General features: G+C 39.8%; 3 protein-coding genes and 1 pseudogene across 5 annotated transcripts; 1 reads left to right on the forward strand and 3 right to left on the reverse strand.

Moving 5' to 3' along the window:
- The first annotated feature begins 35,375 nt into the window (after positions 1 to 35,375).
- Positions 35,376 to 155,490, forward strand: ARHGEF26 (Rho guanine nucleotide exchange factor 26). Of its 2 annotated transcripts, XM_084873854.1 has the most exons (15): positions 35,376 to 35,823; positions 35,930 to 37,075; positions 38,492 to 38,531; positions 43,133 to 43,278; positions 65,411 to 65,467; positions 69,270 to 69,430; positions 109,188 to 109,340; positions 114,053 to 114,182; positions 117,194 to 117,268; positions 118,632 to 118,721; positions 127,286 to 127,440; positions 138,832 to 139,041; positions 150,437 to 150,504; positions 151,802 to 151,906; positions 153,139 to 155,490. In XM_084873854.1, the coding sequence occupies exons 2-15, from the start codon at positions 35,978 to 35,980 to the stop codon at positions 153,279 to 153,281; spliced, it is 2,631 nt and encodes an 876-aa protein (XP_084729980.1). In that variant the 5' UTR covers positions 35,376 to 35,823; positions 35,930 to 35,977; the 3' UTR covers positions 153,282 to 155,490. The 2 variants fall into 2 exon arrangements, with proteins under 2 accessions (XP_084729980.1, XP_084729979.1); XM_084873853.1 differs by having other exon boundaries at positions 35,376 to 37,075.
- Positions 155,491 to 159,898: 4,408 nt separating this feature from the next.
- Positions 159,899 to 195,021, reverse strand: DHX36 (DEAH-box helicase 36). The gene is made up of 25 exons (XM_084873852.1): positions 194,681 to 195,021; positions 189,627 to 189,751; positions 188,703 to 188,934; positions 187,748 to 187,786; positions 186,820 to 186,990; positions 185,318 to 185,397; positions 184,470 to 184,544; positions 184,189 to 184,355; positions 182,918 to 182,999; positions 179,294 to 179,434; positions 178,918 to 179,020; positions 178,039 to 178,126; positions 175,832 to 175,887; positions 174,029 to 174,093; positions 173,096 to 173,239; positions 172,471 to 172,588; positions 171,745 to 171,843; positions 170,196 to 170,369; positions 169,963 to 170,049; positions 168,905 to 168,988; positions 166,470 to 166,569; positions 166,288 to 166,378; positions 164,442 to 164,562; positions 163,656 to 163,808; positions 159,899 to 163,302 (listed from the first exon to the last, which is right to left on the reverse strand). The coding sequence occupies exons 1-25, from the start codon at positions 194,936 to 194,938 to the stop codon at positions 163,117 to 163,119; spliced, it is 3,039 nt and encodes a 1,012-aa protein (XP_084729978.1). The 5' UTR covers positions 194,939 to 195,021; the 3' UTR covers positions 159,899 to 163,116.
- A 9,626-nt stretch (positions 195,022 to 204,647) lies between these two features.
- GPR149 (G protein-coupled receptor 149) lies at positions 204,648 to 250,618 on the reverse strand (the record flags this gene model as incomplete). The annotated part of the gene is made up of 4 exons (XM_084873858.1): positions 204,648 to 205,492; positions 244,971 to 245,425; positions 248,456 to 248,648; positions 249,596 to 250,618. 4 exons carry the CDS (start codon positions 250,616 to 250,618, stop codon positions 204,920 to 204,922), a joined length of 2,244 nt encoding a protein of 747 aa, XP_084729984.1. The 3' UTR covers positions 204,648 to 204,919.
- A 5,879-nt stretch (positions 250,619 to 256,497) lies between these two features.
- LOC311618393 (small ribosomal subunit protein eS27-like) lies at positions 256,498 to 256,656 on the reverse strand (annotated as a pseudogene). Its single transcript has one exon. The product of its transcript is annotated as a small ribosomal subunit protein eS27-like (transcript).
- Positions 256,657 to 288,358: the final 31,702 nt, after the last annotated feature.

Here is a 288,358-nt window from a genome sequence, read left to right on the forward strand (position 1 = left end):
TTTGCAGATGAGAAGAAAGCTCTACCAAGATGAACATTGAAATGAACTGAGTGATTTGACCAAGTCAAGCGAGTGAAGGAGCCTGGGTAAATGAGCACATAAGGTGCTTTAGGAGAAACAACTGTCCACCTCCAAAACCACCTCTCTTGGCTTCTCTATTACTCACACCCAAGGCAAAATTCTGAGAGGAAGAGAAGATATCTTGAGGTGTTGGTCCCATGCTTCCCTGAGTGTTTTCATTCAGCCCCGTACCCCAGCAGGCCTGCTTTCCCAGGTAGTGTACAAAGATTTATCTTCTTTCTTTTCCACCATCAGAATACCTTCCTTGAAGGAGCCAAGATGGTGGCGTAAGCAAATGCCTGTACTCGCTGCCTCCCACAACCACATCAAAATTACAACTAAAGTACAGAACAACCATCATCCAGAACACCGGAAAGCTGTCTGAATGAAAATCCTACAACTAGAGAAGTAAAGAAGAAAGCACACTGAGACTGGTAGGAGGTACAGAGGCGTGGAACTGACTGGTCTGTCACCCACATGGGCTGCTTTTTTAATCAGGAGGGAGATTGTCTCTGTGGAGGCCACCAGAGGATCAAGGGGCCCCAACCCCACACCAGACCCCAGCCTAGGGTTCCAGAGCTGAGAAAAGAAGTTCCTATGGGTAGTAAGAACTACAGGGCTCTAAAAACCAGTGCAGATTGGGGCTGAGTGACATACAGGCTGCTGGAGACCCAGCTGCTCCTCTTAAAAGCCCCGACACCACGAACTGCACTTACAAGATCCTGCTTCCTCTGAGCGCTAGCACCAGGGTGAGGCTCTGGGAAACCCAGGCACATATGAGGAGAAAATGGACTGTCTGGCATCTGGGCAGGAACTTGAGGTGGCTTTCTTCCAGACTGAAGTGCTTCCAGAGGTCATTGTTCCTATGCTGGAACCTTCCCAGTTGCAGGGCTGACTGGCAGCCATCTCTGTTTGATCCACCCTGGTGATTCCCTGAGACCTTGCCCCACCCAAGCTGTAGGCAGCAACTTTTGCATATGAATAGCCTGTCCTTTTTTTAGGCTAAAAACCTGTCAAACAAGATTCAGCTGGGTCAGGGAGCCCCAAACCTATGAATAAAAGGCTCAAGACAGCACTAGAACCAGCCTGCCTTGCTTCACAGCCAGGCCTCATCTGGGCACTTCCAAACCTGATATAAAGAGGAGGAATCTGCAGATCTCTCTGTAGCTCCTGTTGGGTGGCTCCAGGCAGTGACTAACTTTGCACCTCCCTGGAAACCCAAGAGCCAATGTACCCAGTGGTCAGTGTCAGACCATACCAGATTACAACTCTTCACATCCATAAGCAACACACTCAAGGAGCAAGCTCAGTGAGCACCAAAGCCCCACTGAATCAACTCCTGCTCCATAAGGTGTCTCCTGCACAGCAGCTCTCCCGCTGCAGTCAAAGCTGGTCACCACAGCCAATTGGCCTGAAGGTCAGTTCCTCCCAGGGACACTAACAGCAATCATCTACAACAGGCTCAACCACCAAAAGACTGTGCACACAGTCCACAAAGGGGTGCACCTAGAGTGTCCACCTCAGGTGATTGGGGAGGCTGAGCCACTGGGCCCTATAGCACACCTACTGTACAAGGCCACACTATCAACTCAAGGAGACTTAGCAGCTCTACCCAACACATAGAAACAAACACAGGGAAGCAGCCAAAATGAAGAGACAAAAAAAAAAAAACATGTCACAAATGCACAAATGGAAGAAAGCAAACTATGGATATAGAGTTCAAACCCACAGTTATAAAGTTACTCAAGAATCTTCTAGAAACCTCCAAGGGATTTAGCAAGACTTTCAAGGATCTTAGTGAGAATGCAAAAAAAAAAAGAAAGAAAGAAAGAAAGAAAGAAAGAAAGAAAGAAAGAAAGAAAGAAAGAAAGAAAGAAAGAAAGAAAGGACCAATCAGAAATTAAGCATACACTAACTAAAATAAAAAATAATAAACAGGGATTCAACAGTAGACTAGAAGATTCTGAGAATTAAATCAATGATTGGAAATATGAGGAAGCAAAAAACACCCAACCAGAAGAGCAAAAAAATAAAAGAATCCAAAAATATGAAGATGGTGTAAGGAACCTCTGGGACAATTTCAAGTGTACCAATATCCAAATTATGGGGGTTCCAGAAGAAGAGAGAGACCAAGATATTGAAAACTATTTGAAGAAATAATGATAGAAAACTTTCCCTACAAGTCCAGGAAGTACAGAGAACCCCAAACAAGAGGAATCCAAAGAGGACCACATTAAGACACAACATAAGTAAAATGCCAAGGGCAAAAGACAAAAAGAGAATATTAAAAGCAGCATGAGAAAAGCAGTTAGGTACTTACAAGGAAGTACCCATAAGACTGTCAGCTGATTTCTCAACAGAAACTATGCAGGCCAGAAGGGATTGGCAAGAAATATTCAAAGTGATAAATAGCAAGAACCTACAATGAAGATTACTCTACCCAGCAAACCTATCATAGAGAATTGAGGGTCAGCTAAAGAGCTTCACAAATAAGAAAAAGGTAAAGGAGTTCATCACCACCAAAGCAGTATTATGAAAGGCTGAAGGAGGAGGAACAAGAAAAGGTAAAGATAAAAAATATGAACAACAAAGTGGCAACAAACATATCTATCAACAACTGAATCTAAAAATCAAATGAGTAAAAAATTTGATGAACAGAATAAACTGGTGAATGAAATAGAATCAGCAGCATGGAAATGGAACAGATGATGAGTCTCAGAGGGAAGAGGATGTTGGGAGTGCGGGAAGAGATTAGACAAAGATCTTATATGCATGTATGCATTACCTATGGACACAGACAATAGGATGGCAAGGGTCTGGGATGGATTGGGAACCAGGTGGAGGGGGGAAAAGAGGGACATCTGTAATAATCCCCACAATAAAAAATTTTTTAAAAGAATACCTTCCTTTTCTAGTCTTCCCAACTATATAAATTAAACCAATCTATTCTTCACTGTACATAACTGATTTAATTCTTGCAGGAGGGTTTTCTTGAAAAGAGAAGAGATATTGGGCCCCAGGAATAGCTCTAATGATAGCACCAGGACAAACTCAGGGATGGTTGGACTTGTAGGCACAATAGGCACTTGTTGTCCAGAGGTCACGGACAACATGAGGGGTTTGGGGTAGGAATAGGGAGATGAGGACTATTATGTGATACCATAATCAATAAAAAAAAAATAATAATAAGATCTGCGTTGGGGCTTGGTAGCAGCTTTAAAGCTTCTGTAAAATAAATTTGAACTGGTGGCTAGCCCAGAATTTTTATGTCAGAGGAGTCCTTCTGGTTGAGAGACTATGGAGCTTTTCATGAATGTACATTTGCCTACTAAACCCACTGGTTTTATATATTCTTTACCAAAAAATTTACTTGGCCTGGCTTTGGAGACATTGATGGAAATAAGGCCAAGTCAATCCTTGGACATATCAGCTGATACTTTTCAAAACTGGTAGTATTTGTTCAACAGAGCTGATCCAAAATCTGATCTTACTTTCTCACAAATTCCTGCCTTCCAAATCCTGGTCATGGGTGGCTGAACCTTTTCCTTAAATAAAAAACAGCCAGCATAAGTCATGAGTACTGCCCTAAAGACACTCAGTGTACTTTTAAATTCCGTTTAACAGAAATAGAGAATACGGCCAGTTTCTGCAGAGCTGGCTAAACCACTTTCCATCTTTTGAACTGATTTAAAAACCAGAAATTTAATATTATAATGTACATGTATTTTGCACACTTGGGGAAAAAGGAGTGAAAGGCTTTATCTAATGTATCAGACTAGGGATCTGCTATCAGTCCAGTTCTGCATGATTCCATCCTGACATATAGCTCTATGGTTTCAGGTAAATATGAGCTGATATTTTGGAGCAGTAAATCAATACACACTTAGAACATAGTGCATAAAAAAAGCTCTTAAACATATCCATTTACCATTTCCACCCACCCACCCATATTTAAATATATTTATATGAGAATTACAGAATCACAAGATTTACAAAGGAAAAATGGAAAAATCCACACCTCAAAACAGCCAAACTGTCAGTCCCTGTCAGCAGGCCTCAAATAGTTGGAGCAAATTATAAATTCCTTGAAGCCTGCAGTGAATATTAATCATTTTTTTTATTTCCTCTGCCTTCCACCTAGGAAACATTTAATAAATGTTTCCTAGTGGGAAAATAAGAGTTCTGAATTTATTATCAATTCTTCCAAAAACATATCATAGCAGATAAGCCATTTCTCTAATTCATATCTCAATTGTCCCAGTTATTATAAAGTCTATCCTTTTCATTTATACATATATATATCCATTTATCTCCTACTCCCATATACCTAGAACCAACCAGCCTTTCTCCAAAATTCACTGATCTTCACCTTGAAGATCTTAATGGTCTAATGATATAATTTTCATAGTTTTTCATAACTATTTTTTTCATAAAAGGAATAAAAAAAGAAAAGAGGAGAAATTAAAATTATGATAATCAAAGAAGAAAAATGCTTGCATACATATTTTAGTAAGAATATGCCACATGTGGTTTCATATGTAAGCTTTTTTGTCAGTCATAAGTTCCTGAAGACTTATATACTTTTTCTATGTTTTCTTAAAATGTGTTATATATTTCAGCTATCCACACTTAATAAACTATAAATTTAAAAGAGTCCTTAACCCTTCCTGGTAGCCCCATTGCTCAGTGGCACTGTGGACAGTCTTATAAAAACAACTTGCTCACCATCGTTTGTAAACGGGATTTGACAGAGGTACAGCAATATCTCACCTACTTGGCCTCCAGTCCAAATCCTGAGTTTGTTTGCTCTTTCAGCTTCCTGGCAGAAGAAAAGGACTAGCACATGTCTGGCTTCACTCTGCCACCCTCCCCCAACCCTGAGCTGGCACTCTGGGTTCCATTCTTCCCTTAATTCCTAAATCCTTTCCAAAGGCCTCTTGCTCTCTCTCTCTCAGTGCTTCATTGCCATGAGGACTACATTGGGTCTCTCCTTCTGATGGTTTGATAGTTGGTGTGGAAAATCACAATGGCCAAGGATTCTCACTCCTCTACCCAGGGTACCATGTACCTTAATTATCTTCATCCCCTCATGTCCATGATAACATAGTGGTGACCATCCTCCTCCCATATACCTAGAACCAACCAGCCTTTCTCCAAAATTCATTGATTTTTTCACGTTGAAGATCTTAATGGTTTAGAAGAAGCATTAGCTCTGGGGTCAGAATATTGGGTTCAAATCCTGATTTACCACTTAGCTTCCCTATGACTTTGGGCAAATTAGCTTATCTAGGCCTTTGTTCCTCACTTGTAACTTGGGGATGATAAAAATAATACAGATGTAAACAGTTGAAGATTGAGATCATATATGTAAAATACTTAGAATACAGTGTATAGAAGCCCTTAAACCTATTACTTTTCCCATTTCCCCCACATTTTAAAAATATACATACATATGAGTTACCGAGTCACAAATTATAGTTGGAAAAAATGGAAAATCAAGTAATTTAGGGCGAAAACTATTCAAAGGCCTACAGGGCCAAGAAAGGCGATATGACTGAAGCAAACTTGAGGGGGGGGGGGGGGGTGGTTGGAAAGGCAGGTGACTTTGCTAGAGCGACAGAAGCTACTCAGGTTGAAGCATATTGCTATCACGTGAGATCAGGAACCTGGCGTCACCAAGTACTCCAGTTTTTTTAAGAAAAGCTAGGATCTGATTTGTGTATTCAGTGTTCAGAAAACGACAGGTAATTCAACTATTTATAAAATGTTGTATTGGTTTCTACTCTGGAGCCTCTACTCTAATTGCATTTTTTTTGAAAATGGAGAAAACAGGATTAAGAGGAAAAGAGGTATGCCAAAAGGTGCATACAACTAGTTAATGCCAAAACTCTGACATCTCACCCTAACAGGTTTGAATCAATGGATAGAGCATCAGCCTGCGACTGAAGGGTACTAGGTTCGATTCTGGTCAAGAGCATGTACCTTGGTTGATTGATGTTTCTCTCTCACCAATGTTTCTAACTCTCTATCCCTCTCCCTTCCTCTCTGTAAAAAAACCAATTATATATATATATATATATATATATATATATATATAGAGAGAGAGAGAGAGAGAGAGAGAGAGAGAGAGAGAGAGAGAGAGAGAGATTTAAAAAAAAATTTTTTTAAAGCTCACATTTCCCAGGCCTTGGGTCCAGAGACCTCTGACATCCTTCTCAGTGGAGGTGTTCTCCTCTTTCCACCTATTTGTAATCAGTCACTAAATGCTATTATTCTGTTCTTTCTGGTCTATCCCATGGCCACCAAGCTTCCTGGGCTCCCACTGACTCATAATCTCCTCCCTAAAGGCTCTCCTAATCTTCCTGTTTGTTGAAATCAGACTTGCCTTCTTAATATTTGATCACACCCCTGATCTAAGTCCTTCAAAACTGCATCAGAGCCAAGTGACCTGGCCTGTCATGTAACCATTCTAGCCTCAGACTGGTTTCCTCTTGCTGGCCTGCTCCCTGGCTCCTCCATGGACAAACTGTGTCACCATGGGTGACTTAATCACTTTACCTCAGCATTCCTCAAAGTAAAAGGGAAAAAATGGGAGAGTATAATAATACCATTCACCTCCCAGTCTTGTTACAGATATTAAAAGAATTGACTCATATAAAGCACTTCACAGACAGAAAGCACTTTAAAATGCTGAATATTTATGAATGTACCTGTCTTCTCTCTCCTACCAGATTCAAAGTGTCTGTAGGATAGAATCTATGTCTAATTGGTATATTAAGCATGTACTATGCATACATTTAGCATATGTTATACACTCATTAAGTACATGTTTACAAAAGGAGTGAATGAATACACAAGTAAATGAAGAATCTGTAAATCAGATAAACATGTCCCCTGGACAAAATGAGAAGCAGAAATTAATAGTGAGTGATTCTCCTGGGGTTCAGTGATAGAAACAGGTAGAGGCCATGGGGAGACTGTTTCCTGCCAGGTAATGGTGACTTAAAGAGATTCACGTAAGTGATAACTTAGGGATATAGGAACCAGAGCCAGGTTTACTACTTGAATAAGTGCCATTGACATGGTCCCCTTACTCATAAAAGGAGGCTTTAAAAAATTGTTCTGCTGCCCAAGGTTATGGTTTAGCTGGAACTAAAATGGTGAGAGAACACAGGTACAGCTAATGGCTGGGAACAGAACCAAGCCCCTTGTTACTTCTGAGGCCAGACCTCTGGTACCCTCACTAGCACTGAAGGATAGAGTTCCAAATCACCATTATAAAGCCTAGTTCTGGATCGTGGGCATGGGAAAAGCCATTGGAGACTTTCAACAGGAGAATGCCTTTGTCTGATTCAAATCTGGAGATATGTTCTTTGTTTTTTTGTTTTGTTTTGTTTTCAAAAGTTTAATGATGATGTGTGTGTGTTGGAGTAGATATCTTTGCATTTATCCTACTTAAGTCTGACTTATCTTCTTGAATCTTTAAGTTTACATCTTTTGCCAACTTCGTGAGTTTTAAACCATTATTTCTTCAAATACTTTTCAGTCCCATTCTCTCTCCTCTCCTTCTGGAACTATAGTGATTATACATGTTAGGCCTTTTGTTACTGTTCCGCAGGCCTCTGTTTGTTTGCTTTTTGCTCTATTTTTTCTCTGATCTTCAGATTGGATAAATTCTATTAATTGGTGCTCAGTTTAATTGATTTTTATCCTCTGCCATCTCTAATCTAATATTGACCCATCCGAGGAGTTATTTCATTCACTGTATTTTTCCATCTGTTTTTATTTTTTTATTTTTATGATTTCTACTTTTTTGTTGATATTTTCTATTTTTCATTTGTTTCAAGAGACTCTGTTATTGTTGGTTGAGACATTTTAATGATGGCTGTTTTAAGATCTGTGTCAGATCCTTCTAACATCTAATCCATCTTGGTGTTCCCATTTGTTGATTTTCTTTTCCCATTTAAATTATGATTCGTTGTTATGACAAGTGATTCATTTTTAATTGTATCCTGGGCATCTTGGATATTATATTATGACACTCCAAATCCTATTTAATCTTCTTTGTTAGCAAGCAGTCACCTTGTTGAGATGTAGTGCAAGCCTTGAGTGGTTATGCATGCTCAGCTTTCCCCTGAGGCCTGCCAACAGCACCTCCTCCTCAAAAAAAAGTGGAGCACTAACTTACACTTCCTTGTTGCAGATGGGTCAGTACAAGTTCAACGCACCCCCCACTCCCACCCCATCTCTCTCACACCTTCCTGTTGAAAGCAAGGCAGCAAATAGCTGTCTCACTGCATCTGAGTGGAGGTGTAAACTCAGCTCCCCTTTAAGTCCTGCTGACATCAGGGTGAGAGGAAGCAGAGGGCAGAGTCACACTGCCTTGGTCCTTCAGGATCTGGACAGACACCTTGGTTCCCCACTGAGCCCTGCTGAGCCCTGGTGTAGGGGATAAGGAAATACTGACTCAGTCAGCCTCCTGCCAGATGGAAGTAGAGGCTGGACCTCCCTGACACTACCCCTGGCAGGAGCATTGGAGCAATGCCTGCTTCAGTGGAAAAATAGCTCCTTGTTCAGTTCTGCCAGAACAATCCAGGCAGGGGATTCAGAGCACCAATGGCTCTGCTGAGTGGAAGATGGACGATCAGGCCCCGACTCAGCCTCAGGAACTTCATCCTGCAAGAGAATCGGAGCACCTCCATCTTCTTCCGTGGAGGTGGGGCTAAAGGAGGGATGGAAGATAAGCTTTCTGCTTGCCCCACTCGTTAGGCCATCCTTTTCCTGATCAATTGATTAGGAGAACAGGCTTTTCATGGTTTTTCTTTTTTCTATGCCTGTTGGCAATTCCAGGTTGCAAAGTACGGCCTGTCTGGAATATATGAGAGACAATAAAGACACTCAGGAAGTCACTTCGTGTTCTTCAGAAAGAGCATGGTCCTGCTGAAACCTGAATTTCAGACTTTTAGCCACCAGAACCGTGAGACAACACATTTCTGTTGTTTTAAGCCAGCCAGTTTGTGGCCATTTGCTATGAGAGCCTTAGGAAACTGATATACCATCCATTCATCATTCATTCAAACACTTTTAAAGAAAAAAGAAAATGAAAAAAAGCTCTTTTCCTTTTCTCCTTCCTTTCTTTGCTTTCCTGAAATCTTGGTCCTCTAGCTCTAGAGCAAGCAATGCAAACCCAAAAGCTGACATGGGCCAAATAAACAAGTTTAAGTTTATGTGGGCCGCAGAAAAAACAAAAGCTCCAATTTTCATAGAAACGTAGGTTGATTTCAAAAAGTATACATAAAAAACAAAGAACTAAGAGCAATGACAAAAGCAATGTTCTTCCTGACACTTGGGATCTCTTCTTTGCTACTATCTTTCCTACTTCAGGGAAATCTGGTTCGCATAGATTACTTTCAAAACTGACCCATGGTGAATGTCAGTCATTCTGGATCTGACAGGAGACTTATTTCCTTTCATACTTGTAAATAACTGCTCTCATTGTTATATTGTCTGGGCCCCAAAAATACCATTGTGGGCCGCATGCGGCCCGCGGGCTGCAGTCTGACATGCTTGCAGAGGCCAGTAATGTATAGGATCCCAAGGGATATGAGAAGGGCATCCCTGAGGAGGAGCTTGGAAGAGGGTGTTCCCTTGAGGGGGCAGCTCCAATGGGAAATCATGGAGAGGATTCCCATACATGGGGCAGCCCTGTGTAGGGATGTCAGAGTGGAGGGAAGGGAGCAAACAAGCATAAGTCTGCCAGATGAAGAGTGGTAATCTGAGTGGAATGTCTGGGAAAATGTGAATTGGTAACGTTTAGGCAAATTAACTAAATATATTGAGGAAAAGCAAGGCCAAGTCTCTCACTCTTGGAGAGAGAATTACAATAAAGGAGAAAAGACAACTAGAATGAATTCTGTAAGGGACAGGAATTGGAGGTATCAATATGAACTCATGGTTTTGAATGAATATAAGTAGAGAGAGAAGTAAATATAAATGGGTGGGTGTGTATGTACATGTACACATAGCTACTTTTTTAGCTCACTTTCCTGAGACGGCAATGAGAAGTCGAATGCCCAGATCTTGGTTTCTAAGTGCCATTCTCTCCTAAAAGGACCCAGGAACTCTAGAAAAATGGCTGATTCCAGGGGTTGGACTAGAAAAGAATAAGGTGATCAACACCAAATAACCCTCCCCAAAACAACAGAAAGTTGTCAAAAGAGCACTCTGCAGGGACTCCCATTGGCCAAATTGGGGGAATTTTGAACAAAATATATAGTAATATTAACAGGTCATTGAATAAAATTAATTCAATTGAATAAAATCAAAACCATGAATATAAAGAGATGTAAGTAAATGAATAAATTGGGAGTTTGATGAAAAAAACAGAATATTTATATATTCTAAAAGAACTCCCAACAAAGCACTTACCAATTACAAGTAAAAAGATAAACTTAGAAGATACCCCTTCCATCAGGTGATGAAAGTGGAAATCATTAATAATGTGATAAATGGAAATCATGTATCACCTGAAAGTAATAAGAACAGATTATCACTTCTGTGATATTCCTGTCAATGTATAACATAAATGTAATCATCAAGAAACATTAGAGAAACCTAAAATGAGCAATCTTATACAAGACTAGTGGCCCAGCGTGCAAAATCACACGAGACCCAGAACCCAGAGTCCTGGGGCTTGGCAGGACCCAGAAAGAGTCCTGTGGCCACTGCTGCTGCCACCACTGCTGCTGTAGAAGGTGGGACCCAGAAACCCACCCACTGCCCTGGTGGGACCCAGAAACCCACCCACACCTCTAGTCAAGAACTCCAGAGTCAAGTTCCCTGCGCACCCGTGAGCGCCTCACTGCACATGTAGCCCCACTCACCCCACACATGCAGCCTCCTGCTGATCAGTCTTTATGGCATGATGGTGTGACGACCACAAGCTTTTTATATAATAGACTAGAGGCTCAGTGCATGAAATTCATACATAGAGGTGGGACCCTCAGCCCAACCTGCACCCCCTCCAATCTGGGAGCCCTGAAGGCTTAGGCCCATTCCCCATGGTTCTCTGCTCTCTGAGGGGCCTGGCCACTCCACACCCACTACCCAGATGCTCTCCAAGGCCCAGAGGTTCTCTGCAGCCCAGAGGCCCTCCACGGCTGGGGTGAAATGCTTGCCTTGTTGGCGGGGCTGAGGGGCCTGGGTGCTGCCATCTTGTGGCTATGGGCGCCTCCATCTTTGTGTTGGAGTGATGGTTAATTTGCATATTACTTTATTATATAGGATAACTAGCTGTAATCTTCAGAGGGTATCAAGATTGTGAGAAGAAATAAGACTGAAACACTATTCCACAGTGAAAGAGACCAGTAAAAAATACAACAAATGATCCTAAAATTGAACCTTTTGCTATCAAGGTCATTATTGGGGCAGTTGGAAACACTTAAATGAGTTCTGGGATTCTGGTTTAATAATATATCAATGCTAATTTTCTGAATTTGATGGTACTGTGGTTATGTAAGAGAATGTCTTTATGTGTAGGAAATATACATTAAAATATTCAGTAGAGACTGTCATTATACCTATCTTAAGTGGTCCAAGAAAAAAAAAAAAAGTACTTGCAATCCCTTGTAAGTTTGTGATTGCTTAAAAAAAAAGATTTTAAATTTTCTGCATGCAAGGCACACTTTGAGATACAGTACAGAAATACCAAGTTCTAGAATATAAGACCTATACACAGGAATTTATAACTGACAAAAGTTGACTGATAAATGAAATTGAGCCAAGAGTCAAATATGACAGAAAATTCCTCCACACCAGGGGTCCTCAAACTTTTTAAAGTGGGGGCCAGATCACGGTCCCTCAGAGAGCTGGAGGGCCGGACTATATGAACTACTAATTCCTACTGTAACACCTTGGCTGTGCTCACTGCCCAAAAAACCTGGTGGGCCGGATCAGACTCCCCTGGGGGCTGCATGTGGCCCGCGGGCCATAGTTTGAAGACGCCTGCTCCACACTGACAGATTCTTTCCATACCACATATCACAACAAGTTTTAAAGAAGGTTAGTACCCCTTTAAAACAATGACCGTCCCAACTTGATCCAACTTATTTGCAACACTGGATCTGTAAAGAACACTTTATGCTTACATCAAACCCCCTGGTAACTGAGTAGTGTGGAATTTTACCAGTGGCCCACATTTATAAAGGAATTTATAAGTGAAGAAAAATGGAACTCCAGAGAACAAAATTAAAGAACATTTTGTTTCACACTCACTGTATCAGTTTCCAGAACTGCACTCATTTTTCCAGAATAGCAATCACCCCCCAAGAGAAAGCTAATGTCTAAGATAGGGGAGTCACCCAGAGTCAATTTGTTTCCTTGTTTTTCTAACTCTCCTAATAAAGCAACAGGACAGCAGATCACTAGAGGGCACAGCTGGGTTGTTCCAAGGCATGTGTTTACAGGGAATTTCTCCAATTTCATATCTAAAAAAAAAATTCCATGCCAACACTTCATCTTTAAAACACAATGAAGGAATGAGTTCATTTCCAAGTAGGTGCCTGGCCTGACACAGATGATTTAGCGGTAAAGGAAAAAAATAATGCTATTGGCAAATTAAAATACTCTCATTGCTGGAGGACAGTGTCATCTAAGTTTTTCTCTGGTTTTCACATCTATTAGGTTGTAGCATTTAAAATAGGGCAATATCCACTTTTGATTTCCATTTCCTTGTTAAAAAGCCCCTTTGTTTTTTCAACTTCTATTTGGTACTACCTGTTTCTTGCTGACATCTTTCCATTTACTTCAGCTTTCAACTTTTTACTGGGAATTAATCTTGAAGAATTTTTTTAAAAAAACACAGAGTGATAACCTATATGTCATTCTCACTACTAAACAGTGGAGTTTTGAAATCTTGATGCCTAATATTCTGTAGGTGTTTCTCTTTTCAATTGGCTACTCCTGGTATGTTAACTAAGCAATGGGGTACAATAGTTTTCTCCATGGCTACTACCAGGCTCAGCAGACTACAGTGCATGGTAAGTGGAGAGCGGGCAGAAGGCACACCCACTGTCAATTCTATATATGCCACCTCCACCTGCACGTCTCGGACTCGTCTCCAACCCCACATTTCACATCCCCACCCTCCTGGTCCATCTCAAAAACAACCCAGCTGAAAACTTTATAGATTCTGAGCAATGTTTGGAGGAATAGAATAAAATAATAAATCATGTATACTTAAGAACCTTACTATCTAGCTAGGAGAAAGCATAAAACTAGGAAAATGTCAATAGCATAAGGCTATCTAATTCTAAATTATTTAATGGGCACATCTTCTAAATTCTCCACACCAGCCTACATTTAAAACATTACCATGCACTGTCACTTTACATGTTACAATAGATCTTAGCATAGTGGTTAGCTGTAACACCATTGAGGGATTGAAGACATGGATCAGAATATGAGTTCTGCCGCCTGTTTCCTAACTTTAGGCACTCTACGTTTCTTTTAACTTCAGATTCATCGCCTGTAAAGTGGGAAAAGTAGTGCGTACCTTTTTAGGATTAATACAAAGTTGCATTTTCTGGAATAGCTATAATAGATAATTGCATCATCAGTAGAGGCCCGATGCACAAAAATTCATGCAAGAGTAGGCCTTCCTTCCCCCAGCTGTCTAGACTGGCTTCCCTCCAGGACCCAGACCTCCCTCCTCCTTCTGGCCGGCTGCTGGCACCTGGCTGGCTTCCCCCCAGCCAGCCGCAAGCACTCAGAACACTGGCTGGCTTCCCTCAGCCGGGCCCCAGCTTTGTCAGGAAGGACATCAGGAAGACATCTGGTCTATCCAGTCTAATTAGCATATTACCCTTTTATTAGTATATATATATATGTGTGTGTCAAAGTGTACGTTCAAAGTATTTATTAGAGAATCCTGTTGCCTAGCATACATCAGGTACTGTGCTAAGCACTGGATAAAGATGACACACAACTATTTTCCCTCAAGGGGCTGACTGACATTAATACTAACTTTAATATTATAAATATGTAAGTATACTTACCGTATATTATAAACATTAAATATAAATAAATAAAAACACATATACTGTAGAGGAGTCTGGCCCATACTTTGAACAGTCTGGCTCTGAACTATTACCAACTTTAGTGGACATTTCCTGTTTGCTTGTACACCCACGTCTTTTCTCCCTCCTACCGGTAGCAGCATGCTGGTTTCCTTTGGCAACCCACCTGTTTCTCACTTAGCCTGTAGGGAATTCTGGGAATTCTGGGAATTCTGGCCAGTCATAGCAACTTATCCCCCTGACTGAAGCAATTAGGACCAAGATGGAACACAGCGTGAGCCAAAGAGAGTCAGGCCCCAGGCGTTTATTGGAACTTGGCAGAAGAGATTTTCTTATTCATCCAGTTGTGAAGCTTCGGTTGTCAGAGGCAACCATTAAAGACACTAGAGGCCCGGTGCATGAAAATTCGTGCACTGGAGGGGGGTCCCTCAGCCTGGCCTGCCCCCTCTCACAGTCTGGGAGCCCTCAGGGGAGGGATGCCACCCGGTGATCAGGGGAAGGCAATGCCCCCATCATACCTTTGCTGCTGCCACTGAGGGCAGTGCAAGCTTCCGCCAACCCTGGTTCCCTGAGCCTCGGGCGGCCATCATCTGAGGCTTGCTTGTGCCTCGGGCTGGCCCTGGGCTGCTTGGGGGGTGAGGGTATTAGGAGACTCTGGAAGCAGCAAGGCTGAGGGAACTGGGCGCCACCATCTTGTGGCTGTGGACACCACCATCTTTGAGGGCATGGCAGTCAATTAGCATATCCCCTCCTCATTGGCTGTAGATGCTGCCATCTTTGAGGGTGGGGCAGTCAATTAGCATATTCCCTCCTTAATGCTGTGGGGCGCCACCATGTTTGCGAAGGCATGAGGGTCAATTAGCATATCCCCTTTTTATTAGACAGGATATTTGGCTGAGACCTAGCTGGGTGGCTCAGTTCATTGGAGCATTGTCCCGTACACCAAAAGGTTGCAGGTTCACTTCCCAGTCAAGACATATACCTAGGTTTCGGGTTTGATACCAGGTAGGGGCAAGTATGGCAGTCAACGGATCAATGTTTCTTTTTCACATCAGTGTTTCTCTCTCTCATTCTCTCTCTCCTTCCTCTCTCAGTCTCAAACAAATAAACATATCTTCCAGGTGAAAATTAAAAAAAAATAATAAAAAAATAGAAAGGAAATGCCTGGCTGAGAGTGAAGCCAGTATAGCCAAGTATATATAACAGAAAGATTAAAGGAAAGGAAATTTCTGAGGACTCTGTTAAGCACCTGGATCCATCAGAACCTGAAGCCATACTAAATCTTTCTGTATGGAAACCAACAAATTCTCTCTGATTTTCAGTGGCCTATAACTGAAAGTTCTGATACCTCGGAAGTTTGTCAGCCAGTCCAGTCTTCTGACTCACTTTTAGTATTACTCCTTTAGTATGGGCTGTCTTCCAAGACCAAATCTGTATCTTTGAGTTTACTACAAAGTACAGACTGACCCCACCTGCATCCTCAGATGTGCTACATGTATAGTCATTCTGGCCATTTATCTTTTGTTTTAGACCACGTCCACACTCTAAAGCCCATGGTAAAATCCACGTTAAGTTGAATCCGCCACTTCCCCACTATTTTTGAGGGACACTGCCCACCTGTTCTCACAATTTCCATGCTGCTGCTGCTGCTGCTACTACTGACAATGATAATACCTAACAACAGCAAGAAAAAATAGCATTTATTGAGCCTCTACTAAGTACCAGGCACAATGCCATTAGTGAGTTGTGTTTGATAGGTTGTATGTAACCTTCATTTATAAAATAAAAAATAAATAAATAAAAAACATGGAATACAAGGCAGTAGACAGAATAGGAAGAAATGGAATTGTATAGAAAAGAAAGTATCTGAATGCATCCAAAGTAGTGAGAATAAATGTTGGTTGGGAAATTTTTCTTTCCGTTGTGTGTGTGTGTGTGTGTGTGTGTGTGTGTGTGTGTGCATATGAGCACAGACTTGCTATATAAAGCATATTTTGTAATGTGAGCTGTGATGTAAAGACTAACTTGTCCAAAGTCACATAGACAGTAAGTAACAGAGCCAACTCTGGGTCCAGGCATAGAGCTGCCAGATGACTGTCTGAAACATATGCCGTTTATAAATAAGGCGATGCAGTTCAAAGACGTTAAGTAATATGAGAAAAACAAAGATAATGCCTGTCCTACAGAATTGTGATGATTAAGTCCGATGGTACAACTATCTAGTATATAGCAAAGCATCATAAAAGCTAGTTAATAGTAAATCACTTGAAGGCTGTTTTTTTTTCATGTAACATTATATTATAAACAAATTTTCCATTTATTTAAATACTCTTCTTACAACAGCACTTTAAATGCCTGCAATGCGGTCCTTTGTTTGTATTTGTAACGATCTCTTTCTTTGACCAGCCAATCTCATCTTGCGAGACGCTTAGGTTGTTTCCATCTTTTTCTATTTATAACAGCAATTAGCAGCTTATGGTACAATCTCCATGTATAAATATTTTCTTAGGATAAATTCAGGGGAGGGGATTGGCTAAGTCAAAGGTCGTGGCACATTGCAAAACTGCGGAGAGTTTAAACCAATTGACACTCTCCCCCAGGAATGGCTCTCAGTCTGACATGTATCAAAATCAGGGGGGGATTTGTCAGGAGCTTTCTAATAACCTAAAAACCCATTTGTAAGGTGCTGCTGTGGTGGTGTGACCCATTAAACTGGCTTTGTGCAAAACTCACCAAAGCATTCCTGCTTCTCCTCTCCAAGGCTCACCACCTCATTCCTGTCCTGGTGCAGCAGCAGGCCTCTCCTCACAGCACCCCCAGGCCCCTGCATACTGTCTGGGGGCGCCTATTGGAAGGCGGCCCCATAAGGTTACAATGAAGCTGAAAAATTCCTACCACCTGGCGACCTCGTGGCCGTAAGGGCATAGCTGTCGTAAAGTTGTGACGTCATAGCCCCCTTAAAGTCGTACTACTCACGTGTTTGAGTGGTGCAGGTGTAAACAGCCTACTGGCGCTTCCAGTCGTATAAAGATGGAGTGTATGCAACCACAGGACCTAATCCTTGATAACAATAATGAACAATTATGTTACTGGCTTATGTATTTACTCTCCTATACTTTTTATCCTTATTGTGTACTCTTTCTACTTGTTTAAAAGACAGTTTGTTGGCCCCAGCCAGTTTGGCTCAGCGGATAGAGTATAGGCCTGTGGACCAAAGGGTCCCGGGTTCGATTCCGGTCAAGGACACATACCTTGGTTGCGGGCACGTCCCTAGTGGACGTCCTGATTTGGCGGGACAGTCCTGATTTTTAACAATTTGTCCCGCGTCCCGCGGTATTTTAAAAAAAGTCCCAATTTTAAAGATTCTTTCCAAAAATCGGGACTTTTTTAAGGAACGCGGGACAAATAGTTGAAAATTGGGACTGTCCCGCCAAAAGCGGGACGTCTGGGAGTGTGCAGGAGGCAGCTGATCAATGTTTCTCTCTCCTTGATGTTTCTGACTCTCTATCCGTCTCCCATGCTCTCTGTAAAAAATCAATTATATATATATACATATATATATATATACATACATATATATATATATATATATATATATATATATTTTTTTTTTTTTTTTTTTTTTAAGGGTCCAGAATTCGATTCCGGTCCAGACCACATACCTTGGTTGCAAGATTGATGTTTCTCTACCTGTCTTTCCCTCTCTCTTCCACTCTTCCTAAAAATCAATGAAAAAATATCCTCAGATGAAGATTAACAACAAAAAAAGTGTGTTGGTCCAGCTGGTGTGGCTCAGTAGTTGAGTGTTGACCTATGAACCAGGAGATCTTGGTTCCATTCCCAGTCAAGGCACATGCCCGGGTTGTGGGCTCGATCCCCAGTGTGGGGTGTGCCAGAAGCAGCATATCAATGATTCTCTCTCTTCATTAATGTTTCTATCTCTCCCTCTCCCTTCCTCTCTGAAATCAATAAAACAATTTTTTTTAAAGTTTGTTGTAAAACAGTATGCTGTGTTACACTGGCGGCAGCCTCATACATCTCCTGTTTACCGTATCTCCTGATAGCATCGTTTTCTCTAGTTTATTTAGTCTCAGATTGTTTTATACAGTAATGCGCTGTACAGGCCTGCAGCCTAGGAGAAACAGGCTGTTCCATCTAGCCTGAGTGTGTAGTAGGCTCTACCACCTAGGTGTGTGTGAGTACACTCTGTGATGTTCGTTCAACAAATGGCCTACGGATGCATTTCTCAGAACATATCCCTCTTGTCAATTAGCGCATGACTGCGTTCTCAGTTTTCTGCATAAATAATAATTTCCAACATTATTGGCTACCCTCCTCTGGCTCTCGATCAAGCCTATCTTCATGCAAAAGGACTGAGCAAGAGCCTATTTTATTTCCCAAACAAACTCATACTGGGGGTGCAACAATATTGGTTGCTTATTTGCTTGAGTGAAACCTGCTAGCTATTATTTGTAAATACCCCATATTCTTGCCCATCCCCATTCTTCTTTTAACAGTATCCTGCTTCTTCCCCACTTCTTCTTTTAGGGAACACCTCCCCAACTCCATGTCCTGATGAGGGCTTCCATCACAGTAATTCACCCTTTCCCTGGCAGGGATAGAAACAAGATCCACTCTGCATTTACCATGGTAGTATATTATCGTGGACACAGAAATTGGTCCAAAGAACATACGGGATATAAGAAGGGTAATCAGACTCTCTAAGACTGATGCTCTGAAATTGTATCAGTAGAGAGCGCCAGGAAGACCTTACAGAAGGAAAGGGGTTTGCCTCCTGGCTCCTGGGTACTTGTTAGGCAGGCTCCTGCAGGGCACCAGACTCCTGCAGCACTTGCAACTCCTTGAGGGAGCAGCTTTTGCAGTGCAGAGTAGCAGGTAGCACACAGAGGTCAGCAGCTCCGCACCCCCCTGCACTCTCTCATGCTGGTTTTGTAGAGGAGTGCTTCTGCCTCCTGTAGTGCTGGCAGCTTCTCCAGCTGTAGGCTCCGACAGTACCCTCAGCTTCTCCAGCGCACACTGTGCCTACAGTGTGCAACTGACAGAACAACCCCATGGCCAGAAGCTTGCCCTAGCAACACCCTAAGAGGTTTGCAGCAAAGTGCTTCTAGCAAGACATCCTCTCTGTGAATAGCTTTCCCTGGCACACTGGAGAGCAGGTTTTTGGCAAGTTGTAGAAGGAAGATTTCCAGCAAGTTCCACCAGCACAGCACTACTAGTACAGAGACTTTTCTGCCATCCTGTGAGCCAGAGCAGCACCTGCTTCAACAAGACCTGGATCTCAGTACCCACCCTCCCAAGGGCAGGTTCTCGCTTGGGTGCTCTATCTCAGTCCCAAGGGTAGTGAATGCTCCTTATATTTGTTCCTCCTGCTCTTTATAGTGAACGTTCCCTGTTTAAATTATTATGAGGTTTCTCCCACCTGATTGGATCCAGGCTGATACAATGTGAGAACCCACCATTTAAATCAGTAAGTTACGAAAAGAACAAAATAAAACCAAAGGTGAGAAAACAAAAGATATTACTGAATATAAAAGGAGAAATTTAATAAATTAGAAAACAGAAAGTCAGTAGAATCGATAAACAAATCTGCGGAGCATTTGGAAAACCATGCCACATTTAAATGGCAATGTTAAATAAATAACGCAAAAATGCAGATATTAAAGGTGGGACAGAAAATGTAAAAAAACCTTAGAAACAGAGGAGATAAAGGCAGTTAAAAGAAGAATTAAATGACTCTAGCATAATACAAAAACAAAACAAAAAAAAAAACCTGACTTGAGAAAAATTACAAAATCCAAATCGATGAATAACCCTAAAAGGAGTATAGAGAACTACCCTCCCAGGAGCCTAATGCAGGCAGTTTCACTGTTAACTTTTCCAGCTTTCAAAAAGCAGGTCTTGTGCTCCTTAAACTGTTTCAGAGGATAGAGAAAGAAGAACTATTTGTTTTCAGACTCGCTCAGGCTCATAGTAAAGTACAGACAGCAATATCTGATGAGGTGGAAAGACTAAGAGTTATGTAACAACTGGACCAGTGATGCATATATATTGTAAGAGGAAATGAGGGAAAGAAACATTTGTTGAGATCCCCATAACTGGTGCCAAACACCTTCTGTAAGACAGGACTCTGGCCATAAGGGTCCCAAAAGAAAACAAGGGTTTATTTTTCCATAATTGTAGAGTGGGAGAGAGCATTCTAAGTAGACCGTAAAAGAAAATACTACTGAAACATTTCATTTAGATCAAAAGACAACAAACTGAAAAAGTATTTGCAAAACATATAATCAACAAAGGAGTGTTTTTCTAGATATGCAGGGGAATCAAATAAGAAAAGCATCAACGACCCAACATAAAAATGCACAAAGAATATGAATAATTAGTTCGGGGGGGGGGGAGAATATATATATATATATATATATATATATATATATATATATATATATACACATTATACATGCACACCTACACATGTTAGAACTTTGGCTAGGAAATAACCCTCTTTTGTTTTGTTGAATTCTATCCATCATATCTTCAAGAAAGCTTTCCAGTCTTCCTAGGGAATTCCTTTCACATCGCTAACTTGATACTCAATATTAATATCCCCTCTATTCATATGGCAATGCCAAGGATTTCTTTGAACAAATCATATCTGCATTTGAAACAGTTAATACTACCCAATGTGAAACTAACATTTTCTCAAAGTGAGGCCTAAGGGCCACTGGCTTCAAAATCACCTGGATATGCTAAAAGGGCACATTCACAGGCCCTATCACAGACCCAGGAATGGAAATCCTTCTCAAGACCAGAGGACAAGGGTGGCCTAGACTGGAGCTGACTTTGAGTGCTTTAAAAATGCCTCTCAAATGATTCATACTTGCACTTGATGTGGAGAATCCTGCCCCTGTGAATCAATACAAAATTATTTGTTTTTGTTTTGTGTAGAGCAGACCAGGTGTTTTCCACAAGCACTTTCTGACTATGCTCACACCCAATCTGGGCAATTGTCAGGTCTAATATATATATATCAACCCCACATAAAGAAAAGGAAACAAAACTCAGGGAGATTCAGGGACTTGCTCAGAGACTCACCTAGAAGCTCAGGTTTCATTAGCTTTTCACAACCAGAAACTCCATCTCCACCCCACGCATAGAAACCCCCTCAATTCATGTTTCCTCCTCCAGAACTCATGGCTCTGTAATGTGGGAGCCGATCTCACAGATGTGGAAACTCTTAGCCAGAGAGTTTCCTAAAAGAAGTTGTGACCCCACAGCTGTTCCTAATAGAAGGCAGGCCCAGAAACATGTAATAGGAGAAACACCGAGAGGATGAGATGGCCAACTCACAAAGCAAGGGAGACGCTGCCTCAAACACTCAGCCTGAACTGAGCACAAGTTTAGGAGTTGGTTCAACGACAAGCAGCCCACAAGCACTCTCTGGCCCACACAGAAGCAGTTGTGAGAACTTCAGCAATGGTCCCAGGCGGGAGACAAGGAGCCACATACATTGTCACCCAGACCCTCTGCCTCGCTGGACTCTTTCCTCTGCGGGATGGTGGGTTTCTGCAGCCCCTCTCTGTGCAGGTGCTGGAGAACCTGCGTGGCAGCTGAACTTGCTCTCTCTCTCTCTCTCTCTCTCTCTCTCTCTCACTCTTTCTCTCTCTCTTGCTCTCTCTCTCTTTTTTTAAAAAATATTTTTTATTAATTTTTTTCAGAGAGGAAGAGAGAGAGATAGAGAGATAGAAACATCGATGAGCGACAATCATTGATCAGCTGCCTCCTGCACACCCCCTACTGGGGATGTGCCCACAACCAAGGTACACATCTTTGACCGGAATCAAACCTGGGACCTTTCAGTCCCCAGGCTGAAGCTCTATTCACTGAGCCAAACCAGTTTCAGCTGAACTTGCTCTCTTGATCCACAGCCACACATAGGCGTCTCAGCACACAGACCCCATTGAGAGAGGTTCTGGTTGCCTGAGCCCCAGACATGCCCTCTCATCTCCCTGTCAGGGACTTCATGCCTCTGGCTGAATGTTTCCCTGGTGTCACTGTCTACCCTTCACACACAAAGCCTTTTAAGTGACTCTAGGTGCACCCCTCCCCACAAGCCCCCCAACACCTAAGCCCTCAGGTGGAGCTGGCTGTCTGGATGCCAACTATCCCAGCGCTGGGACATTTCCAAATTGCTACAAGAGTCTGTCCACCAAAATGACCTGCTGATCCCACAGGGGAACCTGGACACCACCTATGACAACTGTATGTTGGGGAGATTCACCCATATATTTTTAAAATTTATCTTTATTGTTGAAAGTATTACAGAGGTCCTCCTTTCCCCCCACCCCCCATTGGCCCCCTTCCACCCCATCCCTGAAGACATGGTGCCTTTGTTTTCATTACCGTGTAGAATTCCATAGTGGGACTATATACCACCTTTTTAAATCCATTCTTTGTTGATAATTGGGCAGTTTTTCATTTAGGCATGTTACAAATGCTGCTGCTATGCTAATGAATTTTTATTGGACACCTAGGAGTGAAATGTTGATAACTTCAGCTTTAGAAGATAATGCCAAGGAGCTATCGGCACTGGATTAGCCAATTCACTCACTCACAGACAATATATGCAAGTTCCTGTTGCTGAGTATCTTCACCAGCATTTAATATAGTGAGACTTTTAACATTCTGGCCAATCTGTTGATTGTGTGGATTTAATTTTCATTCCTCTCATGACTAAGCGAGAAAGCACTTTGTATATGGTTTTGGGCATTAGAAGTAACTCTTATATGAAGTGTGTGTTCAGGTATTTTGCCAGGTTTTTTAACTGATTGGAATGAGTACTGCACATATTTTAGATACCAGTCCTTTGCCAGTTATATGTGTCACAAACTTTTTCTCAAATTCTGTTGCTTGTCTTTTTATTCTTTATGGTATCATTTAATTAATTATTATTTTTTTAAATGTCTTATATAATAAAAGCCTAATATGCTAAGTGCCCAGTTGTTTAGTTGGCCATTCAACCAATCAAAGCGTAATATGCTAATGATATGCTAAGGTTACTCAACTGCACACTATGACGGGCACTGACCACCAGGGGGCAGATGCTCCAACTGGTAGGTTAGCTTGTTGCTGGGGTCTGGCCAATTGGGACTGATTGAGATGGGCCGGACATGCCCTGGAGCCCTCCTGCGGTCGGTCCCTCCCTTAGCCCTGATTGTGCATCAGTGGGATCCCTTGGCCTGAACTGCAACCCTTGCGATCTAGGACCCCTCAGGGGACGTCGAAGAGCCAGTTTCGGCCCCATGGCGGAAAGACCAATTGCTATAAAGCACACTGATCATCAGACGCTCAATGCAGGAGCTGCCCCCTGGTGGTCAGTGTGCTCCCACAGGGGAGCACCACTCAGCCAGAAGCCATGCTCACAGCTGGAGAGTACAGCGGCAGTGGAAGGCACTGCTCCTGCCTCTGCAACAGTGCTAAGGATGTCCAACAGACAGCTGGGGAGTGGGACCTAAGCCGTCATCGGACATCCCCCAAGGACTCCCAGACTGCTAGAGGGTGATGGCCGTGCTAAGGAACGCCCCCCTGAGTGCACAAATTTTGTACACCAGGTCTCTAGTATTTATAATGAAACTTTTACTCCTTAGGCCAGGGGTCCTCAAACTTTTTAAAGTGGGGGCCAGATCACGGTCCCTCAGAGAGCTGGAGGGCCGGACTATATGAACTACTAATCCCTACTGTAACACCTTGGCTGCCCAAAAAACCTGGCGGGCAGGATCAGACTCTCCTGGGGGCTGCATGTGGCCCGAGGGCCGTAGTTTGAAGACCCCTGCCTTAGGCAATAAATGATTTGTTCTTTTACTTGAAGAGACTAAAGTAAGTGATTCTTTGGAAGAAAGGAATTAAAGATTATGCCTTCTGTAGCATACTGTTCTGTAATGTTTGGGTTTTTTAAAATGATCATGCATTCCTTTATTCAAAAAATATTTATATTGAGCACCTAATATGTGCTAAGAACTACTCTAGGCCCTAGGGATCTATTACTGAACAAAAGAGACACAAACCTCTGGTCTCATAGAACTTACAAGGTGGAATTCAGTATTGCTTAAATTTTATATATATATAAAATATTCTTATTTAATTTCTATCAAACTTACATTTTGAGCCTTTCAATATCCTATATAATAAAAGGCTAATATGAAAATTGTCCCTTAGGCCGTTCAACCTACCAGGAGTTCAATAGCTCGCTATAATGTGTACTGATCACCAGAGGGCGGTGTGCAATGGAGGAAGGCCCCAGCCAGCAGGCGGAAGGCCCCAATCGGCCCTGATTGCTGACCATGCCTAGGGACCTTACCCATTCATGTATTTTTGTGCACCAGGCCTCTACTCTGTATAAACTAGTAAAAGCAACATGACCCAAACTCAGAATAAACATCTTAAAAGATAAGAAAAATGTTTTCATCCAGGGTTACTATCGATTTACCACTGGTTCCAGCAGCAAATCTTCCAGAAAGGGATCTGAAATGTCAGAGCTGACATATAGATTATGCAAAATCGCATAAAGAAATGTATTAAAAAATAACTTATTGTAATGAGCCATCTAAAGTTAAAGATGCAAATCATTTAAACATGAGTTCCATTAGGAACTGAACTTGGCTACAGTCTTAATTTCAAAACTTTTGTGTCAGTAATAGGCACCTAGCAAATAGATCAGTGAGTACACAGTGTGTGGAGCAAGTATGTCTCATGCTTATTCGCCCCCCCCCCCCCCGACTCTAGTCCTCTTCCCCTCAAGAAGCCACAGTTAGCGGCTTCTGTGCGTCCTTCGGGAGACAGTCATGTGTAAGCACATAGGGATGATGTGTGCATTCTACCTTGCAATATTTTGTGGTGCCGGATGGAGTTAATAAGAAGGAGCTGCAGATTTCTGGCATGGGGATGAGGGGCTGAGATATAAACTAAAGACAAAGTAACAGGCTCTCCCAAGCTCAGGCCTGGGCCAGGGGAAGCTGGAAGGCAGGGTCTTGAGCATGGGCGTGAGCATTATTTGGCAGCTACGTGGAGGTGGCAATGCCCTGGATCACTGATTGAGCCCCTCCCACCTCAGCCCAAGCTTCAGAATGAACATTTATGTAGAGGATTTCACTCCCTCCACCTTCTCCCCTTAAAAACAACATGCCTGCTCATGTCATGCCACTCTGCTTCCTCCCAGGTTTCTAGGCACTTCCCTCTCCTCTCTATGCACCATTGCATTCGGTAACAACCCCACTCCTACATGTCCGACCCCTTTCTTCTCTCAGTTTAGCTTTCCTGGGTGCAGTCTTGAGGTGATTCTTTGCCCCCGTCCATTATATACTACCTACCTACACCTTTGCTTTCCTATGCTTCAGGCTTGCTTGTAGGCTCAATAGCCAGTGTACTGGAAAATGTATTTTATTTATTTGTTTGTTTGTTTATTTGTTGAATTGATTTCAGAGAGAAAGGGAGAGGAAAAGAGATAGAAACATCAATGAGGAGAGAGAACTATTGATTCGTGCCTCTTGCACGCCCCCTACTGGGGATCGAGCCTGCAACCTGATCATATGCTCTGACCAGGAATGGAACCATAACCTCCTGGTTCATAGATTGATGCTCAACTACTGAGCCATGCCCACCTGGCAAGGGGAAGGTATTTTAGATCCATAAAATCAGCAGCCTTGGAGAGGGATTAAGTTAATATATGTGGTGCATATTTTATAAATATTCCTGGGCTCTGCACTTCAAAAGCCTCTCTAAAATAAGGTTGCCAGATTTAGCAAATAAAAATACAGGATGCCCAGTTAGATGGGAACTTCAGATAACAAATAATTTACGAGTATAGTATGTCTGATGCAATCTTTAATCCGTATTTAATCAGCCAATCTTATTCCAAAACCAGTTGAGCAGTGAAATGAAACAATCTTCTAATCTGCGTGTGTTTTTTGCCCTAAGAACAAAGTTTTCATCTTCCCTTCAACGACTGTGGCCCAAGCACAGCCAACAACCCCACCAGTGTCAAAACTTGACATTCTGAGAAGCCTTGAGCCAGCGCAGGAAGCATTTCAAAGTGGTTGCTAGGTGGCAGATCTCAAATCTGTAAAGCATTTTTCAAATTCTATTAGTGCTGCTTGGTGAGAGTAGCTTGGTAATGAGCCCAAACGTGTATGGTTTATCCTTACTCTTTACCATTTTTTTTCTTCCAATTTAAAAATCTATGGCAAAACAAAGTTTAAATAACACTTCTAAAAAGCTTTGTCTTCTGAGCAGAATGCCAGAAAGTCTAAGTAAACACAGAATTAAGTAATCACAGGCCTAATTTATTTCAGCTATTTTTCCCTGCTGAATTTTTGAGATAGGTAAGACTGGATTGCTTCCAAACCAATCTGGGCAGGAGAAAACTTGAAAGAATTGGCTAGTTTTAAGTATTCCCACATGATTGCTAATACAGTTTTACCTGGAAAATGGAGTGCACGCAACAAGAATTTTATCTCAAGTTCCTTTGCGATTGCCAGACTCTGCAGACAAAAGAAACAGTGTGGCATATTCAGATACTTCTTTGTTCAAATTACTTAAATTTCTTGAAATGAGTTGTGATTCTACACAATCATGGTAATCCAGAGGAAGAACAGGTTCCAGGAAAGAATAGAAAATAAGTGAAATAGAAACTGGAAAATAATCACCAAAGGAAATTAGTGATAATGATGGTGGCACCCCTAATCCAATTTCTCCCAAAAAGAACAGAATTCTGCTTACAGCATGTTCATGCGTGATTTCACCATTAGGATTGTATTAAGAACAGACTTTAAATTACACATAACAGAATTAAACCATTCCTGCATCTTTGTTTAATAAAGAGGTTGGTTTTTTTCACTACTTTACCTTTTCCAGGCATGAAAATATGGGGTCAAGACAAATAATTGTGGAAATTGAGGACTGAAAGGACCCTTTTCCTCCTTGTAAGTGCTCAGATTTTGCAAAAAGAAAATAATTTAAATGTTTATCAATGGGTCATTTGCTCGGCAATTATGGAATATTAAGTAGCAGTGTATGAACTTGCCAGTTTTTGACTGCTTTTGACTTGCAAAAATGGGAATTCCCCTTGATTCTACCTAATGCTACAAAGCCATTAAAAACCACATGGTAGTGTCCAATGTATGAGGGGGGTATATATGCTTGCTTATGCTCACCATAAATTTGCAAACTTATATAATATGTACAACAAACTGTTAACAGTTGATGCCTCTAGAGGACCAAATAGGAAACTGGAGACATGAGCTGGAGATGCTCTCTTTTTTTACTTTTGCACAAGCCCATTCTTACCGCATGAATGTATTACAATCTTTAAACTAAAAAAAAATAAATACTCAAAAACAAACAAACGAACAAAAGACCAACCACCAGGAAAACTACTGTTTAAAGAGGTGAAGGGTCTCTTTCAAGCCATGCAGTGACCTCAGACTAGAAGACTAGACCCGTTGAAGAACATGGCTGCTCAATTGCTCATCCCATCCCCACAACTGAAGGAACAATGGCGACCTGGGGCCTGACCAGTTCTGGAAGTCACTCTGCACTGACATCATGGTTTTACTCACTCTAGTTGAGCGGAAGAGCTTTCCATCAAAACACAGTGTCCCTGGAGGGTCAATATATCAGCTGTAAATTATTCTCGCCTCAGTTGTGGGTCAGCAGTTTGGATGCTGATGAAAGAAACCCTTCCTCTCCTGAGCAAGTCTTCCTACTAACTCCTTAGATCCTGCCAAAGAGAGTCCATTGAGCCATTCTTACTCTTTCTCATTACTATCTTTTTTCTTTACCCTAGAGCAGTGGTCGGCAAACTCGTTAGTCAACAGAGACAAATATCAACAGTACAGCGATTGAAATTTCTTTTGAGAGCCAAATTTTTAAAACTTAAACTTCTTCTAACACCACTTCTTCAAAATAGACTTGCCCAGGACGTGGTATTTTGTGGTAGAGCAGCACTCAAGGGGCCAAAGAGCAGCATGTGGCTTGCGAGCTGCAGTTTGCTGACCACAGCCCTAGAGTTACTAGTAAAACAGAATTTGATTCTAATTGTTTGCTCTTCAAGATAGGGGAAAAGTTAATTAGAATTTAATTACAATTATCTGTCCAGTTCCTTCCCTGCTTCTATATCCCATTCACCCTCCCCCTCCACACACACACACCAATGGATGGGCCACATCAGATAATTCTAATCTATACAAGTGGTTCTCCAACTGCGCTGAGGAGGTGGGACAACTTAATTTTGCAGCTGAAGAAACTGTGGTGCTACCGATTAAGTGGCTTGTCCTCATTCCCACAGTCAGAAAAAGGCAGACACAAACTGAATGAAACCCAGTTTCCTGATTCCCAGCCAAGTGTCCCAGTCTTGAAATGAAATTGCTTATTTCTTCCTTTCCCTCCAGCTACTGCTCTATTTTTCTCTTCCCTTTTGCTGTCACAATTCCCACCCTGATACCTAATTGTCTCTATTGTTTTCACACTGTCTGCTTTCTCCAGAATCCTGCAGGTTGGACCCCGTGCCAACCAAGACCGAAGGTGCTAGTTGAAAGGGCACTAAGTGAGCAACACTATTAGCATCAGATGCCATCAGGGGCTTGTCTCTCCTAATGACTATTAGCAGGGTGATGGCAAGGATCATGTCTACCTTCTGTACCACTACAGCTAGCCCAGGGCCTGGCACCAACCAAGAGCTAAATAATATTAGCCGACTAACAGAACTGCTGAGTTGACTTTCCTTTCTAAGGCTATTGTGGGTCTCTGGTCTTCTTCCTGATGTGAAGTTGGGGCATTATCACCAATTGATCAAACTGTTCATTACTGAAGAGTTTATAGGAGACAGAGAAAGATCTAGTCTAACGCTGAAATACTTATGTTTTACTTGCAAAAATTATGAATCCAAATGAAGAATGGAATCACAAATAATATGACTATACACACACACACACACACACACACACACACACACACACCCTGTATTTTCCGGCTTATAAGACAACCCCCTAATTTTACAGTTAAAACATAGGTTTAGGCCTATATTCGCTGTATAAGACTACCTCCCACTTCAAAGAAAAGACTTACTTTGCCGTCAAGATCTGCAGGTAATTTTTGTGCAATTTTGGTCTTTTGCCCCCTATTTTCCGTTTACTTTTTTTCGTTTCAAAAGTCCTCTTATATGCTGGAAAATATATAATCACTTCACTTCACATATTCTGAATTCTTGTGTTAATATTTTACATTAATATTTTTGGTGGCTGCCAATAAACTCATAGTCCGGAGTTTGACTGACTGGGGAGTTTGATTGCTCACTATGATGTGTGATGACCATCAGGGGGCAGCATGGAATGAAGGAAGGCCCCAGCCAGCATCCACTAGGGACTCTACCCATGCATGAATTTTGTGCACTGGGCCTCTAGTAATGTAATAACTATGAGTCAAATTGGAGCCAAATTGCATGGATTCTTAATCTCTCTGTGTTTAGTTTCCTCGTCTATAAAATGGAGACAATGGTAGTTCCTTCCTCATAAAGTTGTTGTAATGATTAAGTTATTTAATACATTTATTTGAAAGACTTCAAACAGTGCTGGTATATTGTTGTGTTCAAAAATGTTTTAAAAAGCACAGGATAATGTATAAATTATTATTATAAGCGCTGTAAAGAGTCTCCTTTTAAGGCCCCTTTTTCTCCTTTAAAAACTAATCAATTCTCAAAATCTCTTTTCAACTATCCTTTCCAGATTGTTGGTTTTTTTTTGTTTTGTTTTGTTTTTGTTTTGTCATTTTGTCTTATCATTTCATCATACCAGGAATCACAGGGATACTAAGTCTGTCCAGGTGTATAAGATCTGAGAAGGGGAGAATTGCAAAGCCCCAATTAACAGTCAGCACCAACCATCTGGCGTGTGAGTGGGGCTATCCATGCTCTTGCAATCCAGCCTGCCCCATGCTGCCTGCAACAAGATAGGAGAGCTGGGGAGACCTGCAGAAGAACCATTGCCACCCCCTAACCCCAATCCCCACAGAATAATGAGAAACAATAAATAATAAATTGCTATTTTAAGCTACTAAGCATTGGAGTGGCTTGTTTCACAGCAAAGCATAACTGAAATATCACCTTGAATTTTGCTGCCAGAGGGTGGACATGCTAACAATTCAAATATTCAAAATCTAGGTATTCAGTATATATGCATAGGTATTTGCATTTTTAAAAACTCAAAGGAGGACATTTCACAGAATGTGTTTAAACTAGCTTTTTAAAAACATCACTTCACATATTCTGAATTCTTGTATTAATATTTTACATTAATATTTTTGGTGGCTGCCAATAAACTCATATCTGCTTCTAATTTTTTGCCATGGTAAGAAGTGCTTTGATGAACATCCTTGAACATACTTCTTTGTACAGAATAAGCATTTCCTGTGCATGAAATTAGGAGATTGAAGATTTGCTTGTTTTCAGGATTTTGCTGACAATCATCTAATAGCTGGAGGGAAAGGTTGTACCCATTTGCATTCTTACCATCAATGACGATTCAGATACTCTTTCCCTGCGCTTTTCCCAACAGCAGATATTACCTCTCACTTAAAAAATCTTTGTCAACCTAACAGATGAAAAATTATAATTTTAATAGTTTTAATGTTGTTTTAATTGTTGGGGTTGGGTATATTTTTATATATAGTGGATACTTGTGTCTTTTTCAAAAATCTATATTCTCACTCTTTGCTCATTTTTTTTCATTGTTAATCTTTCTCCTATTGATTTTTATTTATGCATGTTATAAATATTAATATTTTGTGTGTATATATATATATATATATATATATTTCTAATACCCTGTAAGAGAACATTTCTCCTCAGATTTCATGGGTTTGTGTGGCTTCTCTTAATGCACAATGATTACATGTTTTTTAGTTGCCAAATCTGTTGTTGCTTTTTTTTTTCTTCACTTTTTATTTCTGACACTGGTGTCATTAGATTCATTATTTTATTTTTTATTTTATTTTTTTAAATATATTTTATTGATTTTGTACAGAGAGGAAGGGAGAGAGATAGAGAGTTAGAAACATCAATGAGAGAGAGTCATCGATCAGCTGCCTCTTGCACACCCCCTACTGGGGATATGGCCGCAACCAAAGTACAATACATGCCCTTGACTGGAATTGAACCCGGGACCTTTCAGTTCCCAAGCCGAAGCTCTATCCATTGAGCCAAACCGGTTTCGGCCAGATTCATTATTTTAAAGGATAACAAGGCTTAAATACCTTCAGAGAGGGAGTGTCAGTTGCCATCCAGGTGAAATCCAGATCCCTCAGTCTATCATACACCATATTCCACTCTCACCATAGCTATATTGGCATCCCACAACTTCCAAATGCAAGCTCTCTGTTCTTGAAAGTTTGGTTTCTGGTTTGTGAAGCGCTTGGGTTCAGAGGTCAACAGATCCGAGATTCTGACTCAACCACTGACCAACAGAAGAGCTTTCTGAGCTTCTGCTCCTTCATATTTAAATTGAGACATAAGTTAATGTGAAATTAAATTATGTGTAATGAATAATAGTAATTGACATATAATTGACACTTAAATATCTCCAGCTATGCCCCCCCCCCCCCCATTTTTTGCTCACGTTGGGAAATCTCTCTGGGATACCCTTCTCTTCTTTTCCACCTCACGATACTTTACCTACTCTTCCAGCCCAGTCCTACCCACACCCCTTTGCAAAGGCTTTCATCTTACCATGTCCCTTACTCAACCTGGGTGTCTTGTTATTATTATAATGTTTTAAATGAAGCTAATCAGCCAGGTTATGAGCTTTGGGAAGGCCTAGCCCAGTGCTCAACACTTACATGCATCTAATAAGTATTTGTGGAAAAAATAAATATGTGAATAAAGAATGCATGAGCTATAACTGCAAGTAATAATTAATATGAGCTAAATTGCACTTACAGATTAGCCTAATTATTATGCCAGACACAAAATTAGTGATCAATGCAAATTTGCTTGGTAAATGTTGCAAAAATTTGTATCTCAGCCTCTGGTATCCTGCATTATACCATTTAATATTTTAATGATTCAATATATCATGGGGCAATGATGATCAGGTAAAGATGATCAAAAGGTAAAGACCAAAAATTGTAAGGTAAGTAACTTCTGGGGATGTAATATACAGCATGGTAATTATAGTTAACAATACTGCAGAGTATATTTGAAAGTTGAAAAGAGATCAAACCATAAAAGTTCTCCTAAAGAAAGTTCTCATAAAGAAAATTAACTTATAACTATGTGAGGTACTGGATACCCTGTTTCCCCGAAAATAAGACAGTGTCTTATATTAATTTTTTCTCTCAAAGTTGCACTAGGTCTTATTTTCAGGGGATGTGTTATCTTTCCATGTACTAGGTCTTATTTTCGGAGAAACACGGTAGTAACTAAACTTATTGTGGCGATCATTTTGCAAAATATATGCACATCAACTCATTATATTGTATACTTTAATACAATGATCTATGCCAATCATATCTCAAGAAAACTAAAAAAATTAAAATTTTAAAAAAATTTAAAGATAAAATAAAAAATATATAGCATGGGAATATACCAGTGGAATATATAATTCCTAACAGTTTTGTATATCATATTTCTTCAGTTCTAAAAAAAGACTTTGGTCCCACAATTAGACACCCTCTGAAACTGGGGTATGTCTCATTAAGAAAATAGCCATTGGCCAGGTGGAAGTCATGATGTAGTTGGCATTGCCTCAGTATTTGTGAACATGGTCATTGCTACTTGAAGTGCCATCATGCCAATGAGTTCAAAGCAATTTAGTACTATCTGTGTAAGATCCATATATTCTGAGAAATGCAATCAAGGCAGCAGAAATTGCCAGATGTGTCATATTAGATTCAAGAAATTCCAAAGCAACAAGAGGCTGATATAACCAATTCATGTATCATACAGGACTATGGAGAAAGGGTTGAAACTTCCTTCTGGCCATTCATAGAGAATGTGCATAGCTTGTGGTGACATGATTCAGTTGAACAAGAAAACTATGCTTTTCATCAAATAACGTAGCGCCAGCCTCAAATCTGCAGAAAGAGTGTCAGTGGCTGGGAAGCAAATACCAGAGATAAGACTAGAACACCCTTTTAAGAAATGGTGCACTGTTAGTGATAGTGTGCTGAAAAACACACAGACTGATGCCCTGGGTAGAAAGGGACTCAGAGGAATTAGACTCAGTGTACAGAATTTTTATAAATACTTTCACTTATGTTGCTTATATTTTTCTTTTCTATATACGCAATTACTGGAAAATCTATGGCTAAGTCTAAAATCGCTCTTTTGCCCAACTGGCATGGCTGTCGTTGAGCATCAACCTATGAACAAGGAGGTCACAGTTCCATTCCCAGTCAGGACACATCCCCGGGTTGTGGGCTTGATCTCCACTGTGGGGGGTGGATGTGCAGGAGGCAGCCAATCAATATTCTCTCATCATTGATATTTCTATATCTCTCTCCCTCTCTGAAATCGATAAAAATAGATTTTATTAACAAAATAAAATAAAATGTATGGAAAATATTCTACATTAAAAAGTGGACATGCATTAGTGTGTTCAACCATATTTCTTCCAAACAACGTTTGGTAAATTTCTTACTAAATTTTTTTTTCTTATAAAATTTCTGATGCCATTTCTTCTAGCTTACAAAACAATCTCAGATCAAAGTAATATATAATCAATGGACAGCATTTGATAAGTAAAAAAACAAGCAAACAAACAAAAAAAACATAAAGAAGCAAGAAAAACATCATGCTCTCATTACCCAGAGATTTCCTCTTAATATTTTCGGCCATTACATTCAACGTATGTAGGGCAAAAACAAGCAGCCTAACGTGCACACAGTGGACGTTCGCTACATCCCTGCTGAATGCATGAATGCTGAAAGAGAACTTGGAGAAAAGCCCATTTGTCTTGCTAATAGAATTAATTATACAGTTCTTAATGTGTATAAATAATTTGTCTCCTCAAGTTTGCTCTATTCTTCCCAGATCGCAGGAGGCTGGCCAGGACACAGCCAACTTTCTACTATTTGGCCACGGAGCACCCTGGAAGGGATGATCTCTGTCCTCGCTTCACTTCTCATTCATTCAACAAATATGTATTAAGTGCCTGCTATGCGCCTGGAATACAGAAGGGCAATTCATAAGCATGACCCCTGCCCTCTAGCAGCATCATACAATCTAAAGACAAAACAGATAAACAAAACCACAAAAATGTGTGTGTGCATATATATATGTGTGTAATAAGTGTATAAAAAGGAAGGCCTCTGAGGGAGTGACAAGATAGAAGGAACAAAAGGGAAGGTTCTCTGGGGCTGTAAAACTTTTAAGTGGGTGTGGACTAAGATTCCTGAAGGAAAAAGTGATGGGGAAAGAGGAAGGCACAGGGTGCAAGGTCTTCCTAAGCCAGAGGGAGGATTTTCACTTTTATTCCATGTATGTTTGGAAACCAATCCTCCCCCAGCTCCCTGTAATTTAAATTGCGTTTATCCTTAATAGATAACATCCACGATTCAAAATACACCAGATTCAAAGATGTTTGAATGAAAAACTCTCCCTCCCTAGTTTGGTTAGCCACACAGTTTCTCTCCCAAGCGGCCTGCGTGGATGCCCCCAGAAATACACAAGGCACAAACAAACGAGCGAATCTATGAGTCTCTCTTACAAGATGCTTTCAGCAGGAGAGCGAGGCCATCGGGTTTGCTTTAAGACCACCCAGAACGCTGAGCATGGACTGGCTCTCTGCGTTCGGAGGAGCTGCGCCCTGCTCACCCATTCACTTCGCAAACCTGGCATTCCGGGTTTCTGCCTGGCATTCCCGGTTTCTGCGCCCGAGATCCGCTGGGGCTTGGGGCTTAGTACAGTGCATCTCAGCAGGGATCCCCCGCGCTTTCCCACGCTGCGCGCCCCCGGCCGCCCCGCCGCCTGCAGCCCCAGCTGCCAGCCTGCAACCCCTTCCCTGGGCACCCAGCCCAGGTGTGCGATCGGTTTTAAAATAGAGAACCGGCGTGATCAAAGGCTCGCGCGTGGGGCAGGGGAAGCCAGGGTCTGGTTGCTGGCTGCGAAGGGGGCGGGCCTGGGCGGGGACGGGGCCAAGACGGGGGCGGGGCCGAGGCCGAGGCCGGGGGCGGGGCCGGAGTCTCTGTTGGCCGCCGAGCTTCGCAGAGCTCCCGCCGCGGCGCCACGGTCCGGTCCCGGGGCCACCCACGGGGCGGTGGGCCCTGCTCGGACCCAGCTCTGCAAAAAGCCCTGAAGGGAAATCACCCACGCAGGAGCCGGGCAGCTGGAAGAGCACCCGAGGCCACCAGCGACTGGGGCGGGTGGCTGGCTGGATGGCGGCGGCGGCGGCGCGGAGCGTCCGGAGGCGAGTTTCCCAAGGAAGCTGAACTTCTCCCAAGTTTCCTGCGCATCAGCTGGCGCCCGGCGCCTTGGGGGCGAACTCCTTCGGCGCGGGTGGTCTTTTGGGCTCAGGAGAGAGACGATGTGGTGATTGGATGAGTCCGCGGGGGCGCAGCCCCGATTTCGCCCCGGTCTCGCCCCGGATCGTGCAGCGCGGAGCGCGCGGCGCTGCCCTGGAGAGGGCGGGTGAGTGACGCGCCGCGGCGGGGTGCCCGCGGGCCTCGGAGCGCGCGTCTTGGGTTGTCTGGAGTCAAAGTTCCATGAACTTCTTCCCCTCTTTCGGCTTCGCTAGCTGGGTGCTGTGCCTCGCGGGGCTCACCCGCGGGCCGGCTTCGGCGCGATGGACGGCCAGAGCGGCGTGAATGTCTCCAGCAGCAGCTTAACCCCTTCGTGGCGTAGGAGATCGACCCCCCAGCCGCAGATGCCGGGCCGGAGCAAGCCAAGACCCCAGTCTTACCAAAGCCCGAGCGGCTTGCTGATCACGGATTTCCCGGTGGAGGACCGAGGACCGTTCCCGGTGGAGGCGCAGCAGACTCCCTCCCAGGCGCCCACCGCTTCGGACGGCAGGACGACGGTCCCGAGGAGTCCCCTGCTCCTGTGCACCCATCGGAGGGCGGTGGCCAACGGGAGGACGGTGTCCCCGGAGTACCGGGTTGCATCTCCTCGGCTCTGGCGCCTGAAGTCCCCGCAGACCCCCAGGGGGGCGCTGGGCGGCTCCCCGAAATCCCCCCCTGAGAACGGGACAGCGATTTCGCCCGCGCCGCCGCCGCAGCGCCTGCGCCCCCCGCCTTCCCCTAACGCATCGGCCCCGTGCAGCCCCGAGGGAGCCCCGGCGGCGGTCGGGTTGCCCGTCAGCCCCCTGCCTCCTCCCGTTGCTGCAAACGGGCTTGCTGGAAACATCGACTCCCCTTTGCAATCCGGCCAGACGGCGAAGGACCCTGAGCGGAGACCCTCTCCCCAGAACAACAGGTCTTTGGAACAAAAACTCCCCCTCCAAAGGCTGCCTTCCCAGGACAACGAGCTCCCGGAGGCAGAGGCCCCTTCTTCGGTGGTTCTGAGCACCCATAGCCCGGCCGCCCTCAAGGTGGGGAAGCAGCAGATAATCCCCAAGAGCCTGGCCTCGGAAATTAAACTAAGCAAAAGCAGCAGTCAGCATGCGGAGCCCCACAAGAGACTGCTCAAGGTGCGCAGCATGGTGGAGGGCCTCGGGGCGTCCCTGGGGGGCCCCTCCGAGGACGAGGGCGAGGCCGACCACGACCTGGACAGCCCGGGCTCCCTGCGCAGGGGCTTGCGCTCCACGTCCTACCGCAGGGCCGTGGTCAGCGGCGTGGATTTTGACAGCCCTACCGCCTCCAAGAAGAAGAACAGGATGTCCCAGCCGATCCTGAAAGTGGTGATGGAAGACAAGGAGAAGTTTTCCAGCCTTGGAAGGATAAAGGTAAGAGTGGGCCATACCGCTAAAGTCCAAAGGGAAGGTGTTGGGGATGATAGATAGGGAAGGAGGGACGCAGGGGGAAATCAGACGTTATCATTCCCTTTAATTCTGTTGTTTGTTGATGGAAACCGGTGCACATGTATCTCTTGGCCGCTGTGTTGTTGGCAGGCACAGCACTTAGTTCACGTAGCTTTGTGGGAGGAAGGGAAACTCGGATCACTGGGTTGACTTTCTAAGCTTAGGCAAAATCTGGGACGAATCGGGGGATACAGAAAATGAGGTATTGATTGGCTGCATGAGTTCTGAGCACTTTTAATACAGGTAAAGGGGTGGAGAGCAGGACGGGATTTCCAGTCTTGACTTTGGCCAAGCTGTCTGGTGCTTGTTTAGAGGTGTCAGTCAGTGGTTGCTGATTCATCTCAGCTGATTAGGGAGAAAGCTGATTTCCTTTGAACCCATTGATTACTTTACATTAACTATTTATTTATTTATTTATTTATTTATTTATTTATTTATTTATTTATTATTTTTTTTTTGAATGGCCATCACATACGAAAGACCTCAGATAAAATGCAATGTTAAAATTAGGTTCCAGAAAAACAAGGCGCAAGAGGCACAGATAGTATGTCATCTTTGTTGTTCCTGGTTTCTGTCAGCTCGGCCTTTGGTTGTATTTCATTCCTGTTTTGTGCCCATTTTATCCTTGAGTGCACTTAACAGAACTTCAGGTTCCCGTGAGCTATGTGTTATTGCCCCCTGATAAAGGCCTGAAAGCTGAAATTGGTAAAAAAAAATAAATAAATAAAAATAAAAATACAAAGCAAGCCAAATATGACAGAAAGAAATAGGGAAAACCAGAGAAAGGGAATTTGGAGTGTGCATGTGCTGTCTTCTTCAGAAATAAGGTGGACCTGAGCAATAGGGCAGACACTCATGTTGGGAGTGACATCTCTTGATTAATCAGAGGACTGGAACCAGTCTCTGTATGATGGTCACATATGTAACACACAAGCAAACATGCTTTATTTTCTATCTTATGGCCTTCGGGAAATTACATAACGTTTTATGTTTGTTTTTCCCTCCTTCCCTCCCCCCACCCCCCAACCCTGCAAGTATAGCAAAGTTCAATTTAACAGTGCTGGTGAGTCATAAATAGCTGAGCCTGCTGGTCATTTGAGGATTCTCAAACTATTTCCACAGGGTGTGAGGGACATTGTACGTTTTATTTCACTGTTTTAGTGAATTGTCGTTAGTCCTATGAGCGAACCACTCCAGGGATCATCAGCTGTATGCTTTGGGAAATCTAATGAATGTAACAACAAAATAAGTACTTTTTCTTAAATAGCTGTGTTTTCAATCTGGCTCATTCATCTACATTATGCTTTGCCTTTTCCATTTTTTGCTTTTCTTGTTTCTTAGAAAAAAGTGCTGAAAGGACAAGGACCATTTGATGGGGAAGGTAAGCATTTGATTTTTCCAGACTTTTATTGCTGTTTCAATGTGGAATATCAATTATACGTTCCAATCCAGCTGCAGTAACAAAAACACTTAGGATGAGGAAAATGTGCAGCTTCTCAAAATTATACGGCACAAAGCACTTCTTCACTCAGCTAAGTTTTTATCTGGTAATACCAGCAGTGAATAAAATCAATAGCTTTCTTTGTAAGCTGATAACTTTGTCAGCCCATGTCCTGGGATATTGAATTCTTTTCCACTCTGGCTCTATCCCCCACCTTCCTTAAAAAAAAAAAAAAAAAAAAAAATGGAGAAAGAGTAAGAGCAAGCTCTAGCTCTTTAGTAAAAAATTATGAGAGTTTGGCATTTAGATCTTAAGTCATTTTTTTCCCTAGGTCATATTTTCTTTGACTGAATATTCTTTCCCCATTTTAGTCTTATTTCTGACTTCCCGTTTCCTTATCAAGTGTCTGATGGGGAAAATCTAACTCCTGGCCGACGGAAACATATCCCTAAGCATTTGTAACCCATATACTATTTTCATTAAGAGTTTCAAAAACAAAAGCAGCTTCGGCCAGGTGTTCAAACCCTAATCAGATTAGTGGGCTTTGTGTAAATAGATGGGTCAAATGTCAGCCAACTGGAAAAGCATGAAAGGAGCAGCAGCCCCAGCTGCCCCCCTTGTAGGGCTGGTGGAGGGTGGTAGAGGTGAGGTTAGTTCCCTTCTTTCATGCTTTGCGATGCTTAGATTTTCCAATCTTCTATACTAATAAAAGGGTAATATTGTTAATTAGACTGAACATCTTCCAGACGACCTTCCGGGTGTCCTTCCGGACAAAGCCATGTTAGCAGGGCCAAGGCAGAGAAGGTTAGAGGCAATCAGGCCAACAGGGGAGAGCAATTAGGACGAACAGGCTGTCAGGGGAGAGCAGTTAGGGGGATCAGGCCAGCAGGGGAGAGCAGTTAGGGGGATCAGGCCGGCAGGCAGGTGAGAGGTTAGGAGCCAGAGGTCCTGAGGAGTCCCAGATCGGAAAGCAGGCCAAGCTGAGGGAACCCCCTTCCCGTTGCATGAATTTCATGCACCGGGCCTCTAGATAAAGAATAATGAAGAAGGGTATGCTGCTAAGTAAATCTAATGTAGAACCACCCAGAGTTATAAAACATATAACCTTGGTGATTATCAATTGTTTCCCTATATAAAAATCATTCCCACTGGAGTATTTAAACATTACCGGTTTATGAAAATTTATTCATTGCACCAATATCAGGAAGCATTCTATACGAAGAAGAAGAAACCCAGATGCAGTGTTGTACCTGTTGACGATGAATTCATCTCCCTGGTTTTACAGTGGAGGGCTCGCCACTGTCACACAGCCAGCCCTGGGACAGAGGTCTGGTTCTCGGTCCAGTGTGCTTCCTCTGGTACCACGTTTTGAACATGAAGTGATCAGAGCATCTACCTAATATCGACTTAGATGTTTTTCATCTTTTGGAATTTGGCCTTGATTCTGGGGCCTTTGCCTCAAAGGATTAAAACGTTGAGCTCTTTTTTTTTTTTTTTTTTTTTTTTTTTTGTACAACGACAGATCACCCCCGGAATAGATCACACCCTTTGTTATAACTAGTTTTACATGGTTTCTGTTTATAAGGAACTGTTTCTGTGCACGCTTTCATCTCTTTCCAAGTAGGATGACCTAGACATTCTTTTTCACTTATATGTACTTGAGGAATGCAGTATTCTTACAGTTAATGATTAACAGGAATAAAACCTGGGAAGCCGTGTGATAGCGGTGAGAACCTGTGACGTTGGACCCAGGGGCCTGGGGTTCCTCTCCTACTGCTTTCCTCATCATTTGAGGTATAATTGAGCAGGCACCTTCACCTCACCAAGGCTTGATTTCACCAGGTGTACAATGACGTTAGCATTACCGCTACCAATGTTGTGGTGGGAGGGAATGAGAAATCACTTCAGCAATGCTTGCGTATGTTTTGTGCCAACCACTAACTACCTGAAATGGCACTGGAGGTGGGGGAAACTTAGTCATTACCTTCGCAATTTGTTTTGCACATGCAGAGCAATCAGAGACCAGTGCAATCTTCCATAGATCTAGTATTCCTTTATTATAGTCACGTAGGACATGGAATAGTTGATGATTAAAGAGGCAGATGTTTTCTTGCTTCAGTAGATGGAAAGGATTGTCAAACTCTGTGTCCCAAACGAAACTCCTAACCTTCCCTACTGTCGCCAAATCTCTCCTGGTGTTTCCCTCTCCTACCTTCTTGTTGTGGGACTTGCAGACCTCGGACATACCTGATCACCTCCCTCTCTCCAAGTCCATATGTCAGTCCACTTCTAGTTCTTTCTCAGTTGCATAGGCCAAGCTCCATTGTCTTTCGTCGACTATTTCAGTAGCATCCTCATGAGTCCCTATGTAGTTAGTGTTTTGTCCCTAAAAATCTAATAAAATCTTCCCTTTCAGTGGGTTCCCATGGCAATCAGGATCAAAATACAATTTTTTTTTTTTTGGGGGGGGCATTCCAACTGAGGATTGAACTTAAAACCTAGATATGTGTCCCTACTAGGAATTGAATCCACAGCCTTTTGGTGTATGGGATGATGCTCCAACCAACTGTGCCACCCGGCCAGGTCTAGTTTTTCAAAAGCATTGTAATGGATGCATCAATTAGGCTTAGCATAATACAATCCGTACAGTGTGAAAGAAGCTCATTCCTTTTGTCCTTAGGATAAAATTCAGTTCTTTAGAAAGGGAGTGGACTAACAACTCTCTGGGGAAAAGGGGTGTAGGGGGTGCGGGAAGAGACTGGACAAAAATTGTACACCTATGGATGAAGACAATGGGGTGGTAAGGGAAGAGGCTGGGATGGGAACCAGGTGGAGGGGAGCTATGGGGGAAAAAAGAGGAACAACTGTAATAATCTGAACAATAAAGATTTACTAAATTAAAAAAAAATTAGATGAAAGGAAAAAAATAAAATAAATAAAATAAAATAGCTTGAAAAGCTCTGCTTGATTTGGACTGTCTGGTTCCTCTCCCTACACACAGCTTGTACCCTTTGTTCTCTAGACATCCACTAAGGCACATCGACCTGCCTTAGTTCCTATAAGGAACTGTATTTCACTTGCCTCAGGACTTTTACATATACTTTTTCCTTTAGCTCTGTGGCCTCTCAGCTTTCTGGTCTTAGATTTTCCTCACGGACACCTCTCCCCCTCAGAATAGATCACACGCAGCTGGCAGTCTTTTCTCAGAGTTACCTGTATATAAATCTCTCCCTGTGTTGGTCTGTATTTGTACAAATTCATTGTGTCCTCAATCCTACAGTGACTTGCCTTCCACTTGCAGAAAACACTCAAGTTCTCTTAATGACACTGAGGCCATGCCCTCTATGGCCTGCCCTTTATTCATCCCCAATCTCCTATCTTCTGTACGTTCTTCCTCCCTCATCCTATTCCAGCCACGCAGGCCTCCTTGCTGATTTGTACATACGGAGTCCTGCCCCAGGGCCTTGGTACTTGCTGTTCCCGCTGATAAAATGTTCTTTCCCCCGTAGAATGGTGGCTTGCTTTCTCACCTTTAGTCTTTGCTTAAATGTCACCTTGGAGGAGGCCTTAAATTACCCTATTTAAAATCTGTATACCTCCCTCATAACATTCCCTATCTTTCCTTGTTTTATTTTTCGCCATGACCATTATCAGCATCTGACACATTTTTTTTAAATCCTCATCTGAGGATATGCTCATTGGCTTGAGAGAGAGAGAGAGAGAGAGAGAGAGAGAGAGAGAGTGAGAGAGAGACATCAATGAGAGAGAGAACTTCAATTGGTTGCCTTCTATACATGCCCTGACTAAGGATCAAACCCACAACCTAGGGATGGGCCCTCACTGGGAATTGAACCCACAATCTTTCAGTATACTGGTGACTCTCCAACCCACTGAGCCGCACTGTCCAGGGCAGCATCTGACATATTTTTATGTTATTTATTTATTGTCACTCTCCCTTCACTCTGATGTCAGCTCCATGAAGACTGATACTTTCATATTTTCTCCTCACTGTTGTATCCCCAGTGTCTAGCAATTCTTGGTATCTAGTAGGCATTTTCTAAATATCAGTTAAACCGATAAATGAATGAGTGACTTGAACTGTTTTTCTCCTTAAACTTTTAGCTCACGAGGGCACAAGAAATGTCTTTAACTTTCTATTTGCTCCCAGTCCTTGGCACATTGTGGGTGTACAGTAAATGTTTGTTACGTAGATAAATGGATGTTGATGGACCTTGAAGGGAAGGTAGGGTGTGGATTCAATTTAACCCAAAAATCCGTTTAGCAGGTATGACTATCCTTCATGGGTAGTGCAATGACATGGGGATTTTGCATTAGTTGGCAGTTCTTGTATGGATGGATTTGGGACAGGGCTGTGTGAGTGAGAAAATCACCTTTTAGCAATTGGAATACTCTTTAGTGACAAAATCCATTTGTCCCTTCGTCGTTTATTAAACCGGAGACTCAGCCTTGTTGTATAGATGTGGATGTTTGCTCAGAACAGGTAGCATCATGATGACACGTTGGGCTGGCTTTTCTTGCAGAAAACGCTGTCCTGTACCAGAACTACAAAGAAAAGGCCCTTGACATTGACTCTGATGAAGAGTCTGAGCCCAAAGAGCAGAAGTCGGAAGAAAAAATTGTGATCCAGCACAAGCCACTCCGGTCCACGTGGAGCCAGCTCTCTGCGGTGAGTGTTTGCCTTCTCTTCTGTCTGCAGAGGAGGGAACGCTGAGTTGTGTACATTTGGCGGGAATGTAGTTTTACATTTTTTCTGCCAGTAGTCCTGTACCTCTAAGGAGTGAGACTCTTCTTCGACTGTGCAGTGTTTCTCAAACCTCTCAGGCACAGGTGAGACTATGAACTTTGACCCTGCTGATTAGGAAAATTGGGTATTGATAAAGTGCCTCAGGACTGATATACTATGAACTCTGGAAACTCTTCCTATTCAGTATCTCTTCTCCTTTTTTCTTTTTCTTTTTTTTTCCTTCTTTTTTTTAATATAGTGTATATGTAATGATAAGTTAATATCTCTTGAACTTGATTATAATTATGGCTATATATACACATTTGTGTGTGTGTGTGTGTGTGTGTGTATCTCTGTGCACAATTGGGAGCTTATTAGAGAGCTTCCCTGGAAATCTCGTTGGATGTAGACACATTTGTTTTTTGTTTGTTTTTTTAAGTTGATTAATGAATGGCGTTCTGTTCCATCTCTCTGTGGGAGTGTCTCCACGCTGACTTTTGTCCTGATGAGTGATTTCTCCTCTTGGCATCAGACATCTTTTGTTTCCAGCCATAACTTCTATTCCTCCTGGCTTAATGCATGTCACAGTGTGATGCTTCCTTTACCTGCTATGGGCACAGCCTCTGTGGGCTTCCGATGCATTACCGAGTGGAAAGGAATTCCCACGGCTGGCTTGGGTGTTGGAGGCCTGCATTGCATCAAGAAACAAGCCAGCACACCTCTGTGAGTCCTCAGGCGGTATGAGGGCAGTGGTGCGTTTTAAGCCGACATGAGTGTCATGCAGAGTCAGGGATCTCATCTATTCAGGGAACCTAGCAACGTAAGAAAAGGAGCTGGGTGCGTTGGTTGGTGCTCAGAAACAAGACTGTGAAGATGGGTGTACGTTGATGGTGGGGCTATCTTCTGCTTTAGGCTCTTCCTCCCCTCTTCTAGCTGTTTTAGAATTCAGACTTCTAGAAACCAGGCCCTTCCTCCTTGTCCCTTTCCCACCCCTGAATTTGGTTCTAAGGAGAATCCACCCAGATCCACTGCCTCCACAGCGTGGCACCCTGAGTATCAAGTCACATTAAAATGCCTGCAGGACCAGGACAAGTAGTGTGAGCAAGGGATGCCGGTGTGTGTAGGGATGGGGAGCGTGGGGACTGTCTTAAACAGGCCTTCTACAAATGGAGCAGCTGGCGCTTAGCTCAACCCTACCCAGTGCTGCCAAATCTTCTGATACTTAGAAAAGGGGAAATAGAAATCCAGACTTTTATGAGCATTATTCTAATTCAAGTTTTAAAAACAATGCGTGGGCCCAATAAAATATCTGTGGGCCTGACCTGGCTTCTAAACTAATGGTTTGTAACTTCTGTGATGTTTACATGTGGTGAAGTGGCAACACCTACTCACATATGCCAATCCAAAGGTCTCATGATATATATACTAGAGGCCTGGTGCACAAAATTTGTGCACAGGGCAGGGGGTCCCTTAGCCCTGCCTGCACCCTCTCCAATTTGGGACCCCTCAGGGGATGTCCCACTGCCTCTCGCAATCCAGAACCGCTGGCTTCTAACAGCTCGCCTGCCTGCCTGCCTGATTGCCCCTAACCACCTCTGCCTGCATGATCTCCCTAATTGCTTCCCTGCTGGCCTGATCGCCCCTAACCACCTCTGCCTTGGCTTCACACCTTGGACCCAGGATTCCCTCCTCTGGCCGGCCACAGGCACCTGGAACCTGGGCTGGCACAGCCACAAGAGACAGTGGGTGGGTGGCTTTATCTGAGCTGCAGCCACAAGTGCCCAGGACCGCAGGGCGGGCAGCTTTTCTCCCTCTCCCAGGCTGCAGCCGCAGGCACTGATGCCCAGGACTGTGGGGCAGGAGTTTTCTCCTATCCCAGCTTTGTCAGGAAGGACGTCTGGATGGTTGTCTGGAAGACGCCCAGTCTAATTAGCATATTACTCTTTTATTAGTATAGATGTACCAAAGCAAATACTTGGGGAAAAACTGGGGACAAGGCCCAATGATGCTTGGTTGGCATTAAATCCATCATTGGTATGGATCATTTGGTAGAGAATCCTCAAGAATAATCCTTTGGATTTTTTCAGTTCTCTCTCTCTGTGGCAGCATCTGTGTTTGTTAGCACAGGCCTAAATCCTACAGTTTTTCTCTGGACCCCAAACAGAACGTGTCACTTACTCTTTGATCCAACTGAACTTGAGCGCTAAAACTCAGGCTGCTGTATTTACCATGCCTCCTGCTGTTTACTTTTCATTTATATTAGCAAGTGCACATTCACATACTACTACATATCCTTCAATAAAACTTCAAATAGGGGCATGCGTTTTATTTGGCAAAAGATAAATGCACACGGATGTGCTTTTTGTTAACAAGATTGATATCAAAAGGCTATTGGGTGATAAAATAGAAAACTACAAAGTGGGTTCTAACTTTAGTGTGTGTTATCTTGCCTTTGAGTATTCCCAGGAGGCTTGTGTGTATTTATTGTGTTGCTTGGCAATTACACTTAATCAAAGCAGGGTGATTGGACTTTAACACCCATTACTTCAATTTTTTTTTTTTTTTATCATAAAGTACTTCAGACGTGCAGAAACATTTAAAAATAGATGCCTGTGTAATAAATTTCCAGGTTCCCATCACCCAGATTGAACAAATCTTTTTTTTTTAATAATATATTTTTTATTGATTTTTAACAGAGAGGAAGGGAGAGGGATAGAGAGCTAGAAACATTGATAAGAGAGAATCAGCGATCAGCTGCCTCTTGCACACCCCCTACTGGGGATATGCCTGCAACCAAGGTACATGCACTTGACCGGAATCAAACCCGGCACCTTTCAGTCCACAGGCTGACGCTCTATCCACTGAGCCAAATCGGTTTCGGCAGATTGAACAAATCTTGACGTTTAAACATATTTACTCCAGGTCTCTATTTTTTAGGCAGATTCATTTAACCTCCCTCCTCTCCAGCCCTTTCCTTCCTTCTGCCACCCCAGCGGTAATCACTGTCCTGAAGTTCTTTTCTGCCCTTGCCACGTGGTTTTTCTGTGTCCACTGAAAAGATGCAAGCAGCTCTGGCTTTTAGGAAAGTTGATTTTTTAACAGCAAAAAAGCTGCGGTTACTTTTAAAGCAGCCTAGCAGCTGGTTTGTCGAAGCTGCAATCTGGACCCTAAAGAGAGGCGGCTTCATGAATCATGGACAGTGTCAGGCTGTTTTCTATGAGGATCAAGACCTCCATTTCTCTGTCTGACCTCATGCCCTGGTCTCTCTTTATAAAGGGGTTGCAGTGTCTGGGACAGGTCTTTGAAAAAGTTTGCTTTTTATATATTTTGGTATCATCTTTCCATGCTTAACTTTTTTTTAACTTACTTTTTTATCCTCACTCAAGGACATGTCTTTATTTTTTTAGAGGGAGGGAGGGAGGGAGGGAGGGAAAGAGAGAGAGAAAAAGAGAGAGAGAGAGAGAGACATTGACGTGAGAGAGAAACATTAATTGGTTGCCTCCCATATGTACCCTGACCAGGAACAGAACCTGCGGCCTTTAATCTTTTGTTGTCTGGGACGCTCCAACCGACTGAGCCACCTGGCCAGGTCTCCACGCTTAACTTTCAGTATACGAAATTAGTAGGGTGGCCCCCACCCAGTCTTGCCTATATCACTAACTAAAAGGCCTCTTCTTGGGGTAAGGCCTTGATTCCAGGAAGAATAGGACAGTGGGTTTTCTGGCAAAGAGTTAGGTCTCATATTGGCATCTGCCTTGACTTTCTACTTGGGAGCGGGTGTATGTATATGAGTATTTGCTATTGATTATTTTATATATATATTATTGATTTTTTACAGAGAGGAAGGGAGAGAGATAGAGAGCTAGAAACGTCGATGAGAGAGAAACATCGACCAGCTGCCTCTTGCACACTCCCTACCTGGGACCTTTCAGTCCGCAGACCGACGCTCTACCACTGAGCCAAACCGGTTTCGGCAATTATTTTATTTTATTTTATTTTTTAAATCTCTTTGTTGCAAACATCTGCCTGCCTCTTGGGATGAAAATTTTCCTGTCAGTTGATTGCAAGAAGAATCCATTCTGCAAAAGGCCCCTTAGAAATGCAGTCATTCATGGCTGTTGCATAAGGCCTTTAAGCCTTCGGCCTGAAAAGCCATTTGTCTTAGTGTGTTCACTTATGATGTGTCTCCTTTAGTTTTATTGGACAACCACACAGGTGACAGGTGCTTCTCCGCCTACAGCTCTGGTGACAGGCTTACCTGTAGTGTTGTGGTCATCTAGGGATAAGGGAGAACAGAGAGACATTTGAGGGACCTCAGTAGAATAATGAAAGTTTAGGCTGCCACAAACTTCTCTAACCAGATTAAAGTGAGTTAACGTGAATGCACTTAGCAGCGGTGGCTCTGCTAGCAGGTTCTTCAAGTAGACTTGGGCTGTTCCTTGTAGTCAGGAATACAACCTGGGCTCCTAATTCCATAAGGGGGACAGGTTTACCTCTTCCTTCACCTGATTGTCAGAGTCTATAGATCTCTTCCTAAGTTGACATTCTGGATTTCTCCTGTTAAGGGAGTAAAACTTTGTGCTGCTCTTTGGGTTTTGGGAAACACTCACACTATGAGAAATAATTTACATCATCATGATGTTTGGTCGGTCCCATGTGAAAAGGAGGTGAAGGGTTTTTTTTGTTTTTTTGTTTTTTTTAAAAATTGCTATCATTTTCTTTAAAAATATATTTTATTGATTTTCTACAGAGAGGAAGGGATAGGGACAGAGAGTTAGAAGCATCAGATGAGAGAGAAACATCGATCAGCTGCCTCCTTCATACCTACTGGGGATGTGCCCGCAACCAAGGTATATGCCCTTGACCGGAATTGAACCTGGGACCTTTCAGTGCGCAGGCCGATGTTCTATCCACTGAGCCAAACCAGAACTTGCAAAGGTTTTCTTGATCTTTCGAGATCTGTGCTCAGAGATGAAGGACCTGCCATCCACAGGTGAATTGGCCTCAGCGCCTCACCTAAAATGGCAGCGGGAACAGGAAGCCAAGAGTTCCTGGATCTCTGAGAACAGCTTGTGGGTTTGAAGGAAAATATCGATTGTTTTATCTATCTGGGGTAGATAAAACTAACAAACTACTTGTTATAGTTGGTGCCAGGCATGCAGCAGCTGAGACCTGGATGCCAAGTGAGCTTCTGGTTTTCCAAGTTCACCCTTTCATGGGATCCTGGAGGCACTGAAATATTACAGAAAGGAAAAGATAGATTCTGACCCAAGTCTTTTTGCTTTTCATCATAACTACTCCCACCTTCGCCCCCTTGGCCTCCCCCCGCCCCCCCCCCCCCCCCATCCTTCACTGTGCAAACACTAAAACATGACCATTGCGAAACCGGTGTTTGTTTTGTTAAGTTCAGTGACAGCAGCAAAGCCATGCTCACCAGCCATCTCCTGACCCCATTGATTTGCCACGGGGCGTGTTTGTGTAATTTCCATCACCTTGACATCCCAGGTGCTTTTGAAAAGGGTGTTCAGGCTCCAGAGGCAAAAACAAGCACGGGGCAAAACTGTGCACTGAATTCAACAACCTAATATAGTCATCGCTACTGTACTCTTCCCCTGTGCTCGCCAACAGGCGGGTCTATCAGGAACCTTAAATCACTCCGAGTATTTCTTCCGTGTGCTTCAGACTTTCAGACTCTTCCTTCAGAAACTGGTTTTTCTGTTTTCATCCAAGTGTTTCTTCAGCTGTGCTTAGCATGGCTACCGGTGTCATAAGAAATCTGGAATCAGGACGGGCTCAGCTTTTAGGACACAGAGTTTGCCTCTGGACAGCTTCCCGAATTGCTGAATGAGAAAGGGACGATTGGAAAAGTGGCAATTTTATTCTAATTTCATCCAGTTGAAAATATAACAGACACGTTAGAGACTTAGTAGTTCGACTGATGGGACTTACTCTTTCAGAATGTACACTGTTTAGTTGAAAGGCATGCTTTTTCTCCCTAAAAATCAGAGCTCCACAGATGTAGTAAACCTATATGTTATTTTCTTTGCAGAAATGCTTTATGCATTTAGAGGTTAGATAGTTTCCTTCTTTTTCTTATGTTTTCATACTTGTCTCGAATAATTTGCAGCCGCTCAGTAACATGCCGCTTAAGATAATCTCTTGAGTCATATAATTTTCCATTGGTGTTTTTGCAAGATAGCAGGCTCATAAAATCACTCTTTACCTTAGATGGTGATTAATGCTTCTTGCCATATTTATCCTTTGTGTTTAAAAAGATAGAGAAACATTCTCATTTTTCAAGTCTTGGCTTACTTATAGTAATTCACATGTAATTGGCGAGAGCTTTCGGCGCATACTCATCCACACTTTTAAGTAGAACAGCAGAACTCCTGGGATGTTTGCATTGTCATAAGCAGGAAAAGAGGTCCCTGTGCCCAGACCTGAGATTCTGGGCAGAGATCCTATTCCAGCCACAAGGGATGGATGGGGGCCTGCTTAGCCTGGGCCGGGGACTGGGCTTATATACTTTTGTTTTTTTCGTACAATTAGATTATAAGGTTCTCTTAACATCTTTGAAAACTAATTTTGACTTATATGAGCAACATAAAACACATTTTCCATGTGAAAAGGAATTTAAACATTTCAGATAAGACTAAAGTCTTTTTGATAACATAGCTGCCACGTTAATCCTTTTCCCTCCTCTGTAGGCAATGCTGTTCTCAATAGCTGACTCATCCAAACCCATGCGTATGTAACATTTAAATAAAAAAGTAAACATTGCGTGTCTTACATACATAATGTGCTTTATAGATTTTATAACTTTCTTTTCCTCTGAACCGTGTGTCTTACAAACCAGTTTGTGGCTATCCATGATCTCCAGTGTTCTTTCTAACTGCTGTGTTCTTCTATAGGATGGATGTGGGTTTTGTCATCTTTCCTTGGGTGGTAGTGGGGGAATTATACATGCTTTGAGAATCTAATAAAAGCTATGAGCCCTGCACCTTCTCTTTAGAAAAATGCACACACAAGTATATGTGTACATATTTGTTTATCATTTTTGTTTTTTTTTTCATTTCCATTTGAGGGCAGCTTTTTCTCATGGTTATCTCCAAAATCCTGGGAGCAACTCACTGTTTCTCTGTGTGTACTGAGTGCAGTTTTCATGTTGTTCATATTGTTCAGAAGTGTTTCTCTTTCTGAACTTTAGCCCTGTTGGAACTTAAACTGAATAACCCTGTCTGAACAATATACATAGGTTGGGGGGGGCAGGACCTACTCTGGTTGGAGCTGAGTACGTAAAGAACAATTGAATGGTAGATATGCCAATATTTATGTTATTGATTCTCCGGGGAGAACAATGGGATGTGAGAAGGTGGAGGTGTGTGCACCAGGCCCTGAGGCCAGGCAGAGAGCCAAGGACACAGGTGCTCTGAGAAAGTGGGAGGTGATGAGCACAGGGACTTTGATTTTGGTTGGCCTCACTACAAAAGGAGCATGTCAGCCAGGAAGCCAGCCAGGGGACCTAGACAAAGAGGGTCTTGTGATTTCATTGAGCAGAAAACCAACGACAGAGAGTCCTTCATTCACCTAGTGTTTGTGGAGGGCCTGCTCTATGCCAGACCCTGCCCTAGACACTGGTGATGGCGCACGCGCACACACACACACACACACACACACACTCCACCTTGCTTTCATGTCCTTACAGACACCCTGCATCGCCAGACAGACATCAGACAATAAGGCAGAACGGCAGCTGTGTTAATGCCACGAAGGACATGTTTGTGCCGCTCTGAGAGCCTTTTGGGGAGGACACCTGACTGGGCAAGGTGCCGTCAGTCGAGAGAAGATGGCAAAGGAGGTGGCAAGAGATGCCATCTGAGGATTGCCCAGATAGGTGTCTGGGCAAGGTTGGGGCGGGGTGTGGGGTGTGGGGGTGCAGGCACGGTGGAGGAGTCTCAGGCAGAGAGAACCTCATACACATGGGCCCTTGGGGTGATGGTGGGTAAGAGGAGTTAGAATGAAGTCAGTGCAGCTGGAGCTTCTTGAGCTACTTTGTGGGCTCCTCCTCCTTCCTCTGATCTCTAATGTTGGGAGGTCCCGTTCTCCATCCTTGGGCCTCTGCTCTTGTCTGCACTCCTTGGTGATCTCTTCCAGTCTTGTTGCTTTAACTATATCGTATGTTTTGATGACGTCCAAGTTTCTATCTCAAGAGCTTCAGGTAAGGATATCCAGCTTCTCTTCTGGTGTATAATAGGCATCTCAAAGTTAACCTGTCCCAAAGGTGTACTTCTGATCACTCCCTTCTCTCCCACCCAAACCTGCTTCTCCCACAATGGCCTTTATTTCTTCTTAACAAAATAGCTTCATTTCTCCAGTTGCAGTGGTCAAAAACCTGGGAGCCATTTCTCACGCTCCCCTTTCTCCCATAACCTACTTTCAGTTATGTGCAAAGCCTTCTGCCTTCACCTTCAGCACAGAGCTGCTCTGCGCTGCCTCCCTGTCCAGCGCAGAAGTGGAGTACCTGGTTGCTTCCCTGCTCAGCCACCGGCATCTGCCTTCGTCCCCTTTCCTCACTTCCCCAAGCAGCACCTGTATAATTATCCTGTTGATGTGTGCCCTGTTAAAATATGCTGAGATACTATCTCTTTGTTCTGAACCCTCAAGTGATTTCTCCTCTACTCAGGGCAAAGGCCAAGTTTTATTGTGACCTGGAGGGACGGGGGCTGTGTGATCTGGCTCCTGGTTATCTTTCTGGACTCATCTCCTGCCGTTTTTGCCTTGCTTATTGCTGGTCGCACTGTTGTCCCTCAGATACAAGATGTACTCTGCCTCCGGGCCTTTGCATTTGCTGTCTCTGCAGCTCTCAGTAGCTCTCCTTCTAGAAAGTCCCATGGCTCTTTCCCTCACACCCTCCTTCCCCAACATGTCCCATCCTCTCTGTGGCACTTATTCCTCCTACATACTACGGGATTTACACTTTTTGCTTATTGTACATCTACTCCTACTGGAATAAAAGTCACACGAAGGCAGAGATTTTTGTCCATTTTGGTTCCTGTTGTATCCCTAACACATGGCATAGTGCCTGACTTAAGAAGGCTTGTGGTAAATATTTGATGAATTTACGAATGAATATATGAACGAATAAATGCAAAAACCCAGTTCCGTAAGTGAAAATAACCAAAGCTACTCAGCAGCGAAAGCAGCCAGGAAGGTTCCTAGTTCGGGGCCATTTGGGGGCTGTTTTTTAATTTTTATTTCAAAAGAAAAATTCTTGATGGTTGTTTGGCCACGTCCAAGATTTAATAGATGTCTTGGAAACACCGGGGACCTCGCATCCTCACAGTTTAGAACTATGTTAGCGCATCGTAGGCATTTGCATCCTATGAAATCACTTTATTTTTTGTTTTTTATTTTTTTAATAAATAACACCCCCCTAACCCTGCTTGGGAGTGGTCTGTTTTGTTTTTTTTTTAATATATTTTATTGATTTTTCACAGAGAAGAAGGGAGAGGGATAGATAGCAAGAAACATCAATGAGAGAGAATCATTGACCAGCTGCCTCCTGCACACCTCCCATCGAGTATGTGCCCGCAACCAAGGTACATGCCTTTGACCAAACCTGGAACCCTTCAGTCCGCAGTCCTACGCTCTATCCATTGAGCCAAACCGGTTTCGGCTGAAATCACTTTAAATGATAGCCTCTATCCCCACTTGGGGTTTTTCTTGGGGACTTGTCTGGGTGCGTTCTGTAGGAATACAAGGTAAATTAGGTAAAAGGAGAAAAGACTCAGTTACTTTGAGAAGTTCTGAATACTTGTGGGGGAAGGCTCTTTACACTTGAGCTTTGGATTGTAGACATCATCTATCCCATTCTTATATTTGTTTTTCTGACCTTCAGATGTCCCCCCGTGGCATCTTGTCCCTTGGTCCAACGATGGCACTGTTTCTCAGGGCCACAAGCCACACAGTGGTTTGTTTGCATAACGACTGGAAAAGTCACCACCTTCAAAATTACTGTTGAATTTTAAGATATGGAACTAATGCTTAAAAATTTGTTTCTCAAATTTCATTGATTTATCCCGACTACATATAAGCTGTTGACTTTCTACCCGATTAGTCTGTACTCTCACATCTTAAGTTGAGTACGGTTTTTATTATTTGTGTACCTGTTACTGGGGGAGATAGGGACCGGAGAGCCCATGGACAGCTCCTGCAGAAGGAAGTGCTGTGGCCAGTGAAAGGAAATTGCAGATTATTTTCCTTTTTGGCGTAGGAGATAAACTCTGCCACCCCACCAACTGCAATAACACAAAAATGGGAGCAGTTCCCGTGAGGGGTGGCAGGAAGCACCCGGCTTCTGGTAGGGATCTCCAAGGGAGCATGGTGGTTGTCTACTCAGCTGGGCAACACGGAGTCCTGCTAGCCACCTGGGGTCAAGGTCTCCGTGTGAGCAGGCAGGTCAATGGCTGACTTGCAGGAGAGCTGTAGCTCTGGCACCTGCCGTTGGGGCATCCTTTTATGAATCAAACCAATGGTTAAATGTAGTTCAATGATTGGCCAGATATTCGCAGAGGCCTCCCTGTGTACCAGTGAATGTACTGCAGTTTAGGTAGTCTTGTGACTAGACCACGAGGGCAAGCACTGTTTCTCGACATACCTTAGTACTTGATATCCAGGCAGCTGAGATTCTGAGATGTTCAGTAGGGCTGCTTGCTTACTGTTTTTATACGGGTCTTGATATTCCCTGGAAGAGCAGGAACCATACTTCCATGAGATGACTTGGCCAGTGTTGTGACTCAGTGACCATCTGCCTGTTGGCTCTCTTCCCATGAATTGGCTTATTTTTCCTCTTTACTATGTCTGTCTTTTCTCCTGAAAGCTCCTGCAGAGTTGGAGTTTCTGTGTCCTCCTAACTTGGACTTGGGTCCACTCCTACTCGGCCTCACACTGTCCTTTCAGCTTCCATATATACACTCAGTGTATATTCTATATAATAAAAGGCTAATATGCAAATTGTCCCCTCTACCAGGAGTTCTACCACTAGACAGGCTGGCCAACCAACCACCTATGTCCCCTACCCCTGGCAAGGCTGGCTGGACCCCTCCCATGCACGAATTCATGCACTGGGCCTCTAATACACACACACACACACACACACACACACACACTTACACACACTGAGTGGCCAGATTATTATGCGTTCAGAGATCATAATAATCTGGCCACTCTGTGTAAAATGAACCAATTTAGTTTCTTCAGAACCATGTTGGGTCATATTGGCTCAACCACTTTCCCTTTGATAATAGGTCACTTCCTTGTCATTTTGGCTAGGTACCTAACAAGTTCTCTTCCAATCAGCTTTGGCCTCCACGATGCATTGTGGTGTGAAATGTGGCCACGTTGGGCTACTTCTTCGGCAGAGAACAAAGAAGTGTTCTGTGAGAGTTTTAAGTGACAAGACTGATGTATCTTGTATACACTTACACACGGAGGAGTTGACATTGCAACCGTGGTCCATATCAGTGACCTCACATAATGCAAAATACATTTTACCTTCTAACCGATATGTGTGTCCATGTGAGTGCATGTGTGCAGGTGGGTATATGTGTGTATCCCGAACAAAAGTTTGACAAAGCAGAAGTTATCTTTAATGCATGCAGTATAGTAGGGTATTTTCTATTTTATCCTCCTGTTTGGTTACATTTAAATAGATGAAGACCAGAGATTTATGGACTTTATCTTCCCGCTTCCTAAGAGTTTCAAATTAAACTTGTAATTTGAAAAACCCTGGTCTCTGACTCCAAAACGCATCCCTGAATTATGGGGGGCAAACAAAACAAGCCTAAAACCTAAGACCTGTACTATAGGCTTTTAGAAGCTGGTTTAGAGGACAATGGAAATGAAATGTCTAAATGATGTTTTTGAAAGAAGGTTGGACAAAATGTCAAAATGAGTGACACAGACATCAGAAAAAACAGTTAAGAACAAGATACTCCTCTCTAGAAAGTGTGACCAAAACTAGAAGGGCTGGTTGGACAGAAGAGTGGGAAATAAAAGCAGAAGTATAACATATGGCTTGAATGACATCTGATATGTAGGTAAACAGAATGCTAATTCAGTTTCTATTTCTCAGATCTCCTCTGTAAAATAAGGTCATTCCCGTCCGGTGAAACCATTGCATGCTTTGTAAATCCTACGTAAAACATCAGTTCACTTTATTGCTCATTTTTCCTAGGATAGTTTTTTTTTTTTTCTTAGGTTAGATTTTTATTGCAAATCTAAGAAATTAACTTCAGGGCCAGTGTTGGTCTAAGTCAGTGGTCTGCAAACTCATTAGTTAACAGAGCCAAATACCAACAGTACAACGATTGAAATGTCTTTTGAGAGCCAAATTTTTTAAACTCAAACTTCTTCAAAATAGACTCGCCCAGGCCATGGTATTTTGTGGGAGAGCCACATCCCAGGGGCCAAAGAGCCACATGTAGCTCACGAGCCACGGTTTGCCGACCACGGGTCTAAGCAACTTACTGTTTTGGAATTGTTCATCCTGTCCATCTGCCACTTGGCAAAAATAACAAACACAAACAAAACAGCGTTTACCCTGCGGGCATCCCCTTGACAAACGGGTGTTCTCCTCTGCAGAGGAGCCCGTCGGACCTGCCTGTGCCAGCCCTTCTTACTCACACCTTCACTATGTGTCCATGGCGTCATTCCCAGCGATTCGGACTCCAGCCCAGGCCTCCTCCCCTCGCTCTCACCCTTCCACACCTGCCTGTCATCACTCACTTTCAACACTGCCTCATAGCCACTGCCTGGTTTGGACTTGACTGAGCTCTTTCTGTTTCACTCTCTCCCTTTGCCTTACTCTGTTTCTTTTTCCTGCTGGTGGTCCCCTCTCCTCTCTCTAGCTCTCCTCATGGGCAACAACAAAGAGATGCAGGAACTGTTGGCAGCCTTAACCATTTCTTTGTCTGCCCTACTTGTTTTATTTCTCTTTCGAGAGAGGACTTTTGAAACCTATTTTAGTTTTTATTTACAATAAAGATGGAGGCCTTCGCTGGGTCACTCAGTTGGTTAGTGTCATCCCGATCTGCCAGGGTTTCGGGTTTGAGCCCTGATCAGGGTACATACAAGAATCAGCCAATGAATGCGTAAATAAGAGGAACAACAAATTGGTGTTTCTCTTGCTCCTTTCTTCTGTCTCTAAAAATCTATAAAAAAATAAATATGAGAATATTCTATAAAAAATTTTAGGTATAAAAATTATGCTTTAAAACCAAAGCATGTTCATCATAGAAAAATAAAAAAGTATCAATAGAAAAAGATAACAAAATAAAAATTAGCTGACGTTTTGTATATAAGATTTCAGGCCATTTATTAAAAAGGTGAAGTTGAAATTTTCTTTTGAGCAGGACTATCAATAATAAAATCATATTGTCTTGATACCCATATTTTTCCTGTTTCTACATATCTTTTTTTGTGTGTGTGTGTTATTAAACCTGCTGTTTTGTAACCCATTATTTTTCTCTTGACAATGTAGTGAATGACTTTCCGCATCATTAAACTTTCTTCCACAACAACCTTTTGAATGGCCTAAAGGTTGTGTGTTTCATCACGTAGGTGGATGTTTCGTAGTTCTTTTAACCATTTCCCCATTGTTAGTCATTAGTTTGTTTCTGATTTTTCAATTTAAAAATTCAAAGTTTAAAGTTGATTAACTTCTTTAAAATAATTAATTTTGAATTACAGAAGTAATACAAATACATTGTCCTTATTACAAAATTAGGCATAACAGTTCAGACCAAAATCTGCTTTGATTTTTATCGCCATTCCCAACCCCCACAACCCCCCACCCCACTCTTAGTCTTGGTCTGCTCCTCAGTGTTTTATTAAATATTGCACTTTGTAAACCTGCTCATTCTTTTATTAAATAATTTTGTAAATTGCCCTTTTCCCCTAGCATCATTTTCCCTTTCATCCTTCCTACTTCTGTGCCATTAGCTTTTCATGTGTGTTTTTTAGCGTCATTTTCTCCTCTTAACTGTTGGTAGGTGAAGAGCTTCATTTCTTGCTCACCTGGAGGATAGAGAATGAGTACATTTGGGTCTAGGCTCAGCGCCCACAGGGAGCTAGTAAGAGCCACAAGTCAAAGGGAAGCATTCCTTTATACTGGGAGAAATGTCAAGATTAAGCAACACGTGAAATCGCCAGGCCACCCCACTTACAATGTAGTTTTCAGTGCCCCAGAAGCTAGGAATCCAGTGAGAGATGACGTTTCTGGGGCACCCAGTGGGAGGATCTCCGTTTAGGGGGAAGGGTAGCTGCAGATCCCAATTCTGAGAAATTCAGAAGTGTTCAAGATGGCGTGTGCTGCCCGGGTTAAGAGCTCAGCCTTTGAAGGCAACCAGGCAGGCTTGGGGTTGAATCCCAGCCTTGCCCCTCCACTAGGGCCAATGACTTGGCTTTTCTGATGCTATTATCTTCCTTGAAGGGTTGTCCTAAGGTTGAGGAGTGTATGGGTTGTGCCCTCTGTCCCCCCACTTGTGGCCAGTGGAAGTGGAATTCTTGTGATGTCACAAGGAAAGGAATGTTCTGAGACTCGCACAGGAGAATGAATGATAGTTATTTGCATGGAATTAAACCCTTGTCTTTTCAAGGTACCATTTCCCTCTGTCCTGCCATGGGAAAAGTCCAGTCTTGCCTTCAGTAGAGCTAGAATTAAGACACTCCTCCAGAGTCTCTGCTTCATATTTAAGCACAGTCCACTCTAGGATCTGGCTAGCTTAGTGTGTGTTCCCAGCTGCAGTCCGTTGCGTGTGGATCCACATGGCCAAGGGCCAAGGGTCTGCTAAGGCCACATGGCAAGCTAGTGCATGGGTGAGTGTGGGTCACAGAGCAAGGGAGTGCAAAGAGCAAGCGAGAGAGAGGATTTTTTGTCTAGGGCTTATGTATTCCTAAATTTTTGTGGGTTTGCATTGGGGTCCACCCTCCTAATCAGTGATCTTTGTTCCCAGGCTGGAGTGCCAGGAAAGCACCTCCCCAATGTCACCCCGACTTCACTGTGGCATACACCTACCTTCCCCTTCCTCCAGTGATTTGTAGGCAATGGCACAATGGTGTCCTTGGGAGTGTGGAGTTGCAGTTCCCTGGTGAAGCTGCCCAGATGACAATGCTTTAATATCTGGCCTTCCCTTTGCTCTCTTTCTGTTTTTAATATTAGCTGGCTGATTACAATGATGATGACAGAAGTTACAAAGTTCTGGTACATGGCAAGCATTTGATATAAAGGTAGTCTGAGAAATGAAAGAAGGAGCAACGAGAGCTCTGAATCAGAAATTGGCCCGGTATGGTATGGATAGCTAGTTCACCAGGCTGGCTGCAGTGAAGTGAAGCACACTTATCTCCTACATCGTACAGAGCGCAGCAGCAGTTTATTTTGGTACATTTAATTACCTATCTGTTTGTGGGTTGTACTCTCAGCCTCATATCTGTACTGAAATCATTTGAGTTCATTCAAGAATCCTGGCTCTGTCTATAGAGGGTGACTCAGGCCACAGAGAAGCAAACGCCTCAAGCCCTGGCCTGCCTTACTGAGTTTGCTGTCATTTTAGTAGACCTGAGGTTCCCTGGGCAGCGTGGAGAGGAGAACTGAGAGGCTTGCTGTTCTTTGAGAATCAAGAATTTGGGTGAGGTCTATGGAATTTGGGTGAGGACTATAGAATTTTGGTGAGGACTCTAGAATTTTGGTGAGGACTCTAGAATTTGGGTAAGGTCTATAGAATTTTGGTGAGGACTATAGAATTTGGGTGAGGTCTATAGAATTTGGGTGAAGACTCTAGAATTTTGGTGAGGACTCTAGAATTTTGGTGAGGACTATAGAATTTGGGTGAGGACTAGAATTTTGGTGAGGACTCTAGAATTTGGGTGAGGTCTATAGAATTTGGGTGAGGACTATAGAATTTTGGTGAGGTCTATAGAATTTGGGTGAGGTCTATAGAATTTTGGTGAAGACTCTAGAATTTTGGTGAGGACTATAGAATTTGGGTAAGGTCTATAGAATTTTGGTGAGGACTATAGAATTTTGGTGCGTTTTATAGAATTTGGGTGAGGTCTATAGAATTTGGGTGAAGACTCTAGAATTTTGGTGAGGACTATAGAATTTTGGTGCGGTCTATAGAATTTGGGTGAGGACTCTAGAATTTTGGTGCAGTCTATAGAATTTGGGTGAGGACTATAGAATTACGGTCAACAATAGTAGATCAGCGAGCAGATCTGTGCTTTGAACAAATGAGTTAGGAGGTCCCTGGCATGTTACTTGCTATATTTTCAAACTAAGCATATGATTTTATTAAATGGGTCATTGTCTTCTAACTCTCTACCTCCCTAAAATTTTGACGCCATCTTGACTTCATTTATCTGATTTTTGGTTATTTAGGTCTCTAGCCCTTTGAAATGGATGTTGTGTGGCAGGTCTTAGCTTAGGTAGAGTGGCAGCTCAGGACCTTTCTCCATGGGTAATGTGGGGCTGGAGAGAGCCTTCAGGGGCCTGGCTATGGACATGATCCCTAGACCCTGGCAGATTTTTCGGTTTAGGAAAAATCTCAAACATACTCTCAAAGAGATGCTGTTCCCATGCTACTTACCATGAAAGAACTGTAGCTCATTTGTAATTCAGGGGCTATTTGGGTTGTGTTAAGTTTGTAGAAAAGACCTGAGAGAGATTGTGCCCTGTGGTTTAATTCTGCTTTGCAATTCATTCCCTTCCCACGTGAGCTTTTAAGAACAGAAGCTGGTGAATAGGGAATCAGTAAGAGGCAGGAATAATCAGCTGATTTTCAGCAAGTGGGGCAACTCTGGCCAAGTATAAAGATCTCAACTCAGATGGGTATTCAACCTACATTTGTGTTTTATGGAGCCCGAGTGATCTTGGATCATAAATTTCTGATCTACTTTTTCACTGTCCATCTCTGACAGTCAGTCTTTTGCGACCCTTCCATCTGGTTTCCCTGGCTGGTGGGGGAAAATAGGAGGAATGTGCACTCGTCTTAACCGACAAACAGCATTGAGTCTTGGGGGGCCCGAGAACATATTCCCATTCACCCCATAGAAATGGTGATCTGGTTGACCGAGAGACTGGGATTGCTAATTTTGGCTCCTGCACAGAATCTGCTCTGTCCTGGACACAGGCTCAGTATGTACAAATGTCAACATTGGGGCTCTGTTTGGGCCTTAGAGAACTTGGCTTGTAACCTGTTCCAGTGTGTGGAGTGAAAAGTCAAGGGATATCGCACAAAGGTTATGGGTTTCCTGCCACCGTTCTGCGAAGTCGCCTATAACTGGTTGAGTGCGGGAAGGAATCTCTGCCGAAAACCTCCCTGTTCCTTCGTAGGAGAGTCATCTGAGTATGTCACACTCCCAAGTTGTCAAGAATACTGGCGTGAGTTCTGAATGGAGCATTGAATAATTAACTTTGGGGCCTGTACTGTAGGCAGTTTGTTCTTTTCTAAATTTCAGTATTTTGGGTCTAACTGCACATGCATGAAGTATTTGTACTTTTTTTATTATTATTATTAGTTTCATCTAATTGTTCATTTCCTTCTCAATTGGACCCAGAATATGTATCCGTTACAAAAGATCGTGGGTGAAGAATTTCAATACCAATTACAACAGTAAAAATCTACGAATTTAAAGCTATTATAACATTACTGAGTTCTCTGAGTTTGTTATCTGGTTAAGCCATATACACATATTCATATTTGTTAACTTAGGTCAGAATTGTGGTCTTGGGGCTATAATTCTGTTGCATTATTTGAATTCCACTTACAGTGTTGAAGATACTGACCTGCATTCATACTTTCTCTTTAGAGTCTAGAACCTGCTACGGCAAGAACGGATCAGTCTTGTGAATTGCTTAGCTTATATAAACTCAAGAACCCCAAATTGAATCCAATTGTTAGTGTTTCATTAAAGTATTTTCACAGTTCTCCTTACTGATTGTATAGTTGAATAAAAAATTCAAACCAGGCCAAGACAGTGAGGAGTAAGTCAGTCCCAGGGAGGTCGGTAGAGACCTTGAAAGGAAGTGTTGCTTTGATTGCGTGTTCCGTTTGTACTCGGCCAGAGCTACCGACATGAAACAGTATTTTTAAACTGAAAAAGGAGCCTGTACAATATAAATTTTTTGTTTTAGATAGCAAAATAGCAGTTTTAGAAGCTTGCATATATATATTTTTTCGTTTCTGCATGTGGAAACAAGGGGAACAATAGGAGAAATGTGATAAACATAATATTTTAGCAAAAAGCATATAAACTTTAAACTATAGGTATAATAATATCCTTTACCAGATTTATTTTTCTAAGCAATCCCCCCCCCCCCCCCAAAAAAAAAAAAAAAGTCTGGGCCTACCAGTGATTTTACTTAAGTTCACTGACAAGGTCACTGTTTTTGAAAATGTCCAGAGGTATTTACTATTAAAAACTTGCCACACAGTCTTTCTTGTTTTTTCCTGCTTGATATTTGCCCCTATATTCCATTCTCCTCTCATCTTCCCTTCTCTTCCTTCTGCCAGCCTTTGTGGGGCCCTCTTTTTATATCCCTTTCTTCCCCTCTTCCTCTGGTTTCATTTCTCCAACCTGAAATCATCTGCTCTCAGCCGTCCACCTGCAGGCACCTGTTCTCAGGGACTGCTTAATGTAGGCTTCCATGTGGAAGGAGGGCTCGGGTGCACAGAATGCTCCTTCTTGCTCTGGAGGAAGAGGCTGTCTCGCCCGGCCTGTGAGGGCACTCAGGGGCTGAGATGGAAGGACAGGCCCTAGAGCCGTGGTGTGGCCACCAGCCAGGAGGAACTGGTTTGTCATAATTCCCCAGAGCAAACTTTCAGGCTCCTCACATGGATCCCACTTTAGTTTTCTTATGACTGAATAATGCTTCCTGGAATCTTTTTTTCCCTCTCTCTCTCTGTGTCACAGTTTTGTATAGGTTGCTGGTTTCTAACTGATGACTTTTAGGTTAAAACTGCCTTCTCTTCCCCCGCAGAAAGCAACTACTTCAGCTGGGGAATTTGTTTTGTTTTTATGATCAGGTGAAGCACTCTTAATCCCTCGGTAAACTAGGTGTCACCTGTCTAGGTTTCTCAGCCCCAGGTTTCCTTCTCTTCCCCTGAAGATTTCCGGGTCCGTGAACTCGTCAGTCCTTTTGAAAATGTGAATGGCCTGGAAATGCTTGCTGATGACCTCACCTGCAGAAATTGTGGGCATGGAGCCTGGATATCCATCTGCCAGGACTCTGTGTCAGGCAGGAAATCCTGTGAAATTCTTGTTCAGGGTTAACCAAATGGGAGAGGCTCTGAACAGTTTCATTCTGGCCATCTCCTCCCTTGTAAGTGCCTGAAGGAGCCTTTTTAGGCATGAATTCTTGCTGGGTCAGGATGGTGGATGCAATGAAACATATGGAGGCTTGGTATAGAGACCTGGCATGAGAAGGGGTCTCGCCCAACCCTAGAGAAGGGTGGTGGAAAGGGGTCCCTAACCCTCATGATATTGTGGTTAAGAGCATGAGCTCTGGAGTTGGACAGGCATGGGTGCGAATTCCTGCTTGGCTCCCTATTTAGCTGTGTGATCTTGGATCCCCAGCCTCAGTTGTTATCCTCATCTGTGAAATGGGGATAAGAAGAGTATCAACTTTTCTAGAGTTTTTATGAGAGTTCAGTGGGAAAACAGGTGTAAAACGTTTCGCACATTTCCTGGCATAGGGTAAACGTTCAGTAAATGGTTTCTCATTTTAATATTGATTTGGGACTCTATTTTTATACTGCTTCCCAGCTTTTTCCAAAAATTAAAGTAACATGTGGTTGTCTTGGTTTCCATGACAACACAACGTAGAGAGCCTTCTTCACCCTACCATATGCATCACACCCCTGGAGTTCACGGACATGTGCGAGGTGGACAGGGAGCATTTGAAGGTTACGGTTATCCAGGTCCTCATCTTCTAGTTCTTCTTTGTTCTCAAACTAAGGCTGCATCTGCAGTTAAAGGGTTACCCATGTCTTTTCTCCCAGCCTCTCCTTTCACATTGGCCTTTTTTTTTTTTTAAATAAATCTTATTTTTTTTTTTTAAATATTCATTTTTATTTTATTTTTTAATATTTTATTGATTTTGTACAGAGAGGAAGGGAGAGAGATAGAGAGTTAGAAACATCGATGAGAGAGTCATCGATCGGCTGCCTCTTGCACACCCCCTACTGGGGATATGCCCGCAACCAAGGTACATGCCCTTGACCGGAATCGAACCCGGGACCCTTCAGTCCCCAAGCCGACACTCTATCCATTGAGTCAAACCGGTCTCGGCAATAAATCTTATTGTTCAGATTATTATAACTGATCCTCTTTTTCCCCCCATAGTCACATTTGCCCTTTTGCCATTTTACCAAAGCAAGGCATCCCTCCTGCCCATCACAACTGTTACTACAGTGCGTGGCCCCAAGGTGTCAGAGCACTGGGGCTAAAATAAAAGGGGGTCAATGTGAAATATTTTCAGTGAAGCCTCCTTAAATTAAGCCACCATAAGGCCCTCCATCTTTCTAAGAGTTGCATCCTCAGGAACATGTTACTCTTAAGGCTTAGTGCATTAAAATTGGAAGTAACTATGTTGTTTTGATCATACGCTATTAATGATAGTTGTGGTGGTTATATAATCCACAAAAAAAATCTCTTTTATTCTCAAAGCTAAATAGTTACAAGGATTTTTAGAAAATTATGTTTAAAATTATAGTTTTGCTTTCAGGTATACTAGCGTGACTAATAAGATACCTGTGACTAATAAGATACCCGAACACATAGGATTACTATGTTACATTAGGAAATTTTGGGGGGAAATTGACATAGGAAGGTGATTTCAGGGGAGGAAGAAGACGAGGGTAAAATCTCCAAGGGAAGCTTATCCATTTTTTAAATGGATGATGGATGGATATCAGATGGTTATGGCTTTTATATTCCATTGAATACATTTAAAAGACCACAGTAGCACACATTTAAAATGTCTAGATTGACAATTAGCAGTAAAATACATCTTGAAAATTCTTTAATGTAGGATGAAAATATGAGACGTGAACTTAAAAGTAGGTCTAGCTCAGCTGGTGTGGCTCAGGATCCAAGATTTCATCAGTTCAGGGCACAGGCCCAGGTTGCAGTCTGGAACCCCAGCCTCAGTAAAGGCCATGCAGGAGGCAGCTTTCTCATCGATGTTTTTCTCTCTCTGTCCCTCTCCCTTCCTCTCTCTCTAAAAATTAAAAAAAAAAAAAAAAATATATATATATATATATATATATATATATATATATTCAATATATATATTTTCTTTTTTTTTTCTTTTTTTTTAACCGAAACCGGTTTGGCTCAATGGATAGAGCGTCGGCCTGCGGACTCAGGGGTTCCAGGTTCTATTCTGGTCAAGGGCATGTACCTGGGTTGTGGGCACATCCCCAGTGGGGGGTGTGCAGGAGGCGGCTGATCGATGTTACTCTCTCATCGATGTTTCTAACTTTCTATCCCTCTCCCTTCCTCTCCGTAGAAGATCAATAAAATTTAAAATATGTTTTTAAATTTAATTTTGTTGTTTTCTTTAAAAAAAAAACTTTTATTTTATTGTTTAAAGTATTACAAGTAGTAGTACATATATCTCCTTTTTTTTCCCCATTGACCTTCCCCCGGCCTCCCCTGCCCCCGCTATCCCCCCTTCCCCCGAACATGCCCTCATATCCCCCCTCCCCTCCCCAGTGTCTTGCGCCCATTGGTTATGCTTATATGTATGCATACAAGTCCTTTGGTTGATCTCTTACCTCTCCCACTAATTTTGTTGTTTTCCATCACCATTTACCCCCCCATACCTTCTTCCACCTCCACCCACCCCCTACCCCCTGCAATTTGAGGAGGTATGAGACTCCAAAACTTCACATGTACTGAATTCATCATTTTGCATAAATTTCTCTTAATTCACTTTTAAAGTCATAAAGTTATGCCTTACATAAAACAATCTTTAAAGTGAATGAACTAAAAACTCCTTTTCTCCCCCTACCAGGTGAAAAGAAATGGATTATCTCAGACAGTTAGCCAGGAGGAAAGGAAGAGACAAGAGGTATGTTTTCTACCAGCAGATGCTTTAGAGCTTGAGGAGGGGATGTCTGGCCGGGGTGGCATAATTAAATGTTTTGACCAAACACAGTGGGCTGATGTTTAAGTTGATATGTTAATTTTGTATGGCCCGTGATTGATGTTATCAATATTCAAATGGCCCTTGGCAGAAAAAAGCTTCCCCACCCCTGCCTTAGAGCTCTGAAGTGTGCATATGCTTCCACCTACTGTGTGCAATTGCTCAAGTGCTTTGCTTTGCAAATGTGTGAAATAAATACAGGCATGGGAGGAATAAAATTACAGAAGACATATGTGATCACTGTCAAATGAAGCTGCTCATAACCTCCCAGGAAAGAATATTTTAAAACATCCTGACGTTCATTTAAAAACATTTAAATACCTAGTCCAGGTATTTAAACTGGAAGGAAAAAGGACGTTAGTGAAAAAACTGGTGAAATCTGAATAAAGTATGTACATTTGTTTGTAGACTAAATGTAACGTACTCTGGCTATGTGAGGTACCCTGGCTAGGGGAAGCTGGGTGAAGGAGACACAGGAACTCCGAGCCCACTTTCCGATATTTCTGTAAATTTAAAATTATGCCAAAATAAAACTTCACTTATTAAAAAATAAAACATAACAATAGGGTTTTACAACTTGAAGTTTAAGTAACTGAAGTTTAAGAAAATTGCTTGTTGTGATAATACTATGAAGGTATCAAAGCATTTTCTACCTGTTTTATGCATATTTATATAAATTTATGCATATACATGCATATGAATTAATCTTACAAAGGTCATGTTACATCCTTATTTCATTGGCATGGAGTAATACAATAATATAAGGGCACATTATATTGCCATTTTTTAAAGTTATAATATTGGTATAACCATCACTGAGAATTAAGTTATATTTGTAATTTTTCTTCATTTTTTTAAAAGTAAAGAAAATAAGACTTTCAATAAAGTAGAAATCCTGTATTTTCATTCTCAGTCCTATTCCCAACCCCAGAGGCAACTATAATTATGAATTATATAACTGTCCAATCAGTATTTTTAAATCGGTATTTTTTAATGTGTTCTATAGATTTATATACATGTACTGGTGTGTATATGTGTGTGTGTGTGTGTGTGTGTTAAAACATAGATAAATGATTATGAGTCTGAACATACTTTTGGTTACTTTTTACGTTCAACATTGTTTTTGAGATTTATCAATGTTAATGTGTATTAATCTAGATCACTCATTCAGACCACCTTTTTTCTTTTTTTGTTAATGCTCACCCGAGGATATTTTTCCGTTGATTTTTAGAGAGAGTGGAAGGGAAAGGGAGAAACAGAAAGAAACATTGATGTGCAAGAGACACATCGATTGGTTGCCTCCTGCACGCCCCCGGACCAGGGCCAGGGAACCTGCCACCAAGGTACATGCCCTTTACCGGAATCGAAACCAGGACCCTTCAGTCTGAGGGCCAATACTCTGTCCACTGAGCCAAAACAGTTAGGGCAGACCACCTTTTAAAAAAATAAATTTTTATCTATTTCAGAAAGGCCGGGAGTGGGAGAGAGATATTCAAACATCAATGGTGAGAGAGAACCATTGATTGGCTGCCTCCTGCATGCCCTGCACTGGGCAACTGAGCCCACCACCCAGGTTATGTGCCCTGACTAGGAATCAAACCGTCACCTCCTGGTTCATAGGTTGATGCTTAACCATTGAGCTACACTGGCCAGGCAGTACTACCTTTCCAAATGATAGACCATAGGTGACATATTTTTTCCTTTATTGTTAGCATTGTGATATAAACAATGTTTCTCTTTCCCTGTGGACAAATTCAAGAGCTTCTCCAGAATCCTAATTCCATTTGAACATTTCTGTTTTTTTTAATCTCTTTCTATTGGGAGCTATTCTGTTTTCCTTATATTTTGAAAATATTTATTCAGATTTGCGATATGAAAAAAAGTGTGACAGCAGCAACTCTACCTTTATGGCTTCTTTCTATTCCTATGTACCTATTTTTAGCAGGGGTAACCTGATTTGCTTTTAAGTAGTTAATGGCTCTGTTGCAGGTGTTTTATCAATTACATTAACCCTATTATATGCAAGTACCACTTATTCATCTTTTCCTGTGACCTATTCTGTACAGTTCATTTTATCTTTTTGTTCAGATATTCATATTTTGGATTTGATTATAAAAGTCTTTAATTTTTAAAATATTTTAAGTCGTATCCATTAACAACCTGAAGTCCCTTAGTTTTGACTAGAAAGTGACAATTTTCTTTAGTAGGCATTGCTCTTCCTGGGGATAATCATATGATCATTGTGTTATAGAATTACATAAGAAACAGGTTCAGTGAGACGCCTAATGTGCCTACTCTTTACTCTTTAGAATTTATATCACTTAAATCCCTGAGCACAACCAAGGCTAGAGCAGGGCATTGAAGAAAGATTTCCCTAAAAGCTTATGGATGCTGAACAGAGAGATGCATATTGAGATTGGCACCACTAATCTGACTTACAAATATGGCCCACCCACCAGTAGCCAGGCCTCTACCTGCCCAGCCTCCCCTGCTCCCATCCAGCCTTAGCAGCAGCACAGGGCTTCTTGGGAAGAATCTTCTGAGCAAGGGCTTGCAGGGAGGAGCCCCGGAGGGCAAGGTGATGATGGCAGGGTTACTAGGGAGGTCTCCAGGAAGGACGTGAATCTCAGGATGTCCAGGATCCCTCCCTAAGGAGGAATTTCCCCTGTGTTGTCATTCTTGGAGGGCCTGAAGTTGATTTTTGTTAAGGGGCTAGATGAATTCCTTACCTAGGGCACTAATGTTCATCCACCTTAGTGGGTTGGCATTTCATCATGAATGAATGCTTATCAGGAAAACCACTGTATACCTGCCACCAAGAGTTTCTGCAGAGGGCCCTTTGCTCCTTCTTGAGACGCTGACAAGAGCAGAGGTGGTGGCCTGTTGAACAGACAGAATTGCTTTCAATATGGATGAGTTGATATAAAAGAATTCCTGAGGCGGTCAAGAGCCTTTTGAGGGTAGGTGCAGTCATGCTCTCTTAACACACCCAGAATGTTTGCTGTCCTTGACTGCAGATGATTCAGATTCAAACGTAGGTAGAGAAAGGTCCCAAAGAGACCGAGAGGACTGTATTTGTGAAACAAATTTTTCTCTGAATCCTAAGTGATGTCCGAACATCTTTATTGTCCCAGAGCAACATGCTTTAAAAGCAGGGCTGCAGGAGACGACCCCAAAGATTAATTAGTGTCACACGGAGGGAGATTTTATCACATGCCCTAGCTTCCTGACATAGATCCTACCCCTTGGCAAAGTATGACCTCAGAATGCAATCTCGTTATACAAGCGATGATTTCATTGTTTCTTATTTACCCTATGGGCAGTGACTCTCTCTCTCTCTCTCAAGATTTGGGTATAAGTGCCTTATATAAAGACAGTAGTGTGGTGATACAGTTTTCTTTATTATTATTTTTTTGTAAATATGCTCTTATTGTGTGTGTGTGTGTGTTTTGAGAGAGAGAGATAGAAACATCAACGAGAGAGAAACTGGGGATGAGCTTGCATGCTGACTTGTGTCCTGACTGGGAATTGAACCGGTGACCTCTTGGTGCATGGCTCGATACTCAACCACGAGCCACACTGGCCAGGTGTAATACAGTTTTCTTCATGCATATCTTTTTGTACTTTTCAAGATATTATATTCATCCTTATATGCAGGATTATGGGAGTTATAGTTAGTTCTTCAGTTAATAGAATTAATAATATATTTCTTTTTCCTCCTTACCAGGCCATCTTTGAAGTTATATCCTCTGAACATTCATATTTGCTCAGCTTGGAGATCCTGATACGAATGTTTAAAAATTCTAAAGAACTGAGCGACACAATGACCAAAACAGAGAGTCATCATCTTTTCTCCAATATTACAGATGTCTGTGAGGCAAGCAAAAAGTAAGTTCCCTTTATTTATTTGCCTTTGGTCATGCCAACACATTGTTTACTAACAGTCACCTGTGTTATCTCAAAAGGAAGGCATTTGTAGACATAAAATGTATCATCTACTCAATTGGCTTTTATCTTTATTCTTTGAAATAAATTTAAAGATATGTTTCAGGCTGTTGACACAGAGACAGATGCTAAATGTGTAATTAATTGTCACAGCAGACTGTGTTATCTAAGGTCTTGTCATTCCTTCTCTTCCCTCATTCTGCTCACTCTTTTCCTTTTCAATTATGCCAATGATGTGACAGCATTAGTTGGGAAAGAAAAAAAAGGAACTAACAATCATACCAAGCAAATACAGTAATGATTTTGTTTACATCTTCATGTTCTTGTGTTTGTTCACATATTACTATTTTGTCCACATAAAACATTATTTTTGAAATGTGTTTATAATGACCATAGTGATATCTATAGGTTTTCCGTATTTAGCATTTCAGAAGCGCTGCTGGGAGAGTTTTCGGTATCATTTTTCATGAGTGCAGGAACGCGGTCTACCAGCATTGAGCTTTTATGTGCTTCTTAGCAAACTGTACAGCCTGTACTGCAACCAGAAGGTCACTAAAGCGAACCATACAAAGCTGCTTGCTGGTTATGGACTGAATATCAGCAATTTTATGTGGTTCGGTCAAAGTTGGACTTACTGTACAACTAATAAAGCTTAAGCTTCAAGCCTTCTTACTTGTAAGGGTACCTTTTAAATACCTGCTTTGTGCCTAATTTTTTTCGTAAATAGAAGGCCTACAAGTCGGACAGTCTTTAGGATGGACAAAAACTGGTGCTGCCCTGGTGTGCATATTCCTTGTGAATCCGAACATTCCTCTTCTGTCACTTCAGAGAGGAGCCAAGCAGTCACGATAGTGCCTTCATGTATGCCTGCTGGCTCAGTCACTAGGTGCCAGGTGCACTTTTGTTTTGAGCTCTAAGGTTGAACATCCATGCTAAACTGATCAGCACGCGAGGTGGGGCTACTGCAAAGAGATGAAATTTGAGGTCCGATCACTGAGATCTCCAAATGTTTCATGACAGTGGCACAGATTCTGGCACCAGAAAAGATCCTGGCAATCTTGTTATTGACATGGATACTTAAAATACACATTTGGAGGACCTGCTGGGCCTGAGGGAACCGTGTGCCTGTGGTGTGTGTGTGTGGCAGGGCGGGGGGGGCGGAGGTGGTGCTGGGAAATTCTCTTTCAGAAGCTTTTTCTGTTGCTTGTGGTCCACCCATTGGTGCTTTTGATACTAGTCTTGCCAGTTTTTTTAAAAATATATATATATATTTTTATTGATTTGAGTGAGAGAGAGGGGGAGAGAGAGAAATATCAATGTGAGAGAGTACCATTAATCAGCTACCTCTTGAACGCCCCCCACTAGGGATTGAGCCCACAACCTGGACATGTGCCCAGACCAAGAATCGAACCAGCAACCTTGTTGCATGGGACCAACTGAGCCACACCAGCCAGGGTTGTCTTGCCAGTTTGGGTAAAAGAAACGAAGCTTTATTTTCTCCCTTACATGGTGTGCTCCTCTTCCCAAAGGTATTTAGATTTCAAAGTGAGCCTCTTCCATTATAACTTGCACTTCATTGAAGGAAAACAAAGCTTCCAAATCAGCTACATCACTATGAAGAATTATTACTGTTTTGATAACTGCAAATTGCAAGTCATGATTTTAAAATAGAAATGTTTTCCGAAAACCCTCATGGCATGTTTCTACTCCAGTGTGGAATTGTGCCTTGAATCATGTGACCATTGGTCAGCTTCTCGCAGTGTCTTAATGACTCCAGAGAAAGCTTTTGGTAAATTCTGGTTATTAAGTAACAACAGGTCTCTTGACTTGAGGATGCTTCCTTAAACCTTTGGGCCTTGACAGTACTGCCTGTGTGTCAGCATGGTTCAGAAGGGGCCTGGGTTCCAGCAGTCGCTTCTTTTGGTGATTGGTTAACCTCAGTCAGGTTGCTACTTCTCCAGATCATTTTTTTAAAATATATTTTTGTTGCATTTTTAGAAGAAGGGAGAGGGATAGAGAGATGGAAACGTGGATGAGAGAAAAACATCAATCAGTTGCCTCCTGAACGATCCCCCTCTCCCCCCCGGGATTGGGCCCTCAACCCAGGCATGTGTCCTGACTGGGAATCAAACCGTGACTTCCTGGTTCATGGGCCAGTGCGTAACCATTGAGCACACTGGCCAGGCCAGATCATTTCTTAACTATAAAAAAATGTATTAAAAAATTCACAATTGGTTGACCCTGGATGAAACAAGTCATTTCATTTAAATTAATAGATTTACATTTTACTTTAATTTTAATCATTTATAAAATTTAAATATTTTATGCTTTTATTAAGCACATTTTCATTTCTGTGGTAGCTTATAGGAAAGGGGCTATTCTGGACCATTTTTTTTTCTTTTTTTTAATTGAAAGCAAACTCAGAAACTTTTCATCCTCCATTAAAAAGTAAATAAAGAAATATTCTTTTCTTTGCATTTTTGTTTTGTTTTTTACTTGAAATGTAATGTTGTAATTTGGATAGCTGCCTGTGTGATATTTAATTTCTGTTATATTTCAACAAGAATCTGCTTCTTCATGATAATCTTATGTCTGTTTTATAATAACATAGTGCACACGTTTATTTAATTCAGTTTGAAAAGCCATTTACGTATCTGAAACACTCAGATATAGCCTTTTAAAAATTTAAAGTGCTCAGAATGTTGGCAAAGCCCATTTATTATGTAATGCCTGTTGGTTGAATTTCCAGCGTTCAGTCTCCAAGAATGACTCTCAAGTGATAACTATTTAATGTGCTGCCCACAACAGAGTTTCCAGTCCTAAGAAATGTCAAACAGAATCTTGAGTAAAACAAATGGTCAGTGTCTGGATGGGGTATTACTGATTAAGCATGGCTCGTTAAATGCTATGTTCCTGTTACCTAATGAGAAATGGTAGCTCTAGGCGCTAGGATATTTAGTGTTGGTTGAGGTCAGAACATGCTCAACAATCAACTTAACAGTGTGGCATCAGATCCCCTTTATGGTAGTTCAGGCTCTTTATTGGCCATAAATAACACCAAGAAGTACTTTTATGGAGACAATAAGGACGAGATAATTCTGATTCTGGTGTGTGTGTGTGTGTATCAGTGACAGGTCCAAAAAAAAATTTTTTTTTTTTTATAAAGAATTGCTCCTTGCCCTAGCTGGTTTGGCTCAATGGATAGACTGTCGGCCTGTGGACTGAAGGGTTCCAGGTTTGATTCTAGCCAAGGGCACATGCCCGAGTTGCAGGCTAGAACCCCAGTAGGGAGCATCCAGGAGGCAGCCAATCAATGATTCTCTCTCATCATTGATGTTTCTATCTCTCTCTCCCTCTCCCTTCCTCTTTAAATCAATAAAATATATATTTTTAAAAAAATTGCTCCTTTCAGTCAATACTATGGAACCTCCCTTTCTACAAGGTGCCTGGGTTCTAGGGCATATTAGCTGATGGCATCTGCCCAGTGGTTGTTGGTCCCCAGCGGCCAGTGGTGGCCAGTGGGACATTCCCAGCGTCTGTGCAGAAGCACCCCAATGCAGGGCACATCTCCCGAAATCAGCAGGTCCATTGGCTCTGGCTGGAGGTTATGGGCTTAAGGGCCCTGGTGGGAATCAGAGCTGAGGACGGCGAAGGCCTCTGTGTGTCCTGCTGAGGCTGTGTGGAAACATTGCGGCACTAAACAGGGCACTGAGGTGGTGGACTGGAAGGTAACTGTCAAACCTAAGGCATAAGAGAGGCTCTGAAGATGGTGAAAGATCAGAGGCCATTCCAGAAACGCACCCAGAGATGATGGGAACCTGATAGGAGTTGGAAAGAAAGGACTTGAGGGATGTTGAGAGCATAGAATCCTGAGGACTTGATGAGAAAAGGGGAGGAGTTTTGCCCGCCTGCCAGGTTTCTTGCTGACTGTGGATGGTGGTTGTATGGGCCAGGATAGAAGAGAGACAGGTTGGGGCTTCGTGAGAGAGATGAGAAATTCAGTTTGGGGCAGGTTTGAAGTGATTGTGAAGCCTGAGGGGAAGGAGATTAGAGAAAAATCTTGACTGGAGGTGTAGGGTTTGAGTCATAGGGGTGGCTCTCCATGAGATGCTAGAGCTTGCAGCACTGGTTTTTAAGTGGCGGTGGCTGTATTTACTCCTTATGGGCACTGGGAAATGCATATTGGGTTGCTCCAGTGACTTGGTGGTCTTACTGGCATTAGTCAGTGGGGGCCAGAGGTAGCAGGATCCCTGCAGTTGGCACAGCAGTCCCACATGAGCATGAGTGGTCCCACCCAAAGACGGGTAGTGCCCTCCTTGAGATGCATGCATAGAGTAAAACAAAAGAGAGAGAAACCAAGGTCAGAATTTTGGCCCAGAAATACTTGAGGACCCTATGGGTTGGAGCAGAAATGAAGTAAATAGGATAAGAACTGCATGGACTTCTCTCAAAGCCTCTCCATAATCGAGGCTTCCTTCTCTCTCGAATGCCCTGTTGTCCTCCCGGTCAGTGCCATGGGCCTGGCAACTGTTTTCTTTGTAACCCTCTTTAAAGGTGTAATTGGGGCCCGGCCAGTGTAGCTCAATGGGTAAGCATCAGCCTGTGAACCCAGGAGGTCATGGTTCAATTCCCAGTCAGGCACATGCCTGGGTTTCGGAATTGATCCCCAGTGTGGAGCGTGCAGCCTACCGATGATTCTTTCTCATCATTGATGTTTACCGTTATCCCTCCCTCTCCCTTCCTCTCTGAAATCAGTAAAAATATATTTTAAAATAAAAAATCAATAGATAAAGGCGTAATTAAGCAGGTAGCTGTATTTGTACCCTTGTTTTCTTTTTCATGGGATGAGTAGAGCTAGATCCTATAATGTGGGCAATATTAGTATGTCTTAGGCCAGTGGTTGGCAGACTCATTAGTCAACAGAACCAAATATCAACAGTACAATGATTGAAATTTCTTTTGAGAGCCAAATTTTTTAAACTTAAACTTCTTCTAACGCCACTTCTTCAAAATAGACTCGCCCAGGCCATGGTATTTTGTGGAAGAGCCACACTCAAGGGGCCAAAGAGCCGCATGTGGCTCTCGAGCCACAGTTTGCCAACCACGGTCTTAGATCAATGTCATACTGATCTCCCAAATCTGGACCTACTTCCTACCACCATATGGAGGTGTTAACTGTGTTAACTGTGCTGTCACTCAAACTTATGAAATCTCCCTGAACTCACGATATCCCTGTCTTTTAAGGACCAAAGAAGTCTTGAAAGCCTAAGCATCCCATGTGAAAGGAGTATTAGCTAACTGGTTTGGAAGTGAGTAGGCTTAATTCATAACTAAACACCATAGGTAGTGTATGTTTTGCATATTTGTATATATCCTTGGATTATTCTTTTTTGTGTGTTCTGCTTCATATATCTATGCTCATTCAGAATAATTTATATATAATTTCATATTATGACCTATAAAAATATAAAGCAAAAGGACTTTGCATGATGTTTGTTTTCCTTTATCCCATGTTACAGTTGAAACATTGGTATTTCTTGGGAAAGTAATAGAAAGCTAAAACTATGCTTGCCTTCAGTTTCCACCAAGTGAAATAAAAATATCCTTCACTGCCGAAACCACTTTGGCTCAGTGGATAGAGTGTCAGCCTGCAGACTGAAGGGTCCCGGGTTCGATTCCGGTCAAGGGCATGTATCTTGGTTTCGGGCACACCACCAGTTAGGGGGTGTGCAAGAGGCCGCTGATCAATGTTTCTCTCTCATTGATGTTTCTAACTGTCTATCCCTCTCTCTTCCTCTCTGTAAAAAAAAAAAAAAAAAATCAATTTTATATATATATATATATATATATATATATATATACACACACACATATATATATATCCTTCACTATGCTTTGTGTCCCGAGGAACTGAATTTGTCCCCCACATAAGATGAGGATCTTAAAGATGATGCCACAGTCTCTAGTGTCCGCTCGGTGTGGAAGAGTGGATTGCAGTAATAGTGCGCGTTCCGAATGGGCCTCACCCAACATTGGCTTCTCCTGAAGATTTTGTCCCCCCAACTTTAAACAGATTACATTAAAACTGGAATATCACAGGATACTAAATACCGCTTTGAATGCACACGCTTTACTATTGTTTTATGAAATGCCTTCCTATTACAACAGAACGACCCTTTACTCAAATAATGACGCAGCATAGCTGCCTGGTGAAGTGTGTTTTCTGTTTGATAAGTGCCATGCTAAACTTGAAGGCCTTCACAATAAACCTTCAGCAGTTTTACAAAACTAATATTAGCACTTTATTCTTCCTGACAGATTCTTAATTGTGAATTTTTAAAGGAAGACCTTTTAAGTTGAACTAGGCCAGAGAACATGGGACTGTTTACATTGTGGAACCTGTTTAATTTTTTGCCTCGAAGCCATGGCCGTTCCCATTATTTTTTCATCCGCAACTGTTCCTTCCATACTCGATATTCAGTGTGTTTACCACAGAATCTTTGGTGAATAAAGCAATTGTTTCTCTTACTACAGCAAAGAAGCTTTATTCTTCCTAAAACCGAAATATCTTCTGCTGACGGTTAAAAGACGGTGGCTTCCAAAAGCTATTAATGCTTTTATGACATTCCTTGTCTCTTTTCTCTTTCCTGAGATGAGCGGACAAAGAAGTTCACGAGCAAGTCCCCTCTAATAACGGGGGGCATTTTAGTCCACATGGTTCAGCTTTTACCCATGACCCAGACTGAAGTCAAAGAAATAAGTAGTTACTTCTGTATCATTTCAGGGAAAGGAATAAATTCCACAGGCGTCTTAATAATAGGTGCAGTATTTTCAGTCAAGATTGCAGGAAAGCAGTGGGGGGATCCGAAGGCTTGGCAAGGGAGATACCGCCAATGAAAGATGACTTTGCATTCATTCCCTTCGGAAGCCACTGAGAAGTGACGGGAAAGTCAATGCACAAACGCAAAAGGGAGGGAGAGGGAGAGGGAGAGAGAGAAGAGAGAAGAGAGTAAAGAGAAGAGAGAGGGCTTGTAATAGAGTGATATTACATACACACACACACACACACACACACACACACACACCAGCAACAACATTTGGGAATCTGAAACCTGGGTGCTCGGTAACACTTTCAGACAATCCAAGAAAGTTCAAACTGGGAGTGAAGAACACCAAGAAAGATTTGATAGCCTGAATTTCGCCGAAACTGGTTTGGCTCAGTGGATCAAGCGTCGGCCTGAGGACTTAAAGGTCCGAGGTTTGATTCCGGCCAAGAGCATGTACTATGGTTGCGGGCACATCCCCAGTGAGGGGTGTGTGCAGGTGGCAGCTGATCGATGTTTCTCTCTCATTGATGTTTTTAACTCTCTGTTGCTCTCCCTTACTCTCTGTAAAAAATTAATAAAAATATATATTTTTTAAAAAGCCTGAATTTCTGGAAGCTGCAGAGTCGATAAGGAAGATGGGATAAAGGAGTGACAAAACACAGAAAGCCTGCTGGAGAAGTCCTCAGTTTTACACAGATGGATGGCTCCCAGGTCCACCCCAGCTGAAGGCAAGATAGATGACCTCTGACCCTGAGGGCCTGGGCCCAGCACGGAAGGGCGTGCTGGGCAGGGAATAGGGATATAGTGACTGTGGGCACCTGGAACCTTCTGCCCCGCTTCCCTTTGGAGCACCGGTAGTCAGCTACCCGTGCACCCTTTGCCCTATTTTTAGCAAATGGTGATTGGCATCATTGGAATTATGTAACATTTTATCATTTTTATCAGTACTATTTACGTTCAAATAAGTACATTATAGTAATCATCATTCTTGAGTTTTGCAGGAAACAATAAGCTGAAGGTTATAAAACCTCAAATTTCAAAAACTATCTCTCTTTCAGTAACAGGATAGACAAGTGCTTATTCATTCTAAACCTTAGTTTCTCCATGTTATCTAATGGGGATGAAATTTTAGCTAATCTCCTAGGTTGTTAGGAGAATTAAATGAGATAATAACATGTACAGTACCTACTACATAACACTACCTAAGCTCTCACCTAGCGGGGATTTTATTGATATTATTGCTATCATTTTGATCATCTGTGCCTGACCTTCTGAAATGGCTCTGAGTTTTGTATTTCTTGGCTTTTGTACGTACGTCCCCTCTCTGTCTATCTCTGCCGGCATTGGTCCAAGAGGAGGTCAAAGGACAGGTCTTGCTGTCCATAGATTCCAGCACAGTAATGTGCATGGGAATGTTTTACAACTTTGTAGCAATCGTCTTTATTTTGACTTGGAATGGAATAAAAATAAATGGATTCTTTTCTCGGCCTAAGGTTTGGGAGTTGTGTTTTAGGTTAGCACTGAAGTCTGAGCTGTTTCCTTGTTCCCTGTCTGGTGTTTGCCTTGGAGTGGTAGAATCCTTGGACCCGTGCTTCGCAATAGACCCAGACATGCTCCAGCTGCCAGTTACGCTGTTCTGGTTATTTTTTGCAGACGTGTGGGGCTACTACATGCTCTTTTGCCTTCTTTTTTTTGCATTGCTTTTGCAAACTCCAAGAGCCCATGGATTCCGAGTTGTTAACATGGAGATTTCGACTTGGATAATGACCCTGGTTGGGGCAGATAAAAGTGTTACCAACTGTAGTCTGTGAGCTGTTATCAATCTTCAACGAGGGTAGAATTTTGTGGAAAAAGAAACAATGGCTGGGGCTTAGTTGCAGCATTTCATCTGCATTGCATTTTCAGCTGTGGATTTTGAGCCATTACATGGGTTTTTGACTCTGCCAGTTGTGAGTTAAACAAGCAGGACCACACAGTTTTTCTGGCCGATGGAAAAGATTTCAATGTAAACTTTGTGGTCTAGCCAAGTTAAATCTAGCACTTGATTTAAGCGCAAGGCACATGGTTGATGAATTAACGTTCAAAAGCAAGCTCTTCTAAGCTTGTTGATTACTTGTTGATCCTGGGCTGTTACCTCTAATTGTCATGCGTTAATTATTAGCATCTGGGCATCAATTTTGTCTTTTTTCCAACAGTTCTTATTTCATCTGATTTAATCCTATATATAGCATTTTGTCAAGTACCAGCATTTTTCTTTTGCAGCTCAGGAGACTTAGACCCAAATTAATGATGTGAATTTGCTTCATTCACTCATTCATTCTTTCATTTAAACAGAATGGAAACTAGTGAGGTTTTTTTATTCTTATTTGAACATATTTTCCCAAGGATATTTTTCCATTGATTTTTTAGAGAGAAGAGACAGCAAGAGAGAGAAACATTGATGTGAGAGAGACACATTGACTGGTTGCCTCCTGCATTCGCCCCTGCATTGAGCCTGCTGTGGAGATACCTTTGACTGGAATCAAACTCAGAATCCTTCAGTCTGCAGGCCAATAATCTATCCACTGAGCCAAACCGACTAGGGCTCAAATACATACACACACACACACACACACACACACACACACACACTAGAGGCCCATTGCATGAAGATTTGTGCAAGAATAGGCCTTCCTTCCCAGCCACTCTGAGCCTGTGTGTGCAAATTTAACCCACCAACTTTGTTGGGTTAATTTTCATACTCACTGCCGATTAGCTGATGTGTGCCACGGAGGTATGGTCAATTTGCATATTTCTCTTTTATTAGTGTAGTTTTTTTGTTTTTTTAAAAGTGCAGTTCAGATTCAGTGTAAAGAGCTCAATTTCATTTTAGGCCTCTTCTAGGGATTACCCATCTGGGAAATTATTAGGACTCACTCTTTGTGATATACATCACCCATGGAGCTAGTCACAGAGAGTGATTAGACTTTTGTCTCATTTTGAATGTTGGGACCTCGGAAAATGTCGAGATCTTACAAGCAAAGAGCAGCTACTTTTCTGACACAGCCCTGGGCCATGCATAGACATCATAGGCCTGTCATCGGCCTGTCATTTCCCTGTGGCTATTGTTCCCCAAGCGAGGGATGCTGTCCAGTGTCTTTAGCATATGCAGTCTCGGATTGTGTCTCCATGGGGGAAGTGTTGCAGAAGCTCATTGATTATAAAAGTGTCCTATGGTTCCTATATAATCAGACACCCTAGCATGCAACAATACAGTAAAATTAAAAGGACATCCAAGTAGTTTATCTTGAACTCCTTAAATTACTTTTATATTGATTTGAGGAAGAAAAATTTTTGAATATGCTGACTGAATTCAGATGATAGTTTTCTGCTGCTGCTTCTGGGAAAAAAAATGAATATTTCCAAAATAAACTTTCATAGAAAATGAGTTTGCAAATTTTTCTTATGACTTAAATGAGAGAATTCTTCATTCCTTATGTGGTAATGGAAATACTCAGCAACCTCACAGCACAAAATTTTAATTTTTTAAAATATAAATTTCTTGTAAAACCTGTGAAAACACGATTTTCTTTAAAAATTCTGAAAATACTTTCTGTATACTGAGAAGACAGGTGAATACTGTTTTAAACATTAATTCAGTATATTCTTATCAAATCCTCGGGTTTATTTTTTTCAAGGATGTGGATTAAATCATACCAACCTTGACACTTTGGATTTTATAAGTATATTTATAGAAAAATGTGTTGAGAAAAAAAAATTGTGAATGGTATTTGTTCAAGGACTTAGCTGATACTTTATCTATGCAGAGTTTTCTTTGGATTTCCAAAAGGTTTCGGGAAATGATTTGAACTTGGGGGGAAAAAAAATGTGGTGGAAAGGTTCCATAGAAATGTCAAGATTGGCTAAGATTGACCTTGTCACTTGTGGGGGATTCAGACAAAGGGACCTCTGTGGCAAGAAGACTGTCTGTGTATCGGGAGCTCATTGGAATTTCTTTCCTGGCGGAGAAGAGTGATATGAACGACCAGAACAGGGCACAATAGCTGTGTTTGTGCTTGTCGCCGAGGTCGCCCTGTCATGTAACACCCACTTCTTCTCCTCCTGCTTCTTGTGTAGATTCAATGCCCAACACTTCGTTAGACACATTTTCATTTGCATTTGTGCGTGCACGTAGATATCTTTGAAAAATCTGCCAGGAAGAAGATGTTTTCCAAGAAAACATATAAAGTGGATAGCCATTTTCTCAAGTAGAAACCTTGCTTGAGTCCATTCCATTGAAAAGACAGCAGGAATGATTAAGCCACGAAATTATTCTCTTGGATTTCGCTAACGTAGCATTAACTTGAAGATGTTTAAGAGGGCTTTTAAAAAATTTTATATAACATATTTGGCCATCTTTCCTTTCGTTTTAGATATCTGGTAGAGTTATTTGAAAATTCACATTTTATGGGTTTTAAAACAGGTCATATAGGGGCGAAGAGTTTGGTTCCCTTGCCTGTGTTCCTGCCGCCCCTGGAGTCACTCTAATCAAATGCCTCCTGTGTGAACCTTTGCTTAGCCCTTTATTCCTTTTTCTTTTTCGGTCTTCCTGGGCAGTATCCTGTTTACGTCCACAAAACAGCTTTTGTGATAGGAGTGTAATTTTATTAATCTAGAATATCAGAATATCATCTCACCAACGTATTAATAAACTCAGAGATCAGGATATCCTTTTGTAGACATTGCTGAGAAGTGCACACTAGTTGACTTTTTTGCTTTTTGCTTGCTAAGTATCCTTTCCAAATGAGAGGGGGAAATGTGTCATTATTTAGACTCCAAACACCCTTCCCCTTCACGATGTACACTAACACATTCTTCTGGGCTCTTTGAAGCACCTTCTACTTGGAAACTCAGCTGTTCCAACTGGAGAAACGTTGGCTTGCGTTGGCCTGTTTTATCGCAGACTTTCCTGGCATAAGCGAATTCCTAACTTGAAAACTCGGTTTTTATTGATCGCATTTCTCTGTCCTGAGGCTGGAGCAAGGAATCGCGTCTCGTCTTAGGCAGATGGTTTCATTCCCCTGCATGTCAGCAGCTAAGTGAGCTTTCCACGAGCTGACCTTGATCAGAATAACCACAGAATCTAAACCCCAGGGCGCTGAGGTCCATGCCTGCGGTGAAGCTATCACCAGCGCTCGCAGGAGAATTACTGATTCCCACCAGTGCTTTTTCTAGACATTCTCCCCGTGGTATATGAACTTGGGAAGTTGGTCTCACAGAGGGTGGGCTTTCCAAGCAAGCGATACCTTAGGTGCAGAGTCTGACTTCCATTAGGGCCTGGATGTGGCAAGAACCCTTTAGGAATGGTACGAAAAATGAAAAACACATTGCCAGGATTTTATTTTTTAATATGAGAAAGATTGGCTCCAGTAGAGATGTGAATAACCTACTAATGGCAGGCTAATATGTGAAAGTGGTTTTCTGAGCGTGAACATCTCGGCTATGAAAACCAGCTGGGCCAGGGGCTCCGGAGGCAGAGCTGGCTTCTCCTTTCCTCCCGGGAACAGTGAACACCATGTTGGAGGAAAACGTGCTGTAACATTTTAATAATCGCAGTGGATGCGTTTCTTTTAACAAGCTTGGGATTGAGTTGCAGGCCGTGTTCGACAGGGTGAACGTGGGCTGTGTCCAGGAACCCCGCTCCGGTCCATGTGAAATGCCTGCAGCTTCCCGGGTGAGCTGTGTGCATCCCCGTCAGGGCGCGGCCCGCTGTGGGTTCATCTGGAGCAGGCCACCGGGCTGGGCTTGGGTCCAAGAAACAGTGGGCGAGAGGTCCCGCCCACCACCGCCCAAAATAATACATAGGCATGGTGAAAATTTCCAACTCTGCCAAAGGCTATGCAGTGCGACGGGCCCCAGTACAGCTGGTTTGCGGTGTGCTCTGCATACACAGTATGGTGGTTTAAATACAGTCACCTACCATGCCATTGTCATGCACCATAACTAGTTATTTTTCCTTTACTCTGCAAAGAGCCAGAGTCTTAAATGAAGAATAACACTGGCTATCTTTTTTCTTTTTCTTTTTTGATATATTTTATTGATTTCAGAGAGGAAGGAAGAGGGAGAGAGAGATAGAAACATCCATGATGAGAGAGAATCATGGATCAGCTGCCTCCTGCAAGTCCCCAAGTGGTGATTGAGCCCATAAACCGGGCATATGCCCTTGACCGGAATCGAAACTGGGACCTTTCAGTTTGCAGGCTGACGCTCTATCCATTGAGCCAAACCGGCTAGGGCAACACTAAGTATCCTAAAAAAAAAAAAAAAAAACAAAAAAAAAAAACTTTTTTTTTTTATTCAATACTCCTCAAATGAGCCAAGGATTCTTCTACATAATATTTTGTAATTCAGGAACTTTAAATAAGTAGTTTTACATGAATTATGAAATCTATTTTCTTGGGGAGATAGTCATTGCTCTAAATATGAGATTTTTCTTGAATCTTATTTTTTGATAAATTATTGTGGGTGAGTTGGTTTGGGTTTTTTTGTTTTGTTTTGTTTTGGTTTTTTTGCAGCATAAGGTATACAGCAGCTACTGTGTAGCAGACATTGGAAATATAACAGTGAACATGAGATGCAAGATCCTTGGTAGACATACACTCAACAGGTGCCTGACTTACTGGGTTCTCCATGAAACAGGACCTCGGCCTGGCTTCCGGAACTAGGGAAGTGACCTTCCACTAACCCTTACTTCCCCTACTTTCCTCAGATGCTCTCTCCTCAGATTAATCTCATAGGATTAGGGGTCTTTAATAGATGTTTTAATTCAAATATAGTTCGGTCTAGTCTCTCACTACATACAGAACTACCATAGTAGTCATATGTTGTTATTTTATAATTTCAAGTAACTTCATTAAAGGAGCAACTGGGATGGATGGAATTGAGCTTAATAAACCAACATTTCTGCAATGTAGTGAAATGATAATTTATAATACGGAGATCTTTATTTAAAGAATAACAGCTTGGATTATGTCATGGCTCAAAATGCTAAACATTCTTCTAGTTTGAATGCATAATTCTTCGATTTCCTTGCCTCTGAATTATTTATAAGTCCTGGGATTTGGATACTATCTAGCTTAGGGAAAAGTCAATAGTGAGTTATATATTTATATGACTTAAACGTGCAAACACTGTCAGAGGGCATACACTTACACTGTGAGATGTCCTGCTCACCCTCCTATCCCCCTTACCTTCTGTTAATGTATTAGATGTCTTGTTTTTCCTTTTGGAATCTCCTTATGCAAATACAGGCCAGCACAAGTGGTTTCTTATTGTTCTACCTTTTTAAGAAAGTAGCGTGCTGACCATATACATTATTCTGCATCTTTTCTCTGTCATGGGAGTAAACATTTAAGATCCTGAGAAGAGTAAGTGTGCCCACAGATGACTGATTTGCTGCAGTGAGATGGGAACCAGGTTGCTATATTTTGTCTGACACAGTAGCATCTAAGAACTATGGTAACTTCACTCTAAAGCAAGCATGTCAAACTCAAAGGCTAACGGGCCAAATAAAAGGCATACAGCCCATGGGCCCTGAGTTTGACATGTTTGCTCTAAAGCAGTGATTCTCAACCTTTCTAATGCTGTGACCCTTTAATACAATTCCTCATGTTGTGGTGATCCCCCACCATAAAATTATTTTCGTTGCAACTTCATAATTTTGCTACTGCCATGAATCTTAATGTAAATATCTGTGTTTTCCCGATGGTCTTAGGCTCTACAGCAGCGGTTCTCAACCTGTGGGTCGCGACCCCTTTCACAATTACAGTTATGAAGTAGCAACGAAAATAATTTTATGGTTGGGGGTCACCACAACATGAGAAACTATATTAAAAGGTCGCGGCATTAGAAAGGTTGAGAACCACTGCTCTGAAAAGACTGTAATGAACAATGGTTAGCAATGGAAAACAAAACGCAGGATGAAACGTTACTGGAATTACTATTATTTGACTGAAAGAAGAGAAGGTTTGGGCATTATTACTTTATAAATGAGAAAGGAAAGCTCAAAGGGAGGTAAGATAAGTTGTGGCTCTGAGTGGGGACCTGCACTCAGGTGTTGAAGGCTCTGTTCTCCTGCTGCAGGACTGGACACCTTTGTGAGTGACATACGATGTTGCTACTCCTCATCTGTGCATTCCGTATTTGTGAATTTGCCTACCACTAAAATTTATTTATAATCCTTAAATCAATACTTGCTGTGCTTTTGCATTCAGACGTGCATTCTATTTAATGCCACCTTTTTGTGGATTTTTTTTTTTTTTTTCCTGGTGGTGATTTTGCTATTCAAAATGGTCCCCAAGCATAGCATTGAAATGCTGTCTTGAGTTTCTAAGAGCAGGAAGGCTGTGATGTGCCTCATGGAGAAAATGTGTGTGTTAGATAAGGTTTGGTCAGGCCACAATTACAGTGCTGTTGGCCATGAGTTCAATGCTAAGGAATCAACCATAGTATTAAATAAAATGTCTGTAAACAAAAACACATATAGCCTGGCCAATGTGGCCCAGTGGTTGAGGGTTGACCCATGAACCAAGAGGTCATGGTTGGATCCAGGTCAGGGCACATGTTCAGGTTTTGGGCTTGGATGCCTGTAGGGGGTGAGCACAGGATACAGCCAATCGATGATGTTTCTCTCATCAATGTTTCTATCCCTCTCACTTCCTCTCTCTGTAAAGATCAATTAAAACAAATTTAAAGTCAGTGTCACCTATAGATTTAAAAAACAAACAAACAAATACCACACATAAAACAAGGTTATGCATTGATCCGTTGATGAAAATGCTGTGATCAAAGGCTTGTAGGAGCCTAACCCTGTGTTTCCACTATGAGCAATGGTTCAGCCTCCAGAATTTCAGTGTTAACAATCCTATATAATAAAAGCCTAATGTGCTAAGTGTCGGTTGTCCAGCCATCCATTCAACCAATCAAAGCATAATATGTTAATGATATGCTAAGGCTGCTCAACCACTTGCTATGATCACCAGGGGACAGTTGACTGGTCAACCAGTTGCTATGATGTTCACTGATTACCAAGGGGCTTTCCCCAGCAAGCTATTTTGCATATTAACTCTGTCATGGAAGTTAACCTTCCATGTCCCTCCCTGGCCCTGATTGTGCACCAGTGGTGTCCTTTAGCTTGGCCTGCACTCTCTCACAATCTGGGACCTCTTAGGGGATGTTAAAGAGCCGGTTTCAGCCTGATTCTTCAGGCCAGGCCAAGGGACCCCAGTGATGCATGAATTCATGCACCAGGCCTCTAGTAACTTTATAAAACGTGAGAGGCCCGGTGCACGAAATTCATGCATGGGTAGGATCCCTAGGCCTGGCTGGCAATCAGGGCCAATCTATGGGGTGACCAGCGGAGCAATTGGAGGCCCCTGCTGGCACCCATTTTGGCCAGCTTGGTGCCACCCACTTGCCTGTCCCACTGTTGCAGCTGCTTGTCGCCTCCTTCTGTAGGGTAACCGGCAGGGTAATTAGAGACCCCCACTGGCACCCTCATTGGCTGGCCTGGGGCCTGCAGGCTGGGGGCAGCTCCTGCATTGAGCATCTACCCCCTGGTGGTCAGTGTGTGTCATAGCGACTGGTCATTCTACCGGTCCTTCCACAGTTCAGTCAATTTGCATATTAAGCTTTTATTATGTAGGATAACTACCATAAATAATGAGAACCAACAATAAATGCAGAATTCCTTGCTAGCTCTATTTGGATTTATTTCTTCTTATTCTACCCCTAGATACAGCAGGATTGATTTTAATTAGATGTAAAGGGGAAATTTTTCCCAGTAACGAAATAACAGAGGACCTTTTCACTCTCAAAAGGCATCCCAATTTGGAGGATAAATTACATGGTGATGTCTGCCAGTTGTGAGAATGATTCTTAGTTTCTATCAGCTAATTATCTAATCAGTAGTTACTTCTGAAAATATGAGTTAGGGTGACTGACTTTTTTTCTCTTCAAGGCCCAAGTTGAAAAATCTCTCCTCCTAGTTTTGGAAATGAAGAGGAACAGGTTGAGTATTCAGATGTGGCATGAAGCTGTGTGCTGTTCACTCATTTCATTTCCTACTTTATGAAAAAGAGTAGCATGGTGTCCAGGTTATGTCTTTCCCACTGGTTAGTTCTTCCTCTAGTGAAAACTTGTGGGAAACACTACTACAGAAACTCTACAAGATCAGGGTTTTGTTAAGAAAGTTTCCATGAAACTCATCTTAAACTTTAACCCCACTGGAAGAGTCAGGGTGCCTGTGGACTCCATTGGATGGAAGCAAGTGTAGACTGGTGACTGATGTCACTGCTCCTGAAGCATGATCAGGACCCTCCTTTCTCCTGGAGATCTTTTGGAAAAGCATTATTTGTCTTTCTAGTTGGGATGCTGTTAATACTCACTGATGTAGAGGAACTTGTCATCAGAATACAGTGTGTTCAGCCAGGTGCTGTTAATACTCTCTTATGGCCTTAATTGAGCAATACACTTTGAAGTGTCCTTCTTCATTATGTTCATTCACAGGTGAGTTTTTTAAAAACATATCTATTTTTAGAGCAGTTTTATGTTACAGCAAAAATGAAGGTCACCTACACTAAAAAAAGAGAAAGATGCAAATTGACCATATCTTCAAGATGCCCACCCCAGCCAATCAGGAGTTAGTATGCAAATTAACCCAAAAAGATGGTGGGTTAATTTCCATACACAGGGGCTGAGTGGCTGAGGATGAGATGCTTGTGTTGTCACTATGGCAATGATACAGGTGTTCTGCACCACCCCAGCCACTCCAGGCCTCTGGGAAGTGTGGGAAGGTGGAAAGGCAGCTCCGGGCCAGAGCAAAGGCGATGCGAGCAGCCCTGGGAAGGAAGGCCCATTCTTGCACAATTCATGTGCATTGGACCACTAGTGTATCGATATTTCCCATATACTTCTTGACCTCCCATCAGCACAACCCCTCTCACTATCAGCATCCCCATTGAGTGTTACATTTGTTGCAATGAAGGAACCTACATTGACCCATCATTGTCACCTGAAGTCCTAGTTTACACTCCAATTCACTCTTGGCATTGTACACTCTGTGTGCTTTGACAGATGTGTAATGACATGTAGCCACCATGATAGTGGCATGCCGAATAGTTCCATTGCCCTAACACTCCTCTGCGTATTCTCTGTGTACTCACTGTGCATATGTCATCTGTTCATTCCTCCCGCTCCCCAAGCTTCCGGCAGCCACAGATCTTTTTACTGTCTCCATCATTTTGCCTTCAACAGCAGCGTTGAGTTCTTGGTGGTTATCTGTCCCACGTGCGCCGTACCTTTTCAAATGGCTGACAGAATGTCTAGAATCACTGCTGAACTGGCAGTTAGATATATAGGGGCAGTTCAAAAGGTGATGACATATTTGGGAGTGGTTGGCGTATAGATGGAATTTAAGCGGTGGTGATGGAAAAAAAAGAATGGAGAGACAGGAGAAAATGCTGAGTGCCAAGCCCTGGGGCCTTCCAACACTGAGAGCTTGGAGAGACGGGGGTGGGAGGAGGGTAATAAAAGGAGTCTGAGAAGGAGCAATGCGTGGGGCTGAGGAAGCATTCAAGATTCCTAAACACGAGTTTAATCTCAGTGCAGGCCTTTTGAGGATTCAGTGTCTGTGAGATACAGAATTCTACACAGGAAGTAGTTGCAGGAGGGTCGCTTTTCTGTGGGATCATTGGGTGAATGATACGCTCTCAGAACCCCTTTGTCTGGGCCTGACTTTCTTGAGGTCAGAGGAGGATCAGCCAATGGGCATCACCTCCAAACAGTGTGGAGAGGTGAAGCGATTCGGCCTGAGTGGCCATGGTGCTGCTGCTGAAGCTCCGCTGGGGCCGTTGGACATCGGCGTGTCTTCGTGGTTCCATTCGCTTTTCTGAGTGAAGCACAGCTTGTGTTGAAAGACAGGATGGCCTAGGATCCAGATGTGTAGAACACGTAAATTCTCCGGGACACATTTCCATCTCAAAATTTTTTCCTTTTTTCCTCTACAAAATGAACCTTTCAAGGTTTGTTTTGGTCATTTGTGGTTATTTAATTTACAAAATTATTAGTTTTAGAAAAGCACTTTTTATTGAAAAAAAAATAAAAAAGGTACCTGTTTTTATAACTTTACATGGCTGTTGTATAAGGGACAGACGGCACTTTGCTAACATGGACTTGAAGTAAAATGCTAATAAGGCTCATAACTTAGCCTTTGTTCATACCCATTTTTATATATGCGGTAGCCAAAGTCAACACTGGAGAAACTGTTAGGGCTTTACAGCACAGTGTACTTATCATCAGAACACAGAGTGTTCAGCCAGGTGCTGTTAATACCCTCTGATGGCCTTAAATATGCCATTTCAAGAGAATTTATTAGTCAGGTTTCCATGGACTTTTTCCCCCCCTCCTTCTCCAACCTCGCTAAAAATTCATTAGGGTCCTACCATGGGCTTTTGCCAGCATGCCATAAATAATTGGACTTAGTTTCTCATCTAGTTTTTTCTGGCTCAGATTATGAATATAAGTTGACGAGAATTTTTTACCGGTTTCAGTTCACCAAGATTGCATTAAAATTATGAAGAGAAGGCTGGGTATAATTTTTCTTCCCTATATTCCTTCTGTAACTGAACTGTGAAAGTTCCCAATGAATTACAGTTCTTACAGAGATAGCAGTTATTGCAGCTTGCAAATTCCAAAGCCTTTACAGTGAAAAACACACATTTTACAGCCCTCCATTTATTAAATCTGGATGCTAATTGTCGTAATTAATTCTTCTTCACAGTTTAAATAACATTTAGTAGGTTAATAAAACTTATATTCCTTTTTTAAATGTTTTTATTGATTTCTTTTTTTTTAGGTAGAGGGGAAGGGAGAGGGAGGGGAAAAGAGGGAGAGAAAGAGGGAGAGAGGGAGAGAGGGAGAGAGGGAGAGAGGGAGAGAGAGAGAGAGAGAGAAGAGATAGACATTGATTGATCTCACTGGGGATCAAGCCTACAACCCGGGTATGGGCACTGATGGGGAGTCGAACCAGCGACCTCTTGGTGCTTAGGATGACGCTCAACCAACTGAGCCACACCTTTGTGGGGACTAGAAATAGTGATTTCAGAAACCTTTCTGACTTGGATGGAAATCAACATCTTCTCAAGTATTTCTTGGCCACTTTGTCATTTGATGATGATGATAATGATGACAACAACATCTACCACCATTTATTCAGCCCCGTATGCCACATACTCTGCTAAGTTCTTGCTATGTTTTGTGCTTTTTAATCCTTGCTGAGACCTATGTAGGAGGTAGTGTTACATCTTTTTTAGCAGATGAGAAAGAGAGTTTAAGTTGCACTCACGTGGTAAATACACTCCTACTAAGTGATAAGCCAGAATTCAGGCCCAAATCGGACTTCAGAGCCTTCTCTAGCAGGGCCCAAATCCCAATCCCTGCCTTGGCAGCCAGGTCACAGGACGGGTGGAGATGGTTCTGAGTGGTGGGGCCACTACAAATGGGGGTGGGGGAGAGTGCAGCCCCAGCCACTGTGGCTGTTGTGAGAATATGAGCTCAGAGTTGTGATCTTCTGATATTTCAAGGAAAATGGGAAATCTGGACATGTGGGTGTAGCCCCTTGATTTTTAAACGTTGGGAGCTCATTCAGGTTTATAAAATGCACATGTGTAGGGCAGTTCCCCTCAGCCACCTGTTTGAGAGCTCTGGTACTCATTGTGTTGGTTAGATCATTGGGTCTAAATTAGCCTGACTTAATCCACGGGCCTGGTGCCCAGGCACAGAGTCACACTCCTGACGTTCCTCAGAGACCCTCTCTGTCCATTTAGCAAGTGTCAGAGGACCAAGCAGGGGAGAATGTTTTAACATATTCAAGCAATCGCTCTCACTGGTCTTAGGGAAATGAAGCATCAGGACTTTCCAAATGCCTATACCTCCCTCTCTAATATTATGTCATTTAGGCATTAAATTCAGTTGTGTAATTTTGGCCACACATGTTTATCTTTCTTTCATCCCCACCCTCTCTGTTAAAATTAGATGGGCACTCAGTTAAATAATAGTTCTTTGTCAAATTTTTGATATTAGAGAAAATAAAGGATAAGGTAGATTTGGTTTTGTTTATTTAAAAAAATATATATATATACATATATATATATATATATATATATATATATAGAGAGAGAGAGAGAGAGAGAGAGAGAGAGAGAGATTTCAGAGAGAACGGGAGAGGGAGAGAGAGAGAGAAACAGCAATGATGAGAGAGAATCACCGATCACTGCCTCCTGCATGCCCCCTGCTGGGGATCGAGCCTGAAACCCTGGCATGTGCCCCTGATCAGAATCAAATCTGGAACCCTTCTGCCAGCCGATGCTCTACCCACTAAGAAAAAGCAGCTAGGGCTAGATTTGCTTTTTATAGTATTAACATTGAAATAAAAGCAATGCTCTTTAAAAAAAAAAAAATGTATACTACAATACATGTCCACACTCATTTTCTCGTATTTTCCCCCTGATTAAACAGTTAAGAAACTTGAGTTGGCCCCCAGGTATTATCTGGCAAGAAGATAAAGTTGCTACAGAAAACTGAAAAATACTTAAATTAAAAAAAAAGTGTGTGTGTGTGTGTGTGTGTGTGTGTGTGTATGAGAAATGCACCTTGTAAAAGCACAGAAAAGAAAGATGGTGAAGGAAACTATTTCCATGCTGAATCTCCGGAGGTTTTAATATAGTGGCAGTGCCCTCAGCAGGAAGTCATGGTTTAATAGTGAGGAGTCCCCTACCTATAATACTCTTAGCATCTTCTTTTTTACCACTGTGTGTCATAGGGTAGAGAGTGACGTTAGGCTTGAAAGTCTAAGCATTAGTAATGGCATCCCTTTCATCTTGTTTTTAAAGGTCTTTCTAAGAGGCAATGATTAGATTGTTTACCTCTGTCCCTACACCTGCAGCTACACTTAAACTGTCCAAGTATGACTTAGCCTGCACAGGTACCTCGGAGTGTGAAAGCTGCCTATCATAGGTCATTGCCACTGTTTCTACCTGCAATTTCAGCTGTCCATTCATTTCCCAAGGACATAAAGTACTTCCCTCTTTTTTTTTTCTGTTGTTTATCCTCACACAAACCTTAAAAAAAAAAAAGTAACAGGAATTAATATACAGAAACCTGAAGATTTGTAAACTAGTACAAAGTGATATGTCTCAACAGTTGAGCTTTTTAATTCCTAGAGATAAAATAGCAAAGAGAAATTCTGCATGCTTTTTTATAAAGCTAGCGTATCGCTGATGACTGCCAATCATGTAACCTACAGATATGACTTTTTGTTTCAGAGACCACGTCTCCTGGAACAGTTCTTATAACTGAATTATGGCTTTTCCGTTAGCCAGAAAGAGAAAAGAAGCGAAAGGAAGAATGTATATTGTATGTTTTCCTTAGCTTTGTTTCAGAAAGAGGCCGGTGGGTATTTATTTTGCATAGCTGTAATGAGTTCTAAGAAAAGCCCTTGGACAAGCGCCTGCGGTTTAATGGAAAGACGCAGGAAAGCTCTTGGGAACCGTGGAACCCTGTGCACGGTCTAGTTAAGCCATCAGGTCTAATAACCAGTCACTGATTCTGGAGTTGAACTTCACGCCGGCCTTGTTCGCACTGGTGCCAAGGCATTTTCGGTTTCTGATGTAGCACAGAAACTCGAGTAGCTGCTGACAACCTGAGCGGTCACGTGTGCGGCAGGACCTGGATCCCACAGCCCTGGTGCTAGCAGCTCCCCTCCCCCGCAGGTGCAGCCTCCTGCATCCTTCCTAAACTGGAGGCCGTGCCCTCATGAAGGGATCCATCCTGCAATGCTCCCTCGAGTAAACGATACGCAGGCTGTTTCTTTAGTCTTTCTCTAATTTCTGCAGCTAGCTGGGAGTCAGCTCTGTCTCTGGCTGAAGTGAGGATGGGGACTGTGACTGAGAGCTACTCTTTTTTGGAGAAATAACCAAATGCAGTACATATAGGCCAAAGTCCAAATTAGCTTTTTGCAGGAGTTTCTAGGACAACTATTTTTTAAAACATTTTAAAAAATATTTTTTATTGATTTTTTTACAGAGAGGAAGAAAGAGGGATAGAGAGTTAGAAACATCGATGAGAGAGAGAATCATCGATCAGCTGCCTCTTGCACACCCCCTACTGGGGATGTGCCCGCAACCAAGGTACATGCCCTTGACCGGAATCGAACCTGGGACCTTTCAGTCTGCAGGCTGACGCTCAATCCACTGAGCCAAACCGGTCTCGGCTTTTTTGACATCTTAATAGTTGTGGTTGCTGAAACCGGTTTGGCTCAGTAGATAGAGCGTCAGCCTGCGGACCAAAAGGTCCCAGGTTCGATTCCGGTCAAGGGCATGTACCTTGGTTGTGGGCACATCCCCAGTAGGGGGTGTGCAAGAGGCAGCTGGTCGGTGACTCTCTCTCATCGATGTTTCTAACTCTCTATCCTTCTCTCTTCCCCTCTGTAAAAAATCAATGAAGTATATATATTAAAAAAAAAAAGATGTCAAAAAAAAAAAAAAAGGAGAAGGAGAAGGAGAAGGAGAAGGAAGAAAAGAAAAAGGAAAAGGAAAGTTAGAGAAGGATGAAGTCCCCACTTACAAGTGGTCACATCTCTATAATCCAGCCACTATGTCAAGGAATGACAGTTGTGGTGATCTAGTGTCAATATTCTCAGCCAGCAATAAGAGGATTCAGTACCGATGCAGTCCTTTTGCAGTATGTGGGTGCAGACTTGTAGTTGGCTTTATAACGCGGCCCAGAGAGCGGGCTGGGAAGGAACCAAGAGTCGGTGTGGGGTGCATCTGTGGGCTTTTCTTCGGGGAAGTTGTGTGGTTAGAAGCCAACAGGAGTTTGGTTTGGACATCTGGGTCCCATGGATGGATGCGAGGAAGGGGATGGTAGAACCAGCGTTCTTAATGAGGTTTTGGTAGATTCTTTAAAAGTGGTCTGGGCCCAGCTGTCCTGGCTCGGTGGTTGAGCATCGACCTATGAACCAGGCGATCAGGGTTCTATTCCCGGTCTGGGCATATGGCCAAGTTGCAGGCTTGATCCCCAGTGTGGGGTGTGCAGGAGGCAGCCGATCAATGATTCTTTCTCATCGTTGATGTTTCTCCCTCTCTCTTCGTCTTGAAAAAAAAGAAGAAGAAAAAAGTGCGTTGAAGCAGGAACAGGGGCCGGGGATACCACAAAGAGACGAATTCCGTTACAGAAGAGAAGATGTATGTATTGGGGCCAGGGTTTTGGTGGAGAAAAAAAAGGAAGAGGTGCGTGTATATAAAACAGAACAGGAACCTTGGTGAAATGTGAGTGACATGGTTTATAAATTACTGACTGGCAGCAGGAAATGTAGATTTAAGAAGTACATATGCTGTAGGGATGTCTCCAAAGGAGAACATGACATATTTTGTCATTCTATAATATATTCACTTGCTAAAGTTAAAAGCTGCCATCGTCTTAGTTGTGGTCGGATGCTAGCTGAGATTTTTGGAACATGTTGACCCTTCTGGGCTAAATGGCCATCCTTAGGCCTCTCTGACAGCCTTACGGGAGGGCGTAAAAAACAGACCTTGCTTAGCTTTCTAGAAATGAACCTCGCTCCTCTTACTAGAGAATCTTGTGTGGTGAAGAAGCTGAAAGCGGCCAGTTGTTGCTTGGGTCAAAGGCCTCTGCTGGGGACATAGTGTCTCCAGGCCTGTGGTGTGACTAGGGAGATCTTGGCTGGATTCCCTCTCTCTGACCCTACAAAGATGCTTAACATTCCCACATCGCTCAGCCCTCCAGATCCGCAGTGTGGTTTCAGATTGCGTTCCAGGAGGCCCGGAATTCCCGGAAGGCATGTGAGGGGCGGCCAGTTTGGGTGTCAGGGAAGCCAAACAACCGGACTCTGGACCCCTGCCCTTATTTCAGCCAGAACCGATCTTCCTTATGGTGTAAATCTTGGGCCTTGTCCTAAAGGGTCACTTGAAAAGAGGTGAAATACATATATAATCCATTTTCTGGGAAAGCAGGAAAAGAGAGAGCTGGACACATGAACAGAATTAGTAGATCACAGCTTTTACCCCTTCCGGCCATTTCCCAGAGGCTGTCCTTTTTATTGAAGCACTTTCTGGAGATAATATTTGATATACCGTGTAAATAACCCATTTAAGGTGTATCATTTAGTGCGTTTTTAAATATATTTACAGATCAAGCAAATATCACCACAGTCAACTTTACAACATTTTCACTCTCAGAAAGAAACATTCTATGTATTAATGCTCACTCCCCACACCCACACCCCAAACTCCCCAGTTCTGGGCAACCACCATTCTACTTCCTGTTTCTATGGAGTTGACTATTCTGGACATTTCATGTTCATGGAATCGTATAATACGTGGTCTATTATGACTAGCTTCTTTCACTGAGCATGATGTTTTCAAGGATCATTGCTGTTGTAACACGTGTCAATACTTGATTTCTTTTCCTTGCTGGGTAATATTTCATTGTGTGACTGTGCCACATTGTACTTATCCATTCATTAGTTGATGGACATTGAGCAGTTTTTTCTTTTTGCTATTATAAGTTATGCTGCTGTGAACATTTGTGTACAGGTTCTTGTGCGAGCATATGATTTCATCTCCCTTGGGTATATCCTAGGAGCAGGTCATGGGTTTCACACTTTGAGGAACTGCCAGGCTGCTTTTCTCTCTCTCTCTTTCTTTTTAAAATATATATTTTATTGATTTTTTATAGAGAGGAAGGGAGAAGGATAGAAAGTTAGAAACATCGATGAGAGAGAAACATCCATCAGCTGCCTCCTGCACGCCCCCTACTGGGCGTGTGCCCGCAACCAAGGTGCATACCCTTGACCAGAATCGAACCTGGGACCCTTGTGTCCATAGGCCTATGCTCAATCCACTGAGCCAAACTGGTCAGGGCCAACCTGCTTTTCTCTTCGGTGGATTATATGTGTGGGTGTGTGGCTGACCTCCTGGCCTTCTTCTCTGCCCCTCAATTCAGCCTTCAGTCCTATATCCTATCCTCTACCCGACCTATAGAGTTACTTCCCTAACATACGAGAAACCTCAGTGGCTCTCTGTTACTTAAGGACGGAAAGGAAATAGCTTCACATGGCACTGGGAGTTCTTCTCGGTCTAGGCCGAGGCTTGTTTATAATTTCTTCTTACAGTCATTGCCCAGTTTTTCTGTATCTTTCTGTGGTAGGTATTTTCCTTACACAAAGCCAGTGGTTCTTAAACTTTTTTTGAGTCATGAACGCCTTTGACAGACCCGAAGTCCCATCACACATTCCTCGGACACACCTGAGAGTTCCCATCTTGGCTTACATCACACCTCCTCCCCCATCCCCTTTGTCCTCCTTGGCAGTCACCTAATAGGAAAGTGTCTTGCCCTTTAAAATGTCTTTTAGGAGACCCAGAAGCAAAACTGTTTTGTTTCATTTCACTGGTGGTGCTGAGAGGTTTTGTGTGGTCTTCCATTTGGGCCCCGGGGGAGTAGAACAGGGAGGGCTCCCCTCCCAGGAGGTCAGTGCCATGAAGGCAGGGACTTTTGTTGGGTTTGCTCTGGGTTTTATGTTCTGGGTGCCTAAAACGTCACTGAATGAATGAGTACAGAAGGGGAGCTGGGTCCAGAACCTCCAGCCTTCTGGAATTGATGTACCTCTACAGTCCAGCCCATGAGTAACCCAGGGGCTGGTGTGTAGATACAAGATATTGGTTATTGGTGAGTGAGCAGTAGGTTGGGGGGGAAGGGAGAGAGAGAGAGAGAGAGAGAGAGAGAGAGAGAGAGAGAGAGAGAGGGAGAGAGGGAGAAATCTAAAATGGATTAGGGGATGTATTAGTTTCCTATTGCTGCTATAACAAACTACTACACATTTAGCAGATTAAAACAACAATTATCTCTTAGAATCCTGAAGGTCAGAAATCTGAAGGCAATTTCAGATTGACTGGCATCGAGTATTGGCAGAGCTGACTCCTTCTGGGTCATAGGTCATCTGCATTCCTTCTCTGTGACCCTTTCTTCCACCATGAAAGCCAGCTGCATGCCATCTTCTTCGCTCTCTGCTTCCTCTTCCATCCTTACATCTTCTCTCTGGTTCCACTAAGGAGGACCCTGTGATCCCATTGGGCCCACCTGGATCATCTAGGAGGACTTTTCCAACTCAAGATCCCTAACCTCATCGGCACAGTCACTTTTATCCCGTAAGACAACAAAGTCGCAAGCTGTGGACCTCCTCGGGGGGCCATTAGTTAGCCTCCCACAGGGGGCTCTAAAAATAAACATGGTGCCCTTTGTGTTTTGGCCAAGTGTGTCTGTGCCTTGCCTGGCCTAGCGCCTCTTCATTGTGACATGACTTTTCCTTCCCCATGGTTAGGAGGCCAAGGCCAAGAGCAGTGTTTACATGTGAAGAAATGTTCCACCACTTTTTGGCAGAAAATCGTCCGTTTGCACTGGTTCATTCCTTTCCCATCTGTAACTCACTCAGGAGGTACCAACACATGGGACCTAAAAAGGACCGAACTTGGTTTCCCTCTAATTTTGTCATTGATCAGTACCTAGTAAACATTTTTTTTTTTAAGTTGAAGAGAAAGTGTATGCCTGTGATTTTAAGAGGATTTGGTGTATGACAGAATTCATGGATGGGAGTAGAGGAGCTTGACTTGCTGCCCTTGAACAGAGTGGACTGGGAAAGCAAGAAAGCCTCCTGGCATTCCTTAAAAGACATGTAAGTGGTGTGAATTCATGTGGGAGAGACGGGCATTTTTATTGCACTTTAAATGATAATTAATGTTAATGAGCCTATACCATGTGTCAGACTGTGCGCTAAGCACTTAAGATGTTTTAATTCATGCAGTCATCGTGAGAGCCACATGAGGTCACACCATTATTACTATTCCCATTTTACAAATGAGGAACCAAGGGCATGGAGAGACATTAAGCAAGCTGCCTAAGGTTACACGGCTCATAAAAGAGGGGGGCTGGGATTTGAACCCAGGCCATCTGGCTCCCGAGTTTATACTTATGGCCAATATCCTGCATACATTTTCCAGAGGTGTGATGTAATGGTACACAATTAACCTGGCTGCGGGAGGTGCAATGTGAAATGGACTTTATCTGGAAATGTACTCACTTATGGTTATTATTAATCTAACCATGAGATAAGAGATCACGTATCACTGAAGTCGAAGGAAAGCACGAAGTTGGGAAAGACAGCGTGGGAAGCCTGCTCTTTGGTATTGTGGAGGTGATGGAGCCTCAGTAATCACCCCTTCTCTCTTTTTTTTCTCCCTTCATCTTCATGCTCCCCTACCCATTGTCTGGGATCTTTTCTCTTCTTGCTGGTGGTTTCCCTCTCACTATGTTGTCTGTCGTCTTTCTTGGCCTAATTACTGAGAGGTTGGCCAAGTCTTCTCCACTCAGTTGTTCGTTTTGTTTGTTAAACATTTTCAATTGCAGTGTACTTTCAATATTATTTTGTATTGGTTTCAGGTGTATGGCGTAGTGGTTAGATAATCATATAGTTTACAAAGTGTTCCTCTCAATATTTCCAGTACCCACCTGGCATTATACATAGTTATTCCAGTATTATTGACTGTAGTCCTTATGCTGGACTTGACATCCCCATGTCTGTTTTGTAAGTACCAATTTGTACTTCTTAATGATTAACCTCTTTTAGCCAGCCCCCCTCACCCCCCAAAAAAAAACCTTCCTTTCTGGCACCATCCAGTCTGTTCTCTGTCTATGAGTCTGTTTCTGTTTTGTTTGTTTGTTTACTTTGCTCTTTAGATTCCACATTTAAGTGAAATCATATGGTATTTGTCTTTCTCTGTCTGATTTATTTCATTGAGCATAATACCCTCTAGGTCCATCCATGCTGTCACAAATGGTAAGAATTTCGTTCTTTATTATGGTCAATAAAGGAATCAACGGAAATTTATCATTGCACCACATGCACTTAAAACCAGGGTAAGAACTTGTGTACCCCATTGATCTTCGTCTTCTGTACTTGGCTAAGCGGTGTTAATAGTCATCTGAAGAGGCAGTATTTTAAAAATCCCTGATGCAAGTTGAAGCAGAGGGTTGTGTGAAAAGGGCAGACCAGAGCCAGATGCTGGGTAGACTGAAGCAGGTTTGAAAAAACGTCAGAGAGGACATGAAATTCTAGTTCCCTTGTGAAAACATCATCTTTTTTTAAAGAATATTATGGAAACTGACTTCTTGGAGTTTTCAAAATTCAGAATTCGCACCCCCTCCCCCTTTTCATAAAATTGGTGGGAGCCATAGAAACCATTCTTTTCTTTTAGGATGATACCTTTCTTTGGGCATATTTGATAAAGAAAGACTGAGATAGAAAGATTTGGGGCTTACTTTAAATCTTATTCTTCCTTGTGGATTGAATTCTGACTTGAGATATCGCGGCGCTACCCAACAAGGATCTGGAAATAGTGCCTGAAGAGAAACGTGTCTTCCCTGTGCTGACTTTCTTCCAGAATGACCCACCCACAATAGGAAACGGGCCTTCAGCATGAGGAGACTTTGTTGTTTTACTTGACTTTGTTCCAGGAGTCTATAAATTTATTCTCCATGCTGTTTCCAAGCAGCAACCAAGAATCCACGTTTTCCTGGTGTGTTTATAATTTATAATTTAGACTTCAGCTGCATCCACAAAAGGCTCGGGGCAGCTTGCAGTAAATGACATGCACACAATGAGGCTGTTGATGTGGGAAACGGAAAACAAGGCGGGATGAAGGGAGACAACCTGCCCAGCTGCTTCTGGTGAAGTTACTATGAATGAGGGTCACACACAGCAATACCCTTTCATGGGGCCAAGGTCACAGGGTCACTGGGTTGGTCATGTAATTATCATCTCATAGTTCTTCAGAAGTCATAAACCTTGGTTAGGTTTTGAGTTTTCAAAGAAGTTTTACCAGGCAATGCATTAGCAAATATACTCTTTTAAAAAAAAAAAAATATATATATATATATTATTGTCTTTTTTTACAGAGCGGAAGGGAGAGTGAATTAGAAGCATCGATCAGCTGCCTCCTGCACGCCCCCTACTGGGGATGTGCCCACAACCAAGGAACATGCCCTTGACCAGAATCAAACCTGGGACCCTTCAGTCCACAGGCTGAAGCTCTATCCACTGAACAAACTGGTTTTGGCAGCAAATCTACTCTTGAGATTCCACGCCTTGTATTTAGGAATTCATATAAGGGCATATAAGCACTCAGATTCCATATTTGCCAACAGCAGAGCTGTTCAGTGCCACCTCACCCCAGCCTAGCCCCCTCGTGAGGACCCTGATAATTTACTGTAGTTATTAATCAGGCCGAATAGACACTTGCTTCATACCATCGCTCACTGTTCCTTTCCTTGGGTGAGGGGCAAGGAGGAGGGATAGGTATCTAGTATTGACTCATTCAGCACAGTTATTGAGGGTTTGTTCTTTGCTCAGTCCTGGAGAGCCAAGGGTGAACCAGGCACACTTGGTTTCATTCTTCATGGTCATATGTAAAAGGAAAGGTGGAGGGTATTTTCTCTTTGCTGTAAATTAAGAGTTGTGCTCAAGTAAAAAATAATTAAAACCAGTAAAACTGTCCATAATAAACTCGAGCATCCCAGGCACAGGCAGACTTATCTGTCCTCAGGCCATTTTGATAAGAGTGTTTCCTGGCATTCATTGATGATGTCCTCATTTCTGGGAGAAATTCAAATATGGATGAATGCATGTGAGCAGCATTAAAGCAAAAAGAACCAAGTGTGCAAAAGGTTACCATGGGAACAAGGCCCTCTCCCTCCAGTTTATTTTGTGTGGCAGACTCAGATGGTAATTTAAATTCTCATTTGGAGGAAAAACTCAGTCTTAAGGTATTAAAATCTCAAGGACTTGAAAAACATTGTTTTCCTATCTTTGTAGGGTCTTGTTTATATTTCTTCTGGCTTGTGCATTATCACTGAGAAGGAAGGACTAAGGGCACTAGAACCTTAACTGATACAGCCCGTCTTGGGGCACTTAGTTCTGTAGTCTTTCTGCCGCTCCCTTCCCGGACTGCTGCTCCGCCTTCCTCCTTTGGGATTTGCTGGGAGCTTAGAACTGAAGGTGTCTGTGGGGAGGGAGCGAGATTTAAACCGAAGGAAGCTCTGTGTTTTGTGGTAGTAAATGTAAGAAGAAGACCCTTACTTTATCTCTTTCACCTCAATCTCTTCTTTCATGTGTCCAGGCTGATCTTAACAGCATGATAAGAATCTTTGAACAAAAACCATCCTAGAGATTTGAAAGATCAAACAGTAGCTATCAGAATGGAAAGGGGGGCTAACAGGACATTTTTGTTCAGAATAAGGTGTGGGGGTTTTTTTTGTTTGTTTGTTTGTTTTTTCACATTCCCGAACACTTTTCATTTCAACCCTTACCCCCTTGTTATCAATCCAGAGATACAATTTCAGAAGAGAAAATAAAACTGGGTTGTGAGAAGACCTACAGTCTATTAAGAGAGAAAGCTGGTGAGATATTTTCCTGGTTGGGTTGTAGTGTACGTATACTCATTCAGAAAGAGCAGTTCTATATTTTTGTCGAGTGAACATTTCCTATCAGTGTTAGTCTGGGGAAAATTCCATAGATGAGCTTCATCTTACTCATCCTCAGTGTGTGTGTGTGTGTGTGTGTGTGTGTGTGTGTGTGTGTGTGTGTGTTTGTTTTTTACAGAGAGGAAGGGAGAGGGATAGAAAGTTAGAAACTTTCTAGGTGCCCGCAACCAAGGCACATGCCCTTGACCAGAATCGAACCAGGGACCCTTCAGTCCGCAAGCCAATGCCCTATCCAGCGAGCCAAATCAGCCAGGGTTCATCCTCATTGTTGGTTGATCAATCCAGCTGTGTGGAGTGCAAATTCTGCAGCTGGGCAGGGTGCCAAACGTGGTTGGCAATGCCTGCTGCAGGTTAGAGATGGTACTCTAGCCATGCGTTTGCTACTCCTGATCCAGTGGTCTCAAAGAAATTAAATTTTTTTAAAATTGATATTGATCTTGAGTGTCAACCTGACCATCAAAAAAAAAAAAACCATACAAATGAACCCCAAGCCTCGTGCACAACAGAATATAAATTCATTTTGGTCGAGGACAGAACGTTCTGTTGCTATTCTGTTGGGGGAGTGTTTCCAGCAGCACATAGTTCGCTGCCACTTCTCTGGAGGATTTCTTAGTTTGGTGGAGCTATTTTATTATACAACCGCAACTTAGGCATGTGAAACCTGCCTGGTATGTTTCACGGCTCCAGCACAAGTGAGCCTGACCCTCTCTGGTGGAGACGGTAACCTCGGAGATTGACAGCTCATTTAGGGGAGGAAGAAGTCCAGGACCTTCTTTAGGCAGATGGATATTGATGAGGAAAAAGTACCTTGAAAGGATGCCATTCTGAGAAGGGTACAGGGCAGTGCTGATTATAACCAGAGCCCTGCTTTCTGTTTTCTGTGCCTCCCTAACTACAGAGCTAAGTGAGGAGGGGATGGGACTGTGGGGGGTTGGGGAGGGGAGGACACAGGACACACACACCTTAGTCATCCTGGAATTCTCCCTAGATCTGTTGGGGGAAGGGCTGGTCTACCCATGCTTTTCGGTAAGCACAGCTGGCATTGAAGAAATCTGGGCTGGATTGGGCCTCATTCTAGTGACCTTACTTAACAGGATTGTAAAAGTTTGTGCTGGGAATTTTTATCTTCACTGGGAACCCAGTTTGTGGTTAAAAAAAAAAAAAAATATCCGCTGACTTGATTAGAGCAGGGCAAGATAGAGACTGACCAATTTGTGGGTGTTACATTTTTTGTAAAATAGCCATAGAACAAAATTCCTTGAACAGGTTTCATCTTTATACTTTTGTGTTTAAAACACAAACTGGGTTCATTCAGTCAAATATTTGACGGTCTCCCATGTTCCAGGGACTGTGTGGGCAGGACCTGGGCAAACAGTGTTGTTCAAAACAGACATGACCCCTGCCCCCTAGACCTTGCTGAGAGAGACACATGCAAACACATTCGTAGTATAATGAATTATCATCACAGCAAAGACACAAAGATATTAGTATAGGGGTTTATATAGACATAAAATAAGTCCACAGGAGTCAGAGGGAGCTTCTCGGAGGAGACGAAATAGAATCCAAGATTTGAAGGATGAATGTGACAAAGAGGATGGCATCGGGGAACAGGGAGGGCCCAAATGAATGGCTCTCAGAGTTTCCCAGGGACCCTGCAATCCCATAACTGCTCCCACTGTGTTGACCAGGACCAGAACGCATCACCAGCCATGACCATCCTGATTGTTTTCCCAGGGGCTCACCTGTTGGCTCCTCCGCTGTCTGCCGGCAATTGCCGTAGCATAAATCCACTGTGCAGGTCCTTCCTGTTGACATCCATAATTTACTCGCTGAGATGATGCAACAGCTGGTCTTCTTGGAAACGAATAGTATTTCTTTTTCCGTTCAGCAGTTAATCTTCTTTGCTGGATGTCCAGTTTGAGGGCTGGCCAGTTCTAACAGACAGGCAAGAGCAGCAGGCACCTGTGAGCAGAGGCCAGAGGTGTTCACAGGCTCTGGCTCTGGGTTCAAACTGAGGCTCAGGTGTTGCACGTTTTGACGTTAAGGCCCTATAGCATTGATTTTCTTATCTGTGAAATGTGTATAAAGGTCATCTCTTCAAGTAGGCTTGAGGAATAAGTTAAATGAGATGATGTATGAGAAGCATGTAGCACAGTGCTTGGCACATGAATGATGGTTATAATTATTGATGATTTGCTCCTTAACATTCACTTAAACCTGTATCCTGTGCTTGGCATATGGAAGGAGCTTTTGTTGGTTGACTAATTGAAACAGATTTGTTGTTTGTATTAAATAAGTCTTTTAAAATATATATTTTATTGATTTTTTTTTTTTTTTACAGGAAGGGAGAGGGAAAGAAAGACAGAAACATGGATGAGAGAGAAATATCGATCAGCTGCCTCCTGCACACCTCCCACTGGGAATTTGCCCGCAACCAATGTATGTGCCCTTTACCAGAATCCAACCCGGGACCCTTCAGTCTGCAGGCTGAAGCTCTATCAACTGAACCAAACCGGTTTCGGCTTAAATAAGTCTTCATCTCCTCTGTAGATTGGTGGGTTTACCATACAGGCATCAAGAGAGCTATCAGGAATGTTCGTATCTGAATGTTCAATTACATTACCAGTTGAATTTTAAGAAGGCTGTTAGTAATGATATGGGGGCATTTATACTTCACATTTGTAGGTCTTTTCTGCCTATTCCATCAGAGAGAAAATGATGTTAATGAAGCAACCTGCTCGGAGTGTATCAGAAGCAGCCACCTCACGGTTTATTGATTTTATTCCCCCCCCCCCAAAAAAAAAAAATCAGTGCCACATTTAAGGCCATCCCTTGATAAAGCAACCACAAAAAGCCTGAAGAAAATAGAGTCCCTGCAGATCTAGGAACTATTAGAGGGGAGGTTGTAGACCATGAGCAAGCTCTTCAAACATGGACATGTAGTTATCATCTTGAAGCCCCGCCCCCTGGCAGGCCTCCCCGGCATTCTGGGTGCTCACCTGAGCAGGCTGCAGTCAGTGGAAGCGCTCATGTGAAGTCTGGGTGTGATTGTGCTGGCGGTGGTGAGTCAGCAGTCAAACTGGGCTACCTTGGGTGCCTGGTTAGGAGGCAGTGTTTTCAGGAAGCCTTTCTGGTTATCAGAGGTTTCTGGAAATCTAGACTTCAGCGATGAGATTATGATTTTGGCTTAAAAAAAAAAAAAAGAGAGAGAGAGCGCTGAAACCGATTTGGCTCAGTGGATAGAGCATCAACCTGCGGACTGAAAGGTCCCAGGTTCGATTCTGGTCAAGGGCATGTACCTTGGTTGCAGGCACATCCCCAGTAGGAGGCAGCTGGTCGATGTATCTCTCTCATTGATGTTTCTAACTTTCTATTCCTCTCTGTAAAAAATCAATAAAATAAAAAAAATAAAAAAATAAAAAAGAGAACGATGTTGTCTACATGATTGGTTGTAAACATGGTCATCTTAGTAATGCTACAAAGGGGAAATAAGGAATGTATTGTCCCAGGGGAAAAAAAAAAATGTATAGTGCTGAAACACGTTTCCATTCAAAAGTTGTCCTTCAAATAAGCCAAATAACTTCACAAATTGCTTTAACTTTGGCATCAGATTTTTATATGAACCAGCAGCATTCTTGGTTATGGGGATAATACCTCATTCTTCAGTAATACTTCCTTGGTCTTTTTGTAGCTCCACTCAGTAAAATATGCAAATTTGCCAAAATAACCAACAGATAATTTACCACAGAAAGCTTTAAATTGCATATTAATTGTGCAAATGTCAAAATAAAGGACAAGTGGCTTAGTTTGTATTTAATCAAAGTAAGTAGCATAAACAAATATATCATCAGTGCTTTGTTTTTAATCTTGTACTTTGGCAAACCTTTTAACTGTGATAAGTGAAATTTTCCTTTCATTGGGAAAAGCCAAGTTACTGTTTTGTTTGGTTCTATAGCTGCATTCTTCCAGATTGTAACAGTTAGCTAAAGACAAGAAACTAAAGGATATTTGCCTCTAAGATATTTATTTCTTAGATTTACATGATAATGACCTTGTGCGTGGTTTCTTGTTTTTTCCCCATTTTCTTTGAACATTTTCTTCAAAGCTGCATGAAATTAAATACAAAAATTTTGCATGTATATGAAAACCATCTAAAAGTGAACTCGACTTCACTACATCCTATCTAGAATTGCTGGAGCTCAGAATTCTCCCAGATGTGTGTTTTCAGCTGTCCATTTCACATCGCCAAGACAAAATTAAACTGTGCTTCCATCTTGCTTCTCCACTCTTCTCCTAATTCCCTGTTAATGACTCACCTTGATGCCCAGGTAGAAACCTTAACTAGAAATCCCAGCACCTTCCCTGCCTTCCCCATCTAATGAGTTTCTCCATTCTATTAACTTCCCCTTCCAAATCGTTACCCTGATCTGTGTTCCCTCTTTAATTTCTCACTGCCAGGCTATTGTCACTTGCCCAAATTTGCCACCTTGCTGGCCTGCTTGTGGTCTGTCTCTCCCCACTTGTAATCCATTCTTCAACTGTCCCACGTTTCCCTGTCTGGTTGGGTATTGACACCTCTAACAGATTCTCATTGTCCACAGAGCAAGTCCAAACTCCCTCAGCCTACAGTGAGACCTTTGCCATCCAGCTCTCTGACCTGCTTTCAGCCCTCATTCTCTGCCCCTGCCCCTCCTGTATTCCACACCTCAGCCTCACTCACTGACCCACGTTTTCTTGCATGAGATTCAAGTCTGGGCCCACGTAGTTTCTCCAGCCCACGGTACTGTGTCCCCAGCGCTCCCTGTAATGACATCAATGACATCCTTATCACTGAGGACCCGCCCATTGTTGACTGTCAGTCATTCTGCCTTTAGCACTTTGCATTGTGAGCCTCTGTTACAGACCTTGTGTTGTAATTAACTGCTCCATGCCTCCCATGGGCCACTCAGGAGGGAAGGCTTATTTCTTACTCACCTTTCATTTAATGAAATAATTTCCCCTTGACAATAACTCAGCAGCTCCTCTATTACTTCTTGGTTATCATACTATCTTTTCTTGATATGCGGTGATATTGGCACAGAGACAGTGAGGTTGAAATTTCATCTCTAGGTAGATACCGAACCCAAAGATTTGAAAACAGGGATTCAAATGCATGCTTGTATGCGAATGTTCATAGCAGTATTATTCACAATGGCCAAAAAGTGGAAGCTACCCAAGTGTCCGTCAACCAATGAATGGTTAAACAATAATAGTATATGCATCTAAAGGAGTATTATTGAACCATAAGGAAGAGCATGATACATGCCTCATAAATATGGTTGAACTTAGAAAACATTACACTAGCCCAGCCACTGTGTCTCAGTGGTTGAGTGTTGACCTATGAACCAGGAGGTCACGATTCAATTCCCTGTCAGGGCACATGCCTAGGTTGTAGGCTTGAACCCCACTGTAGGGAATGCAGGGGGCAGCCGATAGATGATTCTCCTTCATTATTGACTTTTCTATCTCTCTCTCCCTCTCCCTTTCTCTCAGAAATCAATGAAAATATATTTTTTTTTAAAAAGAAAACATTACACTAAATGAAATAAGCCAGACAAAAAGCACAAATATTATGATTCCACGTATATGAACTACCCTGTTTCCCCGAAAATAAGACAGTGTCTTATATTAATTTTTTCTCCCAAAGTTGCACTAGGTCTTATTTTCAGGGGATGTCTTATCTTTCCATGCGCTAGGTCTTATTTTCGGAGGATGTCTTATTTTCGGGGAAACACGGTATCTAGAATAGTCACATTCATGGAAACATAAGGTAGGTTACAGGTTGTCAGAGACTGGGGAGAGAGGGAAATGGGAGTTATTGCTTAATAGGTGTAGCCTTTCTGTTTAGGGTGATGAAAGTAATTTAGAAATAGATCAATGTGGTTGCACAACATTGTAAATGTAATTAACACCATTGAATTGTACACGTTAAAATGGCCAATTTCATGTTATGTATTTTTTACCTCAATAAAACATATATATATATATAGTTCATGTAATTAAAAACCTACCACCAACACCCTTATGCACATCCTATATAATAAAACCCTAATATGCAAATCTGACCGAATGGCAAATGATCGGTCACTTTGACACATACTGACCACCAGGAGTCAGACCCTCAAGGCAGGAGCTGCCCCCTGGTGGTCAGTGTGCTCCCACAGGGGGAGCGCTGCTCAGCCAGAAGCCCAGCCCACGGCTGGTGAACATAGCAGCACCGGTTGGACATCCCCCAAGGGCTCCCAGACTGCACGAGGGCACAGGCCAAGCTGAGGGACACCCCCTGCCCTGAGTGTAAGAATTTTGTGTTATACGTAAGAATGTTATCTTTCTCTGTCATCTTTGTCTATCATTCTTATCTTCGAATATATCTTAACTTCCTTTAAGTCGGAGATCTGTCTGTATAGAAAATATCATTTAAGAAACATAGCTTTGTTTTGGAGGTTGGAGTGTTTGTTTTTGAAATTGCTGAAACTCTCCAGTCGGGGGTTATTTTATTTGAATATTAAAAGACTCAGTCCTGACAAAGTAATATGAAGCTGTTGACTGGGTTTTGGAGTCTTCCGGTGTGTTGTCTGGGCTACTAAGGATTGTGAATATTAACCCCGATACCACTGAAAGGAAAGGCGAATAGTCCAGCAAAGTTTTCCCTTTTGCTATTTTAAACCAGGGGTTTGGGTGAGGAGGCCAATTATAATCTGTGGCTGGGATTTAGATTGATCATTTTTTCTAAGTCATTTTTAAAGGAAATACAAATGTAGGGGCTTCCTCAAAGTATATAATGATTTGGCTGTTCTAGGAAGTTCAAATGGATTTGTCTTTAAGCTCTTACAGAATCTTCAAAAAATAGATAATGATGACAAGCTGATAATACAGTTCATACTATAATAAAATGAGTTTTATGTACATGTAAATATATAAAAACAAAGCTTCTTAAAGTCTTTTTGTTTTATTCCTGAATGCCAGGATTTTGTATGAAAATAACGGAGATAGAAATGTGAGGAAATGTTAGACCCTATTTACTATTATCTTGTATACATTTCTGTTGTCTCATTCACTGTCTTGAATTTTATGTGATGGAGCCAGCTGACTAGTAAGGAACAGTGAATGATATGCTAAGTGCTAAAGAATTTATTGAAAACGAAATGTCCCTTGTTTCACTGTTCCAGAAGAAATCATTAGAAATTACTGTTAATGTTGCCTTCACGACATTCTTTGGGGAAATGATTATTAGGTCCTTATGGGATAGTTATTTCTAATGGATTTTCCTACCATTCTAAATTTGGACAGTAAGTGGGCTCCAGGGAAGTTCTATAATTTTAGGATTCACTCGAGTCATCTGGAGATCTTGCTAAAATGCAGGTCCAGATTAGTGGAAGTGGGTGATGAGGTTGTGCATTTCTGATGTGCTCTTAGATGACACCAATGTGGCTGGTCCATGGACCACATTTTGGGCAGCAGCCCTGGGTGGAAAGCTATGTCAAATACCTGATTTTGATGTTCTGTTAACATTGGATGCAACCTCTGGTTGCCAGATAAAACACAAGATACCCAGGCAATACTTGACACATAGTTTTTTGAAAAATTACTCATTATTTATCAGAAATTTAATTTTAACTGAACTGGACACAACATATGCATATACAAATACATACTCACTCTTAAGTCTGGCAACCTGAAATTGCAACCTAACTAATTTATGAAGACACTGAGTGTCATACATAACATTAGATTTAAAATATCATAATTTCTTTTATTTAGAGAGAAAGGATATATAGAATTAAGTTTATTTCATGCTTGGTTTTAAAGTACTTAGTCAGATGTTGTACTCATATGCTTTTCAGCATAATAAAATATGCAAGCATCAGTCTGTTCTTCTTCCTCCAATATATAGGGCATTCTTGAAAAATGGTGAAATATGTATATTCTAAAATATACCTGAAAGTGTAGAAATGAACTGGATTATCAGTGTTGTAAAACTGACTACTTGAAGTTATAAGATATGAATATGACAGCTTTAAATGTAGAGGATTTTTATAGTTTTTGGCTTCTGTTTTTTTGAGTTGGTACTGGTACTGTTGATATTTTCAAACCCTGCATAAAAGCATCACATGAGATAATCTGTTATTAAAGCATATGGAAGAAAGTGTAAATGCTTTTCTTTGTGTTTTTTGTTTTTCTTTCAGATTCTTTATGGAGTTGGAAGCAAGACATCAGAATAATATCTTCATAGATGACATAAGTGACATTGTGGAAAAGCACACGGCATCCACATTTGACCCATATGTGAAATACTGTACAAACGAAGTCTACCAACAGCGAACACTGCAGAAATTGTTGTAAGCTATGTTAAAAGTACAGTTTTAATTATCCGGCCTTGTTTTAATAGCTCTCATTGATTGAAATTAATTAATCTCTTAAATCAATTTTGTGTGATGGAGTCCGGCCAGCTAACTGGTAAGGGGCAGTGACTGACATGCTTGATGCTAAAGAACCGATTGAAAACAAAATTTCCCTTGTAACTGTTCCAGAAGTCAGCGTTAGAAATTATTGATTTTGCCTTCATTGCATTTTTGGGGAAAATGATTAGGCCCTCATGGGACAGTTATTTCTAATAGATGGGCTATATCCCAGGGACAGATGTTTAAGAGTTTTGGTTTCAGGGTGAGTGTGTCCTAGTAGAAAAATCTAGTCTCTCGAGAATTTTCTCTTTAAAGTAATTATGAAATTACTAGAGGCCCGATGCACGAAGATTCGTGCAAGAATGGGCCTTCCTTCCCCTGGCTGCCAGCCTACCTTTGCTCTGGCCTGGAGCTGCCTTTCCACCTTCCCATGCTGCCCAGAGGCCCGGAGCAGCTGGGTCAGTGCAGAATGCCTTAGTCCCACCCCCAGCCACTCAGTATCTGCATATGCAAATTAACCCACCATCTTTATTGGGTTAATTTGCATACTCCTGATTGGCTTGTGGGTGTCATGCAGGTCAATTGGCCTCTTTCTCTTTGATTAGTGTAGATAGTTCGTTGTTTTCCTTGTTTTTGTTTTTAATTGTTGTGATGATTATTCCAACCTTCCCCTCCCCTTCTCTAAGACTTTAACTGGCCATTAAGTAGTTTGCCTGAGGCCAAGAGAGAGTTTTTGAGGAGGCTGAATAGTTAGTGCCAGGATCCAGTTTTCTCTAGGACTCTAATCTTCCATTCAAAGGACAGCTCTGTTTCTATTAAGTTGTTTGTAGGAACTGCTGATTTCCCCTTTGGGTTACCTGAGAAGCAAAGGTCTGAAAGAAACCACGGGGAGGGAGGGAGTTCTTAAAGACTTGAATTATGAAACAAACAATTAAGCTTTAAACTTCTCTCCACACCTTTCCTCTTTGTCCTACTTGGGTGGCTGTAAGTTTTGGTGTGGTAAATTCCATCTCTATCCATGAGAGAGTCAGTAGTTGTTCAGTAATGTCTGTATTGTCCTATTTTGGGGGGGGGGGGGGCTTGTTTGTCACAAGTAGCTGCATTTGTGCATTGCTGTAGACTCAGCTTGGGGGTTGCTGGCTGTGATCATTCCCCCACTGGGAGTTGTGGCATTTTTCGACCTTGGCTTGGGACTGTGGCCAGCTTCTCTGCAGTGTGTGAGACCTATCAAGGGTTGGTGATGAGTCATCACCTCAAGGCTGCCTGGAGAAACAGCCCCTGGCTGGTGAGAAGGGCTGGTCTGCCCCTTCCCTCTCCGTGTCCTCATGTAGCTCTTGTATAGGGTGGGAAATCCAGCCGCCAGCTCCAGATGAGGTTTTCAGTACAAAGCAGGGTTTGTTGGCACTCCTGACATTTGGGGCTGGATAACTCTTTGTTGTGGGGACTGTCCTGCGTGCTGCCCATGTAGCATGTTCCACAGGATCCCCTGCCTCTGTCTCTCACCCCAGTGTGGCAAGCCAAATGCCTACAGGCATTGCTGAATACTTCTTGGGGACAAAATCACACCCCTCATTTTTCCTATCACCCCCACCCCTACCCCAACCCCTGCTGATGCAAAGGTTGCTCTGTAACTGTTAGAAAATGCAAGTTGCATACCTATTCGAAAACAAAGCCTTAAATTGGAGCTGAATTTCATTTTGTTTTCAGTATTTTGCACGATTTTTAAAAAAGGGAATAGGAACTACTGTGCATTATGTAACTCTAAGAATTGAGGTTTTGCCCTGATTTGGCTCAGTGGATAGAGCGTTGGCCTATGGGCTGAAAGGTCCCAGGTGCGATTCTGGTCAAGGTCATGTATCTTGGTTGCGGGCACATCCCCAGTAGGAGGTGTGCAGGAGGCAGCTGATCAATGTTTCTAACTCTCCATTCCTCCCCTTTCCTCTCTGTAAAAAAAAATCAATAAAATATATCTTTAGAAAGAAAAAAAAAATTGAAGTTTTCTTGACATTAGCTTAATGAAACCATCAACTGAGCTTTCACCTCGACACAAGGGCCCGGGTTCACAGAAGCTGTGTACGGTTGGTGTAAATTTACATTTAGGACAGTGACATTCACCTTCACCTTCACTTTGGAAGCTCCTGGGAATCTGAGAACAAGCGAAAAACAAAGCCCAGGGTTCATCCCAAACTACTGAGTCAGACTCTGGAGGTGGGGTTGTAACTGGCTATTTAAAGATGCAACTGGCTTGGGGTTTAATTTTTTTTTCCTTGAACTTTCTAAAAATCTTTCCAAGCGAGTAGGAAGGAAAACTTAAAACTCCTCATTGTGAGAAAATGAAATTAAAACATTGCTGTAACATTTTTTTTGATTTGCTATTCTGGGTATTTCCTAATTTATTTTTAGCAGACTTGAACCAAATAATCAAATTTGGGGGCCTTGTTTATCACAAGGCCCGAGGATATCCTCAGTGAAGATATTTTTTTAATTGATTTTTAGAGAGAGTGGAAGGGAGGGGGAGAGACAGAGAGAGAGAAACATTGATGTGAGAGAGACATTTCAATTGGTTGCCTCCCACAGGAGCCCCCAATCAGGGCCCTAAGGATGTAGCCTGCAATCCAGAAATGTGCCCTTCACTGGAATTGAACCTGAGACCCTTCAGTCTGAAGGCTGATGCTCTATCCACTGAGCCACGCTGGCTAGGGCAAAATATCCCATTTAATAAAAGGCTAATCTACCAAATGATAGAATGACCTGTCACTATGATGCACACTGACCGTAGGGTGTAGACGCTCAACACAGGAGCTGCCCCTTGGTGGTCAGTACCCTCAGCCAAAGCCGGGCTCATTGTTGGCAAGCACAGTGGTGACGGTGGGAGCCTCTCCCACCTCTGGCAATGCTAAGGATGTCCGACTGACAGCTTAGGCCCGCTCCCCACACAGGGAGTGGGCCTAAGCCATCAGTCAGATATTATCTGAGTGCTCCCAGATGTGAGAGGTGCAGGCCAGGTTCGGACCCCCACCTCCCAAAAGCACAAATTTCGTGCACTGGGCCTCTATATTAAGGTGACCAGATCATCCTGCTTTTGGTGGGACATTCCCGATTTTTAACAATTTTTCCTGCGTCCCACGGTGTTTTAAAAAAGTCCCGATTTTTGCAAAGAATCTTTCCATTCTCTCCAATCTTTCCAAAAATCGGGACTTTTTTTTTTTTAAATGCCGTAGGACACAGAAAAAATTGTTGAAAATCGGGACTGTCCCGCCAAAAGCGGGACGATCTGGTCACCTTACTCTATATACACTGAGTGGTCAGATTATTATGATCGCTGAACGCATGATAATCTGGTCACTCAGTGTGTGTATGTGTGTGTGTGTGTGTGTGTGTGTATTAGAGGCCCGGTGCATGAATTTGTGCATGGGTGGGATCCGGCCAGTCCAGGGGAAGAAGACATAGATGATTGGCTAGCCTGCCTGCTGGTTGAACTCCTGGTCAAGGGGTCAATTTGTATATTCTCCTTTTATTAAATAGGATATACACTGAGTGACCAGATTATTATGTGTTCAGAGATCATAATAATCTGGCCACTCAGTATATATACAGTGTGTGTGTATGTTTTATATATATATATATATATATATATATATATATATATATATATATATATATATATATATATATATTTATATAATGTTTAAACAGGTCACAATTGTCACTATGCTGCTTCTTGCCCCTCTGCCCCTTCCCTTGCCCTCCAATGTGGGATTACATTGCAGGACCACCCCTTCCCAGCCCCCTCCTTGCAGTCACAATAGAGTTCCTCACAGCTCCTCCGGGGCTGATGTGAGCTGAGAGATGCAGGGGTGAAGGCACCCACTGAAGGTCAGAAGACCTTGGCTTGACTTCTGTCTTTACCAAATACTAGGTCTATTATTTGGCAAGTCGGGACCTTTCTGAGGCTCCATTCTTATTGGAATCCCCTCTTGACCTTCCTTAAAAGATATATGGGTGGTTCCCATAAAATGGTATATAGTCAGTGTATCTTGCTAAATGCCGTGGCAGTATTTTACTGGTTTTGCTGTCACTGGGAGAGAAGAAACACTGCTGACAATAGTCAGTTTTCTGTTTAACCATACGCTTTGGAGGTGGGGGACGGACCTTGGGTATTTAAAGATGCAACTGGTTTAGAGTTTGATTTTTTTCCGTGAATTTTCTAAAAGATTTTTCAAGTGAGTAGGAAGGAAAACTTAAAACTCCTCATTGTGAGAAAATGAAATGAAAATGTTGTGGTAGTGTTTTACCAGTTTTTGTTGTCAAATTTTATTACAAATTAAAACTAATTTGTAATTGATGCGTTCACCATTCCGATGCCATTGCCTTGTCATTTGTTTACTTTCCACGTCTATAAATTTGTAGCTCAGACATTTTCATCTCATTGTTCATACCTTAGGCTCATATCTTACATTCAGTCTTGGCTATAAAAAGCAGACAAGCCATCTATGTTTACCTATGTAATTATGTGTTCATGTTCTGTATATTTAGAAATTGTTGGTAATATCTGAAATTATTACAGTTTCCTATACTACCTTTTCTTTATTATTCTTAACTTGAGGAGGCTGTATATTGAAGTTTCTTCTTTCTTCATTTTCCCTCAGAGCCACCAATCCATCTTTTAAGGAAGTACTGTCACGCATCGAGTCCCACGAAGACTGCAGGAACTTACCCATGATCTCTTTCCTCATTCTCCCCATGCAGAGGGTGACTCGCCTTCCCCTGCTGATGGACGTAAGACATGATTGGGTGCCTCTTTCCCCTGAGGGTAGCCGTAGTGCCGTAAATCTAATTAAGGAAATTCTTCTTCTTCCACTTAAATGGATGCATCACCCCTCTATAAAATCCCCCGGTTAAGTGAGAAGGTACTATTCCGCTGGAAAGCCTCACTTTTGTCTAATATCTTTAGGAATCATCTTTAAGTTAGGTGTGTGTGGTCACCGAAGGATTTAAATGACAGCACGCACTCAACACTTTGTGAAATGGGAAGATGATTGACTTCTTGAAGTCAGGAGTCCTGGATTGGGTTCTAGCTGAACCACGAGGCCTCTGACCTTGGGCAATTCATTTAATCTTTTTGGACCGCTGTTTCCTCAGGAGGCACTCTGACTCATAAACCTGGTGCAGTGAGGTCCTGTGGCTCTGGAGTAAGATCTGGGCACAAATTCTATCTCTGCCACTGGCTAGGTGATCTTAGGCAAATTGCTTAATTTATTCTGAAAATAAGAATAATGGGTACCTGCAGGAGTTGCTATGAAAATGGATGAAATAGTAAATGGTAAGTATGACAATAGACAGTGTTTGTTGACTAAATTAATAATATAGTATACAGGCTTGTACTGAGTTATATTAATACTAGAGGCCTGGTGCTCGACATACGACATTCGTGCATGGGGCTGGGGGGGGAGGGCAGTCATCATCCCAGCCTGCGCCCTCTCGCAGTCTGGGACCCTTCGGGGGATGTCTGCCTGCTGGCGTAGGCCCACTCCCTACCTAAGCTGGCAGACGGACATCCCCCAAGGGGTTCACAGATGTGGGAAAGGCTCCCACCACCACTGCTGTGCTCTCCAGCCATGAACCTGGCTTATCTGGCTGAGTGGTGCTCCTCCCCCCCTCTCCCCCCCGTGGGAGTGCATTGACCACCAGGGAGCGGCTCCTATGTTGAGCATCTGCCCCTTGGTGGTCAGTGCACATCATAGCAACCAGTCATTCTGCTGTTTGGTCAATTTGCATATAATGGTTTTATTATGTAGGATTATGACTTACTCAAAGATACCTTCAAGGAGCAGTTGCTGTGCTTTCTTCTCTAAGATTTATCAGCAGTAATGAGGTCATTAAAACAGGATTTATACTATGTGACTTCTAAAACTATTTTATGAAACTTTGAGTTGTATAGGGCAGTGTTCGGCAAACTCATTAGTCAACAGAGCCAAATAGCAATAGTACAACTATTGAAATTTCTTTTGAAAGCCAAATTTTTTAACTTAAACTTCTTCTTACACCACTTATTCAAAATAGACTTGCCCAGGCCGTAATATTTTGTGGAAGAGCCACACTCAAGGCCCAAAGAGCAGCATGTGGCTCGTGAGCCACAGTTTGCCAGCCACGGGTATCGGGAAATATTTCAAACATTACTATTTTAAATAAGAAATGGGTGCTTTCTAAATGTCAGTTTTCTTGTATTACAAATTTTCAGGTTTGTTTCTTCTTCTGAAATTGCATTCTAGCCATGTTTCCTTAGATTCTGTATATACTGCCATCTCTCAGCCTTTCATATTCTGTTTAATTTTGGCAAAATTGCTTGAATAGATTGAGACTAACAAAATCTAACATACCATAATGGGGGTTTAATGCCCTTATTGTCCAGTGGGCTCTAATTTTTTTTTTTTGAGGTACTGAGTAAAGCTGTAGTCATTCTCCCTAGAAAATTCATTATGCACCACATTTACATAAAATCGAAGTGTGTAGAGACATTATGAATTTAGGGTGCCTCCTCTCAGGGAGGCACAAGCCAGTATTTTTAAAACTATTTTCATTCTTCTTAGTCTGCCACAAAATTGACTTTTGAAAATGAGCACTTTTTAAAAGGAAAAATAGAACATACTCTACATGTCATGTACACGGTCGATAATGTGGTTAAGTATTATTTTATTAAAAAACACACACAAAACCTTGTTTCATTTTTGTTTGCATGGGTACCTGTCATGATGTTAAATGTATTTTCTGCAGTGGGTCATAGTCAAAAACATTTGAGAACCATGACTATAAACCCACAGATGGCACTGTCTGTGTTTCTTCTGACACATCATATGTAACAATCCTGACACCCAACCTCAGGTTTGTAGGCCTGGTACTTACCGCCATCGTAGGTACCAATGGTTTGCTAGATCTACCTACCTTCCCCCTTCACCTGATTCCCACTGCCCTAATCTCTTCTCCTGTGAGAGAGTCTCGCCACTGGGGCAGAATCTAAATGGACTTCAAACATTATCTCTTCAATTTTACTTCATTTGTAGATTTAAATGTGTTTTGAAATGATTTAAACTTAATTGAGATGAACAGTTTTAACACTCGAAATAGTTTTGTTGGTTTTGAATCAGGTCTAGTTTCAAAACTTATGTGTAATTCAGTTTACCTTGAATTCACTTTCTTTGAGCTCAATTTTACCGTCACAAAAAAAATTGCAGTATAAATATATCAAGAGAAAATTTAGCAGCCTTTTTTCCCTTGGTATCTTTATTCAGTCGTGTTCTATACAAAATTAGTTCACTTCTAATGATGATTATTATGATGATGATAATGAAAGCGATTTTATCATTTATTGATGGCCTACTGTATTCCAGACACTCATAAAGCGCTTTACATGTGTAATCATTTAACCCTGGCAGCCACCTGGGGCATAGCTGGCATTATTCTGAATTTACAGATGAAGAAACTGAGGCTTATAGAGACAGAGGACTTACCCTAGATCAAATAGGGAGTAAGGGGGCAGAGTTCAGATTTGAAATCGGGTTCATCCACCTCTGAACTCTATCCTCTTATTTCACCATTTCCTGGATTCACTTGGATTCTGTGTGTGTAGAGACGATTTCGTGGCTTTTGTCACTGGATTTTAATGTCATCGTCATATCCACCCATAATATTGTGACATTTGCTGAGTGAGAGGGTATGTCTGGGCATTGGTTTTATCGTACTTAGTAAAATCAGTCAATTAATTTTTTTTTCCTTCTTTTACTTTATTACAGACTATCTGCCAAAAAACTCCTAAGGACTCTCCAAAGTATGAAGTCTGTAAAAGGGCCTTGAAGGAAGTAAGCAAGGTAACTGTTGGGTAGCTCCTCAGACAGTAAAGCCCTCGGATCGCGTGGAAGAGAATGTGTCCGGGTTTGGTGCTGAAAACTGGTAGATTCTCACAGCCATTTGCACAGCATTCTTTAGAGAGCTGAAAAACAAAATGATGTTTGCTACACTCAAGTGAAATGTGTGTTTTTACCGTGTCAGACCGTCTTGTTTTAAGGGCCTATAGATGTCTTAGTTTCCTGTGGGGTCTGAATAGCTGTTTATTGATTTCCTCATTAAATAAATATTTATTGCATGTCAACTGTTGTGCCAGGCACACCAGCCCTTGAAACCACGGTGATGGTTAGCGGCTTTTTTAAAGTTACCTCATTGACATAAATTAAGGTGTTGTTTAAAGGGGCCTGTTATAAATAAATATCATATTATGACTAAAGATGCCCCTCGTGGCTCCTATATAGGAAATTACGAGGGTTTTAGATGCTTTGTGCTGGGAACTATGGACAAAGACCAACTATATGTTTCTTTCTTTTTTTTTTTTTAATATATTTTATTGATTTTGTACAGAAAGGAAGGGAGAGAGATAGAGAGTTAGAAACATCAATGAGAGAGAGTCATCGATCAGCTGCCTCCTGCACACCCCCCAATGGGGATGTGCCCGCAATCAAGGCACATGCCCTTGACCGGAATCGAACCTGGGACCTTTCAATCTCCAAGCCGATGCTCTATCCATTGAGCCAAACTGGTTTCAGCCCAACTATATGTTTCTTATTATAAATTACAATATCCCAGGCCATCACTAAAGGACTGATTCGGTTGTAGATCATTCATAATCTTTAAGTACAGTGAATATCCCTGAGCCTGGCCATTCTTGAAGAGTCACTGACCATCAGGTTTTCCCTAGATGAAGGCTTCCCCTTACTAGTCATATACTTTGAATTACTAGTCACTCTGCTTGGAATTTGCCTGTGACCTTGGTCATCTGCCTCCAGCTGCTCTGACTTGACAGTGAGGAGAAAGGTGCAGCATGCCCTGAGGGTGTATAAGGGGTTGGGTTGAGGCCAGCAGGAGGGGCAGAGGAAAGGAGCAGAATGCTCAGGGGCTGGGCTGGGCCTGTGGGAGGAACCTGGGTGTGGAGGGTGTGATGTAATAACAACTCACCAAGGACATGTGTTCCTAGAAATTTTTAGGAGACTTTCCCCCTCTGTCTTCACATCCTAGTGACCCCACTTCTCACTGAGGACAGTGTCTTAATTGTGTAAAAGTGAATTCTTCAACCGTCAGAGAGGGGTCCATGGAGCTTCCCCAGTGCTAATGACTTCCTGCGAGAGAGATCTGCTTTTGAAAGTGGATCTCTCAACCCTCCGTATTTTTCTGTGTTCCCAGTTGGTTCGACTATGCAATGAAGGAGCTCGGAAGATGGAAAGGACAGAAATGATGTACACAATTAACTCCCAGCTGGAATTTAAAATTAAGGTATTTTCGCACTTCTTCATAAACAGATTTATTACTGCTCTTGCTTAAGGCTTCTATAAATATGAAGACAGTTGAGGGCAACAGAAGTGGATAGGATTTTATCTCCCTCTCTCTAATCAATGCAGAAGGACCATGCATTGATTAGAGAGAGGCTGGCAGAGAGAATAGCAGATGCTGAGGGAGATTCTATTCCTTTTATGCCAGATTAAGCGACCTTTCCACAAACCACAGTTAGGTATGCTCTGACAAGAACATTCTTCCCCAGCCCCCAACTTGGGGAACTTGGGGAAAGGGTAGTTAAAAATAATAGAATTTACGTAGCTGGTGTGGGTCAGTGGTTGAGCATCGGCCTATGAACCAGGAGGTTATGGTTTGACTTCTGTTCGGGGCTTAATGCCTGGGTTGTGGGCTTGATCCTCAGTGGGGAGCATGCAGGAGGCAGCTTGTCAGTGATTCTCTCTCATGGTTGATCTTTTGTTCCTCTCTGAAATGAATAAAAGTACTTAAAAAAAAAAAAAATCGAATAGAACTTTAGTATGGAAAGGAGCTTTCTTTTAGGTTCCCGAAGTATCCTACAAAACAGTGGTATCGTATCCCAGGAAGCTGGACCGTGCTGTTCTACCAAACTCAATAAGGACACTCCTTGTCCAGTTTGCAGAAACAGGTTGTTTGTAGATTGTTCTTTGCAAATTTGTTTTTTCCCCATAATTCTTTATGTTGACTTTGTGCTGCTCGCTACTATAATTTTTTTAAAATATATTTTTATTGATTTCAGAGAGCAAGGGAAAGGGATCATTGATCAGCTGCCTCCTGCGTGCTTCACGCTGGGGATCGAGCCCTTAACCTGGGCATGTGCCTTTACCGGAATTGAACCGTGACCTCATGGTTCAACGCTTAACCACTGAGCTATGTGGGCTGGGCTGATTTTTGTTTCTTTCTTTCTTTTTTTTTTTTTTTAATCTTCTTTTTAAAGATGGCAAACCCATAACTATTGTTCTTTTTAAAAATTCCTTCCCTAACCATGTTTCTTTTGCCTTCCTAGCTGAAAATCAATTTATTTAAAATATATTTAAACTTTATTTCTATAGAATGCAAAATTAATATATAATTGAAGAAAGCTTACCCCAGGGGTCTGTAAAAGTAAGTGATTAACACCAATTGAGTTCATGAGTTTAACAAGGACCTTATTTGTGGAAGGCAGTAGGAAGAACAAGCTAAAATCTAACAGAAATTTACAGAAATGCAAAGGAGTTAGTAGCAAAGTCTGTAGCTGTCACAGTAGAGGGGAGACTGGAAATGGAGAGGAGAATGGTCAGCCCCAGGAGTGCGGGATAGAAGGAAGGGGAGCTTGTCCAATCAAAAGACATAGGGTAACGGATTGGATAAGAAAACAAGACCCATATATCTGTTGTCTACAAGAAACCCACCTCAGAAAAAAGGATGCACACAGACTGAGAGTGAAGGGATGGAAAAAGGTTTTCCAGGCGAATGGAAATGAAAAAAAAGCTGGGGTAGCAATACTTATATCTGACAAATTAGATCTCAGAGTGAAGAACATAACAAGAGATAATGAAGGCCACTTCATAATACTAAAGGGAGCAATCCAACAAGAAGAAATAACCCTGGTAAATATATATGCACCCAATACGGGAGCACCCCAATATATAAAAAAATTGCTGGAGGACATTAAGGGAGAGATTAATAGCAATACAATCATAGTAGGAGATTTTAATACCCCACTGTCACCCTTTGACAAATCATCTAAACAAAAAATCAGCAAAGAAATATCAATCCTAAATGACTCGCTAGACCAGATGGAATTAATCGACATTTTCAGAACATTCCACCCCAAAGCCACAGAATATACATTCTTCTCAAGCGCACATGGGACATTCTCAAAGATAGACCACATTTTGGGACATAGGCAAAGTCTCTTCAAATTCAAAAAGATAGAAATCATATCAAGCATCTTCTCAGATCATAGTGCCATAAAACTGGAAATTAACTACAATGAAAAAAATCCAAAGAAATCAAACACATGGAGACTAAACAGCATGCTATTAAACAAGGACTGGGTTACCAAAGAAATCAAGGAAGAAATTAAAAACATCCTAGAAACAAATGACAATGAAAACACAACTATCCAAAATCTATGGGACACAGCAAAGGCAGTTTTGAGAGGGAAGTTCATATCCCTACAAGCCTATTGCAAAAAACTGGAAAAAAGGGTAACAAATGATCTAACTCTACAACTCAAAGAGTTAGAAAAAGAGCAACAAGAAAAGCCCAGAGTAAGCAGAAGGAAGGAAATAACAAAAATCAGAGCACAGATAAAGACATAGAGACCAAAGAAACAATACATAAGATCAACAAAACCAAGAGCTGGTTCTTTGAAAGAATAAACAAGATAGATGGACCTCTAGCCAGACTAACCAAGAAACAAAGAGAGAGGACTCAAATAAACAAAATCAGAAACGAAAGAGGTGAAATAACAACAGACCCCGCCGAAATACAAAGGATTGTTACAAAATACTACGAACAACTCTATTCCAACAAACTGGACAACCTGGAGGAAATGGACATATTCCTAGAAAAATACAACCTTCCAAAACTCAATCAGGAAGAATCTAAAAATCTCAATAGAGCAGTGACTTGGGAAGAAATTGAAACAGTCATCAAAAAGCTTCCAGCAAACAAAAGCCCAGGGCCAGATGGCTTCACAGGAGAGTTTTATCAAACATTCAAGGAAGAACTAAAACCTATCCTCCTCAGACTATTCCAAAAAATTCAAGAGGAAGGAACACTTCCAAACTCCTTCTATGAAGCCAGCATCACCCTAATACCAAAACCAGATAAAGACAACTCAATGAAAGAGAATTACAGGCCAATATCCCTAATGAACATAGATGCCAAAATCCTCAACAAAATTCTAGCAAATCGGCTCCAGCAGAGCATCACAAAGATCATACACCATGACCAAGTAGGATTTATTCCAGGAATGCAAGGTTGGTACAACATCCGCAAATCAATAAACGTGATTCATCACATAAACAAGTTGAAAGATAAAAATCATATAGTCATATCAATTGATGCAGAAAAAGCATTTGATAAAATCCAACACCCTTTCCTGATAAAAACTCTCAACAAGGTGGGAGTACAAGGATCATATCTCAACATAATAAAAGCTATATATGATAAACCCACAGCCAACATCATACTCAATGGCCAAAAACTAAAACCATTCCCTCTAAGATCAGGAACAAGACAGGGATGCCCACTATCGCCACTCCTCTTTGACATAGTACTGGAAGTACTAGCCATTGCAATTAGATAAGAGGAGGAAATAAAAGGCATCCAAATTGGAAAAGAAGAAGTAAAGTTATCCTTATTTGCAGACGACATGATATTGTATATAAAAAACCCAAAAGACTCCATTAAAAAACTAATTGGCTTAATAAATGAATTTGGCAATGTAGCAGGATACAAAATTAACGCCAAGAAATCTATGGCATTTCTATACACCAACAGCGAATTTATAGAAACAGAGACTAAAAAAGCAATTCCATTTACCATCGCACCAAAAAAATTAAGATACCTGGGAATAAACTTAACTAAGGAAGTAAAGGACCTATATGCGGAAAACTACACGACACTGAAAAAAGAGATAGAGGAAGATGTAAACAGATGGAAGAACATACCATGTTCATGGATTGGTAGAATCAACATCATCAAAATGTCCATACTTCCTAAAGCAATCTATAGGTTCAATGCACTCCCCATTAAAATACCAACGGCATATTTCACTGACCTAGAAAGAACTCTCCAAAAGTTCATTTGGAACAATAAAAGACCCCGATTAGCCACAGCAATCCTGAGAAAGAAGAGTAAAGTAGGAGGGATCTCAATACCAGACTTCAAACTGTATTACAAAGCCACTGTTCTCAAAACAGCCTGGTACTGGCACAAAAACAGACATATAGATCAATGGAATCGAATCGAGAACCCAGATATCAACCCAAATCACTATGCTCAATTAATATTTGACAAAGGAGGCACAAATATACAATGGAGTCAAGACAGTCTCTTCAATAAATGGTGTTGGGAAAATTGGACAGATACATGCAAAAGAATGAAACTAGATCACCAACTTACACCATACACAAAAATAAACTCAAAATGGATACAGGACTTAAACATCAGACGGGAAACCATAAAAATACTAGAAGCATCCACAGGCAACAAAATCTCAGACATATGCCTAAAGAACTTCTTCACTGATACTGCCCCTAGGGCAATGGAAGCTAAAGAGAAAATAAACAAATGGGACTACATCAAAATAAAAAGCTTTTTTACAGCAAAAGAAACCATCAACAAAACAACAAGAAAGCCCACTGTGTGGGAGAACATATTTGCAAATGTTACCACTGATAAAGGTTTAATCTCCAACATCTACAAACAGCTTATACAACTAAATAAAAGGAAGATTAATGATCCAATTAAAAAATGGGCAATGGACCTAAATAGAATATTTTCAAAAGAAGACAGAAGGAAGGCCAAAAGGCACATGAAAACATGCTCAAAGTCACTAATTATCCGAGAGATGCAAATCAAAACAACAATGCGGTACCATCTCACACCTGTCAGAATGGCCAACATCAACAAATCAACAAACGACAAGTGTTGGCGAGGTTGCGGAGAAAAAGGAACCCTCGTGCACTGCTGGTGGGAATGTAGACTGGTGCAACCACTGTGGAGAACAGTATGGAGTTTCCTCAAAAAACTGAAAATGGAACTCCCATTTGACCCAGTAATCCCACTCCTAGGAATATATCCCAAGAAACTAGAAATACCAATCAGAAAGGATATATGCACCCCTATGTTCATAGCAGCACAGTCTACAATAGCTAGAATCTGGAAACAGCCTAGGTGCCCGTCAGCAGATGATTGGATCAAAAAACTTTGGTACATCTACACAATGGAATACTATGCTGCCATAAAAAAGAAGGAATTCTCATCATTTGCAGCAACCTGGATAGAACTATAGAACATCATGCTGAGTGAAATAAGCCTGTCAATGAAAGAGAAATACCACATGGCCTCATTCATTTATGGATATTAAAAAACATTATAAACTGACAAACCAAAAGATAGATATAGAGACAGTAAAGCAACAAGTAGACTGTAAAATTACAGCGGGGAGAGTAGGGAGATCTGGGGGAGATAAGAGATCAACCAAAGGACTTGTATACATGCATATAAGTACAACCAATGGACACAAAACTCTGGGGAGGGAGGGTATGTATGGGGGGGGGGGCAATGTTAAAATATGTACACAGATAATAATTTAATAAAAAAAAAAAAAAAAAAAAAAGAAGGAAGGGGAGCTTGTATCAGTCAGGTAAGGCTTCCTACTCCAAATCCAAGATGTAACACAACATGAACAACTCCAAGGCATTGAAAAGTCTTTGGACTGTCGAAGACAGGTTGATATTTCCTCAGCAAGTTAAACAGAATTACTACATGACCCAGCAATTTCACTCCTAGGTACATACCCAAGAGATCTGAAGACTGTTGTTGAAATAAAAACTTGTACACAAATGGTCATGGTAGCATTATTCATTATAGCCAAAAAAGTGGAAACAACCCACATGTCTCCATCAGCAAAATTGGCGAGGTGGTAAACAAACTGTGGTATATTCATACAATGAAATAGTACTCAGCCATAAAAAAGGACAAAGTCCTGATACATGCTACAACATGGATGAACCTTGAAGACATTACGCTAAATGAAAGCAATCAGACTCCAAAGGTCACATATTGTATAATCCTTTTTATATGAAATGCCCAGAATAAGCAACCCATGGAGTTAAAGTAGAATCATGGTTGCCAGGGCCTTGAGGGGAGGACAGAATGGAGAGTGACTCAAGGCATTTGGGGTTTCTTTTTAGGGTGTTGAAAATGTTCTGAATTATATAGTGGTGACCACTGCACAACATTGAGAAGGTACTGAAAGCCACTGGGTTATATGCATACCTTTAAGTGGTTCAATGATTAATTTTCTCTCAACCAATAAAAATATATTTGCTCTTCAGCAGCTTTTTCTTGTCTTGCTGACTCATAAAATTAGTTCAATTTTATACTGAGACTAGTTTTCTAGGATGCCAAATAACACAAAAAAATGATGAAAAGTCTTTTCTCCCTAGGACTTACATTATGATTCTCTTTAGGGATATGTTTTTATTCATGAACTTTTTTTTTCTAGTTTTTTATTTACACCTGAATTTTAGTCTTAGAGTTTCTGAATTCCAAGAATTCACTTATGGATTCTTTTCTCTTGGGCATTTTCAGAATTTCTCCTCCTCTTCTTTCTCTTCCTCTTCATCCTCCTCTTCCTGCTCTTCCTCTTTCTCCTCCTCCTCCTTCTATTCTTCTTCTTTAAAGAATGAGTTTCATCTTACAATAAATTCTGAAACAAAAAACTTTTATAATATCGGATTTTTGTTTTCAAAAGAAGCATATATATATTGAAAGCCACTGCCTGTTTTAGATATTCCTTAGATAGTTATTTTTGCCTAGTAGAGTATGAGGAACCTATAAAAGTCAATGTACTTCAAAAACAACAAACCAATTTTAAAAACTTTCTTTCTCCAGCCCCTAAACTAAGAACTTAATCATAAAACTATCCTTGGTTCATGCAACAGCAAGATAGCACTGTGTCCCCAGTAATTCCGTACCTTCAGCAGGACCAAACCTGACACATATTTCTTTCTTTTTTAAAATATATTTTATTGATTTTTTTACAGAGAGGAAGAGAGAGGGATAGAGAGTTAGAAACATCAATGAGAGAGAATCATCGATCAGCTGCCTCTTGCACATCCCCTACTGGGGATGTCCCCACAACCAAGGTACATACCCTTGACCGGACTCGAACCCGGAACCCTTCAGCCGCAGGCCGACGCTCTATCCACTGAGCCAAACCGGTTTCGGCCTGACACACAGTTCTTGGCGGTGACCTCTTGTGTGCAGGTGGGGTTCCCCAGAATGGTCTAAGCTATCCTTGTCTGCCAGCCTTTTAAGCTTCAGCCATTCCTGTTGGATAATCATCTGAGTTGAGATTTGGGTCTGGAAACTCCATGAACTCCCTTAATGGCAAGTTTGGAAATTTTGAGGTCAGCCATAATGTTTTCTCTTCCTTTTTAAATCTTCTGGAAAACAGTACATAACTGATGAGCAACCTGCTCATAAAAGTTCTTTATAAAGTAAAAAAAAAAAAAGAAGAGAAAAGAAAAAAAAAATCCTCTTAGCTTTCTTATTTCTTCAATATCCTCAATTTCCTTTAGCTATTTTTAATCATTAGTCCCTGAGAAGGATGACATTTGGTTGTACTAAGCTACTACAGTTACGTTTTGTGTGTCTAAGAACTTCTGCTTATTTTATGGATACAATTTTTTTAAATCAATTTTTTTTACAGTAAGCATTTCTGGTAACTTAAAAAAAAGAGCACTCAAGGGTAAGGATTATCCTGTGGTTTTGAGAGTTTTCCAGTCGGAAACTGGAAACTGAATTTTTTAAAAACTATGTAATTTCTTGTATCCAGCCTTTTCTCTGAGATTAAGATGGATTATTTTGGGAAAACCTCATTTTCCCCAGCCTGGAAAATGGCATGATGCTTTCAGGGATGAATTTCCAGGGGGAAAACAACCATACATTTAAGAACAGGTGTTCTTCAGAATTTGGCTAAGTCAGTAATCGGCTGACAAACCATACATTTAAGAGGATTGTTTTTCCGTTTGAATAAAGTCTACTCAGTTCATAAAGGAATGCAGACTTTTATATTTGGCTCTTGTTGACTACAGTTATCTCCATTTTCCTGTATGTTTAGATGATGCTGGTTTGTGATATTTAAAGTAACTGCAATTGATACTTATAGATTTCATTTTGAGGCATTTCAGTGTTAACTGACTCCCTTCTTGATCTTTTTCATCTGAGAGTTAATGGAAGGACAATATAATCCTTTCTGGTTGACCCAATAACATTTTCTCATTGAGTTTTAGTTACATGTAGGCAAGTTGTTTTCATATTGGAAAATAAATTGTTGTGGCTCACTTTCTATTGGAGAATTACTATACCTCTCTACTTATTATATTTTGTTATAATCTACATAATAAAAGATAACATGCTAATTGACCGTATCTTCGCAATACCCACCAGCCAATCAGGACTGGGCAGGCAAATTAACCCAACAAAGATGGCATGTTAATTTGCATACACATGTGCTCAGCGGCCAGGGACTAAGCAGAACGCAGAAGTTCTGCACCACCCCAGCTGCTTATGGCCTCTGGGCGGTGTGGGAAGGCAGAAAGGCTGCTCTGGCCATAGTGAAGATGGTGCCTTCAGCCAGGGGAATGAAGGCCCATTCTTGCACAAATCTTCCTTTGTGTATTGGGCCACTAGTGTGTCTATAAAATAATGCTGCATGCCATACTGTATTTGAATATAAGTTTCATATTTTAATCTCCATCGTCTTAGACGCTCTTTGATGCTGAGTTCTTCTCTGTTTGTAGCCTTTCCCTCTAGTCTCCTCCTCCCGGTGGCTGGTGAAGAGAGGTGAGTTGACAGCCTATGTGGAAGACACGGTGCTTTTCTCAAAAAGGACGTCCAAGCAGCAAGTCTACTTCTTTCTTTTTAACGATGTGCTCATCATCACCAAGAAGAAGAGGTAAGCCTTTGTGTGGCCTGCCGTGTGTCCATGTTCCCAGCTCTGCCATTCAGATGCTTGTTCAAGGAGATCGTCCTTTCAAAGCTTGCGATGGGAGATGTATAGTTTCTGCACATGGAATCAGAGTAGCAGTTGTGCTTCCTTTTCTTTAAAGTACCTGTTGAGTTAAGACTGGAGTCTTTTGCAGTGTGCAAAGCCACTGTTGTAAGCATTTTATTTACTTTTATCTTTGAGTTCTCATGATATCCATGGGGAGTCAACACTCTTATTATTCCCAATGAGCATTTTTCAAATTTCTTCTCCATAGAACCTCTCCTCTGGTTGATAATGAGCTAGTGCAAGTCTAGTGCTCCTTGTAACTTAATTTAAAATCCACTTCTCTTAATGGTTGTTAGTCTAAAACGTTTCCCAGTGACTGGGAAGATGCTGGCGAGACTCTCATACTCTCTTCTCAAGGGAATAGAAAGTAAATCAGTCTACTGGCAGCATGTTTATGCCTCTGACTTCAGACTTCTGGTTGTGTATTCATATCCTGCTGTGGGTAGATAAACAGAAGGGGTTCTGTACAAGTCTTTTTTTTTTTTTTTTTACAGTATTTGTTCTATCTGTCCCCACTACACATACATACATTCTCTCTCCTTAGCTCTTCCCGCCAATTCTTTGTTAACATACCCTGAGCATAGTTAATAACATTCTTTATTAACTATGCTCAGGGTATGTAGGATTGTAAAATATTTTCCTGCTGGTCCTTCATAAATATTCCATCGTTCCCAGAATGTGAACTTTAAACACCATAAATTTGCGATGTGTTCTTTCCATATACTAAGGCAAGCAAGTGGGCAGAATTGCTGGCGTAGAATTGAAGTAGGGGTGCTTCATGGGGTACAGTTTAGACAAGGCGAAGAGAATCATGGAAACAGGCCTCTAGGATTATGTAAAATAAATGTTCAAATTTGTCAAAAGTATTTATTCAAATCCTACTTCTGAATAGCTGACGTTTTGGCTTAAATATTCTGTTATGCTAATTGAAATTGGCCGTTCAGAGAAAGACAGGTACCATACTCTTTCACTTCTATGTGGAGTCTGATGTACAAAATAAACCTGCAAAGTAGAGACAGACTCAGGGATACAGAGAACAGACTGACAGTTGTCAGACAGAGGAGATGGGGGCTGGGTGAGAGGGGTGAAGGGATTAAGTGAAGAAAGAAAAAAAAAAGACTCATGGACACAGACAGCAGTGTGATGATTACCAGAGGAAAAAATAGGGTGGGGGAGGTGGAAGAGGGTGAGGGGAGATAAAAGGTGGTGAAAGAAGACTGAGGTGGTGAACACACAATAGAATGTGTAGATATGTATTACAGAATTGTATGCCTGAAACCTAAACAACTTTATTCACCGGTGTCACCCCAATAAATTCAATTAAAAAAAAATAAGATTGGAGAAAAAAGAAACAGAGGTTGAGCTTTGCTTTTTGTTCCTTTTAGTCAGACTGTGTTATGAATGATTTCAGCTGCTTGGCAGTCTAGCTGAAATGAAAACTTTGAATGGTCTACCCTAACAAGCCATAATACATCTCTGATAAATATGTAAAGATGCTGATGATTGTTTTTCTTCACTTAGGAAAATAGTGTTCCCATATCTGTAAGAAAAAATGATTTATCTTACCTTGGGGCAGTTTAAATAGCTCTAGTAGCTAAGTAAAGTTTATAAATAAAAGATTGGAGGAACATTATAATTTGTGTTCTTATGTTTTGTTGGTTTCCTATGAGATAGCATGTTTTTTTGGCGTTTGTCGAGATGTTTTGTTTTTAGGGAAGAGTAATTATATATATGACTCTTCACATGCCAGAACTCTTGACTTTTAACATCTTCCAGCTGTTGAAGTATTTGTTCCGTCTCAAGGGACCAAAAGCTTTACCTACGCTTTTTATTTTAATGATGAAGTATATCACACCAATTTTAAATATAATGTAGTCTTGATTATGATGTCTTTGGTGACTTGATGAAACCATTAAGGGTTTTTCAGCTAGTAGGGTACAACTTTTATTCTTGAACTTGCATGGAACTGCCCAATACATACAGACTTTTGAAAGTTGGAATTAAAGTAGAATCAGTTCTACTTTAGCATGCTTTTCCCTCCACCAGGAGGTTTTGCCATTACATTTAATGTTGTTTTCCTAGCAAGCCCGCATTTATTTGCTCAGGTATGTTTGAGCTTGTGCTGTTATAAAAGGAAGATCAAGACATACAGTTCCAATGGAGAGAGCAACCTGAGCGGCTCACTCTGCCTTTCCCGAAACTGGAATTTCCTTGCCCTTACTATGAGCTCATCATATTTCCAAGGTGCCCTTGGCCCAGAGAATGGCATTGGAGGCTCAAGTTGTTTATGCTCTGAATAGGTGGTGGAGTGACACGGGGAACCGGGGCTCAGTAAACAGGCTCGGTTAAAAATGTGCAGTATGCACAGCCCTATTTGCTCTGCAGCTTCAAGGAGGCAACTGCAAATGCTCCGCATGCCAGAGGCAGCAGCGCAGGAGACAGGACGGCTTTGAACCAGGGGGATGCTTTAGGCTTGGCCACGAGGTGCAGATAAGGAGAGCTACCTGTGCCAGCTCTGCAGGACTGAGCCACCTTCCCTGCCTAATTCTAATCCCAGGGTTCAGTCAGGAGCTCAGCTGCTGGGTCTCCAGGGGTTTCAGCTTCAGGGAGGCTCCCCAGCTCCGGGCAGAGAGAGCTAGGGAGGAGAGCTACTTAGAGCTACTTACTCTTCCTCCTCCTCCCTGCCTGGCAGATGGTTTCTGCTGAGCAAATGGCTGGGGGGTGTGGCCACCTCTGTGGTGCAGAGACCATATTACTGCTAGTGCTTGCAGGGGCTGTCTTCTAGGACAGGAGTTTTGGCTTTCTTTTTTTTTTTTTTTTTTTTTAATATTAAAAGGAAGTTTAAAATGTCTGTTTTAAAATGTCTGTTTGCCCTGGGCTGTTTGTGAGTCACTACAGGGAATAGTCTCTTCCACCGCCTTTCAAAAGGATCAGTTTGTTTTGGATGAGAAAGTGAAACTTTGTTTCAGCAGCTTCCTGCTCTCTCCCCTCTGTGGGTAGCAGCATTTTCCTTCCAGGTGTGACAACCCAGAATATCTCCAGACATTGTCATATGTTCCTGGTGAGGGGCAGGAGGGGAGTGTGGGGGGGGGGAGGGGGGAGACAGATTGCCTCTGGGTAAGCACCACTGCCCTAGAGTGATGGCAGACTGTCCACCACTGTTGCCTTCAGTATAATTAGTGAAGGTGTGAAAATCGACAGACCTGACATAGCAATAATCTTTTTTTTTTTTTAATATATTTTATTGACTTTTTTACAGAGAGGAAGAGAGAGGGATAGAGAGTTAGAAACATCGATGAGAGAGAGTCACCGACCAGCTGCCTCTTGCACACCCCCTACTAGGGATGTGCCCGCAACCAAGGTACATGCCCTTGACCGGAATCGAACCTGGGACCATTCAGTCCATAGGCCAACACTCTATCCACTGAGCCAATCCAGTTTCGGCGCAATAATGTTTTTTAAAAATATATTTTTACTGATGTCAGAGAGGAGGGGAGAGGGAGAGGTAGAAACATCAATGATGAAAGAGAATCACCGATTCTCTGCTTCTCATATGCACCCCACTGGGAATCGAACCCCCAACCCGGGCCTGTGCCATGAGTCGCACCATGACCTCCTCTTTCATAGGTGGGTGCTCAACCACTGAGCATACCCGCCAGGTTGAAATTTCTTTTATTTTTAGAAGTCATGTGATTCTTGTATTCTGCTCCATTATATATCCATTTTTTAAGTGAAATTTTAAATAAATGCTTGGCAAAAACATTTTGGAGCTTCGTTTATCCCATGGCTTCTTATCTCCTCTAGAGGTTTACCTATAGAAGACAACCAGATTATTAAGACAGGATTCTCATGTGTTTCTGAAATTAGAGCTTCCTCTCTAAATTTCTTTATGTTCATTACTTCTTTAAAAAAAAAACCAAAAAACTTTTTTAGTGATTTCAGAGAGGAAAGGAGAAACAGAAACATCAATGATGAGAGAAAATCATTAATCAGTTGCCTCCTATACGCCCCTTACTGGGGATCAAGCCTGCAACCTGGGAATGTGCCCCAACTGGGAATTGAACCGTGACCTCCTGGTTCATAGGTCGACGCTCAACCACTGAGCCACACCGGCCGGGCTATGTTCATTACTTCTTGACTTCATTTTTGCAGAATATTTTCACCATTCCCTGTTCTTGGGGAAAACATCCTAGGAACTCACACCTTTTTTTTTTGTTTGTTTTGTTTTGTTTTGACAGACACTTTTTCCAAAGCAGGTTTGTGTTACGTGAGTATTTTTATAATGCCACAGGTTGTAGGAGAAAACCAGAACTAGCACCAAATTGCATTTGTGCTCTTTCCTCCACCTTTAGCTAGTCTAGCATCGGAGCCTAAGGAAGTTTCCTTTTCATCGCGTTTGCTTCCTGCAGACATTGAAGACTTTCCGGTTCCTGTTCCATAAATATTCCGTATATTGACATAACTGGAACTTTGCGGCACATTACACGTTCTTGGGGCTTAAACAAAGGGTTTTCTATAATAGGATATGACCAGATCACTATAAAAAGTTCAGGGGGTTAAGTTACCCCTTACATTTCCTTGGCAAATAAGCCCCCACGGGTGGAAGCTGTGCACGCTCCCTGGTCCGGCCCCACTCTGAGTTTTTCCACTTGAAGCCTTTCCCATTATGGAAAGCTGGAGTCCCCTCACGCTGTCTCTCTTCCTCTGCTGAATAGACTCCTTCCTCAGGAAATTAACTTTAAGAGGATCTTGGATAAAGAAAGGTGGTAAGACCGGCTCAGAGTGTTTTTATTCCTGCAACATAAACCGTGGCTATTTCTGACCACCGTGATAATTGGTTTCTAAATTTAAGATGATGAGTTGGGGTGGGGGAGACCTGAGAGCCCCCCATTTCCTTTCCCCTCCCCCTCTTTTTCTCTGGCCTCCCCACATACCCTTGATTCCTCTGTATGATGAGTAGTAAGGGTATTGTGCCCTCTAATCTGTAAGAAGTATTGACGTTGCCATTCAGTGTTGAAAGCAGCCGTGACCTAGAAGCATCATATCAGCGACTGGACTCAGACAGAACTGGGCTGCCATCCTGGCCATGTGGCCTTGGGCATGCTGCTCTCAATCTCTCAGAGGCTCGGTATTCTCATCTGTAAAATGGGTATAATAACTCATCTCTGTCATGAAACTTCCTTAAGAATTAAATTAGATAGCGCACATAAAATTTTAATGCAGTGAATAGTCTCTGCCAATTGACTGATAGAGGCTGAGTGTCATTATTCCTAGTATTGTGTTTCTTGTGCTAAAGATTAAATTATTTGATTGGTTAAAAAACGGTTTGAAACCTGTAGCCATGGCTACATCTGAAGGTTGTGGTGCGCTCTCGGGGCAGACCTGGATGTATGGCCTCTGAACTCCGGCCTTAGGAACAAATACATTTAGCTCTGTGCTTCTCCCTCCTCATCAGGAACTCACGTCAGATGGCAAGTGAGTGAAGGACAACCATTGACTTATTTTGTTATGAATAGTGTATAATTTGGTAGCAGTGATTTTCTTTTCTTTTTCTTTTTTTTTAAAATATATTTTTATTGATTTTTTACAGAGAGGAAGGAAGAGAAATACAAAGTAGAGAGTTAGAAACATCAAAGAGAGTCATCGATCAGCTGCTTCTTGCATGCCCCCTACTGGGGATGTGCCCGCAACCAAGGTACTTGCCCTTGACCGGAATCGAACCCAGGACCTTTCAGTCCGCAGGCCGACGCTCTATCCACTGAGCAAACCCGGTTTCGGCTGGTAGCAGTGATTTTCCTGCAAAATCCCTCACAACATTCCCCATCCCTCCTTTGTGGCTGAAAAAATGAATTCAGTATATTTTCCCCTTTTATTTAAAGAAGTCGGTAGAAGTAAACTTAAATGGGAATGTGGCCAGAACTGGTTTGGCTCATTCGATAGAGCGACTGAAGGGTCCCGGGTTCGATTCTGGTCAAGGGCATGTACTTTGGTTGCGGGCACATCCCTAGTAGGGGGTGTGTAGGAGGCAACTGATCAATGTTTCTCTCTCATCGATGTTTGCAACTTTCTATCCCTCTCCCTTCTTCTCTGTAAAAAAATCAATAAAATATATATTTTTTTAAATAAATAAAAAATAAATGGGAATGTGGTGCTTTGGAATAACTTTGTTATCCATTGAAGAAGCTGTCTACTTGCTCTTCAGAGTTCAGTTCTCGTTACGCCAGGGAGAAAGCTTCTGTGAGGTGCCAGCAGCTCCTCAGACCTGTCCGCCTTCTCTTTGTCAAGGACCGCGGGTACGGGGCATCGCATGGGCAGCTGGGAAGGTCCCAGGCTGTGGAATTTGAAGATCAGTGGTGACAGGAATAGGCACTCCTGTTGGTGCTGCTGTGGGTCACTGGCCATCCTTTTTGGTGACAGAGAGAAACAGCAGATCCTTATCTGACCAATGAACGTGATCCTCAGCTCCACTATTCATTATCTTCTTGACAATGAACTAGGAAGCGCGTGGCATGTTTGTTAGTCTTCAGAATTATTTTGAGAAGCTGGGCAAGTAAAGCTGCTTGAAATCAGTTTCTAGATCAAGATCATGTCTTGTTTTACTGGTTGGAGCACTTGACAAATTATTAATTTCTCAACAGAAGTATTTATGGTAGCTCTAATTACGCCTTTTCCCGGTTTAATAACTAACATTTACTGGCTGTGAGCCAGGCACGATTATAAGATTTTTACACACAATCAGATAATGAATGTTCACAACAACCCAAAGAGATTGGTATTATTATCCCCATTTTACAGATGAGAAAACTGAAAACAGAGAGGATCAGTCACTTGCTCAGACCACAGAGTGAATGATAGAAGTGGGATTTTCTACAGACATCCTAAATCAAGTCTGAATTCTTTTTTTTTTTTTAATATATTTTTATTGATTTTTTACAGAGAGGAAGAGAGAGGGATAGAAAGCCAGAAACACTGATGAGAAAGAAACATCAATCAGCTGCCTCCTGCAACTCCCTACTGGGGATGTGCCCACAACCAAGTCACATGCCCTTGACCGGAATCGAACCTGGGACCTTTCAGTCTGCAGGCTGACGCCCTATCCACTGAGCCAAACCGGTTTCGGCAAGTCTGTATTCTTAGCTGTTATGCTATAGTTATTATTTAAAATTGTTTATTATTTCCACCAAAAACTTGTTTGCGCAATCAGACACCAACCTTTAAAATTGAAATTAACTACAGTCATGTGAAAAAGTGTTTCGGCCGAAACGGGTTCAGTTCAGTGGATAGAGCATCAGCCTGCGGACTGAAGGGTCCTGCGTTCGATTCCGGTCAAGGGCATGTACCTTGGTTGTGGGCACATCCCCTGTAGGGGTTGTGCAAGAGGCAGCTGGTCAATGATGTTCCTTTCTCATTGATGTTTCTAGCTTTCTATCCCTCTCCCTTCCTCTCCATAAAAAAAATAAATAAAATATATATTTTTTTAAAAGAGCCTCTTTTATAACCCAACCATTTTACTGGATTTCATCTGCAAATAATCAGTTGTTTGTATGAGGGAACAATGACATTGTCCAGTAGTCACTTAAGCTACACCCATCGGCGTCCACAGACACATGGTGTGATGGTAGTCTCTCACATCTATGCATTTGCTATTTTTAAATTTATGTGTACCTTGAACTGTGAAATGCTTCAAACAACAGAAAATTGTCAAATACTAACATACCTAGCATTCATATTTGACAGATACTAACTTCTTTTCATAGTTGTCAGATTTCTGCTTTTTAAACAAAAACCTGCTATAATACCACAGGTAAACCTGAAATCCCTTTATTATTATTCCGTCTTCCTCCTCCTTCTTCCCAAAATAACTCCTATCCTCAGTTTGGACTATCATCCTATACTCCCTTGTGTGTGTGTGTGTGTGTGTGTGTGTGTGTGTAGTTTTGGTGTTTTAAAACACATGTTTATGCAGTTTTCAAATGTCCTAATTTAAAAGTCATAAATATATGCCCATCATAGATCATTCTAGCCTTTATAGAAATGTTTATGAGACAGAAGGGTAAAAGTGCTCCATAATCCTTGATTTAAGAAAGCCACTGTTCACTGTGAGGTGTATCGTTTTTCAACCCGCGCTGTTAAGTGGAATTTAGTAGAACCGAAAACTATCTGATCTGCTCAACAAAAGAAGGCCTTCCCGAGGGAAGCCTAATTGGGGTATGTACTTACCACCATATCCTGTTCTGTACGGATAGTTCTTTATCTTGTTTTTTTTTTAAAAAAAAAAAAAAAAAAGGAAAAAGAAAAGGAAAAGAAAGGGTTGTCAACAAAGGTTACTGGACTTGAAGGGGGTTTTAACCAGGAAACCCATCATTGTTTATGCCACAGAGCAACAGACTTATGTAGACGTGATCGCTGCACCTGATAGGAGCACCGGCTTGCACAAAGCAGCCAGCCCTGATGCGCAGCTGGTAAACTTGGAGCACGTATAGGACAATCAGAGGAAGTCTCCATATAAACTTCTCCCTGCGAGGGAAGGTGGTTTTTCCATTTGCCTGTTTCTGAGCAATTTAACTTCCTAACTCGTGGTCCAAGTTGTTTCAGAGACTATGTAAACCATATGTTTGCCGAGCGCCAGAGACAAACATGGGGAAGTCTGATTAGCATCAGCTTCCCTCCGGGAAGGGGCTTCTTTCCCAGCCCAGCTTTCCACCCACTGGGCAGGAGCGAGGAAGCAGGGGAGGGAGCTAGGGTCGGAAATAGCTGCATCTGGCTATAGATTCTCCCCCCTTCCTTTCTGCTGAGGCACATAGTTTAACACATATGTTATCCTCTGTATCAGCATGAGAGCGATAGTGGGTGCTGACTGACATCAGGAGGAGGCATTTAAGTATTTAGCAGGCCTGGGGAGGGGAAATGCGGTTACTTTGAACCTCTAGGACAGTGTTTCCCAAACTTTTGACATATGTGTACCCCTTCTATAATTTTCGTAATGCTGAGTGCCCCTCGTACTCATGAGAACGTAGAATTAGGTGCAGCTAAGCACGGTGCAGTGCATATCCTGACCAAACTCCAGTGCAACGCGTACCCCCACCAAACTCTTCCCATACTCCTGGGGGTATGCATACCAACACTTTGGGAAACACTGCTCTAGGAGATTAAGTGTGTGTGCACGTGTGAGGGAGCATGAGCAGTGAACCAGCTAGCAAGAGTAAGATGCTTTTCAATATTTGTTTTATTGGGTTTGAATAATCGCTGACAAGGATAAAGAAGTTACTACTGTTGAATGAAAGCATGTTCTTTTTCTATTAAATGTATTAAAAGAGTAGTGAAGTTGTAGATGTTATTTATTATGAGATGATGAAGTGTACAGGTCTAGAAAAAATGATGATATTGGATGATTGCTATTGAGTCAATTTTTTTTTAAAAAAAGGCAAACATTTCCTACTTCCTACTTTGGACTCAGCAGTCAAAACAATGGGATAGTTCCCTTATAAGGTCTCTTCAATGACACAGATGTGCAGGTGTGTAGGAACTGTCACCTGGAGGTGAACTCTCAAAGCTCTGAATAAAGTTCATCACCCAGTCTGGATATTTGAGAGAACAACAAGCATAAACTGGGTCAGCAGTCACCCTTGCTCTTAATGGTCTTGTAGTTCTTATCGCTGAAGAGAACAATTAAAAACATTCTATTATAGTTGATCTCCTTCTTCTGTCTCTAATTACTCTCAAAGACAAAGATTCAAAGCACCCAATGAAACACAATAGCTGCTATTGTTTGTATTTAGGCAAACACCGGGGGAAATTAGAAACTCTAAAACTTAAGAGGCAAAAGAAGATTTAGGTAGTTGATTCGTATTAGTTTACTTTAGTTTCCTGTAAACTCTTGGTCTTGGCTTCTAATGGGGACTAACCAACCGGTGAAACCACTTCATGCTAAAGACTTTTTGGAATGCAAGTCATCTTGAATGACTGCTTCATAGTATGTATTATACATTTCCTTGCCTCCTATTTCTTCGGGAATGCAAAGAATACCTGTTCGGTGTCATTGTTTAAGGCACTACCTGAACACCCAGGCACACAACATTAGGCTGGTTGGAGTTTTCCATCTGCAGCAAATTATTTTAACTGGAAATTGAGTGCCTTTGACTAACGGGGGTAGTCTTTTTTAACTTGGATCCAGAGTAACAAGGAGCTGCAGAGAGAGGGCCATGACAAGGAAGCCTCCCTTCATCTTCTTGTTTCTCTTGTTGGGGCTTTGCTTTTGCTGGCTTGCTTGTTTTATTGCGAGTCCTGGGCTATGAAATCCGTGTCCAAGATACCTGAGACACATATTATAAACGTTTTCTGCTCTTCCAAAAACTGACTGCTTTGTTGCTGGTTAGCATGGTCTTGTAAACACTCAATCTTAGTTGTGTGTAAAGTGTATCATCCTCTTTCCTCCTTTTATAAGAAGTGTGAGCTTTGATAGCCTCATTTTGGTGTGACCAATACTGTTGTATGTTCTGAGTATGGCTTTGCGGGTCTGTAGGCAGTTAGTTTCAGGAGAGCTTTGGGGATAATGTTGCCATGTGTGCTTCCAGTTAATACAGATTATTACCCTAGCAACAGAAGGCTTGCCAGAGGGCAGTATTTTGTTTGATATATAATAACTGTATTTTCTGCTTTCTGAGGGAACACTCTACCAAGCTAAATTTTAGAAAAGATACAGTTTTTCAAGGAGAGTACAAGGGAGTCATTGACAGGCAGGTGTCCAGCACTGAATAAAAGAAATTCCAAGAAATCTTGAGCAAATGGCTTGTTCCGAAATTCCTAGTATAGGAATTTTTCCTTTCTCTTCATTGCCCTAAGTTCATCCATTTGTGTTTATGATTAAATAAGGGAGCCATTTGACATTGTTCCTAGACTAGACTTAAATGTATTGCATAGTTATCAATTTATTCAACAGTTATTTATTGAGCTCTCCCATGTTCAACTGCAAACGTACATATTCACAGTAGAGGGAAAAGCTGTATCTAAGCTAGGTTGGAGTTTTTCAAGGAGATGAGGGTATATGCAAGGAGTGATTATAACCAGGCACCAAGAAATCCAAGCATGAACCAGAAGACGTGAAGGATTTAAGGATGGGAGAAAGGTAGTAGCGTCAATGGCCTGTAGAAATGGGTAGGTTGAAGAATTGTTGGGCTTGATTAGAAGAAGAGAGATAAGCAGTGGTGATGAGAGTCCTGTTTCACATCAGGATTACAGGTGGCAGTCTTATCCACTGAATTACTGACATGTTCTTTTCTCTTTTCCTTATAGTGAAGAAAGTTATAACGTCAATGATTATTCCTTAAGGGACCAGCTGTTGGTGGAATCTTGTGACAATGAAGAGCTTCCTTTGTCTCCAGGGAAGAACAGTTCCACGATGCTTTATTCAAGACAGAACTCTGCCAGTTACCTCTTCACTCTGACTGTCCTTAGTAACCACGCGAATGAGAAAGTGGAAATGCTGCTAGGGGCTGAGACACAGTGAGTACGGTGGGGAGAGGGTTTTAGAGCATCTGGTATCCGTCTTCCCTGCCTCATTGCCCTGGAACTTCCTGGGACTAAGGAGGGGACTTGAGTGGGATGTGCTGGGCTGTGCAGGTGACCAGCAGATGACACCTTCCCAAGGCTGACGAGGGCATTCCTTCAGTTTGAAAAGTGATGCAACAGGTGGTGTGAGACCTCCTTTGGGCGCCTCTCTCCTAAGGAGAGAGTGTAATAATGTCTGAGCTTTGGATTTTTATAAGACTGGAAGGATAAAAAAAAAAAACCAAAAACATCTTAAACACTATGGAGGTTAGTGCGTGTCCAGATGTTCTGGAGCATTCTCAGAAACTGGAGACGTCCTTTCATCACTTGCCGTTAGTAATGGCGAAAGTGTGTGGGATTTGCTTTGTGTTTTCCTCTTCTCTGTGTTTATAAGGAGTGTTTGTTTTGTATCCAGGCCTTGCCAACACCACAGAGCTCTTCCCCGCTGTCTGCTTTGTAATTGATGTCATCTCCACCACTGTTTCTGGGGTTCCTGGAAGAGAGCAGGAAGTAAACCGTGTGCAGTTCTTGTTGCACCGAGCCCGGATCCTTTGCTGGGACATTCCGTAGCATTACTCTCCCACCACCACCACCTGCCTTTTGTTCATACCAAGGGCTGAATGGATATTCATTTCCTCAGTCAGAAATATTCTCAGAATATCTAGTTGTGTCACCAGCAAACTCATGCGTCTGACTCATATTTGTAGTTCTTTAATTAATAGGAAGAGAACATTCCAGAAAGGGCATGGGGCAGATGTCTCCTTGGGTACAAAGGGAGTGACTCCCTCACTCTACCCCACACCAGCAACTCAGTAACAGTTCAAAAGTAAATAACTAGACAAAGACTTTTAGCACACGGATGTGGTTTTGAAGGAAAATATATTACTGCCATATGCACTTTCCTTTAAAAACAATAGGCTACTTAAAAGTCTAGCAACCTGACCCTGGGCTCTGTTCGTTGAAACATCATCTGTATACCAAAAGGTTGAGGGGTTCAATTCCAGGTCAGGGCACATACGTAGGTTGCAGGTTCAATCCCCAGTAACCAATCCATGTTTCTCTCTCACGTCTATGTTTCTCCCTTTCTCCCTTCCTCTCTCTCTAAAATCAATAAACATACCCTTGGGTGAGAAATTTAAAAAAAAAAAAAAAAGATCTGGTAAATTGGTATATGCCATAATTGGAAATGGTGCAGGTCATCTCTGTGTTACTTGATTTTGATCAATCTAAGTTTGGGTCTATGTATCATGTTTTCTTTGTTTCTAAGATTTGCAAAATGTATAGGAGTGTATATATTTTTTATGTTTTTCCTCTTTTGTACATGGTTAATGTAGTTCCTTAGCAATCCCAGTTGAGAAAACAAGGTTTTCACCACCACGTTGGCCTTGAGTAATTGTAGAACCCAGGCAGGTCACATGTATCCTTTGGCTACTAATTCTTCAATTTGAAAAAGATTAGGGTTCATGCCGAAGCCAGTTTGGCTCAGTGGATAGAGCGTCGGCCTGCAGACTGAAAGGTCCCAGGTTCGATTCTGGTCAAGGGCATTTACCTTGGTTGTGGGCACGTCCCCAGTAGGGGGCCATGCAGGAGGCAGCTGATCGATGATTCTCTCATCGATGTTTCTAACTCTCTATCCCTCTCTCTTCCTCTCTGTAAAAAATCAATAAAAATATATTTTAAAAAATGCTGAATATATGTCTCTGAAAAATTATTTTCTGCTTAAAACTACTTTTTGTTGTTGTTCCTTTGCCTGTGTTTTTCCCTCTTCCTGTAATGTCCTCTTCAGACCTCCTTGAATTACCACCTGCATCCCCTCTCAGGGCTCAGACCAAGTCTTCCCTCTCTGAAGACACCTGTCAGGGCTGCTCATGGTAATTCATTCTGTGCCACTCTTGATAATTCATTTTTCTCTTTAGTTTTCTTTTTTTAAAATATACTGCCATATCCGTGACCGGTTTGGCTCAGTGAATACAGCGTCAGTCTGCGGACTGAAGGATCCTGGGTTTGATTCCAATCAAGGGCATGTACCTTGGTTGTGGGCACATCCCCAGTAGGGGGCCGTGCAGGAGGCAGCTGATTGATGACTTTCTCTCATCAATGTTTCTAACTCTCTATCCCTCTCCCTTCCTCTCTTTAAAAAATCAATAAAGTGCCGAAACCGGTTTGGCTCAGTGGTAGAGCATCGGTCTGCGGACTGAAAGGTCCTAGGTTCGATTCCGGTCAAGGGCATGTACCTTGATTGCGGGCACATCCCTGGTAGGGGGTGTGCAGGAGGCAGCTGGTCGATGTCTCTCTCTCATCGACGTTTCTAGCTCTCTATCTCTCTCCCTTCCTCCTCTCTGTAAAATATCAATAAAATAAAATAAAATAAAAGAGTTTGCTATGTAAAAAAAAATCAATAAAGTATATTGTTTAAATATATATATATAGATAGATTTCAGAGAGAAAGGGATAAGAAGAGAAAGATAGAAACATCAATAATGAAAGGGAATCGTTGATTGGCTACCTCCTGCACGCCCCCTGCTGGGGATGGAGCCTGCAACCCGGACATGCGCCCTGACTGGGAACCTAACCATGACCACCTAGTTCATAGGTTGACACTTAACCACTGAGTCACAGTGACTGGGCTCCTTTGTTCTCTGTTTTGCCCATCTTCTACCCCTAAATCTCTCCTTCCTATTACAGCTGAACTTCTTGAGAGTGTAGTCTTCATTTCCCCCTGTTAATTCAGGGTTTTAATGGGCATCCTTTCAAGAGCTACTCTAAGGGCTGGGATGTAGCCTTGGACAGTAGAGACCAGATCCCTGCCCTTTGGGCTTCTGTTCCTGTGAGCAACTTACATCTGTGTTCTTCCGGTCCTCCAGGAGGGTGACTGGATGGCAGTGAACTTTGGGCAGTCAGCTTGGGCAAGCGGCCTACAATGAGCTGGAGCAGTGGGAAAGTATTTCTGCTTGATCCAATTAAAAGTCAAAGTGAATGCAGTGAGGACTGCAAAGCCAGGCAATGGGATTGGGAGTGGATGTTGAGTGCTGGGTCTTGTGCTCTAAGTTAGATGGTGCAGGAAGACTTTTCTGAGGTGACATTTGAACTGAGAGCCCTGAGTGGCAAGAAGAAGTTAACCCACAGGAAAAATGCAGAGCTAGAATGTTCTAGGCAAAGGAAATGGCGAGTGCAAAAACCCCTAAGGAAACGAGTTTGCTGTTGTCAAACTTGGCTTGAACATAATGAATGCAGGTAGATAAGAATAAACCGGAGATAGGGTGGGTGGTCAAGAGGCCGGCGGAGGCCAGAGCATTTCGGAGCAGAGCTATTCCAGGGCATTCTGTGGGCTTTAATCTCCAAACATTACCAACCTGGCATGAGGATAGAGGTTCAAAATGTATAGTAATTTGACATTTCTTTAGCATCAAAGCATGTAATTATTTGACCAGTAATTCTTTTTTAATTGGATTTCTGAAAACACTTGGTTCACAATGGATTGGGTGGTGAGGGCCATTTCTTCACCACAGATATTTTGAGAAACACTAATCTAGAGCCTCAAAAGCCATGGTAGGGGGATCCCTGGGAGACTGGAGGGGAGGTAGAAATTTCTATGGGGAGAGCAACTCGGGTCATTTGGAGGGGTCAAGGGGCTTCAGAGTGGTGCCCTGGGCCACAGTGTATAAAGGAAGATGGAAATATTACATTTAAGAGACAGAGACAACAGGACTGACTTACTATGAGTTGGATGGCCCTGCGTGAAAGAGGGGGGTCAGTGATGCTTTGGATTTTTGGTACTTTAGATGGAGTTACCCCTTAACCATCTTCTATATGGCTTCCTCTGCCTCCCTGCTGAGGCCGCCCCATCCAAAATTAGCCATGGCTTCCTAGTTATCACACCCAGTCAGTCTTCTAAGGCCATTGAATGTTGACCATCAGACCGAGGCTAACCTCTTTTGGAGATTCTCTCTCAAAGAATCTCTTTTTAGTTTTATGTCCACATCCTTCCATCCCTCTTCACTTTGCCTTCAGAAATGCAACCTGTCTGAAGCCAGGCATCACCATTACCGACCACTTTCCCCAGTATGCACGTGTCTTGACCCGTTTCCAGTTACCCGGTCTGGAGACCTGGTGTCATTTCTGATGCTCCCAACCTGCACAGATCCATCACCAACCAACCCTTCCTGTACTAAGGTCTCCTGCAGCTTTCCATGTGCTTCCACTCCACTGCCTCCTCCTAGGACACCCCACAGGCCACTTATCTTCTGAACCGCCTAACCATCTTCTCTCTAATCCATTCTGCATGGAGTTATGACTAAATTCCACACTCAGCTCTGGTTTTGCCCTTGTATCACTTTGTATATAGCAAGTTCCTGATAAATATTTTTGGAATTGACCCACAATGAATACAGTTAGCTTTTCTTTATCCAAAGGAAGGCAGAGTAGTAGCCACATGTAACTACTGCCTCTCTCTCTCAGTCTCTGTTCAGGGTCCTCCTTTTGGTGCTGGAGGAAATTTTCTCTATATTCCACGTGTTTTACAATGTTTGCTCATTAAGGAGATGGTTAAGCTTTATTTTATTCACTTATTTTTTAGGATGTACATCTAGGCCATGTATACTGCTATATCTGTTTGCCTGTTAAAGATCTTAAGTCATTGTCTTGTTAATGAGACAGTAGTCTGTGAAAATTACAGAAGCTCACCCTTTATGAAAGGACAAAGGAAGAATGTTTTACTACTGTCCTCTCTTTTCCCTCTGGGCCTTTCAAGAGGAATGTGGGAGCCGGAGAGCCCCCTTTGTCTGCCTTCATTCAAATGAAGCCCAGACAGCTGCTGCTGGCACAGACCAGGGGCCATGGCAAGTGGCGTCCTTGGCATCCTTTGTCCGCAGTGGAATTTGGATGGCATGTGGACCTAGTGTACATAGTGACGGATGCCAGGAGGTACTCAGTGGTGGACACAAACTTGCTTCACCCATTATTTTTAAAGATACGATATAATCATCTCTCACGGTCGTCAAAGAACTTTCTCACTATTTCTCTCTTGCAAGAACTGGGAGCCTAATGGATGGGATTGGTCCTGTTAGCTGTGCAGACAGCCAACTCCTGGGCCTGCCGACAAAGGCGCATGGATTGCCGGGAGTCTTTTGAGCTATTCCCGCTTATGTTAATGATTTAATTAACCACAGGAAGTAAATGGTATGGAATAAAGTTGTAAATCGTATGTTTGACAGACTCTTACACACCCTTCAGGGAAAATTCACAATCTAGAGATGACAATGGGCATGGAAAAAATAAATATATATATTATAGGTCGGAGTATTTTCTCCTTGTTGAATCTTGAATCCATGTCCAATAATGATCTTTTACTTGTACTGAGTTCATCAAAATTCATTATAGTTTGTGATCCTCGTTACTGACCCCAGTGAAGGAGGAGGGCAGGTGATAGTACGGATCTTTCCTTATCCAGGAAACAATTGACCCACCGCAGGTGAACTCCAGGATTCTGGACTAGACTAGGTCTCATGAGCTATTAGACATGACAAGAAATAATTACACTTTAGTGTATGTCACAAAGCCTAAATTTTAGCACCCTTAGTGGGCTAGGGCAGTGGTCGGCAAACTGCGGCTCGAGAGCCACATGCAGCTCTTTGGCCCCTTGAGTGTGGCTCTTCCACAAAATACCAGGGCCTGGGCGAGTCTATTTTGAAGAAGTGGCACTAGAAGAAATTTTAAGTTTAAAAAATTTGGCTCTCAAAAGAAATTTCAATCGTTGTACTGTTGATATTTGGCTCTGTTGACTGATGAGTTTGCCGACCACTGTCCTAGGGGAATGATTTTGCTCTGGCTGGAGTCCAGCTCCATCAGCTTGGTCACACAGCATCGTGACAGCATTTTTCTTCCTACCCTGTGAGTTTTCTTTCATAGAACACTTTATGGAACTCAGCTACCGTATTTTCCGGCGTATAAGACGACCCCCTAATTTTACAATTAAAACATAGGTTTAGGCCTATATTCGCTGTATAAGACTACTCCCCACTTCCGAGGCAACACCAGTTCTTTTTTTAATAGACCGCCTTTCTAACTCAGCCAATCCAGCAGGCTTTTTATGCATGCAAATTATACATGTTCTGTACCCGAAGCTACACTGTGTTCTAGTAAAAAGCCTGCTCAGATTGGCCAGAATCAGAGAGGCGGTCTATTAAAAAAAGAACTGGTGTTGTCTCGGAAGTGGGGGGTAGTCTTATAGCGAATATAGGCCTAAACCTATGTTTCAACTGTAAAATTAGGGGGTTGTCTTATACGCCAGAAAATACGGTAGTTGAATTGAGTGTCAGAGTGAACAAAACAGCATCGCCACTGTCTTGCTCTTTACTCATGCTTGGGGGACTTTTAACCAAAGGCTATGGGTATATACGAATTTCCAAAGGCACCACAGGTAAAAGTCTAGGCCGTGAGAAGGAACCCCAAAGGTATCTGATCAAATGCCATTGTAAGAAGGACGAAAGGAAGGTGAGGCAGCCGCTGGGGTCTCTCAGCCTCCACGGAAAGGTCAGGAGGACCAGGTCAGGGGTCAGGTCCTTGGTGGGCATTCCGTTCCGTTCAGCCTCATCCTGAGCCTTGCCTCTTCGTTTCAAAGCCGCCTCTGCACTTTCTCGGGACGTATCTGTCTTTTCTAGCCGATGCCTCGCATTTAAGGGAAGTCCAGCTCTGCTGTATCTTCGAATCAGGTGCAATTAAGTTTTGATGGACTGTGTTTTTCATGAATGCTGTCTGAGGCAGGGGGAGGTGCTGTCTCAGGGGGCTGTGCTTGCACCGTTCACGCTTTGCACGGGAAACGTGGGGGTTTTGAAAGGATGGCACGGACAGATGTCTATGTGAAATGAGCCTCTTCTCAACTCAACCCTCTCCACCTTTCTGGGCCACGTGTGCCGTGCAAAGCCCTCTGCCCAGGCCCATGGCTCTGCGTGGGGTTGGTTTTCTGCTCCGTCTGCTCCACGCTGAGGCCTGTGAAGAGCAGCAGAGCCTGTTTAGTCGCTTGGCAGCCTGAGCCTGGCACAGACCCTGGCACAGGCCGGCGTTCCGTGGATGTGGATAAAGGAACGGCCGCGGAGCCTTAGAGGTGGATATGCCCAGGTCCCCGGGAGGGCAGCCCTGTTGATTCTCACACTTTGGGCCAACGGACAAGTCTGGGAACTGGGTGTGGGGGGCCCTGTGACTTCATGTTGATGAGTTCATGAACTGTCCCCCGAGAAAAGCTGTCTGGAGTGAGCCCCGGACTTGATATCTATGTTTCTTATTTGGTTTGTCTTGTTCTTAGACTCCCGTCATCTTTTATGGAGCGCCGCCCCCCTGTGTGAGAGGAGAACTATGCTCTCTGCTAGCTGATGGGGAGGAGGGGACAAGGAGAGGAGAACTGTGCTCTCTGCTAGCTGATGGGGGGGGGAACAAGAGTGGGGGAAGGAAGGGGGGGCCTTGGCAGGGCTCCTGGAGGCCCTGGGGGAAGTCGTGAGGTTCTGACAGCATCTATTCCATTGAAGCCATTTCAAGAAGGGGCCCCTTTCAGCCAGGGCAACAAGGAGCGTCTTGTTCTGTCCCCCAGAGCCCCTGCGAGGGGCCGCCCGTGTCTGCGGTGCATTAGCATCCAGGCAGCCTGCCACCGGGGAGAAGGGTTTCATCTGGGCCTCTGGAAACTGGCTGCAGGGGAGGCCCGGCTGAGAGCGGCCGCTGGCTGCCAGGGCAGAGCCATGCCAGGGAAACCTGGCGTGGAGGATGCCGCCAGCAGCGGGGGCCACGGCACAGGCCACGGCGCGGGCCACCGAGGGGGCTGGCTGGTGGACGGGGCGCAGCGAGAACGCAGATGGGCCATTTTAGCTTTTTCTTGGTGAACAGCCCTTCCACCCGTAAGATGCTTTGTTTTCAGTTTCCTTGGTGCTTTGCAAATTCCAGTTGAGCCTGAGTTAAAAAATAAATAAATAAAAAGTAGATGGGTACCCCACAAAGAGATGATATCACAGATGGAAGTGTTTGCGTGGGGTTGTTTTAAAGGAAAGGATGCTCTCGTGTTCCTGATAAAGACCATCCTGAAGCCCTTTGAATGGTTTGAAAAGCCGGGCAGCGTGGGGAGTGCTGTTTAAGTTTGTGTATGTTACTGCCGACACCCCAGCCCACAGAATCCAGTCTCCTCCTCCTCTTGTAAAGAAGTCTGTCTGTCCGCACACTGCGGTGTCCACGCTTCCCGCCTTTTCCTTATGCCGTGAGCGCCCACTAGGGGATCCCAGCTCATGGACCCCAGATCACCTGGCTTTCCCTTCTAACTGCACTTTTGGAATTGGGGTTTGTGTGTGTGTGTGTGTGTGTGTGTGTGTGTGTGTGTGTGTGTGTTGTTGTTGTTTGTTTTTAAAAATATATATATTTTATTGATTTTTTAAAGAGAGGAAGGAAGAGGGACAGAGAGCCCAGAGAGGAAGGGAGAGGGACAGAGAGCCAGAAACATCGATGAGAGAGAAACATCGACCAGCTGCCTCCTGCACACCCTCTATCAGGAATGTGCCCACAACCAAGGTACATACCCTTGACTGGAATCGAACCTGGGACTTTTCAGTCCACAGGCCAACGCTCTATCCACTGAGCCAAACCAGCTTCGGCATGTGTGTGTGTTTTCTTAGTGTGTTTTGTTAATATATTTTTATTGATTTCAGATAGGAAGGGAGAGGGAGATAAAAACATCAATGATGAGAGAGAATCATTGATCGGCTGCCTCCTGCATCTGGAGGCAGGTTCTGGAGGCATGCCCTGATCAGGAATTGAATGGTGACCTCCTGGTTCATAGATCAATGCTCAACCACTGAGCCATGCCGGCCTGACCGCTTCTTGGCCGTTGTACTGTGAGCAGGCACGTCACGCTCCAAACGTCAGCTTTGTCCTCTGGGAATATGCACTTAATCATGCCAGTGTAAAGTTTGAGGGGCAGGAAACTGACCATCAAGACATTTTAAAGGATTCCCCGGTAATGAGAGGGATTCATTAGGGAGGTAGAGGAATCAGAATTAAAGGAGGGGGAGAGGAGAAAGGACCCAGCGGGGCTGCCTCCACAGACGGAGATGGAGAGAGCAGCACGCAGAGGGCTGGGGGAGCCTTTTGAGGGGAGGAACAGGAAGGGGTTAGATCCAGGACGGAACAGGAAGGGGTGGGCTCCAGAGAGCACTTCGGCACGCACTGATTGGTGGTTCAATGTCTTGGGGATGCCTCTGTGGCAGATGCCAGTAATGTCATAACTCCGCCCACCATTTGGGGGAAGGGAGGATCTCACAGCCAGTATTTTCCCCCAAGATTTTTGATAGGACTAGATTAGATGGTACTTGCAAAACGCACAAAGCCCTGTGCTGTCACGGAAGTAAAACTGTTTAGAACAAGGCCCAGTTCCTACCCTCTTGGAGTGTGTGGCCTGGTGAGAGAAACAGGCAAGTCAGTACATGTTGGGGGATCTGTGTGAGATGAGTGATACATGATTTCGTAGGTCAGCACGTGTTTGCCGAGTCCCTGCTGTGTGCCAGGCGGTGAGCTGTGTAGATGTGATGCCTGCTTTCATGAGGACCAGGAGTGTGCAGAGGGGAGTGTGGGGACAGGAGGGTCAGACTGGGATGGGGATGAGGTGTGGGTGCACGCCTCAGAGGAAGCTGCCTGCAAGAGGTGAGGCTGTGTTTTCAAGAGGGAGTGGGGTGTGGAACGGAAGAAGTCAGATACAAACGCGGACACAGCATGGGATTCCGTTTTCGTACAGAACAGGAGAGGCAGCACCAGCTCCTGCTGGCGGAAGCCGGAACAGTGGTTACATTTCCGGGAGGTGATTAAAAAGGGATGAAATCTGGCGCGCGTCTACTGACCTGGTAGCACGTGTACATGGGTAAACCTAAGGAAACTCACAAAGCTATTTACACGCAAGATCAGCACCGTGTTTTATTTTATGTGTGTTCTTCAATTTGAAATTTTTACCTAGCAATTATGAGAGGTCTAGCTGGGTAGAACAGCAGGAAGGTTGTATGTGAGAGTGAAAAGAGCCAGTAGGAAAGGCGTGGAGCAACGTGACGTGTTCTAGCCTGGAAAACGGCTGCTCTGTCTGGATGGAGGCTGGATGAACATGGGGGTGAAGAGGGGTGGCAAAGCCCGGCCGGTGTGGCTCAATGGTTGAGCATTGACCTATGAACCAGAAGGTCATGGTTCGATTCCCAGGTAGGGCACATGCCCGGGTTGCGGGCTCCATCCCCAGGAGCAGGCGTGCAGGAGGCAGCCGATCAGTGATTCTCATCATGGATGTTTCTATCTCTCCCTCTCCCTTCCTCTCTGAAATAAATCAAAATATATATATTTTTAAAAATGGGGTGTTAATGAGAAAGAAGCATCTCTTAGATGCAAGCTATGATGGGAGGGGAAAATTGTTTTTCAAGTAGTGAACATGAAGAAGGTAAGAAGGTAGAGTAGCCCAAGAAGCAATTGACCTTGGTTGAAATCTTGGATGTTAGAACTTAGTATTCTCATCTTTCTCACCGGCCTTTCTGACCCATCTTTCTCAGTGGTTGAGCATGATATAATGGATGGATGTCCATTGTGTCTGCCACGTCGTGTGGACTTAATAAATGCTTCTTAAGAGATTTGAAAGTGTGTATGGGTGTGTGGGGCTTTTCCAGGCCATGAACTGTATTATGGAGTAGTGCTTACTTATATGAAACTTTTGATCCTTTCATTAAGTAATTATCTTGTTTCATGTAAATATAGCTTACTGTTGTAGAAAAAGTCTTGCTTGTTTTCTGCCTTGAATGAGTTTTGGCTGTACTCACTAAGCTGTATTAATAAGCATTTGAGCACAGACTAAAAAAGGTCAAAATTTTCTGTCTCAATAAATCTCATATTTGGCAATATTAGTTAAAGGGGGAACAAAGCAGCTTTAAATAAATCAAGTTTCTCATCTTTTACAAAAAGGTTTAAGTGGGGGTGGGGGGGGCATGGAGGGAGACTGCCTTAGTGGTATTTTTTTTTTCTTTTTTAAGGAAATTTAATTTTTTGAAATGTTTAATTCACATTATGAGTTGCTGAACATCTTCTGGTGATTGCAATATGTAAGTGTCATCAGCTCTTTATGAAAGGTCAGACTGTCAAGTGAGAAGTGCCACTTCATCAACAGCTAACCAAATTCATTCAAAAACAGTTTAAGTGTCCCAGATAACCATTTAAACCTCCTACCTTGGTTGTGAAGGTCAGCCCCATACCTCTCTCTGTCATCTCTCCCCTATTTGGGAAGTGGCTTTGTATTCTTCATTCTCGGTAAACACCTTGCGTCTCTCAACTGACTCTGTCTGCCCTGTGTGTTTAGGAGCGAGCGAGCCCGCTGGATCACTGCCCTGGGACATAGCAGCGGGAAGCAGCCTCCTGACCGGACCTGTAAGTAACTCCTGGGCTGGCTGTGCTGAAAGGCAGGCCGTGGAGGGGCTCTGCCCCCTGCTGGACGCTAGGGTATTCATGGTCTCCCCCAGGTTTCTTTCCTTCCTGCTGCCTGTCCTACATCAGAGCTAGGTGATCCCTGCTCTGGAAGTCCGGGACTCCGAACTCAAATCCAAGGGGCAGTTCTTTGTTGTATAAATGGGGTACAGTGTGGCATATCCACACCGAGCCACTTTGACCTTCTGCATCGGGGGCAGCATGATATATAGACTAGCCCAGCACCGGGTGATTGGAAAGGTGGAATTAAGTAATATCCATTGAAAGCTCTGCATAGACTTGCAAAGGCCTTGCATTTTTAGCTGTGGTTTAGGGCCATTGGTTGCATGTTGCAGCCATACTGACTGTCTAAATCTAAGCTGAAATCTATTTTTAACCTTAAAGAAAATGGCTTTACCATTCCTTTTGGCCTTTTTTTTTTTTAATTGAAGTGATCGTAATAACAAAGTGTATTTCATTCTTCTAGAGAACTAGGAGCTGGTGCGGTCCAGGGTGGTGCATTAGCGCCTTCACGCTGACATTGTGCTTCTCTGAGTGGTTCTAGCTGCAAGGTCAAACCCAGAGAATAAAGGGCAGCAACGCTGTTTGTCCGGGAACTCTCGGAAGTCATAGCTTTAAGCGTAGAGCCAAAGCTGAAGGGATGGATTAGAATAAAAGTTCATAGAATCAAATTCTGTATTAAAAAAAACCTAAGAAGTCTCGTCTGTCAGTACTGAGTCACTGACGTTAATGGCTTTATTACAGTTTGGCATAACAGGGAAACTCCAAATGTTTTCTAACTCTTGGTTGGAGATCTTTTTATTTCTAAACCTCAGGCATCTCTCATGTGCTGCTACTGATGGGGACAGCACCTTGGGTGAGAGTCTGGAGGGCCGGGCACGCTGTGGATTACATCATCAGTTGCATGTCCTTGGCATTGACCTAACCTGTCTTATCTCGGTTTCCCCGGTGCCTATGGCTGTTTTCTGCCCCATTATGTGATGCTCCTTTATCAAGGCTGTTCTGTAGGGGATTCCTACATCCTAAAGGGCCTCTCTGGACTCGGAGCTTCTGAGTTAGAAAGCTCTTAGCCCAGGATGAGAGCTCTTGGGAAAGACTTCCTGCTTCTTCCTAGAAGCCTGACTTGTTTCTGTGGATGCCGGCCCCGAGCTGCACAGAAAGACTGAGAACGCTATTGGTGTGTACCTGTTCTGTCTTCCCTCTGCTGCTGGAAGCTCAGTGTGTTCCTTTTTCTCCCTAGCGCTGACCCAGGTTGAAATCATTAGATCGTTTACCGCCAAGCAGCCCGACGAGCTCTCCCTGCAGGTGGCCGACGTGGTCCTCATTTATCAACGTGTCAGCGATGGTGAGTGCAGGTGTTCTTACGGGCGGGCAATCCAGCGTTCAGGGTGTGAAGAACCAAGGAGTCTGCTTTTCGTTATTCATGAGCATATTCCATATCCCTTTTTTAAAGATATATATATTATATTATATATATATATGTATATTATATATAATTGATTTTTTAGAGAGAAAGGGAGAAAAATACGAGTTAGAAACATCAATGAGAGTCATCGATCAACTGCCTCTTGCACGCCCCTTACTGGGGATGTGCCTGCAACCAAGGTACATGCCCTTGACCAGAATCAAACCCGGACCCTTCAGTCCGCAGGCTGATGCTCTACCCACTGAGCCAAACCAGTTTTGGCTCCATTTCCCCCCCCCCCCCCTTTTTATTTTTTAAATATATTTTCATTGATTTCAGAGAGGAAAGGAGATGAAGAGAGAGATAGAAACATCAATGATGTTAGGGAATCATTGACTGGTTGCCTCCTGCATGTTGGACTGAGCATATGCCCTTGACCAGAATCGAACCTGGGGCCCTTGAGTCCCCAGCCGATGCTCTATCCACTGAGCCAAACCGGTTAGGGCTTGGCCTTTTGTTTTCTCACGTGCACCAGCCTCTCCTCTTTCTACACTTTCTGCCTCTTACGTGTTTTTGAAAAGGGATGCAGTCCCTTGGTTTGTTATTTGAAAGGAACTATGAAACGTTCTTCTTCCTTTCTTCTCATCTGTGGACAATAGTTTTTTCTTTTTTTTTTTTTCTTTTTTCTTTTTTTTAAAATATATTTTATTGATTTTGTACAGAGAGGAAGGGAGAGAGATAGATAGTTAGAAACATCGATGAGAGAGAGTCATCGATCAGCTGCCTCTTGCACACCCCCTACTGGGGATATGCCCGCAACCAAGGTACATGCCCTGACTGGAATCGAACCTGGGACCTTTCAGTCCCCAAGCTGACGCTCTATCCATTGAGCCAAACCGGTTTCGGCGGACAATCGTTTTTTCCTGCTGCTCTCTCCAATGCATCCTCTGTCCCAGCTCGGCCCAAACTCGCCTACTTGTCTCCGCTGCTCACTTTGGCGCCTCTGATCATGTCATTCATTCCCCTGGAAGCCATCATCCCCTCTGTTCCACCTCCCTCTCCACCTCCCCTCATCCGTGGTACCCAACTCCCTTCCTTGTTGGAGCCGGGCACAGTGAAAAGACATCCAGACACTCCGCATTGCTTCATGGGGACTCTGTTCTTCCCCGCAGGCTGGTATGAAGGGGAGAGACTGCGAGACGGAGAGAGAGGCTGGTTTCCTATGGAGTGCGCCAAGGAGATAACGTGTCAGGCCACCATCGACAAGAACGTGGAGCGAATGGGACGTTTGCTGGGCCTGGAGACCAACGTGTAGCCTCTCCGGCGGCCTCTTGCGACGGCACGATTTGCACTGCATCGTGGTGGGAGGGGCTGGGTCCGGGCTGGTGTTCTTCTGAGTTCTTAGGCAGCCAACTCGATGGAAAGGAAGGAAACATTTGCCTTTACGCTTGCCAGGTGGTTTTGCGCTCTGAGGAGAAAGGCTAGTTCGCAAAGCCGGGTGGTTGCCCCTGTGGCAAACCTCCAGGTGAGCAGAGCACCTGAGCACGCGGTCCCCGTGCGGATGCAGGGCCTGGCTCCTCCTCGCTGCACTGTGTCTGGCAATAAAGCACGCACCTGTGATGCCACATCCTGATTCTCTAGCAGGGGTCCTCAAACTTTTTAAAGTGGGGGCCAGATCACAGTCCCTCAGAGAGCTGGAGGGCCGGACTATATGAACTACTAATTCCTACTGTAACACCTCGGCTGCGCTCACTGCCCAAAAAACCTGGCGGGCAGGATCAGACTCCTCTGCGGGCCGCATGTGGCCCGCGGGCCGCAGTTTGAAGACCCCTGCCTCACTCACCCAGGAAGGGGCTCTCCCTGTGTAAGTGATTTTCCCAGCGTTAGCAAGAGTTCCTGTCTTGAAGGAGTGCCCAGTTTTGTATATATGTTTCCTGCTCTTACATTTTAGCTCTGATTAGAATGCCATGTGGATTTCTCAAGAAACTGACAGAGTTCTGAGGGCAGCAAAGTTTTTTTTTTAAAACCTCTTCCCAGGAAAGGGAAATTGACACTTGAATTGTTGCCACCTCTCTCCTGGTTAGCAGGGAAGTCAGGAGGCCTTTTATTTTTTTTAATATCCATCTTACCCAATATTGGTCTAAGACAAGTACAGCCTAATAACACTAAGCTACATTAACAGCATAACATTTAGATGGTTCCCATATGTGAGAAAAATCTTAACTCTAGGTCAGGGTTCCTCCTTTAAAACGTAATCCCAGCTGAGCCTGATACACAGACATGAGGCTGCTTCGCCTTCAGTCATTCGAGGTTTTTGACCCTTTCTCCTCCCACTCGTTTCCAAGTAGGAAATGGGCGGAAACAGTTTAACGCTCCCTGGGAAGACCAGATTTGGCCTTAAGAGGTATGGAGACACCGGCATGATACTGAACTAAAATGCAACATTTTGCCTTTCACGGGTGACCCCATTTTCTCTGCGCTGCAGGCCTCCTTGGAGCCTCTCTTTCCTGCAGCTTGATTTCTTCCACGCGTGCGAGGAGAGAGAACAGCCATTTTAAAAGTGTGTTTCAGACACAGGGCGTGAGGTTTGGAAGATTGAGAGAGGAGAGCGGATCTTTACTATGTTCGCTCTCTGCTCCATTCTCTTCCACCAACGGGTAAAACCTGGCCAAGGAGGCATTGTTCAAGGCCTCCGATCTCTGTGTGACATGCCCAGCAGCTATCTGCCAACCAGTTACCCAAATGGGCAGTGATGTTGAGAAGCCTGGTGCAGGAGGTACCTATACTTGGCTCACGGGCCCTGAGTCCTGCCACCTCAGCCGTGAGCTCGGGAGGAGCACCCTGGGCCTTCTTGCCCCTTCTTCCCCTCCCCCTCTCTCCAATGGCTCCCCTTTCCCTCTGCATCCATTCCTGGGAATAAAACACATGCCAGGCCCTGAGTTCCTTGAGGTTAGGAAGTCACAGCAGGAGGCCACAGCAAGAGATGTTGGGGACTGATAAAAAAAAATCCTTCCTCGTTAATGTCAGAGATTTTTATTTATTTTTTTTTTTTGAGGAGAGGGGAACAAGTTTTAATCTAATCTAACCTGATGTTTTCATTTAGGAAGGAAGGTAAATCTGTTGCTTGCACAGGGGTCATTTTGTGTTACTTTTGCTAATACCCGGACGCTAAAAAGCAGCTACACGAGTCCTGTGAATTAATTTATAAGTAGAGATGTCAAACCGGTTTTGGAAATTTTGTGCATCGTATAAATCAGAGCCTTATTTAGCAAGCAGGTTAGTACTGTTGTTAGGTATAACGTGTTTTACAGCCGGTATTTAACATGTTCACCATGTGTGTCGTTTTTAACGTGACACAGTGCTGTTTTCCAACCTAGTTCAGGTTCTAGAATAGCTTCTCTGAATTGCACAGTTTCATCCCGCGACCTGTGGAGAACAAGAATATTCATTTTTGTCCCAGTGAATCGAGACTGCTTGTACACTTTTGGCAAAACGTGAATTTATAAAGATTTTGTACATACGTGTTCACTTGTCCTGATGTGATTTAATGCACTGTATCTTCATTTAAGTAAATAGTTGGCTGAGTTCTTGGCCAGATCTGAGTTCTAAGAAAAAGATACCGGCAGCTGACACCAAAGGGGACAGGTGTGTCCTTGGGTACGTGTTGGCATCAGCTGCCCCAGAAGGCAGGAGCATTTTTAAGAGCTGGACCATGCTGTTTCCACAAAACTGCATGACTGATGAGCTTCTATTAAGTAATTCACAGTCCCCTAATTGATCTTGACCCCTGGAGTGTATCTTACTCATTTTGGCCGCCCAGTATTTTGGAGATGACTTTTTTTTTTTTTTAATATATTTTATTGATTTTTTACAGAGAGTAAGAGAGAGGGATAGAGAGTTAGAAATATCAATGAGAGAGAATCATCGATCAGCTGCCTCTTGCACACCCCGTACGGGGGATGTGCCCGCAACCAAGGTACATGCCCTTGACCAGAATCGAACCTGGGACCTTTCAGTCTGCAGTCCGACGCTCTATCCATTGAGCCAAACCGGTTTTGGCTTGGAGATGACTTTTTAAGAACCACACTAAAAACATGATCAATGAAAGAAAAACTTGGTAAGTTGAACTTCATTAACAGACAAGAAAGAGACAATCCAGAGTATGAGGAAAACTAGTAAAACATCTGATAAAGGATCGGCATGTAAAACATACTAAGAACTCTTAAAACTCAACAATTAGAAAACAGCCCAATTTAAAAATGGGCAAAGTTCTGGAAAACTCCCACAGGTCTACCTATGGAAAATAAGCATCTGAAAAGATGCTTAAGATCATACAACATTAAGAAATTGCACTTTTAAGATGAGATTATTGATGCACCGATTAGAATGGCTAACATCCATAACCTTAATAATGCCAAATACTTCTGAGAATGTGAAGCAACAGGAACTCACATTCACTGCTGGTGGGTGTGCAAAGGCCACTGGGATGAGTTTGACAATTTCTTATTAAACTAAACCATACACAGCAATCACAATCCTTGGTATTAACTCACATGACTTTAAAACTATGTCCACACAAAAATCTGCACACACGTTTATAGTAGTTTCATTCATAATGACCAAAGCTTGGATTTAAACCAACTTAGATAAAAATGGGCCAATTCATTGAAAACCACAAACTGCCAAAAGTCTGGTCCTGTAACTAAATACATTGAATTCTTAAAAATTAATAAAATAAATTCTTAATTTTAAAACTTCTGAAAAAGAAATATCCAGGTGCACATGGTTTCACTGAAGTCTTCCAAACATTTAAATAATTATCAACAATTCTATGCAATCTCTTCCAGAAACTATGGACTGGTGTCCCTCATGCACAGAGCAGCAAAAATCCTAATATATAAAAACCCAGGGTCCGTAACATCCAAAATGGTAGAAGGCTCAACAGACCAGAAGTCAGTGCTGGGTTGCCATGGTGACCCAGCACTGACTGCCACCTCTGTGGGTGCTCTAACCCAGCATTCACTGCTGAGGAGGTTGCAGACCTGATCCAGAGAGAGGCCTGGAGAAGCAGGGTCTGATCTGTAGCCTCCATGGCAGCTGTTGATTAGCCCTTGCCTCTTTCTTTCACTCTGGGCCTGGCCAGCAGCTGTGCCTTTCTTTCTCTTGGGCCTCCAATGGGGCTTCTTATCAGCCCTGCCTCTCTGATCAGGCCCGTTGATAGGCCCAGAGATGCTGACTGGCATAGAAACTAGCCAATCAGAACCAAACCTGGGTAAAGTGTGAAGGCAAAACCTAAGGTGGGGGCTGAGGAGGGGTTTTAAGAGCAACAGCTGTTTGGTGTAAGGTGTAAGAAAGCGGTTCAATTTTTTAATGACGGGTTTGGCAGTATAGTGCATATGGCTGGCTATCAGTCCAGATATAGGGATTATGTATTTTTGTCTGCCAAGAGCATCTCCAACTAATGAAAAAGGCTACCTCCTCTCCCCCATTTAAGCAATCCTATCCTATATAATCTATTTATACTACTAAAAGGGTGATATGCTAATTAGACCGGGTAGACCGGCCATCTTCAGGACAAAGCCATGGTGGTGGGGGTTGAGGCAGAGGCTGTTAGGGGCAGGCAATCAGGCCATCAGGGGAGGGCCCTTGGGGGCGAGATTAGGTCAGCAGGGAAGGGCAGTTAGGGATGATCAGGCAGGCAGACAGAGGCAGTTAGGAGCAATCAGGAAGGCAGGCAGGCAAGTAAGTGATTAGGAACCAGTGGTCCCAGATTGTGAGGGATGTCCAATTGGATAGGGTGCAGGCTGGGCTGAGCAACCCCCTCCCGTGCATGAATTTTGTGCATCGGGCCACTAGTCTTAAAATATTACACATTGCAATCAAGTGAGGTTTATTCTAGGAATGTAGGATTAGTTCAATATTTGAAAATCAATCAATGTAATCCACAAAAAAAAAAAAAAAAAAAAAAAAAAAAAAAAAAAAAAAGCAAAACCATGGCTATATCAGTTGATGTAAAAATATTTGGAAAAGGTTGAAATAGTTGGGAAAACTCTCATCAAACTAGGGCTAGAAATCATTTTAGATATTTTGTTGACCTTCAGTTGTAGAAAAAAATTGGTTTTATATGCCATTTCTTACTTTTTCATTATGAATGTGTATTTGTCAAGTTAGGAGGATAGAACATATTTCATCCAATGTGGTATGTTGACTTTCATTTATATTCTTTTCAGAATCTACAAAAATGTTTCTTTGCCTTCAAATAAAAAATTGTTTTCCAGTAACAATGAAAAAAAACAAGTTATTTAACAAGAGAAATAGCTGTTAAAAAAAAAAAATGGGGTGGCTCTAGCTGGTTTGGGTCAGGGGATAGAGCATCGGCCTGCAGACTAAAGGGTCTCAGGTTCGATTCCGGTCAGGGGCACATGATGGGGTTGTGGGCTCAATGGGGGTAAGGGCTGTGTGGGTGGCAGCCGGTCAATGATTCTGGCTCATCATGTTTCCATCACTCCCTCTCTTTCTCTCTCTGAAATCAATATATATATATATATATATATATATATATATATATATATATATATATATATTTTTTTTTTTTTTTTTAAAGAGAATGGGGTGAATGGAAGCATTAAAATACCTAAGAGGTATATACCTGAGAGGCCTAGAAAAAGAGAAGTCACCAAAGAATCACTATGTCATCAAATGAAAGCTTTGCTAACACGAGTTTTATTCCCCAAGTTGCCTTCATTATGTGAAAGTAACATCATATATTCTGCAAGGACTCAGAAATATGTCACTTTCTTCTTGGGGGAAAAAAAATTATTTGAAAATTCACAGTGGGTCAATGAACACATGAATCAAAATTAAGAACTAGGAAAAAGGTAATCACAATTTAAAACAGCTGCCCTAGCTCACTCAGCAGGGCTGATGGGATTCTCTACAAAGTTCCACCTCAGCCATCTTCCTTAGCTTCCATGCATTCTTTACCCACATCAAGAAATGTTTTCTCAGCCCAATTCTTTACCTCCCAGTTGCTATGCAACCACTTGACATTCATTCCTTACCTGACACTCATGCTATTCTCTTCTGACACCTAACAATGGCTGACCTCTTTGCATCATACCAACCAAGCAAAGAGTGGCATATTTTGCCATTTTTAGAGTCAATGAATTTAATAATTTTCTGCATTTCTAAAATTCATCAAGAATTCTCCTCTCTAAAATCATACATATCCCTAAAGCCCCAATTACTTAACATGAAGTGGAAAATCAAAACACAAAGGAAGACAGCAAATAAGCATGTGAAATATGCTCATCACTGATGATTATAAGAAATACAAAATAAACCCCAATGAGTTATGGTTCCACATCCACTAAATGCTAAAATAACCGAAGCAACAACAAATTACAACTAAAAATAACAGTACCAGGCAAGGATCTGAGACACTGGGACCATCACACAATGCTGGTGGGTGTGCAAAATGGTACACCCACTTTGGAAATCGGTTTGCACTTTCCTTTAAACACACCATATGACACAATAATCTTAATCAGGCATTTACTGAAGAGAAATAAAATATATCCATACAGAGACTTGTTACACATGTTCATAGCAGCTTTATTTATAGCAAAAAACAGGAAAAAAAAACCTCAAAGGTCCATCAACAAGTAAGTTTATAAAAAAAAACTGGTATAACCATACAATGCAAACTATTAAACAATAAAAGAGAAGCTAACCACTGATACATGCAACATAAATAATCTCTAAATCATTGTTTAGGAAAAGCAGCCAAACACAAGACTACATATCATTCCATTTATTTGAAATTCTGGAAAAGGTAAAAACATTAGTGACCAAAGCAGATCAATGGTTGCCAATGGAAAGTGGGGGGCAGGAGATTGATAAAGGAGAACAAGGGAAATATTTAAAAAAAAAAAAAAATCATCTCCCAAGGATATGTTTTTAAAGTTGATCTTAGAGAGGGGAGGGCGGGTAGAGAAAAACATCGATGGAAGAGAGATATATCAATCTGCTGTCTCCTGCATGCACCCTTACCAGAAATTGAACCTGCTACCTTCGGTGTATGGGACGATGCTACAACCAGTTTGAGCCACCCAGACAGGGCAACAAAGTAAATTTTTAGGTGATGGGAATGTTTTATATCAAAATTCTGGTGGTAGCAAATACATGACTCATACATTTGACAATATCCACAGATTTATACATTTAAATTGGCTAATTTTATTAAATATAAAATACCTTAAAGCTTAAAAAAGATGTAAATATATAAAAATGGGTAAAATGATTAATTTCTAAAGTCTACAATGATATGTTTTAAAGTCAGAATAAAAATGCCATTTAAAAGCAATGTATTATAAAATATGATCCTACTACATAATCACAATTACTTAAAAATAAATACATACAAACTCAGACCTAAAAAGTGAAAGGAAAATTGCCATTTACTTTGGGTGAGAGGGTATTAAAGCAAATTCCTTCTAAAGGAATTTGTAACTTAGGGTGGACTTTGTTTTAAAAATGCAGTAAGAGAAAACCATTTGTAATTATTGGTATAAACCAGCAATTATCAAGCAGTATGCAGCAAGAATTTTAAAAGCATGCATTACCTGATAATTTATTCAGGGGCACTAACTTCTTTTCCCTTAAGACTGTCAAAATGACAATAGCCAACACAAGAATAGCTGTCCAGTGTGAATAAATCAAAATCATGCCTTTTGTTGTTGTTGTCGGATTGGCAAAAAATGTACTTTTTGGTGTGCTGCAGAATTTCAATTAGTTTATGTATGCCATGAGATTAAAATAGCTGGTATCTAGAGCTTTTGTCCTAGTTAATGAATTAGGAAGGTGTCACATGGACCCACTTTTTAAAGACATTTTTAATGATTATTCAGTGATTGGTTTACACCTTGTTCTTTTCTAAGTTTCTGTTTCAGGGTATTTGTTCAAGAATTATCCTCGGGATCACTCAGAACAGTGAGGCAAATACATTTTCATCTTAATGCCTTGTTTTTTAAGACTATCAAGGAAATAGTTCTCGGACCTGGAATACATTTTCAATTCAGTAACATCCTATTTTGTAAACAAAAGAAAGAGAGCAAAAATAGCACCTTCAATTAGAATTTCCATCCTGACCAGCTGTAGAGAAGACATAAATTGGGGGTGGGAACTGCTTAATTTCTTAGAGTAGCTCATCTATTAAAACCATTTTTTCAGGAACTAATTTTTCTATTTATATGGAGACCAAATATTGATTCGCAAAACATGGGAACCAACTAACTAGTAATCTTATTTTATAGATTTTTAAAAAACGCTTTCTGTGAAGACCACTTTGGCCAACTGGGTATAGTAAAAACAAAGTTATTCTTTAGAACAGGACCTAATGGTCATCTTGAGTTTAGGGGCAAAACCAAGGTGCTACAATCTTGTGACATGTCTCAGTGTAAGAACAGTGAGAGGCCACTTTGGGGAGACTAGCCAAGAGAGTGGACTTAGGACACACAGGATATTCAAAGCCTTGGAAGGCCACGGTAGGCTTGACACCCACTCCCAGAAACAGAGCAGTACCTGAACCAATGCTCCTAACAGATCATCATGACATTATCAGGAAATCCTAGGCATTGTAAGATACTCTTCCTTTGGTTTCTTTGTGTTTACTGGAAGGCACAGTAAGATTTGTAGCTTTTATTTAGAGTACAGTAGGAGGTTCTTGATGTTTCTATTTGCAGTATGTCCAGTACCATCACTTTCATACCTTTTATCAAACGTATGGGTCAAACGATTAAATCACAAAACAAATGGTAAAAACAACACTCAGCTAACAATGCTTGATGATGAATAGTTTGTTTCAATGATTTATTGTATCCATGAGTAGGAAGGCGGTTTGGATAATTCAGCGGCTCACTAGCGTTATCAAGGACTGATTTTCACCTGTCCCAGTGAGCCAACTTGGTGACCATAAAATGACTGCAGCAGTTCTCATTCAAACAAGGAAAGTAGAACTTCCTGCGCTAAGTCTCTAAGTGAGGGAAATCTTTCTCCTATGCCCCTGGCAGATCTGTTCTCACTGGCCAGGGTAGTCATGCCTTACCAGTTACTTAAAAGGGGAATAAGACCATGAAGGGTCCAATATCCTTGGGCACAAGGCTGCACCGAGAGGGAATGCTTGAACAAGCAAGTAAGAGGGAGGGATAGGACGGCTGTTGGATAATAGCCAGTATTTCTTACAACTGGATACGGCTAAAAAACATACAGTACATGTCACACTAACGTCCACTGGCTGAGAGGGTAAACTAGCACTCAAGAGTATGAAAAAACAAGTGTAATATAATGGACAATGATAAAAATATATTTCAGGGACAAATAATAACTAAGATTTAGAGAGCATACTCTACAGGCCAGACACTAATCTAGGTACTTTATGTGCGCTAACATGTTCAAACCTCACAACGTAACCTCTATTTTACAGATAAAGAACAGAAGCGAAGTGACAGCTGAAATTTTAACTTAGGGTCAGACTCCACACCCATGCTCTCAATTGCTACCTTATGCTGCACAAGGTGATGTAAAAGAGGAATGAATATATTCTACAAAGATTTTTTAAAAAATCAAATAAACCAAGGGAGAGGTAGAAACCAAGCCAAAGGGTAGCAGAGATTTACACATTGTACATTTTATTAAATACTGGGTTTTATTAGAACAAATTAACTTCTGATAGAAGTTTCATTTAAAAAATGTGGCTGTGTTCAAATTCCTACTTGACACTGCCTTTTGGGTAAGCATTCTATTTTTACCAGTTCTATACTCAGTCATTATGGGCAGAAAAATTACTATTTTTTTTCATAACAGAGAAAGAACTTTCTCAAGTGGTACAACACTATTAATAAGAGGAATAATCTCCACGTGTATGACCACACAGAGTATATGATCAGAGAACACATTGTTTTTATGGAATATTTATAATAGCTACAGATAACATTGCAAACTCATGCACAGCAAGTCTTTACTATCTACTGAAGGTTTCTACCTTACACATGAAAATTATTCATGTCCCAGGGTTTGGCATTTAGCCAAGCATTTAACTATGATGGAAGACGGCTATCAAATTAGCTTTTCCGACCACCACAGAAAAGGTGTCAGCTGCAATATCCATCCTGGAGTCGTGGCGGAAAGTTCCTGGGAATTGCTTTTTCCTGTGTTTTGATCAAGTCTGTAATAGCTGAGAGCACGGCACAGTCTCTGGATTTAGTGTCCTTCCAATCAACAGGATGGGGGCTTTCGATCTTCTCTTGCAGAAGGGTATCTAGTTCCTTTCTTAATTCCTAAGGTTGGAAAAATTAGACAAGTTCAACAAAGGCAGATGTACAATAAAACAATGTAACAACTAAAAGTGATTAGCTGAGACAGGAACTTCATAAGCTATTATACAAAAGACTGAAATATTTAGTAAGCAACTGAAGTTCAGTATAAAAATTTAAGCTTCCATCTCACTTAGACATTTACAATGGTTGGTCAGTAACTACCTCAAAAAACAATGAATCAATTTCTCAACACTATTTGTTCTGCTGAAATATATCAAGAAATGTTCACAAAACATATAACACCCTGAATAAAACCACAAGACCACATATCAACTGGCAAGTATATTCAAGGACAATCACATAAAGCCATTCACCTTAACTAGATGGGCAATTCTTGCTGGAGACTGAAAGACAATCCATTCATCTACAGCAATAGTTTCCTGATCATTATCCTTCTGGATGGATATATCACCTCCAAAGAACAGGAGACAGTATGGGGAAACTTCTGTGCAGTCATACAAGTATATCTATAATGAAATTAAAGCAAATTAGCACATTAAAGAGTCTAAATTACTGCCACATTAATCCAATTACCATCAGTATAAATTTATTAGTATTGATCCTTCTAAAATAGGTATTATCCTATTCATGTAATTAGAAAGACTAGTTATAAAGAAATAATTTTAAGCAAGCCATTCTTAACTCAGAAAACATAGTTTTATATTTTTATTTCAATTCAAACAGCATTATTTTTAAACAAAATATTTTCTGAGTGACAAAACCAAAACACTAATACAGTTGAAAGAATTTTTATAGACGTATAAACAGAATCCCACTTAACATTCTGACTAATACTTATAAGGTACACTGATATGCCAAAAAATTCTTTGTACAGTGTAAACTCCTCTATACCAAGAAAAAACAGCAGTATTTCCTAAAGCACACTGTAAGAAAAATATGCAAAGCAAATAACTATCCCAATTAATTAAAATACAAAAATGGATCATGACATACATTCACATTAAAAGTATAGGTTATTTGCTTAAGAAAGTTATAAATTTTTTTAAAGAACAAATTTTGTTTATAATTATGAAAATCATACAATGATAAGAAAACAACAACACTGACATTAAGATCCATGATTATTTTTATTTACTTACACTACTGGTTCTCATCTTCAGGTGATAGATAAGCCAATTGTAGTGAAAGTCTGTTTGCTCCACATTAACGGATTTAGGATGAATAGAAACTAATCCATCAGTTTTTGTGTAAACTTTCACCCTTTAACAAAGTTAAAATAGAGTTTGTTTAAAAAAAAAATACTGGAGATTCCAAACCATTTCCAGAATCTAAAAAAGCTCTACTGATAAGTTCAATTTATTTTTGCAATATAAGTTTACAAACTTATATTTGAGGAAATATATTTTTTAATAAAACACAGGAAATTACTAGCTAAATGTGAAAACGTTATAAATCATATATCAAATCCTCTTCTTTCAGGTATAATTACTTAACACATTAAAATGGTGACCAAATATTCCTTAATTATGGCCTAAACCGGTTTGGCTCAGTGGTAGAGCATCAGTCTGCGGACTGAAAGGTCCCAGGTTCGATTCCGGTCAAGGGTATGTACATTGGTTGCGGGCACATCATCGGTAGGGAGTGTGCAAGAGGCAGCTGGTCGATGTTTCTCTCTCATCGACATTTCTAGCTCTCTATTCCTCTCCCTTCCTCTCTGTAAGAAAAATCAATAAAATATATTTAAAAAAATATATTCCTTAATTACGTTTCTACTATTCCACTGAAGAACAAAGGATGAAATAAACAGCTGAAATACTTCAAAGTGATTCACACCAAGAGAATGGTCTATATGTAATACTGTCCATTATGACACTAAAGCCTTTAATTTATAGAATAACTTTGTGAAACGATAATTTAAAAATTTCACAGGTTATACACCCAGATGAATATAAAATATTGAGAATGGTCAGAATGAGTTTTAGCTACAGCTGTCTTTTGAAAACCTATTCTAAAATAAGTTTTAGGTGGTTGCACATTCACTTACATTCCCCCATTTTCAAAACAGGAATATTTGGAATGATTGTACTCTGACACAACTCTAGTTCAGTCTCTTCATTCCTAGGGGTCTTTTCTTTGATAGTCATAAAAATTTTACCTCAATTTGCGGGAGTTTTTATTTAATATTATTCAACAAGGAGCTGTTTGGTGGCTTATTTTTGAATAGTCAATGGTAATTACCTATATTAGATGTGTACAGCTCAGTGGTTAGACAATCATATACTTTACTATAGTATATAGTGTTCCCCTCAATGTTTCCGGTACCCACCAGGCACTATACAGTTATCACAATATTACTGACAAAATTCCTCTCCTCTGGCATCCATCAGTCCAGTCTGCTCTATGGGTCTGTTTCAATTGTGTTTGTTCATTTATTTTGTTCTTTACATTTCACGTATAAGTATCATATCATGCCACTGAGCTTCTGGGATGACTTTAATACCTGGATTACTTTTCGTGTATTTACACTGCTATTATAGTCACTAACATTCTTTTTGAATCATGAATGGGTGATTGAGAGCTCACACCAGGATGTGCCGTGAGGGAAAGAGATGCCTCTGTTAAACAGTTTGACTTCTCTTAAATCAGGGGCGGGGAACGTTTTTCCTGCCAAAGGCCATTTGGGTATTGACATCATTCACAGGCCATACACAATTACCAACTTAAAAATAAATCTGTTATATTTGGTCAGACATTTAATTACTCACCCCTAATGCCTTGAGTGGGCCAGACCAAATTATTTTTGGGGCCTTATATGGCCTGCAGGCCAGACATTCCCCACCCCTATCCTAAATAATCAGAAGTAAAAAACCGAGAATCTGGCCCAAATATGACTAAGAACAAATGTATACTGAGCCCTGTTGTATCAAAGAATTTCAAAAGTTTAAGAACAGAATTACAAGTTAATTCATAATCTTCAATGCTTACATTTTTCTTTTTTTACCCAAATTTGGTCGGATTTTAGCAACTTTGGGATATAGGCCAGCACAGATGACTGCTTTAATTATCTTCTCATTATCTATTAGGGGTGGGAAGGTAGAGAAAAAAGTATAAAATACTGATGCCAATAGACAACAGCAGCAAGTTATGTACACTGTTTTCTGCTTTACCTGAATTTATATTGGATTTTGGATCTTTAGGACTTCTACTGCTTACAAATCCAGCTCCAAGAAGATGCTCAGCAAACTGCCCTTTCATGTTATGCAGCATCTAGAAAACAAGGAAACAGAACTAGAAAACCTTTCTCAGACTGTCGGGGGTAATAAAATATACACTTATAAATAAATTTAGTATAAGCTTTCTCTGATTTATAAAATACTGCAAAATGTGATGTTTCAAAGCAGGATTGGTAAACTACATGATAAAAACCTGTTTCTGTCAATAGAACACACCCATTCATCTACATATTAACAATGATTGCTCTGCACTATAATGGCAAAGGAGATTGAGTGATTGCAAAGGAGACCATATGGTTTGTAAGCCTGCAATAGTTATCATCTGATCTTTTACAAAAAACATTTGCCTATTATAGATATACATGCTCATATTTAAAGATTACTCCATTTTGCAAACACTAATATAGTTTCTTCCAAGTTGTTCTCCACTCCATATTTTGAAAGAAATGGAGAAAAGCATATTTCCACATCCATCCATATTTCTACTATTGATAATTAAGTACTGCTGCTTATTGGAACAAAAACTTAAGGTCTTTTTTTTTTTTTTTTTTTTTTTTAAGAAAAATCATTATTTGGGTAAAAATGATGCACGACTCATTATAAAGCATTCAAGTAATACTGAAAAATAGAAATGAATTCCCTAAACTCAATACTATCAGAAAGATCATTCATTAAGAAATAATACTGAAGACACTCTTGTACACTGACAGAAGAATTAGACAAAAATACTATCCTAACAATGGGATAACAGTATAGAAGCTGTTTTATAAAAAGTACTAAAATTAATTCTACATCAATTTTTAAAAAGTTAAATAGAAATAAAACTGGACTAGATTAATTTTACAATTTCATAATCATGAAATATTTGATAAGGTATCCTTGCAACCTTAAAATAAGAGACTATGAAACAAACTTGGTCATATTTAAGTGCATCTTCCTTTTATGAACTGTGTGTGACTTTAGTTTTCCAACTTAATTTTTCTTTTAACTTACTCTCTGGGTTACCTCCTGAGTTTTATTACCATTATTTTTTATTGTTCAGGATAATGATCTTTACATTTTTATTTTGAACTTGTATATTTACGTAATTTCTGTGCACACCGCTAGCTGATTTAGCATGCATTCTTCATTATGAATGCTTTTTGATTCATCCTTCAAAAGGCCGCATTTCATTTTCAATGGATTTTTCAAGGACAACTCAAGCTCATGGGTGCAGTACTTCAAGTGCTTTAATGAATGTCTATCCTTTGTTTTCAGATTTCAATATCTTGACTGAATACAACATTCTCAAATAACACTTGGGTTCAGCCAACTTTCATACATGTGGTTCGTTTCTTTTCTTTTTCCCCCCCAGGAAAATGTTCTTTCACATTTCTCAAATACATACTTAATTACAATTGAATTTTCTATGTTTAGACATCTATTATTTTCACGATGGATTAGTCCTGCCTTCCTGTCTATAAGTTTTTTACTTATTACTTTAATGTTTTCCTTTTGCAGCTGCATTTATAAACTGTGATTATTTCAAGCCTTTCTTCTATGGCAATAATTTGCTTTAAAGGAATGTATATTTTGTTTATTGTAATTCTTTTGGTCTTTATTTTTTCTTCTTAGCCTGGCAGTCTTTTTATTCTATTGGTTTCCTTTCTTATTTTTGTTTTATTGAATGCGTATTCTTAAACTGTCCCACAGGAAACAGTTGTAAGTAAGGCTATAGCCATGATCCTTCTTTTCATTTTGTTGATGCCTTGGCAGTTTTGATTAAATATGCTAGATTCCTGATTCTTTTACCAACTTATAGAATTGTTCAATGTCCAATCCAGGGTTCATAGAGCTGAAGTGTATTCCTGATGGGGAAAGGTGAGGACATTGCTATTCTTACTGTTTTGAGATCACTTTTCCCTTACAGAGCATCTGCCCTATGTATTGTTAACTTTCTTCTGTTTCACAAATGCCTACTGCCCAGTGTTTTCTCACTACACTAAATCAGTTAAAGATAAAGATATCTACCTAAAAGTTAAAGAGTACTCTATTTGATATTAAAAATAGGTTTTAGGAGTATTAGTGAAAATTTTCAGACTGAACCATCAAAATGTCAACTAGAGGGTATGTACAGGCACAGTAACCGAGCCTTACTGTGTTTTCTTGCTATACTTTATATTCTTGTAGCGTTCCTTAACCATCATATAATTTATTATATTAAACATGTTTATTGTTTTGTTGCATTTGCTTTAATAAAGATTTTGTATACTGACTCGATTTCATAAGACAAATTCACAATTAACCTTTTGCTACCAATCTAACTGTACCAAATCCATTCATATATTCTCTAATATTAATGAGAATCACTTCAAAACATTCGCCATTACCTGCAATGTGTTTGAAGACAGAAAATATTCCCAGCAATAGTCCTTTTCATATCTGAAACCACGTCGTCTAGCTTCTTCCCAGCCCTATGATGTAAAGAAACAAAGTAAACTATATCATTTCCCAAAGCAAAGACTGCCTACTTGTCTGTCTTTATTTTGGTAATAATTTTCAATTGATGTTCTCTCTATAAAAAGGTCAAATTTTGAAATTTATAAAACTAAAGAAAAACAAAAACTTTCCCATGATCCTAAATGTTAAGAGAGTCTACGGCCATACCACCCTGAACGCGCCCAATCTCGTCTGATCTCGGAGCTAAATGTTAAGAGATAACCACCACGGAACTTCCCGACCTTTCTACAAGTTAGTTATATAGTAATACATTGTGCATTTCATATAAACTGGGATCATACTGCATATAATGAAGTTAACAAAATGAGCAGTGTTCAACAAACTTCAATGCTTTCAAATATTTTTCAATTTCACAAATATAAAATTTATTTCTTAGCTAGAGGAGAAAAGATGGAGAAAAGGGGAAGTTATGAGCTCAAAGGCAAAAAAAAAAAAAAAAAATTCCCATGCTATGCAGTATAAAATTGACTCTAGAAGTTGCTGTCTCTATATATCACATAACATTTAAATTTTTGAAAAGATGGGTGATAAACGTTTATCTTCAGCTAAGCCTGGTATTAGGAAGCAGAAAATGTCTATGTTCTGAATAATGTACATGATTAAGATACTCTATCAAAAGGTTAAATCGGAACACAGATTTAATTTATTAATGATCAGAGAAAGACCTGTCATAAATGTCAATTAGATACAAATGAATATCAAATAAACTTTTAAAATAAATTATTCACTTGTTCAATTGTGATCAAAACAAGAACATACACTGATAAATAAGGTTAAATTTTTTTCAAATGTTCACCTAATTTTAAACATTCTCACTTAGCAATTTATTCCTAATACCTATGATAATACAGATTTAAAAGTTAAATATGGTTCTATTCTATTATCAGCTTTTGAATAAACTGATACAAGTTATTTATTTATTAATTACCTCAAATGCATTCACAACTGTCAGGTGGTCACTTTTAGAATCCTTTGCCAATTCCTTTCTTCTTGCATCTGCAACCTTTTCTTTCCCCTTTAAAAATACAGAGGAAGGCAATTTAAATGGCTTGACAGTACATAATAGAGCATACTAATAAAAAGCGAGTGAAAAACTGTACCTAAGCAACAACTATCACGATTGCATAAAAATACCCAGCCTTTCCGTTGTGTCTTTCTTACCAATGGGATGACAAAGGGATCCTTGAAGCTGAGACTAGCAGCAATGGTGAGGACTGGGTCTAAGCAACAGAACAGAGCCCCGAAAAGAATCATTTTTCCAATGTGTGGCTCAACTGGTAATCGTGCTAAGTGGACTCCAAGAGGGGTCAATTCTTCTTGTTTATCCAAAGCATTCTGTAAAGTAAGGGTTTACATTTAAAACAGATATTCTAAAGCATCACAATAAAACCTAATTTTAGTTTGCTTAGATGGGAATTTTGTAATTCTCATCTTACATGGGAATGCTGTAATTCACAGTCAAGATTTTAAAAAAGTGGGCTCTAGACCCCACTGCTGACAAGCATTTGCTGGCCTTTTCAAGATTCTGTTGTCTGCAACTGATTACATTAAGATCGGCTCTTAAATTCAGTTGCGAGAGGGGATGTCACCCTGCTCAGCCTTGGCTGTCCATCTCTCCCCTAATAAGATGATTCTAAGCACCACCCAGCTCTCCGGCTGTATTCTATTAGATAAAAGCTTGAAGGGGAGAGGGGCCACTAGTAAAACCGTACTACTTCCTAAAATGCCAGTAACCTCACTAAAAATCTAACCGACATTCCAACAAAGATGGTTAGATAATATATAATGTTTTTTCACTTAAACAACTTATTACTCACATTAAAAGCTATTGCAATGTTCTAATATGGGCCACATTCTCAAAAGATTCTGCATGGATGGCTTAAATAAAAGTGAAGTATGTTAAATATACTTTGGCATCCTCTAACTCGACACCAATTAACTGAATTTGTAGCGATAACAGAAATATTCTATTACTGTGCATTGAAAACATGAGTCTAGTGGCTATTGCATTGGACAGCACAGCTCTAACTTGGTTCTCTCCATTCTGGGCACTAACAGTCCCTTTCTCAACGTTGTAGGCACTACCTCACAGCTAGTTCTGTGCTTCTAAACATGATCCTGCACAGATGGCTACCAACTAAACAGTCATTTGACTAAGATACTGAAACTTAGTTTCTCAAAATACTGACTTCATTAAAAAAAAAAAAAACTTAGGGGAAAAATCGGTAAGAATAAAATGACAGGTAGAGAAACATGATATTCTGAAGAAAAGCCACCTGCTAGTATTTCTTCAAAAATACAAGAGTTGCCTTAATAAAATGTCCATACTATAAGTTTTTTAGATTTGACAAAAGCTCTAAACACACTACAGTAATCAGAAAGAGTAGAATAAAACAAATAAATTTCAAAAAATACAAAAAAAGACCAAGAATTCAAAGATTTCAAAATTATATGGAATTTTAAATCAATCCTACAATGAAAACAATTGTGTGGAAAGGAGCCAGTATTATAAAATATCATAAAGATATCATTTTTTAACTTTCCAACTCATATTTCAGACACTCAGGTGAATAGTTAACTAGTGTATAAAATTGGCATTGCACATTCACCAGTCTCCTCTGCAGTAATGAGAGTAAATACACAATTAGCTGGCTTACATGCTCTAACACTCGACATCTAAATTTCAATTAAAAAGAAAAATCAAGTTTACCAGTTCCATCAGGTGTTTTATGGAGAGTGACACTGCTTCATTTGATGGTGGGTCCATTAACCTACTCAGAAAATGAGCAATTCCACCTAGCCTTAAGATCTGGGGAAAGACAAATATAATTAAACATGTATCATATATTGACATAACAGTTTACTAGTAGTCCTGCCTGTGTCACTTATTCAAGTAGAGTATCAAACATAAACATTATTTTCAAGTTAAAAGTTAAAATTACACTTGTGATTCCATTAAAAACATGCTTTAAGGCTGATATGCTACTTTCTATCAACCACCAATTCTTATTAATAAGAAAAGTAGTTGGTTAAAATCTCAACTAACAAGTTGATTACCAATTAACAAGTTTTCAAAATAAAGTTAATCTTATGAAAATATATAAAATACTCGAGAAAAGGGTAGTTTATAAAGAAATAAAAATCTTAAGAATGGAGCAACAGTAGCTAATATTTACTGAACACTTAACTATGTGCCATTAAGAGTTTTATGTGAATTTAAGTAATTTGTCCAATGTAACAACACTGGCTTGTCAGAGGGGTGGTGGGATTCCAACACAGGTTCTTTGGCTCCAGAGCAGTAAAGGACGGAAAACTTTTAAATAAGCATTTGAAGGGAGTTTCTAAACATAGTTTACTAACACACACAGGAAACAAAAGCATGGTAAAAATTAGAACCCCAATCCCATTTAGCTTTTTAACCACCCACCTAATTTACCTTTATCTGTAAACAAAGTTCTTCCAAAGGAGTTCTCAAGATTTCTGGCAGTTGATAGTCATCTAGAAGGCTTGCTCTAAGACCATTATACAGATGATAGCAATGACCAGGCTGAACTCTTCAAAAACAAAGCAAAACAAAAAAAGGTGGGAAAGGGTGTCAGGGAGGAATCATTTATCAGTGACATTTTAGAACTCCAGAGAAAAGAATAGGCAGGAAATGTAGTAGCCAATTATCTATTTCTTACAAGCCACACTATAACTAATTATTATTTCACTTTTACTTATCATATACTAGTGTCCCTGTACAGGGATTACGGTAATGCACGTTGAAAGGAAATTAATTAGAATATTTTAATATCGCTATTTGCCCTTTAAAGTGTCAACCAAATTATATGTAATATAATAAAGAACATTAATTTTAATTAACTGTATTGAGAATAAGAGGTAGAAAAATCAGAGAACTGCAAAGAAATTATAATTAAAACATTTCCATTTAAAAATGTGCTACAGTGTTTTAAAATACATAAAAAGTAACTCTCCTAATAAATATTTTTAAGTGTTAGCAACATATTTTGCTACATAACATTTTTGTTTTTAAAGGCTTCAGACAAGTCCCATCTTACCTTCCAGCTCGACCTTTCCTTTGCTTGGCATTAGCTTTACTAACCCACTCAGCAGACATAGTACTGATGTTGTTCTGTGTGTCAAAGTGTGTTTCCTTTATTTTTCCTCCATCTATCACATAAACTACATCATCTATGGTAATGCTGTTAGGAAAACAGATATATAAAATATTAGCACATAAAAAGCACATTAATCTACGTCAGGTCTACAGACAGAGACTTTAGAACAGTTCTACCGGATCACATTGATTTTAGCAGTTCAGGATTTTCAGCACTCTTCCCATATTTACCAATGTTACGGGATCAAGCAGTGATTAAAAACAAAAAGGTTATATAGCAAAATATATTGCTAACACTCACTGCAGACATCCTCAGCCACTGCAGAGGCAGTGTCCTGCCAGTTCGGCAGATCCCATATGAGAGTCTTGCTTGCCCACAGCCACACTTCATAGCTTGCCTGATGACTTTAGTTCTAGCTTTTGTGCCCCCCACCCCTTCCCAGTGCCATGGCTTAGTATCAGCTTTCTGATACACAGAACAACCTTCAGTGCCATACCGGTATATTAGTACCCTCAAGACAATACATTCATTTTAAAGGCTTTATATAACTAACTGCCAAATTACCAAACAATTCCATCCCCAACCAACAAAAGGCAAATGAAACAAAACTGACATCAGCTCCCAGGGTTTTAAGAAGGCTTTGAAAAAACAACACACCCATACAACACTTAAAAGGCTGTTTCTGAAGAAGGCTAAAAAATTAGTAAAGGTTAAAACAACAAAAACTAAGCAATCCTATGCCACTACCATGACTAAATTAAAACATTTATTTTTAAGAGAGTACAAAGAGAAAAAAGGTTAAGGTATGTAAATAATTTATGGGGCTTAAAGCTAATATAATCACCAGTAGTTGATATTTAAAACAATATTTACCTAGTCTCCGCAATGTTGGTAGCAATTACTATTTTCCGAACACCAGGAGGAGTTCTTTTAAACACCTGTAAGAAAAAATACATCAAACCCCCAAAAGTACACGAATTTCTGATACATCACTCTTGCAATTAGAAAAATTACTTCAGATACTATTCATTTTTAGCACTGTGTTTATCTGTGGACATATGTATGAATCTGATATTTATAGTTGAATTTATAAGCTATGCATCATTTTCAATTCCATGAAACTCCCTTTAGGTATAACAAATTAAATCTCCCACAGATGTCAAAACCTTATCACAAACAAGATTTTAAATGAAATACAATAATTTATATAATTTTTTTAAAACAAAAACTGGTTAAACATCATATTGTGTAGTCAAGCTTTTAAGGGAGAGAGAAAAATTTAGTTTAAGGATAATAATTAAGAATTATTCTTGGGTTATATATGGGTAATGACAATAAATAACCAAGCAGATGCCCAACTCATCAGAACAAACGTTAGCTGGTGTACCTTTGTAAACTAGCTTCTGAGATTAGATTAGATTAAAATAAAATCCACTTCAAATGCTGAATCCTACCAACAATGCAGCATCAACAAAGCTACCAAGTTGATGAAATGACATGCAGCCAAGTACCACTTGGCTATAAAGCAAAAAAAATGCATAAACTTATCCCCACACGGATTGAAAGTGGTAATAGAGAAAATGCTGTTTCCAAGGCTAGTCACATAGTCTCTAGCAAAGGAGTAAAAACTGACTGCTAGGGTGTCAGAGATGGAAGTGCCTCCATACCGAATACTCTGCTATAAAAGTCTTGGAATCAAGAGCTCTCGCTCTCCCTCTTTCCTCTACCCTTCTTTATCTAGCAGCACTCTATAACTAATTCAGCTGGCTGAGCCTTACTCAGGACTGGTACCAGTAGAAAGGATATTAAGAGTCTCAGTTTAAAAAAAAAAAAAAAAAAAGTCTTTATATTTTCTTAGAGAGTTGAAAAACTAGAAGGGATCCATCAGGGCCTGCAAACACTGCAATCCAGAAAATTATCTTGCCTTTGAGAATGCAGAGCTCATTCTAACTAGAGAAATCTCTGAATCTAAGCCAAAATATTCAAAGCCAAAATAATACATTATTGACAAAACAGGAAATCTCACACCTACAAATAAATATACTAATACTGTATACTAATACTGTTAAATCAAAATTTCAAATATCACCCTAACCTGTGTGGCTCAGTGTTTAGAGCGTCGGCCTGCAGATTCAAGGGTCCCAGGTTCAACTCCGGTCAAGGACATTACCTTGGATGCAGGCACATACTCAGTGGGGAGTGAGTGTGCAGGAGGCAGCTGATTGATGTTTCTTTCTCATTGATGTTTCTAACTCTCTATCCCTCTCCCTTCCTCTCTATTAAAAAATAAAAATTAATAAAATATATTAAATTTTTTTTCAAATATCAAGATATTTAATTTCTTAATTTCTAGGTTGGTTTATATTTAGTGGTACTCACATACCCTTTTCCTTTTATTTATAAAAGCCAAGCAAGTTATTGGTGAAACCAGTCTTTAAATTTTTCCCTAATGTTGAAATAACTAATTTATCAATAATTTGTGGATTTACCCTCTCTAATTCAGTTTTTATAAAATTATCTCTTGAAGACTCATTTGCAAAGATTCCCAAAGAAGTATTTCTATCGATATATGGATTACTGTTTAAAAATATACTTAAAAAATATAAAACAAAACGCACAATAAGCAGTGCTTTAAGATTGCCACAGTTTGAAAGACAGTGAATAAATTTAACATACCTGTGTCTGGTTAACTGTAGGCATCAGTGAATGTAAAGGTATAATAAGAAACCTGTCTGAAAATTAAAAAGAAAATTAATTTTTCTTTTTAAATAGTTGCAGAAAAGCTTCATCAGATATATATGGAACATAATTTTAAGAAATTACATTACTTTGTTTTAAATTTCAAAATAAAATAGCTCAAGCTCATTCATGATTATCAGCTAATAGAAAGTTTGTTGCAGTATAGTGAGGGGAAGGAAGGTGACTGCTAAGGAAACAAAGGAATCTTTTACATTTAGTTGTGGTTAAAAAAAAATAATGCAAACTGATTTAAATCTCTAGCAACAGTGCCCCAATGAATCAAGATAGCTATATTTCTACTAGAAAAGAACTGGTATTGTTCGAAAGAGAGATTGTCTGTGACCCTTCTGAACTTAGAAAGTAATAAGATGCTGTCAAGCAAATGGTTTGCTAAAAAAAAATGCTCTAAAATTACTTTGGTGACATGAAATAAATTTCATTAATTCAATCAAAATTCAAACCAAAAATACTTCACTCAAATTGAAACAAGCCTTCAAACATAACTTCCATTTTTTTTTTTTTTTTTTTTTTTTTTTTTAGAAAACTCAGGTCAGAAAGAATCAAATGAAATGGTGAAGATTCAGACTTTATTAACTTTCTAATTTAATTCTCAAGAATGGAGGTATTAATTTATACTTTCACCACCAGCTCAATTTCTTTTAAAGGAAGTCTTTTAAAAGTTTAACAAGTATTTTTTCTCAAATCATATTTTAAAATTTTAGCCTTAATAATCAGTTATGCACTGTTAGCCACTGTAAAAGGGGAGAAATTGGTCGTGCTCCATACTGATTAAAAAGTAAATCATGAAATTCAATTTATCAAATGCTTATCAACATTCTCATTCTTATCACAAGAAATTGGTAGTGAAAATATAAATTAATACCTCCATTCTTGAGGATTAATTTAAATTACAGTTAATTAAGTCAATTATAATAATCTAGCATATCACACACTTTCCCCATTCCCATAGAAACAATATGTAATATTGGGTATGTATCTTCCCTGCATTTTTTAAAACTAAAAGTTGAATATAGTGTTTATGGGGAAAAAAGAGGCCAAAGTTGAAACACTCAACACCTCTCCCCCCAAATTCCCATTGTTTTTTAAAAAAATTCAGCGTAGAGTTTAATCTTGCCTAATTTTCTATAGAGAAATGTTACCACTTAAAAGAAAAAGTGGTATTTCATCATAGAAAAGTCATAGTAATCAGTTAAAAGTATTTTTTTAACTTGAGAAGAGTACATATTTTTAAATATAAAGAATACTTTGAGCCGAAACCGGTTTCAGTCTGCGGACTGAAAGGTTCCAGGTTCGATTCCAGTCAAGGGCATGTACATTGGTTGCGGGCACCCGGTAGGGGGTGTGCAGGAGGCAGCTGGTCGATGTTTCTCTCTCATCGACGTTTCTGGCTCTCTCTCTCTCCCTTGCTCTCTCTCTCCCTTGCTCTCTGTAAAAAATCAAAAAAAAAATACTTTGAGGACACTACCATAATAGGATTTAACAAAGAATAAAAAATATACCTTTTACTAGTTTAGACAATACAATTAGACCAAATATTTTTTAGCATTATAAAAATGTGTCAAAAGTACTTCAAAAGAGTAAAGTTAAAAGTTATATACAGAATTATACATTAAATAGAATTTGCTTTGTATTTTACTAATTTAAGTTAAAAATGACATCTGAAGATGCTGCAACTCAATTTTATAGGAGAAAAATGTTCCCCTGCATTTCTCTAAGACAAGAGGTGATATCTCTTAAAATCATATTGTTAAAGAATCAAATCATCTCAGAAAGTTTTAAAACTTCAGGTCACTTTCTTAGATTTGGGGTAAGGGTTCAGGTAACTGAAGTCTAAGTAAGTACCATGCTGATTGTTGTACAGTCAGAGATGAGAATCAGTGCACTAAGGGATTACATACTCACATGCCAACATTTGCTCTTTAAGGGCTCAATTTTATTAGGGAAATTTAGGAGAAGTGAAATGTTCTTTATAATAGCACACAAAGAACTTCACTAAATACTCACCATCTTCACCTACAATTTCAGAAAAAACAACCAAACAAACAGAAAATAATTCAAAAACCAATCTACATATGATTCAAGTACCACTCTTGGAAATGAAATAAAATACATTACAGTAATACCTGATTTAAACATCACTTGTGACATCAAGAGATCATGTAAAGTGCTGATATTGTCCCAGCCTGGTAGAAAGACCAATATTGCACCATCCTGTATGGAAGCGAAATAATCATTACAAATGATCCCATAACAAAATACACAAAAAAAATCTGTGCACTTTAGCCTTTGTTAAAATTATACTGCCTAAGGATAATTTTGGTTACTGATTATAAATAATGAATACAAGCTCACTTTTTAAAAATAGAATTTATAAACCAGATTTTTCATTTCTTCAGTCTTTTCTTCAAATTGGTCAAATATCTAAATCATTTAGCATTTTGAGATTCTCATTCCTGGTGTCAATAGCAATTTTTTCTGTAAGTTATTTTTATTTATTTATTTTTAAATATATTTTATTGAATTCAGAGAGGGAGAGAAAAAGAGAGAGAGAAACAACAATGAAAAAAAATCATTGATCAGCTGCCTCCTGCACACCTCCTACTGGGGATCGAGTCTGCAACTCGGGCATGTGCCCTTGACAGGGATTAAACCCAGAATCATACCCAGGACCCTTCAGTCCACAGGCTGACGCTCTATCCACTGAGCCAAACAGGATAGGGCATCCATAGCTATTTTTAAAAAGCATTTACAAGGTCGTGGCCAGCTAGCCCAGATGGTTGGTGAGTTATCCCAATGCATCAAGATAGCAAGTTTAATACCCACTCAGGGCACATACAAGAGTCAACCAATGAATGCATAAATGGGTAGAATAACAAATCAATGTTACTCTCTCTCAAATGAATCTCTTAAAAAAAGCATTTAAGAAATTTATTTTTTGTATGGCCTTGATCTGGAAAAAAAAAAAAAAAAAAATTAAGTCACTTGAGGAAAACAAAACTAACCTCTTCTTCCAAAACAATGTAGCGAATAAGGGCAGCAATCAAATTCAGATCAACTTTATCATCATCCATCATTTCTAAAACATCTACAGTACTTCCAGAATACCTATCAAAGTTAAATAAAAAAATCATGAAATACTTGATATAGTTTCCTGAGGTTTAACTTACTATAAAATCTAAAAATTAACTCAACCTTCAAATGAGGAAATGATAGAAGAGAGTTACTGGGGAAATAACAGTGTTTACAACATAGTATTCAGGTGGAAAATGAGATAATAAAAATCTTCTTAAATACGTATAAATTCAAGAAGATAATTCCTGCTTTTTGTTTTAGTCAATTCAGTCACTATGCTCTGACTTCCAAACAGAATAAACTTACCTTTTCCGCAGTTCCCTTACATAATCTGGCCAGCGTTCTTTATAAATTGCTTCTTTTTCTTCTTTCTCTTGTCTATTTACATGCCCTTGCATGAAACCCCTCTTAAACTGGGATCTGTGTTCTTTTTGTTCTGGAACATATCTAAAACAAAAACATTCTTAAGTAGCTTCAATTTTTAAAAACTCTCTGGGTGTAGCTAATATTCAGCTTATACTTAGGATTTTAAAAAAAAGGTTTTTAAAAAGTAATTTCACTATAATTTCTAATGAACACTAGTTAAATATCCATTTAGTTGCAAGTATTCATTAAGATAAAACCTGACATTTTAGATGAAAATCATTTTTCTCTATCAAAGTACATACAACTCTAGGTCATTTTAAGCAATTAAAATCAGAGTAACTTTCACCTTCAATTTTAAGTTTGCGCTAAAAAAAAAATTAACATTAAGTCCAAAATAGTAATAACATTACAAACACTAGTAACAATACATTACTAACAGTTAATGTTGCCTATTAGAAGACTCCTATTTTACATATAGGTTTCCAAACCTGAGTACACATAAGAATTCCCTAGAGAGTGTATAAATTGTAAATTCTGAAATCCTATACTTTGGATTTTAATTAAAGTCTGGTTGGTTGGGGTTAGTTAACCCAGGAATTTTAATTAGTGCCCCAGGAGATTCAGATATTGCATCTATAAACGTACAGACACGTGCCTGAGAAGTATTTATCCTGCTCAGGCCCACAGACTTAGCTAATGGCAGAGCCAGAATCAGCATTCAAATCTTGTCTGTTCAGGATTATGCTGACTCCACCGTGCTGCAGTGACTGCTATAGCAGGGCAGGTTTACCCCAGAACCCCAACTATTTACTGTACGTGGGTTCTGAGAGCATGAAGGTGGAGAAAGACAAAGAAAAATGAACTAAACTTTTAACCCCAAATCTCCTCAGAGTTCACATGGGAACAGCTTCTAGACAGAATGGGAGGTGTGGAGCATTGGTCTGTGAGTCAGACAGATTATGGGAATGATGTCCTCGCTCTGACATTGACTAGCTGTGTGACTTTAAACAAGGTGTAACTTTCAGGTTTCCAGTTTCCTTATTTTAAGAGATTAATACTTTGATAACAGTATTGGCATAAGAATAAAAGCAAAAAAGTGATAAAGCACAGTGCCTGACACATAGCAGACACCCCGAAAGTGTTAATCCCCTTCCCTATTCAGTACCTGTGACCCAGGATCCCCCTAAGTCTTCCATACATATAGAGGCACCAACTTGAAGTAGGGCAACCTGAGACAGAGATTAGTGCTAGTCAGCAGGATGGACCCACAGTTGGTTCCCTTCCCAGCAATTTGAACAACAGAGGTAACCTTCAACCCCCACCCCAAGGGCCCAATTACAACCCTCCATCTCATCTCACCCTACTTTCTTCCCTTCTTCCCTGTAAGTGCAGCTCTTCTACAAATGGATACTATCCTTTTGCTCAAGAGACCTCTTAACTACAGTTCCTTGCATATAACCTGCCTTCTAGACAGCTTAAGAAAGCAATCCATCCTTATGTAATTTTAGATTACTGATCCCTGAAACTGTATTTTTCATCATTATTGTCAAGCGTTGACTTTTATTCTCTTAGAAAACAATTGATAAATGTCCTGTGATAGGAAGCAGAACACATAGTGGAAAGTGGATTTGAGGAAAGGCATAAAAACTTATGGACATGATAAAACCAGAGCATATATATCTCACTTTTAATATGTTCTACCCTCACTGACATACACACTTCCCTCTTTCTTACTCTGAATTTAACTGCTTTTCTGACTTACCTAGCCTCTCTCTGCTACATATAATCTCATTCCTGACACACTACTTTCTCACAAGAGGTTAATCACTCCTCATATTAACTGTGTACACATCTCCCTGCCTCAATATACGCTGTGAAGTTTCTACCAAATCTTGCCTTGTTTTATTATCAGAACGCTAAGGCACAGTGCAAGACATAAAGTTTAAAAAAATATCTGTTAAATGCCTACAAAATTCTGCTACCTTTTCTCCATATAAAATAGACAGTAGGATCTTACTTGTTACTTTCCCACTATTCATTTTCTCATTTAACTATTAAGCTGTGCAATCTTGAAAAACCTCATCACAAGTGTTTCTACATCAGTCCCTATACTTATTCAGATGTTTACTAGAGGTCAGGCACTGTGCTATGCACTAGTTACAGAGATGAAGAGGACAAAATCCTTGACCTTGAACCTTTGAAATCTATTGTAAAAGGCAAATATAAAGAGGCACTTTACATGGTGATAAGTGTTTTAAGGGACATGATAAAAGTGCTACAGGAGCCTGGATTAGAAAACAACTCATTCTATGAAGGGATCAGAGATGGCTGAAGCTGGAATTCAGTTTTACATAATCAACAGTTTATAGGAGAAAGAATGGAGAAGGTGGCAAATCAAGTCTAAAAGGAGGAAATAACATATAACAAGCACAAAGTCATGAATGAAAGGCCAATGGCTGGCATGCTAGAGAATGAAAGCAATTCTGAGAGTGAAGATCATGGTGCCAAAGAGGAACTATTATGTTAGCACAGGAGAGATAATATGGATCTTAAGCAGAAGAAACAAAAATGAGAAGACATGTATGATCAAGGCAAAAGCTCTCAGGGTTTGTGCTGGGGGTGGGTATGGGAGGAATACAGAATGACTTAAGAGCAATTTGGTTACTAAACAAGTAAAGCAATTAACTTATCCTAGTTATATAACTCCTTGATAAATTAAAATGGTGTTGAATAAAGGCTAGGGTGCTGCCTTTTATTGAACTAGATATAGAAAATAGGATAGAGCTGTAAAAGCTCAGTACCATTTTGTGAAGTTATAAAAAGTAATAGATTCATTGCCCTTTTTATAGTGTTCATTTTTATTTTTATTATTTGATTAAGTATTTGATTTTTTTATTTTAGTTTAGACAATTGGGTGGAGGATAACATTAGTAACCATTATAAGGCATAACTGTTTTGGTGAAAGCATGGTGGGATTGGAATGTAAGATGATTTTGGTTTTAAAAATGTGAGGTTCAAGGTGTCTGTGGTATTGGAATGCTATGGAGCAGTTAGATAACAAGTTTAGAGTTCAGTAAGAGCTTCAGCTTTGAAGTTGTAGTTCAAAAAGCTTTGAAAATACAGAAGCGTGGTTATGGAAAGAGGACTGCACACAGGAATCACAACATTCTGAGAAAAGGCTAATGGAGAACCAGAGAAGAAAATCATACTTAAAGGGTAGGGGACGGAAGATTGTGAAGAATGAGAAAACCAGAGCGAGGTCCAAGCACTAAAGACAGAGGCTCCCAAAGTTCACTGCCCAGGGATCTCTGAAAAATACTAATGCCTACCTGCCAGCCCAGACCGTGTAATGTGATTAAGGAATGGTGTGTGATCACAGCATATAGATTCCAAATGGCTGAGGGTGATTTAATGTGCAACCAAGTGTGGGAATCTCTGATTTAAGGATTCATTAACAATGTTTTAGAAGGAAGTGGTTAAGGGTGAATTTCTAAATTAAAGTTTGATAGAAAAGGTAATATGTTAGCATTTTAAAATCTCTTTTATTTCCTAATATTTACTTACCTTATTTTTTCAATTATATCTTCCAAAAGATACTCCACAACTGGAAAAGTGAAACCAGGTATGTGTATCATTGGACAGTTACCTATTATGGTAAAAAAAAACAACAACATTAAGTCTGTACTCAAATATTAAAAATAAAAATGAACACTATAAAAAGGAGAAGGAATCTATTAGTTTTTATAACTTCAGAAAATGGTCCTCAGCTTTTAACAGCTCTATCCCATTTTCTATATTTACTTCAATAAGAGGCAGCAGCCTAACCTTCACTCAACACCATTTTAATGCTACTAAACTTCCCTCCTCCTTCCCCATATACTTCACAGTTCTGCAAAGTAATGCAGAATACCAAAGGGCAAAGTATTTTAAATTGAACTTAAAATCTATTAGTTAGAAGTCTATTTTCTCTTCATCATTAGCCAGAATATTGCATTAGAACCCGTTTTATTTAAATCTATATATGAAGCAGTGCTCTGTGGCACCCAGAATTTTGAAAAAAGTAGTTAAGACCCAATCAAATATTAAACTGTTACTATTTTAGAATCATCAGTTTTTAAAAAAGATTCTTGGAACTGTTTTCTAGATGTTATTCATATTTTGTACCAAACAAAACAGTACACACTGTAAGCAAAGGTCAACGATACAGCAGAGGTCAAAGTATCTGAGTGGTATCACAACTTTGCCTCTGATTTTCACAAATTTGAGTAAGTCACTCAATGTTAGTTCTGGATACCACGCATTAAAAAAAAAAGACAAATACACTCGACCCATCTCACAGGCTTTGAGAGTCAACAAGGCTGAATACAAGAACATGTATTAAATATAGCTCTATTCCATTTTAACTCCCACCCTTTTCTCCTCCTTCCCCAATTAAAAATAAGAAACAGAGGAATAATCTTAAAAAATATATATTTTACAGCTAGTCAAATTTAATTTCAAATCCTCTCAACCTTCTGTTAATTAGGCAATCTTGGATAAACTATTTAATTGTGCTGAGGTTTTCTCATCTTTAAAAATAAAAATAACAGCAAATAACTCACAAAATATTATGAAAATTAATAAAGACAAAGTGTCATATATATTACCTGGCACATTGACTAGTAATCACTAGTATTGTCATTTGCAAATTGCCACTCTAGCCTGTGAATAGTACATAAAAACCACAAAAGAATCATAAAATGTTAATAAAATTATTCAGATTTGTGGTTTGACTTTATTGATGCCACCTTAATTACCTGTTAGTTTCCCAAAGTAATAATCATAAATTTACTCACCAAAATATTCTGAGAATTTCTCAGCATTCAATGTTGCACTCATTAATATTACTTTCAGGTCAGGTCGATAATTGAGAAGGTCTTTAATTACAGTCATTAAAACATCTGACTGCAGGTTTCTCTCATGGATTTCATCAAGCACAATATGACTAACACTGGACAAATGCCTGAAACATAAGTGTGGTGAAGTGTGTAAATCAGTATAATAATTACTAACATCCTACTTAATAATTACATCTTTTATAGGATTTAATTAATGTCCTGAATTGAAATATACTCACGGGTCTGACTGAAGCCACTGAAGGATGATTCCTGTTGTACAGTATAAGATGGAGCCCTGTTTCCTTGGCAACCGGCTGTAAATAAAAGGCACAAGTTAACAATTCTTGTTTTTTTTTTACTAGTACATTACTAAGTACCACAAACATCTAAAAGAACATCTTCAATTTTAAAAAGGTTTTAATGAAAATCTTCATACTTAATTTTTTTAGTTACAGGAATGCCTACCAGAGTAGGGAATGAGAAATTCTACATCCAATTTCATTATACATTGTTTTTGTCATGATACAATGTTAATAATTTATTTATTTTATAAAGGCATAAATAACCACTACATTCAGAAAATAACTCATTACCTCAGACCTAAACTTTTGTTCAGTGACTAGGAAGTCAGTTAATTAAAAAAGATAAATGGAATCTTTATCTCCAGGGGAAATAAAAAACAAAAACAAAAACAAACAAATAAACAACAACAACAAAAAACACTAAAAATATACTATGCAGTGGGATAGGAGTTACAGATACCAAACTCAATAAAGTAGGTCAGGGCTGGGTATGGTATCAAAATATAGGACACTAACTCCTTTCAGGGGGAGTGATGATCTACTAATGTATGTCCAGGAAATAAGTTATTTTTCAAACCATTCCATAATATAAAAGATATTAAAAATCCAAATATCAAAGTGGGTTACAAAATGAGAGAGTTGAAAGCCTCCTATGCTTCAGTTAGTTTAAATGTTAATTCTAATAGTTATAATTGGCATACAAATGGAGAAAAATCTGTTCTTTTTTAATTTCTAGCTTCAAATTTTAACTAAAATATACCTGTAAACAAGAGAACATTCTTTACCTCTGGAGACGAATTTGGTATCCAGTACTATTACCACTGCCACAAATTTCTGCCCTTTCTGCAGCCACTCTCTCTGCAACCTTTAATTAAAATAAAATACAGTTACAAAGAGATTTGCCTTTAGTATAAATATCCAACCATCCATGAAAATCTGAGATTGTTATATTTACTCGCCTTTTTTTTTTAAAAAATATATTTTATTGATTTTGTACATAGAGGAAGGGAGAGAGATAGAGAATTAGAAACATCGATGAGAGAGAGTCATTGATCAGCTGCCTCTTGCACACCCCCTACTGGGGATATGCCCGCAACCAAGGTACATGCCCTTGACCGGAATCGAACCTGGGACCCTTCAGTCCCCAAGCCGATGCTCTATCCATTGAGCCAAACTGGTTTCAGCTTTACTCGCCTCTTATATTTACTTTTCATTTTCTCTTAAGTTCTCCAAAGCCAAATGCTCTTTCTTCACTCTTTTCAAAGTGCCTTTCTACAGCCACCCTCTCATTATTTCTTCCCTTTCTTTTTGTCTTTTCTTAAAGAGTAAGAAATCCTGCTCTAAACTTACATTAACACTAGAGGCCCAGTGCATGAAATTGGTGCACAGATAGGGTCCTAGGCCTGGCCGGCGATCATGGCCAATCTGTGGGGTGACTGGCAGGGCTACTGGGGGGCCCCCCGTTGGCACCCGCCTTGGCCAGCCTGGGGCCTGAGGGCTGGAAGCAGCTCCTGCGTTGAGCGTCTGCTCCCAGGTGGTCAGTAAGTGTCATAGCTTACTGACCACCTGGGTTGTTTATTCGTTCAGTCTATTTGCATATTAGATTTTTGTTATATAGGACAGAATGTATTTACCCTCAAATTCCATGCAAGTTTTATATTTGGTTGTTTCTTTTGGTTAGACTGGTGGTTCTTTTTCATTTTTAAAAAAGTTTGTTTATAGTTTTTTAAAATGTTTTTATTTCAGAGAGGGAGGGAGGGAGGGGGGAATAGAAACATCAATGATGAGAGAGAATCATGGATCAGCTGCCTCCTGCACATCCCCTACCTGGGATCGAGCCCACAACCTGGGCATGTGCCTTGATTGGGAATTGAATTATTGGTTCATGGGTCAATACCCAACCACTCAGCCACACTGGCCAGGCAAGATTGGTGTTTCTTAATTCCTAGTTCTTCATTGTTTTCTAAAAGTTATAGTGCCAAAGATAAGCTCTGGATAGATGAAATGTTATTATAATCATACTGATTTATGTAACTAAAAGTAAACAATAGTCATCTTGTAACACAAGAATGATGATAAAGGTTAGAAACAGAAAAATGACATGATTACTTTTAAAGAAATACTTCAGAAGTAAAACTTCCAATCAGTGTATCCCATACACATTACTATTTTACTTTTCACTACTTATACTGTTAATTCAAAAACAACAGATCTTGGGGGGGGGAGAAAAAACTATTATCAAAACTACCCAAAAAGAAAATGGAAAATGAAGTGAGAGATAACTTACGGAAATGGCACTGATTCTTCTTGGCTGAGTACAAACTATCCTGCATGCAGATCCTTTTCCTCTTTCAATGTAATTATCCAAAATGAACTGAGTAACTTGAGTGGTTTTTCCACAACCAGTTTCACCACTTATTACTGTCACCTGATGATTATCTATCATATTTACCAATTCCTGTTTCAAAAAGAAAAATAAGTGAAGGACATCCCATGTTAGTAAGTCTGAAGACAGTTATCGAAATTCTACCAAACTGAAGGTAATTGCTTCTAACAAACAGTAACGCCTTTTAAATTTTATGTGAAATGCTGACAGTTTGAGTTTCTGGATATACCAACTTTCAAGAGCTAAGAAGCACTAAATTATTAAAAGAACTCAGCCAATTATTAAAAGAAAAACACACCAATAAGAACAAAAAAGTTAACAGCTCATAAGTTCCATGCATAAGGATTAATTAAAAAGAATGTGATCATATGGGGCTATTGATTACAAGTCAAATATCCCGATACCTAAACAACTACTAAAGACATTAAGAATTTATATCATAATTCATAAATATAGCTTTGTCTGCAGGACAAATTTTGTATACTGTTTTAAAGAATAATGTAATTTAAAATTATTTCCTTTCAAATAATTAAAATAAAGAAAAAAAAATTAAAAACCTAAGTTAGCAAAATAACTTTTTGTGAAAATTCTTGATTTTAAACTCTAAAAAATTTCAATTATGGACATAAATATACGCAAACTTTAGAAAAAATTGTTTCATTACTTTTTTCCCCCCAACAGCTCAAAAGACTTAAAATGAGTTTCTAAGAATATCCTTCAGAAAAAGCTTGATAAATTTTTATTTCTTCTTAACATAGCACTCTGTAAAAAAACACACCTGTATTCAAGTATTTTACAAATCAAATTAAACAGTGCATGATCATTTTACCTTTTGCATTCCAAATGAAGGCAGCTTTTCCCTGAAACGCTGAAATTTAAAAAAAAAAAGTTATAAATTTTCACCAAAAACTGAAATGAATTTATAATACTGGTAATCAGAATATACTCATAAATATGCTAGAATACAAAGTACTTTATTACCCTCAGCTTACATGAAGTATCAAGACTTAAAAAAGAAATTTATAAAAAAAAGAACTAAGTAATAACTCAGCAATTGCTTTGGTGTTCGAAACATAAAAAAACAGAACTCTATTAAATCCAACAGAACAGAGATACTTTGTTAAGAGTGACAATAAAATGAAATCTGACCTATCATCTAGTAGCATTCTTACTACCCCCAAGTTACTTTTACAATTTTTTCTGTTTTATATATTTATCTTAGATTTTATTTCTATATCACATTATTTTCCCATCCATTGATCCACATCATTTACTAATGCATTAGGCACTAGAACATATTCAAAGTATTCTTCGTACTTACCTTTGAGTATAATAGAAAGCTTAAAAGAATATCTGCAGTAAGAAAATCTTGTACTGCCATTTAAGAACTATGATCTTAAGTCCAACTTGGGAGTCCCAAAGGTTTTAACTTAGGATGCCACAGATCTAAATGAAGAGCCTTTATATATAAAACTAGTAGCAGTTTCTGACACATATTAGCTACTCAACAAGTTTTTTGGCAATTACAATTAGAAATACTAAAGATAGCATGACAAATGCTTTTTTGTAACTTTTAAATGATAATATCTAGTTTTGAAAACTTTATGGAACCCCATACCTACACTACATAAAAATGACATACAGTAAGAAAGTAGCACCATGGTTGACACTGAATTAGATGGATCACCCTATATAATCCTATGTAATAAAAGCATAATATGCAAATCAACTGAACATGTTTGAGAAGACAAGTACAAGTTTTTCCACATCTTGCTTCCCATTACCTGCATTTCAATATACCGAAGGTCAGTTTTTTTCTTTTGTAAATCTTCTAATAACTGTTGGTCTAAGTTTACATCTGGTTCATTTTCTTGCAAGAGATACTCAGAATCTCGGTCCATATATTTGTCCCTGATTCTAAATGTCTTCTTTTCTTGATTTATCACTTTTTCCCCGGGATCCTCCAATTTCTTCTCTGAGTTTGGTTTGTTCTCAGCAGGAGCTTCAGAACCATACCTATTTGGACAAAATAAAAATAAAAAAGACGAAAGGGTTAAATAACTACTCAAGCCCTGAAAGAAATCAATATATGCTATTTAGTTATTCAAAATCACCAAAATCAAAAGCTTTTATTCTTTTCTCTTGAGTAGAGCAATTATGAAAACAGTTAAAGACTCTTAAAAGAAAAATTTTCCTCCCTAGTAGATAATGCCAGATAAGGTATTCCTTGTGGCAATTATGGCTTAGTGATTTTCTTTTTATGAGCCTTGTTTTGCTTTACAACTTTTTCTTCCTGCCACCTTTTCTGAGCTATAAAACAGATGCTATATTACAGTCCCAGAAAAATTTTCACTAATCTTCTCTCTAAATTACAGTTTCTGTGATTTTCTTAAGACAGCAGCACTTTTTGCAGATCTGCTCCACAGGAAAACTTTGGAAATACATAAATGATGGGTACAATAAATAACTTGATAAATCTCATATGCAGATAAGACTATTCCTATCACTTAGCTTTCCTGTAGAATACGCTACTTTCGTTTAATTTTTCATAAAATCTGCTCCAACTACATAAGAATAATGACTTTAAGACTAAATTTCACTTATTAAAGAGTCTAAAGATATAATTTATATTATCATTTTTTCCCTAGCCAATGCTATGAAAGAAGTATCACTCTGCCCATTTTTTAAAAGAATACTTTTTGTTTTACCCATGATCTTCAGGAGCAAACCAGGATATCTGAGCTTCTGAATCTTTGTCACTCTTAGCTTGGACAGAATGTAGTAGCTGTACAATTTGTTCCTCTCGATGTTCATCCATATGTACTACGGCTCTCTATTTTGTGCAAAGAAAAAGCATCTTCATCAACATGAGAAAGCATATATAAAATTATGTGATACAAAAACACAGGCAAATATATGTTTAACAAACATGTAAGAGAAAATTAATGTTACTAGTACCACACTTGCCTTCTTATCCAAGTCCAATTCCTAAACCTAATGATAACATTTTTCTTTCAAGATCCTTTTCTAATATATATGTACAAAATTAGCTCTAGTGTAACTGGATAAAAATGCATATTTATGTTCCTAAAACTTGGGGTTCCCTTACCTTCTATCCTCACATATCATGAATTTGTTCCCTACCTTAAATTTTCAGACACCTACAACTGAAGTTAATGAAACCCAATATTCTGTTTAAAAACAAACATTAAGTTAAAAATTGGAAATACTATTTTGGTTGCAATGAGAATTTTAAGAGCATTTTAAAGTTCTTACATAAAAAGAGAAATAAATTGGAATCAGAGAAAATAACATAAAATGATCAGTGTTCATGAGATGATCCAATATGGCAAATGATGCAGTTTCCTCACAGAATGAGGATTATTAAAAAACAAACAAACAGGCCGAAACCGGTTTGGCTTAATGGATAGAGCATCGGCTTGGGGACTAAAGGGCCGGGGTTCGATTCCAGTCAAGGGCATGTATCTTGGTTGCGGGCATATCCCCAGTAGGGGGTGTGCAAGAGGCAGCTGATCGATGACTCTCATCAATGTTTCTAGCTCTCTATCTCTCTCCCTTCCTCTCTGTACAAAATCAATAAAATATATTTTAAAAAATAAACAAACAAACACACACACACAGCAGAGGCCCAGCTGGTGTGGCTCAATTGGTTGAGTATTTTCCCTCGCACCAAGAGGATCCATTCCAGGTCAGGGCATAAGCTGGGGTTTCAGGCTTGATCCCCAGTAGGGGCAGCTGATTGATGTTTCTCTCTCTCCCTCTCCTTTCCTCTCTAAAAATCAGTTAAAAAAATGTATTAAAAAAAAAAAAAAAGCACAGCAGAGAAAATATTACATTATTTTATTGGAAGGGAATAATACATGGAAGTTATTAGTTACTCTGTAGAAAGTTAGAAAAAGAACTTTTAAAAACTGTTCTTTTATAACTGTAAATTATAATTAGTTGAATTATAAGTAAATCCAGTAAAAGAGTGGATAGATGTTTGTCTTCAAGTGTGCACACAGTAAAGATGGCCAAGGTATTAAATGAAAAAAAGTCAGTTGCAAAAAATGTGCAGTAGGATCTTGTTTTGGTTACTATTAATTTTTTAAACAAGTTATTCACTTGATAAGTCTATACTTTTTGCAGTATTTTTTCCAGATATATTTCTGGCACATGTTAGATGTTCCAGATAAGTCTGTCCAAAGAATGGATAAATGGTTGAATCTATCCTTTAAGATGATAATATATGACATTTGCGTTAAAACCATTTTTCTCAAGAAAATAAGCACGTACACAAAAAGAAGACAATGAGGTATTTGGGAAATTCCAGAAGATCTGTACTAATAACTTACTAAAGTGTTTACTAAAAGCATAATTATGCTCAGACAATTAAATAGTTTAATACTGCAAAATTCTGGCTAATAGAAAAGCCTTAGAAAATTACGAACTGCAGCAAAACCTAATTATTAACAAACACTAGACCACGAAATTTTGTCTGTTTTTCTTAACTGTGCAGCATAAAAATCTTTTTAAGGCTGTTTATATAATGGACTAATGTATCTTTTCTTCTATAGGGCATGTCCACTAAAACTGGTTTCTCCTGGATTCTGCCCTATGCACCTTTATCTTTGCTGATTTTAATCTGTAATAATTTGCTGTAAAAGCAAGCAAAAAACTCACTGAGAACGCCAGCTTTTCAGTTTTGTGATTCCTCCTAGTGAATCATGGTCTTTGTTCTCCCACCCCCTCCAGCCACACACACAGAGAGACTCAATATTAGAACATTTCCCTTTATGGTTTAAGTTTTGAAATGTCTTTGACATATATTAACATTTACTGCTCCGTGAACTACATTAGATGGTTATTGATTACTATGTCTTTTCTTGGCAGTTAGAAATTTATGAATCTACAGCAATACTTTAAAGACTTCGCTGGGAAGGAAGCCCCAAGACATAGTCTCCTCAAATAAAGCTTTCTAAATTTTTACACCCTTTCCAACTACGTCAAGGGCTCAAAGCCATTGTTTCTTTCATTCGTTTTCAAAATGGCAAAGAGAAGATTATGTCATGTCTACCAGAACAACAATTTCTTCCCAACTGAAACTGACTCACAGCAAAGCATTTCTTAAACCAACTAGAACTTTACATTTTGAAGCTTTACCTCTACTACCAGAAGGAAGGTCCACCTCCTCACCTTGTTACATGAGTTTAAGAGTCACAAAAAGGCAAAATGATATAGCCCCTGAAAACATAATTGATACTTTTTAGTAAGAACACAATTTACCTTTTTTAAAAAATGTTTTCATTGATTTTTAGAGAGAGGAAAGAAGAGAAAGAGGGAGAACCATGGACTGGTTGCCTCCTACCAGAGATGGAGCCTGCAACCCAGGCATGTGCCCTGTCCAGGAATCAAACCAGCAACCTTTTGGGTTCATGGGATGATGTTCAACCAACTAAACCACACTGGCCGGGGCAAAATTTACATATTTTATAAATTAATTCTAATGAGTCTCTCCACACATCGAAGGTCCAGAGGCTACAAGCAGTTTGAGAATTTGTAAGCTGCATCCTTTCTAACCTTTCAATCCCATCCCTCTTCACTGTACCTCACCCCTGTCTGAAAACTCACACACACTGTGTTTTGATTTGATTTTTTAATTACCCCCCTGCCTCCCCAGATATCTTCAAATAGTTTTTCATCTTTTTCCTGGCAAAAGAGATCCTCAATAATGTCCAGCAGAATGTCTATGTCTACTTTACCAGCTTCTGAATTATCTGCCACTATTTCAAACTTTCTACTTCCGGTGACACTCCAATACCACCTTCCAGTTCACCCTCATAATTTCACACGCAGTATTCAGAAAAGAACACAAAAAAGGAAAATTCCTCAACTACTTGCAACCAAGCCGAAACCCAACACTACCAGAACCCATCACTTACTCTTTCCCTTCCTGTTAAAATGGAAGGAGTCCACTTTCCTGCTTAAAGTTAATTTCTCCACCTAAACCCTGCAGCTCAATTCCTTTCACCTCTTTAGGGCTATCTCCTGTTTTTGAGGCTTATCTTCCTTTCCTAAATCTCTCTCTTCCTCTAGCAGTCATTAGGCTATTGATCAATATTCTGGTTTGCTTATTTCTAGATATATGGTAGAACTGCATTTTCCCACCCCCGAGTTAAGCATGGCCATGATTTACTGGCCAGGGAAATGTGAATGGGAGTCTCCAAGAATCAGGGGTGATTTCCTGTGCTCCCTCCTGGCTGCCAGCAAAACCAGCGATACTCATTCTCACAATGAAAACGCTCATCTGAACTCCAATGGTCAAGGAACAGGAATAGAAAAACAAGCCTCTGTTGCTATAAGCCGCTGATTTGGGGGCTGTTTATTACTACAGCATGATTTGGCCCACTCTGATGTACTTTCTCTCGCCACTGACCCCTTGAGCAGCAGCACATGAACAATGTCAAACCTCTTCAGCTTTAAAACAAAAACAAACACCCAGGAGGCAGGGAACAGAAAATACAATAGGGGCTTGACCTACTACGGTAATTGTGATTTGACTTGGGGTATATTAAGTATTTTGGCCTTGGCAAGTGAATACACAGTAATGACATTTTACAAAAATGGAGGTGGTTTGGGGAGGGGTTGGAAATCAACAGTTCCCCTGGTAATGACCCATGGCCCAACTGGTTTCAGGTGGAAGGGATCATGCACCATTATTCCCGATTTAACTTTTCATTTGTTTCCGTTTCATTTTCCCCAACTGGACTGTCAGTTCCTTGGCTATTTTACTTCTTCGGATCCCTCCTAGCAACCTGCATACAACCTTGTGTGAAACAGGGGCAGATAAAAACTTGGCAAAGCGTCTTCAGAAAGTTACTGTGGGGTTTGTGGCTGTTTTAAATACTAACAATGAAAGCTGGACTATTCTTCTGAACGATCTACATGAAGAAAAAAAAAAAAAAATAGTGCTTGGCGGCTTTACCTAATGCAGAGGGTCGCTAGTGTAGAGCTCATCAGGAAAAAAAAAAAAAAAATCTTAAATGAAAGCGATCGGAATGATCCTAAAGGGTGAAAATCTTAAAAGTGACCATCATTGTTCTAGGGCAGTGTTTCCCAAACTTCTCTCACGATGAGAATCACCTGGTGGAGTTGTTAAAATACACATTCCTGAATCCCAACTAAGAAGTGCTAAACTAGGATTTTTGGGAACATATAGGTAAAATTGTATACTTAACTAGTGCTCTAAGACAGATGTTATATACAGAGCACTAAGTTAGGTATGCAATTTTACCTATATGTTCCCAAAAATTCTAGTTTAGCACTTCTTAGTTGGGATTCAGGAATCTGTATTTTAACAACTCCACCAGGTTGGAGAAGCACTGTTCTAAGGGAAAGGGGGCGACCACAGATGCTCTGACAGTGACATCCCAGCCAAGTCCATCTCGGCTGGGGCCTGGAGTGAGCACTGGCTTTGTCCCCCGTCCTCACGCTCTCAGGCCACATACACGTTCATCCCACCTTAGCCCGGCCTGCTTCGGGTCAGAGGCGCATGGCCGCTGAGGACTTCCCACAGGAAGCTTTAGCACAGTTCCTCTGCACTTCATATCCATTTCACAAAGCACTTATGCCGGTTAGGAAACCAAATTAAGACACCAAACAGACACAAAGAAAAAGTTAGGGGCGGCGGCAGGAAAAAAAAAAAGGAAAGAAAAGCTATTCTTCCTCATGGCCTGCCTGGCACGATCGCGCCTCGGTTTACCTCCTGCCTCTCGGCTTCCTTGCTCTTCTGCCCCTGCTTCCTCGCGTACCACAAGCCGATGTCGCGGCCTTTCAGGTGCCCGGGATGGCGGCCTCGGCCTCCTCGCCCACCCCCTCCGCCGCCGCCGCCGCCTCCGGAGCCTCGACTCCCGCCATGCCCCCCGCCGTGGCTCCCTCCGTAGCCGCCGCCGGAGCCGCGGGGCCCGCCCTCACGGCCTCCGCCGTCGCGGCCCCAGCTCTGATGGTAGTCATAGCTCATTGTCCCCGGCGGACCACAACGCGTGAGAACCCGCAACCGATAGAAATGGCGACCGGGACCGGAAGCGAATGCACATCCACTTCCGCTTTTCTTCCGGCGCCCAGCGCGAGAAGGCGGGCCCTGGAGCGTCACAAGCGGCCACTTCCGGTGACGTCAGCGGCCCGCGGGCGCTTGGCTCTGATGAAGTCCTAGCTGAAGTTCCCTTGGTCTGACTATTACCTGCTTGCTTCTGGAGTGAGAGCAAGCAAAAGGCGACAAGGTTTTTTTCTCCCTACGTCCAACAAGTGAGGAGATGGGTTTTGCTTCCATGTTCTTCATGGTAAAAATCTGGAGTTTGCGTCCAATTAGGCCCTGGATAGTGAATATTGATTGACACGGTGAAAGCACCCCTGGGACGGTGCATTTTCTCCTAAAAGTCCCTAAAGAAATGAAAGGAGTTAACCTTTTTCTAGTGCTACGTCTTGGAAACTGCCTGGCACCTGTTTCAAATATTTAATTAAGTATATAAATGTCCCTGCCGTTTTTAAAAAATTTATTTTATTGATTTTTTTTTTTTTTTTACAGAGAGGATGGAAGAGGGATAGAGAGTTAGAAAGATCAATCAGCTTCCTCCTGCACACCTCCTACTGGGGTTGTGCCCACAAGCAGGGTACATGCCCTTGACCGGAATCGAAGCTGGGACCTTTCAGTTCTTAGGCTGAAGCTCTATCCACTGAACCAAACCAGTTAGGGCCATCCCTGGGTTTTTTAAAAGGATTTTCACTGCTACCTTTTCCAACTGCATGAGATGAGCATGTTCAGTACAGTGCAGTTAAACAATTATATTAAACATCAGTTGAAGAGTCATGTGTTCATATGAAGTTCTCTGTCATTGATTGATCAGGCCACTAAGGGTCTAGCTGTTCTTGAATAATCAACGGATTGAGACATGCAGGCTTGGATGTTCACAAAGAGAGAATCAGTTTATTTGCACATTTTACTGATTTAAAGGAATTGAGGATACCCATTGAATAAAGGAAGTAGGGCATCAGCTTTCATTTTGTGCAATCTTAAGAAAATAAAGGCTAAAGAAATTAGTGTGCAGTGAATTAAGAAAGAAAATGCTCTATGCTGGATAGGTTACAGAATACTGCCTCTGTGGCATAAAACATATTTTGAGCAGATAGATTTGATTTCCTGAAATTGCTTATCTGCCTAAAAGCAGAGCCTTCCTAAAGAACTCAATTTTTATAAATCCCTTCCCTGTGGGGAGGACCAGGGAAGACTAATTTCTACCACTGGAGGCTATAAGTCAGCACCACACCTAAACAGACATTCTAAAAAACTACCCTAACTTCCATCTATTCTTATAAAGCCAATTTCTCTTTCCTAAAAGTCCTTTGCTTTCCCTTAAGAACCTTTCTTCCTCTTCTTCCTCTGTTAAAATACCATTAAGCCCCAAGTTCTAATTCCTTTCTTGAGTCATATTTTTCTTTGAATTCCCTTAGGTGTGACTAAATCTTGTCTGTTCTCTTGCTTATTTGTCTGTTGTCAGTTTAATTTGCAGCCCCCCCCCAAAAAAAAAAAAAACTAAACCTATGAGGATAGAGGAAAAGTTTTTCTTCCCCAACAGCCATGAAATGTTACAGCAAAAAGAATTTAATTTAGGAAGTAGGTAAGTCCTTTCTAAAGAATGAGAGGTTAAGTAGTGAATTGCTAGATTAGTAGACTTTTACCAGACTTATGATGAGGGGAGAGATTATTATAGGTGGAGGAAATAATATGTGTGAAAAAAGATGGTAAGGCATTTGAGAGTGAGAAAACTACACTGAAACTTCAACACTGATGGATAAGGTAAAAAAAAAATCTTATGTGGCATATAAATCATGGAGGATCTTATATGCTACATGAATAGCAAGAGTTCACTTTTAGTAGGGGAGTGATTACTTTGACTCCTTTGAATAGAAAGAAAGAGAGGAAACAGGAATGGATAAAGACTAGTAAGCAGGCTGTGATATAGGGAGGAATGAAGGGATGACAGAGCAAGATGGGATGTGGTAAGGATTGTAATTAAGAAATAATAGACAATATTGTTAATATTTGATAATTTATTGAAAGTGGAAAAAAGAGTCAGGTGACTTTCGAGTTTAGGATTTGAAAGTCTATCAAATGAGGCAGTACCATATCTTGAAATGAGAAACAGGACAAGGAGAATTTTTGGGGGGGTTGGGGAAAGGGTTGAGTTAATGTGTTTAAATAATGTATGTAGAATTTGAGAAGCCTATGAAACATACAAATTGAGATATCTAGAAAGCAGTTGGTTATATGAATTTAAGTGCAGAGAAAACAGACTAAGATTATACATATGGGAGTTTGGGGCAAACATTAAGGCCATAGGAATTAATAGTTTTAATTAAAGTACCCATTGGGCATGCCTGATATGACAATATGTGAATTATTCAATAGATAAGATTAGGTAGGCATCTTGGAGATGGTAGGGAGAAAGAGTGTGGACTTTGAGGCAAGAGAGTGGGATGGACTGAATGTGTTTCCTTGAAACTCCTATGTTGAAGCCCTAACCCAGTATGACTATTGGAGATGTGGCCTCTAAAGGAAGTAATTAAATTAGAACATAAAGTTGGGACCTCTCCCCCACCCCAATCAGACAGAAATAGTGTCCTTATAAAAAAAGACAACAGACAGCTTGCTTACTCTTTCCTCATGTGAAGTCAGATGCTGTCTCCAAATCAGTAAGAGAGCTTTCACCAGGAATCAATCTTGATGTTAGACTTCCCTGCCCCCAGAATTGTGAGAAATAATTTTCTGTTGTTTATGTCACTGAGACTTTTTAGGGCAGTATGAGAGGGCTAATATGGAGTGTAGGAAAGAACTAACATTTATTGGCTGATTAGCATTTGCTAGGGAGTTGGCTAGGTGGTGCACATTGGTGATCAGCAGAATTAATACCCCCAAAGATGGTCAATCATAATTTCTAGAATCTGTGAATGTGTTACATTACATGGCCAAGAGAATTTAAAGTTGCCAATCAGCCAGGCTGGCATGGCTCATTGGTTGAGTGCAAACCTATGAACCAGGAGATCATGGTTTGATTCCCCATCAGAGCACATGCCCTGGTTGTGGGCTTGATCCGCAGGTGGGGGCGTGCAGAAGACAGCCAATCATTGATTCTCTCCTATCATTGATGTTCCTATCTCTCTCTTCCTCTCTGAAATCAATACAAATATATATTTTTTTAAAATAAATAAATAAAATTGTTAATCAGCTGATCATAAAATGGGGATATCATCCTGGATTATCTGGATGAGCCCAGTAGGTATGAATCCTTCAAAGTGGAAAAGGGAGGCAAAATAGAAGTTCATAGTGATGTAATATGAGGATTCAGCCAAATGTTGCTGAATTTAACAATGGAGGGAGGGGGACTATGAACCAAGGATAGCAGATAGCTTGTAGAATTAAAAAAATAAAGGGATTCTCTCTTAGGGCCTCCAGAAGGAATACCCTGACAATGCCAGTGAGGACCCTTGTCAAAATTTCTATGCTACATAATGGTAAAATAGCAAGTTGTATTTAGATTATGAGTTTGTTGTAATTTATTATAGCAGCAATAGAAAAGTAATGACAGTTCATATTTCACACAATCCTCATGAAAACCCCAGAGAGAAGTTGTGCTAATTCTTTTTGCTGATGAATTGTATTATTTCTCTTCACCTCATGTTTGTTGATTAGCAAATTACTAATTTTTCCTGATGTCATCAGCATGTAGTACGGTATTCATTGAAGTTGTTGCTTTAGGCAGACACTTAACACACATGTCATTATAGTAAAAATCTGCACAAAAGGGTGCTTTTTAAGAAAGATATTGGTCAGAAGAAAAGTGTCTTTTGTTCCTTTGTTGTTGTTTTTTTCTGCCTTGGTTGGAACCACGGGAATTGTTAGGTTAACTAACGTCAGAAAACAAATGGTGTGGTTGGTTCATTATAATTTCCATGGCTACTCTTACTGGTGCTTTGCCATTTGTGTGCTCTGGGAAGGCTAAATGTTGTCTCTCTCAAATGTCCTCTCCACTGACTTGTTTTCAAACCCACAGTGCTTGATATCTAACTTCCACAGGCATCCACCTCCCAGTCCAGTCACCTCTGATATGCAACAAGGGTGAGCCACACAAAAGCACAACACTGTGGAAAACTATTACAACTTTCCCAGTCTCCAGGAATCTCTTATTCTTCATCTTCTTTACCCCAAACCCTTTGAAACAACTCTTGTATACTTTGTCATGGGTCTAATATTCCTAAAGATCTGGGAGGGGATTTTTTTTAGTGTTCCCTTAGAAAATGTAAATCGTAATTGATTCGTACTTCCTCTTGAGGTGGGAAGACAAGGGGATATGCTGATATAAATAATCTTATACCTCTATAGAATATAAAGATGTGCTGTGTGAGTATGGGAAATGGGAGAAAATGTTTGTTTTTCTCTTATATCAGGAAAGATATGGAAGAACTTATTATATAACTCAATAGAGTGTCTTTTCAAATAATGTTTTTAGACTCAAATTGGAAAAGTGTGGTTACAATGAAAATGAATTTGTAGAGAATGACTCTTCTTGACTATAACTTATAGTAAAATCACAAATTTATTGAAAATATAACAAAGATGGGCAAAGAAAATGTGGAGGGGGGAGGTTCTTTATTTGTTTCTTACTGATCTAATCTCTTAATTTCCTTCTTGCTAGGCAATAAGGAAATAGAGGGAACATTATAAATTTACCAACTCATTTTTTTTGAAGTAATTATGAAGTTGCTCTCTCTCTTAGGCCTTTTTTACTCCTTCTTTCTTCTCTGCAGTGGGATGATAGTTGGGGGCCTGAATCATGTGCAAACATCTTCATGCAAACATCTGGTGGTCGATGTTGGTTTGGAGCTGGATCCCGGCTGTCTAGGGGCTGGAACGCCTACATGTAGCCTCTCCATTTGGTTTCTATGTGTGGCATAGTTTCAGCGTCCTCACAGAATAGCAGCTGAGTTCCAAGAACAAGTGTCACAAAGTGGGCTGATATATTGATGAACTGGCCTCAGAAGTCATGTCCGCTATACTGTATTATTTGCATCAGTTACAGATGTCCACCCAGGTAAAAGGGCAGTCAGGCTTCACCATGCCGTGGGAGGAGAACTGATCATCACACTGAGAGAAGCATGTAAGATGGGAGATATTGTGCCCATCTTTGGAAGATATAATCTGCTATACGTCCTTATTCAGGCCTTCTGCAAAAGCATGTTACACCACCATTATGAGAGTTTTACAGACTTCTTGTGTTGCATCAGAAGCACTCCTGCTGTTGTCCATGTTACAACCAGAAGTAGGAAAAGGAATGTTAATACTATAAGTAGCACTTAATGAGTGCTTATTTTATGTCAGGTAATATAAGCAGGTACTATTTTTTTTCCTCTTTTACTATAGTTAGGCCAAGAAACTCAAGGACCAGAAAGACTAAAAACAATGATACAATTCCAAGGAAAAAATACCATAATTACTGATATAGTTCATAAATAATGCAGTCTTATGAAAATTAACAAAAATTAGGTTTCTACACATTACTTATGCCTCCTTGATTTATAAACTTTCTATTTTCAATAATTAAAACCTCGATTTACCTATTTACGAAAAGTATTTTTAAAACTAGAGGCCTGTTGCACGAAATTTGTGCAAGAGTAGGTCTTCCTTCCCCCTGCTGCTGGCGCTGGCTTCCCTCTGGCACCCAGGATGTGGGCTTCCCTCACAGCTCCGGCTTCATCTGGAAGGTTGTCCAGAAGGACGTCTGGTCTAATTAGTATGTTAAACTTTTATTATTATAGATACTAAATGGATATATTTTAATCCTATCCCCCTATGCCAAGTTCCCCAATAGACATTACACAATTATAACTCCAGAGAGGCAACAGAGTGGAGCTTGCCTTAAGAAAGGTGATATGAAGAAATGGAAATCCCTGGCACATAGAAAGTCAAAGAACAAGAAGACCTTATTATTGTAGAATAATATGGGGGACATATGGGGAAGAAAGAAGTGAAGATGTGTTTGTAATATGAATTCCTTCTCCCATTTCAGCTTGCCACATTTCCTGCTTAGAGCTTTACAAGCAGACTATGTTTTTAATATACATATATGTGTGTACACACACACACACACACACACACACATACATATATATATATATATCTATAACCAGAGATTATGTGAATATATATATATTCACATAATCTCTGGTTATAGATTTTTGTATGTCCAAGCCAAAGAGAAAAATTACTCATTGAAACCTTGCATTCCCCTGGAATTCTAGGAGGTTTACTTTTTTTTAATTTTTAATTTTTTTAATTTTTTACAGAGTGGAAGGGAGAGAGATAGAGAGCTAGAAACATTGATGAGAGAGAAACATCGACCAGCTGCCTCCTGCACACCGCCTACCGGGGATGTGCCCGCAACCAATGTACATGCCCTTGACCGGAATCGAACCTGGGACCTTTCAGTCCGTAGACCGATGCTCTATCCACTGAGCCAAACCGGTTTTGGCATGGTTTTACTTTTTTATTATCTCAAATTGATCTGTCCTCCTGTATGTCTGTTCCTACTACCAACTTCTCTTGCCTTACTTACCTTTGGAGAGTCTTTTTCCTGGTCTTAATACTAAAATTTATGAGCATTGAGGTTCTCTTGATCCAAGAATATGAAGTCTTTCCAAGGCTCAAATCCATTAAGGATATCCTTCCTGAATGAAGAAGAGAATCATGTAATCACAGTAGGTTTCGTCTAGCCTTCATTTAGTATCTTAGAATGGCTAAAAGTTTTTAGAGATTATTTAATCTTTCTGGACTCACTTCACCCTTAATCTTTCTAACATATACTCTACAACAAACTGAGTTCTGAAGAGTTTAAGTGTGGTCAAATAATGGTAAAGTCAGAATCAGAATCAGAGATTGAAATTAATCCTACCCAGGTGTTCTTTCCACTGTACAAACAATATAGTTATACACATTGAGGTCGGGAATGCTATCCATGACTCCATGTGGAGAGGACAACAGAAGCTCCACATTTAGACTTTTTCTGGATTCTGCTGTGTGTGCTTCTCCTCTTGGTTAATTTTAATCTGTATTCTTGCCATGCAATATTCCATAACTGTGAGTGTACAGTTTTCAGTGAGTTCTGTGAGTCTTTTTGGTGAAGTATTGAGACTGATAGTGGTTTTGGGGACATTCTTAATTCACAATTGGTGTCAGAAGTGTGTAAAGTTCTGTGTGGACTACATTGTCTAAATTTGCAGTTGGCTCGAACACACAGCATACTTATACTTGGATTGTTTTTGTTCACAGTTATAATCTTAACAACCTAAAACAAAATCTAGCATATGATAGGCATTCATTCAATCTATATATTTAAAAGCCTAAGTGACTGGACTACTAGATGATTGGCTGGTAGCTATGATGCTCGCTGACCACCAGAGGGCAAATGCTCACTCTAGTGGTCAACTCCTGGTGGTCAGTGCACTCCTACAGCTGGAGCACTGCTCAGCTGATTGACAGAGGCCAGATGCTGGCCTCAGGGCTGGTGAGCACTGCTGTGTTGGACAAACCTCTCCTACAGATACTCCCCCTGTATGCCCCAGCTGCAGCTGTGGCAGGTGCAGCGGGCCAGGATGAGGGGGAACGGTGCAGTGCCCAGCCTGGGCTCAGGCTTCTCCCTGGCCACCTGCTGCTTCATGCACTACTTTGTGCTGTGCGGGATCAACACAGACAGCAGGCTAGAACCCAGTGAGTGGTGGTGATAAGGTCTACTGATCCCTGCAGGCTAAGCTGAGGGATCCCACTGGTGCATGAATCCATGCACTGGGCCTCTGGTATTATAATAAGTAAATGAATGGAAGGAGCTGATTAGTATGAGAAATTAAGATACTGTTTATGAAATGCAATACTACAGAACCATGTTGAGAAAAGCTTCCAAATAATGCAAACCGGGTCTCTCTCCCTCTCTCTCTCTCTCTCTCTCTCTCTCTCTCTCTCTCTCTCTCTCTCTCTATTATATTGTGAGTAATACTGTGATGTTTGCTGTCTTCAACATGGTTGCCTCTGTCAGTCACAACTCCTGGAAGTCTTTGGGATTATGCATTATGTGTTTATGTTATTACTAGGGAGTTTTAGAGATTAAGTCTTTTCAGTTTACAGGAGTTACCACCAGATGGTGATATTTTTATTAGGTAAGTAGTTTTTGTCTATAGATATATAATTATAGAGAAAAGAGACAACTTATCTGAAATATAATATTTATTAATAAGAAGAACAATAGAATAACGCAAGGGTAAGATGTTTAAATATAGCACAAGATATCTATAAGGGTATTACATCATTTCTTATTATATCAGAAACACATTTTCACAGTCACAATCACATTAAAGAGTAAGTGGATTTTATACTGATGTAGATGAACCTTCTCCTCTGTGATCAAGGCTTGGGAGGAGGAGATACTCATGCTTAGGCACAGGCCCTGTAGAGAGTTTTTGTCGATTCAACCACTGTTGGCTTGGCGTTTGAAGTGTTATGGGTTACTAATGTGATCCTATTAGCCTTCCAAGTTGTGGCTTTGGGCTAAATTATCCTGGTATAGTGTCAATACAGCAGAGCATTTAAGTGTATCCATTGAATAGTTAACACAACCAGGTTGTTTTTGTTTTTGTTTTTTAGCTGCCACAGCATAGGCACAATTGCAGTGGCAGTGGGGGTGGGGGTGGGGAGGACGGGTAAACAAAAGGGAAAAAGGATATTACTGTTTTCTAATCAAATTCTTGTGTTCTTTAAATATTGGTTTTCATTAGTCTTGACATATGTACCTAACAATCATTTAATAAAATATATTGAATTTTTTCTTTGCTTTGAAATACATCTTTGAGAAAGTAAAAAGCACCTAAAGTTGGAATAACATTTGAACTAAAAATTTCTGTGCTTCAAGAATGGCTAAGAAAGTTTGTCAAATCTGCAGCTTTAGGAACAGACACTTTTGTTTTGGACTTAGAGGATTTACCTCTGCTTTACCCAGAAATTTTGTTAGTCTAGTTGGGTGTACTTCACAGAAATTAATTTGGCAGTTTTCCCTCAATTTGCGTTCAAATAAAGTAATCAATTCTAGAAATGATGAAGTTTATATTTACCACCTTTCCTAATAATGTTTCAGTTAAAGATCATTTGCAGTTCCACTTGTAACAAACAGAGTATTTGTTTTAAGGGCAGTCTTGACATACTGAAAAGATGGAAAGGAAATACTGTTATATTAAAGAGAGAAAATTTAAAATTTCAGTAAACAATTTGTATTTTATAGAAACAAAGGACACAACTATTTACGGACTAGGGACATGCGTGGTTTGAAGTGGGAAGTTAATTTGCAATTTTACACAAGAATATATTTTCAAGACATCAGTGCAAAGTTAAAGCTGAAACTGTACTAAGCTTGCTTTGCTAATCACATTTCGGCAAGCTTCTTCCAACACAACTCAAGAGATTTGCTACGTTTCTTTCATTCCCTAAATGTCTTTTCCCCCCTTGCAGTTTAAAGCCCAACATTATGTGTAGAAACGTGCATGGGAACAATATACTCATTAAGCTTATATAATTTTTTGTTTGTTTACTCTGAGGTTGACAAACATAGGCAGAACATTAGTAAACTAGGCCAAGGTTTGATTTGGAAAAGATTTTTAGAACTTGGATAAGAAACAAATCTTTTAATTACCAGTGTGTGATCATTAAAGCAACACATCAAAAGCACTTAGATGTTTGCACTATTTCCAGCTGTTTGCAGTACAAATAATTAACTAGTATTTCTGTAAAGCTTATGTAAACCAACAAATGAAAAAGGAAATCAAATAGTCGGAGAACAAAGGCATTAGGTTAGCAGTGTGAAGGTGAGGCACCATTCTTGCCTGTACTAAACAACTAGTTGGGTAGACACTAGCTACCCTTGCTTTCTTCCTCTCTTTTCCTGTAAGCTTGATTTAACAACTGGATTTCCTCTTGGTAACCATCCCTCTCTTGATGCTGCCTTTTGCTGTTCTGCCTGTGTGCTTCCACGGTGTCTGGGATGGAGATGTTGATATTACCATCAGGATTACTTGTGGGTAAAAAGAGAGAATACGAGGCTGTCTCTCCTAAGTCACATGAAACAAATCTGTTTTCTTTCCGTGAGTAGCGTAGGGAAGGAGATCTGACCTGTGTGGAGGACTGGCTGATGTTGCTAATGATGGACACAGTGTCCAAGGCCTCTTCATTGTCACAAATTTCAAGAACCTCCAAATGTATTTTCACACTAGTGTCCGCAAATGTGGATGGAGAATCTTCTGAGTTTGGCTCATGGCCAACACTTTTGGATCGGTAGACTTCTATTTTCTTAGAGGCTGGGGTTATCTTCTGTCCTTCTGTGCTCACCTCATATGTAGAAAGAGATAGCGTTTTCCCTGTAGGGGCCTGGAGGGACACCATCCCCTGGAACGCACACAAGGGAATGGCAAGGCCACCGCCGGAACGCTGGGGACAAAAACAAAACAGTGATTATTGAAAATTAGTTTCTGAGGTCAGGCCATTTAGAAAGTCATTTTATTCATCAAAATGGTATATAATTTTTTGCTATTAGAGACCCATTTCCTTAGAAACCTTTTACATTCTGCCATCGTTCCGTTTGTTCTAGGTCAAATACAACATCTAAATGTGGCAGTCAGGAACCTTTCCTTGAAGATATGGGAGATATTTCTACTGCTGAAAACAAAATGTGTCTATTGATGGGCAGCAGTAGATGTTTTCAAGAGAAGAATATGAGCATAAAATTAAATGCAGTCTATAATCTAGAATTGCTTTTATGTTTTTGCTACATATTCAGTAACATTGAGAAATTTGCATAGATTGAAACTACCCTCCAGCCCCCTTCATGCTTAGAATGCCAGAGAAAATGATAATTGTGAAACTGTGATTCAGGTTAGGTACAAAAGAGGAACCAAGTGTCACTAAAATGTGCTACCGTATGCTTATTTTTCCGCAGAGAAATCTCAGTCATTAAAGTAAACCCAGTGAATGAGAACTCCCTCCCCCATAGCTCTGCAAAAACTTGCCTAAAAATGTAAACCTTTTTATATCGATATTATATTTAGAACTTTGTTTATTAATTTAAAAAAATTGTTCACTGAGAAATATTTAAGAAATGAAGAAGATACCAATTTTTATGATAGGCTGTACTTTATATTGTTGATTCATACCTTTATTCTTTTTTCATGGGCTCCTTTTCTGATTACATGTTAGTCTTCTGAGACTAACTTCTAGAACAGAGGTTCTCAACCTAGGTCTCTAGATCAAGCAATATTAGTATCACCTTGTAACTTGTAGGAAATGTGATTTTTTTTAGCTCCACTCCACACCTACTGAATTAGAAACCCTGAAGGTGGGGGCTCAGCAATCTGTATTTTATTTATTTAATTAATTGATTTTTTTTGTTAATCCTCACCCGATGATATTTTCCCATTGATTTTTAGAGAGAGTGGAAGGGAAGAAGGGAGAGAGAGAGAGAGAAAACAAACAAACATTGATCATTGATCAATCTGTACTTTAAATAAGCCTTCCAGGTGATTCTGTTGCATGTGGAGACTTGGGATCCATTGCTGTAACTAAAGAAATGACATACCCAATTGGTTTGGCACAGTGGCTAGAGTATCAGCCTGCAAACTGAAAGGTCCCAAGTTCAATTAAGGTCAAGGGCATGTACCTTGGTTGTGAGCACATACCCAGTAGGGGGTGTGCAGGAGGCAGCTGTTTGATGTTTCTCTCTCACTCAACCTTCCTCTCTGTAAAAAATAAAAATATATTTAAAAATAAAAGAAAGAAATGACATAGTCCTTCGTTCATTCAAAAAGAAGGGATTGTGGGATGGCTAACCTATACTTTTACACATGTGTCACCTATATAGCCTGGAGATACTAACTGAAGAGTGTTAAGAGTGTTGGCTTAAGTGTGTTTTTCCAGTAGGGGAATTAGCATGAAGGCTCATGGTGTTTTTCCAATTTAGGATGATCAACCTTCCCAGTGTGTCTGTGACTGTCCCAGTTATAGCACTGAAATTCCAGTGTCCCAGGAAATCTATTGCAAAGAAACCAGAGTGCCCTGTTAGCCCTGGGCACTTTGCATATGGACCTAAGAGTGGCTAGAGAAAGTCCAGGACCAGGGTCCTGCTATTGGTGAATAGGTTGGATTCTCATCTACTTGGAGAATTTTTACAGGAGGATGCATCATGAGCTTCATTTGGGGTGCCATCATGCCTCACTCCTTGAATTTGGGGACCATAAAAAGTACAGCCTAGGACATGTGAGACATGTCACTAGGCTTTCCGTTCTTCCCTATGGAGAAGTGTTGTGCTTTATTTATCTATAAGGAGTCCTTGGAACCTAACTTGAGGGCCTTGTCCCTTCATAAACTTTGAAAACTTACTCTGTAAAGATCAGTTTACCCTTCTGCTGAGGCAAAGAACTTCATCAACCTCACATGTGTGATGTTGATTGAAGCAGGAGAAACAGAAGGACAATTCTTAGGCTCACTGCAGTATTGGAACATTGCTTGAGTGGCAGCAACTTTTGGCAAAGAAGTGACTTATTTTTTTTTATACATTCATTCATTAAACATTTGCTGAGTACCTACTATGTGCACTATCCTGAGCTTAAATTGGTTGTACAGATATACTATATACTGTACATATAATACATATCCTATATAATAAAAGCCTAGTATACAAATTGTCCCCTTGACCAGGAGTTCAGCCGGGAGTTTGACTGGGAGTTTGACCAGGAGGCAGGGCCAGCAGCAGTGGCTGCAGGTGGCTGGGGGGAAATGAGGTGCTCAGGCCAGCAGCCATGAGGGACCCTACCTATGCATGAATTTTGTGCACTGGGCCTCTAGTATTTTATATATATATAAAGATTTACTATACTTGATTCAAAGACTTCACAAGTAATTGGGTGAGATAGATGTGAAGTAACAAAATATAACTTTAATCTGTCTAATAGAGATAGGAGCCAAGTTCGGTGAGGTTTAAGACAACATCTGGTAGAAGATTTCATATAGGGTGGTATTTGAAATGGATCTTAAGAATCAAGAAAATACTTAGGCTCTGGCTGGGTAGCTCAGTTTGTTGAAGCGCTATCCCAGTATGCCAAGGTTGTGGATTGGATTTCCGGTCAGAGCACATAGAAGAAGCAACTAATGAATGTATAAATAAATGGAATAATAAATTTATCTCTCTCTCTCTCTCTTTCTCTCTCTCTCTCTCTCTCTCTCTCTCTCTCTCTCTCTCTCTCTCTCTCCCTTTTCTCTTTTTTTCTAAAACCAATCAATACATAAACATTAAAAAAGAAAAAAGGAAAAGATTTATAGTTTTAAATTTACAGTTTTAAAAGCTATGCTTTCTGAGTAATAAGTCATAAGTTAAAGGCCCAACTTAAAGATTTTCCATCCTGAGAAAACCTTTGTTATCAAAGTCAGAAATTTCTGAGTTTTTTTAAATTAAAATTGTCAAACTTTATATAATCAGAAAATTTGACTGTCATTTAATAATTTGAATTATAAATAGCCCACGCAGCCTTCTTTATTCTGAAAGCTAGTTAACCTGAAAGCTGAACTTCCTTACATTACACCTTATTGGAAGAAGATTAAAAAAAAAAAATCTACATCAGAACTTAAAAAAATTGTTTATAAGTTTTCTCTTTGATATAGAATGTTGCATAAACAAAGTCCTATGGAGTATACCAGTGGTCGGCAAACTGCAGCTTGCGAGCCACATGTGGTTTGTAAGCCGTGGTTTGCTGCTCTGTTCACTAATGAGTTTGCTGTCCACTGAAGTATACTATTTTTTAAAGGAAAAGTGTGCCCTACCAGTGTGGCTCAGTGGTTTAGTTTTGTACTATGAACCGGGAGGTCAATTCCCAGTTAGGGCATATGTTCAGGTTGCAGGCTTGATCCCCAGTGGGGGGCCTACAGGAGGTAGCCAATTAATTATTACTCTCATCATTGATCTTTCTATCTCTCTCTCCATCTCCCTTCTTCTCTGAAGTCAATAAAAATATATTTAAAAAGAAAAAAGAAAAAAAAAGAGAAAAAAAAGAAGAAGAAAAAAAAAAAGAAACGAAAAAAGAATAATGTGATGAGAAAATTGAGTTACCAGTGCCCAGCAGTATTGGCACTTTGCTAGATCACCAACAGCATAACATCTTTTTAAAATATATATATATATATATTATTGATTTTTCACAGAGAGGAGAGAGGGATAGAGAGCTAGTAACGCTGATGAGAGAGAAACATCAACAAGCTGCCTCTTGCACACCCCCTATTGGGGATGTGCCCGCAACCAATGTACATGCCCTTGACCAGAATCGAACCTGGGACCTTTAAGTCCGCAGACCAACGCTCTACCACTGAGCCAAACCGGTTTTGGCAGCATAACATCTTTATACCATATACCAACTTGCATCATTGATGATCAATTAATATAAAAGCAAATATGATAAAGAACTTTTTGTGTCTGATTTTATACATCCACATAATGCACATTTTTGTAACTCTCTTATATTTAAATGAACAAACAAGCTTTACTGAATTATCAAATTACAGCTCATTAAAATTGGTATTTGAGAGTTGCATAGTGTCAGCGTTTTGCCAAGTATGAAGTCTCATTATTCTAAAATAGCACACTAAGTATTTTGTTACCAAAATTATTTTGTGACATCTTTTTTTCTTTAATGCATGTTTATAATAGCTGAACATATGTGTGTATATCAGTATATGTAACACATTAGTAACATATATATGAAATATACATATATTTTCTGCAAATATTGAAATATTCTTATTTAAAATGATGGCCTTCATTTGAGAGTTATATAAATAAAGAGACAGATTATATAGAAACAGATCTGAATATATACGCATATCTTTACACTCTTAATTCAAAATTGGCAAGTTAATTTTAGCAAAATAGTACATTCACTTAAAGCTGATTTGGCAGTTTTAATTTATTGGTTATGAAAGTATTTAATGTTTAAGTTGTTTTGGATTTAGATTTACATAAGAAGTATTAGTTTAAGGTTTATGTCAAATTTTGTTTGTATGTCTTTAATCAAAATCATAAAAATTTGATTCAACAAGTACATACAATTTTTTAAAAGATACTATTACTTAAGTTAGAGAAACATTGTGCTAGGGGAGGGAAAATAGGATCTTGGACTAAGGGAGTCATAAGAATAGAGATTCATAGGCGGGAGCTGACAGAATTTGAGTAAAATCAACAGATTTTTCCACCTCCTTTAGGATATGGAGGGAGGACTGAAATGGAGAGAAATCAGAAGTTGTGAGAACAGGCAATTCAACTGTTATTAAGTACTAACACTGGGCTAGCTGGTAAGTCTATAGCAAAATGAAGAGGCTTTAAGGTCCTAAGAGCCCATAGAATACATAAATAACGAAGCTCGTAAACAATTGCATTTTCCTGTGATCCATGCTATAGTAGATACAAGCTGAAAAATTGTGAGACTGTGGAATAATAGCACTTAACCAAAATGGAGGGAGGGAAAAAGAGGCCTAAGAAACCATCCCAGAGCAGAGATCAATGTTTACAGATGAGTAAAAATACCATTTTAAGTTATAAAAGTAAATTGTAAAATAATACTAATACTATGATCCAGTTTTCTTGTAGAAAAACAGCTACCAGAAATGAATCCAGTAAATTATATGTTTACAAGGATAAAAAATAGATACACAGGCATACACATATACATATTTTAGGCATAGGAAAAGGTTTGAAAAACTTTTCTGGAAGTAGATGGGGAAGAATTTCAACGCTTATATTTTACTAGAGGTCTGGTGCACGAAATTTGTGCACAGGGGAAGTGGGGGGGGGTGTTCCCTCAGCTTGGCCTGCACCCTCTCGCAATCTGGGATCTCTTGTGGGATGTCCAACTGCCAGTTTAGGCCCAATCTCTGCAGTTGGACATCCAGCAGTCAGACATCCCTCCTTCAATCTGAGGTTGCTTGCCGCTAACCACTTGCCTGCCTGCCTGCTCAGTGTGCATCATAGTGACTGGTCATTCTGGTCATTCCACCATAACAGTCACTTAGGCTTTTTTATATATAGATATTTCTAAATTATATGCTGCTGCTAATGACTTTGCTCATAGAAACTGATTAGATAATAGAGGGGGCAGAGAATATAAAATATTACTAGAGGTCATCAAGATACAGGGGTAATGAGTGTGAGTTGCCTATGATGGTAGTCAACCTCAGAGTTCAGTTTGGTGTTTGTGCTGCTTTTGGTATTTGTGAATCAACATTCTGTATTTGGATTTGTGCTATTTTTAGGTTAGGAGAAAGGAGACAAACCAGATTGAGAAAAATAATTATAAGAAAGGAAAAAGATCCTCTGGTCCTAGCCAGGAAAAAATGTATAGTACTTTCACAGTGCCCAGAGTCTATATTCAATTCTCTGCACTAATTTTATTGAAAAAGTATTATAAACATTTGAGTCTAACAAGCTGTCAATGTTAACATGAAGTTCAAATAATCAGAGAATTCCACTTCAAAAAAATACTTATAGTACTTGAATCACAAACTACAATGTAGCCTACAGATTTGCAAACCATTGATACAGTTTAAGAACAATTTAAAAAAAAAAAGACTAAAAGTAAAAAACAATAAAACCTGAAGAGAAAATGGATATTAATTATAAAAAGGAGATAATATAAAAGACTGTTGATATTGGTTTATTTTATTTTGATTTTTTTGTACTGAGTTGAATAGTGTCCCTTCCAAAGTTCAATGAAGTCAAAGAATATGACCTCATTTGGAAATAGGGCCTTTGTGGTTGTAATAAAATTAAGATAAAGTCATACTGGATTAAGGTGTGCCCTAATTTCATTGACTGTTGTTCTTTTAAGGAAAGAGAAAAGTGGACATAGACTGACACCGGGAAGACGAACATGGGAAGAAGACAGCAATTGGAGTTATGCTGTCGTAAGCTAAGAAAAAAGGAACCTCTCTTAGAGCCCCAGAGGAGTAAGGCCCTACCTACACCTTGATTTTAGACTTCTGACCTCCAGAAATGTGAGTCAATAGATTTCTGATGTTTTAAGCTCTCCAAGTTTGTGATAATTTGTTATGGCTGCACTAGGAAACTAATGTAATGTTTCATGCAAAATATTACTAAAGCACATATGCAAATGGACATTTTACAGAGTTTGATAACTGCCTGTTTTCTTCTGGAGATTAGAATTGTGGCATTTCTGTTAAATCCATATAGACTGTAATCTCCTTAAAGGAAGGGAACATTTCCTTGTTGCTCTTTATTTTCTCTGCTATCTAGCACAGTGGCTGGCATGTGGCAACCCCTTAAAAATATTTGTTAGCCTGGCTGGTGTGGCTCAGTGGTTGAATGTCAACACATGCACCAAGAATGATCAGTTCCACTCCTGGTCAGGGCACATGCCTTGGTTGCAGGCTTGAGCTCCAGTAGAGGGCATGCAGGAGGCAGCCATCTATATTGATGTTTCTCTCTCATCGATGTTTCTATCTCTGTCCCTCTCCCTTCCTCCCTGTCTCTAAAAAAGGCAATAAAAACATAATTTAAAAATATATATTTAGTTAGGTGAATAAATGTGTGCATGACAATGAATCTGAAACAATGACTTTATAGGCTTTTTAGATTCCATATTTTAACTTCCTAGGCTTTTTAGATTCCATATTTTATGCTTCCTTAAAGCATAAAAAATAAGATAATCTTTTTAAAATATTGCTGCTTAAAATTCATTTTTTATATTTTAACAGTGCTATGCATTAAATGATAATGGTTACAAGTATATCAGAAGAACATACAAACACCTATTTTTAAATAAAAATAAAATAGAATATTAGGGGACTGAATTGTGTGTAAAAGTTTAGTGCATGATAAAAAATGATAGATTCAGAGAACATAAAACTTCTCATTTAGTAGTCTCTGCTTTCTTTCCATTTGAAAGTCAGTGAATTAGCATAAGCTGTTGGGAATAATGACAAGCCATTATTGTTGTATTCCTGAGTGTAGGTGGCTCGAAGCTTTTTTGTTTGAAAAATGAAAAGCAATCTCTAAACTCAGAAATGATTCAGGAGGAGAAAGCATACCATGTAAACACATTAGCACAAATAATCAGCTCTGATAATTGATTCAGACTGAATGACCTTGGGTATACTAAACCTTTTTCCCCCTTCACTTTAAGCCTCTAGGTGAATTCAGAGTGAAATTACAATATAAGAATTGCTCCAAATTTTTCTCCTAACATGATGAAATATGCTGTTGATTATCTAAGTCCTTTAAGAAAATCATTGGCATAGCATATAGGATCCTAGTACTCACCAGAGACCATGCAGTTTTAGTTTCTCATTTGATTCTGGGAGAACTGACAGCCATAGATGGGAAACAGCTTGCCCAGGGTTACATCTATATATATAAAAGACTAAGTGACTCTTACGACCAAACGACTGGAACAACCAGTCAACCAGTCACTATAATGTGCACTAACCACCAGGGGGCTTGAGCATCTGCCCCCTGGTGGTCAGTGATCTCTCACAGGAAGAGCAGCACTCAGCCAGAAGCCAGGCTCATGGCTGGCATGCACAGCTGCAGTGGCAGGAGCCTCTCCCTACTTTGTGGCAGTGATTTTAAGCAGCAACAGAAAGCTCAGTGGGCCGGGATGAGTGCAAGCAGTGCAGTGCCCACCCTGGCTCAGACTCCTCCCTGGTTGCTTGCCACTTAGTGCACTGCTACATCCCTCGGAGGATGTCCAACTGCTAGTTTTGACCCAATCCCTGCAGGCCAAAATTGCTAGGAGAGGGTGCAGCCCAGGCTGAGGATTCCCTCTCTCATGTATGAATCCATGCACCAGACCTCTAGTCCTATCTAATAAGAGTATGGGCAAATTGACCATATCTCCACTATACCCACAAGCCACGCTCATCAGCCAATCAGGAGTGAGTATGAAAATTAACCCAACCAAGATGGCTGCAGCCACAGAACCAGCAGGAGGCTTGGGTTTCCCCAGCAATGGAGGAAGCCAAGCTTCCTGCACACCCTGTCTGGCCCAGGCCTCCACTCAAGGCTACAAAGTTTCAATCATAGAAGATAAATAAATCCTAACAAAAATGGCAGCAGCCATGGAGCTGGAGAGAGCAGGAGACTTGAGTTGCCCCTGGCGATGGAGGAAGCCAAGCTTCCGCAGCCCTAGCCTGCCTTGGCCTCCACTGAAGGCTACAAAGTTTCAATTATAGAAGATAAATAAATCCCAGATACCAGGGCCTGCGCTTGGGTCACTGGGTAAAATACTCTTTTCACTTAAGATCAAGAGCAATACAAAAATGTCAGTTCTTACCACACATATTCAGCATAGTGCTAGAAGTTCTAGACAGTGAAATAAGTCAAGAAAAGGAAATTTAAGGAATACATATCAGAAAGGAAGAACTAAAACTATTAATAATACTTACAGATGACATGATTATTCATAGTAGAAAATCCCAAGGAATTTATATAAACTAGAACTAATGTGAGCTAATCAAAGTGGTTTATAAGTTAAATGTCCAGAATCATTTTTATTGCTATAAAACAGTTAATATATAGACATCACAATTGAAAATACCATATCATTTATAATTGCTTAAAAAGTGAAATACTTAGGTATTAGTCTAACAAACCCGTATAGGACTTACAGTATATGCTGGTTACAATATCATTTATGAAAGAAATTAAAGACCTAAATAAGTGGAGAAAAATAATGTTTGTGGACTGAAAGACCTGACATAGTAAAGATGTCAGTCCTCCCCAAATTGATATATGAGTTTAATGCAGTTCCTATTAAAATCCCATCAAGAAATCTTTTGGAGATATATACATGATTATTCTAAAATGATTATTCTAAAATTTCTATTCAAGTGAACAATAATAATTAGTTTCCCCCAAATGGATATAGTGGGAGTAATAAGTCTTTCTAACTTCAATTTAGCTACAGTAATCAAGATTCTGTTATTGGTGGAGGGATAGATACATAGATCAATGGAATGGAATAGAGAACCCAGGAGTAGTAGACCCACACATATATGCCAAACTGCTTTTTAACAAAGGTGCAAAAACAATTCAATAGAGAAAAGGTAGCCTTTTAAACAAACAATGCTGGAGCAATTGGATATCCATAAGCAAAATAATAATAGTAATAATAATATTGTAATAACCTAAAACTAAGTCTCACAGTTTATTCAAAAATTTACTCAAAATGAATCATAGACTTAAATGTAAAACTATAAAACTTTTATTAAAAACATAGGATAAAATCTTTGAGATCGAGGGCTTGGCAAAAAGCATGATCCATAAAAGGAAATTTATAAATTAGACTTCATTAAAATTAAAAACTTTTGTTCTGTGCAAATGCAGATTCTGACTCTGTAGGTCTGTGGTAGCCATGAGACTCTGCACTTACTAAAAGCTTTCAAATGATGCTGAGGCTCCTGGACTACATTTTGAGTAGCAAAGCACATATAATCTGTAAGGCTCTTTATAATACAAATATTACATTATTTTGTGGTTAAATGGATTTTATTTTATAATGTTGGCAATGCAGAGAAGTAGAGAAAAGAATTCAAGTTCAGTTGAAGGAATAATAGAAGTTTCCCAAAGCCAATTTATAGCTAAATAGAATTGAAAACGAAGTCTTATCTTTTCAAATAACTGTAATATATTCTGATGCACTATTCAGATGACATCTATTGCAAATGATGAACCACTCTGATAAAAAATAATATGATAAAAATAAGTTTCAGCATGAATTTTTATTCTACATTGACCTTATGGCCAAAATATAACCTACTAAAATGAATATAGCATTGCATTTAAATTATTTATTTATTTATGGAAAATCATATTCTTATATTTTAAGTTCATACTTTTTAAAATTTTATCTGAGCCCATGAGTACAACTATTAAGGCTATAAGAAATCCAGTGGAATTTTGAATTTAAGTATGTTATTTTTCTTGAGAACATTGGGTAAGTTTTTCCATTCTCTGGTGTAATAGATGCTAAATCTGTTATCTCTAAAAATAATATTTCAACTCAGATATGATATATATATATTATACAAATTTATTTTCATGTGTTGCTAATTATTTTTCTAACAAAATAGAGAGAATAAATTGTACCTTGAAAGGAAGCATACAATGATTTTATTTAGAAAAGAAATATGATTTTTATAGAAATAAATGAATTCTAAGAAATGAAATCGTTTTCATCATATGATTTCACTTACATGTGGAATCTAAAGAACAAAATGACCAAAACAGAAACAGACTCATAGAGAACAGACTGACAGTTGTCATAGGAAATAGGATAAGGGGTTGAGAAAGAAAGGTGAAGAGATTAGTAGTTACAGAATACTCACAAAGATGTAGATTACAGCATATGAAATACTACTATAGTCAGTAGTTTCGTGATAACTCTGTTTGGGGCCAGGTGGGTACTTGAAGTGCCAGGGGGACCTCTCTGTAAAGTAATAACTATCTAACCACTTTGCAGAATATATGAAACTAATACAGAATAATACTGAATGAAAATGAAGTGAAATAGTTTTTTATCTTAATAATAAAGTCTTTCAATTAGGTATTATAATCAGTTTGGAATACACTAGAACATGAACCATACAGATATTCTGGGAAATTAACTACTTGCTTTCAATGGAAATGAGCTCTGTGAAAATGGTTGCATGAAACATTTTTCTCATACTTCATTGACCAGAATTAGATCAGGAATGAAGACATGTTTTCATTTGTAACACAGTTTCAAAAAAATAAGTATAATTTTTTTTAGTAATATTACTCTTACCCTAGAAAAGATGTTAAATTTATGTTGATGTTATTTGTAAAAGTATTGAAAACAAAAACGTTTTTGTCAGACAGCATAATATAGTAAAAAGATTAAACCAAAAAAAAAAAAATTATGGAGACAGATAATTGACTAAGAATATCCTGGGGAAGGGGATGGTGATAGATTAAGAGTAAGTGTGCACATAGAAATCTAATTGGTGTGAAAAAAATATTTTAAAGTGGATTTAAGGGGAAAATTGCACAACTTGGTAAATTATTGACTTGTACATTTGAAATGGCAGAATTATATAATATGTAAAATATTCCTCAATAAAGTTATTTTTAATAGCATTTTAGTGACATTCAGGAGACCCTGAAATATAGTACATGCTCTGACACTTCATTACTACACATGCGTGCATGCTCGCACACGCACACTCACACACACACATACACACACACACCAGTTTCACTTAAGAATGTCCTGATGAGGTGATTGTTATTATTACCCCCATTTTATAGGTGAGATAACTGAAGTTCGGAGATCTTAAGTATCTTTTCAAGGTTAAACAGTAACAAGTGGTAGAAAAGAGATTCTAATCTGGGCAGTATGGAAAATCCTTCCATTTATCTATCTATCCATCTTTCTCTCTGTATATGTGCACAGCGAGCTATGTTTCTTTCTAGGTAGTATAATTTTAGGTTATTTGCCTCTCTCTTCTTCAGTACTTTTATGTATTGTTTGAATTTAAAAATAATGAGAATATGTTATTTTTATAAAAACAATGAAGTCATTATTGTTAAGACAAAACCTAACACAATTGATTTTGCTTTTGAAGAAAACACCAAGTAAATTTTCAAATCTTAAACTCAAGGGAGTATGAAAAGACTGCTTTGTTTTTTTGTCTCACACTTAAATCTTCTTTCTTCTCACCACTTACAAAGCATTATAATGTGAACGTTTGAAATTGTTTTCTAAGGCTGATTTAGAAGGCAAGGTCTTCCATCCCACATAGCAAACACTATAGCAGTTCTTTAAAAAATATTATTACAAAGGTTCTTTAGAAAAAATTAAATAAAAATCATAGTGATATTATTGGATCTCAAAAAAAAAAAAGAATGCTAATGATGCAGTTATACATAGAACATGAACCATACGCATATTCTGGGAAATTAACTACTTGCTTTCAGTGGAAATGAGTTCTGTGAAAGTAAAAATGGCATACCTGGCTAGTCTTTTTATTCCTGCGTGAAGAATAAACCTATATAATAAGGAGCTAATATGCAAATGGCTGTCACATCTTAATGGCTCAGACACTCAGCACTGGGGAGAGAGGAATGGGGACCAGCCAGGCTACAGCCCAGGAGAGGTACAAGCCACCTGCCTCGTGGTCCCAGGCACTAGCACCTATGGCTGTGGCCCAGGAGAGGGACAAGTGGCCTGCTCCATGGCCCCAGGTGCCTGCAGCTGCAGCCTGGGTGGAGCTGCCCACCCACAGTTCCCTGTTTCTGAGGCTGGTCCAGATGAAGCTGTCCTGGGTCCTGGATGCCTATGGCTGGCCAAAGGGAGGGAAGCCTGAGTCTCAGGTGCCTGTGACTGGCTGGAGTAGGGAATCCTGGGTCCTGGGTGCAGGGTGAGGCAGAGGCAGTTAGAGACAATCAGGCAGACAGGCAGAGGTGGTTAGGGGTGATAAGGCAGGTAAAGGTGGTTAGGGGCAATCAGGAAGGCAGGAAAAGGGGTTGGGGCGATCAGGTAGGCAGGCAGGTGAGCAGTTAGAAGCCAGAAGTCCTGGATTGTAAGAGGCAGTCAGACATCTCCGAGGGGTCTCAGATTGGAGATGGTGCAGGCTGGGCTGAGGGACTCTCCACTCTGTGCATGAATTCCATGCACCGGGCCTCTAATCCTATGTAATAAAAGGGTAATATGCAAATTGACTGAATGGCGGAACAACCGGTTGCTATGATGTGCACTGACCACCAGGGGGTACACACTCAATGCAGAAGCTGCCCCCTGGTGGTCAATGCGTTCCACAGGCGGAGCACTGCTCAGCCACAAGATAGAAGGATGGCTGGCAAGTGCAGTGGCCTGCCTTTGCTTCAGTGCTAAGGATATCTGACAGCAGCCATTAGTCAGGTATCCTCCAAGGGTTCCAGACTGAGAAAGGGCACAGACTGGGCTGAGGGACCCCCCTACCTCAGCAGGTGCACTAATGTCATGCATTGGGCCTCTAGTACTAATATATACTTATATGACAGCATCACGATTAGATAAAAGTCCTTGTCCTAATAAAATTTACAGGCTTGTAACCTGCCTGATAGTGTTATTTAATTGATGGAATTAGGAAGATATTAACATTTACATTTTTTCTGGATATTGGTTTTAATTCCCATTAATTATTTGTGTAGTCGATAGTACAACCATATGCAAAATTCCTGTTGTATCTTCACAGGATGAAAATTGATGATGCTCCAGAGTATTTTTTTTTTTTTTTAAATACGGGGCAGTGCATTGTGTTTTGTTTTTTTGTTTTTTCTCTTTCCTATTAATAATTATTAAGGTTTCACAATAAGTTGGCTAAAGTTGCAGTCCTAGAAATTTGCAGAAGGGCATTTGGGTTTTTAAAAAACAGATTTTATTATAAACGTGTTTTAAAGAAAATCAAATCCACTGAATAAAACTTATTTTTAATGAGTCAGGCCTACAACCCAACTCTTTCTATTCTTTAGACCAGTTGTTTCCATATTCCGAGCTCACATCTGATCATGTGAGAACAGCCAGCAAAGCTCATTAAAAATACGGGGCTTTTGCCTTACTGTGGGAAATTCTAACTCATATACTTTAATAGTTTTAGAATAGGAACCCAACGACTTATATTTGTAAAGAGATTTTAGACAATTCTTATTTGTAGCTAGTTTTGAAACCACTGATTTAGAATACAGATAAAGATAGAGCTGTGATGTCACACAGAGTAAATAATTTCCTGAAAATCTCACTAAAGGACATTGAGAAATATCTTGCTACATGCCTATATTTTTTAATTTCCCAAGATTTATTGAGAATTACAAGTAAAAAAAGCAAATGAACATTTGCAGTATCTGGGACACTTAAAAAACTTTTTAAAAATATAAAAACCTTAAGAAAGAAACAATTTATCAGGAAGCTAAAGTTTCAGACCCACTTACAAGCATGAGCTACTCTAACTGGTGATTATTGTTAAAAGTTGTAGTGTCTTGAGATGGGAGGGGAAGCTAAACTATGATAGAGAAAGAGGAGTTAATGATGTTGCAAGCATGGATAGTCCTAGAGAGTATTATGCTCAGTGAAATAAGTCAGTCAGAGAAAGACAAATTTATTCTGAGCAGTAAAATAGATTGGAGAAGTTAAGACCTGGAGGGAGGAGGACCAGTTAAGAGTCCATTAAGAGAGAAAGGTGATTTAAATTAGGACAGAAACAAAGGCTATGCTGAGACAAGGGAATAGCTATGCATATTTAGGAAGTAGGATTTAGTGCCTGACTTTATGTTGAGTTATAACAGAGAATGAGGAGTCAGATATGGCATTGACAAGTTTCTGGCTTGAGCAACTGGATGGGTAGTGGTGTTATTTCTAGAGAGAGGAAACACAGAGAAGAAACGAGTTTGAAGGGATGGGATGGTGGGGTCAGGAGAAGATCAAGAGTTCAGTTTTGGAAAGCTGAAATTGAGGTGCCTGTGGGTTTTTGCAACTGGAGAAATTTAACATTAGGATGGATATCAGAGCCTGAGGTTCAGGAGAAATTTGATCCACAATATATATTTGGGCAAGCATTTGAGATGGAATTGAATCAGGAGAGTGTGCAAATGAGAAGAGGATCCCAAGGAACATGGACATTTAATGAATTGACAGAGATAAAAGAGATAATAAAGGAGCCCGAAGGGTGTGCTAAAGAAGTGGAAAATAATAAGAAATGTAAAATATAATGGAAGCCAAGGAAAGGGTACAAGAAAGATGCAACAGTTCCATGTGCTACTGAGATATCAGGTAGGATAAGTTCTGAGAAGTCCATAGATCCCTGGAGAATTTGGGAATACAAGATCATTCTTAGTGCTTAAGACAGTGTTTGGCATGTAGTAGTATTTATCAAATGAATGAATGAAAAGGAAATGGAAGAAGCAATTTTAATCTTCATATCTCATAGAAGAGTAGTGGGGGAAGCTGCTATGGGAAAAAAAAAACAAAAAAAAAAAACCTCCTAAAGAAAATAACTTTTGGGGTGATTAGAGTTTGGTCAGTTTTTAAAAGTTTAAGAGCTTGTCCACATAGCAAAAGAGGCTCACACAAGTCTTAACATTATCCAAAAGTCCCAAATAGTCAGTGATTGGGGTAAGGTCTCTAGTTCCCTGTAACACCCAGGAATGAATGGATGTTCCAGATTTATACCAGGCTTGGTCAAACTTCACACAAGTGAATATCCTAATATTTTTATGATAAAGGGAGGAATGCTGTCATGTCAAACTTATTTGGAATAGTATGTATAGCCCAGGAGCATTTTAAAAAAAAAAATATATATATATGTATATATATATATATATATATATATATATATATATATATATATATATATATACATACATATATATATATATATTTCAGAGAGGAAGGGAAAGGTAGAGAGAGATAGAAACATCAATGATGAGAGAGAATCATTGATGGGCTGCCTCCTACATGCCCCCCACTGGGGATCCAGTCTACAACCAAGGCATGTTCCCTTGACCTGAATTGACCCCCAGACCCTCAGTCCACAGGCCAATGCTCTATCCACTGAGCTAAACCAGTTAGGGCCAGGGGACAAGTTTTATTTTTTTAAATAAATCTTTATTGTTCAGATGATTATAATTGTTCCTCTTTTAATCCCCCCTCATAGCTCCCCTCCATCCTGTTCCTACCCCATCCTCTGCCCGTACCCCCCTCCCCCCACTCCACTCCGCACTGTCCTCATCCATAGGTGTACGATTTTGTCCAGTCTCTTCCTGCACCTCCCACACCCTTTCCCCCCCAAGGATTGTCAGTCAGTCCACTCCCTTTCTATGCCCCTGATTCTATTATATTCACCAGTTTATTCTGTTCATCAGATTTTTTATTCACTTGATTTTTAGATTCACTTGTTGATAGATATGTATTTGTTGTTCATAATTTTTATCTTTACTCTTTTCTTCTTCCTCCTCTTCTTAAAGAATATCTTTCAGCATTTCATATAATACTGGTTTGGCAGTGATGAACTCCTTTAGCTTTTTCTTATTTGACCTTCAATTATGAATGATAGCTTTGCTGGGTAGAGTAATCTTGGTTGTAGGTTCTTGCTGTTAATCACTTTGAATATTTCTTGCCACTACCATCTGGCCTGCATAGTTTCTGTTGAGAAATCAGCTGACAATCATATGGGTGCTCCCTTGTAGGTAACTGTTTTTAACATTCTAACTCTTGCTGCTTTTAATATTCTCTCTTTGTCTTTTGCTCTTGGCATTTTAATTATGATGTGTCTTGGTGTGGTCCTCTTTGGATTACTTTTGTTTGGGGTTCTCTGTGCTTCCTGGACTTGTAAGTCTATTTCTTTCACCAAGCAGGGGAAGTTTTCTGTCATTATTTCTTCAAGTAGGTTTTCAGTATCTTGCTCTCTCTCTTCTTCTGGCACCCCCTCCATAATTCTGATGTTGGTAAGCTTGAAGTTGTCCCAGAGGCTCCTAATACTATCTTTTTGGATACTTTTTTCTTTTTCCTTTTCCAGTTGGATGTCTTTTGCTTCTTTGTATTACAAATCTTTGACTTGATTCTTGCAATCTTCTAGTTTGCTGTTATATCTCTGTATATTATTTTTTATTTCAGTCAGTGTATGCTTAATTTCTAGTTGGTCCTTTTTCATGTCCTCGAGGATCTCACTAAATTTATCGGCCTTTTGTAGAAAATTCTGGAAAAACCTTATAACCGTGGTTTTGAACTCTATATCCAGTAGTTTGCTTTCCTCCATTTCTTTCATTTATGACCTGTTTCTTTGTCTCCGCATTTTAGTTGCTTTCCCTGAGTTGATAGAGTGGCTTTGTGTGCTAGGTGTTTTATAGGGCCCAGTGGTTCTGCCTCCCCAGTTACCTGAGGTGGACACTCTTGGTGCACCCCTTTGTGGGCTGTGTGCACAGTCTTGTTGTAGTTAAGCCTTGATTGTTGTTGGTATCATTGGGAGGAATTAACCTCCAGGCCAATTGGCTGTGAGGATCAGCTGTATCTACAATGGGAGAACTTCTGTGCTAGACATACCCTTATGAGACAAGACTTGCAGAAACCTCTGTGCTCAGCTTTGGTGGGGTGTAGTCTTAGGGTGGAACAAAGAGTCTTGGGTCTCAGTGTCCTGAGGTAATCGCTGCAAGCACCTCTGAGAGAAAGTTGTCCTTGAGTTTTGCCCGCTTCCAGACAGTCCAATTTCTTCCCATATGAGTCTGGGTCCCTAGAGTCTCACCTGAAATTAGAGTTCAGAGCAGTCAGAAGCTTTTGTCTCCCTCCTGATTGAGAAAGTCAACTGCGTACTCAGTTGCCAGCCCTTTATGCACGCGTGCCTCTGTACCTCTGCACTTCTGCAGCTCCTCTGAGTCTTGGTGTGCTTTCTTATTTCCTTCTAGTTATAGAATTTTCTCCCAGCTAGCCTTCCTGTGGTTTTTGGATGTTGTCCGTTTTGTCTTCTAGTTGTAGTTTTTAAGTTGTGTGAGGCAGCAGTTCAGGTGTTTATCTGTGCTGCCATCTTGGTTTCTCCTCTCGGGCAAGTTTTAATAGAAGAAACAATTCATAGCAAATCTTAGGAAGCAAGGAAAGATTGAAAAGTAGTCAACTGCTGGATTATCTCTTACTTTTGTGGTACCATCATTGGAAGTGCATCTTCAGTTTTCAGAGAAACTCATGGAATGGGCTGAGCAAACCTACTGGCATTTCCAATAAACCACCCAACCTTCCTAACAGAATACTATTGCAGAGGCACTTAATAGGCTTGTTTTCTCCAGCTTATCTTCCAAGTCTTACATAATATGGTACAGTTTGAGCAAAGAGAAATATTTAGAACTAGATATTTAGCATCTTTGGACAGAGGTCTGTTTCTGGAGATTGTATTGTAATATCCTGTGCTCCTTAGGAAATATTCAATATGAAATTTTAATTCAAATGTTTACCCTCGGGTCACTTTTTATTATTGCTTGCTTCCTTCCCTTTGAGTACACTATCTGTTAATATGAAATTTTATTTGTGTTACATAGGAAACATTACCTTAAAAGATGAATAAATGATTTGAAAACATTTTGTCTTTAATAGTTGCATGCCAGAATATTACATTGTACAAATATTGTATTTTTTCAAATGACTTTCATCATCTTAAAAGTTTTTTCTTCTCTATTGAACTCTATTCAGTATCATCATCAATGCTCACCATAGGACTCTGTGTAAGTATCAAATATATATAAATTTCTGTCCATAATACCTTTAGGCTATTTTGTTATCTTGAAACTAGGACATTATTTTTACCAGAGGACTATATGTGGCAGAATGTTAATTTTTAACATGCTGAATGGATCCTAATACTGAGAATTTATCATTAACCATATTATATTTTCTCGTAATTCATAAAGCTCATTACTTTTTATTGCTGAATAGAATCCCATTTTATGGATATACCACAGCTTTTATTTATTCTCTACTTGATGGACATTTGTATTGTTTACAGTTTCGAACTATTTTGAATCTTGCTTTAGGAATATATGTTTTCATTTCTCTTGGATATAATCCTAGGAGCAGAATTGCTGGGATATATATATATATATATATATATATATATATATATATCCAGCTACTGGAATGCCCAGAAAAACCAGTGGCTATGACACACACTGTGGTAGCTAACCAGCCTGATCTGGACCCCGTTTGTCACCCCCTTGCTCCCAATTGGCCCCAAACACCCTTATCAGGGGCAGCGTTGGCAGCCAATTGCCCATGCCCCCCAACTCCCCGCTCGGCCCAACCCCACCTATGCACAAATTTGTGCACTGGGCCTCTAGTAAATTTACACTTAACATTTTTGGAAACTAACAAACCTACTTCCAAGGTGGGTATACAATTTCACATTCTGCCAGTATTATTCCAATTTCTTTTTATCCTCACTAACTTATTACCGTCTGTCCTATTTATTGCAGTCATTTTAGTGGGTGTGTAGTGGTATGTCATTGTGGTTTCAATTGGCATTTTTTCTAATGATGTTGAGGATATTTTCTGTTGGTCTCCAAATTTTTCTTATAACCAATAATTATTCTGAAATGTTCCCTATCATATCAGAAATGTCTAATTGCTATAAGGTATTTAATACAAAGTTATTATACTTGGTGGGAATTGGGGGAGGAACTGCAAGATAAAACAGATTTTGCAGTGTATAGTGTGGAACTAATTAACAACTTATTAATTTCTAATTGGAGCAATAAAGGTAAGTATTTGAAGTCCATTTATACAAGATCAGGGAAGTCACATGTTATTAAGTTACAACATTCAAAATTAAATTTGGTGATATGCACTCTTTTTCTTAGAAGATGTGATTAAATTCTATCACAAATTTCTTAGGAATATGCATTTGTCTTCACAAGAGAGTAAGAGGAAATATCCTCAATTTAAATGAATCAAATTGATACCAAAGTTGTCTATTTTGCTGCCCTACTTCTTGTATCATTCTCCAAACAGTAAGAAATCTTCCAACAAAGTTATTTTGTTAAAAGTCAGAAAATTTATTTTTCACAATAAAGAGTAAATATACTGGTATTTCTCTGTTGGTTTTCAAGTTTCCTTATAACTCTGGCATTATTATTAAAGAGTAAGAAATTTTAAAAACTAAGTGTTTGAAAGAAAAAGAGGATAGGCCTTTGGGTCTGCTATATTTTGAGATTTATCAGTGAGGCCAAACAGGAGGGAGTGGGGAGGAGCAGTTGAGTCTCAGCACTGTGTGTCTCTATTTGGGTAAGACGAGATAGTTAGCATAGCATTTCAGTCACATACCATAGCTGAGACCCAGCTACATCAGGAAGTGGCATTCTCCAATCAACACCAGGGACCAGGTGTAGCAGAGCTCAGCCAGGGGTGGGAGGTGTAAGAAACACTCAGAAATCCTGAAAGGCTGACCATTGGAAACAACACAGCACCCATCTGGCTCTGGATCCCTTCGCCTAAAGTCACTTTGCAGAAAGCCAATTTATTAAAAGATCAATTTTTCATGTGACCGTTTGATTGAATTTACTATTTATAAAAACCTCATGCAAAAGAAATAGTCCTTTTGAATATATTCAATTAATACACTTTATTCTGGCTATATTTTAAATAATGTTCAATTTAGTAAATGCTGAGGGTCATATGGTTCATTAGTTCATTGATGGATTCGTAAAACTTAATATAGTCAAGAAGAATATATTCCTGGTGATATTCAAGCAAAACTTGAATATTCTTGAATGTATCCTCTAGAAGAATATATCCAAATTCATTTAATATATTTAAAAATAATGTTTCTTCAATTGTTGTTATCTTGATACATTTATTAAATTCAATTGAATTACTCATTCAGAAACATTTTCTTCAGGAAATTGATTGTTGTTGAATTGCGCTGTCTTCTACACGGGCTCTGTAATTGAGTGGTAGGGTTAGGGCTGACAAAGAATAGAAAATACAGTTTAGATCATAGTGAGGGCAACCCAGGACACAGTGCCTGCGCCCGGTTTCTGGTGCTAGTTTTCAGGAAAGGGGCTGCTAATAATAAGCCTGAATGAATGGAGACACTGGGCATGAGGCTACTTATTTATAGCCTACTAAAGCCAAATTGCTCTGAAAATAAATAGTGAGGCTGGATCGGCAGAAGATGAAATGAGTTGACTCAGCTGTGAGAGAACTGGGGAATGCATAAGCTCTGAAAATAGGCATGGGGTTGGAACAGGCCACATTTAAACCATCTCAGACCACATACTATCATCTCTGCTTCCTTTAAGTCATGGGTAGTCCCAAAACTATTCAAGTAAGGTTTGGCTGAAGCTGTGAGTACCTGCTTCTCTCCTTGAAAGGAAGTGGCATTTTTCAATTGTTTTTTTGTTTTGTTTTGTTTTGTTTTTTTGTTTGTTTCCGTCAATGGCAGTGAGTATGGAATATAGTACTGGGCACACTGAAGGGTTACACATGCTTGTTGACTAGATATAGTTATACGAGGACTCTGGAAAACTTTCGCCAAGTCACATATAGCCTTTCTCATGACTAAGTTTCAAGTCAGTATTATAGTTGTGGTTCTGACTCCAGAGACCAACAATTACAACTTATACACCTGCAAAGAGGTAGACATAATTTCTGAAGACCCAAGAATACATGTCTGCCTTTGTCCTGACAAGTTCCCACCAAAAAGATTCAGACCTGACCTCAAAGAAACACTCAATGGAGGAAGGAAGGTGTTGCTGTCTCAGGATGGGACTCCTGATCATAGGAACAGGCATTTTATAATAGCCAAGATTTGGAAACACCCTAAATGCCCATCAGCAGATGTCTGGATCAGAAAACTATGGTACATCTACACAATGGAATACTATGCTGCCATAAAAAGAAGGAATTCTCACCATTTGCAGCAACCTGGATGGAATTGGAGAGCATCATGCTGAATGAAATAATCCAGTCAATGAAAAAAAAAATACCACATGATCTCACTCATTTATGGATAATAAAGAAAATTATAAACTTCTGAACAAAATGATAGATACAGAGATAGTAAGGTATCAAACAGAAAGTCAAATTACAGTAGGAAGGTTAGGGAGAGGTGGGGGAGATAAGAGATCAACCAAAAGTCTTGTGTGCATGCATATAAGCATAACCAATGGACACAAAACTCTCTGGGGTGAGGGCATGTATGGGAGTGGGGTGGGGGTGGGGGGCAATGGTAATATATGTACAAATATAATACCTTAATAAAAAATGAAATAAGAAGGAACAGACATTTTAAAAGATATCAGGAATCCTCAGTTGAGTTGGTTCCATCTCCTGACTACACAGGAAGGCCCTTGGTAGTGTAAACCAGTTCCCTGAGGCAACATTTGTCAGGCTTGTAGGAGAGACCGCCTATCACTCTTTAATCCCACCAAGGGCTTGCCTTACAGAAACTGTGCCTTCTATTGGACAAGAAATCCTGGTGAAAGATATTGCCGAAAGCAACACAGGATCGGGTAAAAAAAAGAAACTTTAATCCTCATGGAGCTGACACTAAGATTTGGTTGTCTAAAAATATTAATTTATAATTTTTCTTGCAAGGGCATTTATAATTAATAAAATTAGGAATGTCTGAAGAGGAGAGTCAATGTTTTAAAAATATTGTAAAAATGTATATATTTCCCTTCTGTTCGTCTGGGATTAATTAACTTTTCTCTTTTGGAAAAAGGGTTGAAGTATATTTTTGTTTTCTTTTTCCCTTTAAAAGAAATATCCAAGATAATTTCAGGATTATGTGCACTGCATGTTAAGTTTTACTTGGGGTGGTAAGCACATAATACAATATACAGATGATGTATTGTAGAACCGTATATCTGAAACCTACATAATTTTATTAACCAATGTCACCCAGTAAATTCAGTTAAAATTTTTTTAATGTGTAACTGAATATATATAAACAATACCTATCATTGTAATTATTGAACAGAAATTTTATACCAAAATGAAATGAGGAAAGTTTCTAGACTCTTTGTGCCTCTGGGTGTTGGACTGTGCTCTCTTCCTCCCACCTTTTCTGCAGGGTGAACTATTACTCCTTTTAAGGCTCAGAGTGAAAGCTATGATGATTTAGTTCTCACTCCAGCAGAAACAGCTGTGCCTGTAGCACTTTTGCACAAACCATGATAATCAATTATCTTGAGATACTATCATTGTCTGTGCCCTCTCACACTTCCTGATCTTTGAGTTACTGGAGGCAAGGACTGTCTTTTTGCCTTTAACTATTAATACCTAAGTCCTCAGTGAATGTTTGAGTGAATAATAGAGGCCCAATCAGAAGTACCCTCACATTCTCTCCGAACTGCCTAAAGTCGAGATGCATGACCTAACAGAAACTCAAACCTGACTGGACCCAAGCACAGGTCAGGTCTCACGAGTCCTTCAGTTTCTGTAGAGTAGGAATCAGTGAGCCTAAATTATTTTTCCAGGGCAATCATCTACTATCTCTGGGTGTTCCATTTCATTTAAATAAAACCTGTACCTTCTTCTCCATCGTGGGAATGGTGGAGTATAAATGAGCTCCCAACTGAAGAAACAGGGTTTCTTATGAGAGAGTACATTATCATCATCACACCAGGCAAGCCCAGGCACTCTCCAAAGTGCTGAAAAATATATCCTGAGGAGAAAAAAACAGCCTGGAAATATGTGCTGTTCTCTTTTATTAAACAGAAGACATCCTGCGAGCCTGTATGCTTTAACTAGAAAGATGAAGTGAAGGACAAGACAGACAGTGAGAAAAATAAGCCTGAGCATGGTTTGTGTGGATGACCGCTGATTTTTGTAACTTGCCTTGCAGGGGTCCTCAAACTTTTTAAAGTGGGGGCCAGATCACAGTCCCTCAGAGAGCTGGAGGGCCGGACTATATGAACTACTAATCCCTACTGTAACACCTTGGCTGCGCTCACTGCCCAAAAAACCTGGCGGGCAGGATCAGACTCCCCTGGGGGCTGCATGTGGCCCGAGGGCCGTAGTTTGAAGACCCCTGCAAGGCATAGAAGTATTTAAAGTAAAGAAATAGTGATTTTTTTTTCCTACTTTGATTTGGATGGAGGAAAGCATACTAATGTGTGAACCATACACCATTTCTAATACATTTTTTTAAATCCACTGTATGTTCTTTTTTGGGTTGTTTGGGAAAATTATGCTTCAGTTAATAACTTATTTGGAAAATCCCTATGTTTCTATGTGACCTTACATAAAATACATTTACATTTCATTTTTCTCATCTATAAAATTAGTTGTGGAAAATTGACAAATAGCAGCATTCCAAAATATATGAACTGTAATTTGTGGGGAAATATCAATTTGGAATTCATTTTTCCTTCCTTTCCCCCTGAGTGTATCAGGAGAATTTCAAACAACTTCTCTCTTTCTTTCTCCCCAGTTTTCTACTGAGTACAAGGCCCTTGTTTCTGAATATTCTGAGTTTCTAAATCTTTAGGCCTCCAAGTATACTTTTACCCCAGGAATAACTTAGAAATAACTCTCTGGTAACTTGGAAGCAGCATTTGGAAACATAGCTCTTGTTCCCTCCCCAGCAAGGTATATGGAGCTGACAGGCAGATCATAATCTATTACTTACAATTCCCTGACTCTCTTCTATCTGACTCTATTGCCCTTAACTTGACTTCAGTCCATCTGTGTGGCTTGGAGGCTGACTACACTAGCACAGAACTGTATCATTTTATAGCCCAGATGGAGGAAGGAACAGAATCCTTATTGATGAATTGACTGTTATTAGGAAAATCAGGATTGCTGTTAAGCTAAACACTTCACAAATGTAAACACATAAAATAAAGAAATCACTTTGTTCATATGAGGGCACTCCATAGTGAGTGTAAGTGCAAGTTAATGCAAGAGAGGAAGAAGAACAAATGGATTTCCTCCAGTTCCGATAAGTTATAACTACTTGTAGGAAAATTTGATAGTGGCGATGTCCAGATGATTTATTCATTTATCATTATGAAATATTAAGTTCACATCAGGCACTACACAAGACTGGGAAATACAAAGATTAAATCACAGTCTAGTGGAGATAGCAGGCACATAGTTATAAAAACTTAAACTGAAAACAGGGTAGGGAGAGAGAGAGGCATTTTAAAAGGAATAAAGGAAAAAATGATCACTAATGCTGGGGATAGAGTGCATCCAAACTTATCCAAGTCATCTGGGAAATGGGTTTAAATCATCTTTGGAAATGACCTTGCTTATCTTCCTAATGAGAGATAAACAAGGGAAACACTAGGCCTGCTGGGATCATTATACTTGTATCTATATTAATAATGTTCTTTCATCTTGTGACTTGTGCTACAATGAGAGGCTTAAAAATGTTTCTGTCTATAATTAAGTTAAACTTTACTATTCTTCTTTGCTTCAAAGTCTTCCTAAATCTAAAACTGTAACTCCGATTTGGCAATAGCCATATAAATTAAACATTGTATAGTTTGATAGGGTATTATATTCAGATGTTTAAAAATCAAAATTATATCTGCAAATAATTATATCCACCAGCCTGGGACAGAGAGGAAGACAAGTAAAAAAAAAAAAAAAAAAAAAAAAAAAAAAGGAGGGGGGGGAATGATATCTTCTATCAGTTCCTTCTTATTTGAAAGAAGATAGCATTTAAAAAGATTATTAAACATCGAACTAAAAGATATGATCTTGACTTTAAAGCTTATAATACTAGACATGAAACTTAGACATCTGAATTCTTCCCACTGTTCTGTATTGTATGTCTATTGGGAATGGGGGAGTGAGGAAGGATGAAAAGTAAAGGTTCATGAGTTAGAGGTTGCATTTGAAATAGAAACAAATCCAATCCTGATTATTTTGAAAAAGTTGAGTCTAATAGGAAGACCAAATGCCTAAACCAATTCTGGGGTAAGATGCCTTGTAAAGGACAGACTCATAAATGGGGGTGGTGGTGGGGTAAACCACAGAGAAAAAAATCCAATTCTAAAAGTGATGGAAGCAGAAATGCTCATGCCAACAAAAGCTGGCAAGAAAGAAGAGACTAAGGCTCTTGTGGTCAGACACTAAGGTTTATTGTGTGTGTTTAATGCTCAGTCCTCTGACATAAATGGAGTATGTCAGTGATGCTCTGGAGCTGGTTCATACTGACTGGTAAAATTTGTATCAATCTTGAGAGCCAGTTGTTAAAAATTAAGTTATATGAAATAGTAAATTAAATTATATTCAATATAAATATAGTGAATACTAAAAACTCACCACTTCCTGTTTAATTACATGTTATTATTATGTATATACTTGATACTATTTACATTTATTGTATATATATGTTGGAAATACAACATAATGTGCTACTTCACATCTCTTCCTAACTCTGCATTCAGTGATGTTACTTTGACAGCTTGAAGTCAGCCATGATGGGGGTGTTTATACCATGGAAGTCAGCAAATGCTATATATTATTACTTGGTTCTTTTGTTTTATTAATTGCCTAGACTTAAGGAAATATGGAAAGTTAATAATACATATTATAATTGGGACCACAGAAAATGGAAAACTATTATCCGATCCAATAAAAGATTCACTAATATCATTGACAAACAGAAGACAACATATGTCTTTGTTGTTTCACTTTCATCTTACTCATAAATGTATGAAAATATTAACCAGTATTCATATTGGAGCTATATCTATTTGCCAGTTGCAACTGTAGTTTGGCTAAGGTTTTAAGATTTTGGTAAAAATCAACAAGCTTTCTGTGAGAATCAAGTGGCTATATAGAATTTACAATAAAAAGTACCGTATTTTCCGGTGTATAAGACGACCCCCTAATTTTACAGTTAAAACATAGGTTTAGGCCTATTATCGCTGTATAAAACTACCCCCCACTTCTGAGGCAACACCATTTCTTTTTTTAATAGACCGCCTCTCTGACTCTGGCCAATCTGAGCAGGCTTTTTACTAGAACACAGTGTAGCTTCGGGTACAGAACATGTATCATTTGCATGCATAAAAAGCCTGCTTGGATTGGCTGAGTTAGAGAGGCGGTCTATTAAAAAAAGAACTGGTGTTGCCGCGGAAGTGGGGGGTAGTCTTATACAGCGATAATAGGCCTAAACCTATGTTTTAACTGTAAAATTAGGGGTTGTCTTATACGCCGAAAAATACGGTAATGTCTGTTTTTTTTTCTTTTCAATAAAATTAATATTTTATTGATTTTAAACAAAGAGGAAGAGAGAGGGATAGAGAGTTAGAAACATCGATGAGAGAGAATCTTCAATCAGCTGCCTCTTGCACACCCCCTATTGGGGATGTGCCTGTAAGCAAGGTACATGCCCTTGACCAGAATGGAATCTGGGACCTTTCAGTCCACAGGCCGACACTCTATCCACTGAGCCAAACCGGTTTCGGCAGTAATGTATGTTTTAATACTATTTGTAAATTGTGTGCTACATATCCTTTATATCAGTAACATTTAATTTATACGTATGTAGGTATATGTACCTACATAAAATCATAGGTATATATTTATACCAGTGGAATATTGATTTCATTTCATTTTACTTAATTTCTTAAAGCAAATGAAAACATCTTCCATGACCATTTAAAGAGAAGATAAGTTTAAGCAATAAATGTGAAAGATCTTTGTACATGGTTAAGTGCTATACAAATAATAACTGTGATAATTAAAGCACCAATTTCCCTTTTGATAAAAACATTTTCAAACTTTAAATGGAAAAAATCTTTACTCTTTGAAATAAAGACTCACTGGAGAGTCTGACCTTCAATTCTGAATCATAGCTTTGCTGGGTAGAGTTAAAATAAAATAAAAAAGACTCACTGGAGAAGAAAGTTTATGAGGCTAGTAGAGTTTTGTCCATTTCATCAATCTCTGATACGTTTCTTGCTAATTTTTATGACCTTCTATTGTGAACTAAAAAATAGACCATTTAGAATGGCTATTTCTATTTGTATCTGAATTGAAACCATTATTGTCTCCCAATATACACAGCTGAAAACAGGAAACTTTGAGTGTAATCTAAAAAGAAAAGAAAGACAACATTGATATATCATGGGGAAATGAAGTAAGCAGACTATAATTACTAAAATTGAAATTTGGCTTAAATGGAAAGTTCAAAAGCCCAACTATTTCTGTGTATGTTCATGGATCTTAAATAATTAAAAGTGGCCATTAGTCATCTCATTAATGTAGGAACTGACTCAGAGGAAGCAATACCATTTGTTCAGTGATGCTCACAGTTATTATCGCTTGATTGAGTTGGCAGGCAGAAGAATGGGTCATCATCCCTGCTTTGCTTTCATTGTTTGTTCAGATTAACTCTATGATGACAGAATGTCTGTTCTGTTAAATGCTCCATCTACCACTAGCACCAAGCATAGTGTCAGGCATCTATACATTCAAAGAATAGCTGCTGAATGAATGAATGAATGACACAATAGTCTTAAATATAGTATGTTATACATTACACTGAAATAGTATTTGATATGCATTATTTTATCTAATCTTCACAATATCACTTTTGTTATTTTCCTATATTATCAATGAGGTTACAAAGGCACAAAAAAGTGAGGGCAAGACTGAACTCTAGCCTGCCTGTTTCCAAGAGGAGAGGCTGGTTCTTGAAGGGGTGAAATACAAAACACAAGGTTATTTCCTAAAATTCTTAAAAGATTTTCCCTTTTATTTTTATTACTGCTTAAAACGGTGAACTATCATAAATTTGTGACTTGTTAGTAAGTGGTATTAATTCACTATTGTTTTTTCAAAACTGTTCTGGTTTTGCAGATGGTGCCAGCAAACTGAAATTAGATTTCTAAATCATGGCTTAATATATAGGAAAGATGGCTCTGGGATAGAGATATAGTCATGGAGGCAGAATCTGTGTTTGCCTAGAAGCAAGGTAATATTTTCCAGTGCTCTGCTTAAAGGTATTTTTAACTCGAAGGTGAATAGTTTTCCATATTTTTGCCTTGCTTTGCTAACACTTTCATCTCATTGAGAGAACAGGAGGCAATAGGGAACAATTTCTTATAATCTAACTAGAGGCCAAGTGCACAGATTTATGCACTGGTGGGGTCCCTTGACCTGCAGGGGGTCGGGCCAAAACCGGCAGTCTGGCATCCCCTGAGGGGTCCCAGATTGCAAGAGGGTGCAGGCCAGGCTGAAGGACCCCACTGGTGCACGAATCCGTGCACTGGGCCTCTAGTATGCATATAAGATCTTCCTGCTCTTCCCCTTCCCCCCTTTCCTCTGAGATTCATCTGTTCCATGTTTCCATGCCTGTGTGTTGAGCATTTTACCCCTGGTCAGTATACATTATAGCTACCAGTTGAATGGTCATTTGGAGATTATATATATATATATATATATATATATATATATATAATCAAAATGGGAAAATAATTTGCAAAATAGGAAGAGTTGGAGAGTTGGACACATAAGAAGAGAGATAACTATTTTTAGAATCCATACTGTCTAGAAGGGAAAGCTTTGACAGAGTAAATTATATACTTTTAAATTTTCAGAAGGCAAATTTGAAAAAACAACAACCCAGATATGATTGTCAAAACTATAAACCTGGCCCTAGTTGGCTTGGCTCAGTGGATAGAGCATCGACCTGAGGACTGAAGGGTCCCCAGGTTGATTTCAGTCAAGAGCACATGCACAGGTTGCAGGCTCCATCCCCAGTAGGAGGCAGCCAATCAATTATTCTCTCTCATCATTGATGTTTCTATCTCTCTCTCCTTCTCCCTTCTCTCTCAACTCAATAACAAACAAACAAACTATAATTCTAGCTATATAACTGTAAGTGGTGAAGTTACAGAAGAAAAAAGTATATTCTATACCTTCAGAATAGGTTAGGTCAGGCTTAAGGGGGATTTGTAGAACAAATGACTCATTGCTAAAGATGGAATGATTGGCATTTTGAAGGCTAAATTAAGAAAATGGTCTGTGGCTTATAAAAATAGTAAGGGCATCAAAGAGGGCTTTTAGAAACATGTTCAGATCAGAAGATCAAAGAAAGGGATGGGCCCACCAATTGCAGTGAACACCATTAAGTCAAGAGATGAGGCAGAAAAGCAGATATCCTCAGTTCTAATTTCCTATTTGTGCTCTGTAAAAGAATTTTAGAATATAGAAAGACCTGATATAGCTCAACACCAAACAAATAATCCAGTTAAAAAATTGGCGGAGGACCGGAATATACACTTTTCCCAAGATGTACCAATGGCCAACATATATATGAAAAGTTGTTCAACTTTATTAGATATTAGGGAAATGTAAATAAAAATACAATGGGATACCACCTCACACCTATAAGAATGGTTATTATCAACAAGATAAATAATTAAAGTATTAGAGAAGTTGTAGATAAAAAAAGCACCCTCATTCACTGCTGGTGGGAATGCAAACTATGGAAAACAGTATGGTGATTCCTCAAAAAAAATAACTAAGAATAGAATTACCATTTGACACAGCAACCCTTCTTCTGGGTATCTACCTGAAAATTTTGAAAACATTTATTCACAAAAATATATGTACCCCTATGTTCATTGCAGCATTATTCACGGTGGCCAAGAGTTGGATACAACTGAAATGTCCTTCAATAGATGATTATATAAAGAAGATGTGGTACAAATATACAATGGAATATTACTCAGCAACAAAAAAGATGAAATACTGTTGTTTGTGACAACCTGGGTGGATCTTGAGAATATCATGCTAAGTGAAATAAGTCAGATGGAAAAAGTTAAGAACCATATGATGTTACTCATATGTGGGATATAAAACAAAAAGCAACAAATGAACAAACAAGAAAGGCAAACAAACAAAAACTCATAGACACAGACAGCAGTATGTTGGTTACCGGACAGAAGGATGGTGGTGGAAAGTGTTAAAGGGTAAAGGGTATCAAATATATGGTAATGGAAGAAGATTTGATTCTGAGTGGTAGCCACACAATACAATATACAGATAATGTATCACAGAATTATACACTTGAAACTAATATAATCTTTTTTAAATATACAATATATTTTTATTGATTTCAGAGAGGAAGGGAGAGGGAACAAGAGATAGAAACATCAATGATGAGAGAGTCATTGATTGGCTGCCTCCTGCACACCCCACACTGAGGATCCAGCCCACAACTGGGCATATGCCCTGACTGGGAATTGAACCGATGACCTCTTAATTCCTGGGTGGGTGCTCAACCACTGAGCCATACCCAGCTGGGAAAAACCTGTATAATCTAATTAACCAATGTCATTCCTATAAATTTAATAAAAAATAAAACATTTGTGAGGATAAAGGAGGTATGATATACTAGTAAAACAAGAAACAATAGGTGAGAACCTTGCTATTGCAAAAGAGTTCAAGATTTCTCTTTAAAAAGAGTTGCACTCAAAAGTTACTAAGAAAAGTTGCTGTATACACACTGTTGATGACCTTTAAGCTAATGGGAAATTGAACACTGGATATGTGAAAATGTTACTCATTTTAAAATGAGAAGAAGTAAAATCAATAAACTAGACAAGTGCTGTTTATATCTATTCCTGGAAAGTTTCTAAGATCTCCTGATGAAAATTTGAGAGCCAAGAAAAGTTATAAGATGATGATGCAGTTTAAGTTTACTAAGACCATGTCTAATTAGACCAATTTCTTTCTTTCTCATGGCTGCTGGACTTATCACTCTATCCTCTGTGATATAAAAGTACATTCTCTATATTCTGTCTGCTCTTTTCTCACTGAGATGAAACCCTCAGTGAAAGTACACCTTTCTTGTTGTACATCCTCACTGGAAGATATTTTTCCATTGACTTTTAGAGAGAGTGGAAGGGAAGGGGAGAGACAGAGAGAAAGAGAAACATCGATGTGAGAGAGACACATCCATTGGTTGCTTCCTGCATTCATCCCAATCAGAGTGGAGGATCAAGCCTGCAATCAAGGTACGTGCCCTCGACTGGAATCAAACCCAAAGACCCTTTAGTCTGCAGACTGATGTTCTATCTACTGAGCCAAATGGCTAGGGTGAAAGAACACCTTTATGAGTACACCTTGAAATTTACTTCCTACACTTGACTGTGAAGGAAGGGAGCATATATCTTTATATCCATATTGTTTCTACGAATAATATTTATTGACTAAACTAATTAACAGCAAATAAAATAAATGCAGTAGAAAATTCTGTATTAGTATTTCATTAAAGCATGTCATAATACCCTAATGATATCCATATGAAGAAGAGCGAGGAACATATATTGATTACAAGGGCAACTACAGAGACTAATAACTCTTGGAACCAAAATATTAAAGTGTTTTTAAGTAAACCAAAATAAACAAGGGAAATTGTTTCTATGGTATGCAGCAGATCTCTGTCTTTTAACCAACAGTTAGATAAAAATATGGACGGTGATTTATTAAACCATACAAATTTGGAACAACAGTAAACAAGTTAGGTCTTAGAAAGAATCAGCATCCCAAACCATTTTCAGTAGCATTAGAACAAGCTGTTGAAAGTAATAGAAGAGTGAACTAAATGGAACAAGGGAAAATGAATGGAGATATAATTGAGTCCAAAGAATAGACTACAAATGTACCAAATGGCTAAGCAGCAGCATGAACAAAAGGCCTTAAAGGTGATAGTGGATGTTAAACACACCAGCAGTGCGATATGGCTGCTGAGTAAGTGAATGTGATCTTAAGATGCATTAAGAGAGGTATAGTTCATAGAGTGAAGGAGGAAAGACAAGTTGAATATTTTGTGCATGGTATTCTATTATAAAAGTATTTAACTATTTATCCACTCTAATAATGGACTTTCATGTAACCCTAACTGTTGGGGCTATTATAAAGAGAGCTTCCAGAAACATAAACATGTTATAGGGTAGTACTGTCCATTAGAACTGAAATGCTGGAAATGCTTTCTATTTGTGCTGTCCAACACAGTAGCCACTGGCCATATTTGGATATGGAGCACTGAGTTGTGAGTCATGCAATTCCAGAACTGAAATTTAAATAAAAATAAAAAATCTTAAGTTAACTTAAATTTAAATTTATATTACTGTATAATCATAAAACAATGAAAGTTATCAATGATTTTTTTAAAGCAGTGTAACAATTTTTCAGGTCTCTGAACAGTGGAGTAATGAATGAAACACTCCAGACAAATGAACATAACCAGATATAAAACATCTGTACTCCTGACAGTCATTTGTGTTAGGATGACTGCCTTGAAGCTACATATCTGATAGGTGATTTTTTTCTCTGATCCTCACTTCAATTAAAAATGTTGAAAGTTATTCAGCAAAGAAGTGAAGCATTTGCAATTGTTCAGCTAACAATGTCACAGAAAACTCTTAACATCTCAATGCCCAATTTAATTTTTTAATAGTTTCTTTTTTAAAATGTAAAGAGAATATACACTTTCTTTCGCGCGGGGGGCGGGGGGGAGTAAAGAAATTGTGTATTGGGGTATTTTTTTCTAGTCTTATTTCACTTTATGGGGCATATATTAGAGGGTTAATTTAGCCCTGCTTTCTAAATTAATATCCATATCCTAGTGATTAGATGCTAGCACAGTACTTTTTAAATGTTAATGTTCATCTGAACCAATCCAGGGATTCTGATTCTGTAGGTCTAGTATGGATTTGTTAGAAATGCAGAATCTTGGACCCTATCTTAAATCTGCTCAATTACAATCTACATTTGAACATTCCCATTTAACTTACTTGCATATTGATCTTAAGAACCTAATATAGTCTAGTTCAACTTTTGGTTTCTACAGTTTTCTATGAAAATTACTTAAATAAATAATCCTATGTAATAAATGCCTAATATGCAAGTTGAATGGCTGAATGACTGGCTGCTATGACATGCACTGACCACCAGGGGGCAGATACCCAACGCAGGAGCTGCCCCCAGCCTGCAGGCCCCAGGCCAGCCAAAGCAGGTGCCAGTGGGGAAGTATTAACAGATTGATTCACCACTTGTCACCCCACAGAGGGAGGTGACTGGCTGGTGGCGGGGCCCTGATTGCCCCACCAGTCCCCGATCAGATCAGCCCTGATTGCTGGCCAGGCCTAGGGAACTTAGATGTGCACAAATGTCATGCACCTGGACTCTAGTAATATTATAAAGATTATAGAAATCAATATTAGTAAATAATGCAACTTTTACTTGTAACACTATTTTAAAAAAATATATTTTATTGATTTTTCACAGAGAGGAAGAGAGAGAGATAGAGAGCTAGAAACATCAATGAGAGAGAAACATCGATCAGCTGCCTCCTGCACACCCCACACTGGAGATGTGCCTGCAACCAAGATACATGCCCTTGACCGGAATCGAACCTGGGACCCTTCAGTCCGCAGGCCGATGCTCTATTCACTGAGCCAAACCGGTTTCAGTTACTTGTAAAACTATTTTTAGATAAAGTATTTTCCTTAACATAAAATTGCTTTGATTCTTAGCTGACTTTGAAGTTAGTTCTTTTTTTTTTTTTGATTTTTCACAGAGAGGAGGAGAGAGGGATAGAGAGTTAGAAACATCAATGAGAGAGAATCATCGATCAGCCGCCTCTTGCACACCCCCTACTGGGGATGTGCCCACAACCACGGTACATGCCCTTGACCGGAATCGAACCCAGGACCCTTCAGTCCGCAGGCCGACGCTCTACCACTGAGCCAAACCGGTCCCGACTGAAGTTAGTTCTTGTTGGTTTATTCTACCTAATGCCAAGTGGTTTGTGTAGCTAATCAAATGCAAACACTTTCCCTACTTGTCCTCATTTGAGAAGGTTTGTTTCAGAACCTGTTTTTCTATATTCTACTGGCATAGCAGAGGGGTTTTCACCTTAAGTAATATAATGATAGGATTATCAGTGGAATTAAGGATTATCAGTGGCATAGTTACATCATATCTTTGTTTCTGATTCATAATAAATAAATGAGTTTCTAGAGCTTTAAGACAACATGTTAAAAGAAAAGAAAATGAAATCCATGGGAAATTTGTTGAACTTTGTATTAAAAAAAGAAAATTATAGTGATCACCCACAAGCCTCTAAATTATTTTATAAATCCAATTTTCTTTATTCATAGATGACAAGGCTTTGGGATTCTGGAAAATCATTATTTAATTTGAGGTACATTCATACCACATTAAAACCATAACAGAAGAACTCTGACATTTCTGACTATTTTTCGGATTATAATGAAAATTAATAGTGAACTGCTTAGGATTCTACACTATAGGGTTCCAAAAGAAAGTGATTATGTGGCTAAGCTTAACAATGAATTTCAATCTTACAAACACTCTCAACTCTGATAAAATTTATTGGATCACATTTAAAATTAACCATGCTTATGCCATTCTAATACTGTCTTCTTTACACCTTAACCTTGATCTGATACTCATTTCCACGAGGATTTCCAATATGATGTACTGAGAATTTGTTTACGAACATAAACTCTAATAAAATAAGTAATGTGCATTGTAAAGGAAGGCTTACTAAATATATTTTAAATCAAACCTGATTTTTTGAAAGCCTGAGAACAAAGATGTCATACTATTTTATGTCAGTACCTTTAGAGAGGAGCTGATACATTGAACCTACATAATTGAAAGCACAACCACAGAAAAATCAAGAGAGTATTTCTATAGAATTGCTGCAGTGTCTGCTACAGTTTATTTTTTTTAAAATAGATTTTTATTTTATTTCAGAGAGGAAGGGAGAGGGAGGGAGGGAGGGAGGGAGGGAGGGAGGGAGGGAGGGAGGGAGAGAGAGAGAGAGAGAGAGAGAGAGAGAGAGAGAGAGAGAGAGAGAGAGAGAGAGAGACATCAATGATAAGAGAAAATCACTAATTGGCTACCTCTTGCAAGTCCCTCACTGGGAATTGAGCCCACAACCCAGCCATATGCCCTTGGCCAGGAATCAAACCAGGGACCTCCTGGTTCATAGCTTGATGCTCAACCACTGAGCAATACAGGCCAGGAACCTCATATCACTATAAGATACATAAGTTAGCTGAAACCGGTTTGGCTCAGTCGATAGAGCATCGGCCTGCGGAATGAAAGGTCCCAGGTTTGATTCCAGTCAAGGGCATGTACCTTGGTTGCCAGCACATCCCCAGAAGGGGGTATGCAGGAGGTAGCTGATCGATGTCTTTAACTCTCTACCTTTCTCTCTTCCTCTCTGTAAAAAATCAATAAAATACATATTTTTTTTAAAAAGATACATAAGTTAACATAGCTTTCTGAGCAAAAAAGGTCTGGGGGAAAAAAGGATGAAATGAAAGTGCTTTCCAAGTCACAATCTCTTCCCAGGAAATATTTGCTGCTGAAGAGTAAGACTTTACGCTTTGCTTTTCTCATAGAAAAAGTTCTCATGAGCCTTGCAATCCTAAATATATTTTATAATGTTAACCTTAAAATACACAGGCAATTTTTCCAAGAAAAAGTCATACCAATAACATTAGCCTGTGGTTTAAGGATTTCTTACTATTGTTTTAAAGTTAATGATAGTATTTCAATTAATTTTAGTCTCTGAACTAATATAAAGTTTACCTTTCCTACATATTCTATTATTTATTTTACCACTAATAATTTTTTTCACAGCCATGATTTTAAATCAGTTTCCTTAATTACTTGCTCTTCACAAATGCTAAAATATTGACATTCATTATGCAAATTTTTATAGTTCAAAGATATCTGGATTGATCAAAGTTTTGTGCTGTCCATACAATTTTATTTTCTGATTTGCAGAGGTTTGTGGTAAGTTGTGTTTCTTCATTCTCTTAAAACTATATATTAATATGTAAAGTGTCTAATCCTTTCATGTTTATAAGTGTAGTAAATTGATTATAATCTCTGAACTACAACCAAGACTTTTAAATTATTATGTTTTACATGATAATAGCCAATGTTTTAAGAAAATACATAAGAAAATAGAGACATTTAAAATTATGTTGAGTGGAAGAAAAGCCAGTCCCAGAAGACTAAGTACAGTATGATACCATCTTTAGAAAGCTCAAAATAAGCAAAACTAAATATATTGGGCTAGAGTATGTTCATTTATGCTAAGACAATAAAACAAAAAAAAATGATGAGGAAGATTCAAGATGGCTGTAATGCATAAGGGGTGTGCATGAGGATGGGATGGGGCAGTGGCACATAGATAGTTGCAAGTTATTGGGACGCACGCACAGACAGACACACACACACACACACACACACACACACACCACACTTAATAGTAAAAACACACACACTTTATAGTAAAAAGTATTATGTACTTTTTAAGTCTGAGAAAACCAGGAGATTTAGATTATTCAGGAGCAAATTGATGCTGAAATCATAGGAACTCAGAAGAACCATAGGAACCATATTGTTCTAAAAATACTGAGCATTATGTCCTGTCAATAATACACTTTTCACTGTATTTCTTAACTTACGGAAAATATTTAGTGAGATACCAAGTCACTGAACTATGAATAATTCAAATTAATAATGTAGTTTCTTTTATTAACCAACTTTTAAAATGCTTGTGTCAGAATAAGATGAGTAGTTTTAATTAATCAATAAGGATAAAAGAAACATAAAGAAAGAATAAAAGAAATTTCAGATTATTCTACTCATATTCACAGTTACTGTTATATGGTCATATAATGAAAGCATTATTTCTAGCAGATATTTGTAGAGCTATGCTTTTGATGCCAGAGACTGGGTTTCGATTTCTATCAAATCATGTAGGAAAAGATTTCTATTCCTAGTAAATAGTGTGGAAAGCAATAATAAATTTAATTACCAGATATGAGACTTTGGAGGAAAGAACAATCTCATATTAATATAACATTACCATTTTAATAAAATAAGTTTCTCTCATTATTCTAGGCAGGTTGGAATCTAAGAGATGAAATTAATGTATAAATTCTTTCACTTTTATAAAATACTACAGGCCTGATGCACAAAACTCGTGCAAGAGTAGGCCCTTCCTTCCCTTGGCTGCTGGCACTGGCTTCCCTTGTGCAGTACCTGGGTTTCCCTCACAGCCCCAGCTTTGTCTGGAAGGTCATCCGGAAGGATGTCCTGTCTAATTAGCATATTATGCTTTTATTATTGTAGACTAGAGGCCTGGTGCATGAAATTTGTGCACGAGGTGGGGGAGTTCCTCAGCCCAACCTGCACCCTCTCCAATCTGGGACATCCCTTTCACAATCTGGGATTGCTGGCTTCCAATCGCTCACCTGCCTGCCTGCCTGATTGTCACTAACTGCTTCTGCCTACCAGCCTTATCACTCTCTCACCACCCCTAACCACTCCCTTGCTAGCCTGATTGACACCTAACTGCTCCCCTGCTGGCCCAAGCACACCCAACTGCCTTCCCTGCCAGCACAGTTGCCCCCAACTGCCCTCCCCTGCCGACTGGTCACCCCTAACTGCTCTCCCCTGCCAGCAATCTTGTGACCACATGGGGGTGACTATCTTGTATGAGGGTGTGATGGGCAACTTGCATATTACCTCTTTATTGTATAGGATTATAAAACCTTCTTTCATCTTTAAAGGATAGAACATTCAACATGGCTTGCAAAGACTCACTTGTATGTATTCTGGAATAGTTCCTTATTTCATTGCTAAGGAGTACTACAGGGTCTCGTTTTAGCAATATTAACATGTAAGCTGTCTAGAATAGTTCAGCAGGACTATCCTCCTCACCACTAGTAGTATTAATATTTGCTTTTACTTTTAAAAAAGAAAATTTCTCTTGGTGTCTTGTGGTATACCAGTGGTTGGCAAACACCTTAGTCAATAGTGCCAAATATCAACAGTACAACAATTGAAATTTCTTTTGAGAGCCAAATTTTTAAAACTTAAACTTTTTCTAATGCCACTTCTTCAAAATAGACTGACCCAGGCCAAAGTATTTTGTGGAAGAGCCACATTCAAGGGGTCAAAGAGCCACATGTGGCTCACGAGCTGCCATTTGCTCACCATGGTGATATACTTTTTGGGTGAAGGAATAATACAAGTTAACTAATTTGAAACAAGTCCTGAGGATCTAGTCTGAATTTAAGTAGATTGTTTGCCCTAAAATTCTCAAATAATCTATTTAACTCTTTTAATCCATAGATAGATAGATATAGATATAGATATATTGAATGAAAATGTAAGGTCCTTTCAAAGATACCTTGAAATAAAGTTTAGTATTATGTAAATTAATTGAGTCAAGTGTAGTTACACTTGGACTTGATTGAATGGAATAAGCAACTGAGAATTTTTTTTTCATGCTTGTCATATTTGTTCGCACTTTAATTTCACAGGAAGAATAATCTTTACTGTACCTGACGAGGAGTTCTTTCTGATTTACTCCTACACCATTCCCAGTCTGAAAGGTCTGGTTTCTGACTCTCCTCATGAGAAAGTCTTCTTTCTGCCCCTTCCAAAAAGGCGGTTTCTTCATAGTGAATATCACCTGTTTTTTCAAAGAGCAGAGGGTCCATGCCCTTTTCATTGTGGGAATCCTGGTTAGCCTCTATAATATCAGTATTCGTATACTTGTGAATGCCTTTACGTGTAGAGCTGTCCAGGGAGGGTGGAGTGCTGATTTCCACTTTTATGGCGCTGAAGACATTAGGAGTGCCTCTCTGAGAGTCTTTTGGAGTTTTACATTCATAGTTCATGAAATTGTGATAGGATGTAGAATTTTCATCATCACCATAGTAATCTTCATGTGCTATTTTATAAATTCCATAACTTTGTTCAAATGATAGATTGAACTCAAAGCAGCTTCTCTTGGCTAAGTAAAAACAAAAACAAAATTCCATGGTTAGAAAAGTATATATAAACAATAGTTGAATATACATAGTAAATAAAATTAGGAAAGTGCATTCAGCCTCATTACTATGAATTTAAAAACTATCCTCATTTACTTCTTGTCCATTATGCAAAGCAATTATGCCTCACAAATTCAAGTCATTTTTTTCATTCCGTTTCTAATGTTTCTCACTTGCACAATGAGAAGCTTGAAATACATCCAATTCCAAGAACCCAGTAGACTTTAAAGCAGTTTCATGTCTCAAAAATGTAACTATTAATTAGAAAACTCTCATAATGTCTCAGATGAGCTGTCTTTAAGTTAGAGGCAGTGCATTAATTATGAAATGTAACCAATAAAAACACTTCTTGATAGTGACTTTCCTTAATAATAAAGGTAAATTCTGACTGAGTTAACTAATGTAGGTAATAGGTTATCCTAGCTAATAAAAGAGTAATATGCAAATTGACCATCACTCCAACACACAAGATGGCTGCCCTCATGTGGTCAAAGATGGCTGCCCCCATGTGGACACAAGATGGCCACCACAGGATGGCCAGCAGGGGAGGGCAGTTGGGAGGGACCAAGCCTGCAAGAAAGGGTACTTGGGGGTAATCAAGACTGCAGGGGAGGGCAGTTGCGGGGGGATCAGGCCAGCAGGGAGGGCAGTTATAGGTGACCAGGCTTGCAAGGGATGGCAGTTAGGGGTGATCAGACCTTTAAGGAGGGCAGTTAGGGGCAAACAGGCTGGCAGGGGAGCAATTTGGCATCAATCAGGCTGGCAGGGAAGTGCTTAGGGGGTGATCAGGCTGGCAGGCAGAAGCGGTTAGGGGCAATCAGGAAGGCAGTAGGCAAGCAGTTGGGAGCCAGCAGTCCTGGTTTGTGAGAGGGATGTCTAACTGCTGATGGGGATCGGGCCTAAACAGGCAGTTGGACATACCTTGAGGGGGTCCCAGATTGGAGAGGGTACAGGCTGGGCTGAGGGACACCCCCTATCCCCGTGCATGAATTTCATGCACTGGGCCTCTAGTAACAATATAAAAGAGTTTACAGGCCTTGGACTAATAACTAACAAAAACAAAGATTATCAGAATATAGTCAGGATCTTTTTTAGTTTATACTGCACTTAAGAAAAGGAGATATAATGTATTTATTTTGAAAAGCAAACCTCTGAAAAGCATGATTAGCTCTAGTCTTTTGTTTTAATCATAACTCGCTAATTGCAATTTATACATACGTAACTATATCAATTTATAAAAACAATTCTTCAAAGAAATGTGTCACCAGATACTCTGGTTTTGTCAAAAGTTAAAGCTTAAAATCTGAGTGTGATATAAAATATTTTAACTACTTAATTTAAAAAGAACACATATCATGCAAACAAAATGAGTCTGAAAGCCATATGCAATGCATATGTCTACCACCTAAGACTGTTAAAACCATTTTTTAACGTTTTTGTTTTGAGACATAAGTGATACAGGTTACTGCTGAAGAGAATTGTTATTTCTGTAAAGTATTTTTATTACTGACGTTCATCATCAGGTTGCAAGTCTCAGTTTCCATTCAGTGAAGCTGAGATGTGGAATTATGTTTCCATCTGCATAATGAACCTGTGGTGAATATGAGTTAGGGAAAAACTCCTTTCTTATTTCTGGAGTTCACTGAGAAAGATTTAAAGGGGGAAATCTTAGTTTGTTGATGAGAAAAAGCTTAAATGTGAAATCGAAGCCACATTCCCAAAGAATCAAAGTACTGTAATTGATCAAGTCCCTGCATACTTGAGGGTAGGCCATCTTTGGGGTTTCAAATTTCTTAGTGTCGTCCTAGCAAAAGGAAAATTTATGTGGAATCCTCAGACAGTGAAAGTATATATTCTTATTCAAAGAATGCCCCTTTGGGTCATAAAAAAATGAAGAGTATTTTAAACTAATATTTCTCACATTTTATTTTATTTAGAATCCATGCCTCTTTCTGTATTGCCTACATATTTCAGGGCCTTCTTCCCACCCCCGAATTTTAAAATAAATACAAATAAGAGCAATGATAGGGAAAACTATTATTTTGATCTTGAAAGGCATGATTTTATTGAGATGTTAATATTACTGTTGATTCTGCTGGTTTGCCTTACATTCTTCTATCTCGGCCGTACTGGACAGAATATTCCCTAGCCCATTTGCAGTGATGGCCGTTGCATTGCTTTACTTTCAGCTCTGATGCAGGTGCTCTTTGCTTCTTAAAATGACTGTCCTGAACCACTTAACTAAGACTTTTCATTTTCACTGGCACTAGACTCTTTTTATCTTTTTCACAATTTTAAATACTATAAGAGGCTGGATCATTAATTAAGTGGCAAAAGGTTAACATTTGGTAGACTGAATTTATCGACTTGTTAATGTTTTTTATATGCTTTGTCCTTTTTTTTTTTTTTTTTTTTTTTAAGAAAAACTCAGGTGTTTGGTGGGGATTTTGTTCTGTGTTTTTCTAAAAGCAGAGGCATACACTTAAATTTTGTTGGGGAACTGTTTTCAGGCATTTATTGTTACTCTGAAAACTCTCCTAAACCCTGGAAGAATACAAGCAGCAAATAATGAAAATGCTCTTCTTTACTGTTCCATTAAGTAATAATGGGCTATAATGTAATGAATTTTTAACCCTTTAGAGAGTTCGTCTCTTTTCAGATGCAGGCTTCTTAATGTAGACTTGGGAGATGAATTTTTTTTTCCTACTCTGGGCTAAGAGCCATGGTGGACAAGAGCCCTTGTTGAACTTTACCTGAAATTATTATTCAAAGTGTAAGCACTTCACATAGTTATTTTAAACCCACTCCACTTAAAACTTCCTTTCAGCACTGTGCCAAGAATTGTTTCACATAATTTATTTCCTCTATTTTTCATTTACACTTGTCCTTGGACTCTTTGTCCCCTGTGTGAGTAGATAACTTTCCCAATAGACCACTTTTCTGTATTTGACTCTAGGCTATTGCTCCCAACTGCCGCACTGTGGAGGACTTACTTTTCTCCCCATCGGATGCCACTGCATATGCATCCCGCTTGCAGTTGATGATGCAGCCACAGGGCAAGTGGGTCCAGCGTTTGGACAAGAGAAACACGGGGGTTACAGTGGTGGCCAGCAGCGTTAGTAGAAAGCTGAGTGACTCGAAGGGAAGGCTCTGAAAACCCACCACGTGCTGGACCACCATGTGAATCTGTAAAGGAGAGAGCTTCAGACATATCCCAGCATCACACTGTTACTTCCCCAGACCTTTCCCCCCAGCATGCTGTCCCAGACTCCGCTTCCTGGCCCCTTCCCTGCCCGAGAGTTGGAAGTTATGCATCTGGCCTGGCACCCCTAGCTTTGGTGGTGGTCTCCTGGGACCTCAGACGGTCCAGACAGAACAGGACTTTGGGGGTTTACGCTCCTGAGTGTCTGATCTTGCCTGCTGCCAGCTCAAGTCTCTAACAAGGAAGCGCTGTCCACAATGGGGAACTGGGCGTGCTGCTGGGAAAACAGGCAAGTGTCTGTGCAAACTGAACCTGGTCCCTGGTCCTCCGGGTGGTCACATCCCTGCAACTTCACCTCTGCAGGCCAGCTGTCACAGCAGGGTGCTTGCCCTGTCACTTCTCAGCTGGGATCCCTCATGGAGGCTTGTACAAAAGCCTGTTTTGTCCCTTCTCTTCTCTCTACTTCTGATTGAGCCTCTCCTGTTGGGATGGGCGTTTCCTCCTCACCAGGCAGGAATGGAGTGGAGAGAATGGAATAACCACCGAAGATTGGGGAGAAGCAACCACAAATCTCTCTTTTATAACGACCTCCTTTTCTGAATACTCCCAGGGATCGCTACGAGAGACGTGAACACCCTTGGCCACGGACAGACCTAGGCAAACTAAGTATCCAGTGCCCCAAAGCTCTCCTTGCCCCCTCCCCAATTGTAATTTTGAAAGAAGCATTTGGTACCAAAGGCTTCTCTGCGGATCAGCGCTGCCCTTCAGCTGCCTTCCTACAAGTGCATCTCTAAAACCTTAAAACCTCAAGAGATACATTTGGAAGCGGACTCTCGGGGATTCCCCAAATCCAGGGGAACCCGGGTCCCAACACGCGCTCACGCTGTCTGGCACACACCCCCGCGCGCTCAGCGAGCAGCTGCACTTTTACCATCATGGGAAGCCAGAGGGTGACTTTGGTCAGCGCCAGGATCAAAGAGAAGCGCTTCTGCGCCGTGCTCGCGGTGAAGCTCCTGGTGCCATAGAGAGTGCCCGGGTCCTCACGCCTGCAGGCTCCAGCCCCAGCGGCGGCGCTGAGCCCTGGCCCGAGCTCCGGCTCCACCCTCCCCGGCGGCCCCGGCCCCAGCACCGCGGCGTCCGAGCTCGGGGAGCATCCCGCAAAGCCACTCAAGGCAGAGCCCAGAGCATCCTCTGGGCACAGGGAAAGCACTCTCTCTCCGGCTGTTGGGGGGGTCCCGGGGGTGGAAGTTCCGCGGGAAATCTCCTGGTAGTTGGCGTAGAGTCTCAGCGGCTCCTCCGAGCACAGCAGCTGGTGAATGAGCGGCACCGAGAGGCCGGCGAGCAGCGCAAAGGCCGAGGTGTACACGGCGAAGAGCAGCAGCACGTAGGAGCTGGAGCAGTCGGCCAGGCAGCCCCAGGGCGTGCGCACGAAGGCGCCCCAGCCGCACAGCGGGAGCGCGGCGAGCAGCAGGCTGGCTGCCCACACGGCCAGGGCCACGCCGAGCACCTGGCCGGGTCTCCTGGAGGCCGCCCGGCTCCCTCCATCCGTCCTGCGCATCGTGTAAAAGTTGTAAGAGACTAGCAGAGTCGCCTTCAAGTTGCTGGAGAGGCCCTGGCACAGGTAGAGTAAGGCAGAGCTGGTGCACAGAGACTGGACGTAGCCCAAGACCTCGTTCGGCCACTGCAAGAACAGGAAGATGGTCACCGACAGGACGCTCAGGAGATCATCCCCGGACCAGGACGCCACGAGCAGGGACACAACCGTTCGGTTCTGCGTTGTCAGCAGGGAAACTAGCGAATAGATGCTGCCTGCCAGGGCTGCGAGGGTCATTAAGCATGTCAGGCTGAAAAGGTAGACGTTCAGAGTTGCTGGTGGATTTAAAAGATCGGTCGAATTCTGATTCCCTTTCCATAGACTAGAGTCATTGGTTAGGTTACTGAGAAATACAGACATTGTCCTCGGTCAATATTTAATTTCCCTTCCCATGAGCCTGCACACAGTCTCAAAATAAAGTATGGATGTTAGTTGCAAATCAGATCTCATTTTTCTCCTACCAAGTTTCCCTCTACCTGTTCCCCCATCAGTCGAGCAGAAACTGGTCAGTCAACCCATATTAAAAATTAGATTCCATTTAAAGCATCAATAAGAAACTTTTCAACATTGCAATTAAAAACAAACCAAACAAAACCTCCTCCCTGAAACCATCAAGTTTCAGGCATGAAAGCAAAAAGCTCCTCAGGCAGATTGGGAAGAAAAAAAAAAAATTCTGTCTGGGTCCTTTTGGGTCCTTCGTATGGAGCAAAGCAGTTTGTAGCTGGAGAGAATCAAACTCTTTTCACTTTCTAAGAGCAGTAAAAATGATGCATTTGTTTCCAGAGCTGGATTCAAAGGCAGAGAGAGTATCGAGTATCGGGTAGGTTTCAGCTTTGCCGATTCAGGGAGAGAGGCAGAGAAAGACAAAGTGGGAGAGAAAGGGAGAAAGGATGAGAGAGACACAGAGCACAGATCCCCTTCTGAACCGCTGTGTTCTTCAATCAGCCAGTGATCTCGGAGCTGCAGGAAGGAGGGAGGAGCCAGCCCCGAGCAGGAGAGAAGCAGGAACAAAAGGGAGGGGAGTTCTCTCTATGAGCCAAAGGATATCCATCTTCTCAGCTTGCCTCATTTGAAAGAAGAAGCAGTGTCCTTGCTAAGCCGCCCCCTTTGGTTTTAACATATAAAACCGAAAACTTGCTCGGGTTTGATGCGAATGACAAATACCATCTTAGAGAAGTCCAAGCTACACCATGAAGGGGCTACTTTTATTCTTATCCAGACTTCTCTGATGCATAATCTATTGGAGGAAGAATATTATCAATGCCATGTCTAAAAGAATAGGATGTACCAGCTTTGATTTTTGTTGCTGTTGTTATTTGTTGTTTTTTTTTTAATACAGGGTGGAGCAAAAGTAGGTTTACACTTGTGAGTAGGAAAAACAACTTATTTTTGTATTATTTATTAGTTATTGTATTATTTACCATACAAACAACTATAAACCTACTTTTGCCCCACCCAGTATATGTTGTTCTTAATAATAATAAAAATGTCATTACAGTCCTCATTACACTAAACAAGATTTTGCACTCTATGATAGAGCCATACTCACTTTGGGGATATAGCTATTTTCTGACCATTTCATCAAGTTAAGTGAGCTACCATTTGAATAAATAATATTTTTTGTTGTTGAAGTCAGATTACATAGGATAGGGCCTAAAAGGGGGTAACCCCCCACAAAAACACATTTAGCCAGAGTGTTGCCAGGACTGTTGCATAGAATCATTGCATCTCTGAACTCATATAACAATGGTGAGTTTTGCAAGAGGAGTTGTTTAGCAATGAAGTAACTGACAGCAGTAGTTCTGTCTGCCATTTCCCAGGATGCGTTGGGGTAGCTACCCTAAGCATTCCTTCTCAGCTCAGCCTCATGACCAGAGGGGTCTGAATGTAAGTAAGGTAAGGGAAAGAAGAAAGTTTATGATTACAACCTAAAGTAATGAAAGTGCTAATAAAGCTCTGAGCACTCCATCCATTTTAGAGATAATTGAAGCTACATTTTGAACCTGAATCTGTTCAAGTGGGAAGAGATTGTATTAGTCATTGCCAGCCACACGCTTCGATAAATACAGTAGGCGCCTTGCTATTCTTCAACTGGTGTTTGATTTCCCCTTTGCTCTGCAAATGGAAACATAATCATTGTGACAGCTAGCTCAGCACTCTAGCTCTCCCTACTGATATCATAGACCTTGGCAGTGTGGTGTGAGTAGAGATCTGGGATAGATTCATCTTAAAATAATGTTGCTTCAGAAAGCACAAAATGATAAACAGACTTTTTTTTTTTTTTTTTACTATTATATGTTCAATGTTTTGTGGCATGCTATTTTCTCTCTTCTCTCAGATCTTATTCTTTCCTGCCATATGCAAAAATATTATTATTTAATATGGTATTTAACTCTAGATTTTCAGTTGGGTTAGACAATCAGTATCACACTGTTAAAAATGAGTAGACATTAATAATAAATGTTGCAATACCATTTGCTATCTAGGAACATCCCCTTTATCATTACCATCATATCTGCGTTTTCTATTATATATAAATTTGGAAGAGAGACACCTTACCAGAATGTCACCTTGGTCTCTAGGCTATAATGAAAGGAACAAGAGTGTGAGCACACATTCAAAAATTGGTGGAATTGCCGTCAGTGGGGGAGCTAGGAGAAATATCTGAATTTTACTCCAGACTTTGCAGTTGTTGGTTGTGTAACCTTGGACAAAAGTTTTTATACTTTCTCTGAGTGTTTGCTTTCACATCTGTAAAATAAGAGGACTTGAATGGATTATTTTAGGCCCTTTGAATTTCTAAAGGGACAATATGATATTTAAATAGTTTGGGTTAACTTCACCTTAAATTTCTTTTCTGCCTGTTTCACAATAATCAATATTGTCACCCAGCTGTTGTTGCTCAGTAGTTTAGTGTTGACCTATGAACCAGGAGGTCACAGTTTGATTCCAGGTCAGAGCATATGTCAGGGCATATGTGCTGGCTGGGTTATGGGCTTGATCCCAAGCGAGGGGCATGCAGGAGAGAGCCAATCAATGATTCTCTCTCATCATTGATGTTTCTTCCTCTCTCTCTCCCTGTTCCTTACTCTCTGAAATCAATAAAAAGATATTTTAAAATCAATATTGTCATCAAACAAAAGGTAGAAGCTTGTAAGAGATGATGCTTGGATTCTCTATGCTTTCTCTTTTCTTATGTGACGTGGATGCCCCTATTAATATGAAGATGGCATAAGATTCATGCAGCCTGAAATGTTGAGCCATCTGAAGGATCAGGGTTTCCCTGGAGGTCTGTGGGAACCAATAGTAGCTTTGTATGAGTGAGAAGTAAAAGTTGTTGTGTAAATGGCTGAGTTTGAGGTTTGATTGTTACTGGGTGCTAATCTAGCACATCCTGTTATAGTTAGGTATACTGTTGATCCCACATAGGCCAAAAGTGGTAGAGCCAGATTCAAAAATCATAGTCTGGCTCTGCATTTTTAATTACATCAGACCCAGACTTTCTAATTACCCCTCTTGGCACCTCATGCTTGGGAACATTTCCAGTGGATGTTAATAATGATAACGTTTTGTTTTTGCTTTCCTTTCTCAAAAAGCATGTTTGGAATATCTAATTTTTCAAAATTTTAATTTATAAATAACTGTTGACCAAGCTTTATTATATATATATATATATATATATATATATATATATATATATATTTCTTGAAAGTTGTAAGGTCTTTCCTTAATCATAATCTCATTTTCTTTACAGTAGCCTCATGAGCTAATAATAAAATAATCATTCTAAATGCCTTATACATAACTTTTAGAAAACTAGGAAGATGTGCCTTAAATTTTTTTCCTCTGTTCTTCTGAGACTCCTTCCTATGTCTCACTTGCAATAAAATTATATCTATTTAAATATAAATTATGATTATGCTAGAACAACTTAGAGATAAATATTTGTTTATTGTTGTCCTACTGCTGCTTTGATTGTTTTATTAAAAAAAAGTTTTTAATGATTTTTAGAGAGAGAGAAAGGAAGAGAGATAAAAACATCAGTGAGAGAAACATCATTGGTTGCCTCTTATATACCCCCTACTGGGGATCAAGCCTGAAATCAAGGCATGTGATTCAAACCAGTGACCGCTTGGTGCATGGGGAAATGCTCAACCAACTGAGCTACTATGGCCAGGCTGCTTTGATTATTTTAAAACATATACCAAATATAGCATTACAGACTATAAAACAACCCACAGAGAATTACATGGCAATAATTTCATTAGGCTTTTAGTTTATGAAGTCCTTGATGTAATTATACCTTTGCAAAGCACTGCAGGCTATTCATTTCTCTAAAAGTCTACATTATATCTGAAAATCCTCAGAATAGGAAATGGCATTAAAAAAAAAAAGTCTAGTTGAATATGGCAGAATAACATCCTTAGTAAACACAGGATCAATGGAAACATTTAGTCTTATTTTATGACAATAAAAAGGTATCATAGGTAAGTTAATCATGCAGATGATAATATTTCTCTTTCTAGAAATACAGTGTTATGTAGCCAAAACATTTTAGAAGACTGGCCCAGTTTAAGACTCTGCTAACGTAATAATCAGAGCTGAAAAGAAAGATCTCATAAATTATCCAATATATACAGTGTATACAGATACAATTACAACATAGGCGTAAAGTCTAGATTTTATAAACATGTATAATAAATGTATAAATTTATAATATATATGATTGTACATATCTAATATCTATATTATCAATATATAAAATAAATGCATACTCTCTTTTAGTTGATGGTTTTCAAAAAAGTGACCATCAATTTGGAGAACCCAATTGCTGTGATTTATTTTCTTCTTTTTCAATGTCTCATCAGAAACCTACAATATTTAATACTGTTTGATTACTATGAATAAGGACACAATTTAATTTGTCTCCAAGTCAAAGAGACTAACTTCATGAATCTAATTTTGAAATCTGCTAAATACATTGTTAATCAAAAGGTCTCTCAAATGGGGAATTCTATGATTTTTTTTAACCTGTTTCCTGGATGAGACAAAAATTTGGAGGTATTTATGTATGTATGTACATTAATATATACCTATGGATATTCATATGTTAATGTAGAACAGCTATAGAGAGAAATAAGGTTATTTGCAGTGGGGTGCTTCTCCTTTTTCCGCGTTCCACACGGAAAGGGAGAAGGACAGGTTCCTGAGTGGAGGAGCTGGGGATTAAGAAATAAAAGAAAGAAAGAGACAAGAGGCAGAAATAGATCCAAAAGCTGGGTGCTGGGTGGAGGCTGTCACTCTGATTGAGGGAGAGTCAACACCCACCACAGACAACACAGCACATTTATTGATTTCCAGAGGGGGGTTTAAGGTCAAAGAAGTTTTGGGTGTGCCAGGTCCTATTCATTCCCTCATTCCTGGGATTTAGCATATCAAGACCTGGGTAAGTCAAGGTCCTATTCCTTCCTCATTCCAAGCACTGGATACAGATAAGAAATCTGTACTCATTATGGCCTCTGACACTTTGGGAGGCTATTTCCAGGGGACGGCCCTGCCAGTCACCTGGGACTCAGCTGACATTAACTTAAAGGTCATCCATGTGCATTTCCCAAGGGGCCTGCTACAGTTATTAATGATCACTGTGTAATGAATTTTACTCATCTTTTCGTTATGCAAGATTCACCTAGCCACTAAGATAATATCTGGAGGAGAGTTTTTTATAGAGCTGTGTGAAGCTGTTGAATAAAGAATGACTGAACTTATCCTACAGAATAAAAAAAGCAATAATATATAGCTATTTTAAATATGATTATATACTATGAACTTTCATTCATTCATTCAACATCTTTTTGAGTGTCTAAAAGTCAGACAATATGTATTAATGCTAAAGAACATTATAGTTTTGTCTTTGTAAAGGTGGGGTTTAGTCATTTTTCATACTATTTTCTTTCTTAAATTCTTCTCTGAAAAACAAAACAAAACACATTTCATCCTAAGGGATTCAATACAATAAATATTTAACGCTTAGGATGAAAATGTCTTGATGCACAACAGATTGACCAAGCCTTAAATTAGTAATGAGATACCTTATTTTCACAGGGTCCACTTGAGCTACAAGATTTCAAATAAATTATTTCAATATCTCCATTATCTTAATGATAGAATAATATCTTTTTTAAAAAATCCAAAATGTGTTTTTTGGGATGGTTTTCCATTCATCTTGATTTGAGGTGCTCTTAGTGCTGCTTCCTTCTGAAGGAATATCCTTCTATAAGCCTTGCTTTTCCTCCTGTTGGCTGACAGAGAATAGTAGAGCAACCAACACACAAAACTGCTGTTCATGCATGGCTAAACACCATGGTGATTTTATAGTATCCTGGGCATTTTACATCCATGAAGTAGGAATCGGGGTTCTGCACCAGGTAGTTCTTGGGTTTCCTCTTCTCTTCTGGAGGAGGATGGACAAGATCCTTAGTGAGAGGGATTTTGTCATGGGGAGGGCGTCACTGCCAGAAAGGCCACAATAATATCTTGAACCAAGTATTAACCCTGGTGTACAAAGGAGTTCTGATCTTAATCTTTAATTAAAAACATTTTTTTTTTCACTAGGGATCTGGTGAAAACTTTTCAATAACAATGAGACTAGTTCTTCGTTCTGGCCTGGCCATGATTTCTTTTTATTTGGCATGTCCCATGTTATGCTGATACTTGATTATAATGTGTCTTTCCCTTCATTCCTATCCCATGCCAGTGTGTACTGGGATATTGCTTCCTTTTAAGTGAAGCCTTTCTTAGTATTTTCAGAAATTTCTGTCTCCAAATCTATAAGTGGTTAATGTTTACTTTATGTATCCAAACTTTATTAACCATGTTCTCAAAGATGGCTGCTCTTTCCAGTCCTTTTCCAGACAAATACCACTCATTGCCCTGGGAGTGGCATCTCTTTCTGTTTCTGTGCCCAGTGCTATGGCTTTGCTTTCTAATCTGAGAATTCTGTCCTATAGGAGCATCATCATCTTGCCTTGAGGTGATATCTGGGACAGGATAATGGGTAATATGTTTTATCTCATGTCTTTTGGCAGGTGGAGTAATTTCCTTATTAAGGTCCCAGTTTACTTAACTAAATAAAAACAGTGACTTTGAAAGATTTCTTGATTTATTTTAGGGGTTGGCAAACTATAGTATCTTTTTTGTAAATAAAGCTTTATTGGAACATAGTCTTTTCCGGTTGCTTTCAAGCTACAACAATGGAGTTGAACACTGAATAGTTGTGAGAGAGACTGGGTGACTCACAAAGCCAAAAATATTTGTTATCTGGCTTTTTACAAAAAATTGTTGATCCTTGATATAACTAAAATAGGAGCATTTCAATTTAAAGTAATCTCCCATTGGTAGAATGTTTGAGTCATTTGTGAGATTTAGATATATCTACATCTTATGTAATAACATTATATATATTATATATAAATTATAATTAATAATAACAATAACAACAATGCTAAAAATGGCTAACATTTATTTATTTCTTAAAATGCATTGGACATTTTTCTAAGTTATTTACATGTAGTAATTTATTTAATCATATGATGAGGATATTAGGTTTAGCCCCATTTTTTAGATGAAGGAACTGAGGCTTTGAAAGTAAATTACCCATCTGAAGTTACCCTGCTGGTAATGGGTTATCCAGAGACAGAACCCTGGATTATGGGAGCACGATTGTGTGTACTTTATTTTTCTGTCCTGTTCTCTAGATTTCTTGACGTTGCAAACATCCTGTGTGTCTATAAATCAGAGGGATTGCTGAGGAAGAGAACTTCCTGAGGCAAAACAAATTTCTGAGGCCCTAACTCTAATAGAATAATAGAATGATGTAGATGGCCACCTGTTTTTTCTTTTCATTTAGTATTGTTGAGCTCCAAGGATTTTAAAGAAATTACCTCAGTAGCTCTTACTTCCTTAAGGGAAGTGAAATTTTATCCAAAATCTAACAGCTGAGAAGTTAGTGCATGCAGACAAAATCAATTGTTCAAGATGATACTGTAATTCAGTGACTGAGATGGAAATTAAATCAACGTCTTCCTTTTCCTCATTTATTGTCTGCTCATAAGGGCAGAGTTGTCTCTGGGCTTTGCATAGAGAACTACCCCAGGGTTTTCGGGTGTATTTAAAATGAAAAGGTTATTTATAGGCTTTTAAAATCTTGCGTAAAAGAGAGACACAGTAAGTGATTAGAAATAATAGTCCTGTAAAGGTGAAAAGTGATATTGATTCTCTGGTCACTGCGGTGGAGAAGACGAAATCTGACAACATGAATGTGATTTCTGGCTCTCACTGGGCTTGCTATGAATCCTTCAACAAGACATTTAATCTTGTGTATGGCACAGTATGTCTATATTTGTAGACAGGATAATAATGCCTATCCTGGAGAACTTTAAAAGCTCAGATGAAAAGCATGTTAAGAGCTTAGAATAATTAATGATGAGCTTATGGTATACTTAAGTCCATAACTGGCCATTTCTTTCAAAGGGAACTACTACACCATCACCAGTTCTGGGTTCACTTGTAGATGACAGTAAAGAGGAAGCTGTTGTGGTGAGGCATTTATCTCCTTCCTTTCCTTCCATGTCCAGTGCATATCAGAACCCCAGAAGTCATTGTATATATTACGCCATTTCCCAGTTAATGCTCTAATTAATAAAAAGTACATTGAAAAGAGGGGACAGAAGGGAGTGGGGAGAGAGAGATAGTAGACCTGTGGTAACTGGGCTGATATATTCTGTTATTGGTGGTGGTAGGCATTGGGGTTTGAGGGTATATGGCCAGCCTAACAAGGTAAGGGGTAAGAGACAAATGAATAAATACAGATTCCATATTTTAAAATTGATTTGTCCCCAGAGAAAATTTGACATAAAAGCCATTAACTCAGACTTATAAATGGGTTAAATATAATGGTAAAGGAATGGAAAACAAACAAAACTACTAATGAATACTGTGCTTTCACTGTGCAAAAGTAATGACTAATCACAGTTTCATATGTATACACAAATGGAATCTATTTACATATGTTTTTTTATTTTTATTTTTAAATGTATTTTATTGATTTTTTTTACAGAGAGGGAGAGGAATAGAGAGTTAGAAACATCGATGAGAGACATCCATCAGCTGCCTCTTGCACAACCCCTATTGGGGATGTGCCCGCAACCAAGGTACATGCCCTTGACCGGAATCGAACCTGGGACCCTTGAGTCCACAGGCCGATGCTCTATCCACTGAGCCAAACCGGCTAGGGCTCTGTTTACATATGTAATATATCTTATAATTTTATGGATCAACTCATCTTGGAGCTCATATCAGCACTTCATTCCTATTATATAGCTGTTGTATATTTGACTGTATGGATGAATGATAATTTAATTAGTTCCTTATTGAAGAGCATGTAAGATTTTTACCCTATAGATTTTTTTTTTCTAAAGAAGAATATGAATGAACATCCTTATACATATATCAAAGTACTTTTTGTAAGGTAAATTCTCAACATTAGAATTGTTGGGTCAATCTTACTTTAGAGTTTAACAAACCTGACTAAGTAGTTACCAAAAATTTGTATTAGTAATAGTAACATAAACCTAAATATATTATACTAGGGGCCTGGTGCATGAAATTCCTGCACAAAGGGGGAGGGTCCCGCAGTTCAGGCTGTGCCTTCTGGCAGTCCAGGAGCCCTCGGGGGATGTTCGACTGATGGCTTAGGCTAGCTCCATCACCATCCTTAGTGCTGCTGTGAAAGTTGGGAGAGGCTCTTGCGACCTCTGCTGTGCTCACCAGCTGTGAGCTCGGCTTCTGACCATCAGGGGGCAGCTTGTGCATTGAGCGTCTACCCCCCAGTGGTCAGTGCACAATATCATTCTGTTGGTTTGCATATTAGCCTTTTATTATATAGGATATTTATAAGTGCCTGTTATATATGAAGGAAATAAGAACCTTAAAAGCGGATATGTAACACTGTACTTAATATAGTCTTAGCTGTGTGGGTGGTGAGTTGGAGGTAATCTGGGTGTTCATAACTGGAATAGAGGATCAAGTATGGTTGATACACACATATAGCAATGAAGAGTACTGGTTAGTTGTACACAGAGCAATATGGATGGATCTTAGAAACTTTGGTGCTTAAAAAAAAACCCCAAAAGAAACCGAAGGGAGATGTATGAACAATACTATGTACATATGTTAGAAATAAATTGATGCAACAAACAAATGCAACATTTTATAAAGACATATTCTACAAACAAGAATTATAAACATTAAACACAATAGATTGGATTCCTAAGAGGTAAGGGAAGGTGGAATGGGTTATAGAATAAAAGGAAAAAGAAGTGAAATTGTCTATTTTATTTGGATTTTAAAACATATTTACATAGAGCTGAGCAAATCATTCTCTAATAATTCATTCATTTTTCCCCATATTTTGACTATTTCTCTCCTAGGTTTCATTTGGAATATTTGTGTTTTAGCATTTTTATTTCTTGATTAGATGGCATTGTGAAACACTAGCGTTTGGATTTATTTATCAATGCACTGCTTTTCTTCTTTTTAAGTTATTAAATTAAATCAATTTGTTTTTCTTTTTTAACTTCTTGGATTGCATAATTAATTTTTTATTTTGATTCTTATTTAGTAATGTGAATGCTTGAGGTTATATATTATATGTAATATAGTTATAATTATTTAAAAAAATCTGTACCCTGTTTTAACTAAAACCTATAGGTTCTGATGTGAGAATAGAAGTATTTGTATGTGGTGGAACCAGATTGTATTTTCCAAAGTGGTTCAAATTGACAGCCCCAACCCAGAAGTGGTTAGGAGTGCTTCACCGACAAGAACCAAGAAAGAAAATTATAGATTGACTATAGCTTAAATTCTTGTTGTATGTTTGTGATTAGTTGTCCTTAAGTATCCATTTCCTAACCTGAAGGCATTTACTGAGGTAGGTACTGGTTTGCTTTTTAGACCAATTCCTTCTAATGACCTTCTTGTTTACTTAATTTAACAATAGAGACATGAGTTTGCTCTTGTTATTCTACTGTCTTCAGCACAAAACTCACTTATTTGGCAGCTTCATTAAATAGGGAGTTTTATTCCCTTTTTTTCTTTTTGGAGGAGGGTGGTTTTTCATTCTGTTTTGTAGAAGAGTATTGAGTAGAAATATCTTTTTACCTCTGTGGTTTATTTTTTAATTTTTTTAACATTGCTTTTGGTTGAAAATCCCCTTAGTAACTATTTTAAAATACATTCTGAAGATTATAATGATAATGAAGCCTAAGTTAAATATTTGGAACTCAAGAATTTATTTGCTTCAAGTTAAAGCAAAGAGCCTATGTATTTTCCTATTCTATAGTAAAAATTCTTTGAAACACTTTATAGAACTCCAATTTTCTCTTTATACTAGAATTGTATTATCTTGAATATTCTTAGACTCTTGGAATCTTCTTAGAGGGTTATTAAAATGAAGCCTGAAATTTTTTTTATAGGATTTGGTAATATTAGGACAGCCTATTAAAAAGCAAGCATTTGTATTTGATGTAGGCTTTTATGTAAATATAAAAGCCTAATAGGCAAAGTGTCCCCTCAGGAGTTCTACTGACTAGTTCAATCGCTTGCTATGATGTGTGCTGATCACCAGAAGGCGGCGTGGGAAGAAAGAAGGCCCCAGCAGGCACTGGGCCTCTAGTATATTTATAATGTAATACTATTATCAATATAGTCAGGTTTTCTTAAATAAATCCAATGAATAGTATCCATTTTTAAAGAACTAATTAATATTGAACATATATTGGTAATGGATAAACAGTTCTATATATCAGCAGTCACCAACCTTTCGAACCTCACAGACCACCAGTAGTCTGCGGACCACCGGTTGGTGACTGTTACTATATATAATGACTGTAAAAGAGCAAAGGAAAACCTGTGTGATAATTTTCTCAGAACCACCTGGTAGGAAACTTCAGATTGTATTGAGTCATCTGTAGAGTAGACACTCAATAAATATTTGTTTTATTGAGTTGAAGTAAGCTCTCCTTGTAAACAAACAAAAACAAAAATGGTGAAGAGATGAAGATAGTGTCATGGCATCCTGTCACATTAGGTCAGATTCTCAACTTCTCTGAAAAGAATTTGAGTGTCCTGAGAAAGGTCTGAAGTTGAGGCTGAGAGAGGTCTTTATAACATTCTAAGCAGGAGGATCTTAAAGAAACTAGATATGGGAAGTCAGAGGAAAAAAAAAAAAAAAGAGTGGATATTATGTGCTAGAGTCTCTTCAAAGTGGTTTCCTTAGCATTTATGATGTTTTCATGTAGAAGTGGGATTAAATTTTTTCTTTGAATCTTTATATGGAGAAATATGTCTAAGCAGTGGAGATCAGAAAGGTTTAAAGTGAATATATGAATCCTAAAAAGAATCTACCAGAACTCTTTGAAATTTAGACGAAGATCTCCTGAAGTAGTAAGATTCCCTGTCATGGAAAGTATTCAAAGAGCACCTGGGTTCCCACTGGCCTGGGACAATTCAGAGATAATTCATAATTTCAACTGAAAGCTTCAAACTGAGTGACAGAGCTTCTTCCAGTTTTGAATATCTGTGATGCTAAAATACATTTCTTGAATCTTATTAAAGAAAGTAATACACCATTAGAAATAAAAATATAGGCTTTTGATATTGAGATGTAAGTTATCAGTAGATTTAAACTTACTCAACAAGATTTTGGAACACATGTTTAAGTAATAAAATTACAAACTAGTTTGATTAATAAAACCAGTAAAACACAGTTATCTCTCTTAAACATATCTCCAGAAGACAATTTTACTCTACTATTTAAATAGCCCATAACAAACAAACAAAAAAAACCTCCCATCATTTATACTGAAAAAAGATAACAAGCGCATTATGAGACTATAAAGTGGGGCTTTTTATAGTTCCACAATTAAGTACATGCAGTATATAAACCTCCTAGCTCTTTAGGTTATCTCTCTCCTCCTTACCTCACTCTCTCTCTTTTTTTTCTATCTCTGTCTCTTTTTGCTTCTAATGTAGTTTGTCCAAAAACAAAATTTTCTTTTGGAAACTTGTGGAAACATGAGTGGCATAGAGGCAAAATATAACTATAGCTTTTTCTTTTCTCAAAGAATTACAGAAATGGTCTATTTTATTACACACCAGCACCCTTAAATAATGATACTTCTTAACATTTTTCTCTACCAAGCTCTAATTTTTTTATTTGTAAAGTGGTTCACATATACTAAGTAATTTCACCTACACTGTGATCTTATTGATTTAACCAAAAGTTACCAATATTCCTTATCATTTACAATTTGCATATGACAATAGATAGTTAACATTTGTAATAGCTACATTTCAAAATTTTCAGTATGTACAATATAATAATTTTCTGTGAAATTTCGCCAAAGAGTTTTTTTTTTTTTTTTGTTTGTTTGTTTGTTTTTTTCTGGTCAGAAACTACTTCTTTTTTGGAAAGTTTATGAGCCTCTCTATTTTAATCACAATGATGAGCATTTGACTCTCTTGCAAAGTCAAAGAACATTTTTATGATTACAAAAATCTTGTATAGTTTGAGATGCTGTGTTTTACTCACTAGCTAAATGTCTTACTCCTACATAAAAGGCTTGTCATGTACAAATTGGACAAAACTATTGATAAATTAATATATGGCATGAACCTTTGGGATTGCTTAGAAATACTTGATGTGATTAATGTTCCGTTGGAAATGACAAGTCCCAGCTCTATATCAAAGAAAAACTGACTTTTAATTTCTGGGAATTTCAGGTTTGGAGGGTTTATTTGAAGTTGATGCTGACAGAACCATGTTATTTTATGGGGCTTTAGAGATATTGTTAATGTGGAAACGATTCCTTGTGGAATTAGCAGAATAAAGAACTCATTTCGGTCTTAACTCTGTGGTCCTGAGGCTTTTATGGTCCCCATAGTAGCTGGGCTGTGAGTAATTTTTGAAGGAGACTCTGGAGATTTGCCTGTGCTTTGGAGATATGGCTTGAGTGCTTTAGAATCTAGTGAAGTGCTTCTCTGAAGCTTTTAAGAGTCCTGGTATAGTGACCTTTTCTGTCAACTGAGATTGTATTTAAGAATAGTCAGAGATAGCATATTGAGGACATAGAAGGTTTTGTGGTGAAAATGTCAAATAACATGTCTTTCTGTAAAGATTTAGATTGATTGCCTAGATTCTAGGCACTGAGCCTTTATGAACCAAATAAATAGATAAATCAGTTCCCATCACTTAAACCTGAGTTTGACACCAACCCCTAGATATGCATGTGCAATTTTCATATAAGCATAATAGTCACAGAATTGTAACTCACTCTTCTTTTCTACCCACTTCAGAGTTAGTGTGTGTGTGTGTGTGTGTGTTTTAAGTCTGGAGAGTAACCCATATGATGGGTATAGGCTTTTAAGTTTTACTTATTGTCCAAGAACTAAATAGGTATTGTAATATTTTCAAGCTAGTTTTTATAAAGGCTCTAGAGACTTAGAATTTTCATACTACTTTCATACCTCATTTTCTCCACTTTTATGCAAATGAGGAATACAGAGTTGTGATAGGTGACTCAAAGTTAAAAATAAATTTAGTGTGATGTAATGCTCTGTCTTTTTGGAAACATCAACAGAAGTTTGCTGCCATCAATCTAATATCAACTAAAATAAAAAATCTGTGGTTCAGAAAGAGGAGAAACTTTATTAGAGAACAGTTTTCAAACTGGGGAAACAGTCTCCTCTGGAAACCGAAGGTATGTTTCTTGAAGAGAAAGAGGAGGCTGCTTTTGTAACAAAAATTCCCATCCTGGTTCTCAATTGCTCCACTTTCATGCGAATGAGGAATTCAAATTTGCACAACCTGATTGCTTCATATAGCATCATATTATCTTTGAGCGTTTCAATTGGTCATAATGGAGTTGCTCTGATTGGTTAGCAAATGAGAATGTAGCTGCACAGTTTAGAGTGGTCTGGGCGGGTCTTGGTTCATTGGTTGAAAGATGATACCAGGAACTTCTTTATAAGGGCTGACAGCAGAAGCACAGAAAAGGAAATTTAAGGTTTATCTGTAGCTTTTTCCTGAAATGCAGCATGTGTGAGGGTCTTCTGTCTGCAATGGCTGCTAGATTCTAGTAATGTATTTGTTCTCAGTTAACCATGAGGAGTCCTTTTTGGCAGATACCTTCCTTCTTGAGGTCCACTGTAATTATCCTAAACTAGGTGTCATTTCATATTATCTATATATATAAAAACCTAAGCGACCATTATGACTGAATGACTGGAATGACCGGTGGACCAGTCACTACGATGCCCACTGACCACCAGGAGGCAGATGCTCAGTTCAGGGGCTGCCCCCTCGTGGTCAGTGTGTTCCCACAGACAACTTCTGTGACTCCCTTCCCCGCCAGCCTGGCCCCAATTGGACCAAAATGGCTGGCCAGGCTGAGGAACCCCACCTGTGCACGAATTTGTGAAGTGGGTTTCTAGTTATAAATAAAAGTCTAAAACACAATGAATTTTTAAGAGTAGACAGTATTATTGCACACATAGAATCCCTGTAATAGTTCCATGAATTAAAAAGAACCTATTTTATTTTTCCTTGGAAGAGCTTTAATTCTCAATACGCTGTTACAATAAAAGAACTACAGAGCTTCAAAGGACCTTTCAGATCATTACTCAATGCCTTATTTTGGACAGGTGGAAACTGATGCTTAGAGAGACTAGGTGACTCACCTAAGTTTGGGAACTAGCTAATGGCAGAGCTGGCCCTGATTCCAAGTCTGTCAAGCCTCACATATGCTTCAATTTATTTGGAAGGATTTTTGAGATTATGAAATTTTCTTATTCTTCTGTTAGGCTAATGGAAACTGTTTCAGAAATGACTTTCTGGGCTTAAGTCTATTTTTTCCCCCCTCCACTCCGAGTGTCAGTCCCAACCTCATTTTCTTACCTCTGCCCTTTCTAGCATCTGTGATAGATCCTTCTGCAGACCCAGACCCACTTGATTTTCTGGATAGATCTGAATCAGGTAAGATGTGTAGCTCTATTTATCTTCTGCCTCCATCTAGGGACACTTTGGTTCAAATCACCATCCCCAAACTACGTATTTCCTCTCAGAAAATGTCACATGATATCTCATTTTCTATATAGAATAATCAATGAATGGTTGAATAAATAACCCATTATTAGTTTATTTATTCAACAAATATTTATTATGCAATTACCATGGGCAAGACATTGTGCTTGGAAGTGGGGATATGAAAATGAATATGCCATGGCACATATTGAAGCATCTGGAAGTCTTGTTAAAGAAATTATAGTGTTGTATGTCTCCTCAAGGCACAAGTGAAGCTCACTCACCTGGTGAAAATTACCTCCCTCATACTAATAAGGCCTTGAATGGCCTCTTGCTTCACAATGAATGTTCTACACTAATTTTTCTTTCTTTCTTTCTTTTTTTTTAAACATTCACATGACACTTGTCATGTGCCAGGCACTGTTCCAAGAATTTTACAATTATTAATTAATCAGTCCTTAATCAACTCTAAGAGGTAGGTTATATTGTTATTCTCCCTCAATGATGAGGAAGGAAACTGAGGCACAGAAAAATTAAGTAAATTGCCTAGTTCCACAGAGATAGCAAGTGGTGAAATGAGGATTTGAACCCAGATAGCCTGTGTGCTTAATCACACGTTAAGATCCTGGACTAAAGGAAGAGGGAGCATTGATGAATTTCATATCTATATTATAAAAGCCTGAGCAACCCTTATGGTGGAACAATCAGAATGAACATTTGCTATGATGAGCACCGACCACTAGGGGGCATATGCTCAGTGCAGGAACTGCTCTGGTGGTCAGTGTGCTCCCACAGGGGAGCGCCACTCAGCCAGAAGCCAGGCTCATGGCCAGCGAGCGCAGTGGCATTGCAGAAGCCTCTCCCACCTCTGTGGCAGCGCTAAGGAGTAGTGTGCTGAGCAGTAAGGAGTAGTGAGCAGGTGGGTGGTAAGGAGAAAGGGGTCCCAGACTGCGAGAGGGATGTCTGACTGTTGGCTTATGGGGAGTGGGCCTAAGCTGGCAGGTGGACATCTCCCGAGGGGTCCTGGACTGTGAGAGGGCACAGGCCTGGCTGAGGGACACTTCCCGCACCCCCTGAGTGCACAAATTTCATGCACTGGGCCTCTAGTTTAGTAATAAATGGGAGAGGAGAGAAGACAAACTTTAGAGCTTCTGGAGATTAGTTTACAAAAAGATACAATGAATGAAAAAGGTGTTATGAGAACTTTTGAAGATTTGATGTCCTTGTAATGTGCCCATATTTTGATACTTATGTTAATTTTGTATGTTTGCCTAAAACAAACTACAGAAAAGCTAGTTAAATAAACATCTGGTGTGCTTATTTTGAAATTCAACAGGGAACAGTTAGCCAGGGTAAATGGCATCAGATTTTCTCTTAAACCTTCCTCCTTTCCTTGGTGAGTATCAGTAATATCCATTGAGAACCCCAACCAAAGCCAGCAGTCTACCACAATTGGACACACAATGAATTAGCTGGGCACACAATAGAGTGTACAGATGTCTTATCATAAAGATACTAGAGGCTCAATGCACAAATTTGTGCAAGAGTATGCCTTTCTTTCCCTGGCTGCTGACACTGGCTTCCCTCTGGCACCCAGAACCTGGGCTTCCCTTGCAGCCCTGACTTTATCTAGAAGGTCGTCCAGAAGGATGTCAGGTCTAGTTAGCATAATATGCTTTTATTATTATAGATATACCTGAAGTCTATATAACATTAACCAATGTCACCCCAGAAAAAAGAAATAAAATTATGAAAAAATTTGAATAAGAATTAGTTTTTTTTAAAAAAAAAAAAATGATGTCTGGGTTATAATCTGGTCCAACTAAACCAGAATTTTCTTATTCTAAGCTTCCCAGGCAATGTGCATCTATTCTTGGTAACCAAAAGCTTCAAGTGCTATTCAAACTTTGTCATGCATCAGGGTGATCTGGAGGGCTTATTAAACATCAATTGTTGAGTCCTTTATCCAGAGTTTCTTATTCAGAAGGTCTGGAGTGAGGCCAGAGAATTACATTTCTAAAAATTCCCAGGACATGCTGATGCTCTTTTCTTACATCATTCACAGAGTCCGACCATTCACAGAGTCTCCTGAATCTTACCTTCTGAATATCTTCATATCCAACTTTTCTCTCCATTCACTTGTCTCTGCACTAATTCTCCCTTCTTGAAATATGTTTCTTTCTGTGTTCTTACTTCTAGTCTCACCCACTCTAACCCATTTCCACAAAGCTTCCAGAGTAATCTTTTTTTTTAAATGTGTGTATTAACACCATGATTACAAGTTTGAATTATTAATTTGAAGTGTGAAAAGTAATGACTCTCTTAATAGTCAACTGTGTTTCTATAACTTATTCCATATTCTACCAACTTTCCTGATTATTTCTTGACCCCCAAGAAAATCTTAGAACCACTTTTCCATTTGCACAGCATTGAGTGGCATTCACTATATTTTACAGTGATCATTTAGACAGAGGTCTCTCCTTCTTCATCATGCACTATAGGAGAGGGACACAATTGCCTTACTGTATCTTATTCATCATTGTATACCAAGGATTTAGAAAAGCACTTAGAGAAAGAAAAGGTCTGATCAATTATCTGCTGATTTAGTGGGTTGCATTTTCTAGCTAATTTACTCTCAGTTCTTACGGCATTTTTTGAACAATTCTTTAGTGAGGCTTTGAGTAAACAGAAATTTATACTTCAGCATGACTGATGTAATTATCACTGTGTCAATGTTTTCTGATACAAAATGCCTTCTGAAATAAATTGAGACCTTTTGAATCTTAACCATTTAAAAATGTCAACATTTTTTTTCAAGGAGAATATTGTAAGTCATTATATAAACGTAATTTAAATTATTAAATTTTGGATTTTCTTCATTGTAGAGATACTTTTTCATATCCATAACAGAGTAAATTGTGATCTTTTAATAATGGTATGCGTTTTTGAGATTAGACATACCATTCAAAAATTTATCCTGTAACTATAATGGAGAAATAATATTCAGTTTATATACATTGTGAGAAATTGACACATTCTCAAATTGACATAGGAAGGAAAATGATGTATATTTTTGAGAACTCAAAATTCTAAATAAATAGTTGTTGAGAGCTGACTAAAATTAATCACTATTACATATACTCTAAATCTTTGCATACAAATTTAGTTTGGATTTAGGATATAACTTAAATTTATAAAGGCCAATGCTACCTTTATATAAACATGATATAAACTAGGCTTAAACAGAAGTTACCTGTTTCTCTATATGATGGATATTTGTGGGTTTTCCTTTGGGGCAGGCGGGGTGGGGGTGAGGGGAAGGGTTGCTTTACTGTGTGTAGCAATGACGCTTCTGACATAATCTCAATTTGCCACAGTTCCAGGAAGATTCCACTTTGTCTTTTCAGCAGTAACCATCTTGTGTGCTACACTGGTCAAACATTTTATATCATAAAAGACTAATATGCAAATTGTCCCCTAGACTGGGAGTTTGACCAAGAATTCAACAGGAGTTAGATCAGGGGGCAGGGCTGGCCTGCCAACCACCCACTGCCCCTCCTCCTGGCCCACCAACTGCCCATAGCCCCCCTCCCTCTGGCCCCAGCCCTGATTGGTGCCCCACCCCTGATTGGGGTGGGAATGGCCCACCATTCGCCCTCAGCCCCTCCCACAGCTGGCCTCCTGACTTAATTACCCCTCCCCACCCGATCCGGGGCAGGGCTGGCTGGACAACCTCCTGCATCCACTCCCCCTGGCTGGCCTGGCTCAATTGCCCCAATCAGGGTGGGCTGGATGGACCTCACCTGTGCACGAATTCATGCACCGAGCCTCTAGTTTAATAATGGTAACCACTATTTATTAGACAACTTTGATTTGCTAGACAATTGCCAAGCACTCTGTGTGTTATTTGCAACCTCATATCAAACTGTTAAGAGAAAGGCCATAGCAGCATTCTTTTCTAAAAATAACTTTTAATATTTTTAGAATTGTGATTCTAACCATAAAACCTCACCCAAAAGAATGTCATCAAGGTCAAGAATTCACAAATCATGTAACTGTTCATTCAACACTTCAAATTGTAAAAATAAATACATCATGAAATGATTATTTATTGCTCAGTCACTTTTAAATGCCTTACTCACTTACTATATTTAATTTTCACAATGGCCTAGAAGGTAGTATGTACTTTCCTATTACGCAGATAAGAATAAAGTCTCAGCGAGGTTAATTAGTACATGCTGTATCACTCAGCTAGTTAGTGGTGGAGCAGAAATGAAAAATCATATTTTTTTGAGTACAAGGTTCCTGATCTTTTCATTAACACTACACTATCTTGAAATTGCCTTAAGAATGTAAAAATGTACTTATTTTTCCATGTATTAATCCTATCTCACTTCTTTTTACATTATATTGCATTAAAATAAAATCTAATATCTGATATTTAGGTCACTATTTGTTGGATACTAGTGTAACATGACTAACCTTCAAATAAATAATTTCTTTTATATTTGCCATAATATGTATAATATGTTGTTAGCAGTCAAAGAAAACATTGATTTTAATATTGTATGCATTTTGCTTGAAACATTGTTAACTAAAGTAATACATTCACATTTGTTCCACAAGTGTTCAGACCACAATGAATAACCTATCAAATGTAATGTAGCAAGCTATAAAATAGGCATAATTGTGTTGAGTGAGTTATGGTGTTTAAAAATCACGATCTGGCATAATGTCAAATATTAAAGGGGAATGAAGCCACATAAAGAAGGCAAAATCATTTATCTTTTGTGAATCTGGTGAGAAAGCTCTAAGGTCTCTAAAATGCCTTTGGAGAAAAATATATATCTTTGATGCCCCATCAGTGAAAACACAATGTCCCAGAAAGAGAAGTTATAATAAATTTAAAAATATTAAAATTGGAACTTTTCTGCTATATATTCTAGGAATCTTGAATTTGACTCACCCGGAAAATATTGGTTGGGGATCACCACTTACTAGCCTTTATTTGGATAATCAACACTTTTTTTTTTTTTTTCAAACGAAGAACAGTCTTTTATATTTTTAAAGTATCATTTAAAGTGGTTTAAATATATCTTTTAATTATTTTAAATTACAGTTTATATTTAATAGTTTGTATTAGTTTCAGGTGTACAGGGATTGTGTTTAGACAATTATATACTTTGCAAAGTGTTCCCCCTGGTATTCCGGTACCCACATGGCACCATACATAGTTATTACAATATTACTGACTGTATTTCCTATGCTGTACTTTACATTCCCTGACTATTTTGTAACTACCAATTTGTACTTCTCAATCCCTTCACCTTTGTCACCAGTCCAGCCAACCTCCTACTCTGACAGCCATCAGATGGTACTCTGTTACAGTTTTATTTGTTCTTTTATGTTGTTCTTTAGATTCTACATATAAGTGAAATCCTATGGTGTTTGTCTTTCTCCAACTCACTTATTTTTCTTAGCATAATACCCTCTAGGTCCATTGATACTGTTGCAAATGGTGAGGTTTTGTTTGTTTTTTGAGAGAGAGATTAGGTTTTGTTTGTTTTTTAACCTCATGCGAGGATATATTTATTTGAGAGAGGGAAACATCGATCGGTTGCCTCCTGTACACACCCTGAGTGGGGATCAAACCTGCAACCTAAGTATGTACCCTGACTGGGAGTCAAACTCATAACTTTTTGGTGTAGGGATTACACTCTGGTCAACTAAGCCACCCGGCCAGGGCCATTCACACACTATTGCTTGCTTTCTCTGCTGAAGCAAGCTGCCATGCTGTGAGTTGCTCTGTGAAAAAGGCCCTTGTGATGAGGAACCAAGGGCAGACTCCAGGCAGTAGCTATCAGTAAAAGTTTTCTTTTATACCCTAACCAAGATCTATCAATAAGAATCTATAAAATTTCATAGTTCTCATATTTCTTAAAGATAACTTAAATTATATATATATATATATATATATATATATATATATATATATATATATGTGTGTGTGTGTGTGTGTGTGTGTGTGTGTGTGTGTGTACTCTAAAAACAGCCCCTTTCTTTAATGAGTAACACATTTTACTTAACCATTTTCCCTATAGGTTTTCTGAAGCAAGCATAAAAAACAACAACATGCTTATTCTGTTAAAAAGAGCTTCCTTAATTTTCATTTAACATGTTAAAAGTGATTAACTGCTATATTTTCAGTACATTCATCTTTATTTTTCATTGTGATTTCACCATATTCTAGTCTGAAACATTCACATAAAAACTGTGTGGGCTAAAATGTTATGCAAATCATTGCATGTCAATTAAATTCAATGTTATTGGAACCTGTTAGTTTTTCCTTCTTACCGGAAGATACCTAGAGGTAATTGTTGGAAATGTTATCTTTGGAGAAACATTTAGGCTGATGTGCATTATAAAAATAAAACAACTTATAAGTTTCGGCATTAAGTTTAATTAAAGGTACTTTATTCCAGTCATATTACGGTAATGTTTCAAACAACCTTTTTGCACTGATGATGTTCTGTTACATTAGACAAGTGATCACTTCAGAAGGCAGAATTCCCTCCTAGGGTAATGGGCACACCGCATGGTGTGCTAGTTAAAAGCAGAGTCAGATTGGCTCTCGCCCCTTTGGTGCCTTAGCTTCCTCATCTAAAAAATGGGGAATACATTATCTTGAAAGGGATTTATGAGAAGAGTGAGATCATCTCTACAGAGTGCTGTCACCTAGTATATTCTGCTCAAAGTTAACTTTGATTCCATTACTGTAATTTATTGTACCATTTTATAGACAGTTTCTGAAAAGCTAACCTGCTGCTTTTCTAATGCCTCCCTGATGGAATTTCTTTGAAGAAAACCTGATAATATTGAGACATTAAATTGAACTGTGGTGGCCAAGCCTCAATTCTGATGGGATTTTTGTATGTTTCACTGCCAATCCTCATTGTAAATGAGCTGGGGAAGGACTTAGTTGGCCAGGGAAGAGAATTTAAAGCTGTTTCCTTTTAAATTGTAATGAATCTAAATCTTCCTAAAACCATTTATGGAAAAACATTTTTTTAAGTATTATGATGTCCATTATGTAGAGCAACTATGGGGTAAATAGGCTGACACTATCCTTTTTATCTTCTGCCCTGTAAAACTGGATATATAGTCAACTTAGACCAAACTGCTATTGTTCCAATATGTAGTGCTTGTAGCAGCTTCTCCTACAGGAAAGGCCTCTGGAACCCCAGAAAGTTTTGTAGTTACATCCATACCTTTGGGAATCAGCCCTGGCTCTGCCTTCTACCTTCCCTTAGCCATGTGCTCTCTCTGCTTTATGGTTCCAGTTTCTTCTCTAATTATCAGACAGTCTTTGTAATTCTGGCTGTGCCCTCAGGTAGTCTCTCAGTTCTTACTTCTTGGTTCAATGTTATACTGCCCTTGGACCAGCATGGTTCTACTCCATTTCTTGTCCTAGCATCCAGAACCTTGGCTCTGATAAGTTATTCCAGACCCAGGCCTGTCTAGAGAGAGGGAGCAAGTGCCATAAATCTTGAGTATTCCAGTCTAGAGGTTTTCTTGGAGAACTGGGAGCTCATGTTTATTTTTATGCAAAATCACCCAAGATAAAAAGAACGAGGCTAATGGATCAACTTAGACCCATCCCCACACACCACACCCCTTTCCATCCCCACCAAGGAGAAAATGAGATGACCCTGGGATACTGGATACCTTGGATTGATGATAATAAGATTGTAACAATTTCCATAAATGTCTCAAGTGAACCCAAACACACTTTTGGGCCTTGATTTGGAACTGTGCAGGATATGGTGAAACTAAGTTTTGATAGATATTTCTGGAGAATAGACTTTAAAGAGTTGAGGAAATATCCAAGGTTGATGCCCTTACTCCAAGTTGTTTTCTTCCCCGAAACTTTATGTTTGTTGTGAGCCATGCAGTTCCTCTGACCCAGACCTCTTGCATCCAAGAGTACTTGTAGCATAGAGGTTCACTTTTTTTTGAAAAATTCTCAGCCCAATGGTAGCTGGCTTCTGTGGGATAAGAAACTATGCAGCATACAGTGATATCAGTGTCACAGTTAACAACTCTGCAGCCCCAGTCTAAATTGCTGACACCAGTTACAAAACTGGCAGATTCTTTTTGGAATACACCTTTCCCTCCATGGAGTTTATTGCTAGGTTTTGTGGGAAATACAAAAGATTTGTGGATATAGTTTTTGAGTAGATTATAACTTATAAAAGTCACAGAAACAAATGATAAAACATGTTTTAATGCTGTATGATATTAGAGAAAGAAGTGATCTTTACAGGTTTGTGGCAATTGGTTTTATGGGTGAGGTAGGTTCAAGCTAGGGTTTTAACAAAGTTGGCAGTGTGCAGATATGGGAAATATTTGATGGGGAATGTTCAGAAAGATTCACATTGCAGCTGGAACAAAGCATATTATCTAGTAATAATTAATGTCGTTTTTAAACACTTAAAGAAATATTTAAATGCACAATACTTAACATATAGGAGATCCATAATAATAAGCAGTTATCGTTACACGCATTAATAGCAAGGAATGGCCCAGGGGCCTGGGAGCAGCTGTTATTCTTATTCTGAAGTGGGACCAGGACTGGGTGTAATCATGTAGGGTCCATAGGAGAGTTTACATAGGCCTTGCAAAGAGTTTTCATGGGAAGAGGGTGTAGGCAATAGAAAACCAAAGCCATTATGGCTGTGGAGTGGAGAATAGGACATGGAAGTCAAGATCTTTAGCGTCTGCATCATGTAACCCACATCACGCAACCCCAGACAGCTTCAACTACCACCACCAAGAGAAAGGAAACACTAGTTGAACGAGCTGCTACCATGGCTTTTATTGCCTTTATTGCCTAATCTACATGTACAGTAGGTCCTTGGGTTATGTCTGAGATCAGTTCCTATGGTGGGATGTAATGTAGTTTTCGCCGTAAGTTGGAACCCACCTACATAAGCACTTACGTCACTCACATGGAGCACAGGCACAGCAGTAATGAAATGAAACAGTAAAAAACTGTAAAAGATAACAATTCCTTTACTTGTGGTAAATGAATAATAAAAAACATAAGGCAAATATGTCCATATGTTGAAATGATGGAACTTTTAAAAAAAATATAAATAAATGGGAGATGGCTATGTGACCACGAAACAATATATGTCGAGTCCAACGTAACCCGAAGACTGTTTGTACTGCTTAGTAAACATTCTTCTCTAGCCCAGGACCTCCCTGTATTAATTTTTATCATTCTTCCAAAGACACAGTGTAATAGAGTGAAAATGGCAACTATAATAGTTTATTCTCAGGCTTAAAACCTTTCAATGTTTTCCAGTTGTTCTTCTCAAACTTGAATGTGAATATACAATGAAACTGTGAAATGATTCAGATTTAGTAGGTCCGCAGTGGAGTCTGAGATTCTGTATGTATAACAAGTTTCCAGCAATTGCATCTGGACCTCAGGTAAAACTTTGAGAAGTAAGGATCTATAGGTGGGAGAGGACAAACTACACCTCATTGACCAAATGCAGCCCACTACCTGTTATTAAATAAAGTTTTATTAGAACACAGCACATCCATTTGTTGTCTATTGTCTATGACTGCATTTTCACTGTAATGACAATGATAAATAGTTGTGACAGAGACTATGTAGCCTACGAAGCCTAAAACATTTACTATCTTAATCTTAACAGTAAATGGTTATATTATAGGATAAAATCCAAATTCTTTAGGAATGCTAGGACCAGAACAATTTGCCTTTAGCCTATTGTCCCACCTTATTGTTCTACACTCTGCCTCCTTAAGGGTACATTACTGCCGTGTGATCAACTTGCTGGTACCAAATCCTACACAGTCTTTCTCATTTCTTTACATATGTCTTTTGCCTGGAACAATGTTTCCAGTTATTCCCACCTTGCTCATTTTGGACACTTCTTCTGGAAAGCTTTCACAAGGCTGAACTAGATGTTCACCAGTGCATTGGACCCAGTACTCCCCTGGAAGGGCACTTATTTTGCACGAATCCTGCCTATCTGTCTGTCTGTTCGACCGGAAGGCAGGAATTGGATTACCAACCTAAATAAATTTTCTGGTTATGGAACCTTTGTAGACTAAAACAGTAATAAGAGTAGCACTTTCAGGGGTAGAGTGAGGAGAGATGTGTAATGCAGGATTTATTTAGGAGAGTAGTGGGAAAAATGTTGGACAGAGCAGTATGCAGCCCAAAAATAATGACTTTCAAACCAAGGACACAATCTTCCTTTTCTTACTCTTCTGGGTTAGCAATTCTCCAAATGACTTCTGAGAAACTCTGGGACTCTGAGATGCTTTTTAATAACAGGTATTTGTGGTCACATAAGTTTCAGAAACTCCAAATAATATGCCCTCCTTTTTCAGAGTACAGTACACACAATTTTACAATAAAGAAGCAAATTTAACTTTGCTTCATCCAGGGTAATTCAATTTCTTTGACTGGAATATTTCCCTCCCTTGGAACTAACTGTAAGTGCATTTGGAGGAGTTCGTTCTCTATGGAGTTCACTTTGGGATATGTTGGTTTGGCAACACAGAATGTGAAAGCCCGTAATTGAAGTGATGTTCTAGGAAGATCTTCCTGGCAGATGGAGCATGGATACTTTGGGGAGGAGGGAATGGGGCACACAGACCTGCTCTGAGGTTTGGCATGGGGTGATGAAACCTTAGGTAAAAGTGGGGAGACGAAAGAAGAGTGAATTCAAGCCAATGTCGAAGAAACTATCTTTGAACTAGTACTAAAATACTAAAGGTACTACTATAAACTTCCAACTAATTCTGCACTTAGCACCCCAAACAGGGCAGATCAACTTCCTTTTTACTACTTCTGAAATGGAGAATTCTCCACTGCAAATTGCAACTGACTTCACATATTGGAGGAAGGCTTTCTTTGATAAAACTTTATTTTTCCTTGATTTATTCATTAGTAATTTTTGGGTTAAATTAAGTTGATATGTGATATCAAAAAATCTGGAAATACCAAGAAGTAATATATGTATTATATAAACTCTTTGAGATGAATAATTAGACTGAGATCTTTACTTTCATAAAGTATACTACCTAAAAAATATATTGAGCATGTTATTTAAAAATTAAACTAACATCATTTACCAATTTTTTTTCTGTGAAAATTTCTATATTTGTTTTTAATGGCAAGGTTTGAATTATGCTCCCGTGGATTTAAATACTTATCCCAAATCTACTAGAATATACCTGGGTGTTATTAAAAACCTAAAAGTGTTCTGTTTCCCAAACTGTGTTCCACAGGGATCTTATGAAGTTTTATAACGCATTTGGAAAGTGCTGCTTAGACAGAGTTCTTTGATGCAGGAATTTTTTGAGCCTTTATATAATAATGTTCATTGTGATTCTGCAAGAAGGGGATTTATATGCAAGGTTTCTTAAGATTATTTGACAGTGGAATTTTTTTGGATATGAGATACCATTTACCTTATATTAATATTTTGTGGGATACCATTTGAACAATGCTGTTCTCATATATAAATATATTATAGAGTTCTTAGGATAAAATAAAATCAGGTAAGTAAACTGCTTAGCCTCACACCTGACACATTGCAACTGCTAGTAGATACTGTCTTTTATTATACTACTAGAGGCTTAGTACACGAATTTATGCATGGGTGGAGTCCAGCAGGCCAGGTCAGCGGAGAGGATGGGCCATGGGCAGTTGGCCAGCCTCGCCCCCAATCTGTGTGAGAGGGGCCGATCAGGGGAAGGGCTGGCCAGGAGGAGGTGCTGGCCTCACACCCAGTCAGGGTGTTGGGGGCCAATCGGGGGCCCAGATTAGGTTGGTTGACGGCTGCAGTGTGCATCATAGCCACTGGTCATTCTGGTCATTCTGCTGTTCCAGTAGCTGGGCTTTTATATATATATAGATTACTATCACAATTTGTATTTCCTGTTTGATATTATCACCACCGATATTATTATACCTCTGTTTTCCTTCCTTTTGCAGTGACTTTCCAAAATCCTAGACAATTCACACTGTATTATTCAGCCATACTGTACTAATATAGATCTCTGTGGCAAATTCAGCATTAATGTTAAATGGGAGTCAAAATGTTACCTTATAATTTCAAAATACTATATTTCAGTTAATTTTAGAAACTTTTCTCATTTGATTGTGGTGCATAGCAGCTGAGCTTATTACTGTAGTCCTCTGAGATTCATGGGGCAAAAAAGAATTTTTCATTTCACAAAAGATGACAAGAATATTTCTTAAATTCTTTGCAAAATGATCAAGAGAACTACACATTTCCATAATAGCTAGAAAAAATGTTTTGTTCTTTACATAGTCAATGTTTTCAGGAGGCTAGGAACAAAAGAATCTTCAGAAAAATACAGTTTTCCCTGTGATATAGGCCTCTTCAAATTGAAGAAAATGTATCATTGTATAAATCTTATTACAAATATTAATAATAAGGTAATAGGTTGTATTTGTCTTTTTTTTACACTATGAATGAATACAGTTTATTCCACATTAATGATTTCTCAATAAAATGAGAGAAAACGTGTAACTATATTATATTTATGAGAAGTTAAAGTAGCTCTTTTACTTTGGATAGATACACAGAGCTTCCAAAATTGTTTTTACAATAGTTTTAAATTTCCAATAAGGGGCAAAACATTATAAATAACACAGTAAAATAAACATTTAACAATGTAGTTAAAAATGATTAGTGTTACTTTGGTACCCAATTAAATAAAGATATTTTACTTTTAAATTTCACATTAACTGATTAAAATTGAGGGGATTCTTCTTACTTGGAATATGTTTTACCACTTGTATGTTAAATTTATTCAAATTATATATTACTTTATTCACAATGTGGATGAACTCTAATCATATAACATTGCCTGTTCATTCTCACTTGACGCTTGAGCTTTTCTTTTATAATCTTTATTGTTGAAAGTATTACAGATGTCCCCTTTCTTATGTTTTTACTAGAGGCCTGGTGCATAACATTCATGTGCTGAGAAGCCTGGTGCACAACATTCATGTGCTGGGGGAGGGGGCATTCCTCAGCCTGGCCTGTGCCCTCTTGCAGTCTGGGACCCCTTGGGGGATGTCTGACTGCCAGCTTAGGGAGAAGCGACCCACAGGCTGATCAGGGAATGGCACCGGCCAGCAAGTGGCTGGCCCTGCCCCCAATTGCCCCTCCACCACCACTGTCACCACCACCCCTAATTGCTGTCCTCTTCCTCTGTCCACTGGCACCCACTTTAGCTGGCCTAGTGTGGCCCACTTGCCAGTCCCACCCCTGCAGACATGTTCCACTGTTTGGTCAACTTGCATACTAGGCTTTTATTATATAGTGTTTTTCAAAACTATTTAGCTTTTAATCTTATTTGATGATTTTGCTCTGGTAACCCTAGGTTTGGAAATTGTACATATATTTATTTGGAAAATCCATGAATATAAGGAATACCTAAACTCAAAATGCAGGAGAAATGTTTATGGGTTACTTCTTTAAGTCTTATTAAATCCTTCAGCATTCAATAAATAATATTAAGTGTCTATTACTGTTTGAATTAAAAGGGAATCAAATCAAGACTCAATGTAAGAGAGTATCATAATCCCTCAAAGCTAGATGACCAAAACTAAAACTCTTACATGAAAGATAAAGAGTAATTAAAACCTTCAGTTAAAAAATACAGGTGAAATATTTATTTTTATCTTTTGCAAGCAACTGAAACCTAAATATAATATTTTTCCTGTCCTCTGTGTGACATTGGTGTTTCTCAGCCAGAGAATATTCATTTTCTTTGGAATCATACTAGCAACAAAGTGGGTCAGAAAGGAATGCTTGCCAAGGGCTCATCCACTAATCCTGTCTTTGGCAAGCTCTTAGACCTCTCTGAAATGTCATTTCTCATGTGGAAAATAGTCCAAGTAATATCAAGTGTAAATTTTCTACAACATTATTGTGAGGATAAAAAAATACCAATGTATGTAAAAAGAAGTGACAGCCCTAGATCACACTATGAATGTTAAGAATTATTGTGGGTCATAAACCATCTGAATTCTTCTTGGCCCAGATTTTTGCAAGCCTGGCTTCTCTTCCTTTAGGTTTAACTTAAATGTCACCTCCTTGGAGAGGGCTTCCCTGAACAATTTGTCTAAATTAGGAATCCACATCCTCTACCAGTCACTTCTTGGCCCTGCTTCTTTTCATACCACTAATGACTATCTGAAATTAGCCTACTTGCTGTTTATGTGTGATTTTCTGCCTTCCCAATCTGCAGAGTGAGCTCCACCAGGCAGGGATTGTTGTGCTGTATTCACTGCTGACCCCCAATGTCTCGGACAGTGTATAATAAAGGCACGTGCCATTGACCATCACTCCTGTCTTTGGTACATCTGCTAAATGGATTTGGGTTTTAGAGCTGTGTCAAACTGAACATTTTTATATAACATTCTATGTTCTTGGCAACAAAAGGCTTTAGGAAGTAACTCATTCATTCTTCCAACTCAATCATAAATTCTATCATAAAGAGAATTGCATTCTCTGTGAAGTCATTTTCACCTCAGATAAAGTCACTTTACATAAAAATGCTGCACAGAATTTGTTTTATCTCCAGAGAAGTAAAAGAGGGATTCATTGTTTTATTCTCTTTGTTACAGTGGTTAAGACCATTGAAATCAGTCTTTGGGTATTCTCTCCAGGACCAACCTGGAATCTATACTAATAAAAGGGTAATATGCTAATTAGACAAGGTCAACCAGACATCTACAGGTCATCCACTCCTCCTTTCGGACAAAACCAGAGTTGGTTAGGGATGATCTGGCCAGAGGGGAGAAGTTAGGGGTAATCATGCCAGCAGAGGAGGGAAGTTAGGGGCAATCAGGTCAGCAGGGGAGGGCAGTTGGGGCCAATCAGGCTGGCAGGAAGAGGGTTAGGGGAGATCAGGTAGGCAGGCAGAGGCAGTTAGGGGTGATCAGCCAGGCAGGTAGAGTGGTTGGGGCAATCAGACAGGCAGGCAGGTGAGCAGTTAGGAGCCAGCAGTCCCAGATTGTGAAAGGGATGTCAGACTGCTGGAAATCTCTGAGGCGTCCCAGATTGGAGAGGGTGTAGGCAGGGCTGAGGAAAACCCCTCTCCCCCTTGCATGAATTTCGTGCACCGGGTCTCTAGTTAGAATCACAAAGCAAGTAGGTCAGGCTGACATTCTCAAATAGCACAATTGTACTTAATCTGTTAGAAGACTATGCAGTTTATTCCTATCAAATAAAGCATCCCAATAATGTATATAATTGGAGAAATAAAATATCCCTGTCTTATAGAACTAACAAATAATCCCCAAAGTTTTAAATCACTTGTAAAGTTTTAAACCATCTAGCCTTCTTTTAGTTTCCCTGGCTCTATGCCTACTGCTCTTCTCATCTCTCCTTCAGCTCCAGCCATGCTGGCCTCCTGGCCATCCCTATAATCCTCACCAATCTCCCTTTTCGCACATATTCACAAGGCTCACTCCCAGGTAGCCTTCAAGTGGTTACCCAAATGTGACCTTAGTAGAGAAGCCTTTCTGTCCACAAAGCCCACTCCACATTTCCTACTACCTTCCCTGTTCCCATACTGATTTTCCATAATATATCACCACCTGACATACTTCATATTTTATTTATCTCTTTATTGTCTGTTTCCTCTTGTCATAATCTAAGTTCTAGGAAGGTATATACTGATATGTTCTGCTAAGTTCTAGGTATGTACTGCTATGTACTGCTAAGTTCTAGAAAGGTATGTACGGCTAAGTTCTAGGAAGGTATGTACTGCTAAGTACTGTCTGGTACATGATAAGCAGTTAAATATGTATTGAATTAACATATGAAAAATATTAATATGCAAAAGAGAAGCTTAATTTGAATAATTAAGGTTCAAACAATTCATTAAAACTGATTATATTCAGTTCTCCAACACTTGAAGATGAGTGTTAATTAAATTGCTGCAAGGAATAGAATCTGCAGGGTAACTCCAGGACATAGGCTTTATTTTAAAGGATTTAGGGAAAGTAAGGAAGGAAGGACATAAAGAAGCAGGGAAATGGAATGTCTTTTCGGGATGTAGTCACTGATCTCCGCTCTGGTTCTTGAACTTTATGATGAATCAGAATCATCTGGCATGAATCCACTCCATTTTGGATTCAATGAGTCTGCATGGGGCCTAAGAAATTGCACCTCTAACCAGTTTCCAAGTGATTCTGATGCTGTTAGTGTTTCTTATTCTGCACCTTGAGCACACTGCCCTGGTAGTATAAAAGCCACTAGGTTGACCTTATGGCCATCTTGTACTAATGACTCGGCTTCTTCGACTTTGCTTCCACATTTCTGTTTGACTTAGTATGCTACCAGTTCTTACTTTTACCTCAAATTCTTGGCTTACTCATAGAATCTAGTGCCTTATGACTTCTGCTTTTTGGCTTTTTCTGTGACCCTCTGTGAACTTGAGTCTGTGTCTCTCATTCAAAGTCCTCAGGGACTTCAGTGATTGGATAGTCTAGACACTCTTCTGTAGAGTCACCCTGAGGGCACAGGTCTCCTAATAGACACCACACAGGCCCCTTGTGAAAGGGATGTAAAGTTTGGGTCATGTAGAGATCCTGGAATAAGCAAGTTACCTGGAATAAAGCAGAATTACCTCTGTGTAAAGCATTTCATCTATCTTTGTTCTGGAGTCTGTAAGGATATAAGCCCGTGAGAGTTTTGAGAAGAGTGCTCTGTACTGTACATGACAGAAAACTTGCATGAGTACCTGAGTCACGGGGATTAAGGATAGTGTGGGAGAGAATGCCTGTATTTTACTGTCAAGTAAGCCATAAATTAGCCTAGTAGTACTAGACTAATTTTTGTTTTTCTCTGGGCCTGTTTCCCTGGTGATAAAGTAAGGGAATTTGACAGAATGATGAGTTATAAGTTATTTTCCATATGCAGTGTGCTATGATTTCATTAATCTGTTAGTGTGCATACATAGTTGCATGACTGGGTCAGCCTTAATCTCCAAGTTTGTATGATTCAACCTATTAACATTAAACTTAATACCCTATTTATTTGTGTGTTCTTCTAAGGAACCAACTTGCCTAAATTTGAACCCTGGTTCTGCCATTTACTAGCCATGTGACTTTGGGCAAATAATTTTATCTGAGCCCTAGTTTCTCATCCATAAAATTTGTATTATAATAATTTCTATATAGATTTTTTGGATTAAATGAGATATTACATGTAATAGTTAGGGATGAAATTATTTAATATATATTAAAGTATTTAGAAAGTACTGGCACATGGAAGAGACTGTGTAAGTGTTCTAAAACTTATTTTTATATTTTTTCATCTGTATACATTTTTCTGTTTTAATACATGTGACTATTCTGTGCCTCGGATATTTACTTAGAATTATACTTAGAATATAAAGTCAGAAATCCCTATAATAAAATGATGTAATGAGAAAAATTTGAAGTGTTTTGGAAATACCTGTGGGATCCCCTTTCACGTCCCACGTGGTTCAGGGTCCCCAGTTCAGGGTTCAGGCTCTAGAGAAGGGCTACACACAAATGAAAAGAGACTAAAAGAAATTTAATTTGGCGATATGGGGGGCCAGGCGATAGTCCAACTCTAGTGGGAGAACTACCCACTGCTCTGGCCCCGCTATCCCTTTTATTGAGGCTTTGGGGAAAATACTCATAGTGCTTTGCAGGAAATAACAGAAGTTTACATAGGACAAACAGAGGTGGAGGCTGCTTCAGCTAACAACGTCTCAACTAAAGGGTGAGTAGTTAGAGCAATTAAGGTTGTTGACAGCCTTCCTGGCTTCCTGTCAACATCCCTCTAACAATGAAACAGTAATTGGTTTCTGGCAAATACCTATATATATTCTTTAAAATATATTTTTGGAAGCAAAGAGCATGTGGCATTCTGTAAAATATATAACTTTAAGAACATGAAACATATCAATCTTTGCCAAAGGTTGGAGAGAGGGAAGAGGACTGACCACAAATGGACAAAAGGGAACTATTCTCTGTCTTGGTCATGGTGGTATTTACATGATTGAATGTGTTTGTCAAAACTCATAAATAAAAGAAGTAAAATGTGTAGCTAAACAAACCTGACTTTATTTTTTTAAATGCTTCTTGATGTAATCTTTTTGATCTGGGAGATTTTATAGGCTGTAGTTGTGTGTAATTCTGATCTCACACATTGGTTTCCTAAACTTGCATTCATTTATATTTTAAGTATGTGAAATATAACATAAAATGCCAGTAGAAACACTGCCACTGTCTTTGCAGCACCTGCTATCCTTGTGTTTGGTTAGTCAGTCTGTGGCACATTTCTCATTACAAAGCTACAACCTTCTTCACATCTCTTAAATACTGTCCCTGCTTCATCTGTATTTTTCCCTATTCATTTCTCCTGGGGCACCTAAGGCTTTCCCTCATGGAGAAAATGGTAACAAAGTTGCTTATTTGATACTCAAGTTCCCGTGCACGAATCCATGCCCTGGTGTGGTCCCTCGGCCTGGCCTGCAGGGATCAGGCTGACACTGGCAGTCCGACATCCCCAGAGGGGTTCCAGGTTACGAGAAGGTGATTCTTGGGTGACACACCCCGGGATTGGGCTCCCTCCTCTCTAGTTCCAGGTGCATCACCCAAGTACCACAGCTGCCAAATCACTGCAGCTGCCAAATCACAGCTCAGCAGCTCCTGCATTGAGCATCAGCCCCCTGGTGATGAGTATGTGTAATAGCTACCAGTTGGACTGTCTGCCCCCTGGTGGTCATTGTGCATCATAGCTACTGGCTGGTGGGCCAGTTGGCCGGGGCCAGTCACTTAGGCTTTTATATATGTAGATTTGTTGATGCTATTTCTAGTGGTACTATTTTATAAAGGTTATTTTTTAAATTGTTGCTGGTGTTATGAAAAATGAAATAGGGTTTTATGACTATTTTATATTCGTTAACATAGCTAAATTTAATATTGTGTAGATTATTTTAGCTATTTTTAAAAAATCATATTAAAGAAGCTCCTAGTGTGCTAAGCATTTTAAATTATTATAAAATTTGTCAAGTTTTCTGAAACATTTTCTGCATCTGCTGAGGGCAAAGATTTTTTTTCTTCTTCCTCATTTTCTTAATGTGATGAATTAGGCTAATTGATTTTTTAAAAATAAAATGTTATTGATTTCAGAGAGGAAGGGAGAAGGAGAGTCAAAAATATCCATAACAAGACAGAATCATTAATCAGCTGCCTCCTGTATGCTCCACACTGGGGATCCAGCCTACAACTTGGGTCTATGTCCTTCCCAAGAATTGAACTGTGATCTCCTGGCTTATAGGTCAATGCTCAATCACTGGGAAACACTGGCTGGGCCTACTTGATTTTTAAGTGTTAAAACAATCTTGCTTTTCTGAATAAATCATTGATTTATTATATTTTATTATATTATATTCATTTTGTGTTTGTTGACTCTGACTAACTAATACATTGCTTAGAATTTTTGTGTTTATGTTCATGGGTAGGGTTCAACTTAATTTTCTTTCCCTTGTGGCTCCTTGCCATATTTTAATGTCAAGATTATGATAGATTCACAATACAAGTTGAATGGAGATGTTCACTTTTCTCTTCCATTCTAACATGGTTTTTTGGGGTTTGTTTTTGTTTTTGTAAGATTGAGGACAACTATCTTAAATGCTTGGAAAAATTCATCAGAGAAGCCATCTTGGTCTGGAATTTTTAAGAGATTTTAAATTATTGATTTATTTTCTTTAATGTCACAGGACTATTCATATTTTTATTTCTTCTTTGTTTATATTGGTAAATATTCTTTATTATAATTTTGTTCATATTACTTACAATTCCAATAGCTTATCAGCATAAAATTGCTTATATCATGCTCAGACATATTTTAATGTCTGTAGAATCTATAGTATGTTCCTTAGGTTATTCAGTATACATTGTCTCTTGTTTTTCTTGATTACTCTTCCAAGAGTTTTACCAATTATTAACATTTTCAAAGAATCAATCTGTGGCTTTGTTGATTCATTCTAATGTGTATTTGTTTATTTTATTTATATTTTCTCTTATTTTTCTTATATTTCCTTTGACTTTATTTTGCTTTTCTTTTTCTTCCTGAGATGAATGCTTAGTTCATTCATTTTCATCCTTTTTTTTCTAATTCATGCATTTAATTTTAAAGGCTGTAAGTTTTTTAAGTTTATCTACATCACAAAAATGTTGATACTTAATCTTTTGCTATAATCCTATCTAATAAAGATGGAATATGCAAATTGACTGTCACACTGTAACAATCAAGATGGCTATGCCTACAGCAGATGCAGGGATTCCGTAACACAACATGGCTGTGCCCACAGTGGAGGCAGGGATTCTGTAACACAAGATGGCTGTGCCCACAGAGGAAGCCAAGTTTCCCCAATGAGCCTTAACTAGCAATCAATAGGACTTGAGGCTGGGTGGCACTGGGATGGGACAAGGGACCTGAAGCTGCGCCTCCTACCTGATGGGGCTTGACAGGAACCTCAGGCCACACCTCCTACCCTGGCTCCAGGCCAGGGGACCTCAGGCCATGCCCCCCACCTTGGCACCAGGCCAGGGGAACTCAGGCTGCATCCCCTGCCCTAGCACCAGGCTAGGAACTTCAGGCCATGCCCCCCACCAGGCAGGGCTTGACAGGTATCTTCCCTATGTCATAACAACTTTACTACACATGCATCTATCTTCCTTTTGTTGGGCCCTTTTCACCAGTGATCTGTGGGGAATGGGTTGGTGGTTCACTGGGGAGTGCGACATTCTGGTGATAGAAGAGTGATACTAGAGATGGATTCCTAATACCCCAGTTGGATAAAGAGGAAAGCTACCCAATGATATGCCTATAATGTCTGGCCTCCCTTTTGCTCTTTTCCTATTATTAATAACTAGCTAATTACTTTCAGTGTCAAGATCAGATTTTAATCCCTTAAAATTTGCTTTTGGCCTAGCATATGGTCAATTTTTGGACAAGTAGAAGGGTTGGCTTTATCTGACCTTTTAAATATGGTATTCATCAACTTCCCAGAAGCTCATAGACAGAATTCAGAGTTTATAAACTTGAATGGGCAAAAAATCTACATCTTTATTTTCACTGATTGCCAATTGAAGTTGAATATTTCCTTCAATAATGAATGTAATCAACAAATCATAATTGGATACCAATATAGATATTTTCAAATGATATAACACTATTAGAAATACCATGAAATATCATATTCTTTCCTAACTACACTAAAGTTGGGTAATTATTTGACTGTTTGATCATCTGTTATAATGCATTAATAAAGAAGCATATGTATTAGTATATCACAAGTTTTAAACATTTTAGTAGTTGAATTTTAATATAATTCATTTCCTTTGTATTCTAGGCATTTTATTTTATGCAGTTAAGCACATTACTCTAAAAACAGTTCATAGGTTTCACCAGAGTGCCAATGAGCCTTAGGGAACACCAACAACAAAAAGTTAAGATACTATTGCAACAGGAGGGAAAGCAGAGTATTTGGGTATAGGAACAGGGAGTTTAGCACATTTGGTATAGGAAGTTGGAGAATTTTTTTTTTGCTATTGCTTCTAATTTTCTGAGTGATATAGATGCCGAGAGCATCAGGAGAGAGAGAGAAAGGAGGGGGGAGATAATGGAAATTTGAGTATATAAAAAAAGGTGTGAATTAGTTTTTTCAGAGAAAAAGGAAGTTAATTTACTAGGAGAATGTAGCTGGATTATAAGACAGTGCTGAGTACCCACTGTAATTTTAAATCTGAAGGGAGACTACAATTGTGTGTTTTTCTTCTGCTCTATTCAGCTACACCAGATATAAGGAGTTCAGTTAACCAGTTTGAA

Source organism: Pipistrellus hanaki (assembly GCF_964339955.1).
Source record: "Pipistrellus hanaki genome assembly, chromosome: 2".
NCBI classification, from domain to species: Eukaryota; Metazoa; Chordata; class Mammalia; order Chiroptera; family Vespertilionidae; genus Pipistrellus; species Pipistrellus hanaki.

What these genes read in the sequence shown, in the direction of transcription:
- ARHGEF26 (XM_084873853.1), top strand. Translation starts at nt 35,978, where the DNA reads ATGGACGGCCAGAGCGGCGTGAATGTCTCCAGCAGCAGCTTAACCCCT. An exon ending in GCCTTCCCCTGCTGATGGAC is followed by an intron (nt 114,183 to 117,193) that starts GTAAGACATGAT and finishes ACTTTATTACAG; the next exon opens with ACTATCTGCCAAAAAACTCC. An exon ending in ATCATCACCAAGAAGAAGAG is followed by an intron (nt 127,441 to 138,831) that starts GTAAGCCTTTGT and finishes TTTTCCTTATAG; the next exon opens with TGAAGAAAGTTATAACGTCA.
- DHX36 (XM_084873852.1), bottom strand. Translation starts at nt 194,938, where the DNA reads ATGAGCTATGACTACCATCAGAGCTGGGGCCGCGACGGCGGAGGCCGT. An exon ending in TGTCTTCAAACACATTGCAG is followed by an intron (nt 166,570 to 168,904) that starts GTAATGGCGAAT and finishes CTTGTTTTCTAG; the next exon opens with ATGCTGCATAACATGAAAGG. An exon ending in AAAATCCAATATAAATTCAG is followed by an intron (nt 166,379 to 166,469) that starts GTAAAGCAGAAA and finishes CACCCCTAATAG; the next exon opens with ATAATGAGAAGATAATTAAA.